The sequence below is a fragment of the Pithys albifrons genome, chromosome 16 (assembly GCF_047495875.1).
Source record: "Pithys albifrons albifrons isolate INPA30051 chromosome 16, PitAlb_v1, whole genome shotgun sequence".
Lineage (NCBI taxonomy): Eukaryota > Metazoa > Chordata > Aves > Passeriformes > Thamnophilidae > Pithys > Pithys albifrons.
Genome location: NC_092473.1, coordinates 14,084,925 through 14,357,089, shown reverse-complemented (window position 1 = coordinate 14,357,089; position 272,165 = coordinate 14,084,925). Strand labels below are relative to the sequence as shown.

The window sequence follows — 272,165 nt, the reverse complement described above, 5'->3', positions numbered from 1 at the left end:
ACAGACATTGGAACAGACATTGCCTGTTGGGAAGGTGACGGATTGGGACAGCATATATGTGTTCATGCCTGTGCACGTTCATCCCTGTGTCTGTGGGCATCCTTGTGTGAGTGTGCACCCCCCAGCTGCTCCCTGTGCATGTGCATCCCTGTGTGTTTGTGCATCCCTGGCTGCATCCCTGTGTGAGTGTGCATCCTTGTTTGTGTGTGCATCCCTGTGTGTTTGTGCATCCCTGGCTGCATCCCTGGCTGCATTCCTTGAGCTCATGCATCCCTGTGCTCGTGTATCCATGGATCCCAGGGCAGCACTGCCTCATACATGGACACAGTGTGGGTGTCCCAGAGGACAGACTTGTCAGGATAAATTTACCTGGATGCACATAGCAGACAGTCACTAATGGAGTTGCATTAAGGACATTAATGAAATCCCAGGCCCTTTCTTGGAGTCGTTCTTATTCTCCTAAAGTGGGTCAGCCTTTGTGTGTGTGTTTGTCAGAGTTTCTTCAAGTGTGGCAGGAAAAGGCATTACCTGGTGTTGGAGCACTTCAAAATGTGTCTCTTGAGTTACTTAACACAGGGGTAGAGGAAAAGAGCTTTGTTTGGACTTTGTTTTGGCACCACTAAAAAACATCAGATTAAGATTTTAGGCTGTCCTTCACTTGAATTGCAAACACCATTTCTCTATATTTGTCTAATTACTGAAAAGAGACAAATTTTACATGGGCTTTGCAAGATCAATCAGTTGTCCTTGAAGGATAGTTTTACATGCAGAGCAGTGGGTTTCTGGGGCAGCACTGGCAAGGTGGGAGACACATCTCTCTTGCAAATGTGGGAGATGGAGAAGTCTCCATCCAGCTCCAGTGAGAAGCCATTTAATCCTTCTCCTGACCTGGACATGGTGCATCTCTGCAATGCCATGGCAAGAGGAACATTTTGGTGAGCCTTCTTTCTCCTGACCTGGGGCTCCCTGGGCCCTGGGCATTCCCAGGATGCTGCCATCTCCCCACCTGGAGCAGTCACTCCCTCTCCTCAGCCACACCAGCAGCTTCCACCAGTTTCAGGACTGGCACCAATGGGTGGCTTGTTGTGGTCACGTGTCCCTGGCCCCAAGGATCCCTGTTTGCCAAGGGCTTAATGTTTAGCTTCTAATAAACAAAGCATATCAGAGACTATTTGACGACCAGGTAGCTAAACTTTCCTGGGAAGTCTGGTGGCTCTTGTGGCACAAACAAGGCCAGGATGTGGTGACATTCTTGCCTCATGTAAAGTTTTCATTGGAAAAATGTCTGAGGTTTCCCAGGTTTCCTATTGTTCCAGCTCCCACTCCCTCACTCCTGGGCACTCCTTGGGCTGGTGATCTGATGCTCAGCCATGCCCCTTCCTGCCTAAAAGCTTTCACCCCATCCTGGCTGCACACTGATTTATCCAAGGAGGAGTTGGTTTCTGGGATGGGATTGGTTTGGGGGTTTGGCTCTGAGCAGCTGCAGAGGAATCAAAATAAGGTTTTCAAAAAATGTCAGGAGGGAAAAGACAAACCCTCCTTGTTGTTCTGACTTGAGAAATGAGTGAACTTGTTCTTTCAGCTTTTACCCCATGGGCATTTCTAAACCAGAAGCCTGACTTTTTCCCCCAGAGGAATGTACCCTAAAGCCCAGCTCAGCAGCCAATGCCCACCTTGGTGCCCATGGCTTGGTCCAACCTGGAGCCAACTTTTCCCTCTTTCTACCTTGCCGAGAAGCTGAGTCTATCCTGGCTTCTCCCATGAGGGCATCTGGCAGAGAGGGAGGCCAGAGAATCACTCAAAACAATTCAGTTCCTAAGACCATCCTCTAATCCCAGTATGGCTCAGCCCTTCCACCACTGATCTGAATGCACACAAGTGTCATTAGAGAGGGGCATTTGACTTTCAGGTAAATACTCACCCATCCTTGCCCTCGATCCCATGGAAAACCAGCCCTCCTGGCACTGCAGGGGGATCTTGGGATGTTCCTACTGCCGTCCATGGCAATGGCAGCTCCTGGCAAGGCTGGGCACTGTGTCTCTCCCACTGAGGGATTACACTGGGATCTGGCTGCCGGCTGGCCTGTTCCGGCATCTCTCAGCAACTGCAGAGATAATTGCCATAAGTCTGATTGTTCCTGCTGGATAACGAGCATTTTGCATCATCATCCCCAGCTGCCAAGAGCATCATCTGAGTTGCTATTTCAGGGGCGGAAAGCGGCTCCTCCAAGCCAGGAAAGGCTGAATCAGGCTGGATCTGGACACCCAAAGCACTGAGCTCCCACTGACCACAGCACCACTTTGTGAGCATGGGACAGGAACAAGGCCTGGGACAGAGACTGTTCCCAAGAGGCAGCCTGGATATGAAGACTGAAAAACATGGGAATTTCAATGTGCTAATGAAACAGACAAATTCCCAGGGAGTGATGCTTCTTCCACCTGGACATGACATTATCCCTGTGGATGCAGAGGGCTAGAAAAATGTGCACACATGCATGGACATGGATGCACACAAGCATACACACATGCAGGTGTGCAGATCCATGTGAACACGTGGGTATGTACACACAGTTATTCCAACACTGGGAATCCATGGGCCTGTTTCCCTGTCAACATGGTGAGCTCCTGCTCCAGCATTCCCCTGCTAAGGAGGGTTTGGACTTCTCCTTTGCACAGGCACTACTGTCCCTGAGCTCCAGAAGATGAAGAAGGTCTCTGAGGTTCTTTTATTCCCTTTGCTAAGTTTTACAATGTTTAAAACTCACTAACAGGCCCATAAACCAGGCAGTCACATGGGGCAGAGGAGTGGACAGACATCTCCTCTTGGAACCCAAGGAATCACCATAACTGAGCAGCCGCTGCTTGGTGTGATGAGCTGTGTGTGTTCCTAAACACCCCATTGCTCTCAGTCCGGTAAATGCCCCTCATTTTGGGCAATGCCATTGCAGACAGCAGGGTTTGTCACAGCCTCTCCATGCTGTTCCACCAGGCAGACCTGCTCCATGCTGCCGAGACACATGGCTTGGCCAGGAGGGACCACAGCGAACGTCACCCTCTCCTGCCGCACAACGGGGCGGATGCAGCAGCCACGCGACAGGAACTCCTGACTGAGCATTGATTTCTTCTCCACCAACAAATGCTCTGCAAGACCTGGGGATCCACCACCTCTGGCTGAGGCTGCTCAGATGCACGAGGCTCACTTGGCAGCACGGACAGTGTTTGAGCCAGCCGGGAATGCAGTGCTTCGCTCCCTGCACTCCATCTGGAACCTGGAATAGCTGCTGGTAATTGCTTCATGCTGCAGGATGAATTGAGTAGCCAGCTGTGGCTTTATCACTCTGCTCATGCTCACAAAAATGTGGGTTTGGGGCATCATCAGCAGACACTGCGCACCCCAGCTGTCCCATCCCATCCCATCCCATCCCATCCCATCCCATCCCATCCCATCCCATCCCATCCCATTGCATCCCATCCCATCGCATCGCATCCCATCCCATCCCATCCCATCCCATCCCATCCCATCCCACAACTCTCAGTCCAGCCCTGGGCCCTGCACTTCACTTCCTTTTTCCTTATTCTTCACAAACCCACTGCATTTGGCTGCCAAGTGCAACCCCTGTTCTCATAGCAGCACCTCTGAAATTAATCATCCTGCCTTGGTGGCTGGAAGGGGTTTGAGGACATCTATGTGGCACAAAGATGTCAGGCAAAAGGGTTTGGCTGCCAGGTTGTTGCTTGTGCCCCTCCTGTTGTGCACAAGCACAGGACTGTGAAGGATGCTGCTGAGCTTGCCTTGGAAAGAGTGATTTGGGACTTGAGATAAGAGTCCCATGAGCTGGCTGGGAAAGGAGAGAGAGGAAGAAATGCGTCAGGGCAAGAGAGAGGGGAGAGATAAGTGTTGTATCTGGGCTCAGAGCACAAAGCCAACAGCCTTCCTGGCGCCATGGGACTACAGGGTGGCTGAACCCAGGCCATGACAGCCTTGGATGGAGCCAGCTCTGTGGCAAAGCTGCCTGCTGGCCAGGCTTGGGAGCCCTCTGCCAAAACTGCAGAAGGCAGTGAGGAGGCAGACCCAGCCAGGGACCTGCTCTGACTCCCAAGCGCTGTGCAGGGAAGGAGTGATGGGACATTCCTCCCAACCCTATGCACCTGCACCTCACTCTCTGCCCCACTCCCTGCCAGTGGTGCCATCCCAGGGCACAGGATTTGATATGTGCCAGGGTATGGGACACACTGGAGGGGGAGATGCCTATTTTTCACTTTTGAGAACACGCTGCCAGTTGTATCAGCTCAAGCTTTTGGGGCTGGGGTAGGTTTTGTGCTGAAACAGCCTCTGCTACTGCCCAGAAAGGGATTTGAGTGGCCATGACCATGAAAAGTACCATCTTCGGGAGCCAGCTGGGCCCTTGTGGCTGATTTTGCATGTTGTCTCCTAATTGCAGTTCTTCATGTTCTTTCAAAGCAAAAGGGATAATTATCTGGAGGACAGGAAACACGGGGATCCGGAAGCAGTCGGGAGCTTGTGGTGAGGGGGTGGCTCCTGCTTTTCCAGGACCCCTTTTCCTCCCCTCCAAACTACCTGCTGGCAATTCCCCTGCCACCATGACCATCCTCCTCCCTTGGTGCTACATCTGTTTGGGTATCCTGGGAGGAAAACCAGGCACTGGCAGCAACTCCTTGTCCTCATCCCAGCCCGCTGCACCCCTGTGAGAACACAAACACGCTTCTCTTCTTCCAGTTCCCTATTTACAGCCACTGTATATACAGTATAATCCACCCACGGGATATCCAGGCTGTACTTGGCCGGGAAGGACAGAACATCCTTGTGATTCAAAAGGTCAAAATGAATGTCAATATACTGTCAGCAAGAATGCCAAAGCTGCCCTGGGGACACAGAGTGCTCAGAGGGACCTGGCTGCTGGGTGTGCTGCTCCCTGAGCAACAGGTACAGGGTGCCTGAAAACCCTCTGCTTGCTGTAGGGTCAAGAAGGGCAACTACCCCCAAGAATAATTCCAGGGTGTGCAAACAGCTTTGCCTGCTCAGCCTGGAGGTCCCTGTACCCCCTCTCCACTCTTGGATAGGAAGGGGGTGAGCAGGTCGTGATGCCCCTCCACAACATTCTTCCATCCTCCTCTGGTTTCTGGCTCTGAAGCCCAGCTCTGCCTCCTCCCTGGTGCTCTGGTATAGAAATTTACTCCCAAGACTTGGCTATGGATGTTGGTTCAGGTCCCTGGGCAAAATGTTTGCTCTGCATTGTGGACTCAGAGAGTCCCATAGAGCCCCGCACCAGGAGCAACCACCCCTCCTCCCCTTCCCAGATGGAGAGAAACTGTTGTCATTTCAAGCTGGGCTGGAGGAAGCTCAGCTTGAATGGATGGCTGGGATTGATTTCCAAGTGACAGAGGCACTCGCGTGTCCCCTGAGCTGCCGGCCCTGTGCCTAATGATTTTCTCTGCTAATAATCTCCACTGAGCAGGCAGCAGCACATGCAGACACGGGGCACAGGAATGAGGGGAATTGTTCAGAGCCTGACGTGGCTGTGGCAGGTCCATGCTGCTGTTCCTGACATATGGACCTTTTCCATTCCTCCCCATGTCAGCAGGAGGGCTGCCCACAGAGCCCTCCTCCAGCAGCACCAGCCCCTCTAACCATGGCTCCCTATAACAAGAACAAAGCCTTCTTGAGGCCTGGGGGGATTTGCCATTTTAGGCACTGGAAGAGACTCTGAGGTCTCTCTGGAACCTTCTCCAGGCTGAGCAATGCCTGTCTCCAGAGCAGAGGTGCATCTTCATGGTGTCCTCTGAACCCTATTCCAACAGACCCACATCTTTCTTCCCTTCTCTTTCCCCATGCAGTGCAGGCAGCAGGAATGAAAACATGAACTTGGGTGCAAGATTCTCCAAACATGGGTTTTGGGGAGGCCCCCAGCTCTGCCCAGCCTGGTGCTGCTGACAAGGGGCCGTGTGTGCAGGAGGAGCTGTGGGATGTGTCCATTCCCGCATGAGCCGAGGTCAGAGCAGGCGGCTGGAGCTGGCAGTGCTGCCCAGCCTGGCAGGGCTCTCACAGCCCCGACCTTTCTGGCTTTGAAAACAGGATGAGAACAAGACGCACTTTTGTTTTCAGTTCGGGAGCTGGAATGGGACCTTCAGGCTGTTCCTGGGATGTTATGGCATCCTGGCTGCTGTGGGGGTGGGGACCAGGCTCTGACACCCCAGGCAGCCTTGCTGCACCCTGACACTCTTCCTATTTTGTCCTTCAGTGGCAGATCCCAAATTTCTCCCCAAAGTCCTCTCTCACAGCCAGGTTGGCTGGGGATGCTCCCCCAGGACCACCAGTGGGGACAAGTGGCTTTCACTGAGCCTTCAGTTGGAAACCCTGCTGGCTCTCACCACAAATTCATGTGCCAGGGAGCCCCAGGGAGGTCGAGGAGTTTGTGCTGCTGCTCCATGCAAAACGTGACTGTTGCCCTGGGTGGCACAGGGCACTGAGCTAGAAAACCAGCATAAAGGAATGAGGGGACCTGTACCTTGTCTCTCCACTAAAACCCAGCTCACGGCCACCAAGGAGCCACTGGCAGTGACTCTGGACTCTGCTGTAAGGATTCAGCTGTGTACAGGAGGGCAGGGAGCAGCTGGGGCTTGCAGCAAGGCCATGCTTATGCCCACAAAATGGGGAAAATGGGATTGAGCCCCACATCCAGCCATGAACAGGACTAGCTGGTCCTTACCCAGGGACCATGGGATGTTTGAGTCACCAGAATTAGGGACAATGTGGCCCTGCACCAAAATTAGGAAGATGCCTCTGGGCAGCCTCTCCCTGCACAGGGCTGGCAGCAGTCAGCTGCTCAGTACATCAACCACAAAGTGGGCAGACAGCAGGTGATTAAGGTGTTTTGTTCCTCCAGTCTGGAAAGGGATATTTCTGTGAGAAAAGGCAAATCACCACAAACCTGATGGCCAGCGGGGATCTGGCACCTCAGTGTCACCCACCACCCACGCTGGGGCAACCCCAAGGACAAAAAACTCAGCGTCTCTGCTTCCTGGCCCTGCTTGTTATCAACCTCCCACACCCACAAATGGAGAAATAATCTGCCTGGTTCCTGTAGAAGAGATTGTGGAGTGCCAATGATGAGAAATGACACGGGTCCTGCCACGTCGGTGCACGTGTCGGTGCTACCGGTACGGAGGCTCCTCCAGCACTTCCCGGCAAATCCCTGGGATGTGCCCAGTAACTCCTGTGAGCTGCTCATGCTCACCTTTGTGGTCTCCTGCCCCTTTTGTGTGCTGAGACCCCACCTAATCTCTTGGGTGGTGAATTCATACCACCCTTTGCAGGCTTGGGCAGCGATCACAGCAAAGAAATAAGGTTTTTTTGAAGAAAATCAAGATTGCCATGTAATCTCTGAAGTGGGGACTTGAGGAGTTCACCAGAAAAATTAAAGCCTGATCTCAACCACCTGTGCCATGGAAAGCCAGTGTGAGGCTGTTTGTATATCCTGTGTTGTTTGATCCAAAATCTCTTCGTATCTCCTCAAATCCTTCCCTGGCAGAGCTCAGCCAGAGCTGAGTGAATACAGGTCCCCCATGGGCCAGGAGCTGCTATGGGGCAGGGAACAGGGGGGTTTGGGAAGTGTGGGTCTGGGAAGGAGGCTAGGGAAGGAGCAAGGATACTGGGGGCAGCTCTGTCCCCATCCCCTTTGGCCCCCAGCATTTCCTTGAACCCCTCTAACACTATGTATTCCTGCCCTGTGCCCCCATGGCCCTGTTCAATCCGTTTTCCTTGTGCTGGCATGAGGATTCATGCAGGAGCCAGGTCAGGGATTGGATTCATCTGGGAGTATCTGCCCTGCCAAGGGTTTTTGCCCCGAGTTGTCCTTGCACGGGTCCGGCTGGATTGGTGCCACCCCGAGGTCCAGGGTGCCAACACCCCCTGCTCCAGGCTCTTGTTTGTGACTTTGGGTGATATTGTACCTCTGCAAAACATGATCCTTGTTTTTGCTGCCTCAGGGCTGAACCGTTGCCCTCCTCGGGGACGGGTCCCTGAGTGCTGACAGGGATTTATGGCCTGCTGTGATTTATGGTGGAGGTGGAGCGGGACAGAGGAGTCACAGCCAGCGCTGAAGGAATCCTGACCTCAGGATTGTCCCAGCATGACCTTATCTGGCCATTCAGGATGAAGCTCAGGGGTCAGAGAAGCGTCCACAGCACAGGTAACAGGGTGCATGTGTTCAGTCACCCATTCTCCTTGTGGAAAAAAACAGATGTGAGATTGTATAACATGGATTTTTGCCTCTAGTTGAGGAGTTTGCTCATCTGCCCCATCCAGGAGGGACATGGTGGGAGCTGGCACTGCCAGAAGTGACCCAAAGGCAACAGAAATTGGGGTGAGTGGCAGCAGATGTGGTGTTGGACTCAGGGAAATCACTGAGCAATAACACAAAGCAGAGGGGCTGTGGAAATACCGAGCTCCCAAGTAAATGGAGCCTGGGGACCCCCCTCCAGGCACATCTTCTTGCACTATCATCCTCCTCTGTGGGGAAGCAGAGAAGGGAGAGGACAAAGCCAGCCCCAAGCACTGACCCCAAATCCCAACCATTTCCCCTCATCCCATCACTGCTCCCTTCCCATGTGGCTCCTCCTTATCAGTGGGGGCTCTGTGGCCAGACCAAACAGCCGCCCCCACTGCACATGGGGCTGGGACCCAGACAACTAAATACATCCAGTACACGCATCTTGTCTTCTGCAGGGTGTTGAAATCCAACCCTGGGTGCTCCCTGCCCTCCTCCTCCTCTCCTGGGTGAGAGGTCTGTGGTTGCTCAGCTCTGTTTACTAACCAGGAATTTTTCCCCTCCAGCTGTTTCTTTATTTTCACTGCAAAGTGATGCAGAACCACCTTGACCGAGAGCAGGTGAATGCCCATTGCTGATGCCTGCACCAGTTCAGACCAGCAATGAACTGGGCATTCTCCTGGGGGATGGGATGGAACACAAGGAGACATGGAGAGGGTCCAACGGTGGGATGTGCTATGCAGATTTGGGACCTGCCATGAGCTGGGACACACTGGGAGTGCTGAGGCATGTGGGGTCACACCAAAACCAGCGCTGCCTGGGGGACTGCTGGGGATCACCATCCTCTGGGCACCTGAGGTGGGTTCTGAGATCATTGGGATGAAGCTGTACCTCTTCTGAACCTGGGGCTGAACTGTTTCCTACCTCCCACATCACCAGCATCCCTCCTGGGACAGTTGGGGACAGTGACTGGCCTTCCAGACAGAGAGCCTTTGGTGATGAAACACCTCTTGAGCAGCTCCATACCAGATACACAACCAGCCCATGCTGAGGTCATGCTCTTCCAGCTGAGTTTCTACTAGCCAGAGTGTTATTACAGGAGGAAAGAGATTTAGCCTTAACTTATCCTTGCTGCAGAAGCTGAGTGTCTCTCCTCTGCCCCCAAGCCTGCAGTGGGACCCTTATCCTGCTCCCTCCGTGCTCCCTGTGCATTCCTCCCTGCCCTGATCCTGCGGGGTCTCTGCTACCAACCCTGTGTGTGTGAGCCCATGGGGACCCTCTGCACAACACGAATTTGTTCCAACATACTTCCCACTCAATGGAGATTGGGCAGACCCTGGATCATCCCTGTTTTGGGTCCTCCACAGGTCCTCAGTCTGGCCCTGCTGCCCAACCTGCCCGGGCAGAGGGATGGCAAAGAGTTCCAGTCCTGTCCCGGTCAGCGGTGCTGGGAAATACCCTGCGACCCCACAGGATTGTGCTCATGGGAGTATTACCAGATCGCTGTGGCTGATAACAGCCCTTCTCGGCTCTCAGCCAGGCTCTCGGGGAGAGGTGAATCGGTTCAGCCTCTCACAGCCCTAAGGAGAGGGAAGGGAGGTGCAAACAGCTAAAAATTAGTTTGTGGAGAGCCAGGGCCATGCTGTGCCAAGCCTTGTTGCCTCCTCAGTGGGTATCAAAGCAGGCATCGCACCCCAGGAGGGCCCATTTTTCTGCCACGTACCCCCCACCAATACTTTCCAACTCCTGTGCTCATTTTCACCCAAATTGCACTGGAGGTAGAAGTCAAAATGCAATTTCTATGCACATCGGGAGAATTGTTGGTGGAGAGAAGAGAGACACCTCCTGCTGAGAAAAACTGTGAGCCCAGCCCTCTGCTAGACAGCAGGGCAGCCACCCAGAGGTAAAACTTTCTGGGAAATCTGGCTTCCTTGGGCTGACCACTCAAGGCGTTGCTGGGTTTGTTTTGTTCTGGGCTTGAGATACTGTGGGATGAAAAAAAAATGCTTTGTAAGTGTTGAATTAAAAGGATGATGCAAAAGCTGCAGGGTGCTGAGGCTGGAAAACGTGAGCGGCTCGCAGTCAGCCCTGGAGGGGTGCAGGCAGTTTGGAGAACATGGGGTTCCTGCGATTAGCCTGCTCATATGACTCAATATATAACCACCAGTTACACACTAGATTTAATCTTGGGTCAAAAGTCATGGATAATTCAAACCACGCAGAAAATGTTGATCGCCTGCTTGCTGGGGCTGTTTTCTCTGCTATTCTTTGTTTGGGCTAAACAACCTCTGTGAATGCAATGCAGCTTGGCCCAGGGCAAGAGTGGGGCTGTCCTGGCTAGAATGATCCCTCTTCCCACTCCAGGAGTTGCCTGCTCTGTTTGCATCCCACATCCAGCTTTTTGAGTCTCATCATTTGCTGTGTGGGGAAAATAAAGATGATTCACACCCTAAACTTCCCATTGGAAGCATGTCATCAGTCCTGGCCCAGTTATCTCACTGCTTGGGCAGGTGATTGCAGTGAGGGTGCCCTTCTTACCCTGAGAGAACAGGGATGGGGATGCTGCCTGCTGTGTCCCTGTGGCAGCTTGGGTACCTGGCTCAGCACATTCTGTATTTCAGTTGGTCCCTCTCAGATGCTGCTCCAGTTCTGTGTTTTGGGCAGTTTCTTTCACCACTGAGTTATGAAAGTCACTCTGGTGTCCAAAAGATGCCAGTGGGAATGTTCAGGAACATCCTACCTGGTCAGGTTAATTGAGCAAAGGATTTCAAACCAGCATCTTGGAAACACTGATTGGGATAAAGGTCTGTACCTGGGGTGGTAATATATTGAAATTGGAACTGCTCAGAGAAGCTGTGGCTGCCCCACTCCTGGAAGTGTTCAAGGCCAGGTTGGACAGGGCTTGGAGCAACCTGGAATAGTTGAAGGCCTCCCTGTCCATGGCAGGAGATGGAACAAGATGAGCTTTAAGGTCCCTTCCAACCCAAAACATTCCATGATTCCATGATCTTGTGCTCTGAGGTTTCGGTGTGGCTTTGGGGAGTGCTCTGTGCACCCATGGGCAGATCGTTGCCCTTTCACTGCTTTCCAGAGTCAGCATCCATGATTTCTTGTGAGTTAATCTCTGATAAAGGCTTCACTGAGAGGGGAAGGCAGGGGCCATACTGCAGCTTTGCAGAGCGCTGTCTTGCAGGATGGTTATTTGTAGGGAATGCATCGTGCCTTCTGCCGGTGGCAGCAGGCGGTGCTGCCAGGTTATTGCACAGGGACAGGGGCCTGTCACAGAGCATGGCTGAGCTCATCCATCACTGAGCTCCTCTGCGCCTCAGTCTCCTCTTAGGTCATTAGGAAGGATGAGTGATCCCTCCCTTCGCTTACAAAACCCTTCCCCTTGCTGTCACAGAGGGAAGGATGCAAATTGCCCCTACGAGCACAAAAAAGCTTTTCCCTGAGGGAACATGAAGGAGACAGGGAAGCAACAACCCATCCATTCTGCAGTCAGGAGCGGCACTGAGACAACCACCTCACTCAGGGCTGGACAGGATGATGCTAAACCCCATCTCTGGGCAGAAGCCCCTGGTCCTTGGCTGCTCCTGCCCTCACCATGGAGCCAGTGGTGCTGGCACAGCCAGAGGGGTTTGCCAGCAAAAAGGGGGTCTGAGCCTGGAATAGAGCCAGTCAGAGCCTGGGAGGGCTGATTCCTCTTTCCAGCCCAATACATCTGCACAGGAAAGAGGCAAAGCCCTTTGGGATGAGGAGAGAAAGCACTGGAACAGGCATAAACAGCTTAGTAATAATACTAATGACAGCAGTTAGCACGTCGGCAGCGGTTTGCAGCACAGAGCTCTGTACAAACATTAATTAGTGCGGGCAGACAATTCAGTGATATGGTTCCCATTTTGCAAACCACGAGCAGAGAACCGACCATCTGCTTAAATCCTCTTTAATTTAATCCTGGGGCGTTCGGAAAATCCTGAGTCCAGTTCACCATCAGATGAAACCACCCAAATGTGGATGGACCCTTCAGACTCTCTTGGATCACAGCAGATGCCCAGTATCTCAGGAGAGACATGTTTGAAGGGTGTGGGTGGCTGTGGATTGTGTCTGGAGCTACAAAGCACGAGGCAGCTGTTTTCTATGTCAATAAATACACGTGGTGTAGCCATAGGCAGAGCACTGGTGGTTTTGCTGAAGGCACGTGCTGCTGGAGGCTTTGGGGTTCTCCAGCTGGAGATGAAGTGTTGGCTTGGGCTCTTCTCACCATTTACTGGTCTATTTGTGGCAGTTTTTATGACTTCTTGGGACAGCTGGTTCATTAGCAAAAATTAAAGCAGATGTAAAGAATGATTGGGAAAAGTCAGGTGGGTTAAAGCTGCACCTGAGATTCAGCCCCTTGAGGTGAACTGGGGGACACGGTGGCTGACACAGCAGGCACTGGACACAGCAGCTTAGGATACGTGGTAACAGGAGAAGCTAAAAATGCTTAATTTAGGGTATCCAGAGCTTTTTTCCTTTAAGGATACCCATTTGAGTTGCACAGCTCTGGCTAAGGATGGGGATCAGCGCTGTGGCTCAAAACAAGTTGAACGCTGACACAAGCCAGACACAGGAGCAGCACCCCAACAGTTCCTGGGGGAAAGGCTGGCATTGCAGGAGGGTGACCCAGGAGGGCGAGCAGCTGCGGTGGCAGCCGGACGGTGCTGGCACGGCTTGGCTGGAGGCAGAGCTGCTATCGCACCCTGTGCTGGTGCAGCCATGCATGGGGCTTCCCTTTCTGCAGAGCTCCCTGGGGGACTCACAGGCAGCAAAAGAGGTGGATGAAACCACAGAAGGTGGGAAAGGCCAACGGTCCTGCGAGGAGATCCCGCTCTCCTTGAGCAACAGGAAAACATGTTTGCCTACTCTTGAGCTAATATTGAAACCACGGTCCTTTCCCAAACACTGTGCTTGGATTTCTCACTGCACTGCACGTGAACCTGTCAGCCCTACACATGGAACAGTGGGCACAGCCATGGCACAGGCTGGTTTTCCTGGACTTGTTTATTAGGATTAATGGCTTTTTTTGCTAGGTATAGATTTAAAAGTCTATAATGATTGGATTTTTCCTCCTCTCAGTGCAGATGGGTCCTAACACAGAGTCAAGAAGGGCTTACAATGAATGTTGTTTCTTTTGCAGACAAAAAAGCTCCTAAATTACTTTGTTTCTGAGCACACCACCTATCTCACCTGAATCCCATGCTGAGATGAGCTGGACCTGCAGCTCCATCACAATTATGCAGATGCTGAAGTGCTTGGCTAAATCTGGGCCTTCCACCTCTCACCTTCTCCAGGGCCCTTCCAATTATTCCCTCACCCAGACATGTTTTGAGTCCAGAGTGGTTCAAATGGTGCAGATAATGCTGATTTCAGCAAGAGCCTCTAAGCTGAGGCTCTTGCTCAGTTTCGTCTTGTGGATGGCATTCCCCAGGCAGCTCCCACATCCCATCACCACACCAGGTTGCCTTGTTAAGTGTCTGATTTTAATTTCTCTCAATCAGGAGCTGGGCCCGAGCAATTACATAGTAACGAGCTATTCATCCAGAGGGAGAGCACAGATCTAGGTTAATTGGTCTGACAACTGAACCCAATCCTTTCCGGTTTTGCCCAGTTTTCCTTATTTTTCTCTCCTTCTGCACAATATCTGCAAAGCTCTCAGCCTTGTTAATTAAGAAGGTAACTTCACCCCAAGGGCTGTTTTGTTCTCCCCTCCCTCCTTCAGAAGAATAAAAAAAGGAGCAAGAATTAGCTAGTTTGGGGTGAAACAACCACCTCAGGAGCAGGACAGAGCTGGTTGGGTCTGACAGGGGTCAGACTGTGTGGAGCTGCTGCTGTTTTCCTGGGCTTTGGGGAAACAATGCTACGTGGTGAAAGCAGGTGTTGGACCTGAAACACTCCTCTGGGCATGTTTGATGTGTTCCATTGACACAGGGCAAAGTGGGGTCTCTAGGGCTGGATGAGTGCTGGGTCAGGGCTGGAGTTTGTAGTGTTGTAAAACTAGGGGGAGAGATGCATGAGGGTTTATGGTTTCTTGGGAACACACAGCTCTAAAGGTCTGGGCATTTCTGAAACCCTTTTAGCCAACATGCACTGCTACAAAAGCCCCATGCACAGGGGTCTGATGAGAGGGGGATGCTGGAGTGTGGCATCATGCCCTGAGACAACATTGGGAGGAGCAGACATGAAGATTTGCCCCTTTTTGTAGATATTTATTGGTCTCTGTTTATGAACTCCCACCACAGGACTGGGCTCTTACCCATGCCAGTCGAGGTGGGACATTTACCTCCCTACTTTCCTGTTTCCCATAGGTGTGGGCAGTCACAAACCACCATATGGGAAGGAACTAGAAAATATTCTGTGCCTCCACCTTCCTAATCTGAAAAGTCACAGGTAACCCAGAGATCAATTCTGGACCAAGGAGATGTCAAACTGGTGACATTTATATAGTCTGACATGTTTCCTTGCAGGCTGGTATGTCCTGCAGAGAATAAACTGGCCCCAGTGCTGATATGAATGAGTCCCAACACACATCACCTGTATTCCAGTATGCAGCAAGGGGATGTGCCTGGGCAGCTGAGGCTGCCACTGGCACCAGTGCCTGCCCCCAGGAGCCAGCCCAGGAGCACTTTCCCTGGGATAAAAAAGGATGTCTACAAGATGCATGAGCAGAAAGCACAGTTGTGGGACTGCACTGCCAGACTGGAAAAGGAGAATCTGTTATAAAACAGGGATCCAAGGCATGAGGTTCCTTTTCTAGAGGCTGTGGGGAACCTGAGGGACCTCCCAGCCTTACTTTTACCAAACAGAAGGCAATTCCCAGCATCCATAGCTGCTCCTGCTACATCTCCCAGCACCTCTGGGACTTTCCCTGAGTCCTCTGGTGTTTTGAAGACATCCCCAGGAGTCGTTGGATGACTCACTGCAAGGATCTCTAAGCACTGAAAGCAGTGCAGGTGCTGCCTAGCTGGGACTCCCACTGGGATGGCATGATGGAAACTTGCCATGGGCACACAGCAGGTCACAGGGGACCTGTGGGGCTTGGGAGCAGCCTGTTATATCTCCACAGACCCTCAAGTGCTCTCACCTGGTATCTCACCCACAGCCCTTCAGTTGTTGCTGTTCATCTCCCTCCCCTGGATCTTGGGGATCCAGACCCAGCTCCAGCCCTGGCTACCTGGAGTGCTGAATGCAGACTCTGAGATATGGGGGATTGAACCCAGACACAGCCAAGGCAAGTTCCCTCCAAATCTGGCAAATTAGAGCTTAAAGCAGGAGCAGCACCATTTCTCCAGAGCACTTTCTCCATCCCAGGATCATTCCTGGCACCCACCAGAGGAGGAGAAGCAGGTGGGTGAGGGATGGGGACAAGCTCAGATCTGTCGAGGGTGTTCATGGAAAAGAGGGGTGTGAAAGCTCAGCTCCACTGGTCTCTGCCCATGGGGTGGCCTGACACCAATGCCCTCCCCTATGACGAGTGTTTACAGAGCTGGACAGGATCCCTGGAGCCCTTGTGTCCATGTGCCAGCAGCTGCAGGACACCAGCATTCTACGAGGTCGTGGTCAGACTCTTCCCCCAGCTGCATCCATGAGCTGGGAACCTCCAGGAAAAAGCCATGAGCTGGGAACCTCCAGGAAAAATGTGCCAGTGGGATGTTGCTGGCAGGTTTGATGGTTGGTGGGAGCAGGAGGCGAGGTGGCCTCGTGCTGGGGGTTGCCGGTCCCGGCGGTGCTCTGAGTGCAGCGTCAGCCAGTTTTTGGCAGCTGTGAGCCCTGGCCCTGCATTGCCCACGGTCCTGGCTCCAGGGAGGCAGGGAGAAGGTGGCATGCTCACGTCTAAATACAACATGTTCCCCAAGCATGTTTGTTAACATAGTCACAAATAAATATTTTGCAAGATTTTACCAGGAGGATGGGCTTAACGTGTGTGGAGCCTTGAAGGACAGGAGAAAGCCTATCACTGTGGGCTCTGCTCTGGCCTCCCTAGCACTGCTGGGGTGAGGGAAGTTGGTTCCTCTCTGGGGAGTGCATTACTTAACTCCGTGTGTACAAATGGAGAAGCAAATTCCATTGATCCAACCAGCAGGGAACAATATTGTGGTCCTGGAGTAGAAGAGAAGGGCAAGCAGAAACCACCAGGAACCACTCTGGTTCCTCCTGTCCTCCCCACCAGCAGTTCTGCCCTGACTCTTCTCCATTCAACAGGCTCTGGCTTCAGGGTGAGCAAGAGGAAAATGTAAACTAATGTCACAAGCCCTTGAGGAATTTAAGGCTTTTAGGGACAGGATAAACAGTCTCAGCACTGGGAGAGTTGTGGGATCCCAGGGGGAAGCAGGGGGAGGCTGAGCAGGGTGGCACAGAGAAGGAGGAGGAGGGATGCCCTGGACTGTTGGGTGCCTGCAGCCTGCGATTTTCTATATGGATCCTATAGACCCCTCGTTCATTTTCTGATCCCCAAGCTGTTCATACTTTTGCCCATCCCATTCTCTGCCCCATTGCATTTGGGAGGGAAGGAGTGGCCAGGAGGGGGCTCAGCACCTGGCAGGGGCTAGCCCAGCATATTTCCCAATTACCACATTTCCCAGTTCCCACATTTCACACTCTCTCATCCCTGGAAGTGCTCAGGGCCAGGCTGGATAGGGCTCTGAGCAACCTGGTCTAGTGGAAGGTGACTGTTGGAACTAGATGGTCTTTTAAGGTCCCTTCCAAGCCAAACCATTCCATGATTCTATGATTTCCCCAGGACCTGCAGCTGCAGCTGCCTCTTGGTACCCCAATGGTGCTCCAGCTGTGACCCCCGGGCTGCAGTGCCCAGCAGGAGGGATGCAGAGGGCATTGGAATAACCAGGAAGGCTGAGGGCTGGAAGGAGGCACTGGCCACATCCTGCTTTGCAAAGGCAGGCAGCAGCTCGCTTCCACATGCGATCACACAGTCCCCTCTAGTGGATATTCCTCTTCCATCGACATGGATGTCCTGCCCACACTGTGTGGGCACCACCAGGCTCCAAAACTTGGCCCTAGCAGTGGCCTTGGGGCACCATTCTGCTTCTCTCCCAAAATAGAGCATGGTGGCAGAAACAAAGTCCCGTCCAGCTGCCACCAGCTGAGCCATCGCTGCCTTCATTCCTTTCCCTCCTGCGTATTTGGGTGACTCATCCTCCCTCCATCCCCTGCCCTGGCTTTGTCCCACACCACCCGCTGCCCTTGCGTCAGGGCTGGCCCCAGCCGGCCCCTGCATTCCTCGCTCTCCCCCTCCACCAGGATTTCACACCGCTCAGAGTTATTTGGGCATCAGCCAACCTGAGGAAGAGTGAACACCCACGTAGCCTCCACTTCCAAGGGATCCAGGCGTGAGCATGCCTTGCTCCCACCCTGCTGGGTCCTGTAAACTTGGTCCAGCCTGGACCACGGTGAAATGGGGTGCTCTCAGGGTGAATCCTCTCAGGGAGGTGGGTGCTTACACCTTTGTCCAGCAGCTCCTGCCCACAGGAAGGATGTGAAGGTTCCCGCCAGCGCCAGCCTGAAGCAATGCCCTGTACTTGGGACCAAGTCCAGGTCAGCACCACCTTCCCCCTCCTCTCTGCCTCTGCCTGCCTTGGAGACTGTGCAAGGGAAGCCCAAAGACACCTCACAGTCTGTGTGTGTGCACGTGAAACAGCCAACAGTGGTCAACAAGGAACAAAACCCCAGGGAGAGCCAATCTGTGGCAGCCCCAACCCCCTTTACAGCCTCTGCTCTGTGGCTCAACAGGAGACACACTTCATGGCTTTATTTATTATAAAAGATCTTTAGGAAGATGATGTCTACTCAAAACCACCCCCCAACTTTATTTCTGCCCACAGGGACTGTATCTAAAGGGGTGCTGGCACTGCCAGGGCAGCAAGGCTGGTTCTGGGTTTTTTGGGCAAAGGGGACATTCCCAAACCTGGGGGTGACCTCCCCCTCCCCACACAGACCCACAGCAAACCCAAACTCCATTTCTAGGCAGCTGGATGACAATCAACCCCAGTGTTTATTGCAATACCCCTCATTTGCCTCAGTCTATAGATGTACATTCAAAAATAAAAGCTCTGTGTATCCAGCTGGACACAGATGGGCTTGAACGATGAACAGGCTGATCCATCAGTGATGGAAAGTCCCCTCCTGGTCCCAGGTGTGGTGGGAGCAAACAGGCCAGTTACCTGCTCAGGATCTCTGTGCATCGAGTCAGGGCCTCAAGCATGAAAAACTCCAGCTTTGCTTTCAAGTATATTTGGTGTGAACCCGCATGGTGTCTCTGGCATCATCTCCCACCACAGGGAAAAGACCCGCTGGCCCTACAGAGCCACGTCCCTTGGGTCTGCCCCAGTCTTGGGGGAAGATGGCAGATTTGGGCAGCTGCTGCAGTGCTGTGTCAGCTTATTTTGGCTCAAGGATGGGCAGTGAGAAGGCTCTGGAGAGCTTGGGCAGTTCATGTTTACATGGTACCATTGGGAGAAAACCAGCTTGGATGCCATGAAGCCACCCCAGCTGCAGAGAGGGGCCAAGAGCCAGTGGGGGGCTGGTGGAGCTGAGTTTGTGACATTTAGCAGCTGTAGCAGCTGCCCACGGTGCTCCCACGTTGACCCAGCTCCCAGTCTGCAAATCCTGCATCCAAGGCAGCTCTTGGCCAGGGGGCTGCAGCTCCGGTGGCTGCACATCCCAATTACACCTCTCCAAATAAACCCACCACCCAGAAAAGCACACAGTGGTTTAAACATGAAAAAAAATGGAAAGGAGAAAAAAAGAAAGAAAAGAAAGATGCTTGTGGTATGTAGCTTCCACGACCCTAGGCCAACATGTCAACTTTGTACACTCCCCTGACCCCAAGAAAGGGGGGCAGCTTTCACAAAGCCACAAGTCAATGCAGGCTCTGTCCCTGGCCCTGCAGAAGGTGGGGAAGGCATGGGTTCCAAAGCACCAACTCCAGAACCCCTCCAGGTCCCAGACAGAGGGGTCTGGCTGCCACTGCTGAATTAGGTCATTTGTTGGTTATGTAGCTTTAAGTTCACATCCTTTTGCTGATGGAGGCCCAAAGGAGAGGGGAGAGCCAAGCCAAAGGCGTGAGCAAGGACTGAAGGGTGGCTAATCCCAGTCCAGCCCTGGCTACCACCTCTGTCTGTGGGACTGTGTGTCCCAATGGGGAATTTTACTCCTGCAGCCAGCAAGTGCTTGGGCCAGGAGGGTGCAGTGGGATCCCAGACAGTGTGGGGACACACAGCACTGGGAGCAGATGGCAGCAGTGACACACCCAGTGCAGCCCTGGAGCTTTGCCTGGGGCAGTCCAGCACCAGTTCCCACTTGGGACAGCTGGGCCATAGACAGGGAGGGGATGTCAGACTCTCTGAGCAGCTGGGATGTCTCTTCTTTTCTGGCTGGGCAGAAGAGCAGCAGCAATGGCTGCTTTTTGGTGCCAGACAGGTCACTGCAGTTCAAGGCCAGACTGGTGGGGGCTCAGCGAGGCAGGAATGAGCTGGACAAGGGAGGAACAGGCTGTGGGCACAGCTATGCCAAAAGCATGCCTCTTGGAGCTGCCCCTTGGTCCAAACACTCCCTTTTTGGTGCCCAGCTGCAGCTTCCCAGCAGCACTGGCTGTTCCCAGAGCTCAGCAGCCCCAGCACAGTCACCCAGCAGTGGTGGCTGGTGCATTCTCCATCCCCAGAGAAGCAGAGCTAGGACAGTGGTGGAGCTGCAGAACAAACTGACGCTGTGACACAGCCCCATGGGCACCTCTGATGGGCTCCTGTGCTGGTTTCAGCTGGAGTAGAGTTAAATTTCTTTACAGTGGCTGGTATGGGCTGTTTTCTGTGAAGAAAATTAACTCTACCCCAGCTGAAACCAGAACAGCTTCCCAGCCTTCAACAGCAACATCTCTCCACTGTCTTCCCTTGTGAGAGCTGCAAACAGCATCCATGGATGTGGTTGTGACAGTCCTCCACCAACATAACCCCACACCTGCCCTCTGGACACCCATGGGGTCTCTGCTTCACCCACTCCTCAGCCACACTGTAGGTCCTCCACCAGCCCTGCTTCTTCCCCAGGGTGATCTTGTCCATCAGAAAAGGCTGGGTTGGCCTTGTGGGTGTGCAGATGCAGCACAGAGACCCCGGGAACCAGTGGGAAATGCCCCCCAGCTGGGCTGTCAGGTCCACAGGGACTGTGTCTCTTGTGGCACAGTTGGGCTGGGGTCTGCTTTGCAGGTCCAGGTGGCTGTGGCACTTCAGCTCACCCTCTTCCTCTCTGCAGCAGGGACAGTGTCTGTTTGTCTGTCCATCCATGGTTTTGGCCCTCAGCAGGACTTCACAGGGACAGGGAGGTGGCTGCAGCCCCGGGTGGCCATGGCAGGCTGGTGTTTAGGTGGCCTGGCCAGGTGGGAGGCGTTTGCTGTCCAGAATGGCCTTCCAGTCGTCAGACCAGGAGTGCAGCCGGCGGCTGGGGGGCTTCAGCTGAAGGTGCTTGTTGTGGCAGGCAGTGAAGAGCACGTGCTCCCAGGTGGGGTTCAGCTCGGCCCCTGCAAAGCAAGGAGAGGTCAGTGCTCTGGACAACTCCTCTGTGAGACAGAGGTTGACTTTATTCCAACGTGAAGAGCCTGAAGACACAAAACCCTAGAGAGAGCTTAATCAAGCATGGAAGGACCAACACCCATCACTGGCTGCATCCAGTCACTCCCTCACCCCTCACCTCTTACCTGTTATATCAGGTCTGTCATCTATAAGCAGGTCAGCAGAAACCACTGTCTTATCCCGTGTCAGAACGATCTGCTCAAGAAATTCAGGGCCAAAGTGCTTCTCCACCCAGGCATACTGGAAGGCAAGAGGCAGGTGGTGAGCTCAGGGAAGGCTGATGGATGGGGCAGGGGGTGCTTGGTGGAGTGGAAGCAGCCCTGGTTGCTACACAGGGATGGTATCTCAGTAAGTTCATTAGTGGGATGGATTAGGATACTGTTTGGAGCACAAGTTCTTTTAAAGCCAAACAGCTTTTGATGTCATTATGAAGTGCCAAGACCAAGAACCCCAGTGCATGCAAAAGGCAGAGCTCAGCTGATGCCAGAGCTGTCATTCTGCAAAGATGCTTAGGGACAAAACTGATGAAACAGGGAAATACTGCTGCCATTTCACAGCTGGAGGCATGCAGGGGTCAGCTGGCTTTGCTGGGCAGTGTGGGCAGCTGAGATCTGGACCAGCTCACCTTCTCATAAGGGCAGTAGCGATACTTCTTGATGGGGCTGGTGCAGATGAACACGTCGGTGCTGCCATGAGGAGAAAAACAGGGGCAGAGTGTCACTCTGTGCCAGAGCAGGCAGGAGCCCAAAGGTGACCCCTTCACTACACACAGATCAAACCAGGGTGATTTAATGCCCCATCTCACAGGATCCCACCCACACCCACAGCACAAAGATGTTCCACTTTTCACCACCCTCACTAGGAGCAGAGCTGAAGGGAAAGGGCTGCACAAAGCTGATGCTCTTGGTGACTGCTCCAGGAGTCACAGCTCTCTCCCTCCTCCCATGCCCAGTGGACAGGGAGTCATTCATTTTTAATGCTGATGTTGTGTTCAGCATCTTCTGCCCGGAGGAGAATGAGCCTACAAAGCCACAGCTGTTCCCCTGTCCATCCCCACACACCATGGGACATGTTCCTACTCACTCTGCCAAATTTGCCATTTGCTTCACAGCTTCCACAGCCCCAGGGAGAGGGTCCAGCTCGATGAAGAAGTTCTTGGATTCCCAGATGCTGATGGCTTTCTCCTGTGAGGTGAAAGAGAGCAGTTACTGCACAGGGCTTCTGGCTACTCTTTTTGCATGTGCATCTTCCTCACCTTTTGCTAAGACAGAGGTTGGTGACAGAGAGAACAGTGGAAGCACCAGCTCCAGTCCCCTCCTGCTAACCCCCCTTACCTCTGTGGGTGCTTCTGCTCCCCACCTGCCAATCTGCACCCTTCCCATACAATTTAGACTGGAAATGCTCTGGAACAGGCTTGGTTTTGCCTCTGCAGCTCCAGACACAGAGGGAGCAGCATGTTCCTTCAAGGCAAAACACAAGAGATTATCCAGATCTGACCCAAATCCTGGGTCTGGGTCCAGAGGGATGGGTCCACATGGAACCAGCTGACATGGCCTGGTAGTCCTGCTGTAATGTGATGCTGTTCAGGCACAGATGCTGTCTGGCCTATTTGCCTCCATGAGATCACTCAAAATAGCAGCCGGGCTGCTCTCTCAGGAGCAAGTATATTACAGGATGAACCACATGTCAGGATGAATGCAGATGCTCTTCCTCAGGGATGCCTAGGCAAGGTCTACCAGGCAAATAGAGCATCTCCAGGCAAGGATTTGAAACACTTAACATCCAGGTCAGCAGCCAGGATGCAATGGTATAGCACAGGGAGAACAGAAAGGAGACCACAGGGAGCAAAACCTTGGGATAAGGGCAGAGTCCAGGGGCTGCCTGCTATGGATCCAGCACAGCTCTAAAGAACAGCATCCACTGCACTGCCTCAAACAGGGAACAGCTTGTCAGGTGCCAAGGAAAGCAATTATTTTGCACAAACACCAGGTCCTTGGGGAGGAGAGCTGAAGCAGCCTTATCCCAGCATTGTGATATAGCTGAAGAGCTGCAGATGCAGCCAGGAGAACTCTTGAAGGGAGCTCTGTCCTGAAGGATTGATTTTAATTTTGAACACCTCTGTTTCTAAATTTGAGGTAGCAGAATAGGGACAAAAGGAAAAGACCAGACACCCAATTTAAAAGGAGAGACTGCTGCAAGCAGCAAAAAACATTCATGGTCCAGAGGAGGGAAGAAAAGACTTCTTTATACCTGTCCAAAATGAAACACTGATTTGTGCAGAGAACCAGCAGAAATGCCTCCTGGCTCCATGGCAAGAACAGCTGCCCTAAAAGTTTGCCATGGGGTCAGGCAAATATTCAAACTAGAGCTGCTCTGCTTCAGACTGGTGAGCAGTGATGTTGTAAGATACTGACTATAGTTGCACAAGAGACACCTGAAAAACACAGCCTGATGCAGCAGAGCACTTCAAACTGCTCTGAAGTGTTTTCCTTCAGCAAGGACTTCCGCAGCCATCCTGCTTCCAATTATGTCAAAAAGCATTTTGCAATCAAGCTTGAGGAGGGAAGGACTAAGCTCATCTTGAGGAAAAGACCCACTCAGCTCCCAGAGCCAGAATAACTCCCTGTCACACCACAACCATCATGCTGCCCTCCAGATGGAAAAAATCCCCCAGGATGGGAATCCCACCAGGTGCCAGGCAGGGCAGACCCTCAAATTCTTTCTTATGTCTGCTCATGAGGAATTCCCTGCCTGTCCAGGGCTCCCCATCCCTCCAGGTCTGTGTGCTCAGTGGATTGCTGAGCTGTTCTCCCTTTCAGAGCTGGGACCTGCAGCTTGTTGGACTCTGGCTTCTATTTTCTGGTCTCCTACAGCAGGTCGATGGTGTTCTGTGATGAGGGAGACTGGAATGGCCCCTGTGCCCACAGCCACAGGGCAGCTCCTACTCTTGTTATCCCTCCTCTGTAGCCACAGATGAAAACAGGACTGCTTTGTGGTCAGTCTGTGGAAATTTTGCTACTTGTTCAGCCCAAGGTTTCGGTGGTTTTACATGATCACAGCAGACACAAGATGAGTTCACTTCATTTAACACATCCAACGTAGTTAAGATCAAGAAAGAAAAATTCATTATCATGCATTACCCTTGCCAAACTTTTAACATCTGCTTTACTGCATGAACAATGTCCTGCATTTCCCTTTCATCAGTTCCAGCCAGAGAGGACACATTATTCCTTCAGCTTTGCCTGTGAGAAAGCCCCAGACCTTATCCCTGCTCCTTTCCTTGGAGCCATCATCCCACTAAACACAGGAGCACTTTTATTTGCTGTAACACCTTTCAACTACTGCAACTGCAATCCATGGATGAGATTACAGACATCCCATCGGGAAGGGAAACTTGTAGAGGCAGAAACCAACTCTCTGCAATGGCCAGCCTGTCATTAAATGATAAAGCACAACATAAAGAGAGCTTCTGCTTTTAGGCTTTAATTATTAAAATGAATACAGTAATTTTCAGGCATGGGAAGGCCTGGAGTTGTTTTAAGTAAGTCCTTGCATGAAGCATCAGTTGCATGGTTTGCTCTCAACTTTTGTGCTGCATCCCACTCCTCACATTCATGTCGAGGAGCTAAATAATCCATCTAGGAACACTATCAATCCATGTGGCCAAATCAGGGCTAGAAAAACCCAGCTGTGCAATTTGAGGTATTTTAAGACAGACGTTCTGAAACGTCTCCTTTCCTTGCATTTATCTCCATCCATGCATGTAGGGAAAAACACCACTGGACCAACTGAGCAACCTGGTCTAGTGGAATGTGCCTCTGCCCAGAGCAGGAGGTTGGAATGAGATGAGCTCCAACACAAACCACCCCATGACTCTGTGAAAGAGACAGCACAAACTCCACTGGATTTCTGGGAAAAAGGCACTGCTGGAAGCTCTCCTGAACCTGTACCTGTGTTTTGTGGGAGCTCTGGCCAGCACCCACAGCCCCAGTGCTGCACCCACAACCTGGGGCTCTGTAACAGGGTGGGTTCTACAGTTGCTGGAAAAGTGTGGCTGAGCACTGTAGAGAGTTCAGAAAACAGTATCTTTATTAACAGGAGTAACCAAATAGTGGGAATCCAGAGAGAAAGGCAGAGAGAAGGAGGGAGACTAAAGCACTAAGCCCAAATGCCTAAGCACCCACTGATCAAAGAGTTACTCAGTAAGGTTGTCTTACCAACTCAGAACACTCCCCTGAAGGCAGGGGCTACATCTTCTGGGCATTGGCAGACACCAGGTGTCCCTGCTGTCTTTTTGGAGAAAAAAACACCAACATCAAGAGCACAAGCCCTCTCCCTTTTTTCTGAGCCTGATGGAAACATCTGCCTGGGGAGGTGAGGCCAGCACCCCGCAGAAGAGGTTGCAGCCCCTACTGCTCTATCTCTTTCTCCTTGCTCTCCCCTCTCCAGCTCTCCTCTAAAAGCTGTCAACCAATAGCAGAGACTCAAGCAACTTTAGTTTATGCAAACTCTTGTCTTCAAGGACAAAGCCTTCACTCTATCAGTTTTTGTTCCCTAGAACTAGGCAGGAAAAGAGTAAATCTCTCACAGGTGGCATAAGCAAAAACACAGAGCAAAATGTGAACACTCAGTTCCTGATACAGGGTCTGAGGGTCCCGTGGGGCCACCCCGACCACGCGCAGAGCCGGGGGATGCACAACTCACACTCAGCTCGGGTCCCAGGCGCCCGTACTGCTCCGACACCCAGAAGCCCCTCCGGTCCTCCAGGGCAATGTAGGGCTTGTCGGGGTACCTGGCCCTGAACTTCTTGAGGAATCCTCCCTCGAAGTCAGCCAGCACCCCGTCCATGTCCACCAGCACCCGCAGCGCCCTGCGGGACCCACCCGGGGGGCTGAGCCCCCTGCCCAGCCCTGCCAAGGGGCTGCAGCGCCGAGCCCGCAGGTGCAAGAGGCAGCTCAGCAAAATCATGGTGGAGGGAGGGGGCTCGGGGAAAGGGCTGGGGGGCTTGGGGAAGGAGATGGGGGCTTGGGGGATTGGCGAAAGGGATGGGAGGCTTGAGGAAGGGGATGGGGGGCTTGAGGAAGGGGATGGGGGGCTTGAGGAAGGGGATGGGGGGCTTGAGGAAGGGGATGGGGAGCTTGGGGAAGGGGATGGGGAGCTTGGGGAAGGGGATGGGGAGCTTGGGGAAGGGGATGGGGAGCTTGGGGAAGGGGAGCTTGGGGAAGGAGATGGGAGGCTTGAGGAAGGGGGCCTTGAGAAAGGGGATGGGAGCTCGGGGAAGGGGTCTGGGGAAAGGGATGGGGGGGGCTTGGGGAAGGGGGCTTGGGGAAAGGGATGGGGGGGCTTGGGGAAGGGGGCTTGAAGAAAGGGATGGGGGCTCACGGAAGGGAACAGGGTGCTCGGGGAAGGGAATGGAGGACTCGGGACAGGGGACGGGGGACTCGAGGAAGGGAATGGGGGGCTTTGCAGGTGGAAGGAGGGCCCTTTATTTGGAGCAGGCCCCCGGCCGCAGCAGCGCGGCGGGCACAGCGCTCAGCAGCAGCAGCAGCAGCAGGAGGGCGCGGGGCGGGGGATGCGGCGGGTCAGGGCGGCAGCAGCGCCGGGCGGGGGGGATGCAAAGGCGCGGGGCGGCCCCCGGCGCGTCCTGCCCCTGCCCGCCCCATCCCTCCCTCCCTGCCGGGGCCGGGGCCGGTGTCGGTGCCCGGCGGTGCCGGCGCTGCCCTCGGCCCGACCCGGCAGTGCAAAGCCCAGTTCCTGTTCCCGCAGCGCCGGCACCGCCTTAAAGCGGCACAAGCGCCGCGACAGCGCGATCGCCCCGCGGCTGCCGCCCGCTTTAAGGCTGCCCGAGCCCTGCCCTCCCTTCCCTTCCTTTTCCTTCCCTTCCTTTTCCTTCCCTTTCCACCTTTTTCCCTTTCCCCCTTTTCCTTTTCTTTCCCCTTTCCCTTCTCCTTCCCCTTTCCCTTCTCCTTCCCCCTTCCCTTCTCCTTTCCCATTCCCTTCTCCTTTCCCCTTCCCATTCTCCTTCCCCTTCTTCGTCCCCTTTCCTTTTCCCGTCCCCTTTCCTCTTGTCCTTTCACCTTCTCCTTTCCCCTCCCCTTCTCCTTCTCTTTCTCTCCTTCTTCCCTTTCCCTCCTCCTTCTCTTTCCCCTTCCCCTTCCTCTTCCCCTTTTCCTTTCCTTTCCCTTCCCCTTCCTCTTCCCCTTTTCCTTTCCTTTCCCTTCACCCGTCCTCAGTTTCCCTCCCTTCAGCCTTGAGCATCCCTTATTTCCCCTCCTCCTGCAGACCCTCTCCCCGATCCCCCCGCCCTGGCTCCCCCCATGCCCGTCCCTGCCTGCAGAGGTGCTTTGGGGGCACACACGAGTGGTGTTGGGGCACAGTAAAATGGTGATTTCTGCATAAAACACACCAATTTCTGCGGGTCATGTGGAGGGGACGCGCTGTGACCACGGCCTTGCTCCGTGTGACACAACTCTGTCCCCACGGGTGACAAGGACCCTTAAAAGCCACTTCTAGGACCCCAAGCAGCACCCACAGCACCTCAAAGGGTTGGGGGTTCTACCACGGGATCAAAGGGCTGGTCAAAAAGTGCTGTGAGGGTTAAAACTGGTGAAGAAGGGGGAGTTCTCCCAAGTGGCACTGACAGCATTGGGCAACTGCTGAGCTGGGAAACAAAGGGTTTTGCTCAACAGCAAGTTCCAAAATACTCAATTTTTCAAGCCCAGAATGCCTTCCAGTGGAATATATTGTCCATGTATATTAGAAAGGACATGAAAATACACTGTAGGCACCAAGTGACCTGGGGAAGGTCACAGAGGGAAGGAAGAACTGGCTGGAAACGACTGAACCCAGCAGTGAGGCTGGGAGGGGAAACGGGTGAAGTTCAAGTCTGTGTTGTGCTTTCACTCACACTTGGAGGCATTTTGCTTCCTGCAAGGAATGAGATTTCAACACAGCTGGATGTTCCTGACTAAGCAGGGAGGGAATACATACAAGTTTATGGCTCCCCAGGGCAGTGGTCACAGCCCCGAGGCTGCCAAAGCCCAGGGAGAGTTTGGACAACACTCTGGGACAGGGTGGGATTGTTGTGGTGTCCTGAGCATGGACAGGAGCTGGACTGGATGATCCTTGTGGGTCCCTTCTGTTGCCAAATAGCTCAGGAATCACTGGGAATAACAGAAACCAATTCATCACTTTTTCACCTATTCATACATTTTTAGCAAGTAAAGAAAGTAATGTTTATTTGTTTTAAATTACATCATTTCCTTATATTAATTAGTATTCTATCCACTACAGGTTATTAATCTCTCATTGATTATGCTGATTCGTTCACGTTTTAATCTTTTCACTATCTTTTTCCTCCAGTGGGGATTTTCTGACACAAATACTGAGCCTTTGTTAGTTTTCTTCCTCTTCTGCTGGTTTGTGCCAAAAGTTCCTGTTTCCAGATGTCCAGTTTCAACATCAACATCTTTCTCTCATGGGCTTTGCTCCTTGAAGCACATCAAGGTTAACTTGAATAAAACCTACAGTTTTAGCACATTTCCCAAGCAATCTTATAACAAAAGTTGCTTATGACAACTTTTTTGCTATATGCTGGCTAGAAGTGATTTAGGGCCTATGATTAATTAAAACAACTAATTAAAAGGGTTTAATTAAATACCAGAAAGGGTATGCAACTTCCAGCCCTTCCAGCTCGGGATATTCCATGTGATCCCCACACAGGTTTCCGTCATCCTTATGGATGCTGAAGGCCTGACACGCTGACCGCGCTGCTCCCGAGGGGTGGGAAACACAATTCCACGGATACAAACCGAATTAACCCGCAGGATTCCAACCCGGTTCCCCGGTGCGCGGGCGAGCACTACACGGAATAAAGACCACAAACCACCACGTCCAGCGGGGACGAAAGGGATTGAATGAGCCTGCAGCAGGCGGGAGCGCGGCGCCATGTGGCGATGTCGCGACGTTCCTCAATGTCGCGACGGGGTGCCGGTGTCGCGCAGTGGTGACGCCGATGACGTCACCGCCTCCCCCCCCCCCCCCGCACCGCTGCTGAGTCACGGCCCCTCCCGCGCTCCTGACGCGGGCCCGGCGGTTGCCGTGGCGACCGCGCCTGTCGCGAGAGGCGGCGGCAGCGGCGCGCGGGGCCGGGCGGCGCGCGGCGCGCCCCCATTGGCCGGCGGCCCCCGGCGCGCGCCGCTCCCGCCCCGCCCCGCCCCGCGCGCCGGCCCCGCCCCCCTCCCCTCGGCGCGCGCGGCCGCGGCGCGAGCCGCCAAGATGGCGTCGGCCCTGGAGCAGTTCGTCAACAGCGTCCGGCAGCTCTCGGCGCAGGGTGAGGGCCGCGGGAATCGGCGGGGAGCACCGCGGGGACCCCGCGGCCCAGGGGGAGGGTGGCCGCGGCCGGCAGAGCCCGCCGGGATGCGCGCGGGGGGCGGAGAGGCGGGGGGGGGGGGGGCGGGCCGGGGCCTGCCCGCTCTCGCACGGCCCTCCCTCAGGCGCGGGGCCGGGGCGCTGCAACCCCGGGGCCCGGCATGGGTTAAACCGGGTCTGCACCGTCGGGGCTGCGGAAGCCGGTGTGGGTTAATCCGGGCTCTGCATCCCCGGGGCTGTGGGGCCCGGCATGGGTTAATCCAGGGTCTGCACCCTCGGGGCTGCGGGACCCGTGCCCAGGTTGATCCGGGGCTGTGCCACTCCAGGGAGGTCCCCGGGGGGCGACAGGCGCGGCCGTTCCCTCCCGGAGCTCCGCGGTTCTCCCAGCGGGCGGTTTTGGCGCCGGCGGTCGTGCCAAAATCTGAGCCTTTAAAGCAGGGGGAGGAGCGGGGCATCGCAGGGGCTTTAACTGGGATTTTGTAGCCCAGCCTGTCACCTCCCTGGTGCGCGGGCAGGTTGTGGTAAGTGTGGTTTAAAATACGGTTCTGAGGTGTCCAAGCGTCCCTGCTCTACATTTCCAAGCAGTGCGTGAACTGAGTCCCGCCCCACCATGGAACGGTATGACAGGTCTGAGACCATAACCACGTGTTCAGAAAGTGTTTTAATAACCAGTTAGAATTCCATCGTTTCACTGCCAAATTCCTAATTTTCCTATGTGTGGGCACAGCGTTTCCTGGTTCTTGAAGTTCTCCTCTGTGAAATGTGTCCTGATTGTTCCTCTGCCTGGGATGTTTGATCTCCAGAACTGATCAAAAATTGATGCTTTTCTCTGTGGCCCCAGGTTTTATCTCTGGCAGTTCTTGGATGGGGCTCCAGCATTTTCTTACTTCGGTGTAACTTATTAAATACATAGTATTTTTACTGAGGATATCATCTATAAGGGATAAATTAAACCTGCAAGGTGTGGGTGAACACCAGGTGGAAGATGGTTCTTTGTACAACTGTAGTTGGGCTGCAGAAGTTTCCATGATGAGGTTTTCAGGATGCAAAAGGCTCAAGAGGAGACTCATTGGCTTCGTGGAAGTTCTTTCATTAGGGATGAGCCAGGTGGGCATTCCCTGTGAGAAAGTCCTCAACACAAGGATATGAGGCTTTTGGAATGAGTCCAGAGGAACCCAGCAAGATGATCAGAGGGATGGAGCAGCTCTGAACTGAGGAAAGGCTGACAGAATTGGGATTGTTCAGCCTGGAGAAGAGAAGGCTCTGGAGTGACCTAATTGTGGCCTTCCAGTACCTGAAGGAGCCAACAAGAAACATTCAGGGAGACTATTTACAAGGGCTGGAGTGATAGGATAATGGGGAATGGTTTCACACTGACAGAGGGCAGGGTTAGATGGGATATTAGGAAGGAATCCTTCCCTGTGAGGGTGGGCAGGCCCTGGCACAGGTGCCCAGAGAAGCTGTGGCTGCCCCATCCCAGGGAGTGTCCAAGGCCAGGTTGGACAGGGCTTGGAGCAACCTGGGATAGTGGAAAAATGTCCCTGCCCATGGCAGGGTGGGTGGAACAGGATGAGCTTTAAGGTGGTTTCCAACTCAAACCATTCTGTGATTCTGTGAAAGTAAATCCAGACCCAGACAAGCAGCTGGAGGACACGAGAGCACCCAGAGCTGTGTGTGCTTGTGCTGGTTTGTGGCTGTCAGCATTTGGCTGCCTGAGGGGTGACATAAAGGGACATTTAGTTGGGCCTGTTGTGGGAATTTCTACTGAGACTGTAGGTTGTTCAGTGTGTGTGTGTGTGATGGATCACAGAATCCCAGGGTGGGTTTGGGTTGGAAGGGATGTTAAAGCTCATCTTGTTCTACCCCTTTCCATGGGCACCTTCCATTAGAACAGGTTGCTCAGAACCTCTTCTGAGGGGGTTTTAGAGGAATGGTAGATGATAGAACTGTAGGTTGGATGGATTGCTGTGCTAGGGAGGACACCATAACTAAGGTTTTGCAGTGCCTGAATACCATTATCAAACCACAGAGAGTTTTGCATCCCTGTTCCTTCCCATGCATATACCTGAATATTCAACTCTGTGTGGAGAGACCAGTTTTGGGGGTGGGTCTCTGGAATTCTTGGGCTTTGGTTCCCCATTGGGAACTTTTGATCCCTCTGTCATTTAATTGCTGGGGATTCCCTGGTTTTGATTTTGACCATAGAACTGAGGACAGTGTAAATCTTTCTGGATGTTTGCACTGCTCTTCATTTTATGAAGACTTTTGTAAGGGTGAGAAAACATTTGTTTTTTTTCTCTCTACTCTGTGAGGATTGATCATTGAAACAATACTCTGCTTCAGAAGGGCATAGTTTTAATTAATTCAATTGATTGGAAGGGAGGAAGAGTTTCAAAGCAGTTCATGAGGATGCATCTGCTTTCTTTGCAAGGATTTTTGGGCTCACCATACCTTCCTAATTCAAAAGTTGCCTTTCATGCTGTGTCCATAACTTAAAACAAATAGAAAACGTTGTGGTTTTAATTATACAAACTGAATTTCAGGACAGGTTTTTAAATCCTTTTGTTGTAGATACTTAGTTGTGACTTTAATGTCTACTTCAAAAACATGCTTATGAGCAGACCTGAATAGTGGGTAGGGCTTGAGGAGCAAGGAACAAGCTTGGGTATGTTTTATTAACATAAACATGTGGTGGGTTGAAAACTAATGCTTGTTATATTAAAGAAAATTAAATCTTGGGGTGATCCTGCCATTTCCTGAGGTTACAAAGGGAACAGGTTGCAGTGAGGTGGGGGAGTGTGTGAGTGTTCTCTAATCAGAGTTTGACAATGATGCTTTCTGTGTTTCAGGGCAAATGACCCAGCTTTGTGAACTGATCAATAAAAGTGGAGAGCTGCTGGCAAAAAATCTTTCCCATCTGGATACGGTGCTCGGTGCCCTGGATGTGCAGGAACACTCATTAGGTGTTCTTGCTGTCCTGTAAGTGTTGTTTGCTTTTAATTAAATACCTTAATATTAAAACTCCAGGCAGTCTGCTGAACTGTCAGCCAAAAATGTTTTTCTTTTGGACATGAATGTTTTCAATCTGCATTTCTTATGGTGGTTTAGTTTCCTTCAATGATGCACATTTTTTAAATAAAAATACCAAAGAAAATTTGTACTTTCAAAAGAAAAAGCCTTTGAAGCTTGTAAATGCCATTACTGTCAAATGGTGATATGGGGGGGTCACCTTTGTTCAGGCTGTGTGCCTCTCTCTTGTTTATGTTTTTATAAAACATAAATTTTAATAAAACATTTTTTTTTCTCTGCTGTGAAGACAAGCTGAGAGAATTGGGATTGTTCAGCCTGGAGAAGAGAAGGTTTCAGGGTGACCTAATTGTGACCTTTGAGTACCTGAAGAAAGATGGAGAGAGACTGTTTACAAGGGATGGAGTGACAGGACAAGTGGGGGTGGCTTTAAGCTGCCAGAGGGCAGGGTTAGATGAGATATTAGAAAGGAATTCCCCCCTGTGAGGGTGGGCAGGCCCTGGCACAGGTGCCCAGAGAAGCTGTGGCTGCCCCAGCCCTGGAAGTGTCCAAGGCCAGGCTGGACAGGGCTTGGAGCAACCTGGGATAGTGGGAGGTGTCCCTGCCCATGGCAGGGGGTGGAACGAGATGGTCTTTAAGGTCCCTTCCAACTCAAACCATTCCACGATGCTACAATAAGTATTTTTCTGTATGTGTTTGGCAAAAAATATAAAATTAGCTTTTAAAACTTGCTTTTCAGGGCATTAGTGTGCTGAGCTGTGAACATGGAGCAAGATGTTTTATTCCATGGGCTTTATCATAGTCTTGGGTGTTTCTCTCGACAGCACTGAGGCTCTTGCTGCTGTCTGTAGTTCAAGATAATATTTGAACTGCCTTGGGGGTGCTGAAATGAGGAAAGATACTTGGCCCTGAAGTTCAAACTGGCTGTACCTGATGGCAAGTGAAGTATCTGCAGGTTCCACTATTCTTTTAAACTTGTCTTTTAAAGGGAGAGATCAGAATTCTGGTCCTTGTTTCACTGCCCTTTTGAAACAATATTGTAATACATGGAGATGTTGTTACAATTCAGTATCACCTTGTAAAAATGCATTATGGAAAGCTACAGCCTACAGATGCTCAGAAACCACCAGAGATGGAGAGAAGCTGGAACAGAGGAGAAAGGGCTCCTAGTGAGGGAAACATCCAATAATTTAGTAGTTAAGAACTCTTGAGCACCTTCCAGCAGGAGGTTGCTGCAGGATAGGCAGAAGTGCCCAGAGAAGTTGCATGTCTGAGTATTAAAATCCATCAGTGTTTCTGTTACTATTCAACCATTTTACCAGATAAAATGATCTTTGTTTGCCGTGGTTTGTTCTGAATTGTGGTTTGCACTGAGATGTGCATGGAAAGTTGTTTTCAAATGTTGTGCAGCTCCTGGGGAAATCTTAAACACTTTGGATTTGTTTGCAAACACCTACATGGAGAGACTTAGCAATGAAGATGAAGCCTTTTTGTGAACCTCTAGACATGAGGTGCTAAACGTTTTGTTTGTTTCTTTCAGGTTTGTGAAGTTTTCTATGCCCAGCATCCCTGACTTCGAAACGTTATTCTCACAGGTGCAGCTTTTTATCAGCACTTGTAACGGAGAACACATTAGATATGCAACAGACACTTGTAAGTTAAACTTAATTTCAGACTTTATTTTTGGATAGTTTAGTGTTTCTGATTTTTCACTCAGGTGTTTTTTGTTTGTTTTTTTTACTGTATTTAGTTGCTGGCCTGTGCCACCAGTTAACAAATGCCCTTGTGGAGAGAAAACAGGTGAGAAAGTATCATCTACTACAAATAAGCTACTACACATCCAAGGCTTAAAGGGGATGTTCCCAGTCTCTTTCTCCTTACAGACTTGTCACTAACTTCACATTAAGTATTTCTCTGGAGCTCTTACTTGTTAAGTCTGAGGGGTAGTGAACCAAACCCAGAATTTTAAGATTTCTTTAAGGAAAATGTAATGAAGATGAAGTTTTTGGGAGGAGAGTCACTTAAAAATGTTCTCTGTCACACAAACTATGGAAACCCCATCACCAAGAATGTTCTTCAGACGATGTGTGTGTGAGTAGGAGAGAGTTGCAAACATTATTAGCACTGGTGAGTCAGTGGTATTAGTTTCAGTGTTATTCTCACTGTTGTTATATAATGGTCTTAATGAAATGCCTTAAAATGTGCAGAAAACTTGATTAAGAAATATTTGACCAGTGGTTTTGTTGCTAAGGTACTGACTTATTCAGAGCACTTAAGTGAAATCTGGCCAGAGACAGAAGTAGAGGTCAAGAACTTTATTTTCTGAGACTGCAGTATCCTACAAAAAGGGAACCTCAAATAAACTACCACTCAATGGAACCTGTCAATTAGTGTTATTTTTCATTTGTAAGTGTCAACATAAGATCCAATGTGCTGCCATCTATGAGAAATTATCTGAAAGAGATGTAATTTCTGACAGCCCCTGCGAGGAATTAGCATTCTCAGACAAGCCATAGACAAGATGCAGATGAACACAAACCAGCTGACCTCAATACACGCAGATCTCTGCCAGGTAAGGGGAGCCTCAGGGCTTTGTGTGTCAGTAAAACCTATAAAACACCTGTAACCTTTTGAGGAAATGCATGTTCACATATTGCAATGTCAGAATAGCTTTTGAACTGTTCTGGGTTTTTTTTCCAGTAGTAAATATATGATACACTGAAATAGAATCTGATATACAGATTAATTATTAATTTTAAATGGTCAGTGCATATCCCCAGATCTTTAGTTTTGCTGGTGACTTCTGAAAGTCCTTTGACATCCCTTCTTTGTGGGCTGAAAGTCACACAGAGCTTATCTTGGGCAGTATCAGTGTAATATCCAGCTACTCTGCTCAAGTCTGACAAAAGACATTTTTGTCTCGGTGTCTTTGGCCCAGAGTTGGCATTTCTGTCTCGTTTTTGGCTCCTGGGAGTTGGGGTTGGACAGGAATGTTCAGAGCAATATTTAGTGCTGCCAGCACAGTCATTTGGCAGGCCTGGAGTTTCAAGCAGCTTTGTCAGAGTTTAATTTCTTTAGGAGTCAGATAATTTATAACAGTTCATAATCTGTGTTAAGGGTTTTCAGCCATGATACAATGAATAAACTGTTACAGCACCACTGACACACTCTGTTTTTTCACTCATGGAGAAGTATTACTTACTAAATAAGACTAATTAATTTACTTTCAACTTCTTCCTCGTGGAAATTTGAATGGAAATGGCTAATTTATGAAAACTTGATTTATTTTCTTGTAGCTCTGTTTGTTAGCAAAATGCTTTAAACCTGCCCTCCCGTATCTAGATGTGGACATGATGGATATTTGTAAGGAGAATGGGGCATATGATGCAAAGCACTTTTTATGTTACTACTACTATGGTGGGATGATATACACTGGGCTAAAGAACTTTGAAAGAGCACTCTACTTTTATGAACAGGTAACTTGAAATGAAGTGGTAAGTCTGAAGTGTGATCAGTGGAAAGGCAAAAGTAAATGTGTAATAGTGCTGAGAGAACACAGCCCCTTTGAATTGGCACAACCAAACTGCCCTTAGAGGTGTTTTCCTTTAAGAAAGTCTCTTACAGCCTTATTTTATTGCCCCATAAATCTGTGCAGCTCAAAGGGTGATGTTAAATTTATCTCACTATAAATATTATTCAGCTGCGTGCTCAGAACTGCAGCACAGAAACAGGTCACAGCCTGACACATAATTGTGTGTCCTTAAAAAATAGACCAGGTTTTGCTAAGGGCCTTGCTGATTTTAGGAGAGGAGTGACACTTTGACACTTCTTCAAGGCTGTTACAATATTTTCTGGTTTTACTTTATCTGGGAAAGAAGAGAAAATAGCAAAACTGGGAAAACTTTGTGTAAGGGGAAAATGCTGTAAATGTGCAAAATAAACTGGTGCAGCATTTTTCTTTTCTGTAAAGAAGGGTCAGCTCTTGGGTAGTTTCAGTATCACAGCAAACTAAAATCCCTTTTCCCTATTCTGCAGACCTCTTTCATACTTAAATATGAGATCTGATGATGTAATAGCTTTATAAAACCTTTTCAGGGATTTGTGTGAATGCAGGTTCTGCAGGAACTGTATAATCATTCCTGATTAACAAGTAGCTACAGGTGATGTCTGGTACAACTTTAGATACATACCAAGGAAAGAAATTCTGATTCAGTCTGAGCAGGGTAATTTTAAGGTAGACATCACTGTAACATGAAATGTTTTGACTGGTTTGTACAAAATTCTCTTTTTTGGATATTTTGGGATAGTTAATTTTGACAGAAGTTAGTTAAGCTTCAATGCTCAAAGAAGAACTTTGTATGTCCTGGTATCCTTTCTGCATGCAGTTTCTTTTTATTAAAGCAGTAGCTGGCAGGATCTGCCAGTGAGTTTCCTAAATTTCTGTTCTGTTTCTTTCTCTCTTGCTTAGGCAATAACTACTCCAGCCATGGCAGTCAGTCATATTATGTTGGAATCATATAAGAAGTATATCCTAGTTTCTTTGATACTACTTGGTAAAGTTCAGCAGCTACCAAAATACACTTCCCAGATAGTTGGTAGATTCATTAAGGTAAGTCTTGCAAGTACAGATAAATAATAGAACATGAATCTGAATTTGTAACTGTTTTTTTTCCTGCCTTCAGTTGATGGTGCTGGTTAACACTGGAGATCATGGGAAATAATTAACAGTGTGCCACAGTACAACCCCACACTGCCTTTCCAGTGTGCAATAGATAAAGGTTGTTTGGCAATTTCTACATCTGCTGCAAGCAAACTGTAATGTTCTGGCACTGGCACAGGTTGCCCAGGGAATTTGTGGCTGCCCCATCCCTGGAAGTGTCCAAGGCCAGGTTGGACAGGGCTTGGAGCCACCTGGGATAGTGGAAGGAGTCCCTGTCCATGGCAGGGGGTGGCACTGGATGATCTTCAGTGTCCCCTTCCAACCCACACCATTCTAAGATATTGGTGACACAGGTTTTTAAATTTAATTTTTGAAAAACTTCAGGGTTGAATAGTACTTAGCAATATTCTCTTCACTGCTACTGCACATCCCTATAGAGCTTTTCATGTCAGAAGTTTAAAAATAATCAGATTTCACTTGGATATCAAGATTCAGAGTCCTTGGAAGAGATTCAACCCATAACTTCATCTGATTGAAGTACCAAATGCTAAACAGTTTATTCCCAAACTCCAGCTTTTTAAAGAATAAGAGCTTCTAAAAAAGCTGCAAGTTTGGAGTCTGTAGGCATTCAGAGAAGGAGGTGTAGGGTGGGAGACAAAACTGCCAGTGAGAGAGTTCTGATCCTAAGGAAACAGCACACTTGAAGTTAGTAAGTTCTTATTGAACACTGAGTTTGCTGATTTGTGACCAAAATTCTAGAGAGTTCCAAAAGTCTTCTAACTTCAGAGAGTAATAAACAAGCTCAACCTATTTTAAGGTGATAGAGGTGAAATTGTTTCACCCTGAGTATCTTTTCCATGCTGTGACACATCGTGGTCAAGGATGAGACACTCAGAGGGCAAAACAAATCTAATGGATGGGCAGTGACAAGGCAATATCCTACTTACCTTAAACTCAGCTTTCTTCTCATGTTGGTCACCTAAGGGAGTTTTTCTCATACTGCTATAAATAAAACTGTCACACACAGGTCCTTTAATTATGTTTATTAAATCTTACACTGCAGCACTACAGATTTAGTGCATGAGGATCTGTCATTGCCATAAAGTCATGTATTTTTTATGAGGAATGCTCAAGCTACTTAAATTTACTTTAATGCCTGCATGGCTTGTAATGTTGAGGCACTGGGTAGGTTTTGTGGTGCTGGTTGAACACTGTTCTCTGAGAAGGGTTCTCATTTTTCTCATGCAGCCTCTTAGCAATGCTTACCATGAATTAGCACAAGTTTATTCAACCAATAAACCCTCGGAGCTTCGAAACCTGGTGAACAAACACAGTGAAACATTCACAAGGGATAACAATATGGGGCTGGTTAAGCAATGCTTGTCATCTCTCTACAAAAAGAATATTCAGAGACTAACCAAGGTAAGAGAAACTGGGAGTGGGTTTCCTCTAAGAGTGTATCTCTGGAACGTGTTCCATTTAGAGCAATATGATGATGTAGTAAGGTGGTAGAGAATTGACTAAAACTGAGGTTTGTGTCTGAAACAAATGAGACTAAAATGCTCTATATAGAAAAGCAATTCAGTTGGCTACTTATTTTAGAAGTGATTCAGTCTGTCTGTCAGAGGGGTTTGCCCATGAGGTTTTCAGACATAAAAAAGTGAGCACTTACCCAGTGACCTTCATCTCTTCACAAAATAGGAAAGCTGAACTTTACAGGCTGCTTCATTAGAGTGAGTGAATAGGACAGATTTTAGAAATAAAAGATAAAACAGAAACAGTGGAGTGATGTGCTCCTTCACCCGAGAGATTGGATTAATCCTGAAAGATGATTGGGGAAAGATAGTTTTTGGTTTGGCAAGGTCAAATGATACTTGTTGCAGTAGGACAAAGCACAGAGGGAATGCAATATATGCATCTCTTGAAGGAAATTCAAAGGATGGACAGTTGTCGTTTTCATGTTTAGGAGAGGGAAGAGGTGGGATGTGGACAGGACTGGAGTAAAAAGGAATTGTAGAAATGTTAATGAATCCATATGTGCACAGAGTAACAAATTAATGTCTTTGGAGGGGGAACTGACTCACTCTTATGGTCCCTTTTTAAGTCATAACTATGAGTTCCACTTGTTTCTTCCCATCAGACTTCCAAAATAAGATTATTAGGCCATGAAGGATTGACAAGGAAAATTAACATCTTGTTTTAACAATTTGATACTTTCTAAATTTCAGACGTTTTTAACATTGTCACTACAAGACATGGCAAGTCGAGTGCAGCTGTCGGGGCCCCAAGAAGCAGAAAAATACGTCCTGCACATGGTAAGACCTGAGACTTGGCTAAACGATGCTAAAATTAGTGTTGGGGTTGGCAGTGCATGGGCTGAGTTGTTCTTTTTCAGGGTGGAGGAAATGCTGTCAGTCTGCTGTGGGGTTTAGACTGTTCTCAAAAAATCTAAAAATATGTTCTCCCCCCAAGATAAGGCATGAATTATGTGTCTTTGGGAAGCTGTTAAAAAATAAAAGCAGCCAAGTTAAAGATGATTCCACAAGGATTGTGTGTGTGTGTAGTGGTTACCTGAAATTCAGTTGTTGGTGATAATTTACATTAAACCCTCTCTGCTTTCAGATAGAAGATGGTGAAATCTTTGCAAGTATTAATCAGAAAGATGGTATGGTCTGTTTCCACGATAATCCTGAAAAATATAACAATCCAGCTATGCTTCATAACATTGATCAGGAGGTAAAGCTTTAACTGCTTTTGGAATTCTTACCAAAGAGCCTTGTCTGTAAAAAGAAAAGGTAACTGTGGATGTAGAGACTGAGGACTGTGAGTCATTATTTGACTATTTCACAGTACCAGTATTTAAATGTCTTACTTTGATAGTTACTGTCAATACATTCCCTGTTGTGTCCTGCACAGCTTGAGCTGCTTCAGGAGACTGACTGCTTGCTGCTGGTGATGGGAACATCCTTGAATTGAATGGGTTAGAAAGATTGGGTTTAGAGTTTTAGACTTGAAATATCTCTGCCACTGGCTGTCAATAACCTGCCTGTAGGTTAAGGTGGTTGACCCTCAAGGGACTGTCAATCAGTGGCCTTAAAAAGAATTGTTAGGAAGACCTGGATCAAATTAAGGGATTAAAGATGGTCTGACACTTGGGAGATGAGGGATGAGAATATTTTGATGTGGAACTTTAGCAATGGCAGAAGTTACTGATTCTACATGACACAGCCATGAAGTGTCTGTGAGGATTATGTACAAACTGGACAAAGTAATCAATATATATCTTATTTTTAAGATGCTGAAGTGTATAGAGCTTGATGAACGACTGAAAGCCATGGATCAAGAGATCACTGTGAACCCTCAGTTTGTGCAGAAGGTAATTGATTTTGGTGTCTTGTAAGAGTATGTAAATCATTCAGTGCAGTGAGTATTTTGTACTGAATGTCACTATTTACAGTGTTAATATTGCATATTTTTAATAATAATATGTGCATAAACATGAAACATCATAAAGATACTTGTGATTTTTGAAGGACGTTTGTCCTAATTAATCCTGCAATGATTTCAGTCAAAAAGGAAGTGCATCTTAATTTCATATGCACTTTATTTTCCTGCCTGTTAACTTCAAAGAACTGTCTTTCTCAAACCTTCAGGCCTGTTTCTGAACAGAACTAACTCTCTCCCTTTCAGAGTATGGGCTCTCAAGAAGATGACTCAGGGACCAAACCATCCAGTTATTCTTGAAATTAATGTTGCTCACCACTCCGCTTTCAAGTAAAAGCTTATGAAAGAATCACGCCTGGAATAGGGCATTGAGGAGTTCCACGACGAGAGCAGAGAGAACTGAGCTTTGCTTTTCACCTGGACATTAAGAAAATAAAAGAACACCCTCTCAGTACTGTATAATATCAGAAATATTCTCTGCAAAGAAAAGGAAATCTCAAAAAGAAACTTAAAAGTCTGTTGTGGATTTATTTATCTTCAGATTAACATCGTTAATGCATTAAATAATCTACCTTTTGTTTTAAAGGGTTTGAATGTTGCTGTGTTTCTGTAGCAGTCCTTCTCTTCTGCAAAAAAAAAAGTGTTATTCAGGGAAGAATACAAACTAGTGTTGGCTCACTTACAAGATAATTACTGGTTCATTATTCTGTATTTAAAGTTGGCTCAAAGTGCAGACTTACATGTGTGGGGGGGCAGAGGGGTGGAGTTTAAGCAAATCATAATATAGAGAATTTGCAAATGGCTGGTGTAGCTGGTGCTGTCTGTTAAATGAGGAAATAAGAACTGTTCTTCCCAAAAGGGTGAGGATATCAAGGAGTCCTTGTGAGGGAATTCACTGCAAAGCAGGAATTGCCATAGGGAAACCAGATGTGACAGCTGTTTATGATTTTAAGTTTCTGGTACAAAATATCTGCTAATATTATTTGCTTTTAGATGAAACTTATTAGACCTAAACAAAAGGATATTTGGAAGATGTTGGTGTTCTGGAGGATTCTAGATAGGAAGTTGTTTACACTGAAAGAAATCTAAATGTTTGTATACAACTGGCACGAAGGTACTCAACAGGCTTTTCTGTGGTGGAAACCAGTATTTCTACAAGGAACATAAATAGAATTCTAAACAGCTCTCAGAATGCAAGACTTTATTTGAGATAACATGCTGGAATGGTACCTGTTTTTTAATTCAGTATTTTAAACTTTAAAACTTTGTTGTTGGATTCTTTAAAGTGCTTCACCCCTTAAATCAATGGGCTGTTTAATTTTCTGTCGTTCTCGTGTATCTGAAGATTCTCACTGTTCAGACACCTTCCTGTCAGTGCAGTTTTGCTGTCAGGCAGAAATAAACCTGTCACCAAGTCAGAATACGAGAAGCTCAGCGGCCTCTGCTTCCTACTGAAACACCTGACTAGGAGCTGCTTGGCACTGCTAACCTGGCACTTGGTTTTCAGGAGCTCAGGTGGGAGCTGAGCATTTCTGGCTCTTGCTGGGTGAAGTTTGTGGCTGAAAATATTCCCTCCATTTGTGCTTCCAGTGCTGATGGAGAAATGTCAGGGTTTTCACCCCAGTGTCTCAATTCCAGCAGAGCCTCTGTGGCAGTGGGCTGGAGAGGAGAGAGGTGTCCCAGGTTGTTTGGCTGGTGGATGGTTTTTAAAAGTGCAAAACAGTTCAGTGTCAAACACAGTGGAGGCCTGTGCTGTGAGCAGCTCACTTGTGCTTCCTCCTGCAGAGGCTTCCATGGAGGCAACTTTTACACCTGATTTTAAAGCAAAACCTTGTGTTTATTCATAACTTGCCTTACTAGTCTTGTAACTAAAGAGATTTATGATTTTTAAGGTTTGGGTTTTTTTCCTAATTAATCCTGCAGTGATTTCAGTGCTGAACATACACCATTTTCTTCTCTGGTCCCGTGGAAGTGTTAAATGAGTGGATTAGTGATGCTGTGGGCTTGAGCACAGAGTGGGATTGTTGTTACAGCCACTGTGGCACTCACAGCACTGCAAACTGACCTCAAACCCCACTCATCCAGAAACGTGCCTGGCTCGCCTTTCCTTGCCAAGGGCTCACTTGCCTGGGGAGAATGTATGCAGGATGCTGTCATGGATTTGGAGAACAACCAGGAATGTCACCTTTCACACCACTAGTTCCTATTAGTGAGCGTGGATTTACCTGCAGGATGGCTTTCCACCTGTGGAATTGGAAGCAGACTAATATATGCAGCTGGCAAATAGCTGCTACATTTTTCTCTTCTTTTTTCTTGCCTACAGTAGATAAAATAAATCCATGCTCACATCAAAAGGCTGGCAAAAATAGCTGTGTAATATTTTCAAGTGATTCAAGTTATGTATCTGATTTTTAAGAGAGCAAATGCTTTTAAACTTAGAGAACTGCTGAGATTCCTTTTCTGACATGGATGGTTGTGCTGTTAATCTCTAATTTCTGTTAAAAAGTCCAAGTCTGGTCCCCCCTGTAGAATCAGTACATAAAAAATTCACCTAAAGTGCTTCAGGGAAGGCCTTTTAAGTCCTGGTTTGATAAACACACACGATCTGGCATCTGCTTGTCTTGAGATACTGCTGAAATGAAGTCAGATTTTTAATGAAGCAGCTCCTTCAAGTCTTGGAACTAATTGCATGGGCTGGTCAGCTGAGACGCTTCGAGAGCACTTGAGCTTTCTGGTTTTAATTTGTGTTTACTGCAGGGAAGGACTTTTGCTCCAATCTGAGAACAGTGTGTGCTGTGCTGCTCTGACCTTGGACTCTCAGAGGGCCCAGGGCTGGTTCTTCCCATCCTGCATGGCCACAACATGTGTCCACAGAACACTTGAGTGCACGCTTTGATATCTGACTCCAATTTTGATGCATCTCAATTAGCAAAGACACAAAATGTGGTTCTGAAGGCAGCGTTAGACGTGCAACTACCACTCGTAGCCACAGGAGGGGTCTCTAGGCCAGTTCCTGTTCGGGTTTTAAATGTTTTTATGAACAGTTCAAAGCTGTCTGTGTACAACCCCCCCTCCTGTTTCTGTGCCACCGAGGAGCCCCAGTTTGTGACCTCCACTGACACCCCCAGCGCTGCCATCGCGCCACTGTAGCTCCAGCTGCCCCTTTCCCAACTCCCCTCCTCTGTCCCGCAGCACAGCCGGTGTTTGTGTTGTCATAGGCGATCTGTATAACCTAGGAAATGTTCTCTGTGGCCACACTGGCCCGGGAGGTTAGTCCTGAGAAGTTGTTTAAATGTACTATTGGAAAATAAAGATAACAAACAAGTCGTTCTCAGTTTGTCTTAAATGAGATTGTAGGTCTTCTGTGTTTGGGTTTTCCTTAGATTTTGGGGGCTTCTTTTTCCTTTTGCATCTCAGGACGTGTTTCTGGCTGATGGGTGGGATGCTGCTGGTCAGTGTGTGTGGCTCAGGAGGTGTTCAGGCTCTGCTGGTGGCATCTCTGAGCTCTCCTGAGCAATCCTGAGTAGGAACAGTAATTCTTTTGTGTGTCTTCCTTAGGAAGTGCTGCTGCAGGTTGTCCGAGATGGGTACAGGATTTTGGATGAACATTTCTGTTCTCTCTGAGCAACCTGGGCTGGTGGAAGGTGTCCCTGCCCATGGCAGGGGGTTGGAACCAGATGGTCTTCAAGGCCCCCTTCCAACCCAAACCATTCTGGGGTTCATATCTGAGCTCTGTGTTTCCATAACAATCCATTTCACTGACTATCTCAGTATTTTTTTCATCAGAGACATAATTATTAGGCCATGTGTGGCTGTTTGGATCCAGAGGTCTGTATTGCAGTGGTGTCAGCAATAGCTGCTCATTCTTGGTATGTAAGTACAAAGTTTTACTCAGTTAAATGATCTCTCCTGTTATCTTGTTGAAAGCTACTTTTCTTCCAATTCAGGTATTTAAAACTCTGCAAGGAGCAACTCCAATGGGAAGAGGAGACTCTAGTACTTTAATTATTTTGAAGCCTGAAAGGAGTAATAGTTCACATGGAATTTTATCTTTCCATCACAGATTCCTAAGGCTAAATAATCCTGTAATGCTTAAACTTGATACCCTGAAGAGAAACTGGACTATAATGGCGTGAAGGGTCCGTAGTGAAGAACCTTAACAGGTTAACTTGGGTTCCCTGCCCTTCCTGGGCTGTACCTGTGTGAACACCTCGACAGAGCTGCTTTATAAGCTGGGAGAACACAAGGCTTTGAAGCCTTTACCTGCCCTAATCTTACATTTCAAGCAATTTAAAGAATTAGAACACAGGGTGGGTGCTGCCAGTGTGCCAAATCTGTGGCGATGAAGAGGCTGCGGAGAGCACGGCACCGCCCTGGGAGGCGGAGGGGACACAAAGGGGGAAAGAGGCTCTGTAGCGGCCGGGGGCGAGGCTCGGCAGTCCGGTAGCCAAAACCCCGTCCCCGCCGTGTCCCGGTTCTATTCCAGGTCCCGGTTCTATTCCCGGTTCCTGTCGGGGTCCCCTCAAGGGCTCCGCCCGGGTCCCCTCCGGTCGGTCACGTGACCCGCCGCGCGGCCCGCACCACCCCGCGGGGGGAGCACGGCCCGATCCCGGTGCGGCCCCCGCGGGTCGCAGCCGGAGGATCGTTCCCCCTGGGCTCCCCGGTGACCGGACAGCACTGTCCGCGTTCCACGCTGTGACAGCGGGGCAGGGGCGCAGCGCGGGAGGGAAGGAGGTGCCTCCGGACCTCCTCGTTCCTCCCCGCTCTTGAGGTAATGGCTCCGCCCGATCCCTGTGGACAGGGCGGCCCTGGGCCGTGCCACTGCTGCATCGGGGGTGTGTGAGGGACCCTCGTGAGGGCGACGGGAAGGCCCGGCTCGGTCCCGCGGTAAGAACGGGATCCTCATCCCTCTCTCCCGCTTTCTGCTATGTCTTCTCGGCGCTCCTTGGCGGCGGCCGGCGGGCGGGTGGGGAGCTGTCTTCCCTTGTCCCCCCCGGCTGGCGGTGGCGGTGGTACGGCCGGTGGGTCAGTCCGTGTCAGGCGCCCGCGGACACGGCGGGGCCGGGCCGGGGGGACCGCGGTGAGCGGGGACGGGGGACGAGGGGCGGGCACGGGAGCCGGCACGGGAACCTGCACGGGGAACCGGCAGCGGGCCCTGCATGCCAGGCCGGCCCCGGTCCGGGAGGGCCTGAGGCGTTCGGGTCCTCGGGCGCTCAGCAGGACCAGCCCGGCCTGGCCTGAGGTTCCGGGCAGGGGGACCTGGTCTGTGAGACCTCAGCCTTGAGCAGAGGAGGCACCAAGCTGATCAGAGCATGGAGCACTTCTCCTGGGAGGAAAAGCTGGGAGAATTGGGATTGTTCAGCCTGGAGAAGGGAAGGCTCGGCGTGACCTAATTGTGGCCTTCCAGAACCTGAAGGGAATTTATAGGAAAGAGGAGGCAAGACTATTTACAAGGGCCTGGAGTGACAAAACAAGGGGGAACGTGTTCAAATTGGAAAAAAGTAGGTTTAGATTAAATGTTTGGAGGAAATTCTCCCTTGTGAGGGTGGGGAGGCCCTGGCACAGGTTGCCCAGAGGAACTGTGGTTGCTCCACCACTGGAAGTATCCAAGTCCAGGTTGGACGGGGCTTGGAGTAACCTGGGATAGTGGGAGGTGTCCCTGCCCATGGCAGGGGGTGGAATGAGTTGATCTTTGAGGTCCCTTCCAACCCAAACCATTCTGGGATTCTGTGAACCTGCCCCTGTAAGGCCAAAGGTGTCTGGGCGTGAGGGGTCAGTCCAACTCCATCCCACCCCTATGGAGCATGAGGTGTCCTGGCTGAGCAACAGGGACCCACATATGGGGGGTCAGGCTGCTCAAATCCCATCCCACTGGGGCATGGAATGTTGGTCCTGGATCAGCAGAGACCCCATTCCTGGAAGGGTTCGAGGAATGATTGGACATGGCACTCAGTACCATGGTCTGTTTGGCAAGGTGGTGATTGGTCACAAGTTGGGCTTGGTGATCCTGGAGATCCAACCCAATCTATTCTATGATTCTGTGAGATTGGCCATGGCACTGAGTGCCATGATCTGGTAAAGGGACTGGAGTTGGATCAAGGGTTGGACTTGATGATCTCAGAGGTCTTTTCCAACCCAATCGATTCTATGATTCTGTGATCTTTTCCAACCTAAAAGACTATTCTGTGATCAGGCTGGTCCCTTAGGCTAAGCTTAAAGCCAGCTGCTCATGGAGAGATGCAGGGCAGGACTGGCACCGCTCAGACCTAGGAGGTGCTGTAATACCCCGTGTGCTGATGTTGTGTGTTCTCTCCCTCCCTGCAGGAGGCCTGGCAGGTGTGCTGAGCCCTCACTATGAATGCCATTGTTGCCCTCTGCCACTTCTGTGAGCTCCACGGCCCTCGCACCCTGTTCTGCACCGAGGTGCTGCACTCACCTCTGCCCCAGGGCACCGGCAGCGGGGACATCTCTGGGCAGAATGAGCAGGTGGAGGAGGAGGAGGGTGGGATCCAGATGAGCAGCCGGATCCGCTCGCACAGCCCGGCCGAAGGCGCCAGCGCCGACTCCAGCAGCCCAGGGCCGAAGAAGTCAGACATGTGTGAGGCAAGTGTGGAGACCTGCGTGTGGACATTGACTGAAGGGCTCAGGGATTCTCTAATTGAGTTATTTTGAGACAAAAATCCCTCTGAATTTCACTTTTTTGTGTGTGATTGTAGTGCCAGAAAATCCCCCAGTCCTTGTAAACTGTAATGATCCGTAACAAGAGAATGAAGGAGCTATTGTTGGGTACATAGACCTTTGTCTTGAGGTCTTTTTAAACCCTGTGATCTGTGATTCTGTTGTGTCTGAGAAATGCTTTTGTCATCCTTGAAGAGTGTTTACTTTGTTAGGTTAGGGCAGATAATTTATTAATAATAATTTTAAGAGCAGTATTGATTAGGAAACAGAAAATAATGCAAAACCAATTAAAACAATAGATGAAATATATATTCTCAGTCATTCAGGAATGTTCAGCCTGGAGAAGAGAGGCTGTGTGGAAGTCTCCCAGCAGCCTTCCAGGATCTGCAGGGGCCTAGAGGGAATTCAGAGAGGGACTGTAGTCATGGTTCAAACTGAAAGAGGGGGAATTCAGGGTAGATATAAGGAAGAAATTCTTCCCTATGAGGGTGGTGATGTTGCCCAGAGAAGCTGTGACTGCCCCATCCATGGAAGTGTTCAAGGCCAGGTTGGACAGGGCTTGGAGCATCCTGGGATAGTGGAAGGTGTCCCTGCCCGTAGTGGGAGGTTGGAATGAAGTGGTCTTTAAGGTCCCTTCCAACCTAAACCATTCCATGGTTCTGTGATGCTCATACTTGCCTTCTATTAATATTTGCTCTGAGGTATCTCACTTTTCCTTCAGTTATGGCCAGTTTTGTTTGGTCACTTGGTTTCACAGCTGCTGTAACTGAATTTTACCACTTGTAGAGTAAGCACCAACTTCACAATGAAATTAAATAGTGGAAAATGAGCATGAGAGCTGAGGAAGTATATCACAGAGTTCTGTGTGAGGAGGTGGACTCAGATCCTGACCCTGACCTTCATTTCTTGTCCTCTAAGTAGTTATGCTCCTATTTATATGTGTAAGTAACATTTCCCAGTGGTTTTAGGGGAATATTCAGGAGTCTTTGGAAGCCTGAAGAACTGCACTCTCATTTATGGCTGTATTTGCCTCTCTGCCTTCAGGGGTGCCGCTCTCTTGCAGGAGGACACCCCGGGTACGTCAGCCACGACAAAGAAACCTCCATCAAGTACGTCAGTCACCAGCACCCGAACCACCCGCAGCTGTTCAGCATCGTGCGCCAGGCCTGCGTGCGCAGCCTCAGCTGTGAGGTGAGCCCTGGGCAGCAGGGACAGACCTGTCTGTGGCCTTCTCTGTGCTTTCAAATCCAGGATACTGCTTTGCTGATCCTGGCTGCTCTGGACGGCCTGAAACAAGGAGGGAATGAGGTGGAAGGACAGGCAAAGAAGTCTGGATTCAGTCCAGAATTGGTGGTAATTTGTAAGGTTGATTTTTGATAACCTCGAGGGTTCCTTCCTCTTACCTCATGAGACTAAAAATATCCCTTTCTTGCTCTTGTTCCTTGTGTTTATTGTTTTTCTTTCTAAGATAAACTGTTTTTGTAAAAACATGTGGATCTGTTGTTGAGTGCCAAGAAATAATTGGTCTTCATAGACCATTAACGTTCATCATCTCATAGAATTGAAGGGTAAACCTTACAGATTAATGAGCATTACTGTGTCAGGATCAGCAAAATCCCTTTTGGACTCTCAGTGTTGTAGTCAAATGGATCTGAATTCATAAAATACAATTAAATTTAAGGTTTTGTACTGTTTGTAGGGTACCTCTGGAGGGCTGTTTAACCACTCTTTTGGATAGTAGCCTGAAAAGGGCTTCATTTATTCACCAGGTGTGTGTGAAAGTGCAGGAAGGTGTTCAGTTTTTTACTGTGTGATGTGTTGAACTACTTTAATGTGTCCCTTCCTTTCAGGTCTGCCCAGGGCGTGAGGGTCCCATTTTTTTTGGAGATGAACAGCATGGGTTTGTGTTCAGCCACACCTTCTTTATCAAAGACAGCCTGGCTCGAGGTTTCCAGCGCTGGTACAGCATCATCACTATCATGATGGACCGAATTTACCTCATCAACTCCTGGCCTTTCTTGTTGGGAAAAATTAGAGGCATCATTGATGAGCTTCAAGGCAAAGCACTGAAGGTGGGTTGGTGCAGAGAGTCCCTTTGACTCAGCAGCAGCGAAACATGATGGCTGACTGAGAGCTGAGTCAGAAAGCTGATCCAGCTCATGCCAGGGTAGTCATTAAGGCTCACACAAGGAACAAGAGGATGGTGCATATCCCCATCCCTGGAAGGGTTCAAGGCCAGGTTAGATGGGGCTTGAAGCAACCTAGTCTAGTGAAAGGTGTCCCTGCCCCTGGCAGTGGGATGGAACACGATGGTCTTTAAGGTCCTTTCCAACCTAAACAATTCCAGGATTCTGTATCTGGGGGTGTAGGAGGGAAGGAACAGGATGCATTTGTCATTTTAAACAGGCAGTGCTTTTCAGAGACCTAGTAGACAATAGCTGTGTTAGAAATTTAAGTAACAAGCTGTGAAGGACAGTGATTTTGGAGCACAAGTGTGACTTAATGATAATTTTAGTCAACCTAAGAATGAGATGTCCCTTCTCTGTTTTCCCATAACTGGATGAGTGTGTGTGACACACCCTTTTCAGCTGGTATTTTTGCTGTGTGTTTTTGGCTCTGTGTAAACATTTAATCTGTTCCAGTGTGACAGTGCCCTTCCTGTGTGTGCAGGTGTTTGAGGCAGAGCAGTATGGGTGCCCTCAGCGTGCCCAGCGCATGAACACGGCCTTCACTCCCTTCCTGCACCAGCGGAACGGGAACGCCGCCCGCTCCTTGACGTCCCTGACCAACGACGAGAACCTGTGGGCGTGTCTGCACACCTCCTTTGCTTGGTGAGGCCACTGGTGCTTCTGCAGCTCCTTCCTGAGGAGAATACTGCCACATTCTGAAAGGATGGAAGTGTGATTGAGTGTTTGTGTGCGTTTTCTTCTTCAGGTAATAAATTGAACTTGGCTACATAATGTCTGAATAGGAAGGAGCCAACAGTGATGCATTTAGGACAAAAGACTGTTTTTGCTGTGAAGTAAAACTAATGTGGCACCCAATTTCTCTGTAGATGGAAAGGTTTTGCAGTGTGAAAGTGTGGAAGAAAGGAGTAAAAGATGCTCCTGCTCCCAGTGTGTTGTACCTTGAATTGACTACCATGGTGGTTCCCCTGGAAGTGCCCGTGGTTTGTGATCAGCAGTGTGGGAGGTGCAGCCATTTGGCTCTATGGGAGTCCAGTTGCTCCAGTGCCTGACTGGCTCGTTAAACTTCCCTGGCAAGATGCCACAGAGAGGGTTGCAACACTGGCATGTGATTTGGATGAAGGATAAGCATGTTGCACAAAGAAGTTGCAAAGTGATGGGATCTGGGTGACTTTGCATGGCAGCAATTATAAGATGTGTTGATAGTTCCACACTGAGGAAAGCACAGGGATGTGCTGGAGGAAACACAGAGTGGTTAGTGGTTGGGTTTTTTGTTGAGCTCATGGCACCAGCTTGCTTAGTGGATTTTTGCACCTAACAAGCAGCCTGCATAAACACTGCTGCTCTTTCTTTCCCTGTCTCCAGGCTTCTGAAAGCTTGTGGTAGCCGACTTACAGAGAAGCTGCTGGAGGGAGCACCCACAGAGGACACCCTTGTTCAGATGGAAAAACTGGCAGGTGAGATAGAGGTTTCCAGAGCTGGAAAGACCCTCTGAGAATGGTTTGTGTTCTCTGATCAGCACTGCAAGCACAGCATCTCATCAGCTCTACCTTCGTGGTAGTCTCAGTGGCAGCTGATGCTCTGTCATCTGGAGATGACTCTGACAGGAATGTGAATCCAGGCGCCTCAAAGGCTCTCTGCAGGCAGCCTGTGGTGTTTGTCACTTGAGTAGGAGTGTTGCATCATCATGATTATTGTTCTCTCTGGCTGTGCTGGCCCTTCCAATGAACCTCTCCAGCCAGAGGAATTTGCAGTCACAGCATATAGACTTCTTCCTTCTTTTTCTGCAAACTCTTTGAAATTAAAGGATCTTTTACTTGCATTGAATTCTTTTATTAACCTATTTAGACTAAAGCTTTGGTCATAACCTTTAAAATTAAATAGAGACCACATAGCTGGTCAAAAGATGTGACTCTGTGTTCTGTAGAAGATGAAAATTCCTTCTTGACCCTTCAGTGGTTATCTTTTACCTGAATTAACATTAACCTTTAGGTGTGTCTGTGCTGCTGCCAGTGCTTTCAGTTATTTAATCTGGGCTGTGTCTTCCCACGTACAGCCAAAATCACATGGCTGCAGCATGTGGGCACTTTGGAGACTGTTTCCATTCCTAGAGAGCAGCAATTTATATGACCATTCTGCCTTTTTTTTTCCTAGATCTGAAAGAAGAGTCAGAGGGCTGGGACGGTTCTGAGGAAGAAGAGAAGCCTTCTTCCCAGCCAGATGTTGTGGAAGGGCAGGAACTGTCAAAATGCTCACCTGAAACATCTCTGATGCCAGACTGCAACAGCTGGAACGTAGCTCACAGAAGGTTGTCTGTCTTTCGCTCTCTCAGGCACATGAGACAGGTAAGAGAGGATGCTGAATTCACAAACTGTGCTCCTGATAATGTTTTTTGAAAAGATACATTTATTTCCTGCCATCTGCACTTCTTTCCTGGTTCTGTGCTCAGCACAGTGTCTGGCCAGCCAGTAACATGCTGTGAACTCTGGGGACACTCCCTTACTCAGGGATCACGTGGGCCTCTAGTGATCATCAGTCATGTGGGATGGGGTCATATGATTTCACTCAAGTTCTGCTCTTCTTCCCCAGAGCAGTGACAGTAATTTAATACAGAGGTTGTGCAGCATCTCCAAAGCTGTTGTCCTACTTGTCAGCCATGTTTTTGACAGGGCAGACTGGACATTTCACTCATTTTCATAACCAATGCAGAATGGTTTGGGGTTCTTTTTCAGGTTCTTGGGGCATCAGCATTCCGAATGCTGGCTTGGCATGTTCTGATGGGGAACCAGGTCATCTGGAAAGCTCGAGATAGGGATCTTGTCCAGTCTGCCTTTGACGTGCTACAGGTAGAAACTTTTTCCTTTGTTTCCTGGCTGCATATTTTTACATGTATTTCTTTACTAGTCCAGACTTCATAGTGACCTGTCTCTGACATGTAATCTTGTGAAGAATATATTCTAAACTAAGTGGCTTTGAAAAAAACAACCACCAAAAAAACCTTAAAACATGCACCAAATGAAAACTCATCAACCTTTGTCTTGCTTGTCCTCAGCAACTGCATGGTCTTTCAAACTGAGTAGGATAATTTGATCCCCCAAATCAGGAGCATCTCCCTGAGCAGTGCTCCAGCTCTTGGCTGGCCCTGGAAGTCAGGGAGAAAACTGTACTTTACTCATTTAGTTGCAGTGTTTCTCTGGACATGTTTGCTCCCTCTGCAGACGATGCTGCCCATCGGGTGTGTGCGGATCATCCCCTACAGTGACCAGTATGAAGAGGCCTATCGGTGTAACTTCCTGGGGCTGAGCCCACATGTCCAAATCCCACCCCACATCCTATCATCTGGTAAGAACCTGCTGCAAAACCCTCTCCTTTGCTTGCATCTTACATTAAAGGACACCAGATTAATATTTTTTTAATAACTATTGGTTGTGTGAACTAAAACTTGTGCCACTTCATTTTGTTGTTTCTGTGTCCTTGCCTGCTCAGTGGTTCACAGACACAACACCTTCTTTAAGCACTGATTATAGCAGGGTCTGTAGCTGTATTTTACAGTCTGGGCTAGCACAGTTCATGCTCTTTTGGGCTCCTGTTGCTCTAGAGTTTGCAGTCCTGGTGGAAGTCCGTGCTGCCACCCGCTCCAGTCTCTACCCAACTCTGTTTGAAGATGAGCAGTCCCTCAACAAGTACGAGTTTGTTGTCTCCAGTGGTAGCCCTGTTGCAGCAGATCGAGGTGGGTCATTTGAAAGTAGAAAAAACCTGTGTCACTGAGACTGAAAGAGCATCTTGATCTTTAACTGGTTTTTGTGCTGTTCATGTACTGACCCTTAAGGAAATCTAAGTAGAAAGCCAGGTCAGTTTACAACTGAGGTGTTGGTATTTGAGGTGAAGTTCACAACAGACTGTTTAATTATACAGAATTTGCTTTAGCAGATCAGCATTTTGCTTATTAATTTTCATAAATGAGAAATGGATTCTGTAACATGGGTACAGAAATAATTGTAGGGAAATTCTGTGACCCACAGTTAACACTTTCTGTTGTGGATTACTTGTGTGTTTATTTTGACAAAGTTTAACTTACAAGGTTGACCTTACTCATCCCCCATGTTCCACTTGATAGACAAGTGTGACTGATAAAGAAATACCCAGACTTTTTTACCTGCTTTGGCCAAGTACTTGGACACTTGCACCCAGATGTGTCCATCACTCTTGTGTTTTCTGGGAAGTCTTAATTTAGATGAATTGTCCTCACTGAGTGTCTCAAAAGACATGGCAGATTGTTCATCCTTCCTGCTCTGTCCCCTGAAGATACAGATGCAAAGCAGAGACTCTCTCCATGGTTTTCTTCCTGTTGTAGATCCCACGTGTATAATTACAGTATAATTCCATCCAATCAAAGGCATGTCCAGAAGCTTCTGGACAAAAATAGTCACTGAAATGTGTTTTTTCCACCACAGCATCAAACTTAGCAGGCCATGGACTGCTGGTAAAAAAAGCTTCCTAGGGAATTCCAAAACGTGGTCCAGGTCCTTGGGTTGGTTGTTGGTTTATTTTTGCACCAAGTATCCTGGACCTGCCCTTAACAAGAGGAACATTAAATCAAGAGTAAGTGGAGACTTCAGAATTGAGGGTTTATATTTTTAAATACACATTTGTATATTGTACAAAGCATGAAGATTTTTTATAGCCTTATGTTTATAATGAGCTTTTGATAAGGAAACAACAAAATTTAAGCAGCGTTTTAAAAGTGGGTCTGAAGAAAACAAGGGCCCTGGAACTGTTTGCACGTCCCAGGATCCTTCACTAAATTCCATTTTGCTTCTTGGGTCAGATGTTTTTCTAGTGGGATGACCTTTAGCTCCTCTTCATGGAAATGAAGTCCAGACAGGCCACTGGGGGTATATTTAACAGTCAGTAGTAAAGGTGTAAGCAGGTAATGTTTAGCTTGTGTGTCCTCCTGCTCACCCTTTCCCCCTCTTTCTGCTCCCATAGTTGGCCCAACAATCTTGAACAAGATCGAAGCTGCCCTGACCAACCAGAACCTCTCTGTAGATGTTGTGGATCAGTGCCTTGTTTGCCTGAAGGAGGAGTGGATGAAGTAAGTACAGCTGTGATGCTTTCAGAGAAGCAGCTCTGGCACCAATCCTGGACAGTTACAGCAGAGTGCAGGCCAGACTTGGGGTCAGGTACTTCTGCTGTAGTCAGGCAGTAGCTGGATTTACAGGAGTAAATGAAGTCAGGAGTTCAAAATATCAGAATTTTTCTGCTCTAGTCCTAACTCTCCTTTTTGCTTTCAGCAGTTCTTAACCTTTATGCCTCAGTTCACACATCTGTAGGTTACCTGCATGACAACACCTGTCTGCCTCACCTTCCTGAGGAGGATTAAGTATGCAAATCCCTCAGTGCCTGTCAGTGCAGCCGTGTCCCAGCACAGGTGACAGGCCAGACAGATGGCAGGGCTGTGCCTGCAGGCACTGCATTTCAAAGGTGAAGTAGCTGTAAAGGAAGACCAGTCAGTCATGTGAAATAATTCGTGGAACATCACGATTTTGTGAATTTACCTGAAGGTCAGGTGGACACTGGATGTGTCTCCCAGGGAGATTCCCAGTTGTCACAATTAATTGTACTTTCCACTGAATGAAAAAAACAAACTAGAAATATGCTTATTACCACTAAAAATGAGTCATCTCTCCAACTAATCCCCCTTCTTCATCAGAGCATGAGAACAGTTTTTATAAAACACTGGTTGAAGCTTTTATTAATATTTACTGGCAGTAGGTGCCAAGAGAAACTCCAGTTCCTGCTTGTTCCCTGTTTGAATCCATTGAATAGTGACAGCAGTCTCTTGTTTCTGCAGCAAAGTGAAAGTCCTCTTTAAATTCACCAAAGTGGACAGCAGACCCAAGGAGGATACCCAAAAACTGCTGAGCATTCTGGGAGCTGCAGAGGAGGACAATGTCAAGCTCCTCAAGTTCTGGATGACAGGCCTGAGCAAGACCTACAAGTCCCACCTGATGTCAACAGTTCGCAGCCCAACGTCCTCAGAGTCCCGAAATTAAACGGTGCCCAACCTGCCCTGCTGCCTTCAGAGAAGGGCAGGGAACCCTGAGTTACCTCTGCTGAGCCTGCAGCACGTGCTTTGGGTGGAAAGTGCAGCCCCAGCACTGTCCTCCTGATCCTCAAACCAACTTGAAGAGTGACTTGAGTCTTTTCTAATTGCTGTGAGACTGGACTAATAAGTGCTAACACACAGTGCTGCTCTCTGTCCTGACACTCAACTCTCAATCTAGGCCTGCACACTCAAGACTAAAACGCAGCAACGCTCCAAGAATCAGAGGGAATTAATTAAAATCCCATCCTGTCCTCGTTAAGCATTTTGGTGTGGCAGCAGACCTCAGTTTTAGATTCCTTGGCAAGACTTGGATACCTGTGACAACATCCAGAACACCTGGGAGTGGATATGGTTAATCTCACCAAATCCCACAAAAATCTCCTAAATGCCTGAGAGAACAAGAACCAAAAATAAGAGACACATCACAGGGTACGGATCACATGTAAATTATTTCAAACCACTTCTATGCTCAGATTTAAGAGACTGTTTTCTGCTGTAGCATAAGTCAGGATATCCCACTGGAGTCCTGTCACTCCTCTTTATTTATTTATATCTTAACTTGAGATGGTTTCAGCATTTGCTTTGGAAATCTTGTCTGGGAGGGTGAATTGTACAATAAGAAGTCTCAAAATGCAGCCTGCTTGCCTCTCAGAGGGTAAAATACTTGCCTTGTTTTGCCTGTGGTTGCTGAACTTCCATGAAGTCATGAAGATACCCTCACCAGGATAAGGTTCTGGAGTTCTTCTGTCTTCAGAAGTAGTTTTTTAGCTTCCTAATTAAGTTAAGCAGAAGAGATTCAACCTGTAGGTGCTCCCTTATATAACTCTATAGTAGCCATTTTTGCTTAATAGTTCATGGAAACATTGGTGCATTTTTTAATTACCTAAACAGATATTCCTTATCTGTACTGTAAGGAGTCACTGTTTCTGTTGTGAAGTCTGGGATTTATGTCTTTTTTTTTTTGTTTTTCTGGATCATTATTGGGAAAACTTGACATTACCATAGACATTTTGAACTAGCTAAAGGCAGGTTTTACCCAGGTGACCTTCTACCCTCATTCAAGCTCAGAGAGGATGTTCCAACTTCACGAATTCTGTTCTTATATATAAAATATGCAGGTTGATTTTTGTCTGGAACATCTGTAAAATGGAGACAGGCATTAAATCTCACAAGAGCTATTTTTGTAAAATGAACAAAGCCTGTTTTTGTGTTAATTTGCAGTGTGTGTGTGTGTGTGTGTGTGTGTGTGTGTTGTGGTGGGGGAAGCAGCAGTTGATCCACAGAATTCCTGCATCTTAACCTTGATCTAACCTACAGAATTTAATAGTCTTTTTCCTCTTAATGCTGTTTGCATTAGTTTCTTGTAGACTGACCTGGTCTTCTTTATTTTGTACTTGAAAACTATTCTGGTGCAATTCAGAGATCTGTCACCCAGCAGGTGAGACATTACTTGGCATTTAGACTTGCTCAATTGCTGAACTGGTTTTATCTTTTAAAAAAACAGCTCTCTGAAGCAATCCAACAGCAAAACCTTATGTGGGGAATTCTTCCAAAACAGCAAAAAGGTGGTCACAAGGTCAAGGCTGAGGCTGCTGTTTCTTCCTTGTGCTTGGTGAGTGATATGCAATGCCAATCCATCTCCATCCTGCTGTCATGGACACCCAGACTCTGGATAACATCATCACTGAGCCAGGGCAAGGAAACCACCAACTTAATGCTTACAGAATGTCCACAGGAAAGAAGGGGGAGAGCTGCTAAGTCAGTGAGCACATAACCCAGATGTTCCTGGCTGCCAGAACACATCTATGTGTGGGCTTACCAAAGAACTGTCTGGGCAAGTTCCCGCAGCTCGGTGAGGCCGCGGGTGCTCCCTTTGCCGTCAGCGATGGCTGGAATGTGCACAGCTTAATTAACAAGAAGTCATGTCTGCAGACATCTCTCACCACCCTCCTCCCCTCCAAACGATACGCCTTGGAGACAAACTGATTAAGGCAGGATAATTCTTTATTCCAGTGTGATTTCCCTTTCTGCCTGGCCGAGCAGAGTGTGCCTGGGAGCAACGTGGGAGCAGCGAGTGCCAGAGGGCCAGGCTGGGTCACTGCTGGGGGCAGTTACAGACAAAGCCTTTTTGCACCAGTGCTGTCACCCCTGGCCCCTCAGCTGGGCAGGATCCAGCAGGTTGAGGCAGGTGATTGTCCCCCTCTATCCTGCCCTTGTGAGACCCTACCTGGGGTACTGTGTCCAGCTCTGGTGCTCCCAACACCAGAAGGATGTGGAGCTGCTGGAGCAAGTCTAGAGGAGGCCACAGAGATGGTCCAAGGGCTGGACCCCTCTGCTCTGGAGGCAGGCTGGGAAAGATGGGGGGGTTCACCTGGAGAAGGATCCAGAGAGACCTGAGAGCCCCTTCCAGTGCCTAAAGGGGCTCCAGGAGAGCTGGAGAGGGACTTGGGACAAGGGATGGAGGGACAGGACAAGGGGTAATGGCTTCCCACTGCCAGAGTGCAGGGTTAGATGGGATATTGGGAAGAAATTTCTCCCTGTGAGGGTTGGGAGTGGCTGGCACGGCTTGTCCAGAGAAGCTGTGGCTGCCCCATCCCTGGAAATGTCCAAGACCAGGTTGGATGGGGCTTGGTCTATTGGAAGGTGTCCCTGGCCATGGCAGGGCAGTGGAACTGGATGATCCTTAAAGTCCCTTCTAACCCAAACCATTCTGTGATTAAAGGCTCTGTGGCACATCTGCAGCACATGGGGCCGTGTTTGGTTCGGTGTTACGGGAAGGGCCCGTTACTCAGGGAAGGGTTCGGGGTGTGAGGAAGGATCAGGTGTGCGGAGAGGGCTCGGTGTGCGAGGGTTCGCTGGATGGGGACGGCTCTGGCTCTGGCTCTGGCTCTGGCTCTGGCTCTGGCTCTGGCTCTGGCTCTGCCTCGGCCCAGGCGGCTACAGCTCCTCCATGGAGCTGCTCCCATCGGTCCCGCGATTGCGCACGGGGATACGGGGGGATGCGGGGGGCGGTCCCGGGGGTGGGGAGGCGGTCCCGGTGGATGCAGGAGGCGGTCCCAGGAATGCGTAGGGCGGTCTCAGTGGATAAGGGAGGCGGTCCGAGGAATGCGGGGGGCGGTCCCGAGGGATGCTGGGGCCGTTCCTGGGGACGTAGGAGGCGGTCCCAGGGATACGGGGCCCGTTCCCGGGGGATACCGGGGCGGTTCCCGGGCAAGCGGACGGTGGCCCTGGGGGATGTGGGCGGTCGGGTCGCCGCAGGGCGCGGCTCTCGCCGTGGCGGCGGCGGCTCTGGTGGTGGCGGTGGCGGCGTGGCGGCGGCCGCGGCCGGTCCGCGAGGTGCTGTTCTTCCCGTGCCAGCCCTGCTGCCTCGAGGCGCTGCTGGCCGAGGCCTCACCCGCCCGGCCCTGCCCGTGCCCCCTGCCAAGGGCCGACACCTCGCTGAGCCGCCTCGTGCGCCGCCTCCTCTCCGCCCGCCGCTCCCTTGACCTCTGCATCTTCTCCTTCTCCTGCCCGCTGCTCGCCCGCGCCGTCCACCTCCTGCACCGCCGCGGGGTTCGCGTCCGCCTCGTCACCGACGCGGAGTGCATGGGGCTGCAGGGCTCGCAGATCGGCCGCCTGCGCCAGGACGGTGAGCGGGGCGGCCCCGGGAGCGGGGGAAGGCTCGGCCGGCCCTCAACCCCTGCCGTGTCTTTGTAGGGATCCAGGTGCGCCATGACCAGCACACCGGGTACATGCACCACAAGTTCGCCATCGTGGACCGGAGGATACTCATCACGGGCTCTCTCAACTGGACCAGCCAGGCCATCCAGAGCAACAGGGAGAACGTGCTGGTCGTGGACGACGCCGAGTGTGTGAAGCCTTTTCTGGAGGAGTTTGAAAGGATGTGGGAAGAGTACAATCCCACCAATTACATTTTTCCCAAAGGCAGTAAGTGATTGAGCTGCTTTACAGGGCTGGTGGAGCACTTGGATAACACCCACGAATTTATTGTTATGTGTAGACATTGTTCTACTTATCTGTGTGCAGCTTGGGTAAACTCCAGAGAAGTGCTCACTGCCCTAAAATGCCACAGATCCCCTGCCATGGGTCATTCCCGTGCTAGAGGGAATGGCCCAGCTGTTTGGTGAGTTGTTTGGTGACAATGACAGTGATAGAGCTGCATTCATAGGCATTAAAACTTTGTGCAGACTCGTTGCTGTGCCCTGGTGCTGTCAGGGTATATTCATACAGTGCTGGGCAGGTGTTTTAGTGGTAAAAGGAACATTTTCCAACTTGGGATACTGCAAATGGAATTGTAGGCCAGTGGCTCCTCTGCACCAGCAACTAAAGGAGAGGTTAGAGACGTACAGCAGTCAGAGTCTGTATAGATTAAGCACCTAAGTTACATTTCTTGTTGGCATTAGTTGAAAGTTTGTACAAGGAAATTTGTGGGAAATGCACATAAATTTCTAAGTTTTATTGTGTATATGTTTCCTTTGGTTAAAGCTCAGCAGAGCTTAAAAGAATGAGCACAGATAGTCATGACAGCTCATCTTCCAGCAAGGAAGTGTAGGGAAGTCTGGAAGGAAATGAGAGAAAACTGTTCTCTGGGATCAGTCAGTCTGTCTGGAGAGCAGACATGGCTGGAGTTGGGTCACCCAGTTCAGGAGAGGTCTGGAGATCCTGGTTCACTGAGGTGTTGGGACACTGTCCTGGTCTGGGTCAGTGACCTCACCTGTGCTGGGACAGCAAGGGGAGGGAGGTGGAACAAAACTGGTGTAAAACCAATGATTTCAAACTCTACACAGAGACTGTGTAAGAATTGTTTCACACTGAATAGGAAGTGCCTTAACCTTTTTGAGACATTTTTTGATATTCTGTTGCGAGTTTTTTTGCCAGCAGTGCTGTGATTGGCACTGCTAAATAAACCATTTACACAGAAAACCTCAGCATCTTCCTCTGGTTTTTACACTGCAATTCCTGTAGATCCTCAGGTGTGTTACTTAGGATGCAGATTGTAGATCTGTTCTGTCTGAGAAAGTCTGTATGGAGGAAAGAACATGATGTTATCTGTGGGTGTAGCAACCACGTAAGCACCTGAGGAAGGTCATTGTCCAGGAAATCCCATTCAACAACACGAGATTTAAACTACTTTAAATATATTACTGCTTATTAAAATGCTGCCTGTTGTGTTTCCTTTGTGAAGTGTGACTATAAAAGCAAACAGCTGCTCCATTTTCAGGCTCTGGCCTCTGCCCTGTTCTTCCTTCTTTCTGAAAGAAACACCTCACACACGGCATGCAAAGGGTGGTGCAAAAATAGTTTATTACCATATAGTTAATGTAAAGTTAGGTAATTATATTTACAAAGTAAAAATGGTCAGCTACATCCAGGGGAGCCTACCATGCCACACAGGGTTTTGTAAGGAATAAATACTGTGAGAAAAAATGATGTGTCTATTACAGTGAGTGCTAACTGGGAATGGTGGCTCTTAAAAAAGCACTGAAATAAACTGGGAGTGGAATGGAGAAGGGAAGGAGAGAGGAACTCACACACACTAAGAAACAGGGGCCTCCCACAGCCTTCCCCTTTGCAGAGGGGAAATCCCCGTGTGGGAGGGCAGAGGATGCAGCCCCAGCACCCCCCGGGCACTGCTGCCCCTGGTGCCACTTTGCTGCTCGGCCGCCACAGGCTGGGGTGGGGGACTGGCTGCTGCATCACCTCATCACAGAAAGGACTCAGAAATTACCCTTGCACCCTCCTTGCTCACAATACCATTTCCAGGTACGGGTGGCAGAGCACAGTGTGCAGGTTTAACCCAGAGTGGGTCTCCCCTAGTTATGGCTCAGTCGTGGGGTAAAGCTGCACTCAGGAACAACCAAGGCAAAGGTGTTTTCCACAGGGTGGTGAGCACTGACCATTAGTACCTGAACAGCCTGGTCAGACACCACCCACAGCCTTGCAGAGCTTCCTTCTCTCCCCACAAACCTCTATCCTTTCAAATGGTTCTTTAAACTCTTAAGCCACACAGAACTCCAGGTCCCAGGAGGGTGGACATGGGCCAAAGCCAGAGCATCTGCTTTCTACTTACCATAGTCTCTAGTACTTTACATGCTTTACTGTCTAGAACAAACAGTGAGTGTTCCTGTCATCCTGCACACAGGGTGAAGAAAGCATGAAGAAAACAATGGTAACTGCACCCATTATTTACGAGTTCAGCTGGGTTAGTCCAGTTGGTCCCAACTTGTGTGGCTCATCAGGTTTCTCTGGTAAATCCCACACCCTCTCTGTCCTTTAGCAGCCTCACACAGAGGCCAGGCAGGCCCACGTTGTTCCCAGCCTGGTGCTCCCTGCTCTGCAGCAGCACATTGGATCCTCCAGTAAGAAGTGGTTTGTACCACAGGATCACGTTCATTGAACTCAGTGGTTGTAGTGACAGCTGTGTTTGAAGTTCCACTGCACTGCCACGCTGCTCTGGGGGGTCAGTCTGTGCACTGGGGGCTCTGGATCCCTTGGAAACTCCAAGAGCACCCCAAATGTGCTGCACAAGGAAGTGCCTCCCAAATCAGGGGCTGGCTGTGCTCACTGTGCCAGCCCCAGGTGACTGTGCAAGGACAGCTGTGTCTCACCAAGGAGCTGTTGCTGCCCTTCATAACCACAGGTAACACTCTGCACATGCACAGTGTCGATGGCACCATCAAACACAAGATTATTGAGTGCTCTGAGTGGAAAAAAATAACCCAAATTTATAGCAAAGTAGGTTACAGTGGTCAAATGGACTGTACACAATCTTTGGACAGGTACCTTAAAAACTAAAGGTGCAGATCAGCAGAAAAAGTTTGAAAAGATATTTATCACAGACCTAAAACCCCCCAAAGAAATGGTTTCCCAGGGAAGACAGGGTGGGTTGGACACATTTACACTCATTGCTCCTTTCCCAACCCTCATGTGGAACCTCTGCTGGGACAAGATTTAAAAATCAACCCCACAACTCAGTCACATGAGAATCCTCCCTTAATTGCTGAGGAATAAATATTTACACTGCGTGCTTGGAATGCTGTACAGATTTTAAATTACTTTTTTTTTTAAGATAACAAACCTTTTTTTCCTTAAAAAAGGGGAAAAAATTACAGAGCAAAGGCAAGCTACAGCGAGCATGTGTGTGCTTGAGTGTCCACAACAAACAGAGTATGTGAACCAGGAAAAAATGCAAAGGTCTTGTGGAAATGACATCCAGAGTCAGTACAAAAATGACATTATTTTCCAATGTGAGGGGGTAACACCAATACTGCAGCCCAGTTCTCTGGTACAGAAAAATAAAAGGAACTTTTCTGGTTTGCAAGTCAGCACCAATTCTAAACAATTCTGGTTTTGATGAACACAATTTGCTTCTTTTTTTTTAATATGTAGGCAAAGAAAGGCAACATTTAAAGAAGGATTCAGTCCAGGTCAGGGGAGATGGTGTCAGTGGGAGGAAAAGTTTACTCAGGAAAAATCAGATTACTTGGAGCTGATGAGCAGATGGCTGTGCCTTCATTGCACTTGACTTTTCCTAAGCCTCCCATGTCAGTGCTATCAATAGTGTGGAGTGATGCAAAAAGCAGCAGTTGCCCACACACTTTCCTATTTAAATAGCCACTGATTAATCCCAAAAGACGGATGAAGCCTGGAGCAGGAAGAAGGAAGAGGATAACTAAGGACCATTGCTATGACTAATAAGCTTTCCAGCTGGCTTTGTTGCTCACTTCTCCCCACCTTATTCTCAAGCACTGCTCTCTGCAGGAAAATTTCAGTTTTTGGCTGTTATTGGTGCTGCAGGTTCTGCCTTTTTTACTGACCACCACCACCATGTTCATTAAAGACCCCCTGGTTTAGTGAGAAGTATTTTAAACCCACAAATTCAGCAATAAGATTGATTAATTTGGCTTATTAAACATCACTGAAGCCCTGACAGTGGTGGCTGCTCCCTCCATCCCTGCACACCATGTTCCCTGTGGTTGTTCTCCCTGTTCCCTGGGGTTGTTCTCTTGCCAGCCAACACATTTTATTTCAGCTACACATGTAGTTAGTGCCAGGATGTTTTGAGGTTTTTTTTCCAGCAAACTTGTCTGTTTTGCTTTGCCAACAATTTGAAGGTCCAGGCCAATATGGATTAAATAAAATTTCCCCAATAGGGAACCTCTGAGCAGCTGATTTCTGGGAGCTGATTACACAGTCTGAGTAATCCTTAATTCAAACCCTTTTACAGATGTTTCAGGGAGCCCCTAGAAGAGGGAGGGGGATGATATGAGGACTGACATTTTCTATACAACAAAATAAAAAAATAGTGGAAAGAGAGAAGAAAATCCAACTTAATTCCTGATGCTGCTGGATCCCTGGCAGTGCCTCTCTGGAGAGGTTCAGTGCAGTGCCTTGGGTGAAGAACTTACAAAAGTGGCTCAGAAGTTTCCATAATCTCTTGCTTAGCCCAGGGACATGTCTATAGGAAAGGAGGAAAAGCTGTACAAGTGTTCCTGGGCTGCTTCTCCCCCCACTAACCAGCAGTAATATTTTTATATGTGTATAAATAAGAATATCCCCCACCAGCCTCTCTTCACAGGGTGATTAAGGGCTAGAGCACCACACGGAAAGGGCAGCTCTGGACCCTCCCTGTCTTCAGCAAAGCTTTGCCAACACATGCAGTGTCTTGCTGCCCAACCTCAACCCTTTTTTAAAAAAAGAAAATCATGTTAATGTATTTACAGATGCTGAGTCAAAAGCTGGGGATGATCCACTTCATGTGTGCCCTCCACTTGCCCAGCTGGTCTCTACATTAAGAAATAAGCCTGGAAGCAGGAGCTTCCTGGCAAGGAAATCCAGTGCTCTAACTAGGCTCAATACCTAGTCCCAAACAGGACACTAAGCTGCCACTAAGAGAGGATTTTTTGGTATGAGCAAGTGTACAGCAGAAAACTTCCCTCCATGGGGAGCCTCACAATCCTCATCAGAGGGTCCATCCTGTGCCCCCCACACCCCACCAAGCCAATGCAAACAGCAAGGTATGGAAGTGCCAGTCCTCACGCTTGGAATTAGGGCTCCTGAGCCAGTGAAGCATCCGAAGGAAAAGCAGGATTTGCTGGGGGATGTAAGAAGGGTCAAGGTCCACATGGCAAGAAGGAGACCAGCATGTTCTGCTCTGTTGGCTAAAGAGGGCAAAGTCCCACTACAAGTCTTAAGAGAAGAGGACAAAGAGAAGGTGTTCTCCCAGAGCCAGTGGCATCTTGTAAGGGAAGAGCAATGACAATGACAGGGCCTACATGCCACCCCACATCCATCCTGCACCCACAGCCTCTGCTGGAGAGCACAGCTCACCACGGACCCAGAGCAGCCAGGGATGAAGTGCAAGATGCTGTCAGGGAGAAAAAGAGAGAGAAACCTGCACACAGCCAGGGACAAAGGCCCCTCTTCCTCCAAAAGTGGATTTCTAAGCACAACACCTGTACTTGACTCAGAGAAGGCTGAACTTGGGAAGGCTAAGTCAGGGAGTGCATTTGGTTCTCCTCAGCTGGAAGGGAAGCAGGACCCCAAGCCATGGCTATAAAAAGCCCTTGCTAAGGCATGACCAACACACATGTGTTTACCATGTTGTCTATGCTTTAGATGGCCATTCCCAGCTCAGTGTGGTGGGAGCAGGTGTTTCCACAGCCCCAGGACAGCTCTAAGGTGACCATTTTCATATTGGGGGTCCCCAATTTGGACTCCCATCATGAAGACAAGCAGCTGGTAATAAGCAATCTTGGGCCCACAGCCCACATTCTTCCACAAAAGGATTGAATGACTAAGGCAGCCACTGACATGGGTGAAAGCAAACCCAGTACAGGGAGCAGCTCAGGGTCCTGCAGCAGCTGCTTGGAGAGGTGGTCCTGGTGGGTCATGGCTGGGAAGGCTCCTGGGTCCTCCAATGCTCACATTATGGATCAGAGTGAGCAGCTGCACATTGAAACATCTCAGAGGGCACGTGCCTGCTGACGAGGAAAAGGCTTTGTATCCGAGGGGCTGAGCATTATTTCCTACCCTGCTCCCATCTCCAGGACTTCCCGGCACAGCCAGGCACACAGAGCATCATAGCAGTGTCCCTGTACGTGCCCTGCCCACTGCAAGGTGGCCCAGGGGCAGGACCAGAGTGCTGCCAGGTGCTCCACGAGTGCTCTGGGAGGTTCCAAGACAAGCACTTGGCCATGCAAGGCCACACAAGCTGGACAAGAGCCTGATTCACACCATGTTTTGATGACACTGTCTCCTGCAGAATAGGGTCTGGTGGCTGGAACAGGGATGCTGCTCTGAGTGGGAGGATGAGGGCGACTCTGATGGTCCACCATGGCAGGACCACCAGCCCTGTGGTGCTCTGAGAGCTGTGCTGGTACTGCCTGACGGACCCAAAATCAGCAGGGAAGGAGCCAGAGCTGCCTCAACCAGTGATAAGTGCTCGAAGAACAAGAGGAATCTTTGCTCCAGGTGAAGGCCAAGGATGTGCCTTTAATATCCCAGCCTGATGTGGTGCAGGTTTCTTGGCATCTAAACAGGGCTGGGCAGCCAAAGTGCTGGAGTGCTCCTTCAGCCCTGGCGACGGGCGAGGCAGGACCTGAGGGCTTTCCAGGTGACATCTTGAAGTTTAGCCTGGGATGAAGCCCCCACACCTGGGCAGCTGCTGCAAAACAGCACAGGCTTCTTCTAGGAAGCCTCTGCTCAGCTGGTTGCGACCATCTAGTGCTACCAGCTCCTCAACTCACTTTCAGTTTGTTTCCATTAATTGGCCTCATTATGCTAAATCCTGTATTTTAAATACAAAAGCTATTAGGACTGAGAAGGTCTGAAGCATATACTGGTTTTGAGATTTTTATTTCAGGAAAAGATTAAAGAATTAAAATAGGAGCTGCCCTGCTGACAAGAAGAGTTGAATTCAAGAAGCTGATAAAAAAGGAGCATTATACGCATTGAGCACTGTGCATTTTCAGTCAATATTGGCTCTACTTTCTACTCTACTTTCCTTTGACTAGGAAAAGGGAGTTTCACATGCGCACAGACCCTGGGATACACGGGACTCAATGAGAGGAAGGGAGTAACAGCAAAAAAAGAGAGTGCTGGGCTTGATCTAACAGAGGCAAGAAAGTGATCTTACAGCTCAGCCCCTGGAACACCAACTCCGACCACCAGCGAGACGGGAGCGAGGACACGCCGACGGGGCAGACTTGGTGCACTTCAGTAGCTGCAGCTCCCTATCCAAAACCACCTGGGCAGCCACCAAAGCTTGCCAGGCTTCGGTGGCACCTACATTCAGGATACGGCACAGTCACGGGGCAGGAGAATCACTTCTTGTATCCTTCTCCAGCAAGATGTCAGTGTTGTACCTCCAGGCTGCGCGCGCCGGCACAGACTCGCGCTCCCCGACAGCTTCCCCCGGCTTTCCCCCCTTGTAGGTGCAAGTAATGCAGTCGAGATCAATGATTAGATCAGGCTCCTGGCGTGCTCTGAGCACTGGGTCTCTAGACAGCAGTAAGAGCTCGGTGTGGCCGGCACCACCCAGGCCCTGCTCGTGCACCAGAGCGGCCGGCACGACAGAGCTATAGCTTATTAACAGGCTACTGAGCCTTAATACTGACACTTAGTGTAATGGTTTACAGTAAAGAAAGGATTCTCCTACAAAGCGCCGAAGAGAGGGGGGAAAAACCCCATTCCAATCCCTTCCTCTCTCTTTCTCTCTCACTCAGGAGTCTCTGGAGCATCTCACAAGCAGGGAAAGGAGCCGGGGAGGCGAGGGGATGGCGGGGGCACCCCCGCGGCGCCGGGTCCCGTCGGGAGCCTCAAGACGAACGACAGCAAAAGGACAGTCGTAAGGAACGAGAGACAAACGGTGCTGGTGCTGTGCTGCCTCAAGCTGGGAGGTGCGCGTGGTCAAGCGGAGCGGGGAGAACTAGTCTTTCTTCAAGTCCCTGGATTCAAAAAGCTTCAGGCGTTCTTGCACAGTCAGGCCTTCCTTCAGACTCTGGGAGAAAGAAAAGACAGAGAGTGTGGGATGGGGTGGGCGCCGGGCACACAGAGAGGGAGCGGTGCTCGGGCAGAGGAGACTGGCAGCGCAGGGATGGGCTCCGTGGCTGAGAGATTAGTGGGACATGCTGAGAGAAAACACACGGTTATGGAGGGCGGTTACTGGCGGATGGTGCCTAGAGAGAGGGTGAGATTGCAATGACCCAGGCGACGGACCAGAAGCGAATGAGAGGCACACACCATGCTGCAAGCGGGATTAGCTGACTTGGAAATGACCCCTGGGGCCTGGGGGTCACAGCTGGGCCGAGCTGGATGGGGCAATGCCAGTGGGGCTCTGGCACCTCAGGAGCCTCAGGTGCAACTGGGGTTTGGCACAGTAAAGCCCCAGGATGCTGAGCAGGGCCCTCATTCATGCTGGTCCTTCCCAGCATGGCACTAATGGGTATGGTTCTGGCTCTGGTCAATGCAGGATTTGCTCAAGGAACCCTGAAAACTGCTGTGTGCTGCCAAAGGGCCATTCCAATCCCTCTCTAATCCCACCCTGGGATTATCCCAAGCCAAAACTGCCTCGACTGCCTAGGGTTAGACAGGGGACTCCTAAATGCTGTTCAGGTCTGGCAGGGTCTGATGGCTGATGGACTTCAGATGCACCACCCAGACTTCAAAGCACAGCACTCAGCCCTGCTAGGCCTGGGCATTTGGAACTCTGAAATCCCTCACCTACATGTGGGAGCCCATAAGAACAGCAATAAGACGGGCAGAAACCCAGAAACAAATTGCTTGACTCCTGAAACCAGCCCAAGGGGATGCACCAGCCTAAACTCAGCCTCCCTCCTTCCTGCAGCCCCAAACCTGTGGCATGAGAGAGTCAAGGGAGCAAAGCATTGGGAAGTGAGTCACCCCTGCTTGCTGGGGATGATGTGGAACAGCCACCCCTCCTAAAAACAGCCCACAGAGCCAGGGCTCTGCCCCTCTGTGCCCCACTGCTGGGACAGGCAGCTGCCTGCTCCCACCACACAGTGCTGCCTGCCAGCCTGTTCCCTGGAACTTGCAAGGAATTCACTCTGCAGCTGGAACATTATTGACTTTACAGATCAAGACTTGGCACCTTCAAAGGCACAGACTGGAGGGATGGAACTCAGCTCCTATGAGGAAAGGCTGAGGGAATTGGGATTGTTCAGCCTGGAAAAAAGAAGGATCCAGGGAGATCTTACAGCCCTTTCCAGTTCTTAAGAGGCTCCAAGAGAGCTGGCGAGGGGACATTAGACAAGGGCATGGAGTGACAGGACAAGGGCAAAAGGCTTCCCACTGAGAGAGGGCAGGGTTAGTTGGGATATTAAGAAGAATTTCTTCTCTGTCAGGGTGGAGAGGCTCTGGCACAGGTTGCCCAGAGAAGCCATGGCTGCACCATCCTTGGAAGTGTCCAAGGCCAGGTTGGATGGAGCTTGGAGCAATCTGGGCTGGTGGAAGGTGTCCCTGCCCATGGCAGGGGATTGTAACTAGATGATTTTTAAGATCCCTTCCAACCCAAACTAATCTGGGACTCTATGATCCTACTAGAAGACAGCCACCTCCTTTTCCTTTTCCTTTCCCTTCCCTGACTATAATACCACAGGACTGTTCAATCACAGCAGCAGGTTAGACTTTTGGACTGGGTTTTTTTGACCCATGTGTTTATCAAGGCAGGACTCCATGATAAACTTGCCCCAAGGCTGTGCACATTCCCATGGTTACTGTATTTCTGGAAATGTTTTTCCTCCCACAGACCCACAGAACTCAGAACGGCTTTGCCAGGCAGCACGGAAATGAAAGCACTGAGTTGGACTGAATTTCCAAATGCTCTGTGCTTTCTTTCCAGTGGGCAGCAGAGTCTCCTGGGATGTGAGTCTCTGAGCACACACTTCCTAAGGGAAGTTTACTTTGGGCCTCTTTAAATGGGAGCAACCCGTGCATTCCAGTTTGTGCATCTGATTTCTCATTAGATGGAAGGAGACACGAGGAATCTTTGGACTGTTCTGCCTGATGGTACAAATTCCAGCAAATTCAGCCCCCAGGCAGTCTCACAACCCATTTGAGTTGCTCATGAGGGGAGCCTGATGAAGTGAGACTAATGTGGGATGATATCTGTGATAAAGGGATCCTCCATCAGAATTCCTGGGGCTCTCCAGCCATCTCTCTGACACCATGCTGGGAGTTCCCCTCCCCTCTCCTCTAAACTGCCTCTGCAGGTGCTCCAACCTCAGTCTTTGCCACAGCCCAGTAAATGTAACTGTTTCTCCAGTTAATGGAGATATCTGGCTCATTAGGGGCAGCCTCATTTCTCATCAGCTCCCTCCTTTTGCTGGATGAGCTTGGAAGGCACTGTATGGGATACCTGTACAGAGCCAAGGGATGGAGAGCAGCTGGTTGAACACTGGGGGCTGGAAGAAGACTGGAGAGCAGGAAGAAGAGGCTACTGGACAAGGAAGACTCTTGCTCAGGCACAGATCAACCTGAAGATGCAGCAATTATAGGTAAAGGGAACTTAGGGCAGCCCAGGGTATCCCCTCTGCAGCTGAGGCAGGGGCCACCATTTTCCATGCTCTGGGCCATTGTGGAAATGCACTTAGAGGCATCCCTGACCATTCCTCCACCTGGCTGACAGCAAATTGGGTATTTTCCTGTGAGACCTGGACAGTGCTGGAGTTTAGTCTGAGGCATGCAGAGTCATTCAGGCATGCACACTCAGTGTCCCACACTCCCAACACAGCACACAGGAAAACCTGCCCCACCATGTCCAAATCCTCTCCACGTCAGTGAGCTGTGTTGGAGAGGGTGGGAGGAGCAGGAAGACAAGAAAGCCACACTCCCCAGGGAAAAGCCAGAGAGACTGTGTCACATGGATCTCGGGTGCACTGACTTCTCCCTTCCCTTCCCTTTCCTTCCCCCTCCCCCAGGAAAAGAATTAGCCATAAATAAACGGGTCAGTCATCAAAAGAAGGAGGGCTCTGGGTTGCCATGGAGGTGTGAGCAGGGCATGCAAGAGTGGGGCTGTTCCCGTGGGCAGCTGCGTCGCTGGGTGGGTGTCGCTTGTTTACCTACGTGGCAGGGAACCTGGACTCGGGTTCATTTCAGTTATCCCATGAGACCTGCTCAATAACGGACTGTTGAAGGAAAAAGCAAAATAAATAAAAAAAATAAAGAAAACAAGAAGCTCATGAATTCCAGCTGCACTGGCGCTGGTGCAGCCTCAGCCCCCGCCCCACAGCGACAGCGCCCAGCACAGCCCCTGACTGCTCTCCTCTCCTCCTGCCCCACCAAGCAACACACAGGGACCACACAAAAAGTGACTCCAGTTGAAGTGGTCAAAGGAAACTCAACATCAGACTGGCCCAGCAGGTCTGGCTGCCCCAACATGCACGCAGAGATCTCTCTGTGTTCACTGAGTGCAGTGCAGACACCCCGAGCTGAGGAGCTGCAGCTCACAGAGCTCTGGGAGTGACTGTTTCCCCACATGGGCTCTGAGCTTGAAGCCTTTTGCCTCTCCTGCAAGGGCCCAACCACTTCAAACATCAGCATGAGATACCAGATGAGAGGCAAAGCAGGTTTGCTCATGCTGATCTTTCTCCCAACAGACCTATGTTTAATGCTGACTCCTGATCAGCATTATTTGCCCTGTTTTATCCCTATGGTCCCACATGATGTAACTGGCTGCCAAGGACAGCTTGGCACAGCATCACTGGGCTTTGGGACCAACAGCAAGCACAGAAGGGCCACAGAAGCACAGGGCCATCTGCACCATGTTAACACACAAGCAAAGCGTGTGTTAAATATGCCCAGACCAAGGCATTGTTGTTACACAGAAAGACCAAAACTCTTGCAGCGATGAACACTAAAATCTAGAACGATGTGCACATTGCCACCTGAATTTCAACTGAAAACAGGGAGTGAATACTTGGATAGTCCTCCTGTGAAAGACCAAAGAACAGGGTGAAGTTCGTATTTTTTTCCAAGCAGGGAGCAGCTTCACGTCTCAATCTCAGCAGGGTCAGGAGAGGGGGATCAGGCCCTGCCTGGCTGCAGAGTCAGTGCTTTTGCAGTCAAAGACCATCCAGGCTAGCACTAGTGACTGAGAAAGCCTCTGTTTTCTTCCCCTATCAATTCTTCCCATTTGGGACCCCCACTGGAGAGTAATGTGGCCATTCCCCATTCCCACCCCACTGGGCAGGAGATCTGAGCTCACCTTTGACCTGATATTCCTTAGTTGCCGGCTAACACTGGATCTGTCTTTCTTCAAGAAATCAGGGTTGCTTTTAGATTTCATAATATCTGGGAAGAAGCAAAAGAAGTGGGGTTAGCCTGGTGCCCACTGCATTCCTGCAAGGACAGGGCTGGGGCTCGTCTGCCCTCCCAGCCCAGGCAAGTGTCCTGAAGAGCCCGGCTCAAGAGCACTGCCCTAAGGGCAGAGGGGCCTTCTGGGGGTCTCTGCCTCTGCTGCATCATGAGGTTTTCCTGATGCAAAATGCCAGAAGGCTTTCAAAGCCCATCAGCTTTCCCTCTTGGAAGGCCAAGTCCTACACTCACTCAGACCCATTACTGCAGGATGCACATGTTAGCTCGGGACACCCAGGACTATTAGAGCTGCTGGAGGAGGACTGACCATATCCCGATACAGTGGTGTTCACAGGGGATTTCTCTCCCTGAGCTTCTGTGGCTGCTTTCAGCTGCTCTTTCAACCTGCTGATATCACAGTCTGCCTTGGCCTTCACGATGCTCAGCTCCGTGTAGATGTCTTTGTACTTGTCGCTGGCGTATTTCTTATCCTGGCAAGGGAACAAGAACAACGCGCTGGAGCCAGACAGACAGCTGGAGCCGAGGGTTTGTGGATGCACTGAAGAGGAGCTTGGCAAATGCCAACGGAAGAAGAGCCGGCAGCAGGAGAAGTGCTTGGCTGGGGCAACACGCACCCTCGGAGCTGCTTCCAACAGCGACACGGGACTACGGGATTTCAGGAGGCGGAAAGCTGTGAGCCAACGGCGAGCACACAGTGCTGCCCGTGCACGCAGCCCCTCGGCTACAGGGGTTGTTTGTGGCTTTTGGTTTTAGCCAAGACACAGAATTCAAGCTGAATTCCCAGAAATGGCCTTGGCTTGTCCAGAACAAACCAGATCTGCTGCTGCGAGGCTGGGAAGATCTCTAGCAGTGATTATTTTTGCCATTTAAATCTGATTTGATGTGACAGAAAATGGGGAAAATCACACTAAAGGGGATGCTTTCCCACACTGTCTCCTTTGTGGGGTAAAGTCCTAAATTGATACAGACACAGTGGAGTGCTTTACTGATGACAGCAAAATGAGTATTGAATTCCATTCGGGGGAAAAATTAAATATTGTTTCAAATCTGGGTGTAAGTGGTCTGAAATCTAAGCACGCACACACACACACACAGAGGAGCAAAGCACAGTAAGAGGATTTGCAGAACCATTCCTGGCATTACCCTCAGTGCTGTCTGCAGCTCGTCTTTGAGGGAGCTGATCTCCTGCTTCAGGTACTGGATTTCAGATTCTTTGACCCGCAGCAGGACCTGTGGGAACAAAACCAGAGTGTTTTCCACCCAAGCAGATGCAGTTTGATCCCGAGATGCTCATCCCCCGTGGCTAATGACAACTGAACCAGGCTGGAGGCTCGGCCCCACAAAGCCTCTGGTTCACCCATCTTCTGATGCAAGAAAATTTCTCCTGAATCCCTTGGGAACTTGCCCAATCTTGCACCATTGCTCCCAGCACAGTCCTCAGCTGGTCCCCACTGCTCTGCATGGACTGGACCCTGGGCACAAGCAGGGGCCGGAGAAGGAAGAGCTCTGGCTCAACATGGTGAGAAGGGAATTTCAGGACCACAAAACCTCCTGTCCCCCTTGCAGCCCACGATGCAGAGTGCTGAGCAGCCACGAAGACCCAGTGCGGGAGGGACAGATGGCTATGACAGTGATACAGGATGGCTCCCGGGGCCACAGCACTTGTGCCCACCCATGTGCCCCTCAGCAGAGCTCACCTCCAGCTCGTAGGCGTCCTTGCCCTGCGTGAGAGGCGACCCAGCAGCCTCTCCCCCGCCCTCCCCCATCAGCAGGCTCCGCAGTTGTGTGATCTCTTCAGCCAGGCGGTTATTCAGCTCCTGGGAAGAGAAGAGCCGTTGTGGGAAGGGGGAGCACAGGCACTGTTCGGAGCAGAGCCCAACGTCACCCATGGAGGCTCCCCTGGGCATGGTGGGACCCTCACCTGGTTGTGGGCGTTGAGCTCCTGGTTCTCCCGCTGGCACTGGCGGAGGGCCTGCCTCTCAGCCTCCAGCGCCTGCGCCAGGTGGGCATTCTCCAAACACTTCTGTGAATACTGCTCTGAAAGCACCTCCAGCTCCCGCTGCACCGACTGCAGCTCCTCCCTGCAGAACACACATCGGGTAGTGCCCTCTCCAAACACACACACCCCCGTGCCCACTCCTCCTTCAGCAACCTGGACAACCCAACAGGGATCTAAGCATGGAGGATGAGGACTGTATACTCCTTTTGAGAAAAAACTCAAGCCCGGAGTGAGTCAACCCCTCCCTCTCCTGGCAGAGCAGTGCTGGGGACCAAAGGGGATGGGAGGTCATCCTCCCACAGGTTAAGTGTCAGAACTTCCTCAGGTTTCCACAAGCTGAGCTGAGTTGTATCAAAGTCTACCTATGAGAAAATCTTCCCTGTGAGGGTGGTGAGGCCCTGGCACAGCTTGGTTCTGGTGGGTTCAGCTAGGTTGGGAAGGAAGAGGTCCCTGCAATGGCTGGTCTGCCCCAACTCATTGCCAAAATCAAAGGGGAGAGAAAAGGGGATATGCCTGCAAGACAGTGACAGACTGAGGATGATGATGGTCTTACAGGTATTGCCTTTGGAGGGCCTCGATGTCGGCGTTGACGCTGCTGATCTGGGAGCGCTGGGACTTTTCCAGCTCTCGCTCCAGCTCCTCCCGGTGTGCGTTCTTCATGGCTTCGATGGCTGCGAGGGACAGCACAGCGTCAGCACCAGCACCCACACACAAGGGGAGTTTTTTGTTACTTGTTTTCTAAAGTAACAAAACCTGAATGATCCCAGTGAATCTCCTACTGCACCACAGCTCCTTCAGTCTGTGTTCAGGGTTCTGCAAATCCCACTGTTTCATACAGTCCAAATGATTGTCCAGTTTGCATGTTGCTTCCTGCACTGTGGGACTCCTAATCCAGAGCCCCTGAGCTCCAGTGTTTTTACATTCTCTGGGGCACCAAAGAATGAATTCAGTGTGGAATTGGCAATAAATTAACCACAGGAATGACTAGTGCCTTTCTGAGCTGGAATGGAAAACAGATCAGACTGTGCACCAGCCAAGGAGAGGGGCACCAAACCCGGATAAGGACCAGGAGATGGGCCTCCATCCAACACAACTCTCCCACCAGCCCTTTCCCATCTCCCTTTGCTCGCCAAGCAGCCCTCATCCCATCTCTTCTCTGCTCCGCTGTGGAGCAAACATCATCCCTGTGTGCCTGTCACCACAGAGCTGCTCTGCCATGGGGGACCCTCTGGCATGTCCCATACCTGAAATGGTGGCAGCTGTCTCCTCCGCCAGCAGGCGATCCTTCTCCTCCCGCAGCTTCTCCAGCTCCCGCTGGTGCTGCCGCTGCAGGTCCTCAATCTTCTTCTGGTGTGTCTCCTCCATGGCTGCAAAGCCCCTTTCACATGTTGCCTGCAAAGGGACGAGGGGAAGGGGTTTGCCCAGGAGTGCAGGGCTGGTGTCACAGGAGTGGTGAGCCCACGAGGAGCCACATGCCAGCAGGTAGGTCAGCTCCCAAGGCGCATCACGGGTCTTCTTCCCCAGCCACGGGAATGGACCTTGGGAGGATGGGAGGATGGACCTTGCAAGGTCAGGGCTTACTCCTGCACATGCTTGACCCCTGACAGCTCCAGTGAAAGGGAAGCACAGGGTAGGTCTGGGGACAGACCCAATTGGGGAATGCAAATGTATGTCAAAAAAAACCAACAACAAAAGGCTTCTGTGCCCCTTCTGCTCTTTTCAATGCGTGGTTTTAAGCAGCCACCTCTGGGTGGAAGCAGATGGCATGTGACAGCAACAGGACCTCAACTGCCAACCAAGTCTTGCTGCAAAGCATGCAGGGGCAATTACTTACTATTTGAATTCCTAGGAGTGACCTCAGGCCAGGGCATGGCCATGACCCCCAGCAGTCAGGGACGAGATCCTGAATTCCAGCCTGGCCCTTGTGCTCCCGGCACAGCCCCCACTCCTGCCTGTGCAGCAGACAAATGCCAAAGCCTGTTGCCAGCTCAGCTGTCAGCCCAAGCACACTGGGATCCCGGATGGACACACGGCCGCAGGACACAGGCAGGACCAGCAAAGCCATGGGCAGGCCCAAGCCACGAGCAGAGAAGGGGCACAGGCTGGGGACAAGGTGCTGAGCCCCATCAGACAGCTTGGGACAAACCTGATGCCAAGCACTGCACCAGGCTGGCTTTATTAACTAATTTCAATGGATTCCTTCTTGATTAACACTGGTGTTTTCCAGGGGAAGTGAGAACTGTCATCTGGGGACCTCTGGAACCCCATGGGAAATTTAGGGGGGACAAATTCACTCTGCCAGTAACAGAACTATTCAGGACAGTCCAACACCACTGACCCTCACTAACATACACCCTTAGCATCCCTTCATTGTCTAATGCTCTGTAACCTCTGCCATCCTCATTCCAAATTTTCAGCTCTGGTGGTTTTTTTCCTCCCCTTTAAGTTTTAATCCCAAGACATTCTTCAGTTTCTCAGCCTTGCATTTTTATTTTTTTTTCTCTAGACTCCTAACTCAGTGCCAGAACCTGCCTGGACTTGGCTGACTGGAACAGCATGGAGCAGCCCTGCAGGATTCTTCATTACACCCAGAATCAGAGAATATGCTGAGTTGGAAGGGATCTATAAGGATTAGAGTCCAACTTCTGAAACACCTCTAATATTGGAGGAAAAAGATGAACAGTCCTCCGTATGTCTGCCTGTAGATTCACTATTTGATGTATTGTAAATGCATTGCCATAAATCCAGGAGATTTGAACATGTACAAACCAGTATCTCATACAATCACAGTTGGGAATTGGATTGGAAGGGACCTTAAAGCTCATCTGGTTCCAACCCCCTGCCATGGGCAGGGACACCTTCCACCAGCCCAGGTTGCTCCAAGCCCCATCCATCCTGGTCTTGGACACTTCCAGGGATGGGGCAGCCACAGCTTCTCTGGGCACCTGTGCCAGGGCCTGCCCACCCTTACAGGGAAGAATTTCTTCTTAATATCCCATCTAACCCTGCCCTCTGGCAGTGGGAATCCTGAGCGGGGATTAAGAAGGGACTTTCCTTCGTAAGAGTTAAGATGGAGGAGAGAGCATTCAGTGACCACCACCCCTCACTCCCATGGGATGCAGCAGAACTACTGCTCTTCCCGGGCTAAAACCAGCTTTTGGCTGGACCTGAGCCATGTTTTACCACCAGCCCAAATGTGTGCTGGATCTCATGGCTGGAAGCAAGCTCTCCCACATTTTTCTGACTCTGAATGGTAACTGCCCTGTGAAAGCCTCACCAGCACAGCCTCTGCATTGCTGCCCTTCTAGTTTCCTGTTCAACCTGGCAGCCTCTCTTGGTGCTGCTGGAGTCCTCTACCACCCTTAACTCACTTCCTAACTGGGAATGCTCTCCTATGAGAAGCACAACACCAAACTCAGGAGGTTTTTTTCGATGCTGGACCATCTCAGGCCAGTTTTACAGCCAGTCTGACTGGTGGAGCAATCTGAATGGTGGCATTTCATTGCCAGTGGGTTTCTCTGCACCTCACCTGGGTGTCCTGTAACTGTGCACTGTTTGTTGTGTACACACTTGGCTGTGTCCAGCACCAGCAGGGTCCTCGCAGCCTCCTGCAGAGGAGCTTTGCTTTGCTACAGAATTTGGCATCTGTTTGCAGCTACTTTCCCCAGGAACATACATTTTAAAAGCATCAAGTTTCCATTTCATCCTGCAGTTTTGAAGGCAGTAGAGACAGACTGGAGATTTGATCAGATTGGGAAAGACAGAATTGAGGAATGCTTTTAAAGGGAAGTCACAAACAAAATGTATGCCTCAGGTATAAGGAGAAGCACTGTGGTCTTCGTGTTGAAGGAGAGCACGATGTTACTGAGCTGCTTTGAAATTCTCTCTCCCTCTCCACACAGAGACCACCTCCAAAAATCCACCCTCCCAAGCCCTCAGCAAGGCATTTAGAATACCCAGCATGGGGAAAAGGCAACACCATGCTTTACAGAGGCCTGTCTAACACCACGGGACTTGCTTTGGCACACTGGCTCTTTTGGGAGATGCCCCTTAGTTCAGCAAGCAAACCCCAGGACCACACGTGCCCTCCCACACACTCAGCAGCAGAAAGCATAAAGGGTTAAACATATCAAGACCTTTAAGTTTTCAAAGTCTTTCTGGTATTTTTCCCTCAAGGTGGAAGCGCTCCCTTCCAGATGTTTGTTCTCCAGCTCGTCCCTCATGACGTTCATTTGGGCCTCCAGCTCCTGGATTCGTTCCCTCAGGCCGTGCATGGAGTCCAGGTCACTGCTGGGGTCCTGCCCGGTGCCACCCGCCTTGGTGGCCGCCCAGGTGTCCCCACTGCCTGGGACTATCGCAGGGGACACCTCTGGGTGCTGCCTCTGGTACTCGTCGAGGGTGTCCTGCAGGTGCTGCAGGTTCTGGCTGTAGTGCTCCTGCAGTGCCTGCAGCTCCTCGCCGTGGATGACCTGCAGCTCCTTGATCTTGGCCTGGAACTTTTCCTCCAGCGTCTGCATCTGCTCCAGGTGATGCTGCTCCATGTTCTGCTTGTCACGGACAATGGCATCCAGCTGGCTGAGGCCCTCAGTCCTTTCAGCCTTCAGAGCATCCTCTGTCCTGTTGAGCTGCTCTATCACGTTCCGGATCTCCTCCTCGTAACGTCCCTGGAGCTCACTCAAGCTCTTGCTGTGCTTATGTTGTTCCTCCTCCAAGAGCCTCCGCTGGCTGTCCAGCTGAGACACCTTTGCTTTGAGATCAGCGTTCTCTCTTTCCAGCATGGTGATCACCTCGCTGTACTCACCCTGCTGCTTCCTGAGCAACTCCTCGTACTCGTCCCGCAGGAGAGAGACCGTCTTCACGCGGTCTTGACACAGCACATCCATGCTCTGCAAGGACTCCTTGTAGGACTTCATCTCCCTCTCGTGCTCCAGTCGGACTTTGCAAGCAGCATAACAAACCTGAGCCTGAACAATTGCATCGTGGACTAACAAAGAGGAATACCGTTCCAGGTCTCCCATGCACGAATGGTAGGAAAGACCCTGGGATATCTTCAGGAGCTTTTGACAGTCCCTCATTGCCTCCTCGGGAGGCAGAGAGAGTAAGGCAACAGATATCTCCTTCAGAACATTGGATTTGTCCTTTAGTTGTTGGGCAAGATCTTCCTGAATGGAAACAAGAGCTCCACTACTATGATCTGGCATGCTGCCAGCCTCCTCCACCTTGGCTAATTCCTGGCAAGGGACTATCCTGGGATGGCTCCCATCCCAGGAGATTTGGGTTCTTTCTGAAGCATCTTTCTGTATTTCAAGTGCTTCAGAAATCTGGTGCATAACTCTGTCAAACTCAGGAGTCCTGTAGGCTTTGATGATTTCCTCCAGCATGCACTTGTGCTGCTGGAGAGCTGTTTTGGTATTATGGAGGTCTTCTTCAATTGTTTTTAACCTCTGATGAAAAGATTCTCTCATTTTTTGTGCAACAAACCCAAGTTCTGCCTTGATCAACGTAGCATCTGCTACAGCACTGAGAAAACCCTGGGAAAACCCCAAACTTGTTTCTGTTTTGCCCTCAGCTTCTGCTTCTCTGCTGCTCAAGTGTGCTCTCAGCTCCTCCACCTGATTCCAGAACTCCCCTTCCAGCACCAGCTTCTTAGATAGGACGCCGACCAAATCGATGGCTGTATGAGAAACACTTGCTGGCTCCATGAGAACCAACTCAGCTGTTCCCTGGATCTCTCTCAGAAGCTGGCCTATCTCAGAGCTTGCATTTTTCAAAGACTCTGCTATTTGGTTGATGAGAGAGGCCTCAAATGCCACCCTCTCAGAAAGCCATCTCAGCTGGCTGGCGTCAAACACTTCCACTTGCTGCTCCTTGGAGACATGCTCCTCTTCTCCCAAACCCCCTCCTGGAGCAGGGCTTTCTGTGATAAGGCTTTCACTCTGCTGATACTCCAACGGGACTGGTGCCCCACTCAAGGCTTGGATTGCATTTGATAAGGTTGTTTCCATGTTGGAAAGAGTAACAAGGAACAAATCACCCTCTTTTTCCTTGTCTGATTTGGGCAAGGATCTGAGCTGCTCCCTGCACTTCTCTAAGCAAGTCAGTGCTTGATCATTTTTCATTTGGAAATCTCCCAGCTCACTGACATGACTTTCTATGAGCTTGAACTTCTCCTGCCTCTCACTCTCCAGCTGTGAGATCAAAGCATTGACTTGGGACAAGCTGGTCTGAAGCTGTTCCCGCAGCTGGGACTCTGTGCTGGCCCACTGGTGGTGGAGGGCGATGAGTGTCTCCTGGTTATGGCCGTGCTGGCTTTCCAGCTTCATTGTTACATCTTTGAGTTTTTCCTCTGTAATATACAGTTTGGTTTCCAGGGAATGGATGATGGAGAGATAAGTCTCAGAGTCACTTGTCCCCGAAGAGGGGTAACCCAGAGGTGGCTCTGAGGACATGCTTTCCTCAGACAGTGATCTGTCCTGGCTCGTGTCTGAAGAGGTACTGCTTGTCCAGTTTTTCTCCGTTCCATCTGGATGGATGTATTTTTGACACTGGATGCTCGAGAAACGGATCCTTTGCCTCTTGGCCCCCATGAGTCCCACATCAGGCTTTGCTAAGGCTTTCTGAATCAACTCTTGGTCCTGGAGCTCTACAGCTTTGGATGGGGAGCCAAATTCCTCCACTTGCCTCTGGCTGGTCTCAAGAGCCTCCTCCTCCTCCTCCTCCTTCAGTGCATAAGTCAGAGCTGGGAGGACATCCTGAGTTTGCAGAGCCTGTCCCGGTTGGGATGGATGACTTTCGTCAGCCTCGAGACTGGGGCCAAGGTCTTCTGCCTCCTCAGCACATGGACCTGTGCCCACAATAGCCAATTTCTTTATAGCCTCCTCCTTGGCCTTTAACTTTACTTTAGTCTCCTCTAAACTGCTATCTAAAGCAACCATTTTAACCAAAGCCTCACTGAGATCTTGATCTTTCTTCTCCACAATTCTCAAGTGCATTTCCTTAACGTGTCTCAGCTCTTCTTCTTTCTCTTTCAGCACCTCCTGCACACCCCGGAACTGATCTGACACCTCCTCGAACGATCGCTCCAGATTGTGGTAGTTGGTCTCTTCCATCTTCAACTTTGCTTGTAGCTTTGCAACTTCATTATCCGACTTGGCAACCTGATTCATGAGCTCGTGGAACCGACATTTGATCTCATCCCTCTCCCTTTCGAGCTCCTTGATGTGCTCAGCGAGTTTCTGGATGCTGGCCTCCTTCATCCCCAGCTGCTCCTCCAGCTGGTGGACCAGCTCGCTGCCCTCGAACTTGGCGCTCAGCTTCTCCTTCTGCAGAATCTCCATTTGCTGCTCGCTGTCTTGCAGCTGGTTCTCATACTCGTTGGCCTTGTCCTCCATCTCCTTCAGACTCCGTATCAAAACCTGCTTTTCCCTCTCGCAGCTCTCCAGCAGAGCCTCATAGTTCTTCTGCAGCTTCTCCTCCATGAGGACCCGCGCTTGCTCGCTGGCGTTCAGCTGCCCGCTGAGGTCTGCAATCCTGTCCTGGAGCCGCTGCACTTCCTTCTGGTGGTCCCTCTGCAGAGCCTGCTGCATCTCCAGGTTCCGCAGCTCCTGGGTCTTCTCCAGCAGCAGAGCCTCCGCACTCTTCAGCTTCTGCTCGCTGGCCTTCAGCTGGGAGCTGAGCGCGGCCTCGCCGTGCTGCCACTCCTCCAGCTGCTCTTTGGCTTTCTCCTTCTCGCTCCTCAGGTCACTCTTGAGCTTGGCCAGGGTCTGCTCCTTGATGGAGAGCTCGGCCGCTGCGTTACTGAGCCTCGCCTGCAGGCTCTGAATCTCGGCCTCGTGGTGCCGGATCACGTCCTTGGCCTCGGCGTAGCTGCGCTTCAGCGACTGAATCTGCTGATTGATCACCTCTTGACGCTGGCATTGGGCTTCCAGCTCGCTTTGGAGGTCTTGGTTGACTTTGTGGAGCCTCTGCCAGGCACCTGATGGTGAGGCGGCTACCTCGGTCTTAAAAAAATTGATTAAATACTAGATTAGTAACACTCTTGGCTCTCCCTTCTGAGTGTCACACCTCTGGCCAGGCAGGCCATGGAAAAGCTCCTCGCAGCGATTTGGCTGCTACCCACATGCTCCAATTGGGATGATTTGTTCTTGGCACAATTTGTTTTGTTTAACCAACTTTTTCCTTTTTTTTCTTTTTTTTTTTTTTTTTTAATGAGCAACAACTGCTTTCCAGTAACAGAAAACACTGACCATGACATCTAAACAGCTGTACAGTCACAGGCTAAAAGGAAAAAAAATAAACCCAAACTCAAACAGAACCAAACAACAATGAAACAGAAACACCAGCAGTAAAACAGAGACGCACAGACAAGAAAAAAATGGGAAGGATGAGGAGGAGTGGATGGAACAAGGTGGAGGAGAAAGGAACTGCTTCTTTTTCAGCAGGTTTATTTGTTCGGTTGTGAAACAAAAAGTGCACAGTTCAGGTAACACAATCCTACCAACCAAAAGCAACAACAGAAAGTGAGGTGACAGCAAATGACATCACATCCCACCCAAATGCAGGGACACAGGCCAGCTGCGGTGGCGATGCCATTTCTGTGCCTGCAGAACAGGACTGAGTGGCTGCTCAACGCATTACAGAGATGCTGTTACACTAAAGCTTAAGGCTAGGGAGGATCTAATTTCTCTACCTGCAAAATAAAATAAACCAACAAAGGACAAAATAAAAAGCCCGACAAGTGGAGGGAGGGAAAAGGTGTGATGAGAATGTAAAAATGAAAGAAACCAACCTTTGTGAGATTCAAACCAAAGCAATGGAGCATGCAAAAAGAAAACTCACAGAAAGCGTCATGCAAAAGGCGACAGAAATTATGTATCTTTAAAAAAAATACACAGACAGGAAGAGGCGAGAGAAGCACAGCGTTAAGCCTGGGAATTTGGCCTGCCTTGCTGTACTCTGGTTGCTGATAAGGAAAGCCCACAGATGTGACACTCAGTTATGTTAAGTTAAATTTCATGCTTTACACCAAAAACATGCAAGAACATCCGCCTGGGACAGGTTAGTACGTGCCCACTCCCACCCGCCGTGGCTGGAGACAGGGGATGTCTCTGCTCCATTTGTGAGGAGCAGGAGCCCCCAGGGCTTCTCCCAGTAGGGAGCTAAGTTGGGGTCCCAAGGAAGCTCAGAGCAAGAGAGGGGTTGCACGAGTCTGGAGAGGCTTCAGTGCATGGCACATGCATGGGGTGGTTGTCAGTGGCTGCCTCGTGAAATGGGCTTGGTGCCCCCCAGGGCAGCTCAGGAGGGATGGGCTGGCAGCAGTCAGGGTTCTCCATCATCCCTCCCCTTAGACAACGTAGGAACCACCCTGAAGTTAGGCATGATGGAGGTGGGGCACATGAAATTCTGAAGGTTTGTCAAATAAAATGCTGTGATGTTTGCCTGCAGTCTGGGGCTGCAGAATTTCCTCAGTGACTCCATTCCCTCCACCCCAGCAGGGTTTGGTGGGGTTACTCCCTTCTACAATAGGATTTTAATCCCTCTGGTTCCCAGCAAACACTAAGGAAATCCCTAGAAACAATTAGACTGGAGCAGGCAAAATCCTCCAACCTTTCCAAAAACCCACTCCAACTTCCCGGTCCAAGTTTGGGTCACTGCAGCAGTGATTTGCTCAGCCTGTCTGCAGACTTCCCCTCTTGCCACCCCTCCTCCTACTGAGGCACTACAGCCAACTTCAGCACAGCCAATCTGATGGTGGATTCAGGATCCAGCTTTTATCCCCATTCCTTGATTTTTTTCCATGCTTTGGGAGGTCAGTGCCTTTGCCCCAGGGAAGTGGGAGTTAGTTACTCTTCCAGCACTGCCAAGTTAAAATGGAACTCCTCCAAGCAGGCATTGTCAGCTCAGAGACTCCAGAAATAAATGAATTAATAACTCCTCCTGGGAGATCATGGGCAAGGAAGGCAAGATGTCCCCCACCTGGGGTAGCTCCACTGCCTGTGCATCTTCTTCAGGGGAAATTTTCCTGTGAGAAATAAGGACGCAAGGTTTGGCATCGACCTGCCATGGGAGCGCAGTGTTTGGCCATGTATGTGGCACTTTGATCCACAGCCAGATTGATCACGTAGATTTGAGCAGGGCAAAATGCTGCCCCTGCACAGAACAGGACTATGGACCCGTGACAGCAGGCAGAAGCTGCCCTGTGGGTGTCACAGCAACTCTGGGCATGGATGTTCCCAAAGGAAGGGCTGGGAAAGGTTCGCTTTGTTTGGAGGATGGGAGGGAAGGTTTCCCAAGAGACCATCCCATCTCTTCTGCCAGCTCCTCCAAACACATTTCTAGGCTTAGTTGAGGAAAGGCATCTTGTAAGAGAAGAAACCCCCAAAATGATCCAAGACACCAGGTTGTCCCAGCGCAAATCCCACCCTGGCTGTAGGGAACATGCCCAGGGGATACCCCTGCATGTGCTGTGTTTGCCCATGTAACTGTCACACAATTCCCAGTCAGGTGCAACTGCTGGACTACAGGATACTTGGAAGGCCTTTCTGTGCACCCCATTTCCTGAGGGGCTATGTGGGGTACAGAAAGGGAGTGACAGCTGTTGCAGAGGCAAACACAGTACAGGATAGATCAGAGGTGGACTTTGCTGAGGTCCCACCTCCCTACCATGGCTGTGTTTGTCTTCACTGGGGAATGCTAATAGGTAATGTTACCTCCTACCCCAGATCAGAAGTTTTGTTAAGCAGATGATTCTGGTAAAGCTACAGAATTAACAACATTGGCAAGAAGGTTGAATCTCTCGGAGCCCACTCAGTGGCCCAGGTCCCTGTGTCACCCAGGATATCCCCATGAACATCCCAGACTGAAGCCCAGCAGGGATCCCCTCGGGCACACAGGAAGGTGGATCTCTCTCCTCCCTGCCCTCCTACCTGCAACACGTATCCCTCCCGGGCGCTCTGCTCCCGGCCCAGCGCCACTTTCAGCTGGTCCTGCAGGTGCCGGTTCTGCTCCAGGAGCTCCAGAGCCTCCTTCTGCTTCTGCTCCAGCTGGAGGGACACGAACAGAGACAGCGTCCATGGAGTGGGCAGGGGGTCAGCCATAAGAACAGGCAGCTCAGAGGGGACACAGAGCAGAATGAATGGGGCTTTTGACGGCACTGCTGCTCTGCTCTGCTCTGGGATGTGGATTTCATTTTAACAGGAAAAATCCCTCTTCACTGAAAGACCTAAGTTATGCATTAGTGTAATTCCTAAAGCTCATGTGGCAAAGGGTGAATGGTATCACCTTGTGCCAGGCATGATCCCAGCAAATCCCTGCCTGGTTCAGCTCGGCAATATTCCTGGTTACTCCATGCCTGCACCCCTTTCATTCCTGCTAATACACCTTAATCCCAACGAACAACCACCTTTGTTATCCCAGGCATGGACCTCTTCCAAGTGAGCTGAGCCTCTTCCTTCCTTTTCCTAAAATCATAAGACTTTTTAATGTAGACTTCACAGAAAGAGAACCTTTGTGGTGTGTGCTACAACTCAAGGCAGTTTATAACTGCAGACACAAATCTTTACAGCTGCAGAGGCACACAGGATTAGGAGCCTGAATTTGGGGTCTGGTTGATACACCTCCATTTTACCCATCTCATCAGAGATAGGGTGTCTACAACCAACACAAATCAGGCTGCACTGGCTGGGAGAGAGTAAGAAAGTACCAGGCTGTAAGAACAACCCTTTTTGCAACTGTGGGAACATGAAAGCTGCCAGCAGGGCTGAACTGGAATGGACATGGATCTGTGCCCTGCCAGCTCCCAATGGACCTAAACCATCCCTACTTGCTGCTACGACAAGGCGGCAATAAATGCAGCTTTTCTTAGGCCTATCCCAGACTTCCTATTGTTACTGCTGCACCTGGAGGCCACCTTGGCAGGCAGCCTGGGCCCCACACACCCCTTTACCTCCTTCTCCAGCAGTGTGGTCAGGTGCTGCTTTGTCAGTCCCTCATCCCGGTCCTCGGCGTGGGCGAGGTGCAGGGGTGTGATGGGGATCTGCTTCTCTTCCCGCAGCGGAGTGGTCTCCACCTGGTGCCAGCGCTGCTCGATCTCCACGTGCACATTCTGTGGTTTGATGTCTGCCGGGATAGGCAGGATCCGATCCACCTCCATCCTCAGTGCCTCTTCCGACCCTGTCCCATCCACAGCATCGATCATCTCGAAGCGCTTGCGCCTCTCCTCGCGCCGCCGGGCCCGCTCCCGCTCCAGCTCTCCGGGGTCGGCGTCGGTGGCACCGGCGTCCCTGGGGAAGGTGACCGAGCTGCTGCCGGAGGAGTCTGCAGCGTTCGCACGCTCCTGCACCAGGGCCTGCTGGATGGGGCGAAATTCAGCCCAGTCAAAAGTCTTGGACCGTCCTTCTCGTCGGCGTTCCCGAGCACGGCTCCGCTTCTGCTCCGGGTCCAGCTCGGCTTGCTCCGTATCCGGCTTCTCACTCGGCTTTGGACCAGTCTCGAAGGAAGAGCTTGTTTTGCTTTTCTCTTCCGGCAGCGAGCTGTGAGGACAGAGAGAGGGTGAAGGAAGGTGTCAGTGGGTGCTGGAGACGTCCAGGCGCTGCCATGCATGCCTGAGAGCTGGGTGGAAAGGGGCTGCTGGAAGCCCAAGCCAATGCCATGTGGGTGCCCCTTTGCCCCTCCATCTCCCGCTGCCTCTCAGACACAGGAGCTTCTGCTGCCCTTCCCCAGGGTCGTGCTGGTGTGCAAAGCTTCGGTGCAAGCGGTCCCAGCTGCTCCTGAGTCACCCGAGCCCCCGGAGAGTGGCTGATCCCAACCTTGCTCCTGCTTGGCAGCTGCATCCAGGCCAATGACCAAGACCCAGCAGCAGCCCATGGCTGAGGCAGCAACCCCAAACTGTGCTGCCAGGGGGAAAGAGTCTCTGAAAGCTCCTCCAGTGCCCTGGCTGTGGGGCTCCATGCACACCCACTGCTCAGCAGGGCCATAGTCACGTGCTTGAGGGGAGGATGCCACCAATCCCACCAAAGTCAGGCTGGCTTTGGAGCTGTGGGGTGGAGAAGCACAGAGCAGCTGCAAGAGGTCTGGGGAAACAAAGGGAAGTTTCCCTCCATCTTGGCAAAGTATCAAAGGATCGAAAACTTCTCCATGCCACTATCTGCACTGAAGGCACAGACCTTCCCAGGGCACCCAGCCTCATGGGCAGCCCCCCAGCACCAGGATGCATCCTGTACACACAGGGATGAATGCAGCAAGGAGAGCAACTTATTCAACACACTGTGGAAATCACTAAAAATGTCAATTGCTCAAGCAAGGAATGATTTTTAGTGCCAAGGGTGGTGGGTTGAGGGGGAGACATACTTGTCAAGCAGGGAAAGTTAATATGGGAAGGTAATACTGTTTCCAACCTATAGATAATCCATAATGCAGTATTAGCTTAACACATGTGGACATGCCAGCCTTGTAACATGCACATCAAAATTAAAACAGAAAATAGCAGTATGCTAAGCCTGTGGAGGAAGCCTGTCCCAAAGGAGTGGGGTGCACACTTGCTCCCTCTTTGCTATCTGAAGCCCCCGAGATGTCTCCTATGGCACAGACCTGCTGCTCAGGCTGACTCCTGGTTCTCCCTGCTTCCTCCAGCATCCCCCCAGGGCTCCACCCTCCAGCACAGCCTTGAAAAGCTTACTGGAAAAGCTGGAAAGCAGCTCCCTGGGCTGAGACCACAAGCATTGAGACTGCTGTGACAGGGAGCAGCAGCAGCACCACGGCTTCTCCTGCCTTGGAAATGCATCCCAGCTCCCACAGCCAACAACCTCAGGGATGTGCACAGGCCCAAAACAAAGGATGGAGCAGAAGAGATGGCTCTGCGTGGGGCTGGGCTAGTATCTTCCGATGCACTGTCATCCACATCAAACCACAGGCTTAGCAGAGCTGGGTTTTGAGAAGCTCTGGCAGTTACAGGCTAAAACCAGCTCAGAGATAATTCTTTCTTCAGCGCTGTCACTTGCAGCTAATAAAATAAACCCAAAAGGCACCACAATGAAACATCGCTGCTCCTCAAGCACAACTCCAGAGCCAGGCTCTCAATCTGGACTCAGTTAGTGATTACAGCTGCATTTTGAAGAAGTGAAATGGGGATGAGATTGATCTTAATATGGAGAGGAGCATTAGAAAAAAATGGGGGTCCCGGGGCCCCTCAGATGGTGTTGGGACACAGAAATTATGCTGCTCTAAATCCCATGTAGAAGAATCTTGGCATTTCTAGAGGTGACATCTCTCCCAAGCTCATTTCTTCTCTGCTGCTTTCCAAAGGGCATGGGGATGTGTGTCAGGGAGTGGAGGGATGGCCACTGGGAACAGAGTGAAGAGACTCAGAAGACTGACCCAAAGTTACTCATTTCATCTCCTGCAAGTGCCCCATGGCTATAAATTCTACTCAAACACTTCCCATCTCCTCCATTCCAGACAAATTAATTCACATCACATGGAGGGGGGGGGGGATGTCTTTGCCTCCCAATGTTATTTATAGATCAAAATAAAAGAGCTTTTTTTAATAGGGGTGGGTGTGGGAGCAGTGCAAGCTGTGAGCTGAGCACGCTGTGGCAAGAAGTACACAAAGGCTACAGGGAACTGGGGGAGCACTGGGGAACTCAGCCTCACCAGGGCTGTGAGCTAAACATGGATCCAGTGCCTTCTTGGGGATATTTCCTATTTGCCCCATCGTCATTAGCAGGGTAATGAGTGTCTCTGCAGACTGCAGGGCACTGCTGAGGGCAGGCAGCAGAGCAGTATCTGCTCCCCATGCTGTGTGCTGACACACACGCAATATAAACAGTCATTAGGACTTGAGAAACCAAAAAAGGTGCATTTGGCTGGGTGGAGACATGGCAGCAGGTTAATGAGATACGACAAAGGGCTGCAGGAGTGTGCAGAGCGGGACCGGTCCGGGGATGGGGGTAACACTGTCAGTCACCCTCCCAGCACGCCAAGCACCCACACTAACACCCCCCCTGCACTCTGGCCACACTGTGCCAGTGTTTGCCACCCCTCCATTGTGAGCCTTGGGCAGTCTGTCCTTCGGCTTTCCAGCAGCCCCCTTCACAAGCCGCTTCCTGGATGTGGAATGTGGTGGCATCCCAAAGCCAGGCGGGATGCGCTGGGATAGCCCACACCCGGTGAAGGCAGCCCTGCTGCACACACAGCACGGGACCTCCCAGCAATGTGACTAACCCACGCCAGCCTCTCCCCCAACCGAAACCAGCTCAGTGGGGAACGACAGAAGCACACACACAATTCCCTTTTCCCAGCTCAGGATGGATTCATAGTCTGTTTGTGCAGTGTAACAAGTTACTGCCCAGCCAGGACCTGCGCTTGGACCCTCTCAGAGGGAAAGCCAAGTGAAACCACTTTGCGTGGGCTCAGAGCAGGTGCAGACAGTGAGCACAGGACTATCGTGCTGCAGTAACCTGTGAGCAACCATAAATACATGTGGCTCTTTAAAGGCAGAGAGGTCCCCTCAAATTTCCTTGGTCTTCATCTTCATATCTAGTCACATCGGAAGATACCAGTGTGGGGAAATCAAGTGTCAACACCAGGTTGCTTCTTCCCTTCTCTCTGGCTTTTATTTAAAGAAAAAAAAAAAGGAAGGGGGGAAGAAAAGAAAGAAAAATAAATGGAAACTGCAGGACTTCTCATCCGAGGTGCAGAAAAGGAGGAGCATGCAGTGAATCACGAGATATACAAACCACAGAACGTTAATACAGGAGAGAACACAGTTTTCCAACCTGGGCTTCAGCACGGATAGTTTCAAAGAGAAGTTTTTCCTGGGATTGCATGGAAATCAAACATACACAGGAGTGAGGAGAGAGGTGGCTTCCCCAAGACCCCCGTGAGATCCACCAGAGCTTGAGCAGGGCTGGGAAACAGCAGCTGAGTGCCAAATGGGATAGGGAAAGAGAGGCTGGAGCATGTCCAGGTCAACAGCACTGGGTGAGAAGAGCCATTCCGTGAACAAGGGGACAAACCTGGCAAAAACCTGCTCCCTGCAGCTACAGTAAGGACAGGAGACTGAGTCAGTGGTGTGGCCATGTCCACGGAGCCTGTAAGAGGTGGCCTATACAAGTGTGGCCAGCAGAGTCAGCTGTGAGAAGGTCAAACAGCCTGTACCCACAGCCACAAGCGCCCACAGAAGGTACTCTGTGACGCAGGGGGTCCCTTCCTCTGGCACTGGCACAGGAGGAGACGTCAGTGTTACTCATGTGTAAGGGGAACCAGCTGCTGCAGCTTCTGGAAGATCAGAAGAGGAGGGAAGACGATTTGCTGGCTGGAGTTTAAAACAGATCAGAGCCAAACAGCTTCTAAATTGAACCTTGGGCTCCTGCTGCTGTGACCCACAGAGGGGCTGGGCAGCTCGTGCTGAACAGTAGCCAGAGGAAAGGGAGAACCCAGCACAACTCAATCCAAGTGGTTTCACAATACCTGGTGGGAATCCAGAGGAGTCTTGATATAGGAACAGTATTTCATATTCCTATGCACAAATTAAAGCCACATTTTCAACCCTCTTTGAAATCTGCACATGTAAGAGTAACTCAGCATATCAGTGTCCCCACAAAGCGTATCCAAATTACGCCCAGAGAAAGGGACATGAGAAAGAGTCACAGCTTCCAGGAACAGACAGGCTCAGAAAGAGCAAAGACAAGGGATGAAGGAAGAGTTATTCCTGCACAGCAAACCACTCAACTGCAAGGGTTGCTACACTCCCCCCTTACCTTGTTACATCGGGAGCGGTGGTGGGGCGAACGTGCTTCATGATGGTCTGGATCCAGTTGCGGCGAATGCCCGATGTCATGGCAGAGAGGGTGAACTCCCCTTCCTTTGTCTGGGGAGAGAGAAGGAACAGCTCAGAGCAGCTCACTGCACCCACCAGCACTTTCCCACCCTCCCAAGACAACTCTGGACCCAGCCCCAAGTCCACAGTGCTGGGGCACTGCTTGCTGGCCAAAGAGAGTTCGCACCCAGCCCCTCCATCCCCCAGTATGCTCCTGGTGGGAATTAGCATGTCCCAGCAATCAGGCTAATTTTGTCATAGCTGAGACCCTAAGGCTGAGACAAAACTTTGCCTTTCCTTCTTCCCCAGCCAAAAAAATTGGCTCTCAGACCCAAAGCCACAGCTCTCTCGAGCATTGTGGAGGGTGATGGGTGGCCTTTCTTGGGTGTTTGGGGAGATGTTTCCCTTCTCACAGATGAACATCCCCACCAGCTGTCCTGCAGCCAGACTCTTCCTCTCTCCACATTTTCCTTACATGGATCTGGAAGCCGTAGTTCCGCTGAACTGGGTACTCAGTGACATCATAGCACGTGGATAAATCAATTTCTCCATCCAGGTCAGCTGCCTGCAGAGGGAAGAGGTAAAATCAGCTGCAAAGCTCTGCAGGCCCAAAGCACAGTGGGCTCACAGGGAGGCACAGCAGGTCCCTGAGAAGCACAAAGGCCTGAAGAGTGATGTTCCAGGACCTTGGCATCTGGGAAGGCAACCTGCCTGGGGCTAGTTTGGGAGCACTGGGAGCTCCCCTGGGTGCAGTGATGGGTTGAACACCAACAGGAAGACACTCACCTCCTCTGCCACTGAATCCCGATAGTATCTCAGGCTCTGGTCAGTCAGCACAAACCAGTGTTTCTTCCACTAGGAAACAACCAAGATGGGGCAGTTACAATCCTGCTCCTTCCCCACCAGTGCAAACACAGTGGCTCATCACAGCTCAGGTGGCAGAGACGCTCCACAGAAGGCAGCTCGACATCTCTCCCCTCCCAGCTCCACAGCCAGAGAGAAGGGGAGAACCAAACAGGCAGCAAGGCAACGGATGGTGGTGGTTTGCACGACCAAGACCTCAAATCCTCTGGTGCTGCCACACTGCAGAGCACTGGACCCTCAGTAGCACCAGCCCTGCATGTGATGCTGACACATGGTGAGAGCCATGGGGGAGCTGGAGCCTTCCCATCAAGATGATGCTTTTAGTGACTGCACTGAAAGCCTTTTAACAACAACAAAAAGCAGTAAAACATTCATGTTTTATCTGCAGTACCTAGAAACTGAGTTGGAGTCTATTCCTGGCCCTTGCTCTATACAAATCTGCCTCCTGCACACTCACAGCCAGGCACAGGCTCACCCAAGGCAGCTTTCAGCCAATAAAGCACAATCCAGTGGCTGATTCTCCCTCAGCTGGCTATGGATGTGCCCTCAGCTCCAGTACCCACAGCAGAGCCCAGGCCACAGCACTCACAGCCATAGGCAAATCACCCTCATTTTCCCTCAGCAGCTGAGCAGGAGGGAAGGAAATCCAGGGAAGGAAAACCAGGGAAGGGGCAGTTTGCAAACAGCCAGGACCATCCATGCTGTCTTGGCATCAGTGCCCACCACTCAGGCTCTGATGGAGCAGCACATCCCACATCCCTTCAGGAGCAGGCAGTGGGAAAGCAGCACCATCTGCTTCCCTCAGTGTCAACTTGGAGGCATTTATTTAATTTTTTATTGGTCTTGCCGTTTCCCTGGTGCTCAGGAGACATTACCTGAGCCTCATCACTGACACCAAAGAGGTCACTGCGTTGCAAGGGAGATGAGACTGACAAACAGAGAACAGGAACATGAAACCAGTGTTGCTATCCAAGCTGCCCTGGCTCCCTAGAAACCCACAATATGATATCCTCCTGTGGAGCTTCGAACCCCCACCAAGGACAGAGGACCAGCAGTTCTCACTTCAAGGCTGATCCACCCAGCAGGGACATCAGGGCTCTGCCAGAGCAGCTCCATGTGCAGCTGGCACAGCCACGATGTTGGGAGTGAGTGGGGATAAAGGGCAGAGCTTCACCCTGACTCACCTGCCCATCCTCATACTGCTTTGTCAACCAGCCCTTCTTGAAGTTCAGCAGGTCAGGCTGGAAGAAAGGAGAGAGGGATCAGAGAGAGGAGAGGGAAGAAGTGTCTGTGCCCAGAAGGCAACAGCAGCAACTTGATAAAACACAGTGCAGCAATAAAAGAGACCAGCCACAGTTAAATTCATAGAATCATAGATTAGTTTGGGTTGGAAGGGACATTTAAAGGTTATCTAGTCCAAACTGGATCATTACACTGTGTGGTGACTAATATTTGCACCCAGGAGGAGCAGAGATCTGATGCATGGTATATTCAGGCTGTTCCCTCCCTACCATCTTCTCTTGCAATTTCCTACTGCCCTTCCAGCATTACAAAGGAAGGAGAAACAGGAATTAGCAAGACTTCAGGCAGTTTTGTCCCTCTATTACATATTATGAAAGAAAAACTATGTGCTATTGATGCAAGGCTGCAGGGTTCAAAACAGGCTGAGTTCCCATGGCTGGAAATACAGGGAATCTGAGCCCTGCACCACCCAGATGACACCTGCTCTTTCCTCCAAAGTTGGTGCATGTGGATGTTGAATTCCTGAGAAAAGCATCAAGACAGTGTGGGATAACTGCTGCCAACCCCTCCTCCCAGGCCTGCCCGTGCACAGGGAAGGATGTGGTGGAAATGCTTTCACTCCCTTGAGGCTGAGCTCCTCCAGCTGCTCCATGTGCTGCAGAGTGGAGGAGGAGAAAGGACAGCAGTGTGTGAAATCCAGCTGCAGTATCTGGAACAGGCTACAGCAAGGCGAGCAATGGAAACTGGGGTCTGGAAGGCCATTCAATCAAACCTGCACTGTGGGGCAGCCCATCCCACATTTGAGTGATTCTATAGTGGTGGGAACCCAGTTCGGCTCCACAAAAACACAGGCAAAGTAAAAGACTGAATTACACAATCATGCAATGGTTTGGGTTGGAAGGGACCTTAAAGATCATCGTTCCAACCCCCTGCCATGGGCAGGGACACCTTCCATTAGACCAAGTTGCTCCAAGCTCTGTCCAACCTGGTCTTGGACACTTCCAGGGATGGGGCAGCCACAGCTTCTCTGCCCAACCTGTGCCAGGGCCTGCCCACCCTCACAGAGAAGAATTTCCTCCTAATACTGAACCTAAACCTGCATGATTTTCTTCCCTTCACTTGATCATGTGCACTGCCACTTCATATGCACTTCTTGCACTTTTTTATTCCCATCAAGAATTTAAAACTCACTCTTGTGGCTGTACAAGTCAACATATGAGAAGCTCCAGGAACACCGAGCTACTGCATTTTTCTGAGAAGTCCTTGAGTAGAAACTATCTATCCACAAAACTTGTATTTACAGTAGCTCTGTAATCTATCTGTGAGATTAGCAAGAGTATTTATTTTGTCCCTGCAGAAGGGTGGTGAGGGAGAGGAGAGCATTTTGTGTTTGTTCTGTACTGTTTGCCTCCAGGTCTGCTGAGCATTTGAAATATGCAAAGGGAGGAAAGCTCAGGAGGGAAGGTTCAACCCTTCCTTGCAGCCTTCATCCCACTCACACCCATAAACATCAAGGAAGTGGCATTAGAAAACTGGGACATGTGTTGGCTCTCTGGAAACTCTCTGGGGAGCCTGGCTGAGTGGAAGGTGTCTCTGCCCTGGTAGGGGAGTTGGAATGAGATGATCTTGAAGGTCCCTTCCATCCCAAAACATTCTAGGATTCTGTGACTGTACGAAAATGCATCAATCATGACCCAGTGGCTGGTCCAAGTCCAGAAGTTGGACTGACTCTCTGATGAGCTGGAAATATCCTACTGCAGCCTCTGCTGGGGGACAGCACAGGGCAAAGAGGGGCTCTGGCCCAGCAAGGTGATCCCAGGACCTCCAGGGTGACCTACAGCATCAGTGTCTAACACATCAAGGAAAGTATCAAGGAAACTGGGTATTCCAGGGGAAAATAACAAGCAAAACGGGGTCTGCTTCCCAAGCTGCTGCTGTACTTTAAGGAAAAAGGCTCTTTGCAAAACTCTGCTTTAAATTCTGCAACAGGCAAAAAGTGTGGCTTTTCTCCAGCTGAGCCTCTGTGACTCTCAGGATCAGTCAAGTCTGATTCAGGTCACTGAAACTTGCTCCAAATCTGAGCATATCCCACATCCCACATGCTGACCATGAGGAAAGCAGCAGACAGCCCAGTTTCCACTGGACCCACTGCCCCAAGGCAGAGAACACGGCCCCACTGGCTCACCGTCATAGAGGACTCCGTGGACCTCCTGTCCAGTGACTTTGCCCGGCGATGTGGGGACAGAGGAGATGCAGACACATCCAGGATGGAGCCCACGGCTGCTCCTTCACAGGTGAAGTCCTGGGTGAACAGGATTAGCCCAGATCAGTGCAGGAACTAGGACAGAGTCCTGCTCTCTTGGCTCATGGCATAAAAATCTGCTTTATTTAAGGGGCATCTCAGGCACAGAACAAGTGTGATTTCCTTGGCAATACATTTTTTTTGTCCTCTCAGACATTAATTTGTTCCCAATATAACCAAGCATATCTGGGACTCTCAAAACTGCCTGTTTCTTTCGTTACTTCACCCCATCCTGTGTCCTGCCATGCCAGATCTGAAGTGTGCCCTTGTACTTCAGAAAAAGGAGAAAAAACAGCCTGATTTTCCACTCTACACCTTGGCCAAAAGAGCAGAGCAGAGAGTGCCAAACCTGCAGAGACTGAGCACACACAGCATGAGGCTCCTGCAGCAGCTGCCTGTGAATCCAGATCCACACCCAGGGACAAACCCTAGGGATAAACCCACTATCCTGTGCTGCAGGATCTCAGGTGCCACCCTCCAAACCCCACCAGATCTCAGCTGGGCAGCTCACCCTTTTCCGTGGGAAAACCCTCTTCTCGCTCCTGCCCTGCCGCGTCTCACTGGAAAGGGCAGCACCTCCCGACACGTTTGTCTCCATGTGCTCCGCGTTCTCAATATCTAATGCCTCAAACTTTTCAATTACTTGGGATCGCCTGGAAAACAGAAAGAAAGGGAAACCAGAGAGGGTTTAAACACAAGAGCAGCAACTGCACAGAGCTGTACAACCCCACAAATATAAGGATGTAGAATTGCTAGACCCAGTGTTCATGCACACCTGGCTTTTGGTTTGTCTCTCTGTGAGCTTCAGCGTGATCAAATCCAGGGTGAAACCCCTGACACACATCCTTTTACCCAGGGTCAAAGTGGGAAAAAACCTCACACTATATTCAGCTCCACATGTAGCATCTTAAATAACTAGAAAACTCTTGTGAAACCAACAGTAACATTTTACTTGTGGATTTTACAGCCCTTTGGGAAGCAGGGACTATGGAGCAGCTTGGGCTTAAGCTTTGGCTCTATCCTCTACCACTGCAGCTACTGACAGCCCCTCAGGCCACACAGCACGGACACGTCAGACCAAGCTGGGGTGCAGAAGTAAAGGGGGGGCTCCAGGTTCCCCACTGTGTTCACTGCAATAGGTACCCTCTAAAAACTCAGCCCCACACAGGGAACAGCCACAGGATTGGACGGAACAAGGAGTGTCCATAGGTGCCTACAGACCATGGGTTTGGCTTGCACGGTGCACCAGCTGAAGGGGAATGAGATGATGAGCACCCTGTGCCATGGCAGGGCACTCCCTGAAAAACCTGGGGCCCTTTCCTCCTCTGAATGGGGCTGCAAATCCAATATGGACATCAGGGAGCACAACTTGGGCTCTCAGACACTGCCTTGGTGGCCCATCACACCACAGCACTTGTGTCTCTGAGGATGGAGAACTATGAAGAAATATGGAGGGAGCAGGAGCCAACCCTGGACCAAAACCAAATGGAAGACTCTCAAGGATGAGCAAACAGGCCTTTGCAGGTGGAATTAAAAGTGCTAGTTCAGCATTAAAAGGTGCTACCTGACCCATGGGAGAGAAAGCCTTGGGATTTTCAAAGGACCTGCTGGTGTCCAGGTTTGCATTCCCAGGGGTTTGGGCAAGAATCGACCTCAGGTCTTTAATCACATCCTGGGAACATGAAGCAATAACCCACCACCAGCACACACCAGCTGTGCTCCAAGATGTGAGGTTTAAAGCTCTGTTTCAAAACTCCCCAAAAAGCTCAGTTCAGGTGGTTTCCTGACACAAAATCTGGACCCACATGTGCCACATCTAAACTTGGAGCTGCTTGCTCTGTGTGAACCTCTAATGTGCATGAAAATCACAATGGCAACTGCATGAGAGGAAACAGGTTATAAAAAAAAACATTTTTAACACTTCCCACAAAAAAGAACAGCAAGTTAAGGGCTCAAAAACCATGAGTTGTTCAGTTTTCAACCAGAATTTGCACCAAATTTCATAAATGAGAGGAACAGACTGAGCATATCACATCCCCCAGGGGTTTGGGGGCCCCCACTGCTGCTCAGAGCCAGGCTGCCAGGACACAACCAAAGAGAAAGGGACAAAATTGGTGGGGAAGACTTTACTTTGTAAATTCAAAGATCTTTGATGGGACATCTGTTCAGCCCCTGCTGTCCCCCAGTTTGCAAACTGGGACTGGGCAGATCCTGGGCTTGTGTAGAGCTCCCAGTTTCCCTGGGATGTTCTGCTTATGAGATAGTCAATGTAAGTCAGGCTGTGGAACATAAATCCATGTTCTCTGTTCACTGACAGACAGGGAATTGTTTTGGAGCCCCAGTTTTTTAACCCTTTTTACACTGGCCCAGCCTTCTCTGAGTCTCAGTTTAGAAGGGAATAAGAGATCCACGAATTCACATTGTCTGTGCCCTACTGAGTGAAGGCCTGAAGAAAAACATCAGGAGAAAAAAAAAAGAACAAAAACCCAACCAAAAAAACATAAAATCGAAAGCAGGTTGATTTCTCATGAAAGGGGCTGCACCACCAGGTTGTTCTACGGCTTGAGATTGAGATGAGATGGTAGCGAAGCAGGCGAAGTAAAGGTGGACACGTCACACAGCAACACAGCAGGAGAAGGTGGAGAGCAACAAGACCTGGAAGAAAACAAGGCTGGAAAATGAATGAACAGAAGAGGAAATTATATCTTTGCATCTACATACAAAACAAAATCAAAATCATTCCAGTTCATTTGTCATTGAAAAGGGGAGGAGGAAAATAAATCACTGCAACCAAATCACAGCCCCAAGGGTTAATATCATCCGGATTACAGGAAAGAATCTTTTTTTTCCCATTAGATCAACATTTCAGAGATGTTATTGCCAGAGATCCTGGGGGAACAGGGAGGGAAGGGCTCTCCATCCCTCCAAAACGTGTCAGAGAGAGCTGCTCCCTCTGCACGAAGCTCCGTGTGGACAAAACAAGGCTGGGACAGGTAGGAAAAGAAGCATTTTAAAAGCTGCAGTGCCATTTAGTGCTGTTCCAAAAGCTCATCCCAAGGAATTCCTGGGCCATGCAGGCTGTTAATCTTTTCCAGGCCACTAAACCCAGGCTGCAGATCTCGCTATTAGTGTGGGGGGTGTGCAGTGGGAAGGAAAGCTCTAAAAACCAGCACGAGCCATCATTCAAGTGATTTTCTTTGATTGCAAAAAAGGGCTTGTTTTTATTGGATTCATTCATTATTTAGCAGCAAGAAAGATAGTGAGTGTCAGGGAAAGGAAGAATAATTTCCCCAAGAGGTCCACAAGTATGAAGAGGATAGTTTTACAAGGAGAAAAATCCTATATTTGGGAGAGCAGACACTCATCTGTATGGGGAGAGGCAGAATTCAGAGCTGAGCTTTGCATCTCAAGAAGCTCCAGAAAAGTAATTTGAGAAAGAAAAATCTTTTAAGTGAATTCAGGCAGTTCTGCTCTTTATTGAGGCTGGAAATACACCTCAGCCCCCGAGCACACTCCTACAGCAGGCCCAGCAGACGCCACAGTGGACTCCTGCCAGTGTGAGAAGAACATGGGGTCAATGGGAAAGCTGTGGATTTAGAGGCTGCACCTCTGGAACTGCAAAAAAAAGCCAAGCTTGCCAACCAGAAATCCTGGTGCTCCCCAGGGAGCTGCAGAAGGTGGGGGTGAGTCAGCAGCTGCACATCCAGAGGAAGGAGCTCCAGGTCTCTGCATCCCAAGGACTCCCCACTCTATGGTGGTCTCCTTCTCAAAACTGCTGGCACCCTGCTGAGATGTGCCAGGATTTATCCCTGCAGCTGCTGAGCTCCGCTGGGACATGGGGACCGATTCCTGCAGCTCCTTTCAGTTGTGATTCTGTGTGCAAAACTTCAAGATTCATCCATGGGGTTTCCCTGCCCTATGGATTGCTCTGAGATGGGAGAGAGGAGATGGCTCCACCTCTCTGGCCAAACCCCTCTCTCCCAGCCCAGCGGGACATCCCAGTGGGTGCCTCAGCCCCGTCCTGCCACGTGCCAGCAGAGGGAACTCGCACTCTGCCGCTCTGCCACAATCCTGGAGATTATCTCCTGTTTTGTGATTCCTGGCTCTGAGTGGCTGCGAGCCCAGACGTCTGCATGGGGCGTGGAGACAGTGTCAGGTATAAATGGTCAACAGGGAAAATTCCTGGACTTGAGTCACGTAAGATCTCTTACAATAAGGAAGCAGGAGGAGAAGCCGAGACAAACAGCTTTATCTGGAGCTAAGCCCAAGGTGTGTCACTCAGGATGCAGCGCTGGGTACCTAAAATAATTATTTTCCATCTATAGCTCTGACACTTGCACTGATTTACACAAAAAAATGCGAGGAAGAGCTGAAAATATCAACAGAATCAGAGGTAATTTGTTGGGCTGCACTGAAAGGCAGATCTGAACAATGCCTTTGGGGTTAGCATGGGGCAAGTGAATTTGAACAAGTGTTCCCTGACATGTTAGTGGGTTACTGAGAAGGATTATTAGAAATGGTGTTAAACCAAGGGGAAAAAGCCAAACCCACAGCATGGAAGTGAGTTACTGTATCTGTTCAACCCCAAACAGCACAGTCTGAGCTCAGAGGAGAAAAATGAGAGGGATATGGGGACTAAGTAAACTCAAGTTCAAAAAGCAGACAAGCCAAGCTGGGGAATGTTAATTGTCTGGTGCGATGCTGGACCGTGTCTCTGTGCTCTGTTGAGTCCACCTGAGAGCTCCAACATGGGTGTCCCAGCTCTGGGACGCAGGACCTCTCCACCCGCACCACCTGCACGGGCCAATTCCCAGGTTACCAGAGGACAAAACAAATGTGCCCATCCCTGAACCATCCCTGTTCAGAGCACACTCCTCCAGCACAGCAGGTGCCAATCTCTGGCCAAACTCTCTGGCAGGTGAGGACCCCTCACCTTACTCTGCCATCACCCCCCTCCCAAATGCTGGACTGGGCTCAGCCCCATGGGTAGCAAGTCCTCAGTGCCTGGTGCAGTGCCTGCCCTTCTCCCTACACCTGTCCTGCTCTGATAAAGGCCCTGGGCTGATACAGGGCAATTCCTGACAATACAGATAAAGCCCCAGTTGGGCTGGGGCTGACATTAAAGGACAGTCTCTGGCAGCAACGTCCTCTTCAAGGCACTGCTATCTGTTGTAAATCCGCTCCACAGCTCTGTGCAGGATGATCTCAGTGCTGCATGATATCCCAGGGCTGGAGGAAGGGACTGCTGGCACTGGAGGAATGCCCTGGCCTGCCACACTGGAGACAGGCACTGGCCAGGGCCTCCTGTGCAAGCAAACCCAGCAGGGACACAATGTCCCCCACAGGCAGCACCAGCTCAGCCTGCAAACCTGCAGCCACCAGACTTTTTTCAGCTCTGGCCCCAGGCAGGATGGCCAAGGGACCAGTGTGACATCCTCCTACTCCATCCTGGGGAAAAGCCAATTCCCATGGCAGAGAAAGCCAAACCTGAGCTCTCCTCATTTATTCCCAGTCCAGCACTCGCTGTGCATGCTGTGGGCCAGACTTGGGATCCTCCTACCGACTGGCAGCACCAGCACAAAGCTGTGCTGTACATCCCAAACCTGCTCCCAGCTCTCGGAAGCCAGGCTGGAAAACAGTCCTTTAGGGGCTGGGAAGAAACAGAGGAGAAGCTCCTGCTGAAACTGTGCGAGAGAGAACATGCCCGGAGGAAAACCAGGGCACGAAAATCAGACTGGCAGGCGGCCCTCTCGCCCGGGGCCTGTCTCCCAGTGTGCTCCACTGCCCTCACTGCACAAATGTGTCTCTCCCAGGGCAAGTGGAGCCCGTCCTTGGCGTCTCCCGGAGAGCACCCGGCACGCTGGCGCACGCGGATGCCCTTCCCACTCTCCTCCACACTGAGCTGTTCTGCAGCCCTGCCTTGGCGCTGCACCCGCCTCTCCCTCCTCTCCCAGATTAATGCCGTGACATTTTGAAACCTCTCTCAGCTCATTAAGCAGTTGCGTAACACACCTGGCACTAACACCATTTAGTGAACTCACCTAATTAATGGTGCCGGCTCCCAGCGTGTGCCACGCCTGGAGCGGACCAGGAGGGTGGGCTGCATGGCAAATATGGTCACCCAGCACCACTGAACACCAGAGTAGGCTGAGATTGGATATTTTAGGAAGAAATTCTTCCCTATGAGGGTGGGCAGGCCCTGGCACAGGTTGGCCAAAGTTGTGGCTGCCCCATCCCCGCAAGTGTCCAAGGCCAGGCTGGATGGAGCTTGAAGGAACCTGGGCTGGTGGAAGGGGGGGTGAAACCAGATCAGTTTTAAGGTCCCTTCCAACCCAAACCATTCCATAATTCCGTGACTTGGTGATCGCCCACTTCAGCCAGCTCTCCCCAGAGCAGCCAGGCAAGCTGGCACTACTAAAGACATCCCTCCACCTGGTTGGTTTGGATGGGCATCCTTAAACACAGGAGCACTGGAACACAAAGGGACTTCACCTGGAAAATTCCACCTGCTTTATCCAGGCTGTGGTGGGGACACAACCTTGGTGCTGCTATAAGCATGCAGGGAGATGAGCCACTCATCCCTTACCTTCTCTCATTCCCAAAGAGCCGGGCCACTTCTTCTCTCCCAGGGCTACGAGCCCGGGTTCTCCGCTCCAGCCGCTTCCTCTCCACCTGGAAGGCCTCACGATTACTGATCCTAATGGCCTTGGGAACGTCGGCCAGGGTGGTGTACTGCCGGCTGGCTTTAAAAGAAAGGGGACGCCCCGAGTTTTCAGCTCCCCTTCCTACATCTCTGTTGCTTGAGTCCTTGTGCATGGGGCAACTGCTCTTCGAGTCCAAGGAGTTCAGAGAGAAGCTGTGAATCATTCGGTCGCCTGATCGGGTACCTGGGGAAGGAAAGGGCTGGGCATGCTCCTGTGAGGGTGATTTGGGATAACTGTACCTGTTGTTCGGGGTGCTGGGGCTGGGCGGGCTCGGTGGGGGTGGCAGTTGCTGCTCTTCCAGCTTCGAGTCTTGTTTGGTCTTCTCCAAGGAGAAGTACCCGCTCTCAACACGCGTCTTCCGCCCGCAGTCTATCCGGTCTCCGTTCATGGAGCTCTCGTCTAAGGGACAGAGGAGTCATCGTGCTTGGTTTCAAGTCTGAGATCTGATTTTAACAAAAAACACCCCAGCTCTACCCAGGACAAGGGCAGGAAGCAAGAGCACAGACAGTCTTGGCCCCAGCCTCATACTGTGTCATCTCTTGCACCCTTGGCTTTTCTCCCTCATGCCCATGGAGACAGTGGAATGGTTGCAGGGAACTGGGGATGCTGGTCCAACTCTTGAGTTGGGCTTGCACAGGTGAAACACCTTCAAAGCAAGACATGTGTGGCTGCAGTCACTTCTCTGCACCCACTTCCATCTCTGCCCTTCCCAGCCCAGCATTAGCCACAGTTCTGTGGGTGCAAGGCGATGGACACCTCCCTTCTGGCAAGCAGGAGCCGCTGGAAAGCATTCCCCATTCGAGTGGGCAGGTAAAGGAAGAGGCCACAGCACCAGGACCTGTCCATGGTCCGGCAGGAAGAGTCCCCAGCCCCCACTGTTCCAGGGAGAACAATGCCATGAGCCAGCACCTTCCAGGGAATCATCATGGAGACCAAACATAAACAGGGCTGGAAGAGGAAGCAGAGCTCAGCACTTGGTAGCCTGGATGGTCAGGCTGAGTGTGACATGGCTCTGCACCCTCTGGGTACCTGAGTGGGGATGTGGATGGGCTAGAAAACGCATTTTCCCTCTCATTTTGCCCCAGTGTGAGGGCAGGCAGCCCCATCTCCCTGCCAGGGCAGGGCTGGGCCCCACACTGTGATTATCCAGCACATAATGCCAATTTTTTCCTTCCTGAACTCCAGCTTGCAATGCCTCACTGTGGTCCCCACACAGCAAGGAGCAGGTCTGCCTCCCTCTCCTTGCTGGGATGCTCCAGGAACCACACTCAGGGAAAACTTTGCCCTCTATGCTGGTTTTCTGCCAGCTCAGCTGCCTAAACAAGGTCTCCCTAGTGTCACACCAGTGCTGGCACTTTTGCCCCTCACCTTCCTTGCTGTCCAGCACAGGATCCTTCAGGGCACTGGCAGCCCCGGCCTGGCCTTGCACAGGGCTCTGTGCTGGGCTGATGCCACTGCCCCCATCCACTTGGTCTTTGCCTCTCATTTCTTCCTGCCAGAGTGTGGACTTGGTGGCAGGGACCTTCTCTGCGCTGGGGATGTTGCTGCTGGTCACAGCCATCTTAGCAGGACCGGGCTCCTGGAAAGAACACAGGACACAGCAAGGTTAGAGAGCTCACCCCAGCTCCACACTCAGGGTCCCCAAGGGCTTGGCCCTGAGGTCCCACACGGTTTGGGTGCTGCCCGTGGCATGTCACAGCACAACAGGGAGGGAACAGGACTGCTCAGCCACATGTCACTGCCTTATGCTATTTTAAAACGATCTCCATCATCTCAAATGCTTCTCTTGCTAACAAGGACCTCCCAAGTCCATCAGATGACGGATGATGCCACTTTGGTGGCCATGGCCAGGCCAGCTCAGGTTCAGAGTGTGACCCAAAAGAGTCAGCAGCTTTCCCAACTCCTTCCTTGGCTTTGTTTGTTAGCAGATGTTTTGCTGTTGTCATATTAAGCTTCTGCATTCGGAAATTATTTTTCTTAAAGCCACCAATAAATCAATGACAATTAACTCCCCTCCAAAGACTTGGGATTGTGGGAAGTTTTCCAGCTGCTTGTTGTTTTTCCATCGAGCAGGGAGAACTCAGGAGTGCATGATCCAGCAGCCACAGGCTGGGGACAGGAGCTGCATCCCTCCATCCCCTCCTCCAACTCCTGCACCTCCAAACTGGCACTCGCAGGGCTGTGCCAGTGCCATGGGAGATCTCCCAGGGAGTGGGTCCTGGCTCTGTGCTCAGCCATGACAAGCAACAAATGACCTCAAATTTTAAAAAAATCCCCTTGGAAATTTCACACCAAAGGAATGCAGTGTTGGAGGTGAACGATCCAGAGTTCACAGGCATCCTGCTCAAGGGGACTCTGCTTGAGCAGGGGGTTGGGCCAATCAACCAGGTCTCCTCCACCCTCAACCACTCATTCATTGATCCAAGCTCAAAGCTAATCACCAGCTCAGGATATGTATTTTTATATATCCCTTACACACACCCCCATGTAATTATTTGCAGATATGTATTTAATTAGGCAGAGATGTGGGCCAAAAAGAAGTCTGGAAGGGAGCAGAGACATTAACTCTTTGCTGCTCAGGGGTATGAACAGCTCCAAAAAGCAGCATGCACCAAAATTGGCAGAACCGGCCTCCAGTTACATGAAGTGTGTCTGGGCATGTTCTGCTTCCCTGAGCCTGCCACACCCCTGTGCAAACAGAGGGCAGAGCCTCAAATCCCACAGTTCAGCCCCAAACCTTGCCTCGAGTTCCCACAGGCAGCAGACAGGCACAGGCAGTCCAGTCTCTCCTGCTAACTGCACCACGGGAAAAGGTGCAAGAGAAACCTGTCATTTTACCCCTAACACTGCAACCTGCTTGCAAAGCAAAGTGAAAACACATAATTCTCCTTGTCCAAAAAATTATATTCCCTGCATTGCTCCCATCCTGGTGATTTTGCAGAGGGATGATGGAAAATGATGGGGGGAGCTGAAAAAGGCACTGATGCCCCAGGAGTGTGTGGCTGCAACCAAGCTCTGCCCAACCACAGACAAGGAAAAACTATGTGAGATTGAGACATAGCAGGAATATCCACTGTTTAAATTCTTTTAAAATCACTAAGGTGTCCATCCCTCCCTGAGCAGCTCTAAGACATGATCTGCTGCCAGATTAGTGTGTGGCTGTCTTTAGAAAGAGATCAGCCTTTCTCCAGCAGCACATGGAGAGTGACCCATACAGCAGCCAACTTCAGGAGAAGCCATTTCTCAGAGCAGGATTTGGTGCTGATTTTCCCCTCAGCATCCTCTCTCCTTCCCCAGACCAGCCACCTGCATCAGTGGGATTTGGGAGACAGAGGAAAGATGCTGCTTCTGCTTTTGCTGTGGCTTGAGTGACTGACACAGCACAGCTTCTGTTTGGGCAGCAGGTCCCACATGGAGGTTGGCTTTGCAAAGTAAATTTGGGCCTTTGTCCAGCACCACAGGACTGGGAGTGACAGGATGGTGAGGGTGGACGGAGAGCAGCAAGCAGAATGTGGCTGGCAGTGGCCTGCCCCAAGCCAAGGGGGGCAATGTGCCATGAGGGTCCATGCTTGCCCCATCCCCAAGCACCTGGGGGAGCCCGTTTGCCCATGGGGAGCCAGCATCGTTCTGCAGCCACTTTCCTTATTTGGTGCTCAGGAGCTCAGATCCTGTATGGTTTCCAAGAAGCTGCCATGGCAACGAAATATAACCCAGAATGATGTTTTTCTGGCTCTGCGCCCCTCCTCCTCTCCGCCCCGTCCCCCTCCTGAACCCAGTCTGGGTTTAGTGTTGTGCCAGGATGGGGTGAGCATCCCTGCCCTGCTGTATCCACTCACTGGGGTGCCCCAAATACACCACCCCTCTCCCTGGGGACTGAGGATGGACAACTCGTAACATATCAACCCTTGGTCATGGAGAGAGGAGGCATCTTCCTGAAGCATTACCAGACTCAGCTCTCAAGGGGCTGGAGGGGCTGTAAGGATCCCTCGTGTAAGGATCAGGAGGTGACTCAGCTTGGTGTGCAAGAAGGATCATATTCCCTGTAATTGTTTCTCCTATTGCCCAGAACACCTTGATCCAGTGGCGTGGTGGAAACTTACTCAGACAAATGCCACACCAAGACCCACCCATGGCCCAGTTTGCACCAGGACTATCCTGGGAACTTCCATCAAAGAGGACCTGAAAACCAGGGCTCAGGGGAGCCCCAGTGATGTTTCGGGTCCTGGTGCCGCAGCCCGGCTCGGCCGGAGGAGCCCTCCCAGCCGGTCCCCCATGGTGGTGGGACGCGCGCCCAGAGGTCAGGCGGCCTCAGGGACACGGCTGTTCTCAGCCCCGGCGAGGGACAAGGGTGGCCTTGGGGTCACGTTCCCCATCTGTGGGATTCTCCCCCACTCTGGCCACGTGGGAGCCCAGCAGGAACGAGTGAGTCACGGCCAGCCCCACTTTTTACCATTTATAGTCAAAGTGAGCACGAAGCCACTGCTGGGTCCCTGGAGAGCCCAGCTCCGGCCCCGGAGCTCCCAGCCTGGCCCTGGCCTTTAGTATTTTCCTTTCATTCCCATTATCTCTGGGGTCATCTCAAAGGGGGTAACTGGAGCCCAATGGAATTTCATCCTGTTTCTGCTGAAATGGCCCGTGAACAGCACCTCTCCCTGGTCCCCCACGGGGACCACATGGTTTTGTGGCCACTCTTGGGACAGTGTGTGCAGGGCCGGTGCCACAAAACACCACCCAGGGCTGAAATGTGGCCCCAGAGCACTCAGGAAAGCAGCAGTGTGTCACCCTGGAAGTGATGAGCAGGAATTCACATGGATCTGCTGTCCTGGCTCACCCCAGCTCTCACTCTCTGCACAGGCAGCATCAGAAGGCTGGCAGAACGTTCATCTGGAGGGTTTGAAGGGATCTCCCCAAGAAAAACAGCAAGGCTGTGGCCCTGAGAAGGAGGCAAGGGTCTGGGTGGCAGTGTGTGTGCCCCTCTGGGGTTACCTGAGGAGTTGGGGGCTCTACCTTCCTCTTCTTCTTCTGATTCTGCTTGTTTGTCCTGGGATAGACGATCAGCATCTCCAGCCACCTGCAAGCAGAGAAAGCAGAAGGTGAGGTCTGTGCTGTGGGGAAACACGTAGGGATGGGAGTGATGTTGACCTGGTCAGGGTCAGTGTGGTCAACAGTACCAGAAATCAACCGAAACAGCTCTTGGGGACAAAAAACAGGCAGGAGAGGAGGGGAGGAGGGATGACCTTCAGGGGGCTTTGGCTCAAACCCCACTCACTGCAAGAGCGAGGCCACAGCCAAGGCTGACATGGGGCAGCGATTCAAGATCCTGAAAGACAGTGGAGAGGGACGGCAGGACCTTCCCCCTTTGGTGGTGCAAACACCCGCACACTGCACACAAAGTGCTTTTGTCCAAGGAAGAACAGCATGAACTTGGCATTGTGAAGCCCATCCCCTGCACAAGTCGCCTGGGGGGACCCTCCTGTGCCCTGCCACTGCAGACTGATGACCTGCCCAGCATCTTTGGCAACTCCACAGGGGTCTGGGGACTGCTGGGAAATGCTCCTGCTTCAGATGTCCGTGTGCTTCCCTCTCCTGTTCCCCCTGCTTCGCACACTGCTGCTGTAAAGCTTTTGGAGATGACCACATCAAGTGGGGTTTGGTTAAGCAATAAATGCCAGAAGAACGAAATGAACGTGTAACAAATTCTCCCCCAGCCAGGGAAATCTTCATGTCGTGCTGCAACTGCAAACGAAACCCGCCTGGCTCAGCCCCAGAGTGGGACTGCTCTGGGATGATTAATGCCTGCAGTCAGGAGCAAATGTGCTGCTTCAAAACCCATCGCTGGGCCAATGAGCAATAAATCAGCCCCACCTCGCCTCGCAATGCCTCTCCCTCCCGCAGCAGGCAGGACCAGCAACAAAGGCTGAGCTGTGAACTGGAGCGTGGGGAGAGGGAGGAGAGAGCAGGGCATGGGGGCTGGCCGTGATTTGGGGTGTAGTGACTGCTCCTGCCTTGGCTGGAGGAGAGGAGCTGGCTCCCCTGTGCTGGGATTCCACTGTGCCTCTGCATCCCAGTTCCACAGCTGCTGCAACTCCATTGCTGTGAACAGGGTCAGGGAGGACAGGTCTGCCAGCCCAAAGTGGCTCACAGGGAGGGAACCACTCATGCTCATGTGTCTCAGAAGAGCAGGGAGGTTTCAACACAAGATAACATGTATCTAATCAAAATCTCAAGCTCTGGGTAGAAAAATGTCTATTTCAGCACATATTTGCCAGAACAGAAGGAGCTGCAACCAAAGAAAATGCCTGGAAATAGAAATCCCAATGGAAAATGCCGACTTTGCTGCTGCCAGGGCTGGGGGAGGCAGGAGATGCCAAGCCTCAGGAAGAGTAGGAAAGAGCAAGTGCTTCATCCCCTCAACTTCCTGCTCGAGTTTCAAATGTCAACAAAGTCTGTGAGGGAGGCACTGAGCTCCAGGAGCCCCATGTAGGAAAGGCTCACAGGTGAGCAGCAGCACCGCTGCAGTCCCTCACTCTGTGCCAGCAGCTCAGCTCTCCCACAGCTCTGCACCCTCACAGCTCCAGCTTCAACCCCAGACAGCATGTGAGTGATGGAAAATGATGTTTCTAGGTCGCCATCCAACACCTGGACTTGGGAAATCTACCCTGATTTGCTCATTTTAGTGGCCTAATCTTCAGTGTTTCTGAGCCACTTCAGCTCAGTAGTAGTGCCCTGTGAGCAATGATTCTTTAATCATCCTTGCAGGTCAGATGGGACTGGGGGGTGGGCTGCATCCAGCCCAGAATTCCATGTCTGCCCAGGGATGCACGAGGCTAAAAACACCATGAGGTCACTCCAGCACCCACCAGGACCAGCCTGGGTATGCACTGCCACCCAGGCACTCAACCCTGAGCAAGGTCCAACTCACCCTCCTCTTCCTCCCAGCAAATGGAAGAGCTCAGCAGTGACTCAGCTCTGGACCTGAACTCACCCACTGATGATCTCCTTGTTCTCTGCCCGGATGAAGTGTTCCTTCTCCGGCGTCAGGATGCACAGGGAGAACTTCTGCCCTGTCCGGCTCTCCCCATCCACCACATCTGTGCACTGGTTCATGTTGATGGTGCCCTGCGGGAGGGTTGTTGGCTGCAAAGAGAAAAGAAATATTGTTTAAGGAGAGAAGAGCAGAAAAGTGCAGAGTGGAGCCCTAAAACTTCTCCTGGTGGACACTAGGATCCTACACACCAAGATGCTTTGCCCACAAGTACCCAGACCCATCCATATGCTGTGCCAGCACACAGCAAAGCCCTGTGCCACACATTTGGGCAGGTATGAGTCCTGCCAGCCCAGTCTGGTCCACTGCTGCCAGCAAGACACTTCTACACCAAATATTCAGGAAGGGTGGCTGTCCCACTGTAGCATGGGGACCCCAAGGAAAGGCACCAACTGTCCAGCTTTGGGTCTGTAGCTGTGAACCATCTTGGGTGGTGGGGTGGCACCTGGGCTGGCAAAGTAACAAGGTCCCACAGGATGGCTCAGGGACAGACAGACACACATGCCAGGTTTTTTCCATTAAAACTAAAAAACACCCATGGGTTTTGCCAAGGAACAACCACAGCATGGACAGCATCATATTTGTCTGGTGGGTTCTGTGAACACAGTACCAGCTCTAGGCCCCCTTGCTCCAAGCAGACCCAGTAAAGTGGGACAGGCAGTGGCCCTTGTGGCCTGAGAGGATGTGGAGGGACACCCAGAGGGGTGTCAGCACTGACAAGAGCTGACAGGTCCATCTGGAGCAGCACTGGCTCATCCGATTACGATGTGGCCACCCACTTCTGGTGCGTGGCACCCGCACCCTCCCTCCCTCTCTGAGCACTGAAGCCATGGCTCCCCCACCATTCCCAGCCTGCCTGTCCCCACCAGGCTTGGACACTGGGGTCCTCCAGCATTCCAGAGCAAACCTGCACCTGAGGCATAAATGACTGAGGGAGGGTCCCCTCCAAGCCGCCAATGACACAGGAGGACCCGAAACAGCCCATGGCCACCTTCTCACCCTGCCAAAGCTTCCTTGTGCCCTCCAGATGGCCAGGCCAACAAGGAGACGGATTTTTGGCAGATGCTGTTAAGGTTTTTACCATGGAAACCAGCTCCCCTGCCAGCAAAACCCCTCCAAGAGCAGCCTGCACCATGCAAAGAAGGGGTGACTGGGAAGAGCTCAATGCCCCCAGCCTACAATCCCAGGAAATTCAGATCGTCCCCCCCTAAACCCCCAGTGTACCCATCTGTGGGCAGAGGGGGAAAAAAACCTTTTCCCCAGGAAAAGGACCCTTCTTCCTGCAGCTGCATTCCTGGGTGGGAGCATCCTTTGACAGCTCAGGGCTGGCACGGAGTCATCATGGGTGCTGCAGCAAATGTGTACACAAACAGGACCAGTTGTACACCAGGGACACCAAACTCTTCTCTTTCTCTCTGTGGAAATCAGCATCCACAGACCCCATGGATGGAGTCCAGACCCCTAGCCCAGAGCATGCACAGCCGCCCACCCTGCACCGCCGCGGGTACTCGGATCCTAAGAGGATTTTTTGTCTTAGAAAACAAAAATAAAACCCTGCTTTCCGGGAGCTATAAAAACCCAACGGAAAAACTTTCTCCTGTTCCAAGAGGAGGCTTAGAATCGTTTTTGTCTTGCTGGCCTTTGGCACAGCCAAGGCCTCCAGGACTGTGAAGTCTGGGTCCAACCTCCTTCCCCACCCACAGCAGCTTTGCACCAGGGAATGCAATCAGGACAGGATGCAAAGGGGATGAGGAGGAGGGAGGGAGTCCTAGTCCCTTAGGAATGCCCTGGACCACTTAGTGCCTCTTGCCACAGGCATCCCTTTGGCTCCCTGTAAGGCCCCGCAGGGATTTGACAGGGAGCTGGCATAGAAGGAGACGAAGAGACAAAACCTGCCTGCTCTCCTCCCTCTTTAACCCCATGGCAGCGTTCAGGGCGGCTTCCCTTGGAGCTCACACCCCGCCCTGACCGAAGCGTGCCAGGAGTGGAGGAGCCGGTTTGGGGCCGCCCCACAGCCAGGCTGGACCTGCAAAGTAGTTTTGTCATTCACCCCTCCTTGTGAGGATGAATGTTGGCATCTTGCACAGCCTGACACATGGGTTCTTGTCCACCCCTGCACCTCTGAGCCAGGATGTCAAGAAAGGGCTGGAAGCAAAACTAGGGCTGACCCTCTGGCACCTGTGGCACCAGGGACGAACCCACCATCCCACAGCAGCCCCTATGGCACCCCTGCACCTCCCAGCAGCAGATGAAACCTGATGGACCAGCAACCTTGCTTGCTCGGGATGTAAATTTCTTTACACCATTTATTTCCTTCCTTGGAGGCAGCACAGGCACTTTGAAGTGAAATGCAAACGGTGCTGTGTGTGTGCACACACACAAACCCCACTGAGGAAAAGGAGGGGGCTCAGATCCTTTCTCCACCTCTGAGCATCTGATTCTGGACTAGGGGTTTCTCAAGGCTGGGGATCTCTGGAGAAAGATGAGCAGAGCTGCTCCCTGAGCTAGTCCAAGGCCAGGGAAGAGCTTCATGGCTCCAGCACTTGTAAGGGAATAAATACATACAGAAGCAGGGAGGTGTTATATGGCAGAGACGCCAAAACAACAACCAAAACAACAACAACAAGGTTCAACCAGCCCTTTGAAGAGCAGATACTTTGATACAAGGCTGAATCAGCATCACCCCCCCGGGTGGCTTCATGTCTGGCTGAGCCAGGAGTGGACACTCAGGCTCAGCTCCTGCTCCAGCTGCTGCCAGTCCCCAGCTCAGGGACAGCCCCATCCCCAGTGCTGGCTCTGCCTTTGCCACTTCCCACTCTGCTGCCAGTGGGATGGAGCACACAGCTACTCCAGAACTGGAGCTAGTGCCTAGGTGTGTCATTTAACTGGGGATAGGAGTGGAAGCACAGCAGGGTGCACCTCTGGAACCACAGAGGACACCATTATGGGTGCCATCACCAGCTCTCCTTGGTGTCATCGACCACCTCTGGTCCAGTCCATGGAGCAGCCCCTGCCTGTCGCTGGCACGGGGAGGGGAGCACTTGCACCACATGAGCAGCTACAGCTCTCCATGCTGCCAGTACCAGCAGAGCAACTGGAGCCAAGAAACAATTGCGTTGCTGTTTTCCTCTGGAATGACAGATCCCTATTGACACACACACGTGCTTGCAGCGTCCCTCTCCACAACACACAAAGCCTATAGTACGCCCTCCTCCTCCTCCTCTCCCTCCCCGGGTGCCCAGGACATGAGTCACACCATGCTCTCCACATCAACAATCCCAGCAACCTCCAGATGAGATGCAGGGACCTTCGGATGGATGCTCGTAGGATGCAGAGCCCAGTAACTGCAGCAGCCCCCTCTTTGGGCTCTGGAACAGGGGGAAAGAAAGAGCAGGGAACTCGTAGAGGCCCAAAGATAAAAATCCCAAGCAGGGTATTACTGCATCCTCCTGCACAGTGCTGAATGCCCCATGCATGATGAACTCCCAGGTGCAACGGCTGCTGCTGAAAGTAAACAAGGTTTATCTGCAAGTCCCTAATTTCCATATGGTTTTGCAGGGTTGACGCAGAAAACCAGGATTATTTAGATTCAGAAATCTCAGAATTTTCTCCAAGTACCTTCCCTGTCATTTCTAACACATGTGGATCACAGAAGCTCGATACAAAAACAAGGGAGTTTTGCTCAGCAGCTGTACACAGGGTGTTTTGCAGCAGGTAACCCCACGGTCAAGCTCCCAAGGAGTGGGACACGGCCAATGCCCACACCATTCTCCGGGCTCATTACACAATGTGGGTTGACAAAATCTGGAACACAACCTTTAAAGAAAGGCAATGGGGCAGGGGGAGGAGGAAACCAAACAAAAGGGACATTTTACTTTCTGCCAAGAACCAGGAGGGGAAGAGAAAAGAAAAAAAAAAATCCACAACCATTTGTCTATGCTGCATGGCAGGGTGGTTGCCTTAGCACCGGGGCCTGGCTGTCCCAGGGGGAGATCACAGCTCTGCTGTCCCGCTCCACTGAGACGGGCTCAGGCTCTGGCTGGCTCTGCCCTGGCTCCCAGCACTGCCCTGGAGCAGCAGCGAGCCTGTGGCGCCTGGGGAAGAGACATCCACACATCCACGCTGCCTCCATAAATTCGTCTTGACAAATGTTAATTCTCTAAGCTAAAATATTCATGAGGGCGGCTGCCGAGTGCGCTGCTCACTCTGCTGCTCACTCGCAGCACTCGGCGTGCTCTGCACCAGCAGTCCTGTGCCTGCTGAAAGCTGCACCCCGCCCAGGGCCCAGGCTCAGCTGGGCACGGTGCTTGAGGCAGGATGCAAGCAGGATCTCAGCTGGGCTGTGGCGTGGGAGGGAGCAAGACTCTGCTGTCCCATGGCCACAGTAACATCTGGGCAACATGGAGACAACTCTGGCTTGGTCAAGAGCAGTGGGACAGGCAGCTCCTGGCACAGCACTGGGAACCCAAATCAGAGCTGCATCCACCATTCCTGCCCAGAGGCCATCAAAAAAACACCAACTCCTTGAAAACTCATAGAAACATTAAGCTTGGAAAAGACCTCTAAGACCATTGAGTCCAACCATTAATCCAGGGCACTACCAGTTCCACCACTAAACCATGTCCCTAAGCACCACATCTACATGTTTTTTGAACACTTCCAGGAATGGTGACTCCACTACTGCCCTAAACAGCCTGTTCCAACACCTGACTACACTTTCAGTGAATAAATTTTTCCTAATATCAAAGCTAAACCTCCTCCGGAGCAACTTGGGGCTGTTGCCTCTTTGTCCTATCTTGTTACCTGGAAGAAGAGACCAGCCCCTACCTGGCTACGACCTCCCTTCAGGTAGTTGTAGAAGACCCCTCTTCAGCCATGCCAGGCTATGCATGGCCTCTCGAATTGCAGCTGGGGATGCACCTCCCAGACCCCAGCAGGGGATGCACTGTGGAGGCACTGGGCTGGTTTTGGTGTGCCCTGAGCTGTCCAAGCGCCGGGCGAGCATGGCTGGCACAGCAGCAGGGCTCTAATGAGCCTTTTAGGCTTCCTGCCACCAGGCACAAGGCTATCGATACAGCCCCAGCGTGGCCAGAGCGCTGCAGCGGGAAGATTTTGTTACACTTATAGATCAGCTGGCAGGCTGAGCATCCTGGATTTATTAAATTAGACAAAGGCTCTTGAAAACGACCTCTGCAGGCTCTGCAAAAGGATGGACTGGAGCAGTAGGGCAGCAGAAGGATGTGCTCCTCCATTCCCATGGCAGCTCAGCTCTACCAGTGCCATCCAAGCAATCTTTTCCTGGCCACCTGTGCACACCTTTTCCATCTGCAACCTTCCTGTATCAGCATCTACTGCTCAGCAAAGCCACTGGGAAACCTCCAACTTGCTCAGGCCATGCACCAGGCAAAGGAAAAGATTTCTTCCTCTGGCAAGGGAATCATAGAATAATGGAATCACTAGAAAAGACCTTTTAAGATCATCAAGTGCAACTGTCAACCCATCACCCCACCATGCTCACTATTAAACCATGTCCTCAAGCAGATGGGATGGGTTAGCGAGTGCCACACACGCCTGTTTCTACATGCCAGGCCCTGAAGAGCCCTCCTGAGCCTCCACCAGGACATAAAACATCATCAGCTCCACTTCTGCCAGCAGGAAGGAATTTTCTTCCTGGGAGCAGTTTGAGAAGGGGGTGAAGTGCAGGGGCTGGGCAGGAGAGTTCAGCCAGGGGCCGCTTTTAAGCAGAGTCGGTGTTTATGTCCACAGACAGCGAGTCTAAACACTGTGCGAGGCCGAGAGCTGCCTGCGAACTGGCCGGGAGCACCCTCAGGCTCCTCTCCCACCTCAGCCAGGCATGGGCAGCTCCCATCCCAGGGGTGCCTGGACAGCAAGTTTGGGGCCACACATCCCATCTGTAGCTCCATCCCCACAGGCACCCATCCGGAAAGCGGGTGCTGGAGTGGAGCAAGCCTGGCCAGGGCTGTGTGGAGGCTGCAGTCGGCTTGTCTTGGCCTTATAAGGCTATTTTCGCACTACTCTTGCAGCTCCCAGCTGCTCCCCACTCCAAAGCAGGGTCGGAGCTGGCAGCCAGAGCCCAGCCTGCCTCCTTCCTGTTAACCTCTTTCCTGCTGAACGGCCTCCGAGGGGTCTGTGCATGATGGGAATGGCAGTATCCTGTCCTGGCACAGCTGCCCCAGACAGGCAGGGAGGGTCAGCAAACCCAGTGGTGGTCACCAAGTTGGTTCAACCTCCCTCAAAACTGGGGTCTGATCCTCAGGGAAGCTTGCACCCATAGACACACACACTCCACATCCAATGCTGCTGGAGGGGAAGAGGGATGGAGGTGCAGAGAACCCCAGCACCGTGATGGAAATGAGAGCAAGGCCCCACTAGGATGGGGGTTGAGAGACTGCTCTGAGCTGTCATCCCATCTGTTTGGGGTCCAAAGCAAAAGCCAAGCATCACACAAAGAGCTTGGAGCATCCACTCAACCCCTTTCCCAGCTCTTTGGGGAGCAAAGCAGAAGCCCAACATTGCAGAAACACCTGACAGCCTGCAATGCCAGACACCATCTCACAGCCCTGCAAAGCAAAGAGTTATTCTCTTCTCTTGCTCTCTGGGATTTAGATGCCATTTAAAATGCAAAATGTCCTCCTCCCCTCCTCAGAGGAGGGTGGGAGGAATACATGATAACAGATCCGACCCCATCTGCTCGCAGCTGCCAGCGTGGCATCCTCCCCGCTCCTCGACACACAGGCTCAACAGCCAAAGGGGAAGCAAATATCTGCAGCCTTCCAGGGAGTTGTCATGGTAATCAGCCCGATGGCAAAAACCTGGCGAGACCACGCGCCAGGACGGTAAACACGGGAGGGACCAGAGCAGGGATTATGGCGGGAGAGTTGCCTGGAGAGGGAAACGCAGTTGCTTCGGGGTGGGAATTAAAAACGGGCTTCATTTGCATCTTGATATTTGAATTCTAAATTGCACCGTTCCAAATTGGCCTTGTCAACTTTATCCTCCACCCCCTCAGTGTAGGAGACAAGTCCCAGGTGGTCGCTGCACTGCGCTGCCAGGCTCACATGTGCAGGAGATCACCACCACCTCCAGGAATGCCGGCTCGCATGTCCCTCCCCAGGAGCAAAGGGCTTCACCAAACACCCGAAACCACATCCCCAGAAGGTCACCCCCCCCCCAGAGAGATGGTTATACACACCACAGGGATGCCAGTTTGGAGACAGCTCAGGAGGTAGAAAGATGGGATTGAGGCAGGATGACTTCCACCTGTGTTGGCCAGCCCTGTCCCACCACAGCTGGATCTGGATTTCTGCTTCATGGGGGTGACGGAAACATGACCACAGTAAGGGTCATCCAAGGAAAGCAGCAAATTAAATCAATCAAATCCCTGTACTTCCCTAAGTGAATCCATCTTCCCTCCAGGCTAGAAGGGAAGGAGGGACAGGTCTCCCAGTCTCCAGCCATTCCACAACCTCTCCTGCAAATGCAACTGAGCAGAGGAATCAGAGCAAACACACAGCGACAGGCTGAGCCATCAGCACTGTCACAGCTGTGTGAAGCCACCTCCGACAGCTGTTGCCTGGAGCTCTGGATAATTTAAGGCCCTGCACTGCCCTGCTGCTGTGGTGGGGTTTTCCACCTTCCCCACAATACAGCATCTTGTACCAACCCTCAACAACTGCAGGGGAGGAGAGGACAACCCTGGAGATCAGAGCACCAGACCCACCAGAGGCTCGGGCAACTCCCACGGGCGCAGATGTTTCAGTGGAAGTTCTTGAATCCGGCCAAATTAGTCTGGAAATCTCATTATTCCCCAGTGCTGCTCTTATGAGCTTTGCAGAGCTTCCTGCTGGGCTGGGAATACCAGGCAGCTGAGCTCCCAGGGTGCTTGGGGGTCTGCAGCTGGAGGTGTGAGGGCCAACCCAAGCAGGAGAGGTGGGGTTGGGTTGGCCAAACAAGCAGCAGCCACATCCTGCACCCCACACCTCACACCTACAGAAAACCCCATACCTGCTCTGCGTTGCTTCCACACAAGCTCCGGAGACCTTTCCAGAAGTCCAGGTGACAGCTGGAGAGTTGTGTCCAAACTTTGACTGCTGGCCATCCAACTGATTGGCACAAAATAGGAGGCTTTTGGGCCAGTTCCAAGAAGAAAAGCTCCCAACAGGTGTGCACAGCTGTTGTATGGCAAGGAGACCACCCAGCAACAACTTGAGCTGGGCTTTGCTGCAATGGGCAAGGTGTGGTGGAGGTGCTGATGCAGATGGCAGAGAGCTGTTCTGGCCAGGCAAGGCACCACCAGGTTCAAAGGCAAGTGGCAGCTGGGGCAATATGTGCTTTAAACCCCCACAAAAAAATGTGGACACATCAGACTACTGGAGCTGTTGCCATGTCCCAGGGGAGCAGCGTTTTCTCCCTAAACTTGCTGCTCATACCTGGCTCCTGCACTTGCAGAGGAGTTGAGGGAGAGGAGGGAGTTCACAGCTGGGAGCTGCTCCCAGGAGCACTCTGCAACCTCTCCTTTGGGAGCAGCCATCAGACCCCAGCAGAGGAGCAATCTGGGGCTGATGCATGCAAGTGGGATGAGCCCAAGAGGGTTTCTCCAACCTCCATGCATGGGATGACAAGACTTTACCCCACCCAGCATTGGTCTGTACACAGCATTAACCACCCAGGCAAGCCAAGTGTCCCCTCCCTCCACACATCTGCTCCATCCATAATCCCCACTGTCCCTCCCCTAATGGGAAAGCAGCCAGGAAAGTGAACCAAAACCCTAATTATATCCCAGTAGCTCCCCAGCACCCTGGTGATCCCTGTGACTTTATCAATGCGATCACAACACGGCTGAAGAAATGAGGAGGAAAGGGCCAAGGCTGGGCGTGCTCCAAAACCACACCTCTTCTCCCCAGCCACAGCATCACAACAGGTGGAAATCCCATATAAGCTCAGGATGTTGCAGGGACACTTCTAAATTCATCCTGTGGGTCTGCCCCCTCTGCTCAGGGACCTCATCACCCACAGCAAAGGGAACTGGGAGGAGAGTGGTGACAGCCATGGGCCACAGTGGGAGAGAGCCACGGCCTTGCTGCAGGTTCCCAGGGCACTGTTTGGCCATAAAATCATGAAGATCCACAGCTATGGCACCTAAAGCCACAGCACCCAAGGCATGGGGCGTGCAAGAGCGAGGAACCCCAGGATCACATGAAAAATCACAGAATGGTTTGGGTTGGAAGGGACCTAAAGACTATCTCATTCCATCTCCTGCCATGGGCAGGGACACCTTCCATTATCCCAGGTTGCTCCAAGCCCTGTCCAACCTGGCCTTGAACAGATCCAGGGATGGGGCAGCCTCAGTTTCTCTGGGCAAACTGTGCCAGAGCCTCACAGAGAAGAATTTCTTGCCTGCAGCCCCATGGCAAGGAGTGATATGACAGCAGACACAAGGCATGACTGTGGGGTTCATGCCATAGGAAAACCCCTCCATGGTACATGGGATGTTCCCAGCTCTCTCCAGCCTCTTGAGCACCCCAAGCCCCACACACAGCACCTCTACCCAAGGGATCTGCTCTCCCATAAACAGGGAATAGTCTCGGAGGAGCTGAGCTGCCTGTGGCAGGTGGAAGGGTACAAGCCTGTTAACACACACTCCAACAAATCAGCTCCTGGATTGGGCTCTGTGGGAAGGAGGTGAAGGGTAAAAGCAAAGCTGCTGCACATGTGATTTACCTACGTTAATTTTAACTTCCAGCAAGGCTGTCTGGCTGTTTTATCTTGTTGCCTACTTGCAGTCAGACTGCAGTGACTGCAGGGAAGAGTCTCTTCCATAGCTTTGAAGGAACAGACCAAACTAAAAAGGTCTTACAAAACATGTATTACCACAAGCACATTCACATGCTGTTCCCTGGTCCAGCAGGAAGGAAAAACAGTATTTTGATGGCATTTTTTTCTACCTTTTCATCTTGTAGCCCATGATAACTCAATGCGCAAGACTCATGACCAAACCTGCCTGGAAATCCTCATTTTTCACCAAAAATGCCTCAAAACAGCACAGACAAAAGGGGTAAGACTCCAGCAAAAACCCTGAGAAAAGCCGTTTACAAAACCTCACTGAAGACCTCGGCTTGTCTCCACACAAGTTTTAACCTGACCACGTCCCTTTCACAGACTCCAAACCTGATGAATAATTCATGTCTGGGATAAAGCAGAAATATCATATTCACCAATGCTTACCTAACAGAGGAACAAGGACTGCAAATAAGTAATTTATTAACCCCAAACTGTGTTGCTGCTTGAACAGAGGGCACACCTTGGCTTTTGGCCCCAAAAACATCAGCAGAAAAAAATTGCTCTTGAGCTGTGGCAAGAGCCTGCCAGGGGCTGGCTGAGACCTCTCACTCTCATCACACCTTCAGCACAAACATGCTCAGGTGTCAGTGGGGGGAACCCTCCAGAGCAAGGCTGGGAGATGCCACCCTCCTTCCTCCTCCTCCTCCTCGGGGGTCACAGCCGCCCCTTCTCCAGCGGTGGGAAGCCCACAACCCCGACAGCTCCAGTCACTTTCTCAGGCATTCCAAAATTTGGCCAGAGTCCCTTTTTGCAGCACACCCCCCTCCACGGCTGGACTGCTGCCTAATTGCGTATTTATTTATTTCTGCATTTTCCCAGCTCCCCGCACAAACTGGCGCAGGGTGGGGGGAAGCCAAGGCCAGCTCCCAACATGGACCCAAAAAACAAAAAAAAACCCAGGGGAGTGCAGCTCCCCACATTCCCTGGAGGCTGGGAGGAAGCTGGGAAGCGCAGGGCTGGCTGGGAAAGGGTGGGAGCGGGGGGCAGGAAGGGGGGATGCCGGCGGCATCGCCCACCCCCTTTGCTTTGTGCGCGCTTGGGGAAATTAAAAATAGCTGCGTCCAAAGAGTGGCTGCAAAGCGCCACAAAGAGCATGTTGAGCAGAGGCAGCTGCAAGCTATTTGCTGCCCCTGGTAATCAGCATCTCGGCTTGCAGAGCCCCTCTGGCCCCCCCAGCCCCTTCCTCCCCTGCCAGAAGCTGCCGCTGCCTTTCTCCAACCCACATATGTCATGTCAACAATCAATGAATGCAGGATCTCTGCCGGGGAAGAAAGGGGCAACGCGCTTTGATTTTTGGAGCAGCTTTGTTGCCTTGTTCCATTCACATCCTCGTCCTCCTCTCTGAGCTGTCACCGAGCGTTTTGCGGCACTGAATCCCATCAGGCAATGCCAGGATATCCCTCCCATGCCACCCAGCAGGGATGGGATCCTCGGCAGGAACAGGGACTGGGATGCTGCTTTTTCCAGAGATTCCTTTAAGCAGAGGGAAAAGGGATGCAATTGCCCAGCATTACCTAATCCTGGTGATCCTTGCCAACCTCATCTAGTGGCCCATGACAGAGCTGGAAGAATTAAACCCAAGCTCATCCTGTCACCACAGGTGGCAGGTTCAAGGCCATGCCACAGGCACTTCGTTTCACACCCCCTTCCCAGCAGCATCAGGGCAAAAGAACTGTGGTTCTGTTGGTTCCTCAGGTGGTTTGGTCACTCCTGTCCCTGTGGATTGGCATGACCACACAGGGACTGGGGGATGCTTGGGAGCCCAGCACTGCTCTGGCTTGGAGAGAGCTGGGATCAGGCACCCACTTCCTCTGCTGCCTGGGGGCCCATGGGGCTCATGTGACAGTAACTGTGCCCAGCCTTAGCTGTGTCATTTCACTGCCAGCCCTGACACCTTTGCTGGTAAGTGCCATCAGAGTCTGATTCCCACGTTAACATTTTATAGTAAATTACCGTCTTTCCCTCACCAGAGCCCACAGCCAGGCTGAAGCCCACAGGTATGGAGCCCAGGTTTCCAGAAGTCATAAAAAAACTCCAGCTGCTGCAAGTGCTTGTTTCACTCTGCCTCCCATGAACAAGATAAATGCAATTTGAACTCCAGCTCACTTCCCTTGCTGCTCTGGCACACGTCTTCTACACAAATATCTTTGCTAGGTCTCAAGAGACAAGGAGCAGGGAAAAAGCAGAAGGATGGAGCCACTTAAACCTGTCCTTGCTGCTCAGCCTAAGAGCAATTCCAGCTTTGCAGCTCATCCTGCAGAAGACAATAGGGGCTGTGTTGTTTCCAGCAAGGAAGCACCTGGGCCAGGTCATCAAAGCGGCTTGTGTTAGGAGGTCACTGGCTGTATCAAGCTCTCCCAGCTCTGCTTTCATCCTCTCACTGCCTGTTAACTCCCAAACCTCCCACCATGGACTGCTCCTCTCCCAAGCAGATTCTGCTGGCACCAAACACCCTTCCTGGGGTGCTTAGATGTGGACACGTGTTTTCTTCACAGCTCACAGTAAACCCAGGGACTACTGGGGCCCCAGTGATGGTTCCTGGCCATCAGTGGTCACCAGGATTGGTGTTGGAGCCATCCCTAGACGAGGCCTTCCCTGTTCCCTCAGCCTCCCCAAACTGCCCTTCTCCAGCTCAGCAGTTTTACCTTCTCAAACACACTAAGCCAAACTAAAAGAGGTAAAAACAGAAGAGGGCACAGTAGGGTAGAAACGATTCATGGAGGAGCCCACAGGTTTTTGACAACAGGACACACCTTCAGCAGCACCAGGGGCCAGACACTTTGAGCAGAAAGAAATGGGAAGACATGAACCCCCAAGTCACCATTACAGGATCCCCACACCCAACCCCGGTAATGACACTTGGATCAGCTTCAAGCAAGACATTAATATAAAACCACAAATGAAGATCTGTGTATCCTCCTCCCACCCCCTTCAAGGCTGCTTGGTCTTGGCTTCTGCAGCGTCCTGGGGAATAGTTCCCAGGGCTCCCTGTAGATTCAGGGACTTTTTTTCCCCCAAAATTAGTATTGAAAATTAAACATAACAAATCCATCAAAGATTTCTGAATGCTGTTCAGAGTCACCAGCACTTGTGCTGTCTCTCTTTCAGAACAGTGACAAGGATGTGGTTTGTCCCTTCTCCCTTGCACCCTGACTTCCCTTTCCTGCCCAGCTCCCCAGGAGGAGAGATCACTGCTTCCCAATTATTCCAATCATTTCCTTATTGCTCCTGCATCATCTCTGAGATATGCACTAAACATCCCAGGTAAAACCTCCTTACAGATCATCATCCACCCTTCAGGATCCACCCTGACTTGATCAGATCAGTCTTGGAAAAAAATTGGGATGGGGTCCCTGCTGCTGTTCAAGCCTGGCACAGTCACTCCTCTCCAGCCTTTCTGCCTCAGCTTGCTTTAAATTTCAAACACGCCTCGATTCAAGCCAAAAGCTTTTTATGCTAAACAGAAACTGAAAGTCTTGATCTGGCAAACAGAGGCACTGGTAAAATTATGTCCATGGGGGGAAAACGCTGGAGACAAGGGGAATGGGGTTTGTAAAACCTGGTGTTCCCACAGAGGAGGGGGCAGGGAGAGCTTGGAAACACTTAAATGGCAAAACCTGTGGAAAAAGTAAGGACAGAGAGGCCAGGATGTTTAAGGTCCGTTTTTAATCCCTGCCAATGAATTTCCATTCTGTGCCAAAACTGAAATAAACTGCTTTGATCTGAAAAGGAGGAGAAAAACACACACACGGGTTCTTGGCTTCTTAAAACAATACAGATGACAAAGGAGGGAACTACGATAAAAATTAACGTGGCACAGCTCTGCTGACAGTGACGTTTTAAAATGCCCTTTTCCTCCAAATAAAGAAGACTTTGGAGGGGGTCAATTAGGAAACAATTACACAGGTCTGTGGATCACAGCATCACTGAGCACGCACCCCTCCCTCCCTCTGATCCCCCTCCAGCAGCCACCAATGCTTACATCTGCCTCCTTTTTGAACCATTTATCAATTCCTTGGTTTCCATGGCCAGGAGCAGGGCCTGGGGCCAAGCAGGGCTCCAGATGTGACCTGGCAGCCCCCTGCGTGATACCAGACCTCCCACCTCTGAGCTGGCCCCTCTTCTCCTATTTATACACCCATCCCAGGGGTCCCAGTGCTTCCCTAACCATTCCCAGATGCCAGACTGGCCTCACTCTTCATCCCACCCCACTCCCATCAGCTCCCAGCTCCCTCCTGACCTCCTTCCCTGCCATCACAGGCTGGACCAGGGATGTCCATTCCATTGCACTGAGGTTAATGATATTATGATCCTTCTGAATTCCTTATTTAGGAGCTGGACCACCATGCTGTGAGCCAGGGAAGGGTCTGCAATGCTGCCACAGAGGACACAAGCCCCAGGCCCAGCAAACTCTGGTACTGAGGTGGCTCACTACTGGTTAGAGCATCCTTATAGACCTCTCCCCAATTTCAGAAAGCAAGTTGACTCCAGCAAATAAGGAGCAGTGGCAGAATCAGGGCTCACAGCCCATCCTCATGCTTCACCACACTGGAAGGTGTCAGACATGGAGCAAGGCCAGTTTGCTGGGAGATGGATATGTCATGCCCATGGATGCTCCTTCTATGGGGAAACTAGAAAAGCCCATCCAGAAGATGTTCTCACCCTGGCATTAGTTATCCACAACATCTGCAAGATTGAGATGCTCTCAGGTGAGCCTGAATTTTGTCCTGCTTTCAAATCAGCATATGCACAAAGAAAAAAAAAATTAACAGTCTCAGGCAGACTGAAAGGAGGCCTGGAGTGACAGAATACCTCCAAGGAAGATGCAAAATGTCAGAATAGTATAAATCCCAGCTCAAGAGAAATGGCACAGGGGTAAACTGAGGCACAGAGACAAGGCCTGGCCGTGGACATGTAATGAGTAATTAAGAAGCTGGGCTGGAAACCCAAATCCTCTCCCCCACCTTGCTCTAGCCACAGGGCTGGAGCCATCCCCAGGCAGTGATGAGGCCAAGGGCCCACCTGCAGGTCCAGGGAGGGATTGGGCAGCGCTCTCCATCCCTACAAAACCCCTCCTGCCTCTCCACTACGTTCCCACGCAGCAGGGCTCTATTTATAGAGACCTCGACCGCTAATTATAGATCGCAGCAATCAAAACAAAAGAAGGCAAAAGCTCTGCACTTGCCACTCACTGGCTCTGTCCCCTTAGCCTGGCCCTGTTCTTGTGGCAGCTCCCACATCACAGCCAAACCCTCCAAACCACCCCAGCACGGCGGTGCCGGGCTGCTCTCCCATGGCAGCAGCCACAGTGGTTTTGCTGGGGACCACAGGGTGTTTTACCAGGAGAACTGAAACTTGTCCTTGGACACTCACAACACAGCAGCTCGATCCCAAGCCTCTCCCCAACTTCCTGTCACCCTCCTTACTGCCTTCTCTCAATGGAAGAGTGGCTTTGCCATCCTCCACTGCTGCACAGAAACATCAACCCCCAGCATGAAGGTTTATCAAACAGCAGGACAAGCCAGTGCTGAGGGGTAATTGCAGGGGTTCAGCATGGGAAGGCATCCCTGAGTGATCACACAACCTCTGCATCCACCCGGGGCTGGGAGGAAGGAATTTCTGCACGTCTGAGCAGGCTCGGCTTAGCCAGGGCTCGGCAGGGCTGGGAACGGCTGCTGGCACACACCCCGTGGAGGGGAAGGGGGTGGGATCTGCTTGGCATTCCCAGCGGGAGCAGAACACCTCAGGGGAATAATCAGTGTTACTCAGCAATGCCCAAGGTGCTGGGGCACAGGGCTGGCTCCTCACATCCCCCACAGCCTGACCTGAGTGCCACTAGACCCCCTCAGTGACCCCCAATACTCAGCCATCACAGACTGATGCTGTGGGGGGGTGACTGTGGGTCTCAAATAGCCAGGCAACACCTTCAGCAGAGCTGGTCCAGGCAGCAGTGCAGATCCCACACAAGGATGTGCTCCACAGAAAGGTCAGGAGAGTATTTTTACACCGTGAGGAGGAAGGATCCGTGACTGCCTCCTTCAGCTGTGATGACTCTCCTGCCCTCCTGATGACCTCCAATGGCAGCACAAAGGGCCACAGGGGCAGTGAGTCCAGGTGCCAGCACTGTGGTATGTCACCCTGTCCATGACACCGTCCCACACTGCACATATGCACATTCCCTTTCTGTTTGTATTTTTCCACTTTCTCCCTTCTCAAGGGGAAAAAGCCCAAGAGGTGCCTGGAGAACAGCAGGATGCTCCCAACTGTCCTCTGCATGATCTCTGGCAATATTCCCATATGGTGTATAAGGCTGGGGCACTGCCTGGGTGCTTCTGCCCAGAGGCAGGAGAACACGGGGTAGTCAATCTCCTCAGCATGCAAAGAGGCAAAACAATATTCCAGACTGTGTTTCCCAGCATCCTTTTACATCCACCTCACACTGGGGCATCTCCCTGCTCCAGGCAGACACAAACTACTCTCCTGTCACTGTTAGGACAGGAAACACCAGCCCAGTGCAGAGCCAGGTTGCTGACACTGAAAATGTATTAAAGCCTCCCCCGCTCCTACGGAAGACATTTAAATTATTTAGGGCACTTGGACCAACCCCAAGTGAAAATACAAACAAACACACAGGCATGAAATTTGAGCCACACTTGCCCTGCTTCCCCATCCCACGGTGCCCTCGCAGGAGGCACTGGAGGAGGACCAAGGCATGCCGACCTAGCAGGGAGCTTCCCCACCACAGACACATTCCTGTGTGTCCCTGTCCCACAGGTACACTGTGCTTCATGAGCCTCCTGCCCAGATGGATCCCAGCACAGGAGTGCCCACTGAGCCAGCACACTCAACCTTAGGCACCTTCCCACAGGATTGCTGTAGCCAGGAGGATAAATCAGCAGCCTGGGGTGGTCATGGCAGGACTGACATGCTGGGTTCTTCAGCCCCACTCTGCAGCTCCCTGTGGAGGGGTTTCCCCTCCTTTGATCCCCGCTCTGTGTTTTTCCAATGGGAGCAGTGCTGGTGGCACACCACAGCTCCAAGGCAGGCAAGCAGTGGGAAGGAATTCCAGCTGACCTACTTTCCATGGGCATCACTAAGCAGGGCCTCCTTCCTGGACACTGCCAAGGTGATTCACCACCACCAAAACCCAGCTGGCACCGAGGAACAGCGCAGGAAGGAGGGGGGGATGACCTTGGGGACCCCCCTCAGTGCTTCCTGCCAACAGCTGATCAATTCCACGCCAGGAGGGACCCACACGCCTCCAAAACCCCCACCACCCTCCACAGACCGTCCACCAAGCTCCCACGCAAACCCAGCCTGGCACTGAGTCAAACCCAGCGAGCACAACTCTCCTTCAGCTTGGCAGAGCACTCCAAGGGCAGAAGATAACCCTGGCTGATCCCCACATCCTGGGCACGGCTGCGTCTCTGCCTGGCAGCACTTACCATCTCGTCGAGGGCATAGCGCAGCAGCCCGTGCTCGTAGAGGATGAAGAACCGACGCTGCCATTTCTGCAAGAGAAGACAGCAAGGCAGGTCACAACAGTGCCCACCAGTCCCTCGGCCTTGCCAGGGGCACTGGGGTTGCACATCAGCGGGCAGGGCTCTGTCAGGGGTCTGCATGCCCACACTACCTACTGTTGATTTACTGCCTGACTTTGTTGGCACCCAGAGGAGGCTGTTTGGGGTTTCTTCCCCACTCTGCTCCTCTCTGCATTCAGACAGATCCCAAACTGGCCTGGTTTAACCACACAGAGGAGAAAAATAACAAGACAAAAGATTCTTCCACTCGCAACAGACACCCACAAGTCCTGTTGCTGCTCTCCAAGAGACCTCAAGGAAATATGGATATATTGAGTTGGGAGGGACCCACCATCAAGTCCAACTCCAGGCCCTGCACATGACACCCCAACAATCCCACCATGTGCCTGAAAGCATTGTCAAGACACTTCTTGGACTCAGGCAGGCTTGGGGCTGTGACCACTGCCCTGGGGAGCCTGTTCCAGTGCTCAAAAGGTGAAAACCCTTTTCCTGATACCTAACCTGAACCTCCCCTGACTCAGCTTCATGCTGAAAATACTGGAGACACCAGAAGAATCCCCAAACTAAGTGCTCCCAGCCCTCAGGTTCATCCTGTATCATCTATTCCAGCACCCAGTGCTGGAGGGTGACAGGATGTCATGTCAGATGTCCCCCAGCAGCACACAAGCTCAGTCTGGATGTTGACAGTACCTCCAGGGTGGCACTGCCCAGGCGGTCCTGGCACCGTGCTGGCACTGCTGCTTCTGCAGCTGCACAGCAAACTAGACTGGAGGACTGATCTGGCTGGAAAACTGCTTTTTTTGTGTGTGCCAGGTTGTTTTCAGCCAAGAGCAAAAACTGGTTGAGCAGGCTGAAATAAAAAAGGTCCTGGATTCATAGCCCCAGTGCAGCAATTCTTATCTTGCTTTTCTCAGCCCTTTGGGCAAAGTCCAGAGTGCTCTGGAACAAGTGAAACTACCAAGGACCTTGTGCATCTCCACAAGCGGCAGCTCAGGCTCTGAGGGGACCAGGATCCCATGTCCCCATGATGTTGGGCCAGCAAGCCTGGTACTAGCTGTGACTCCAAATAATGACCCATATACCCCAGGCTGAACTCAGAATCCAATTCTTGCTCACTTGGGAGCAATTTTTTTATTACCAACAGCTCTGAGAACATCTTGGCTGCATGACAGAGGGTTCACGGACTATTGCCATCCCTCCCACGCACAAGACAGCCCTATCCTGGCAGCCCCAGCAGCAAGTTCTGTGAAAGACAAGCTCAGGGACAGGCTGAAAGTCCTCGTTACAAGCCAGTGGTGAAAGGACACCAGGCTTGGCCAGGTCCTTCTGGACCTCACCCCCCGCCCAGGGCAGGAAAGTGGGTGATGCTTTGACCCCACACGATGCTGTTGTTTCAGCCAGCCATGAGCAAACCCCTTTGGGAAGAAGCTGAGTGTGTCCTGCTCTGTCTGCAGGTCCCTGCTGCCACCACTTGGCTTCAGAGTTCTGTAAGGTTATAGCAAATGGCACACACCTCTCAGCCCCTTCCTTGCTGCAGGACTTGCCTGCCACAAGAATGTTCACATTAGGGGATGGGATGCAGCCCCTCTCTAGAGCACTGGGCATGCCCATGATAAGCTGCAGAAAATAAAGCAGTTGTTTCCAAGCCCCAAAGGCAAACTGGGAGCTTTCTGATGGCCCCAGCACAGCTTAGAGCCACACAGCCCACACCCCACTGGCCTGAGAGCCTTCCCGACAGCTTGGCATGTGTCAGGCCAACCAGAGCAGCATCAGAACATCAAAAACAAACAGCAACAAGCAATAAAATTGCACAGACTGAGCCTGACCAGCACCTGCAGTGCCCCAGGCTGCTGCTCAGCACGGGAGACCTTGCAGCCCAGAGGAGGCATTCCAGCCTTGCTGCAGGAAACATCTTCCAGCTTCCTGGTTTGCACGAGGGGGTGGGTGCATGGAGGTGCCTGCAGCACTCCCGGGGTCACAGTCACCCCCATAGGCAGGGACAGGCCCTTGCTACTCCTGCCACTCCCACCCACGTCATGGGGAGAGGATGTCTCAGCTTCAACTCACCCGGGAACGATGGACAGGGTTGTCAAAGTCCGTTCCTTCCGGGGCCAGCAGCAGCCAGCCACCATAAATGGGTTTGGCCTGCAAAGAAACAGCAGAGAAACACTCAGGCACAGCAGAAACCGGCTCAACATGGATCAGCACTACGGGGAAACGATGGTCACGGACCGCGGGAAACCGCACCAGCCCTCAGCACGGAGGCAGCTGTGTGAGCTCAGCCTCCCACACACACACAGACTCAGCGTTCCCAGTGCAGGGAACACGGTGCGTGATGGCAACCCGTGATGTGACATCCAGTGTGCCAAGGGGAATGAGACGAGGACTCGGGAGGAAGCACAAACCCCAGCCACAAACTGCAAACACAGCTGCTCCTGCGTGGCATCGTGCCCAGAGTACCAAGCTCCTGGATACTGCAGAGCCCGTCCTTCCCCTCACTATCGGCAGCACGCCTCTACTCCAGAGCAAAAACACACTCCAAAGGAGAGCTCGGTGTTTTCCGTTTGTTAATTAAGAGAGGAAAAACTACCCAGTGCTGGCAGCTCTCCAGCTCCCAGCCGCTTCCCGTGCCGTGCACATCCAACTCCTGCTTCCCTGCACACGGGCAGCCCCTGCCAGCCCACTCCTCCCTGCCAGCCCAGTCCAGCAGCCCACTGCTGAGCACACAGGAAGGTCAGAGCCAGGAGCAGGGAAAACAGCGCTCGTTCAGCCGGCTGGGAAGAGAAAGGGGAAGAATACCCGGAAAGAAACTTGCAGCACTGCCGTTTATCAGTGGGAAAAAAATATCCAGGCTCTTTCCACTGGTGGTGTGGATGCAGCAGCGGCCAGGGCGAAGCAGGCCCAAGCCATGGCGAGCAGTGGGACGTGGATGGGCACTGGGAAGATCCTCCCACACAAAGTCCTACAGGCACCACTCCTGCTGCCTGTCAAGCTGCAAACTATGAGCCAACACCTGGCAAGGGCTGGGGCCAAATCCTGGTGCAAGAGTGGCAAGGCATTGCCACAGCAGCAAGGTGGATCCACAGAGATACCAGGACAGGCTGGGAGAGAGGAAGCCCAGGGCAGATCCAGCCCCAGGAGCCCCTGGGTCTGGGAATGCTGCTTTCCAGCATGAAACATCCATGCACGTCCAGCCCAGCTCAGCCAAACAGAGACAAGGACACATGTTTCCAGCTCCTCTCTGAATGATTCAGTTAATCTTGTTGCTTTCATTCTTTTTTTCCTGTTCCTTAAAGTTTAAAAGTGTTTCCAACTAAGTACCTCCCCTAGATTCCTCCTGCCAGTTTCTGTGGTTTTGTAATGTTAAAAAAAGTTTCCCCTCTGGAAAAATCCCTGCAAACAATAGAAGAAACTGCCTATGCACCAGAAACTGTCAAATGCATGAAGCACTGAGTAAGCAAACTGGAAACACGCTGGAGGAGCCCTTTTACTGTTTATAAAGTGAAAAAAAATAACAAAATCTCTTATCCCCCTCCACAATGTGACATACCAGCTCAAGGTGTTGCTCTCCCAGCAGCTGGGAAAACATGATTTGAGAAGACCTTCCTTCCTTCCTTCCCTCTTTAAATGGGATTATAACTGATGAAAACAGAGCACGGGGAGCAGGATTCAACTTTGGGGAGTTGCTTTCCTCCATCCCAGGGCACCCCGACCTCCAACTGTTCCCAACCAGCAGGAGCCTCACCCACACTGGGGGCACAGAAAGGCACCTGCAGGCACTGCAGCCCCCCCAAGTTTGGCAAGGAGCCCTGAGATCCCCAGGACCCTTACCCAACTCACCTGGATGCTGGTGCCCTGCTCGCCCATGGCCCCCATGGCACCTCCAGCCGCCCAGCACTGACTCTGCACCCGGCTCTGTGCCACCCACACTGCCAGCGCCCGGCAGGTGAGGGCAGGTGAGCCCAGCTCGTCACTCCCCCGATACACCCTGTCCCGACACACCCCGCCCCACCCAACGCCACCCATGACGTATCTGCACCCCCGCGGCCGCAGGGCTTTGAGGTGGGGGGCGTGGCCACAGCCAGATTGGAAGAGCCAAATTTCCCAAATTTCTGTTTTACAAGGGAAAAGCAAAATTGCAAATATGTAAAGGTGACCCACTGGAGACCCTTCAACTGTGATAGGAAATGGGGTTCCCAAATTCCCATGAGGAAACCTGGGCTAAGCCCTGAGCAACCAGCTCTGAGGCTTGAGAAGATCTTTCAAGTGGCCTCCACTACCCAGGAACAAGAGGACGGCAGCGATAGCAGGACACAGTGTCCCCAACACTTGGCACTTGGCAGTGATGGCAGGACACAGTGTCCCCAACACTTGGCACCACCATGCCAAGGTGGCACCCTGGTGATGCCACAGGCAGCCAAGCCGCTTGCAGGGCCCAGCCCTCCTCCACTCCCCAACACTTTCCTCTGTGCTCCAGCACTGCCCCTGGGCACAGACAAGTGCTCAACCCAGCCAAGCCCCACGAGAAAAACCTCTCCCTGACAAAAGCCACAGCACTGCAGCCCTCCCACAGGACTATCCTACACCACTCTGAGCACCCCACTGCACCCCACAGCATCCAGCCCCACACAGCCCCCCATGTGACAGGCAGCAGGCAGGTCCCAGTGCCACACCAGGGATGAAGTAACCATGAACCCAAAACAGAGAATGTCACCAGCACCAAGCAGACTCACAGGCATAAAGCCCTGCCCTACCTCAGCCCGGCTCACACCCCTCAGCAGACATCATTTTGCCCTCAACCACTCCCAATTTTGGCTCAGCTGCCTATATATAAAGCACTGAGCACCTGAAATACACACCCTTAACATAGAGCACTGTCATTTTTGTACCAATGTCATAAAAAACCACCAGTGGGCTACACTTACTTTGGCAGAAGAATCCAATTTCAGATATTGAAACTGAAATAGCTGAAACGTATGAACTAGAGCCAGGCAGCGTGGGCAGCCTGGATCCACCCATCAACAGATGAACACACAGCAGCGCTTTTTAAAGCCAAACCAAAACAAGCTCCTGCTAAAACCAAGCAAATGCCCAGAGAGGTATAAGCCTAAATAAAAGGGATATGAATTAGAACATGAAGTGTCTAAAATAAACTCATCACACCTGCGTTGGAATGGCTGTGCTGCAGTGAGGTTTAAAATAAACCCAGTGTGGGAGGGCAGGTCTGGGGGGGTGTTACAGCACCAGGATGGAGCTGGAGTCACACGATGCTTCACACCAGCTTGGCTTCCTCTGGAGAGCTCAGCAAGAGGAGGAAAATGCAACACCCAGCACTGAGCAAGAGCTCAGAGCAAAAAATTCCCTCTTTCAAGCAGGTATGTCCAACCTCACGTTAAGGGATGGTGTTAGAGTAAACCCCAGGGTTCCCAGGGGACCTTTGACCCTGCAAAGCCCCATCTGCCAAGCTGCAGGGATATCTGAAGGGCAGCTCCAGGTAGTTCCTTCACAAGGAGCAGCCACATGGGGTGTCTGAGCACTGGATGGGTGGCTTGGCTTTTATCCAGAAGGTACCTGGCCGAAGAGCGAGCCACAAAATGCCATGGAAAGCAGAGTGGAGGGTGGCAGCTGGCACTGTGATGGATCCACAGCTGGGGTGGGGTGGCGTGACACTCGCCCCACCACTGTGTGGGAGGCGCGGCCAGGTTGGAGCCCCACAGCGCCCAGTTCCATCCCACCCCTGACTCAGGCAGAAACACCTCCACGTCACTGCTCCGCTTCCTGTCACACCTCTAGGAGTGTCCAGGTAGCCTGTCCCACCTTTGATCCGTCACGGGAGCTGGGCTGTGGAGCACCCACAGCCTCTCACCTGCCTCTCAGGTCACCATCCCAGCCACTGCATCCATCCCCTTGGCCCACAGGTGTACCCAGGGGGAGGATGTGCCTCCAGCCCAGCGCCAGCAGCACGGCGGGTGGGAGGAAGCGGAGAAGGAAGCAGCCCCAGCTGGGTTTACACAAAGCTGTCAGGCTGCTGCGCTGAGGCTGCCCAGGCACGGACAAACCACCCCAACCAGCTCCACCAGCACTGGGAACACGATTGCCAGCAGCTGGAGAACTGAGCTTGAAGGACATGCAGAGCCATGCAGCACTTCCCAAAGCCCAGGGGGATACAGGAACCCCTGCACACCCCCAGGGCTGCAGGGCACCCACTTACAGAGGGCAGGACAGGTCACAGGAGTGTGGCAGCCCATGGAGTGCCAGGTCATGGGGCTGGAGGTGGGCTGTGACAGCAACGAGCTGTCTGCTGGACAAGCTTTCACACCTGCTGTTTTTGGTGGTACTTTCACCTATCCTTCCCTGTGCAGACCAGCCAGCCAAGCAGGATGCTCAGCAGCACCGAGCACAGCCACAGCATGTTGGGTGCCCACAGGAGCTCATTGCACAAGGTGGAACAGGAGAGCTGTACCAGCATCCACTTCCCCTCTCAGGTGCCTGATATAAACACTGAGCACCCACATAAATACTGGGGTACTGGACATGTGGGTGGGCTGGGATGCCCCCACAGCCAGTCCCCACCCACCCCAACCTGCTCCAAGGGAAGTCTGAATCCATTGCTGGGAGAGACTCCCGGCTCCAAGCGCGTGGCGGGAGGGATAATCTGTTTAGGCTGCCGGCAGACGTAATCAGCCTGTCTCGGGTGGAGGCAGGGCTTGTTTTGTTCAGGCTTGGCAACTGAGCGGGAAGGGGAAGAAAAATGGATTGTTGCAGCAGAGCTTTAGGCTCTGCCTGCAGCACTGAGAGCAGAGAGCCCTGCGCACCAGGGGAGCAGTGCCAGGGCTTCCAGCAGCCCCCAGAGAAAACAATGTCCCCAACCTAGACCAGGCTGTGGGTGAACCCACGGTGGAACATGGCCCACCACCTTTATGGGCTCAGCCCTGATATTCACCAAAGGAGCCTCTCTGACAGCAGTGCCTACTGCTCCCCACATCTAGGGCAGCGCAACAGAATCACAGCTCTCTGCCAGACCCACAGAGAGCACAGCCCCAGAGTGGTGACAGTGAGGTCACTGTCCCCTGTGCATTGACTCCTGATCCATTCACGGCTACCGAGAGCGAGGGACCCATTCCCGGCACAGCTCAAGGGGAAAGTCACTACAAACTTTGGTGTTGCAACCTCAGAATAGGAAATCTGGGCGTTTTCAGCTCTGCTCTGGGTTTTGTACACCTTGGAGCCAAGAGAACATCGCTGATGGGTGAGTCGGAGCAGCCATCACCCGGCAGGAATGGGGAAGGTGACATGGTGTTCAGGGAGGGAATGGGAAGCAATACCCAAGCAAGCTTTCCTGCCCACAGCACAGCTTCTAGGAACTGAGAGGCAGGCATTGCTTAACTTTCTGCATGCTCCCAGTGGGATGCCATATGGACCACTGGAGACCCGTGACCCCGGCTGGCAGGAGGCTCCACAAACACCGCTGTGCAGACCTGCGCTCCAGCTGCAATCCCAAGGGCCGGGATGTAGCCCAGCCTCGGTGGTTAAGCCACTTACATCCTCTTTCCCTGCCCCTACAGCCTTTCTCCTCTGCTATCTGTAACCTGGCGACATAGAGGAGCAGGGCCCAACCCCAGTGCACAGGCTGCGGTGCTGCCAGTGAGCGTCCACAACGACTCCCGGAGCAAAAGCCCTCTCAATCCCCAGCTCCACATGCAAGTGGTCACTTACTGCCCCTGGGTTCAGCCCAAACTGGTGCTTCATCCAGAACAAGATGTGGGCATCTCTGGGGGCCCACCCTGAATGCATGGGTACAGTCCCCTCTCCATCCACCTCCTGCTAAAACACGTGCACCAGCACAGGCATAAGCCAGTTGCTGCTGGAGCTGCAAATCCCAGGCCAGGCTTTTACCACCAACACAGCTCCACGTGCAGGGATGAGGCCAAACCAGACTGGACCTTGAGAATGAGGAACACCAGGTGGTGCTGCCATGGGGCAGCTGTTGGGCACTATGCACAGCACAGCCCTCCTGGCACATCAGGAGTGCCAACCCAGCCACTGGCAAACCCAAAGGGATGGAGCTGCCTGGGCAGTTTGTTGCATGGGCAGCAGGACTGACTGACCAACCGGAGGAACAGGAAGGGGAAAGGTTGAATTCACGCTCCATGCGAACAGCCAGCCTCCTTCTGCAAACACCTCAGCTCTGGGCCCAGGACTGTGCTCGGTCTGAGCACTGCCACCGGCTTGGGCAGTCAGAGGAGGAGCTGGATGAGCCCAACTGTGGCATGCACGAGCAATGTCAAGCAGCAGCAAAATGAAGTGGGACAGAACGGACTTTGCAATTTCAGCTCCTCCTGAAGCAGCCCTGAAGCCCGTGTGCCTGCCATATCTAACCACTTCCCAGCACTGGCCTTCCTCTCAGCGCCTGGGAGAAGCCGTAACATCTCTCCAGAGTGCTGGAGAGGGGATTTATCACTCTGCCGGGTGCCAGCGCAGATAAGGCGCGGCGCCGTGCAAAAACCCAACAGCACCTAAGTCTGCGAAGGGGATGGTTCTCCAGCACCCAAAGGCGCCACCACCTCCCTTCCCTTGGGCCACACACAGGGCCAAGTGCACCCCAAACTGACCCCAGCACCCCACATGACACCCATCCCGAGCTCCTGCTGCCCTCCTATCACTCTCCAGGGGTGGGATGCTCCACATGGGTAACAGCCATCATGATCCTGCCCACTCCAGTCCCCCAGCTGTGTCCCCCAAGTCCCTGCCCTCCGCAGCCACCAACAGAGGGGAGTTTGACATTTGCAGAGAATCTCCTCCTGTTTGATCCTAATAATTAGTCAAGCAGAGGCAAATTTTTGCAGCGTGATACAAGCAGCAGGGAGTAGGGAATGCAAGCATGGGGGCTGCTTTCCAGGAAAGTGAGGGCTTTTTCACCCCCAGGGAACAGGGGCGGAGGGAAAAGCGTGGCCGGGACATGATCCCTCACCCTGTCACCCTTTGGACAAAGCATGGAGCCAGGATAAGACCTCAGGCCCAGGGCATCCAAGCTCCATCAATGCAATGTCCCAGAGCAAAGCCAAGCCTGTGACCCATTGCTGACACACTCCAGCCTCAGGGCTCCTGGCCACCAGCTGCTCAGCATCCAAAACAGTAGGAAAGTGATAATGTCCAATGGAGAAGAGATGGAAATAACCACCCGCTGCTGCTGGGCAGGGGTGTCACGGGAGGAGGCAGTGGGAAAAGTCCGTGAGCTCCATTTTCTAACTGGGTGGTCCTCTGGGCATCCATGCCATGATCTCAAACAAAAAAGGAAAAAAAAGAAAACCCAAACAAAAAAAAAACATTGGTAGCTGGAAAAATGTCCTCGAATTCCTTTATCTGTGCCAGTCCCCATGCCCCGAGAGAGCACACGCATGGAGAAAATTAAAAGTAACTGCTTTACACTCTGCTCTTCTTCCAATTCAGGCCAGGCAGAATTTTGAGGTTAATTCCCAGCCTGTCCCATGTTGTGGGGGCTTCATCTTACAGACCAAAGGCATGTGTGTGCAGGCATGGATCAGCCTGTTGCAGCTGGTGTGGAGAGCAGGGATCTCACAGTGACACCCCCACAGCCCCTTAGAGCCCTGGATGGCTGTTTGGGAAGAGGGACAGGCTGGCTTTCTCCTGCAGATGGAAAGGGGTCCCTGGGAACCATTCATCTTCCCAGGGCAGGCTCTGGAAAGTTGATCTTCCACACGAGGTTCACAGGTGGTTACAGTGGACCGTGTGATACCAGCACAGGCACGTCTTGCCAGGAAAGAGGGAATTCCCACGGAAAGGGAATTTCTGCCTTGCTGGGAAAGGAACAGCATAAGATGATCTGGCAAAGGGTGGGTGGCACAGCCAGGACAGAGCAACCAACAGCACCATATCTGCCAGGGACCAGGGCTCAGATTCTGCCACTGCACAGGATCACAGGGCTCTGATCATCCACGACCCACAGCAACAGATTTTCCAGAGGGAGAACAGACGTGATAACTGACCCAGTTTTTCCTATGCACCCCAGAAGGTCAAACAGGGATTAAGGGGGGAGGGGGGGGTCAAGGCAACGTCATCTCCCACTTGCAGCCCTGGGGGGGACACAGTCACATCTCTAATGGGTGGTGGGACCACATGTAGCTGCCTCAAATCACAACGACCCCCGTTCGGCAGCGCAGCCACGCACAAAAACAACTCGTGAACGCAGCTCTCCCGGGATTAGGGACTTAGCGTCCGCACAGCCCTTTGAAGTTGGAAGCGCTAAGTCTGATTATTATTAGAGAGCTCCAGCTCATTAATCCTGATGTTTGGGGCTGGATTTCCCCCCTCCCAGCCCCATTCCTAAGCCGGTTCCCGAGTACGACGGAAATCCACTACTACCACTAAATATTTGTGACTCTTTGCAAACACACTCCAGGTCTCTGCCCCAGCGGCTCCAGCACCTCGGAGCACCCGGAAAGGAATGGGGGCAGCTCCAAACACCCACACAGGTATTTTTATCTAATAAAAATCCAAAAGAGACACGAGTGCGTAAGTGTGAAGTACCTTCACCTTTCCTGCAAGCCAAGTACAAAGGTCAGATGACTCTCAAAGACTTTTCTAGCCTGACTATATAGGTAATCACCAACACTGTCCCTGTCCGCGGGATGCACTCAGCATGGAGCCCCCACGCTGCGGTGTGGGACCCTCCCGACCCAAGCAAAGCTTAAAAGAATGAATTAAGAAGGAAGAAACATTCAGAGCTGTTAAATGAACCGTTATTCCTGGGTGTGCTTCGGAGTGAGCACACCCCCATATCCAGCCAGGCCCTCTGCTGCAGCACCTCAGATTCGGAGGGGAGGAGGACAGGGTGCTGGGGAGGAGCTGGGGGGCCACGGCGGGGGCTCCTCAGCACGGGGGGCTGCGCAGCAGGGCGGGAGGGTGAGGCGAGAGCATCACACGCCACCACAGCCACCATCTTCTCTGGGAAGCGGGATTACTCCAGCTCAGCTGCGAGAGAGAAGCCGAGCGGGATTGCGCCGTTTTCCCAACCAGAGCCCCCGTGCGGGGCCCGGATCCGGCCACGGCGCTGACCCCGACCCCACGAGAGCCGGACGTGGGCGCAGCCCCCCAGGGCCACCCACCATCCCCGGGGACAAAGCCAGCAAGGCGCTGCTCAAAACATGGCCCTGGGTCCCCAAGGAGGGGGGAGGCCCCCCATGGCAGGGCAAGCAGGCACACTGCGGGGGTGTGCAATGCTTTGCGCCCCCCAAGAAAAAAATTAACAACATTGCACCAGGAGGCAGCGCAGTCTCCAGCGGGGAAGCGGGAACGGCCGGCCGGGAGCAGGGGTCTCTTCCCGAGCCCCCTCCGGGACGGCTCCTTTGTCTGGGCACGGCCGCGACGCTCCCACCGCCCGCCCCTTCCCGCACACACCACGGCATTTTTTCCAGTTACATTTTTTCCATATTAGCCCTCAGATTTCACGATGCCCCCCCCCCTCCGCCGCCCCCCCAGCGAGCGCAGCAATATGTCTGATCTCATTGCCATAATAGGATCGGGAGCGGGGATGGCAGCCCTGGCCCAGAAAGGTGCGGGAGGAGGGAGGGCGGCCCTACTCCCCCTACCCCGACACCACCGATGGGCCCCCGTGCCCCAAAACACCCCCCGTGCCCCCTGCCATGGGCGCGGGAGTCTTGGGCCTGTGTCAGGCCTGGGAGGGAGAGGAGGGAGAGGAGAGGAGGGAGAGGAGGGAGAGGAGGGAGAGGAGGGAGAGGAGGGAGAGGAGGGAGAGGAGGGAGAGGAGGGAGAGGAGGGAGAGGAGGGAGAGGAGGGAGAGGAGGGAGAGGAGGGAGAGGAGGGAGAGGAGGGAGAGGAGGGAGAGGAGGGAGAGGAGGGAGAGGAGGGAGAGGAGGGAGAGGAGGGAGAGGAGGGAGAGGAGGGAGAGGAGGGAGAGGAAGGCCTCAGCCCCCCAGCGCTGGGCTCTCTCCGGGAAGGACTGGGGTCCCCTTTCCATGTCCCTGGGAAAGCAATGGGGGCTGTAGGGCAGGGTGTTCATATCCGGCACAGAGGGAATGTTTTGTTTGCAGCAGAGTTTTTCCCAGGACTTTGGGGGACTGTCTGATGGAGCCCACAGGACACTCCCCACCTGCTGCCGTGCACCCCAGGAGGGGAGGGGATCCCCCCAAGTGCTGCCGGTGATGGGCCCCAAATGGCCTCAGGGGGTGAGGCCCCAGGGGAGGTGGCACCGGGGTGTGCCATGGTCTGAGGGAACAGCGGGCACTGTGGGTGTCCCACTGGACACCTGGGAATCTGTGGGGTCAGCAGGCATCCCAGGGGATTGCTGGACACCCTATGGGACTGGACAGCATGCACAGGGGTCCTGGACATCCTATGGATTTCATAAATACCTGTGGGTCCCTGGGCTATCTGCGGGGTCAATGGGCACTCTCTGGGGTCAGTGGGCACCCTGTAGGACCCCACACCACCCACGGGGTCAGCAGGCACCCCATGGGGCTTCTTGACACTTTATGGGACCAGAGCACACCCATGGAGCTTCTGAACACCCCAGAGGTCCGTGGATACCTGTGGGTCCCTGTGCTATCCGTGGGGTCAGCAGGCACCCCATGGGGCTTCTCAACACTTTGTGGAACCAGAGTGCATCCATGGGTCTCCTGAACACTCCGTGGAATATCGAGCTACCTGTGGGTCCCTGTGCTATCCATAGGGTCAGCAGGCATCCCATGGGATCACTGGATACCCCATGGCACCAGAGAGCACTCATGGGGTTCCTGAACACCCCTTGGGATCCATGGATACCTGTGGGTCCCTGTGCTGTCCCCGGGGTCAGCAGGCATCCCATGGAGACCCTGCAGCAACTCCGACAGCCCACAGCACCCATGAGAGCAGCAGGCACCCACGGGACCCTATATATCTATGTGACCAGCAGGAATCCCATAGAACCCCCCGGGATCCTGCGCTAACCACGGGACCAGCAGGCACCCACGGGACCCTGTGCTATCCGTGGGATCCCAGAACATCCATGGGACCTTGTACTACCCACAGAATCCCGAGCTATCCATGGAGACACGCATGGGACCCGACCCCCCCCAAGCTACCAAGGGGACCCCAAGCCACCAAGGGGACACCAGGTTACCCATGGGGCGCGCTGGGGGCGCATTTCGGGGTGGGGTGGGGGGAAACAGAGGGAGTTGGGGGGGCGAGATCCCACCTGGTTGAGGTCCTCATCGTTTAGCAGGTGGGACTCTCGGGGCTTGAAGCAGTTCTGGCACTTGCTCTTGTTGAAGATGTTGGCCTGGAACTTCCTGCAGGGGTTGTCCTTGGCGGCCATGGCGCGGCCCGCGCCCGCTCAGCGCCCGCTCAGCGCCCCGCGGAGCGCGCGCCCATCGCCGCCCCGCGCCCGCGGGGGGCGTCACTGCACCGACCGGGCACCGACACGGGCACCGACCGGGCACCGGCACGGGCACACCCCGGCGAGCGCGGCACGGCGAGAAGAACCACCAAAGGCGGCCGCCTCCGCTGCGGCTCAGCGGGCGCGCATGGCCCGGGCGGCGCGGAGAGGCGCGGATGGGGCGGCGCGGTCTGTGGGGCCGGGAGGGACGCGGAGGGGCGGCGCGGGGGTCGCGGCGGGGCGGGCGGGGGTCCCTGCGGGGCTGTGCGGGCGCTGCGGGAGCCGCTCCCGACTGCGCCGCCCGCGAAGTTTGCAGCGCCGCCGAGCCGGGAGGGACAGGGGCGGGGCCCCGGGGTGACGGACAGGCCCACCCGCCAATGGGAGAGCGTGCCCGAGATAACAAAAGGCCGCTCTGGCCAATGGCGAACGAGGAGAGGGGTGGGCGGGGCGGTGAAACCGGGGGCGGGCTCGGCTGGGCCCGGCCTGGATCGGCTCGGCTTTGCTGGGCTCGGTTTGCCTCGGCTTAGCTGGGCCCGGCCTGAATGGTCTGGGCTTTGGTGGGCTCGGCTTGCCTCGGCTTTGCTCGGCCCGGCCTGGATCGGCTGGGCTTTGCTGGGCTCGGCTCGGCTCGGCTTGGCCGAGCTTGGCCTGGATCTGCTGGGCTCCACTTGGCTGGGCTAGGCCTAGCTACTTTAGGCTTAGCCAGGTGCAGATTGGCTCAGCATGGCCCAGCTCAGTCTGGCACAGACTGGCTGAGCTCACCCCACCAAAACTCAACTTGTCTTGGCTCAGCTTGGCTGTGCTTGGACCAGCTTGGCTACCTTCAGCCTAAGTCAGTTCAGGCAGACTTGGCTCAGCCTAACACAGATCATCTCAGCTCGGCTCAGCCTAGCACAGCTCGGCTTGGCTTGACTTGGCTGTACTCAGCCCAGCTCAGCTCCCTTCAGCATGGCTCAGCGTGGCTTGTTCAGCTCAGCTTAGCGTGACATGGCATGGCTTGGCACAACTCAGCATGGATTGGCCTAGTCTAGCTCAGCAGGGCTCAGCTCAGCTCAGCTCAGCCCAGCCAGGCTTTGTTCAACTTGGCTTAGCCAAGCTCAGCCCCTGTAGGAGGAGTTGCCTGTTGCCCCCCACTCTGTGCCCTGGTGTCCACAGCCCCCCATACAGTGCAGTGACCCCCCCATGCACAGCCCAGGCCCCCCCAGCAGTGGGACACCCTGAGGTGGCAAACCATTGACCATGATCCCAACCACGGGCACAGCCCAGCCCTGGCACAGGTGGGCACACGGGGGGTCATCACTCCTTGGACACACAGATTTGGTGGGGGCAATATGGCCTCGGGTTCCTTGAGCATCTCTGTGACCCGCAGCACTGGGGACAAAGCAGGGACAGGGTTGCGCGTCCCACCTCAGCCACGTCCCTGCTGTGCCACCACCCCGGGGCCAGTCGGGAGCTCCTGTTTGTCCAGTGAGTTTTATCCGGTGGAGACCGGCAGGTAAATACACCTGACCAGGTGATAAGGACCCGGTGTGAGGCCACAGGTTTGGCCTCCCAGCTGTGTCCTGGGGAGCCCCAGGTGTGCACAGGAGGGCCGGGGCAGGGATCTCAGCACCTGTGAAGCAACACTGGGGCAGGAGAGAGGTGACAATGCTGACCCTGGAGCAGGGGAACAAGGCAAAGGTGCCAAGTGGCACCTCAAAAATGCACCCGAGACTGGCACATCCTGCCACACCCCGATGCTGCTGTGGCACACAGTGTCTCCTGCTCACCCCAATATTCCCCTCTGGCATGGAACGGGGCCCTGCCATAAGGAACAGCCACATGGACCTTCCTGGATTTTTGGGACCAGGAAAAACCCGTTGGAGAAGAGGTGGTGGCGTGGTCCCCTCACACCCGGCACTGCCCCGCTGTTTGATGTGGGACTCGGCCTCGGCGCCTCGCCACGCCGGCTCCACACTGTCATCCCCAGTAAACAGAGCCCAGCTCAATTGCCTGCTTGTTTATTAATTTTTGCTCCATCAAAGGCAGCTTTAATCATCTCTCTCCCTCCTGCCACGGCCACTCGCGGCACTCACCATGTGCCGTGGATTGGGATGGGACAAGGGGACTGTGGGGCTGACCCGCTCCCACACCAGTGATCCCAGTGCATCCTCACCCAGCCCCAAGCCCACATGATGCTCCCAGGCTGAAGGTGGCCACCAGCCCCACACACATCACAAGTTTGGGTGGATATTCCCACCTTTTCCTTGATCCTAAGGTTATAAAAGCAGCACAACCCTTCCCCAGGGAGGGAGGATTTTCCCCTCTGGGATTTACAGACCCTCCTGCCCTTGCTGTGGGTCCAGGGTTCACCTGGCACATGACTGCAGAAATCCTGCTCTTTGGAGAAGGGTGGATGATTTTCCCAACCAGCTCTTGTCCTTCCTTGATCCCTCTTTCCTCCCTCCCTCCTTCCATCCCCAACGTTAGATTATTCCCTGCCACCTTCCTTGCTGAGGATGTGGCGTGTCCTGCATCCCACAGTTCCTACAGATGCCCAGCATTATTTTTCCATCAAAAAGCCCCTCTGCAGCTCCATGGACATGTCTATGTTCTGTCCTCATGGTGCCAACCTCCTTGGGGCATGGACCCCACAGACTAGAGGGTCCCTCCAGGAGTGAAGTGGCTGCTCTTTCCATAGTGCCATGGGGCACCATCCCCTCAAACAAGGGCACAGTGATGGCACAGGGCATGGAGCAGGGAACAGGGCTGGCATCTCCCCTCCTCAGGCCGTGCCTGCCCTGAGACGTGGCTGAGCTGCTCTATGGCTTGGGGCCACGACCAGGCGCCGCGCATGGCCCTGCCAGAGCCGGCAGCACCTCGCGGGAAGCGGCTGGTGCCGGGGCTGGCTCCAGCCTCTCCAAAAATCCAGCTGAACGGGACAGGCTTCTCCACAAACCTGTCGGGCTGCATTCAGCCACCGGCCGCCCGTGTGCCACGTTTGGTGGCTGCTGGAAGCTCACTGCTGGTGGGGACATTCCCTGCATGCCCCACATCCTGGCATGGCCATGGCACCAAGGAACACCATATGTGCCATGGAGGTGGGTGTCCCACCCCATTATCCCCCCACTGCTGCCACCACAGGTTGGGCCTGCCCTGTGTGACAGGTCTCTACAGCCCAGAGCCAGCGCAGTGCAGTTTGCTCAAATGAGGACAATTAAAATAATGGGAAAATGGAAAGTATTTGTCAGGGCTCTGCAGTGGCAGAGGAGGAAGGCGCCGTGGTGAGTCAGCCATCCAAACCAAAGCCCCAGCACCAGGTAAACAAGCTGAAAACCAGGAGGTGTTAGTCACCGGCTCCGGCTGTGCCGGCCCCAACCCGGGAAGGGCATCGGCAAAACCCTCCAGCGCCGGGAAAAGGTTTGGTGCCATCAAACCCCACCAGTGAGACGAGAGCAGCACCCACTCCCTGTCATGGTGTGGAGATCCCTCAAGAACCACCCATTGCCTCAGCTCACAGAGATGTCCCCGGGATGGGGCTGTGGTGCACGTGGCTGTGCCGTGTTTTGCCGGCAAAGCTGTGATGCAGCACATTTTTCCGCAGGGCCAGGCACTGCCACAGCAGGAGCAGGACAGCCAGGTGATCCTCCTGAGTGTCCATCGCTCCCCACAGGACCTTGGGCAAGTCATTTAATCCCTCTGTGCCGCCACCTCGCCGTCATTACAGTGGAGCCAGACAGATGGATGCCCAGGGGAGAGGGCAGGAGTCATGGTTTAAAGCTGGCAAGTCCTGGGATTCCCTCTGGAACCAGGCTGGGATCAAGTGGCACCTCTGAGGGCTTCCCTCCTCCTACCCTGCTCCAAGGTGTGGGATGCTGGATGCAGCCCCTGGTTGTGTGGGGGTTCAGATCCCCCAGCACAGCCTTGCCTGGAGAACATCTGTCAGAGGAACTACTGATCAAGGGAGGCTTGAATGGTGCTCAAGCCACACTGTCTTATAGGGGTGAGACCCACAGGATAGAAATCTGTAGGGGGTGAAAAACACCCTCATGGATGGAGGTGAAATCTCCTGGGAATTGCCCTGGGAACTGTCTTTGTGCCCTGCCCTACCTATGCCTAATTTTCCTAGAATCATACAGTGGTTTAAGTTGGAAAAGACCTTAAAGCTCATCTCATTTCAACCCCTCTGCCATCGGCAGGAACACCTTCCACTAGACCAGGTTGCTCAAAGTCCCATCCAGTCCCATTTCTCCTCAAATTATCCACTGGAGGAAATCCATAGCACTCAACTGCAGCTGATGCCTCTCACAGAGGAGGATGCAGCTTCCATGGAGCTGGAAAAGAGCACAAGGATGGTCCAGAGCAGGTTTCACACACACACAGAGACTTAAGCTTGGCCCAGAAGCCACAGCAAATCCTGTCCCACCAAGCAGAGCTTTCCTGTTCTCCAGAGATGCCAAATGTCTGTGAGTTCAAATCCTAAATTTGATTAATTACACTCCCAGTTGGGCTATCAGTGACTGAGTCCTGTGGCTGCTGCTGCCACCAGAACTCACTGTGCTTTAGCAGGGAAGATCCATATCTGTTGTTCCCACACGTGTCTCCCCAGCTTTTGGCTGAGCCCTGTCTGTCAGGCTGGGCAGAGGGGATCCCCCTGTGATCCCCTCTCACCTCAGCATCCCTGCTAAAAACATCACCCCATGCAAAATTGGGTCCTCTCAGCCTCCCTCATCACTCACCCCCTTGGCCACAGCCCCAGAGCTGCCAGCACAACCATGGGATGTCTGCTCTGCTGACTCCATATAATGCAAGTTTTACAAATGAAAATGTCACATGGCCCTAAATTAAATACTTTGGAGAAACCCATTATAATGCAGCAGCACAATTAGCTTTATCAGCCAGCCCAGAGTCATGCCAAAAACCAAAGCCGACTCACTTGACAGGAGCTGCCATCCATGAAACCAAGCTAACGACCTTAATTATATTTTTAGCTTCTAATTTTTGGCTGACAGTATCCCCAATTACCCAGCCCATAATTTGTGCAGGGACTGCGATCAGCCTTACCTGGTCTGTAATTCCCAGGGTCAGCCCTTTTATCCCTTTTAAATATTAGACTCCCACTGGCCGCCCTCCAGCCCTCTGGAATTTCCCCCGGGTTTTTAGTGTTAAAAATTAACAGCAGAGCTCCTGGGCAGGCTGCAACTCCCTTCCCATGAGGGTCCTGCCAGGAATGCCTCTCCTGAGAGAGCCCAGAGACGTCAGGGATGGGGACAGGGAGTTGTTCCCACCAGGTTAAAACTGCATGTAATCTGATCAGCTGCTCTGACCAAAGGCTGTTCTTTGACTCATCTTCCTTATCCTCCACCCACGCTTCACACCTCAGCACACAGCCCTGGCACTGAACCCTCCTTTCCCTGCCCCTTTCTTACGCATTTAGAGGGGTTTATCCTCGTTTCTGTGCCAGCCCTCAGCCAAGCCAGGTCTTTTCCTGTCCATCTGTCCTTGCTCTCCAGCTGGGCTTGGGGAGCAAGCCCTGGGCACAGCCTGGTTTTTGGTAACACTTCCCTTTCCTCACCTGTGCCAGTTTTTGCAAGGAGGCTCTCACAGCATCCCTGTGATGATGCACAGAGGCACCTCTGGAGCCTGAGCTCACCCTCTGACTCCAGCACAGTGGCTGTGAGGGGCAGACCCTCAGCACAGGGGCTGCCACAGTGTCCAGACACCTGTGGATGCTGAGCACCCTTGGAATGATGCCCCACTGCTGCCCTGTGGGGTGGTGGCAGGATGAGGTGTGAAGGGAGGAATAGAGCAGTGTGGGATGTTTGGGGGGACTTGAACCCCCCCAGGCACTGGGAGCGGTGCAGGTGGGGGTGCTGGGGATCAGGCAGGAGCCAGTTTGGGACTGTGGGGCAGCATTCCCACATGAAGCCACATGGAAGTGTCCAAGGCCAGGTTGGATGGAGCTTGGAGCAACCTGGGATAGTGTTGCCCCATGGCAAGGGGGTGGAACGAGATGAGATTTAAAGTCTCTTCCAATCCAAATCATTCCGTGGTGCTGTGATCCCCCTTGGCCCCTGGTCTGGCCGGTGAAGGCAGGGCTGGAGTGGCCAGCTGGAGGATTTTTGGGCTGCAAGGACAGCCAGAGCCTCAGCAGCAGTGGGAGCCAGGCTGGGCTGGCCAAGGGTGCCATCTCCTGGGGACAGACCCACACAGCCGGGCCCAGCATCGCGTCCCGGTGCAGGATGGACACCCCTGGGTGCAGAAGTGGGGAGCTGGAGCTGCATCCCAAGGCTCCCCATCCACCCAGGTGCTGCCATCCCTGCCGTCGGCTCCCGGCTGCGGCGTTGCAGGCAGGGCAGGCAGCTGGAAACGCGGCCACCAGCACCCTGTGGTGGTTCCTCACAGGTGGGATGGCCACAGCATGGCCATGGCTCTGAAACGAGGTGTGGGTGCTGATCCTGCACAGAACACCCTCCCGGATCCAGCGGTGCACAGGCAGTGCTTGTGGCTGTGGTGCACCAGCAGCTCCGTGGGTTTGGTCACACAGCAGCTCTGTGGCACCAGTAGCAGTGGCAGGACAGGGATGATGGCCAGGCAGTGCACAGGGGACAGGCACATCCTGACCTCAGCACATCCACAGGGAACTAGGGTGACAGAAATGAGTCCTCAGCAGCCATTCTCAGAGCCATCTGTGCCCAGCCCTGCAGTTGGCAGTTTAGACCCTAAAGGGCTCCTCTTCCCCTCCCTCCCACCATGGCCCCTTTTTTCAGGTCCCAAAGGGAGCTTGTGTGCCAGCAAATGCCTTGGACAAGGTGCAGGGACAGCAAAAGGCACATGGGCTGGAAGGAAAATATCCTGGCAAAGCTGCTCAAAAGGAAGGCAAAGCATCCCCCAAAATTTTCAGAGCCAAACAGTATCCACCCTGTCTGCCTGTTACCTGCAGCTCTCCTTGCAGCGCTGCCACTGGGGCAAGAGCCCAGAAGAAAAATACATTTTACTGTTGGGACAAACTGGGTTCTGTCATCCCAAGTGGACTATGGCACCTCTGGAGCCATGAGCAGATGGGTGCAGAAGGATGCAAAGCAATGTAGGGGTCTGCAGGGGGGATGCAAAGCCACGGAGATGCATGCATTGGGATGGGTTGCACTGGGAGGACACAGGGGGAGCTGCTGATGGATGGTGTGGGGAGCCAGTGAACACAGCAAAGAAAGGGTTTAACTCAGGGACCCAGAACAGGAGGCTGGTGGCTGCTGCCTGATGCCCTGATGTCCCAGAGCACAGGAAGAACCCCAGGCAGGGCAGGGCAGGGCAGGGCAGAGATGGCAGCTCACAGGGAGCTGGAGGTGTTTGAGAGCCACACAGGATCCCCAGGGGCTGTGGGAGGGCTGATGCTGCTTGGGGCACAGAGGGTCAGACCCTGGCACACGGCTGAGCAGGTGGGGCTCCAGCCCAGCACACACCAAGAATTTTACAGCTGAAACCACACTGCCTGATCCCTGCTTAGCGAGGGGGGACAAACCACCCCCAAGTGCTTCTCACTTCCCCTTTCAGGGCTCACCAGGGTGGAAACTGCAAGTCTCTGGCTGCTATTTACAGAGGTGAGTTTCTCCTGCAAAACCCCAAGAGCTGGAGAGCTGGGGCCACTGCTCCAGGGCCACTGCTCAGGGGCCTCACCCTGCCACACTCAGCCAGCTCAGGCAATGCCAAAATCACAGTTTGCTTCGCCATCAGCTTTAGCTCTGCATGGAAATGGGCCACAGGCTCTGCCTGGGCACAGCATGACTGGAACGACTGCACATGGATGGCCACCAGCTGCCTGCAAAAGTGCATTTTCCCCTCAAGCTTTTGCACCACAAAATCCCCCTCCCAGTGCCTCTGCCTTCCACTCCCTCCCAAGACACTCCAGACATCTTCCCAGTGGGAGACTCAAACCCAGGGCAATCCCATGGCTTTCACCAGAGGCACAGCCACACACGTGTCACAGTGTGGAGCCACAGAGTTCCTGTGGTCTTGGTGCCCCCTCTCCTGGTCCTCACTTCAAGCCCTGCAGTCCATGGGATGGTGCTGATGCCACTTCCCTCCCACAGGATCTGGGACATGATGGGCCACATCCAGCCATGAGCTGCTGGGCTCCTCTGCTTTGGGCTTTGCTCCCTGGGAACAAGTTCAGCCTCTGATGTTCCTGCAATGGACAGAGTGGCGAAACATCCTTTGGCCTCCCCATTGCAGCTCACCATGACAAACACAACGGGGGAGTTTTTGAACTGAACAGAAAAAACCTTGATGCTGCTCCACTGACATTTATAGTAACAGGTATTGCTGTTTCCTTCCTCCTTCAGCAGTTTCTGCAGAAAGGTCCCACTGGACTGAGCTGAGTCACGGTTCTGCTGTGTTCCCAGTGCCCTGTGTCCCCTCCCCACACCACAGCCATGGCACAGCCCTGCCCAGCACCTCTGCAGGGAAGAGGGACAAACCTCTGGAGGCTTCCAGCAGCAGAGAAGTAGCTCTTTTCCTCCGTGAAACCAAGCTGTGTTATTAATGCTTTGTGCCCTGAGCCCAGTCAGGACCTTGGCTGTTCATGCAAGACACAGCACAGCTCTCCTGCCTCCCAGACATGGATGCACCAGAGAAAATCAGTGTTTAAAGCAACTTATTGGGGCTCACAAGGTGCTTCATGAGTTGTGAGCAGGAACCAAACCAGTGGGGGGGGCTGACCACCCTGTGGACAGGGAAAGGATGGGTGGCCCAAGCAATCCTTGGTCCTGGCAGCTGCCTCCTCTACAGAGCAAAACATCCTTCTCTGTGGAAGAAAACATCCCATTGGCACAGGCTGCCCAGGGCAGTGATGGAATCACCTTCCCTGGAGGGATTTGAAAGATGTGTAGATGTGGCACTTGGGGACACGGTTCATGGTGAGCAGGGCAGTGCTGGGTCAGGGTTGGACTCGAGCTTAGAGGTCTTCTCCAAACTTAATAATTCTGGGATTCTACTGCAGCCAGATGATCCAAGGGCAGGTGCTGCAGAGCCCCCACCCCTCCAAACCCCTCTGAAATGTGGCCATCTGGCCCAGGACACCTCTCCCTGCTCCCAGTGACACATCACCCCGCGGTGTCCCTCCCACCCTGGCCCCACAGCCGCGGCAGCCCAGGGACCACAGAGCCAATGCAGTGCTGCATGTGCAGCCAATTTGCATGGAAGGGAAGAGGGGAAACCCCAGGAAATGCACAGCCCAGGCATTAATCAAATTGGTCTCTAATAATAAATCCCCTGAGCCAGGCAGGGGTTGGGTCTGAAGCTCGCGGTGCCATGGCAGGAGCCGAGGGGGATTAGACACAGCGTGAGAGTCAAACGTGAGTTACCCCATGGAGGGGCTGCATGGGGAGATGGGGGAGAGGGACCTGTCTGTGCCAGGGTGTGGGGCTTGGTCACGTTCCCAGAGTGCCAGCAGGGAGTGAAGGGTCTCCTCAGGCATTTGCTGGAAGAACAGAGTCACCACAAAGCGCTCCCACTCCGCTGGAAGTGGTCACTGCTGTGGGGCTGGAGACGGAATCACAGAATGGTTTGGGTTGGAATGGATGTTAAAGCAGATCTCGTTCCACTCCCTGCCATGGGCAGGGACACCTTCCACTGTCCCAGTTGCTCTAAGCCTCATCCAGCCTGGCCTTGGACACTTCCAGGGATGGGGCAGCCACAGCTTCTCTGGGCAACCTGTGCCAGGGCCTGCCCACCCTCACAGGGAAGAATTTCTTTCTAATAACTAATCTAAATCTACCCTCCTTCAGCCTAAAGCCATGCCCGCTTGTCCTGTGGTTGATTAATGCTCAGGATTGTGGGGTCCATGGGGGCATTCAGAGTGCTGGTCTCCAGTGGGTGGGAAGACAGAGGGGAGACACAACTGGCTCTGCTGGAAACCCCGTGGCTGCAGATCCTGGCTGCACCATGCCAGGAGCACCATGTGCATCTTGGGGTTCTCCAGCAAGGGGAGTTCAGCCACCAGGCAGGATTTGTCCTAGATGGGGCCAAACACCTCCTTGGACCTGCCCTTGCAGCAGTTGGGAAGGGGGTCCACAGTCTGTACCACCCCCCCCTCCACCTTCAACACAGCCCCAATTCTCTGTTTCCCATTCAATTACCCCTTGGGAAACCCCACAGTGGGTCAAGGATGGCTGAGCTCACTGCCATCCCCAAGGACTCCCGACATCCCCAGGGCTCACTGCCATCCCCAGGGGTCTTCTCATTTTCCTCTCTGGGTGCAAAGTACCTTCAGTGAGTATGGGAGGAAAGCACCGGCCGGAGCCTCGCTCTACCCTGGGGATGTCTCCAGTCAGCTTAGCTAAAAGTCATTATTTAATTTTATAGCAATGTTAATTGAACAGCTGGGAGGATAAGGCCAGCATCTCTGTGCAGAGAGGATTTATCCCTGGGAATGGCAGGGCTTTACATGTGCTGCTCCAGGCAGGAGCTGCCAGCAGTGGAACCCACCCATCCACAGCCCCTCTGCAGGACAGACACACAAAGTGCCCAACCTCTGCACGCTCCCAGGTGAGAGAGAGAGAGAGAGAGGAGAGATCCAGGCAGAGTGCAGGGGATTTTCTGGGTAAAAAAGACTCTGACTTTTCCAAGGCATTGGCACAGCCTTTGAGCACGTGGAGGCCAACGCTGTGCTGTGGCTTCAGGGAGTTTGAAACCTTCTGAACCCCGTCAGCAGCAGCGTCACCCACCCTGCAGGAAACAGCTGCAGCTCCCGGCATGGCCTGAGGAGGGGTGTGGAGTCCCACGAGCCCCCTCGGGCAGCAAACACCCCATTTCCACCAGGGCTGCCCCAGTGCTGGGGTAGAGATTCCTGCAGCTGCTCCGTGGCACCGGCCACAGACCTGCATGTGGCACAGCACAGCACAGAGTTAATCACCAGCCAGCTAATTCCTCAAAGGACAAGTTTTTGAGCAGAATTTTGGGCTGCTGTTGCTCCTGTGCCTGTGGCATCACACCCAGCACACGTGGGCACCGGGAGCGCCGCAGCAGGAGATGGTGATGGGACAAACAGCCCATCACAGGGACAAGAGCACATCCACCTCCAGACATCCCAGGTGGTTAAACTGGTGTCTAAAGCTACCCTGGGGAGATGTCCCTCCTTCTGATGCTTTGTGGAGTCTTACACATCAGATGGGGGTTTCACTCTGATGCCATAACACCCAAGAGAGACGTCAGAAATGACACATGAACCCCCTCAGAGCCACAGAGAAATTCAGAAATTTCCAAAACTAAAATGCTTTCAGAAGACATCACCAGTGGTCACTCAGGTCATGTTTCTGGTATTTTCAGAAAAGCCTGTGAAGACAGAGACAGCCCCCACTGCCCTTGCTCCCACATGCAGGTGCAGGGACTCCCAGACCCTCAGGGTGCAGTGCAGGGCCACCTCTAAGCCAGAGTGTCCCCTGGGACTGGCACAGGACACAGTCACACAGGGCTGTAGTTTGGAGAACAGATTTCACTGTGTGCTCTTGCCCAAATTTAGGACCAGAGAAGGCTTGGGCACAGCCAGGGTCTCCCTGAGAGGGGTCCCAGCCCTAGAAGGGGACGAGGTGGCTGCACAGCACCCAGTGCTGACCACCCCGTACCCACCTGTGCCTCTGGTTCCACAGCCATGGATGGGACCCACGTGGGGCAGGATGCCATGAACAACTGCACCGACCAGGAGTACTGGGACACGCTGGTTTCCCAGTGCATCCCCTGCAGCCTCGTGTGTGGCCGCCCCACGGCCAGGCGGTGCGATGCCGTGTGTGGTGAGTGCCGGGCGGGCACCGCGGGGCTGGGGCAGGGCTGGGGCAGAGCTGGGAGGGGGGATCAGACCCCAGGGTGAACCCCAGGGCAGGCTCTAAGCCAGCTTGGGTTAGCAGAGCTTTGAGCCAAAAATGTGTGGCTTTTTGGCTCAAAAAATGAGCCAAAATGTCACAAAAATGTGGCAGCTTCTCAGCAAGGGTCTGGGGCTGGCAATGGCTCAGGATGGAGTTGCTGCTTTCTGGGTCACATCAACACTCATAGAATCATAGAATCAGTTGGGTTGGAAGAGACCTCCAAGATCATCAAGTCCAACCCTTAATCCAACCCCACTTTGATTACCAGATCATGGCACTGAGTGCCATGTCCAGTCTCATGTCCCCCAGTGGTGTCACCTCACCCTCCACAGGCAGCGCCTGGAGGCCCATCAGGTTCAGTCCATGTGGATAATGATAAACCCAAGCTGTAGGTCTGCAAGGCTGAGTCGTGGGTCCTGAGCTGGGACAGGCACTGTCAGGGTAACAGGTGGGGAGGAGGAAAAGGGACGGATGCACTTTGCACTCACACCCTGTGCAGGGCCCCTTCCCACCCCAGTGAGCCAGACCACGCTCCACCCTGTCCTAGGGCTCAGGGGACACAGCCCTGCTCTCACAGCCCCAAGTCACGTCTCTGTGTTGAGGACAGGACCTGCCATCCCCGGCATTCCGAGCCAATGCTCAGGCAGGTTTTGGTGTATTCCAAAAAGCTGTGCCAGCCCCAGGGCAGCAGCAGCTCTGAGAGCAGCAGCAGGAGCTCCCAGCTGCAGGTGGGTACAGTTGGCAGCACCATCCCCTCCCTGGGCAGCTGCCAACAGATTCCTTTCCCCAGCATTCTCCATCCACCCAAACACCACCCAAACCCTGTGGATCTGCCCTCTGCTAGCCCTGGGGAGGTTGTCCATGCTTATGGCAGTGGGCAGGTCTCACCATGCCCCCATCAGAACTGTGAGCTTGGGCTTGTCCTCTCATGAATCCAGACACCCAGGGCGGGTGGGAGGGCGGTCTGGGAGCCTCGTGTGGGAGGATGTGCTGAGGGCACCATGTTCATCTCCTTCCCCTCCTGCAGCGTCCATGGACTGCAACAAGACCCCTGGATTCTACTACGACGAGCTGGTGAAAAGCTGCATCAAGTGCAGCACCGTCTGTGGGCAGCACCCAAAGGAATGTGCCCCGTCCTGCGACCGTGAGTAGGAGGGGGCAGGACCCGGGCTGGGCTGGAAGAGGGGCCAGTGATGGGACTGAAAGTGGGGAAGGGGCAGCAAACCCCACTCTGCTCTTCATCCTGGGAGGCTGCACTTTTGGGTGCTGCCATTTTACTGGGACTGGGGAGAAGCAGCCAGGGCATCTCCTGACTGTTTTCTCCTTCCTACAGTGCCTTTTCCCCGTTGTGTGCCGGTGTTTTACAGGCTCAGCAGCTCCACCAGCCAGGGCAGGATCAGCAGCTGCAGATCCCACCTGGCTGAGCTGCCCTCAGGGAGGGGCACAGAGAGGGGACTGGCAGATCCCCAAGATCTACAAGTCCCACACTAGGGTTGAGACAGTGAAATGATCCCTGGGGATGGGAGATGGGTGTGAATGGGATGTGGGGAGGGATCTCCTCTATCTCACCCTGGAAGAGAAGGGCCAGCAGACAGAGGGGAATACAGAGCTGCTCTCAGATTCATCCCCGGGGAGAACACAAGCGCTGTGGGCACTTTGCCAGTCAATAAGTCAGTGAGGGCAGCGTGTTCCGAGGGCTGTGTGAGCTCACCCGTCTCTGACCCCCCTCAGCCACCCCCCCGGCCGCGCTGGAGCACAAGGCGTGTGCGGAGCAGGAGCCGTGGCTCGTGGTGTACCTGCTGCTGGGGCTCTGCCTCTGTGCCCTCATCTGCTCCCTGCTGCTGGGCTGGACTCACCTGCGCAGGAAGGGAGAGGGGGGCTCCTGCCAGGCCAGCGCTGGGACCTGCCACTGCAGGGAGGATCCTGCCAAAGGTGGGTGCTGGCTGTACTGGGGACACTGGGAGCGGGTGGGCAGCCTATGGTGGGCAGGCTCAGGCTCCCAGGCACTGCTAGAGGGGCAGAAAACAAAGCCAGGTCCTGACAGGGAGTGGGAGATAAAGTGAAGTCAGCAATGGGCAGTGCAGGTCAGGCTGAGCCTGGAAGAGGAGCAGGACCTGCCCCCTGTGCCCCAATTCTCCTCTGTAACCTCCTTCTCCATCACTCCCTGCCAAGTCCCAGGCACAGCTTCCTGCTGCCACACCAGGGCTGGAGCTGCACCTCTCCAGTCTCCATCCAGGGTCAAGGGCCAAAAAGCCAACCCTCTTCCAAAATAAACCACCTATCCCAGGAAAACTCAGTTTTAGCTCTGGAGCCAAAGGGGCCTCACAAGTCCTTCCATTAAGGAGAAAAAATAGGGAAAGGGTGATGTGGAACAATCCAACATGGAAAACAGGTTTTTATTCTTCCTCCCCCTCTTCTCACCTGCCTTTCCAAAAAAATTGTCTATTTCCCTATTTCCATACACACACACATTTGTACACCTCAAAGCTATCATGTCAAAAATGACAGAGGAAGAGCCCAGAGCCAGTGTGTCACCGAGCCACTCCCAGAAGTGGCACTTGAGCCATTCCTGCCTGCTTTGCCAAAGGACACGGGGCATCAAACAGTCTCTTTTTAGGGAAGCTCCAGGTTTGGAGAGGTTTACTGGGTGTATTTTAATGCTCCAGCCCAACTGTGCTCATCAGGGCTCAGGTGGTGACTCAGACCCTTCAACAGGGAGTGTCCAGCCCTTGGAGCTCCGTGGGTGCCACAGGAGCCACCTGGAGCTCTGGCACTTCACACTGCACTGTGCCACTTGCTACAAAAGCAGTGTCTAATGAAAAGTCAATTTATATATAATGTTATAAATTTAGATAAGCCCCCATCCTTCCTGTTTCAGGTGCTTCCCTATTCCCTTTTCTCAGGTCTCACCCCTGTGGGCAGCAGGACCAGGTGGGAGCAGGACCAGGTGGGAGCAGGCAGGTGATGCAGGACAGCCAGCACACAGTGCTGGGAGCTGCATGTCCTCTCCAGTTCCAGGCCCAGCTCTTCACGGGTTTTAGTGCAGCACTTCAGAGCATTCCCTGGGTAAAAGCTGCTCCCAACCCCCCCCAGCTAACACGGTTTATTTGCAGACCGGCTGGTGGAAGCGGGAAGTGTCGGTGACGGATTCACGGGCAGCAGAGTCCCAGAGCCAGTGGAGACCTGTGGCTTCTGCTTCCCTGGACATGGCTCTGCTGTCCAAGAGACCAAATCATGCCACATCACCTTGTGCCACACTGGGGAAAGAGCTGCTCCCTCCTGCGCCGGGATCTGCAGCACGGGAAGTGCTGGGGCCACTCCCAGCCCTGACGACCGGCACTTCAAAATCATTTGTTCTCCTTCCCAAGAGAAGACACCGATGGTGTGACCACAGTGGATGTTCCTGCACAGGATCAGAATAGAGGGATGCTCCCTCTGCCCCCAAAACAAAGCTGCTTCACCCTCTCTTGCCAGTGAATGGGACAGCTTCTACCTGGACTGGCCGACCCAGCCCAGGCCAGCAGGATAAAGTCAGGGCTGGAGGTTGCACAGGGCTCTTGGCTCCCACTCAGGAAGTGGAATTCTCATTATTCTGGTGCAATCCCAGTGACAGAAGTCACTTCCCATTTAGCAGCATCCAACTTCATCCTCCAGCTTGCCCTCTGCAGACTCTTCCAAGCACCCCAGCCATCAGGAGTGACGTCTCATGGGGGTTTTCCATCCTGGTTCCACCAACAGCGACATCTCTGCAAAGGATCAGACTGTGGTGTCCTCCAGGCCCCATGGAGAGCTCACCCTTCCCTGCTTGGAATTTCCATTGTGTACCAGAACAACTTACAGCAGAGCTGCCAAAATTTCAAATGTGGACTTAGAGCCAAGGAGTTACTGGTTGAAGTTACAAGGATCCAACATGGGAAGCTCCACTGCCAGGTCACTGGTGATGGTGAGGCTTTGTCTCATGGCAGGACATGATGCTGCCCATGGGGAGCTGGGACAGGAACCAAAATCCTCTGTGCAATGGGGTTTAAATCTGAAAGCTCATCCGAGGCTGAGAACTTTCTAAAACACTGGACTTATGTACTTTGCTCTGGATTACTCCAAGTAGCTGGTAAAAGCAAGGAACCAGCTGGAGGTAGAGCTTCTTAAAGGGAATATTTTTATCTGACCTGGCTTTGAAAGCTACCATGGAATAATAGGGATTTCAACATGTAACTTGAAGTACCTCCACTAAAGGAGAGTGTAGGAATTCTTTGCTTGCTGAGGAACTGCTCCTGGTAGGAGCTCATCCCTTCCTCTTTCTCAAACTAGAACTTCAAGTTTGGAAAAAATTTTACCTGAGTCAATATATGCACAAATTGGTGCTGGGAAAGAAACAGCTGGAGAAACCATGAGCAGAGAGTTATTAAAAGACTCTATCCCTTACATATAATAAATTTCTTTAAATGTAGATACTTTTTTCTCATTAAAAAAGGCATCTCTTTGGAGGGTGAGCCTCACACTCTGGTCACTTCTACACTCTCTGAGCACCCACCCATTGCCCTTCCAAGCTCCAGACCTCCTCTATCTCCCACTCTCTCAATGTGAAGACCCTCTTGGCCTCCCCTCTGGCACTGCCACCTTCCCCTCCACCAGGGCCTCCAATTCCACAGCACCATCTTCCATAGCCTTGGCTCCCTCCTGTGGAATCTGCTTCAATGGCTCTGGTCTCGTGCCATCAGTTCCTGTGGTTTTCAACCCTCCAAAGCCTCTTGGCTTCTCCTCACACTCCACTCCTGCTGTGTCCTGTTCCCTCCCCACTCTCACTGGAAGGTCATTCAAGCCTGACCTTGGACACTTCCAGGGCTGGGGCAGCCACAGCTGCTCTGGGCAACCTGTGCCAGGGCCTGCCCACCCTCACAGGGAAGGATTCTATCCCAATATTCCATCTAACCATGTCCTCTGTCAGTGGGAAGCCATTCCCCCTTGTCCAGTCCCTCCATCCCTTGTCCAAACTCCCTTTCCAGCTCTCTTGGAGCACTGGAAGGGGCTCTAAGTCTCCCTGGAGCCTTCTCTTCTTCAGGCTGAACACTCCCAGCTTCCCAGCCTGGTTCCAGCCCTTAAAGAACCTCCACAGACTCCTCTGGACTCTCCCCACAGTTTCACATCCTTCTCCTGTCAGGGGCTCCAGACCTGGAATCCATGCTCAAGGTGAAGGGGTTTTGCACCTACCTTGGGCCAGCACCAGCACATCCTCCCCCTGATCAGGACTGGGAAAGCCCCCAGCTCTGTGCCCCCAAGTGCTTCCAGCGTGGATGGAGTTTCCAGGAGAAGGAAAAGTGGGATCTGATCACCTGCCCCTTCCCAGCAGGGAGCTCCTCTGGGCAGCACTGGGGACATGTGGCTTTAGCCCAGCTCTGGTGCCCTGTGGACCTTCATGTCACCCCCAGGAACCCCCAGCCATGGTTGTCGTGCAAGGAAATTCAGAACCTTATTTAACAACAGGATAGAAATAACTGAAACTGCACCATCAGTTCTGCATTCAGGGCATCCCTCGAGGATCAGAGGCATCAATTATTCACAGGAGAAAGCTTTTAGGGAAGTGTTTGTGCCAGTGAGTGGAGGAGCTCACCCTGTGTGGCAGCAGCAGCTCCTGCTCCAGCTGGCCCAGGAGGCCACTCACTTTCTCACACCCATGCTGGAACAGGGCTGTTCCTCCTGTCACCAGGTGGCCTCCCGTCCCAGAAACTGGGGAAAACACTCATCAGATGCCAAGTCCTTCCCTCCAGTCCTGGTACATGAGAGGGGAGCATCCCTCACCCTCCCCTCCTTGAGGGAATAGAACTACAGTTATCAGCATGGAAAAGATAACACAGAGACCTTGAACAAATCAGCAGTTACAGCAAAAGACATCCTGAGGTGCTGGAGCAGCCAAAGGAATCAATGGATTTGGTGTCACATTTGCAGCCATTGTCCAGCAGCGCTGCTGGGTCATACCTGGAGACAGCACTGCCAGTATTAGAAGGACTTTGTATGTACAAGTTCCAGCTGGATGAGTCACATTACATGGAATTACGGGCACTAATTCTGAGCAAGAGCACCCACCTGAGATTCAACCAATTCTCCCATTAGGCACCAGCATCAGGCAAAGCTTTGGCTACCATAGAGTGGCTGAGGGTCAAGAAAACACACCTAAAGGCACTTTCTGGGTATTTTTGTGCCCCATGTAGGGCTGTGTTCACTGCTGGCAGGTAACAAAACTCACCCCACTGTGAGCCTGAGTCACTGCACCAGCCTTTGTTTCCAGGCATTTCTGCAGATTCCTCCTCCCAACAGACCCAGCTGTGCTGATGTAAAACACACAAGTCACCCCCAAACTGCTCCCCGAGTGGAGGAGGGCAAGCAGCTGGAGCAGCAGAGCTGCCACTCATGGGGAAGGCAGCCTGTCCTGCTGTCTGTCTGTCTGTCTGTCTGCACATCGGGGAGGCTTCGCTTCGCTCCTGGTCCGCGTTTTCCTGCAGGCAACGTAGAGGGAGCTCCACAGAGAAACCTCCTGGCTCTCCAGGGAGTGACTCGGTGCAGGAGCTGCACGGCTGCTTCCCAAGGCATGGAGGGGAAGGGAAGGCTGTGCCTGACAGAAAGCAGCATGAGGGTAGTGCTGCTCCTACGGCAGCAGCTGCTCTTCCCTTTATCTCCCCTCCTCGCACCCTGCGCTGATTTCCTGCCCTTGGGAACAGAACCGCGCCTGGTACCCTCTGGGGAGGGACACGGAGGGTGAGATGGCAGGGGGGGAGGGAAGAAAAGAATAAGAGCTTTTACTGCATCAGGAATTCTGCTTTTGAAACCAGAAACAGAGCCCTGAAAGCTCCCTCTGCAAACCATCTGCGCCGGTGCAGTGGCAGAGCAGAGCCCCCTGCACCAGATGGGCGGGGAGGGAGAATCAGGGGTGATTTATAGATCTGGCCCGGTCCCTGCACAGTCTGTTTCCAAAGGCTTAACAAAGCAGCAGCTCCGGTGGCCGCGCGTGTGCCGTGGGGAACAGAATTCATTAAAAAGGCAGCCAAGGGCTCAGACCTCGGCGCCACAAAGCGAAGGCTCCGGAGTCATCCTCGCAACCCGCATGGTGGCACTGCCCCTCCTGAGGTGATAATGCCTCTCCTGTGGTGGCACTGCCCTTCCTGGGGTGACACTGCCCCTGCTGCGGTGGCACTGCCCCTGCTGCGGTGACAGGACCACGGGAACGCCACTGCCGCAGCCCTGGCAAGGCGGAGCGGCTGTTCGTGCCTCCCCTGCAGGTTTGCTGCATTATTTAAAGAGAGCAAAAAGCATCCGCGCGACGCCGTACCCGACTCCAGAGCGAAGGAGGGAGGGAAGGTCCCCCCGCCTCCTGCGGGCTCGCCAGGCACCCGCATTTCTCCAGCCATTTTCCATCGGCGACAGGAACGCTCCGGTTAAACTCTGCAGCCCCCAATTCCCACCGAGAACGAGCCGGGGCACGGCGGGTCACACGGGCAGGGCGCGATCCCGCGGCAACCCCCGCACCACGCCCGGTCTGATCTCCCATTCCAGGTGCTCCAATTCCTGCTTTCTTCCTCCTTCCCCCTTGCAAGCTGTGGCAGAAACCTCTTGCTGTACGAAACCTCCCCGTGCTCTTCCACTCCGTGTGCCAACCATGACCCCGCCCTGCTGTTCAGCTGCTCATTCAGAAAACAAACATGCTCAATCCTCTTATTTACTGTTTTTCTGTTTATCAGACTGTGTCTCAGGCAGGTTAGACACGTGTAAACCATTTCTAGTGCAGAGAACTTGAAGGATTGGACCCCTCTGTGGTTTTCCACACCCATAAAGCCAAGGAATGCCTGGCTGGATAATTATGCAGAGGTTAATGACCAGAGCAACTGTGGCTGCCCCATCCCTGCAAGTGTCCAAGGCCAGGCTGGACAGGGCTTGGAGCACCCTGGGCTGGTGGGAGGTGTCCCTGCCCATGGTGGGGGTGGGACTGGATGGGCTTTAAGGTCCAACCCAAACCATTCTGTGATTTGTGGTGTGACACACACACGAATTTACACAGCGCCCAACTCTGACTCCTCACCCCCTCCACAAGGAAGGGAGATCAAAGCTATTTCTGTTCTTTCAGCTTTGTTCTGAATGGTTTCTCTCACAGGCTGCGATTCTGCCCCAGCCCAACCTCCTGAGAGCAAGATCCAGCACCCAGGCAGTGAGTGCTGTACCTGGACACGGCGATGGAGGGAGCAAAGGCCCCAGAGCTCCCGCACACCGTCACACCATGGGCTGTGGCTCTGCAAGAGGAGAAGAGCATGCAAAGGGTTAATCCATGTGGGAGGATACAAGGAACCAATACCAGCCTAGCACATACCAGGAAAATGTGTTGTTTACTCAGAGCACTGCAGAAGGGCTCAATAGCAGCAGATCCATCGCTCAAAGCTGCCCCTGCACCGACCGTTCCCAACAGATGGTACATTTTTCAATACTGAGGTTCTCTCAAGTATCAGATATATATAAATCCACCTTTGGAAGGCAGCAAGGGAAGAAAACAAACCAAAACCAGCAACAACAAAACAAGCACTTTTGAGAAATTCAAACTTATTCACAAGATTTTTTTTTTTAAAAAAGGAACCAAGAAACCAAGACCACTCTTACAGTATAAACACGCCAATTCATTCATTTTTTACTGATGGTTGCATTTATGAGTTTCATTCTCGTGAAAAAAGGGAATAAAAGGAAAAAATTAAGAAAATAGCAATTTATAGAAAACAAAAAAAAAAAGGGCTCAAACAGAACAGAACCTGTGCTGATGCTTTTGATGAGCAGTCCGATGGCATTGAACATTACCTGTGCAAGCAGGCATGCTTGAAAACCTGTCTGAGTACTGCAGCTTCAGTTCCACAATCCAGGATTTCTTTTGTGGTTGTTGGAAAAAAAAGAGCCTAATAGTTTCATACTGTATTTATTTAATAACTAAAATTCACAAATAAAAAGATACTTGCAAAGTCCTTTAGTTGTCTCGTCCCCTCCTCCTCCACTCTACTGCTTTCAGACCCATATGCATAAAAAAATGGGTTTGGATTTTTAATTTTAACTGTTATATGATTGGTCGTTGGAGCTGAAGCACCAAATGGAGAAGATGCTTTATGGAGATGAGGGTAGAACCCTTTGCCTTCCCACACACATTTTGGAGGAACACAGGAGATGTACCAGTGCCCGGACTCCTCTGCTCCCATTTCCCCCACCCAGAGCATTCCTTTCATTTTATATTTCCTCTGTTAAGTGACTGACTGCAGCCTCTTTTCCCCCTTCCTGTCCTCGGGGGACCTCACACACGCCGGACATTGTTCATTTCTCACTCTCCAGGCTGTGAGTCAGTGTCAAGTAGGTCCTGTTACAGCTCAGTGCGAGTTGGTTTGTAATGGGTCTTTTCATTTCAGGTAGGTTTGTGTGTCGATTCAGAAGGCTTGAGTATTTTCTTCCTTGTTTATATCTGACAAGCTGCTGGATAAGGCTATTCATACTCCAGGAACTGTTTGTGATAGAACAGCAAATACCTGCAAGAGAGCAGAGGGACAGTGTCAGTTCTCTGCTCTGCATCAGAGCAAAGCAGTTTCCATCGATGGGACTGTAAAATACGAGGACTGTTCATTTTGGTTTTCTTTGCAATTTGAAGCAAGTCCAGGGACAGTAACCAGGGATGAGAAGGAGGGAAGTCAGAGGACATAATTTTACCAGGAACTCGTGAAACTGAACAGTTACACAGCAAACAGGAGCCCTAAGCCAGGCAGGATGGAGCTCTGAGCAGCCTGGCCTAGTGGAAGGTGTCCCTGCCCACAGCAGGGATTGGAACTGGGTAATTTGTAAGCAAATTTGTCTCCTCCTGCCCAGGCCATTCTATGAGTCTATGAAACAGTCAAATCTTGTTGTACAATCTACTCAAAACCTGCAAGCTCTGGAAGATTGGACCATGTTGGTGCCCAGACAGGCAGCAAACCATCTGACAATAACTTGACACAAAATAAAGATGCTTTAAGATGCAACTGTTGCTTTAAGTCACATTAGCAGAGCACCAGACACGAGGATTATTGCAAACTGCCTTCCACTTACTGGTACAGAAGCAAAAGGAAGCAGCACCATGTGGGTGAACACCCCCAATCAAATATCTGATGTCTCAATCTGTACTCAAATCTGGTGTTTTAAAGGAAGAAATTCTTCCTGTCCTTAATTACTGTGTGTGTACTGGTACAGAAGGAGCCCAGCCCCCAGCAGTGACACATCAGAAAGGGACTCATCTCTAAACCCTCTTCACACCCTGACACAGCCACTGATGAGCCTTTAAAATACTACAGGACATTTCTGAGACCTTCCCATTGTTATCCTTCCACCCACGCCCTGTGGAGCTTCCCACACACAGTGGGGGTCTGTCCAGTGTCAGAGTTTATCTGAACCAGGGAAATGGGCAGGGCTCAAACCAGCCTTTTGGGAGAGGGACAGGCAACAGTTGTGTGGCACATCCCCTCCTCTTACCTTTGGCAGGTCCTTCCACAGCCACACCTGAGCACCAGCCACTTGTTACTGATTTACAACAAACTCATTTCTCTGCTGACCTCAAAGTGTAAGTTCCTTGGCAAATCATTACACACTAAAATTCAGATATTATGGATTTTTTTTTAACTTCTTGGAGTTAAAAAAAATTGAAAAAGCAGGAAAATCTATTAAAAAAATTAATAACTACATGTTGTGCCTGCAGCAATCCTTGAAAATGTCAGGAATAATTAAAGTAAGAATGGTAAAAGCTTATCTTTCCAGTATCAAGTCCAGAGTTGAAAATGTAAAATGAAGACTTCAGATTTTATGTTGCTTTATTCTTGTACCACACATCAGACCTCAGTGCTTCCCTCAAACAAGGACCACCACGGTGATTCCCTTGCAAATCCCTGCTCTGCACTCCCAAAACTTGTCTAATGTAACCACATGAAACCATAAAGTCAATCTGAAATCAATCTCAAGCCATGAGCTAAGAAACAGCTCACGTTCTGCACCTGCCTCCCACAAGCCCTGTCACTCTGGGTCACACCATTTTCTTAATGGCTTTTCTTCACATCTTTTACACTCCTGGTAATCCAAAGGTTCTGCAGGCAAAGATTGGACTGTGTCATGGAGGGAAGTGCTGCTCCCACACTGGGTGAACACACCACTGGAGTTGGACCAAGGGTTGGCCTTGATGATCTCGGAGGTCTTTTCCAACCCAATCCATTTTATGATTCTATGACTCTGGTTTTCAGAATCCCTTCCACTACCAACAGTTTGGACAGGAGCACCAGGTGCAGACACTGCAGAGTCCCCTGCTGTTCCTCATCCTTCCCCTCTTCCTCCTTCAGCAAATCCAGGGGTTTAAAGCACTTGTGCATACACATAATTGTGTACAGATTGATGCTGCAGCACTGAGTGTTACACAGAGACAGCAGATATTCAAAGAGAGAAACTCTCCTTCTCTGTGATGAAAGGGTTTTTTAAAGTCACTGTTTCCCTTCCTTTCCCCTTCCCAGCTGACCACTTACCCTTCACTGTCTAGCACATCCTTAATGCTTGCCTTGGTGATTATGGCATCGTCACACTTGAACCACTGGTCCTTGTGCTGCCGGATGAAGCTGGTATAGTGCCCGCTCTCCAAGGTTCCCTGGTGATTAACTACTGCAAACAAGGAATACCTGCGGCAGGAAACACTTCATCAACACTTGGATCAACAGGGGAAAACCAGCAGACACTTCAGACAGGCAGGAGTTGTGCTCATAAACACACATGGCAATGGTAAGGGATGTGATCCATCAAAAAACACCAGAGTTAACATTAACTGGGGAGTCCTTGCCCAGGGGAAAAAACACATTTTTCTTTTCCTATTTTGCTATTTCTGCAACTCTCCAGTCTGGTGACAGCCATCAGCTTTACCAGTACTAGTTAACAAAGATTTTTCTTCTGAAACAGATAAATATTGGTGCATTCCTGAAGAGCACCACAGATTATCTAGTCTGACCTTCTACTTCCCTGAACTGCTCTAGTGAACCAGAAAAAATGCACTTGAGGTATGGGGGAAGGAAGTGATCTTAAGTATTTCTGGTGACAAACTGATTAACTGATTAATTGTCCTTAATCTGGAAAGTCTGTACCTATTTTGAAATACTGAATATATTCAGCCTCAGCTTCCAGCTCTCAGATGCTGCTGTGCATTTGCCTGAAAACCAGCAGACACATCTCTGTTCCAAAGACACTGATAATCAAGTTGCTCTCATTTTCCTTCCTTAAAAAGGAGAAGACTGAAGTTCTCAGCTCTTTTGTTCTAAGGTAAGATTTTGTTTCCAGTCTCAAATGCTCTCCACTCTCTTTAACTCTTTCATAAAATGCTGTCCTCAAACTGTGTGACACAAGCACAGCTGCACAGTGGTAAAATAATCTCTCTAATCTCACTTGATATTGTCCTACTCATGTTTAAAATTCACAGAGCTCTTTTGACACAGCAGTGCCACAACAAGGCACCTATTCACTGACTGCCTACAGAGCCACTGATTTATAGTCACCCTCTTCTAGAGGAGTCCTTTAACCCAGCTGGGATGGACACCACTTTCAGAGCCAGCTGGAGGATTCTAAGATTGCCCCAGCTGGTTACTGGGCAGCCCAGGTGCCTCTGCTCTCATCACCTCAACCCTCTTAATTTCTAACACCTTCTCCAATTTAAGGCACGTGCAAACCTCAACAGTAATCAGCTGTGTTTCTTTCAGACCTTTTCTAACACTACAAAACAGCACCTGCCTGGGCCCTCCTGAATGACACTGCTTAGGTAATTTTTAAATCTTTCTTATTGAAAATTCTGGTGGCAAATTAAGTGCCTTGAGTTTAAATACACAACAGCAGCACATAAAGATGGAACTTACAACCTTATTTAAATGTAGACACAAGGTTTGTGTGACCATTTCCATTCCCATAAAGCTATGGATGCTGGTTTCAATCACACCTCTGTACATTCTTGAGCAAGTCCCATGTCATTTATTCTGACTGCAATCAATACCTGACCAAGAGACCTCAGGATTATTGGGATCATCTATTTGGGCCTTTGACTGTCACTGTTCTGTAAACTCTCTCTGGTCTTCTGGAATACCCTTTGCTATTGGAATGGCATGAGGATTGTTTAAAGGAAGCCCCATCCCCTGTGAGGCTGCAAGCACAGCTTTTCCCTGTGCCCACACACCATTGCTGGGGGTCACTCCCAGCTCTGGGCTCAGCTGCTGCTCCGTGGGCAGGAACTGGAGTGAGCAAAGCTTCATTTTGCAACAGCTCAGACTTACTGTGCAGTCAAATATGGCAATATTAGCACTGGCACTGCAGGATACACAGCAGAGTCTCCTTCCAGGAGGCAACAACCTTTCACAACAGGAGTCATGGAATGTGCCACTTACTTATTATCGTTGTTTAGACTATCCGTCGGCTGCTGGTACTGCCCGTTCATTCTGCTCTCTTTACTGCAACACACACACAAAAATCCAGTCACTGAAAGCAAAGGCTCCCCAAGCCCAGGATCAGCTCTGACACGACACAGCCTGGCTGCTGAATCCACAACGCTGCTGAGCAGCAAAGGGCTGATTAGGATGCTAAAGATGCTTTATTTGCTCTCACAGCAGTGCCACATCACACACACCATCCCTGCTCCTGGTCAAGGCCTCAGTGCTGCAAATGCACATCTGTTTACGTCAAATGTTTTATCCAAAAAGCTTAAAAACAGGTTAAGATTAGATTTGTATTTGAAAGCCGGGAAAATATCTAATTACATCAATCCTTTATCTTGTGATGGGTCAATCATCCTGGCTCTGACTTGTAAATTCATTTTGTGCTTTGACAGCAGCAATAAGATCATGCTGTTGGTTTCACAGCCAGTAAAATTCAGAGTACTGAGTTATGCCTGCTGATTATCCCTTCTCTATTCCATTGTGCTGGATGGATACCTTTCATCAGCAGAGCCTGTTCTATCCAGGGAGAATTCATCACAGAGGAACAGGGAAGCCTCAAAATCTCCAGAATATATTGGAATAAACCACATATTCTTAATATAACATTATTTAACAGAGCTCCAGGGCTCTCCTTTCTCTCTTGGTAGAAGCATCTACTTTTTTCCAAGGAAAGGGGAGGACAGGCAAAGCTTGAAACCACCAGTAAATTTTAACACCAGAGCCTGATCTATGAAGAGATGCCACGTTTTGGGGCTTTCTGCATTGCTTCAGATAGAAATTAAATCTGCAAATCCACTTGTATATTTGCATAAAATATCTGACAAATATTCATTAACTGAGCTGATTAAATTCCTTTCATAAAGATACATTTCTATAAATGCCACGTCTTCCACAAACCTGGGAGGTGGGAAGTGTTGCTGCTTCTGTTTAAACACCAATTAGAAACATCTATTTTAATCTGGACTATGTTTTTGCTTCTTGCAACAGAAGTTGAAGGTACAAAACAAAACAACCTGGATTTACATACATGCAGGAATAAAGAGGAAGGATTTTTGTAACTTCAGGGATATAAAGTTAGGCATAAGGTTGGGTGTAGTCTGGGTAACTGCACAGGATGGTTGGTGGGTGGGACCCAACCAGAGATCTGAATTTAACTGGCAACAAGAAACATAACAAACAGTTATTAAAAAAGTAAGTAATGTTTAAATGTAAATTCCTCTTCTGGCACACGAACCTCAACAGTTTATCTAAACCTGAGTTTAGGAAAGCTGCATTTTCCAAGGAGAAGCAGCAGAAGTACCCCTGCAGATGCTGCTCTATCCCTCAGGGATGCTCCATGTGTCACATGTATGAACTGGAACCAGGTCTGTGCAGGTCTGGGGGGGATTTGGGGCTTGGTACACACCTGGAAGCCATGAAAGGTGTCATGTCCAGCTCCAGGGGAAACGAGACATACGTAGTGATCTTCCGCCTCAGTTTGGCTGAGTGTTCAAACCGCTGCAGGCAAAGGGGGACAGGGAGTTTCTTTAGAGAAACACTAAGTTTTATGTCTTTTATAAACTGTCCTAAAGCTTAAAAACAACATGGAGGCACATTAAGTATCAGTATTGCAGGGACGCCCTCAGATTTTTCCTACCAGCCCCATGTAAATTCTCACACATTTCTGCCATGAAAATAACCCCCCATTTGTGGGCTCAATATTGATACAATATTAATTAGACTGTTTACCTTAATATTTATGCATATAAAATTATTCCCAAATGACATCAAGAAAAATACACTAAGTATACTAAGCATACAGAGCCCTTACTCCAGCCAGTGTAGTCTGTGCCAGGACTGTTCACAGCCCACCCTGGCACACAGCACGGGGGGCAACTGGATCTTGCCTTCAGATTCACACACTCAACCCACCCATCCAATCACCTCCAGTGACAGGAGCCAAACCTACACAGGAATACCAACTCAAATTAAGGCAAAAATGGAATATGGTAACAAAAAAAGCCTTGTCTCTCAGCCAAAGGGGGCCTGCAATACCCACCATCCTCTCCTCATCTTCTTGATTGAACATTACATGGAAACAGGAAAAAACACCAGAAAGAGATGAATGAGTTTCTATTTAAAGGCAGCTTCTCTTTCCATTTCTCAGAAATTCTGCTCTATTTACACTTCAAGTTAATTATTTTCCAATTGTGATGCTGTTAAGAATTCCCTAGCAACAGATGCAGATGTGAAAAGCTGAGACTTCTGTAATTCTTATCTTTTGTGTTTCCTTCTTGCTTTAGCACAAGAAATGAAATTTGCCTTTTGCATAGACAGGACAATCCAGTAATTTATGAAGAATAATTTATTTTCAAAAAAATCTTCAGTCAAATACTGAACTGGGTGTGGGAAAGGGGTTGAGCACATTCACCTTGACTTGCCCACAGAGCAGAGTGACCTTCACTGCTGTGATTGCTGCCCACTTTGCACCACATTTCAGACAGAAATTGTACAGGACTGAACCATCTGAGGGCACCAACATTATCTGATGTAATTCCACGTGATATCATTTAGTTTGGAAATGTTTAAAATGGGATGATACAAAAATGTTTCTCCATTGCTATCAGAACTTTTCCAGGCTTTTCTTCCTACACAGAGGGATTCTGTCAGTGACAGGGTAAAAATATTGCCATGCAGGATGAGTAAGAGTTATTGGAGATTGGTGTCTGTGCTGGTTCAGGTATTAGACCAGCTTTCCATCCTGTTTCTGCATTCTGGTTGGATAAATTCCCACAGACACACTGCAAGGCTTCATTATAGATAATGTAACACTATCTTAATAGAAAATCTAGCTGGGCATTGCAAGCTGTTCTTTATATGAATTTATATCATAAAAGTTTAGTCAGTGAAAGCCATAAGATATGTCCAGGAATTCAGAGAGGAAATCACATTCTCTGCTCTCTCAGCCCCCTGTGAACTTACTTTGAGATGAAAACAGGCCACAATGGGTAACTTCTTCATAGTGAGTTGTTTGGTGGATTCCTGGTAGCTATGGCAACCACTACATTTGATTTTGGCACTGCTTCCTAGATGTTCTGGCCTTGTAAACCTAAAAAATATTTTAAAAAGCAAAGTAATGCACAAAACAATCAGATGATTTTTCACACATGCTGGAAACACTTTTAACCTGTGGGTCACTGGCACAACAAGAGACAGAGTCCATGGCTTGTCAGTGTGATTTGTCAAAAAACTGCAACAAAACCTGTAATAATGTAGAGATCCAAATCTGGTATTGATCACTGGTCTACTTGGGAACGTTGCACTGAAGTGCCTGAGAAAGCAGCTCAGTGTTAGTTCATCTCCCACAGCACAACACCTCATTTTCATACAGAAAGCAAAGATCTTTTGTTTTCAAACCCAAAAACATTGATATGGAAGACACTCCTCTGCAAGACACTCTTCTACCTTGTAGCCCTCCAGGGCTGGGATCAAAGCTCTGACATGCAGAGGGCTGTAAACACCAAGTTCTTTTCAAAATACAGACACCTTTCTGAAAAAGATGTTGACAACTAGAAAAATCTCTTTCAAACCTTTCAGACAGAACTGCTCAAGGGAGATGTGGGAAGAGACCATAACAGACCAAGCAACTGCTCAGAGAACACGTACTGCCTCAATGTTCTTGCTACAAACTAAAGCAAAATCCCCTTTTCCAGAAACTGTCAGCACAGAAAGGCCAGGACCAGGGACTGCCAAGTCCTTTCCAGCCAATGCAAGATTTCCTTTCCTTTTGCTTCGTGTGGCAGCTGGTTTTGAGTGCTTATTGCCAGCCCTACTGCTGCTCTGAGCCTCCTTTGCCTTCTCACTTTTTCATATGCAAACAACAGGTGTAACAACACAGTCAGGGGACAAACATCACTCAGTGTCCTTGTTCAGTGCCCCCTGGACACCAGGATGGACCAGGGCAGTGACCCTTCCCCTGTACTGTGCATTGGTGAGGCCACACCTTGAGTGTTGTGTTCAGTTCTGGGCCCCTCAGTTCAGGAAAGAGATTGAGGGGCTGGAGTAGGGCCAGAGAAGAGCAACGAGGCTGGAGAAGGGACTGGACGTGGCACTGAATCTCCTCTTAAACACCTCCAGGGACAGAGAATCCAACATGTCTTGATCCAACCCCACTGTGATCACTGCGGGCACTCCCTGGGCTGGTGATCACAGTGGGGTTGGATCTGATGATCTCTGAGGTCTCTTCCAACCCAACTGAGAAGAGCAACAAGGCTGGAGAAAGGACTGGAGCACAAGTGCTGTGGGGAGAGGCTGAGGGAGCTGGGGGTGTTTAGCCTGGAGAAGAGGAGGCTCAGAGGTGACCTCAGCACTGTCTAGAACTACCTGAAGGGAAGTTCTGGCCAAGTGGGGGTTGGTCTCTTCTCCCAGGCACTCAGCAATAGGACAAGGGGGCACGATGGGCTCAAGCTCTGCCAGGGGAAATTGAAGTTGGAGAGCAGAAAGAAATTCTTTGCAGAGAGAGTGCTCAGGCATTGGAATGGGCTGCCCAGAGAGGGGGTGGATTCCCCATCCCTGGAGGTTTTTCAGCTGAGCTTGGCCGTGGCACTGAGTGCCATGATCTGGTAAAGGGACTGGAGTTGGACCAGGGGTTGGACTTGATGATCTCGGGGGTCTTTTCCAACCCAATCCATTCTGTGATTCTGTGGATGTGGCACTGAGTGAGAATCCACCACATCTTGATCCAACCCCACTGTGATCACCAGCCCAGGGCACTCTGTGCCCTGGGCTGGTGATCACAGTGGGGTTGGATCAAGGGTTGGACTTGATGATCTGAGGTCTTTTCCAACCCCACTGATTCTATGAAAATCCCTCTGACCCCCCCAGGGTGCCTCCCTCATGCCATACCTTCGCAGGCAGTCTGTGAGCGTGGTGGTGCCCGACACGTGGCTCTCCCCGTTCACCACACTGCCATCGCTGCCCGGACTCAGCGGCCAGAACGGGGTGGACGAGCCTGGCAGATCCAAACTGATGTCCCAGAACGGGTCTATCGTTGTGGAAACGCCGCTGGGAAAGAGAGAGCGGTTTAAGGCACGTTTAAAGGAAGGAAAATGAACAGCCTCTCTCACTTCGGGGGTGGGGCACACCAGGTACTTAATTTTAAGGGCTTTGGGATCTCCATCACCCCTAGAGGGCACTCAGAGATGATAGAAAATAGAGCTGCTCCAGAGTGTTTTCCCACAGTGGATTGTTTTCCTGAATGTTTAAAAGCCAAATGTTTGGGGAAATGGGTGTGATGTACTAAATGCAAAAGACAAGCATTTCATACATTCTTCCACTCCCTGACTCAAAGCTGGGCTACTATGAGAGGTACCAGTCCTGGACCAGTGTAAACCAGTGAACATCTATGACAGCAGCACCCAACCAGTTTAGAAGCTGCTCTTCTCTGGTCAAGACATGGAAGGTGGTGCTCAAGGCTCCTTCAAAAAAGAGAGAGCCCTTAAATCCTTCTGTTGTCCAGCAGTGCACTGAATTCAGCTTTGCAGTTCCTATCAGCATCTCCTACAGCCTTTGGAATTTCAGAGGCCAAAAATAACTTCACCAAGCAGGAGTGTGTGTTCTCCACCAGATTTGTCTACAAGACAGCTGAAGACAAGCCAAGAGCCACACTATGAAAAAAGCCTCTCAAAATTTTAACTTTTACAGCATTTTTAAGACCAGAAGTTCAGGAGTCTAAGCTTCTAACTCTGGAAGCATTTTCTCTTTGTACTTGTGTTTATTTTTTAAGTTCTCCCTCCAGAACTAGTGGCTTTCACTCTGCAATCTCATTAAGCCTTCAATATTCTTTTTCCTGTGGTTCATTTGTGGAAAAGTTGTCAATTTTTGAAAGAAATTGTCTTTTGTTCCAGTTTCATCAACGTTAATATTGTGTCATAACACACCAAGCTTTGCATTATTAAGGATTCTGTGGCTCTACCAGGCAAAGAACAAAATTTCCTATGTTTTCCTTACAGTAAATCTTCTGTAAATCCCTCCAGGAAACTGAGAATAAAAGCAGATTCAAACAAGCCCAGCCCAGCAGCCCATCTGCAGGACAGCAAGAATGCAACGCAGAACAAAAAACAAGAACTCTGACTTTTGCTCTATGGCAACACCAAACATCTCCAAGAAGAAGTGAGTTTGCTCCAGCACAGAGCAGAACAATAAATACATTTTTCCTTAGTCTTGCAAAACCTTTTTTTCTGGTACCTGAGATTATATGAGGTATGAGCCTCTTTGAAGCCTCTCCTGAGGCTTCTGACTGAAGGAAAACGTGGTTCTGCATCAGAATTTTCTTCAAATGTAGTTGCAATTACGTACTTTGAAATCCAAAGAGATCTTGGAAGTCTCTCCCCCATGAACTTGGACAACAACCTTTTCCAGATTAGTAGAGTTTCTATGCATAAGCCCATGGTACTTTCTAGACACTTTTTTGATATGTCTTAATACGTGACAGTCAACTGGCAACTGATACAATCATAGAATCTCGGAATAATTGGTGTTGGAAGGGACATTCCAACCCCTGCCATGGGCAGTGACACCTCCCACCAGTCCAGGTTTGCTCCAAGCCCTGTCCAACCTGGCCTTGGACATTTCCAGGGATGGGGCAGCCACAGCTTCCCTGGGCAACCTGTGCCAGGGCCTCACGATGCTGCATTTACACAGTTCTTGCCTTTTTGCTGGTATTTATTGATGTTCAAGCAGGAAGGGTTCAGTGCCTGTGGCACTGGAGGGGGTACAGATTCAAATCAGAGCCCAGGAGCAGGAAAAATGACTTACTGGCAGACTTGACAGGTAACATCTGACTGCAGTCCACCTGTGAAGATTTGGTCTATGATGCAGTTACAGTGGTTGGGGTTGTTGGCCTTCTTCCCATTATCATCACCTGCAGGAATGCAAACACAGGCTCAGGAGTCAAAAACCCTCTGAGGGAACAGTGGCTTGTCCTGGACTGTGTTCCTTTAACTCTTTCTAACAAACTGACACTGCAAGTTCACATGGACAATACAGAACCCTGAAAACATTGCACATGGAAGAAAACAAGGAAACAAGATGAGAATTCCCAGAGAAGTATAAAAGATAATCAGAAGGTGACTAAATGCAGTTCACTCCTGCAGAGTTGATGCTTGAAGCCCAATCAGCTCTTGGCCAAACCCTTGTTCCAGGTATCTCCCAGGGGTTTGCTTTGTACTGGCTGGTACAGGATCAGCTCCTAAGACAAAAGAGTTGCCAAGGCATGAAAAATGAATATTGAACTTTTTTTCCTAATGAAAAGATGGGAGACATGTCAGCAAATGGTACTTTTTAATTCTATCCCACTGAACTCCTGGGAGCAGAGTGAGGGCAGAGGGTTTGGGAGGACCTGTGAGCCTCCTCTTGCTGCCTTCATCCCACCCTTTCAGCATTGTGCTCTTCCCATACGAGTTTCCACCAGTGGGAAAATGAGAGATGTCCTTATCAGAAGTGGGAGATGATGCTCTGTCCCCCTCCAGCCTCTCCAGAGACACAGCAATCCTGAGTTCCCAAGGGGCACAGTGAGTGCATTCCCATCTTTCAGGCATCACAAACTCACTGCAGGTCTCAGGAGCACAGTCACCATTTTTATCACCTGAGTGCTGAGATGAGGCCAATTCAGCTTTCTTAGACTAACCAGAGCATTAAATAACCAAAACCACCTTCATACAGTTCTCACATTCAAAGCCTTCTCTCTCCACTGCCCAGGGCTGATCCAGGAGTGATGGACTTTTCCTCTGATTTCCAAGACTCTGCACTCCTTATTTCCCTGGGGTAGGACAGACTCAGCTGGGTTTGCTCTGCACTCAGAGATTCACACACCAACTATTCCACAACAGCAGCTCATTATTTGGTAAAGAACATCTTTAAGATGTCTCCCCATCTCCTACAACACAAACTGCTGTGACAGAACTAAGTCTGGCCACGTTTCCCAGTGTCTTTAACTTACTTGGAAGTCTTTAATTATTAATATTTAATATCTGAAACACTGTGATGCTGACTCCTCAAACCACAGCTACTTCTCAAAAACAATTGGTTTCTAGTCAAGAATCTTAAAAAAAACACCTGAAAAAACTAAGAGGAGCATGGGGCAAAAGACCACTTTCCTTGTGTCTTGATGCTCCAGCTGGAGCCTTCCTGCAGCAGGAAGAAATAAGATTATTTTCCTTTTTTTTTCCCTAATGAAGCTTTATAAGTTTGTTGGGAAAATATTATATAATCTGACAAAGATTCTATCTAATGCTAAGTGTGGAAAAGCAGCCACAGGTGATACCTACTAAGCTGCAATGGGCCACTTGAGTTAATTGGATCTTAAATGCCTCAGGAAAGCTCTCCCTCAGCTGCTGGATTTAGGTTTTAAAACTTTTGTTTGAATTGCCAAGAAAAGCACATTGTTTCCTTAAAATGGCTCTTGAACAAAATGCTCCAAAATTAGATTTCAAGTGCAAGAGGTTCAAGCTGGGGGTTATCAGACCCTTCTCAGGCATTTCTTGCTGGAAATTTCAGCTAAATCTGACTGAACTTAAGAGCTTATAAAGCTCAGAAGGCATCCAGGACTCTACAAGGCATCTTTCACCTACAGAAAAAGCTTAGAAGCTTTAAAGAAAAAAAATGTTAAAAATGTGCTGGTTTTTATTCTTCTTTTTGCAACTCCACTTTTCCTTTGTAAAGAATCCACACTAAAAGCAACTACCACATCCCTGTAATGTCAGCATTTCAAACATTATCTCCCTCTGGTTTGTTTGGAGGGGGTAGAAGGAGAAAAACAAGCGTGGAGAGACTTTTCCCTGGGCCACAGGTCCCATCCCAGCTGGACACCTTTGACAGACAAACCATTTCCAGCTACAGAGGGAAGGAGCTGTCCCTTTCCAATGGCATAAGTCACTCAGGATCAGGGAGAAAGGTCCCTGCAGAATCCCCTGCAAACTTGTTCCCAGCAAAACAGAAGGGCATTACCCACTCAACATTATTTCCCATGACATTTGGTTGGAGAGGAGGGAAAAAAGAGTAAGATTACCACCTACTCACACTTGTCAATATGGAACAGATGCTGAGAGGAGGTAAATTATGCAGCTGAGATCTGGAAGGCACTAGATTGTTGTGCTCGAGTTAAGGTTCCCTTCAGCATTTCTGTCTCACAAAAGGGGGTTTAATTTCATCTATTTTTCTTTGTTTTTCAAACTGGTCATAATTCTTACCAGGAAAATCAGCAGCTTCTTCTAAAAGTGGTCAGCACAAGACTAAAATCAAACTTGAAAATACAACAGTGTACACACTAAAGTAATTATGAGAATGGCAGAAAAATTGAGTTCAGAAGTTGGAATTCCAAGTAAATGCAAACACCCCACCAAAGTTACTTCTGTGTCTGTGTAATAACTAAGCATTTAACTTGTGTTCAAATATATAGGCATTTATTATACTGCTGAAGGTAAATAATGTGTAGCAACTGTAAGAACAGCTACAGATGACTTTTTAACATTGCACTTGATATAAACAAGTTTTGCCTCCATTTTCCACTCTGTATTTTAAATGGGAAAAATTAAGTCAAGAACTACCATATTTTAAAAGGGGAATTTTATCAAAACAAGACATGAATGTGAGTATTTCTGCTTTACTTTGGCCCCCAGTGTTCTGAGCATGTGCTTGTTATTTATGACAAAGCAGTGAACACACAGATCTATGTGGATCACAGCAGATGACAGTTTCACCAGCATATGCTGCCTCAGTTCCCAAGAACACCAAGCAGAATTCAGAGTTTTCCTCTCTGGTCTCAGCACACCACTCCCTTTTCTGCCATGATTTCTGCACCTTCAGATTTGCTTCGTGGCACTCCTTGTTAAATGTGAATGCAAAATGCTTCAGGAAATCCAAATAAATGAGGAATAATCAGCTTTAAAGTACTCCTCTCTTTTTCTTAGACATCTGAATAGTTTGGGACAAAAATACAGAATTACTTCAATTTCTTTATCTTGTTTTTTGAACCTTTGTCTACCAATGTCCATCTCTGCCATTGATTGTTGTGCTCTTTTAATACAGACCCCCCCCCCTTCCCCAGCCAGGAATGTCTCTGGGCTGGGTGTCACCTTTGGAGCTGCAGTATTTGCTCCATGCAAGAAAATACCAATTCTGATCCAAGTTTCTCCAAGTCTGTCGGAGACAAAGCTGGGAAACTACAAATTGTCTGGATGATTTGGAGCTCAGTCGTGGGAGTTCACAGAATTTCTGAATTTCATCCAGAGCACTGATAATCAGGATGTATCTGTCATGTGAACTAAAAGCTGACCTAATGCTTTACAGACTGGGCAGAAATACACATTATTTACACTTTTTTTTCCTCCAAAGTGCTACTTCCCAGTTAGATCACCTTCCTCCAGCTGTTGGAATGATAAACAAGTGATGCACAGGCACCACAGACTCGATCCCTTTCATTCAGAAACAAAATAAAGATTCAACCAGCATTAAAAACACCAAACAGCCAAATCAAAACAAAACTACCCGGGCCAGCCAACCCACATAATCACCTCAGGGTAGTTAATTTTAAGCTTCATAGAATGCAGGATTACAAAACTTATCTTTAAAAAGACATTAAATCATGTATTTTTCCTAACTCAGGCAGTGACAGAGCAGTAACAACCATTCACAGCTTTCTCTGACCTGCACTGACACTTCCTAGAAAGGTGAATAAATGGAATGGAAAAGGGGTAAGTGTCCAATGGGTAGTTACATATAAAGAGCACTTTTATTTCCTTTGCTGCCTTAGTGATCAGGAATACTCTCCAAAAACCAGGGCAAATTTTTCCCCATTATTTTATTTTACTTTACTGTGTGTTAATTGTACAACTTGATTATTAGACTGGAAGCTTTAAAAGCTTTTATTCAGTAAAATAAATATTTAATATTGGCAGGGGAGGTATTATTTGCTTATTGTAGCTGTAGGACATATTCTCACTAATAGTAATAATATTTTTACATCTGTATCCTTCCCATGCCTGTGTCTGTCCCTGTGCACACACAAGTGGGAAAACTTTCTCATTACACTCAAAACTAGTTCATTCCAAATGTGGTTTTGCACGACTATACTTGAAATTCTGGTTTAGATCAACTTGTTTGGTTCCCACACAACTGCTCAGCCCCTTCTTTTAAATGACCTTGATGTGGTATAGATTGTTTACAACAACTAAACAAAAACCTCCCTGTTCCTTCAGAAACAGAAATTTAAAAACCTGGGTGCACAGATGTCAAGGAAGATATACCAGAGAGGTTTTTCATTTAAAGCCAAACCACACTTTGAAAAAAAAAGTCTTTTCAGATTCTTTATCACTTTGAGAAGAGCTCAGGGACCTTTCTTGTTGCAAGTTTGGGTTTGTTTTACAATTCTGAGCAGCAAACACTTCTTCATTAACAAATGAGGAAATATAGAAGAAATGTGAACATTATTTTATAGCAAAGGTGATGAAAAAAGCTTCAAGATTTGTCAGATCACTGGTTCAGAAACTTCACAGGAACCAAGAGGTATTTCTGTTTGCAGCTGAGTTTATTCAGTGTTGGAAAAGGAGAGGACAGTTCTTGGGCAGATTCTGTTCCTTACAGTATTCCACACCAGTTTAACTGGGATTATTGAAATTCTGCTGGTGATTGTCCAATAACAGATCTCAGTAACTACAAAAGAACTGCTCTGTGTACTCCTGTCCTTAGTTTTTTGGAGAAGATTCTTCTGGAGGCACCAACTATGGGTCTGAACCAGCCCATGTGCTGACTCAGAGAGAAAAGCAACACCTCACAAAGGTTCAGAGGGGCAGCAACAGCCTCTCCTTTGTCAGTCCTCTGATAAGCCAAAAAACCAACCTGGAAATGCATTTGAGGAAAGTTGAGTCCTTTACAGCTCTTTTTAGTAATTAAAGATTTTTTGTTGTTTTTGCTGGTATCAACCCTACCTCTGTTCCCTTAGAGGAACAGTAAAAATTTCTGTGCTTCATAAGTGAACCAGGCAAGAGCAAACATTGGCAGATTGGGAAAAAACTAACAGGAAACAGATAATTTCACAAAATCAAGACTTACATATTTCATGTCTAGAAGCATGTCACTGAATATTTTTATTGTACTCTACAGTTATGGATTGTTAATATACAGGCTAATAAAATGAGGTACCCAAACCTCTCATTTATCTTCTTACTCACATTTCTGCCAGCAATAAATACATGGGGAAAATACTTAAGCAGAATAATATTAAGAGTAATATTAAGCCATAGCCTCTCCTGTGTTATTTTCATCAGTCCCATGACACACTGAGTAAGAGTTCTAACTACCTCAAGTATAAATAGAATTAAAATGGCAATTTAAAAGAAAAGACAGTGACTCACAACCAATGAGAAGAACATGATGGGGATTCAAACCAATGCACAGGCTTGTCTGCTTCCAACTCTTGCTAATTTTCACCAGCGGGGTTGGTTTATTTATTTATAAACATTTTAAATCTACCTAAGGTTTTAAAAGGAATTTGCTAAGAGTGGTGTACTGGCACTGCTCTTGGGATAGCTCTGCCTCCTCCTGATCCAATCCTTACCTTTGCAGTGTCTGTGCAGCACATCTAATGCAGCAATGAGGAACTCGTGTGCATCCTGTTGCTCGTACCCTGCTAAATGCCGTGCGTGAGTCCATACCAGGTGCAATAACCTATATGGAATGTGAGGAGATCGGTGCCCAGAGTAAAACTGCTCAAAGCAAACAGAAGGACATCACTGTTAACAGGTTACACAGCCTCAGTGCAGTTCATTATTAAAATCTTAAATGAGAGCAATTAGTCAAATCAAATTAAACCGTTTCATTCCGATGGCCTTAATAGTCATAAAGTAGAGAGAGAGTTTTATGTCACAGACTGCTGGAGAAGTGAGCTCAGAACTCAGCACCTCAGTTTTTTCCCTCGAAATTCCATTCATTTTGTGATGGATTAGCCAGAAAAATGTGGGGGTGCAGGGAGTGGGGTAGACAGACAAAACATCACTCAAAAACTGCTTATTGACACCACTGGCTTTTATTAAAATAGCCTGGGGCGGGGAAAGAAATTAAAAAATCCTCCAGTTGCAAAGGAGCAGCAATTTAATTCACAAATTATGTGAATGAAATGCCTCCCACAAATCAGGACAAACACTGAGGATGAGAATACTCGATGCCAACTGCCAGCCAGCCCCTGACCCAGGGCCACTCTGCATCCAAGGCTCTGCACAGTCTGGGGTTTCATGCAAAAATTTCCAAGCAGAACAGCAGCCTCGTGCCAGCACTGGCCTTTCACCAGCACAAGGCTTTAGGAACAACCTCACTGAGGCAGCTGTTTGCAAGGCAGCCCTTCAGCCACCCATTCCCAGAGCCAGCTGCCATCACCGCCCCGGGTGACACTGTCAGGGTGTCACTGCCTGTGATCCGGCCCTGGACCAGCTCCTGCATCTGCTCCTTCATCTGCTCCACTCACAATCTGATGAGTTGGCTCCAGCAGGGACTGCAATTGCCCCAGGTGATTTTGCCAGGAGCACATCAGAGAATGCACAGAGGGATGATTCAGTCAGCAGAACCCGTGATGAACCCCCAGAGCTGAGCGGTGACACAGCTGGGGAGGGAAATCAGCACAGGGGAGGACAGAGAACTACCCACAGACAGTTCTCTTTCACTAAAGAACAGCCAGGTCCCACTTAAAAATACTCAACCAAAGGAAAACACCCCAACCAAACAACCCAGCCAGAAAAAACATGCTAAAAAACATCCATGCTAAGGGTCTGTGTTTCTCTGGGTTGAGGTTCAGCCCTTCCTTTAGTTCTGTACCAGGATACCAGTTCCAAAAGCAAAGCAGGGATGCTTGTGGTGTCACTGCAGGGAGTCAGAAAAGGCCCACAAGAGTTTATTCACTTGGCAGAGTAACATTCCTAAGTCATTTTGCCTTCCCTCACCTTTGGGAGAGGAACCTGCCAGTAAATGCTCCCTGCAACACCACAATTATGTGTTCCCAAGATCCTATCAAATCGATGGTGGTTTATTTTCAGTTACTCTGCCCAAACAGAGGACAGTAAGTGGCAAATACACAGAACAAACATAAGATTTAAAGCCCCAGCAGTACACAATTTCTCACCCTCACTGGAAAAGTGAGCTCCCTCCCAGCCCTGAGTTTCTCCCTACAGTCTCTGAGCATTCCATATCAGTGCAAACACAGGCACTGTGCTAAGGGAAAACAGACTGTGTGTAAAGGACAGGTTGGCAAAAGGCACCATGATCTTCCCATCCAGTCCTCATATTTGTATAATTTTCTACATATTTCCTCCCAAAGACATTTCTTCCTTGCAAGCAATGCTTTTTCCAAACAAGAGGCTACAGCTCTGCAGCCAAACCCCAGGAAATGCTTCTATAAATACAGGGATCAATAGTTAACTGTGATGCCAGCGAGGATGACACCGAGGGGCTGGAGCAGGAGGGTGGTAATTGAAATCTGCTGATGCAGCTGCTGCTCAACATAATTCAGGGAACTGCAGCAATAAAACTTCCCTGTTCTGTCACTCCTTACAATTAGTCCCAGAGCTCTCTGGTCATTGTAACCAGCAGCACTCTGTGTAATTACTCCACTGCAGACACGAGACCTGCCAGCAGATTTCACATTCTCTGGTGCTTCAGCAGGATGAGAGGAATCTAACAAGAAGCTTTATCAAATTATTAATTATTATCACACAGAAATTAGGAACCTGCCTGGGAAGAATGTGGGGAGGGGAAAAGCTTCACAGCTCTAACAGATATAAATTGAAACAGAAGAATCTGAGCACATTCAGGAGCTGGATTTTAACTGGAATGTATAAAAAAATCCAGCCCATCTCCGTCATTTCCTCGCTGCTGGGAAGAGCAGCCTATCAGAGCTGTTCCAATCCACAAAAAGGAAAAAAAAATTCCATGTAAAGTCTTATTCCAGCACTATTACACCAACTTTTTCAGTGAAGTGTGCAAATACAAACAATGATGTATTTGCCAGTCACATTTAAAGCACTTCAATGGTAAAACTGTACCAGACATAATTTAAACATATTTTTTTTGTTCAGGTTTGCTTTCAATTCTGCAGTATCAGTTGTTTACATTGGAGAGAACTAGTTTGAGCAATTTGCAGGTGCTGGGTAATACACTGTTTAATTGCTGTTCCAGGAAAAAAAAGGGGAGAAGGGAAGGCAAAACCAAACCTGGATCCAAAGCCTCCATTCTTACACACAGACCAAGCAATTTTGTTTTTCCACTTAAAACACTTGCTCTTGGGCTCTAAAAAGAAGAATCCACAGGGGATTTAGAAGATTTTAGGCTTTGTAATTTGCATTATTGTTACCAAAAATATACAGGCACCAGTAAGGTTTTACAACAAAACCAAACTCCATCATGCACATCTGTACTTCCTCCTTCTCCTGCCAAAAACGTGCACAGAAGTTTCCAAATTGTGTGAATAAACAGAGAAATTTGATTTATCCTGCAGATGTACCAACTAAACAGTCTCTATGAGATTTGTAATTAAGAATTTATAGGCAGGATTCCTGTACCAGGTTCCAGTCCCATTTGAGAAGTTAAATCCTCCTCTTGGAAATTGGTTCTCAATGGAGACTTTAAACATTCTGGCAATTTCCACTGGATGGAGGGAGTGGGTAACACATGAACCTTTCAGAATAAGGCAGCACCTTCTGGAGGTTTCCCAAAGAGGTTCAAGAAGTCGCAAAACTAATTTTGCTTGCATGAACTCTGTATGTTCTACACTTATTTCAGAGAAAAGGTTTTACTAAATCAGCACAAACTCTGCCAAAATGAAAGGCCTCTGACTATGTAAAGAGCATTAACTACATTTTTTCCCTCTTGTACCTTTGTTGTAACTTATTTTATACATAACCCACTTCAACAGTACCATCTTCAGATATCAAAGCCATAAATCATCTTATTCTTTTCCCTTTTTGCCCTCACTTCTCAGCTCTTCCTGTAGTTTTGCAGTGCCTGTGATGGGCTCAGGAGGACGAGTAATGATGGGAAAAAGAAGGGTTTGCTCCTTCCAGCTCTGAGTGGATGCACTGCCTTCTCTGTTCCAGGTGTTCCTGCTATTCCAGTCACAGAGCACAGGGAGACAGATCCACTAATCCCACCTTCCTGAGTGGTCATTCTGGGAAGGATTTAGACAAACTTCGTGGTGTGGACCATCCTGAAATTAATTTTCATTGTTGAAGCAAAACTAAAACACAAATAGCATCAGGTAAAAAGGAGTGCACAAACCCTTTCAGCCAAAAGGCTCAATGAACATATTCTGTCTGTTCTCTCTGCCCTCCATCCAGTTTCACCACTATCTGTTTTTCCCAAATCCTCTTCACTCCTTTTCCTATGCAGTGTAAGTCATGCCATGGTTCTATTGAGAAACAGGTTTTAAGTAGCACAAATGAGAATGTTAATTCATGGAGTCAGAAAATTTTAAAACAAACAGAGATCCATTTCTGGCATATTTGCAAGAAAAGCTACGAGGAAAAAAAGTCCTCAGTCCTGAGAACCATCTGATCCTCATTACTCACCACCAACCTACTTCAAGGTGGAAGAGGTTTGTAGTTTCCCATTTATCACAATCACTCAGCCTATATAATTACATGATCTTAAACACAAGAGGGACAAGCGTTTTCTGTTTAAGAAGCAACAGAGCAAAACTTGCATATTTCTGTGTAGTAAAAGTTTTATTTCATGTTCAAAACAGTCTCTCTCTCTCCTGGAGAGCTCCCACTCAGCACTCACCAGATCCCCTGGCATTCCATTTGCCTAAGATCACACCTTCAGAAAAGAAGGGTGGAGGGGAGATGAAGTTAACCCTTGCCCTGGTTGGTTGTCCCTGGGTGAGATGCCTTGGGATAACCACACAGTTAATCCGAGTGGGAAAGCTACGTAGGAACAAGACAGAACCTGAATGGAAGTTTGCCTGGTAATTCAATTACACAGGAATTCTCAACCAGAGCACTGAGATCTCCAATGGTTTGCTTTGCTTCACTCAGAGCTCAGCTCTGCAAAGGCAGCACAGGAACCTCCATCGTAACTGCTGCAGAGAGCTGGGACATGAAACATCACCAGTTTGCCCCAAAAATGCAAGATTTTAATTTTAATTCTGAATACAGAGAAATTAAAACTCACTGGGAACAGGATTTTACAAGGGGTGCTGACAGAGCCATAAACAGAACAAGGTATTTACTGCTGATGAGTTAAAAATACCAAGTTGGTCACAGACCCTAAAGCTTTGCTTATGAGGACTAAGCTCTGCTTTTACTTGCAGGAGGTTGAGTGGCTTTTTGTGTCCTCCCACAGCACAAGGCTGAAGCACTGAACATGGAATAAGGACAGTATTGCTGCTGCCTCCACAGCCTGATCTCACAGACATGGCTGTTCCCTCATCCATATCCCCCCACATGGCACAACATTCATTAATAGAATTAAGACAAGAATAGGCATGGATTTTGATTGGGAAAAACAAAGGCTGAGCTTCCCAAAGTTGTGTGTGAAATTAAACTCCATTACATCTGAAACTAAGCAAATGCTGAGTTTAAGCCTCATTTTGGTAACAGCCTGTCCTTTGTCCCATGCTCACAGTCCAACAAAAGCCATCCCAGGCCATCAACAGGGCTCCACACACAAAAATGGAAACAAAAATCATTACCTACAGAGTCTTGATCTTTCCTCCAGCCTCTCAATCTGTAATGTAACACTCATTTCCCTCTCCCAAGGGATTTTTTAAAAATGTGTGTGTGTAAGCAGAGTGTGGTGATATTCATCAGCATGAGATTTTGTATCACAATTTGATGAAAGGATATAAAGATTATAATAGTTCCTTTTTTAAAAAAATAAGCAAATAGGTTTCCCTATTAACAGTGTACAGAAACTGTTATTTCTATACCACAGCTGATTTTTTTATCTAGGCATTGTGGTATTTCCCCATTTAACTGCACATCTGTTTTCAATAATCCTGCAGCTGCTACCTATTGGTCTGCCTGCCTTTTGTTTTTACCTCCTTTCCTGACAGACTGGGGAACAATTGAAAAATAGAAAGAAAAGTAAGAAACATAATGTGCAACTAATGACTGATAAGCAGCATGAAATGTTGCAAATTCTCTGCAGTGCTGAGTATGAGCAGAAAAGAACTTCCAACTAGAATGGCTAAGGGGGGGGGCTTTACTTTCCATATGTGTTTAACTCACCTGCAGTGACCAAAAAGAATCATCTCTGGTGAAAAAAGGACAGGAGTAAAACCAAACTGAAAATCTCAAGGTAAAGGTAAAGCTATTTTAGGTTGGTTTAGGTTGTCAGAACAAACTTCCATACACAGAAAACCTGCTCTGGGTACCAACAGCTCCAGAATCTTAAATACTCCAGGACAGCACAGACCACAGTGGGGTTTTGTTTGGTTTTTTTTGGTTGCTTTTATTTTTACTTACCAAGAAAGCAGATCTTTCAGTGAGGGAAAGGTACAGAACTGAACCTGTTTGTTTTTAAAGACATCTTAAAACTAAAAGCCCAGGGGTAGCCACAGTCCTTACATTGCTCATGTGAAAATAAGAGTGTTAATAAAGCTCTTTGCCTATTTATTAAGCAAAAGCCTGTGCCTGTCTCATACAGACCTACAGAAACAGACACAGGACAAAGCCAATCACCTGAATGGGAAAGGAAAGAGCAGCAGCTTGTACAGGGAAGATACAAATTACAGCAACACGTTCCCTTTTCTACATCTCCTTCCTGCCCATCACTGGGTTTGCAAGGCAGAGGTGACAGCAAAGATGTTTCTGCCTGTGAGAAAGCATTGAATGGAGATCTTTAAAATATTCATACAGACCTACATAACCCAGTGCCTTAAACCACCAGGCTACACACTCCTGCTTTATTCTCACTCCCATTATCACCCAAAGAGCCCGTGACATATTTTCCAGTTACAACTTGCACCTTTAATTAAAGCACACACTCAGCTTTAAGAGCAAAGACTCGCAGATCAGTCTCAGAAGAGCAGGCAGCACTGTAATTATTTCCAAAACCACCTTTGCCTAAACAAGGGTGACTTCAGAATAGGCCATAAAAGGCCATTAGTTTCCTTCCCAGCAGCTGGGAGGTTTTGCCAGTAGGGTCTCACTGTGCTCTGCTCTGCTTTGCTACACCTTGAGGGGAAACACGACTTGCATTCCTTTTGTATTTGCAAAGAGAACACAATTCCTTTTGGGGTAAGAAACAGCACCTGTGGAAAGGTGAAGCTTTGTGGCAGACACCACTCACCTCCTGAAAGAGCGTAGACATTTCACAGACCAGACATGAGCTGGGGCTTTGCATTTCACATTTGTGCCTGTCGGAGAGGAAGAAATCTCGCAGCAGTGGAGTGTGGGTAAGTGCCTGGACAATACAGTTCATAAAACATGTGTTCCCAAGATTGATTAGCCCTCGTAGACCTATAAAGACAGAAAAGGGGGAGGGGATGCATCAGCATTATGGAGTTAACAAAATGGTGTATTTGCATTTTTATGTAGTTTTCACAATATTGCCACAGCTCCAAGGACAGTTTTATCGTGGTTTAGGAAGGCCATTAGTTTTGTTGTACTTGAGTCACAAGGAGCTGGAGAATCTCTCTGAACTACACTAGGATTTGTTTCTTGAATTCTCAGAAATAAGGAACCCCCAAAGTACAACACCACCATTATTTTGCCAGGGCAGTTTTGCCACGTCACCAAAACATGATCCTCCCCGAGCTGATGCCAAAGAGCAGTGACAACACCTGGGAAGTCACCAGAGTAAGAACCCAATGCATTTAAATAAATCAATAAGTAAGTTCTCATTTAAAAGGCTTTCCCTCATGCAGGTCATGAAACCAGAATAAAAGTTTTATTCTGTTATAATGCAATAATCATCTTTCTAGGACAGGCAGCAAAGGGAACAGCCCTGACAAACCAAGTCCAATGTAGACTTAGCAGATTTTTTTTTGGTCATATAAACCCCAAGATCTGAACAAAACACCTTAAAAGAGCAAGTGAACAACACTAATTCCACACACATTTTAGGTAAATTAAACATTAATCTACAGCATACATCAAAAATTCAAGTTGGCATAAGAGGATTCATCACACCTTAAGTCAATGTTCAGTAATGCCCAGAGACGATTTCTTGTGCTTGGAAACCAAGATGCTTAAAGGAAAGCTCTTTTGTTGCACAACAGAAGAGAGGTTAGGAGTGGGGAAAGCTTTTCAGTCATTTGCAAAGTCTAAGTGAGAAGAAAAACATGCTCAAATCCTTGAGTATTCTTCAAAAATGTTAACATAATACCACCATACAGGAGTGCTAAACGAGAAGAGCATCAGGTGGACAAGAATGCTTATTTTTAGTCAAAAACTTACTTTGAAATGAGATAAAATGCAGCAATAGATACAATTCTGGTATTGATATAAAATTAACAGAGTCCTCTCCTGCAATATAAATAGAAATACTACAGAAACATCGAAAGAAAAAACAATATTACTTGACAGATAACGAAGAATTTCCTTGTCATTCCATGGGGTGAAAAAAATACGGAATTATCAGCTGGCAGTGCTGTGGTAATGAGAAGTGGTGCAGTTCCCTTGCAGAACAGCAGATAGTGCTCAAAGGGCTCTTTAGCCTCCTGCAGCAGGAGGTGTGGTCCAGTTGCTACGATACCGAGGAGAATCAGCACTACACCAGCTGGAACTGCACACTGAGCTCAAGGCACGGACACAGAGCACTCCTAAATTTGTTTCTCCTGCTCTAACCCAACATGAACCTCCTTCCAACAGCTTCCTGTTCCTTCTGTTTACTCACAGGACAAAGTTTCTCATTATATTACAGTGACTTCTACTGGGCAGCAGCTTATTGCAATTATTTATTTTCATGCTGGGAGGCAATAAGTGTGTGCACAACATTAGCAGAGTGTTAAATAGTTAATTTGTTGGAGCAGCTTGAAATACAGAGTGAGGCTTTAGCTTGGAACACAATCCTATTTCAGTGCCCAGTCTGGTCTCTGCAAACAACGTCACAACAGGAGGGTGTTCGTGCTGTGCAAGTGGAGAAACGTTTGGTTGGTACCTCTTGCCCACCTCTCCCCTGGTTTTCTGCCATTTAAATTGGACTGGTTTTATTTAAATCACAGCCTGTGCACACAGGAGGCTGGAAGGCTCCCTCACATGCAGGGTATTTCGGGAAGCTGCAGAGTCTCTCCCTATTTCTCCCTCTGGTTAACGCCAGATTTCAAAGTCAGCCTGTTCAGCACAGAAAACTAGTGGAAAACCAGCAGTAAATCAAGAGGTTCACCTTAAAACTCTTCTTTTTGGTATCTAACAGGGCAGTCACAAAAGCAAACACGTAAAGGCAGCTTTTTGGAATCATTTATTAAGCATCATTTATTACATGCCTGTGGCTGGACTGTCTTTCCCTGTGAGCACAAGAATCAAATCTTCCTCAAAAGTTGCCACCAGAAGACAAGTTACAGGTGTCAAACTCAGAAGGCTCTTGGATGGCTCTGCTTGCTTGGTGTCAGTTTTTCATGGATCTAAATGGAGTGATTCATGTGCTGTGACTTCACTTGAGTGAACTGAGACAAAGCAACCTGCAAAACAGACAAGGCTGAAATGTGAATACTCCAAACCCCAATAAAAATCAGAAAAGTGGTGATTTGTGGCAAAACACGAGAACTTACTTGGAAGAAAAGGGAAAAAGTAAAGGAGCACACATCAATCTTATCCTTGTGGGAGCAATGACTGCAGCTGCTTTACTGTCTCAAACTGATGTTTGAAAGAAAACAGGTATTGATGCCTTAAAACAACAGTATAAGGCACTGAACTACAGCCCAGGTAACTAATTGCAGCACACTGGAAAACATCAGAATTTGATGTACTTAAACTAAAGAGCTGACAGAACTCAGCATAACACATCCTCTTGTGCTTAACTTTTATGGGAAAAAATGAGTTTTATTGGAAAGAAAAATAGCTAAACATTTAAGCCTATGCAGCATTCTGATCAAAAATATATTGAGAATGTAAAAGATCTGTGCCTGCCACACCTAATCCCTCCCCACTAATAAAGCCTGGCAATGTTTAGCTGGAAGAGTCAAGGATTGCAACATGTGGGTCATAAATTAACGGGGAAATAAGTGTGCCAAAACCTCACATGCAGCAGTTCAGTTCTGCCAGCACCACCAGTGGCCTCCACCAGCACCTGATGAGAGGACAGGATTGGTGGAGAGGAGTGACTGTCTAAGGACTGCCAACAGGATCCCAATAATAAAGCTCTGGTACTCTGCAAACATCTTAGTATTATCTTTATTTCTGTTTCTTATGAGCTGTTTCTGAAGTGAGCAAGAGCAACCAGTGAGGTCTTTAAGATGTTCTACAGACAGATGTGTGCTCTTGTGGTAAGTGCAGTGAACAGAAAAGCAGTTTTACTCTGACGCAGATGAATTAATGTTGCTGTCAAGACAAAACTGTCATATATGGTGTAACCATAAAAAAAGAAGTAAATACCCTTTAATCATCACACATGGAGTACAACAACCACTGCTCTTGCTCTGTCACAAGCTGGGCTGGCAGAGCATAAGCAAACAGCAAGAAATCTACTTCTGCAATGCCTTGAGCACAGGGAAACCCAGCTGGGAAATTCTTTGCACATTCACTCTCAAGTCTGGGCTCTAAACAGCTGGCTTACCTTGGTCAGCTTCAGTTCTTCCATCTTCTCTGTTTGTCCCAGAGCTCCAAGCACCATCTCTGCAGCACTGGGTGGTGACAAGGCTCGTTGGGCACAGGGAGATCCAGAACCTGGTCCTGCCAGTCCCCCCTCGCAGGACAGGTGGAAAATCCAAGACAAGATAAGGAGATACCACTTCTCTGTGAAATGCAACTGTACAGCTGTTAAAGGTGGGGAAGCAGGGAGATGAGAGGGCCACACAGAATACAAAACACAGAAGACTCAATCTTGCCCTCCTAAGAGAGGTTCTGTTTGTCTCCAAGCCCAGGATTCATGCTGGGATAGGAAAGACACCAAACAAATCAGTTTGAACAAATGATACCACACAGCAGCCTGTGATACATTTGGATGAAGGTTCTGGAAGCAAGAACATTGGTCACCATAAAATTCACCTTGGTGAGACAATCAGACCATTCAGAAGCTCTGAAGCACAGCCAGCTCAAGATCCTTTATACAACAAGGACAGGTTGGCAACACCTTAGAGCAGTTTTTGTCTCCTACCCCCAGCCCTCCCAGTCCCCCACCTGGTGTTGATGTTTCCCTGCAGCTCCATCAGACAGAATCACAGGTCAGTGCAAGCTGAGGAAGAGCTCACTGAAATATTTAGAGTTCAACATAACCCTTGGAAACAAACAGTGCAGTACAGCAGGGATGATTTCTAGAATAATTTTGGGTTTCCAACCTATGTTCATCCAACAGGAGTTGGCAACATCATCTAAGAGCAGCTCTCTGAAAATGTATTTCCAGAGAGAACTGCTCTAGTTCTCAGCACCCAAAACTAAACTCAAACTCTCAGCCCTCATGTTTTGGTGCAGAACACACAGAGCATTATGAGAATGGATGTGTTCCAAACACTGGCCCAGTCAGAACAACACAATTCTGTTCCACCTGCACACCAGGAGCAGCAGTTTTGCTAATGGGGTTACTGACAGCAATTATTGTGAAAAGATAATCCCTTCTGAACTGGTAACACAAAAATACTCATTTCAGAAAGCAGCAGTGTCCCGAGATGTGAAGGTACAAGTCTACACAGGAAAATGTGATGCCAGTTGAGATATCAAAAAAACCCCCAACAATGAATTTTGGGGAGTTTATTCCCCACCACTTCAGCTGAGCATCCTTTCTCAGTGGCCAGAATCACAATAACTGCAGAATTGGGAATACTCAGGTGAATGTATTAGAACAGTTTTTTTCAGAGGCTTTTACAGAACATTTTTTACAAACTTCCAGTAACATACTAAGGTATTAAATTATTTTGACAACAAAGCTACAGGAACTTTTGCCACAGCCAAATTAAATGAGAACATTTCAACCACATGATCTTAAAAACTTACTGAGCAATTCAATGGATCTACCTCCAGCACACACAGAACATGCAATCTATCAGAAAAATAAAAACTATCCAGGGTGGGGGGAGGAAAAACCCCTCACTGACCAAGAAAAGGGACTAGGAAGGGAATAGGTACGTGGCTTTGGAAGACTAGACTAAAGCAATTCAGTCAAATGGATGAAAAAGAAATGGTGAAATGCAGATACATAAAAATAATGGATGAACCACAAGTGTTCTTGGAGCTCTCACAAACCCAGTGCCACCAAAGAACAGCACAAGGTGACAAGAGCACTCCCTCTGAGCGATGCTGAGCCACAAGGTGAGGACACCAAGGGTGCAGCTCCAGCCCTCCTGCCATGGCATCTCCTCCTTGGCCTGACCCTCCCTCATCTCACAGCCCCATCACCTCCATTCCCAGTGGAAACACCTGCCCCAGTCCCCAGGGGTTATCCTGCTCTGCCCTGCAGGGATCAGCACAAGGAGTTACAACCATGCTGCTTATATCACCCTCTTCCTTGGGATTTAAGGATCCCCAGCAGGGAAGTTGAGGCAACTGCTTGAGTAAATGCTCTCCAGATTAATTCATGGATTCACATGAGTTAATCAGTAAATCTTTTTTCAACAGAGTAGTTTTGACAGCAACAGCAAGGAAGGGATTACACGACAGATCAAAGAAATGAACAGTTGGGGCAATGATCTTTCCTCTTGGAGTTACTGCTGAACCAGGTGAAAACGTGCTCAAGTTGCCCTGTGTTTGTTTATTCCTCTGCCCTGACTCCTCTTCTCCAGCCATTCAGGGCTGCCAGGTCAGTCACTGCTGTTGGAATCTCTGTCCATCCCTTCTGAAAAAAAGCACCGTCCTGAGCTGCAGCTCCCACCCCTCGAGCTGTTCCATCCCCAACAGTCACAACCTGCAGAGTGTCACTCACTCTTCTGCTCTCCCTGACTTTTAGGCAAAGCCTTATAAATCCCAAGGCAGAACAGAGTTCCAGAGCAGCATTTTTAACCTTATAAGATCTGTGATACATTTGCAATTTTTCCATGTATCTTATACTCTATACATAAATCTTTCACTGTATCACTCCATTAATACCTGTTAAATCTCATGTTTATGGGTGTGTGCATTGAGATTCACAGAACACTGAAGTTTAGGGAGGCTGGAAGGGTGACAGAGGACATTGTATTCAGGTAATATTGCCACACAAATCTGGATTTATTTTTCCTGTTTTCACAAATATTTTCTTCATTTGGCACTGACAGAAGTCAAATAAAAGCCAGCCCCTTCCTCTCAGAAGCCCTGATAATATGGAAGACACTGAGAACAGAACCAGCCAGCATAAGACTATGAGAAACAACTGTTAACAGAGAGAAAATAAATAACAGGACTATTTTAGACACACTGCATTATGCACTGCACCAGAAACTATGAGTTTAGCCAGTCCTACACAGCAGAAAGGCAGTGACACCAGAAAGGGCTTTCTGGAAGAAAAAAAGTATCACAGGAAAATAAATATTTGCATTCCAAATGAAAACCCATCTTTAACTTTCCAATTTCTAGCAGAAGGACTCTGGATCACTGTATTTTTTTTCCATTACTACTGAAGTAACTGATTGCTCAACAGCAAAAAATTTGCTTATGTGTACAAAAGGAAACTGTCCTCAAGTTTGTTCCAGCTGAAAATCCCAAGGTCCGGCTACAGAAGCTGTTACATGTAGAGCAAAATGATTAACTGTGGCAAGAAACAGAATATTGTCATTATTCCTCCCGTGAACCACCAGCACCAGAAGACAAGGACTAATTATATGGATGAACCACCAAACCCCGAAGTTCTCACTCCTGGTGTGTCACTGCAGAGTAAGTGGAATTCATCCTCATTACTGACCTGTTTAACTATCAACACAACTTCCCCCTGAGGCAAAACCGGGTTGGTGAGTCCATTTAGAGAAATGACCCAGACACAATTTGCTTTAGAGCTGGTAAGTGACAACTCAAAACAAACCAACCCAACCAAACAGGGAACCCCAAACAAACAACAAAAGGGAAATACAGCCCATGAACTGAATGCAGGTGGGACCTTAACTAGATGCTTTGCCATTTACTTGTTTTTCTTAAGGTACTCACTCCTGACCAACAGTGGGGTTTGCTTTCCTAAAGGAGAGAGTTAATCCCCCACCCTTCAGACTTTGAGTGGTTTGAAAAATTCCAAAACAACACGTCAGTTCATATTTCCAGTTTTGCTGTCTGTAAGAAAAATCTCACCTAAGTGTTTTGACTTAAATCCAACACTTAAAACCATGTTCAAGGACTTTATTCAGGTCCACATGGAAACTTGAAGTCCTTTTTATTTGTAGTTTCTGACATATTTGTGTGCAACTGGGCAGTTCTGGAGTGACCTCAGCATTCATAGGAGCCTTTCCAGATTTATCCTTTATGTTGTGTTAGGATTGCCATTAAAGCTCAATGTTTTTATCCTTTTTCTCTGTTAAAATATGCAAAAAAAACCCCCATGACAAGTTACCAATAAGCAACAATCCACCTCCATCAGGTTGTCAGATAAACGCACAGGGAGGTTTGTAGCAGCTCACCAGCAGAGATGAACATTTTTTCTAGCATGTCTGTGAGGAGCATCTTGTTCATCCACACCACAATGAAAACAACAGCACTTACTGAGACACCAATAATGTTTTTCCAGCGTTTAGTTTGTCCCCACCCCTCTCAGTTAACAGGGAATTGATTGCATCACTGTTTTTACACAAAAGCTCGGTGACATCACAACACACAATTAGAGAAGGGACAAACCACATCAAGGCAGTGCAGATGCAACTGGAAGACAAAGCAATAATTCAAGAGCAACTTGTTAAAGGGGAAAACTATCTGAAATCAATTAAATTCAATAAAAACAATTGGGAAGTAGGAAGCAAGAAATATTAAGTGGACAAAAAGAAAATAAGGAGCAATGGCTACAGCAACTCAGTATAAATGACTTAATCCTGAGCTTCAGTTCAGAGACAAAGAGCACTTTGACACTTAACAGGACTATGAGAAGGCCCAGAGATCATTCTGCTCTGGTGACAGGTAAACCTCAGCTGGACAATCTGGAACTGAGCACCCATTTTGTAAGGAAATCTGTGCAAACTGGGGATAAATCAAGAACATGAATGAAAACTTGCACAGAGTTAATATTCGAGACTGGAGAAACAACTGAAGAACCCACTGGTTGAGTCGATTAATTAAAACCAGATAATGCTGGTGGAGGAACAGCCAGGCTGACAAATTTCAAGTATGTTACAGGCCACAGCAAAGAGGACTGTAATTAACTCTTGTGACCTACCAAAGCTATAATAAAAAAAGACTGAGCTCACAAGAAGTAAAATTTAATTAGATATTAAATATAATTGTCTTACAGTTAGAAAACATTGCAACAAGGGAGTTTGGGACTGCCAGTTGCTGGAGTGGTTCCAAAGGCAGCTCTGTGACCCTGGCTCAGCAGAGGGGTCTCACACCCCTCCCACTTTCCCCCCTGTGACTGCTCACACATTCAGACCAACGTTACTGATCCAAACCACATGGACCAGCTCTGAGAAGAGCAACGAGGCTGGAGAAGGGACTGGAGCACAAGTGCTGTGGGGAGAGGCTGAGGGAGCTGGGGGTGTTGAGCCTGGAGAAGAGGAGGCTCAGAGGTGACCTCAGCACTGTCTGGAACTCCCTGAAGGGAAGTTCTGGCCAGGTGGAGGTTGGTCTCTTCTCCCAGGCACTCAGCAATAGGACAGGGGGGCTCAAGCTCTGCCAGGGGAAATTGAAGTTGGAAATCAGGAAAAAAATCTTCCCAGAGAGAGTGCTCAGGCATTGGAATGGGCTGCCCAGAGAGGGGGTGGATTCCTCATTTCTGGAGGTTTTTAACCTGAGCTTGGCCATGGCACTGAGTGCCATGATCTGGTAAAGGGACTGCAGCTGGACCAAGGGTTGGACTTGATGATCTCAGAGGGCTTTTCCAACCCAATCCATTCTATGATTCTATAACAGGAGCAGGAAGTTGAGGGAATTTTCACACAACAGCCAAGCCCATCTGATGCCAACTCCACAGTGAAATGGTTCACCTTGCCTGTCTGACAGAAGCCTCACCTTGAGATGAGCTCATTGCCTGCAGACAGTGATGAATCTTTGATCCCCTGAGCAGATTCACACCCTGGGTCAGACAGATGGGCAGTGCCAGAACTGCAGGAACTCTCAGCCTCCCTCAAAACCAGCCAGCCCTCATCCCCTGTGACCAACTCCCAGAGCAGGAAGGTGTCCAAGAGCACAGGCTGGGCAGTGAAACAGCCACAGCCCTCATGTCTGTAATCCCTGTTTCTACCACTCGGCTCTGGAAACCAAAATTACCTGCCCTGCTGCCACTCAGGAAGGGATGGAGAACAGGGAATAGCTGCTGCCACAAGGAGGGCTGTAACTCTTCTAAATGTCATTTTGAGGCTACACAGGGATTCTGTGCATGAGCTTTTGCATTTGTGGCTCAATGCACCACTCACTCCATTGAGTAATGCAAAAACCAGTCAGAGGACAGTGCAAAGAGATCACCCAGACCTGGTATGTCAGTTCATTTCCTTTGTGTCATTTCAGTTCATTTCCTTTGTGTCGTACCTGCTGGTGTGTGTCAAGAAAAATTTCAGTTTGCAGCTCCCCAGAGTGTTATAAATCAATTCTGGAGGAGCCCAGCAGGGTCTCTGTGTTGTGCTGCACCTCCATTTTAAACCAACTGTGTGACATGGACACAGCCCTGGACCAAGGATTCAGCACAGAAAATCCAGGTTTGTAGCTTATTTAAGCAAAGACCTTCTAGTAATGATAAAGAAATAACCAACAACAAATGGAAATGAGACTCAAGAAAGGCTACACTTAATTTTACCAGATTCTGGAGGAAAATGACATCTCTAAGCAATGGCTACCAAAGGTGGCTTCACTACAGAGCCCTCCACAGAGCAAGAGCTGAGCCTTTCCACACCTATTGTTGGAAGAACCCAAGAGAAAGTGACATCCTTGGAGCAAGGAGATCAAACAAGTTACCCAGAGGATGACCAAACAGAAGTGTATCATTTTATACTATTATTGCACAGATGAAACAACCCCCCAAGCCAGACAATGACTCCTGGGTGCACAGAGTGTGCCAGGCACACTAAGTACTCTCTATACTCTACTTACAACATGTACATCTTTGAGCCAATTCCCAAAGTAATGATGCCAAAACAGGAGCCATTCCAAGCCCAGAGGACTCTCCACACTCTGCCTTAGGGCACAGTCCTCATAATTTCCTTTACCTGTGGTTGCTGTGTGTGTTCACTGATGTGCAAGCACCGTGTGTCCCTGATCCTCTGGAGGAGCACTGATCACTTAGGCTCCTTTTAATTTCTTTTTCTCCATGCTCAGAGCACTTCAAGTAAGGCAAGTGATCTCCCTGAGCAGTGTGGGCACAGCCAAGCAGGCTGTGAGGTGACAGCCTGTCATTACCCTGCAGTGGCTTCGTGCTTGGGTTAAGACCAAGCACACAAACGAGGCAGGAGCACTTGATGTCCTTTGAGTTCTCCTCCTCCTGATTTGGTGGTAATTGGCTCCTGTGTGCACACCCTGGGCCTGGTAAAATGAGTCAGCATTCCTAAAATATCTGGCAATACAAACAAACAAACCTCTTAAGGTTAATTTTTCATATGGCCCATGTAAATGCAGGATCTGTTTCAAGCAAGAACTGCAAATACCTTTTTCCTCTAAATTGAATTAAAATACATGCTCCCAAAACATAACAAAGTGAGGGGGTTTGACCAAACCACTGAAAAGAGCACTGAATCTGCTACTAAAATCACACGAAAGAGCAGCAGAAGATCTTGAGAAGCCACCTGGTCTAACTCTGTGCCTCAAAGCAGAATTAACACTACCCATACTATTCCTGACAAACAGTTCCCTGAATTGGTCTTAAAACTCTTCAGTGATGAGACCCTGCAGTGCCCCCTGATGCTTCTGGTGTTCCAGAATCACCCATGCAAACACAGCAAAGCAGAGCTGGAGACCTGCAGCAATATTAAATGGAAGATACACAGACACAATAAAGTCTAAAGGGGAGTTACAGCCAAAGATCTCTGCATTGTGCAAGAACAGTTTTGAACCTTTTGGTAAGTCACGTCCCAGGAAAAGGACCCAGAAGGACTCTGAAAATAAAGGCCTTTTTTTTTTCCTCTAGGAGCATGGAAAATGTCAGGTTTTACATCTGTAATTTCACATTTCAGCATTTTTACTGACCACCTGCATCTCTGAATTGTTTTTCTCTCTCGAGGGTCTCAAGAAGAAACCAATGCAGCATGTTCCAAACCCAGAGCTACACAGCATGGAATCATCCACAGCAAGCACGTCCCTCAGCTGAAATCAGTCAGGCTGAAAAAGACATTCAGTTCTGCAGCAGAACTTGTACCCAACTTCTCTGAATTCCTGTCTTCGTGCATCAAGACCCAATGAACAAATTTTGCCTGTTGTGCTTCCACCTAATCCAGTCTCTGACAGGGTCTGTGAGCACTGAGTGAACTCTGGGGAAGGCACACACAATGTGGAGCTCGAGTTTTCAAACACACAGGAGAAGAAAACATCTTTTATATATGGCATTGGACATAATCACAGCTACTATTAAATATCAAAGCATTATCTGATCCCTGTAACATAAAAAGATCAATTGGTTGGAGGAGAAAGAATCACAGAATCTTGGAATGGCTTGGGTTGGAAAGGACCTTAAGGATCATCTCATTCCAACCTCTTGCCACGTCTCCCCTTCAACCAGAGATGTGGAAACAAGTCAGCCACATCAGGAGGCTGGGAAACAAAAAGGCACCTGTTTCTGCACAGCAGAAAACACAACTTGAAATGTCATATATAAGTGTATGCACTGCACAAAATGCCTTAATTACCAATGAAACCAGAGCCCTCACAACTGTGGTGCTCCTCAATCACTCAGATATACAGAGCTGAATGAATTCCAAGAATTTGCCTAAAGTTATAGAGAGGCTTCTAAAGCAACCAGGTAACCAAACCAGGAGCTGCCCTGTCTCATAGACCCTACAAAGCAATATTTGAGATATTAAAGTTCCAAAAGCCAGAGCACAAAAATAATGATTAATCTCCTAACTGCTGGGAGGTCAGGGAGAACAAACAGAAGACACACAACATGGAAAAAAATAACAGTAGCAGGCAAAGAACAGGAACTGTTTGTCCAAACACCTGAAGGATCCATACGGATCATGGAGACTCCAGCCTGGAAAAGCCAGTTAACCTGCAGAGCCTTCCAGGCGTTTGCAAATGGCAAAGAGGCGCCTTTATACGAAATAACATCCTTCAAAAGGTGGCACAGGATAAAATATTCCCTTTTCCCTCCCCCAGAGCAGCCCAAGTGAAAAGCTCAGCGAGCTCCAGCGTGCTCTGCACAGAAGCAGGAGCCTTGCAAAGAGTGCCCTGTGCAGATGGCACCCGTAAGGAACAAGAGGTACTCCCACCAAACTGACAACACAAAATTCACACCCTCTGCAGTCCTTTCCCCCCAATATCACACCATATGCTGCCTACAAGTTTTTCCCCTTCCTCAAAACAGATTTCTCAAATTAATAACTCAAGGAGCAGGCTAACTGCCAGTGAAATTAAATGCATCCAAATATATTAATATGCACAAATTATTGTTGATGAACTGGCACAGAGCTCTTCCAACAATCCACAACACACAAACCATGCCACATGCTGTTTATGCATATTCCTGCTTTCAGTATATACTGTATCTACCTTCTGTCCACACAAACCCAACTCTGGAAGCAGATACGAAAGAGCAGAATGGAAGGTCAGAGTAAATATAATCCAAAAGTGATCCACAAAAGAACAAAACTGAGATGGGGATGACTGGCCTTGTTGAAAATGTCACACTTGCTGTGGTGACACCGAGTTAATCAGGTTAAAATACAGCGGTTAATGAAAGTTTCTTTAGGATTGTTGCCCAGAGAAGCTGTGGCTGCTCCATCCCTGAAGTGTCCAAGGCCAGGTTGGACAGAGCTTGGAGCAATCTGGGCTGGTGGGAGGTGTGTCTGCCCATGGCAGGGGGTGGAATGAGATGATCTTTAAGGTCCCTTCCAACCCAAACTGTTCCATGATCTTTTATTATAAGAAAACAAACATTCTCATGGTAAGGATGAGTTTCTGTCCATGACAAGACAACACACACATGTTAAGACTATAATCAGTGCAGCTACAGAGGCTAATTCTGAACCTCCTCATCTGGCTCTTGACTTAGAGATTATGAAAGTAACTTTGCATTGGCTGCACCACTGCACAAAGAAAATATCACCTCCAATTCAAGCAAGGCTTTGGGTTTTGAAGAATCACTGCACGGCATGGACAGAGAGAGTTAACAATAGGAAAAGGGGGCACGATGGGCTCAAGCTCTGCCAGGAGAAATTGAAGTTGGAGAGCAGAAAAAAATTCTTTGCAGAGAGAGTGCTCAGGCATTGGAATGGGCTGCCCAGAGAGGGGTTGGATTCCCCATCCCTGGAAGTTTTTAACCTGAGCTTGGCCGTGGCACTGAGTGCCATGATCTGGTAAATGGACTGGAGTTGGACCAAGGGTTGATGATCTCAGAGGTCTTTTCCAACCCAATCGATTCTGTGATTCTATGGATGTGGCACTGAGTGAGAATCCACCACATCTTGATCCAACCCCACTGTGATCACCAGCCCTAGGCTGGTGATCACAGTGGGGTTGGATCAAGGGTTGGACTTTATGATCTCGGAGGTCTTTTCCAACCCAACCCATTCTATGATTCTGTGATTCTACAGCCTGGCATGGGTGTGGTCTGGAGAAGAGGGCACAGCCCTGGCAGGCTCAGGGTTTGCTGCTGAGGGAGGGCAAGGTCTGCATTTCATTCCAGCAGAGGCAGAAGACAAGCACTTGTGGCTCATCTGCTTTCCTGTGAGCACCCACTGCTGGCATTATTTTTTAAGCCATTTACACACCACTTTAAAGAAATGCCCTGATACATTTTCTTCACTTTGAAACAACTGAAAAAATACTTTATCTAAAGGTATCTTGCTCAGAGGGACAGAATCAAATTCTGGCTGCATGTTGCTGTTTTGTTTTCCTTGATAAGGAAACTCTTATTCCCTTAAAAACCTGTTCCAGCAGAAGTTGACAAAGTCACTGACACCAAGTGCATTTTCTATTAAAAGGCTGCTGTTGTGACTGCACACTGAAGTTACATAATGACTCAGTGAAGAAAGCACAGCACAGGAAAAGAATTACCATTAGAGAGAGAGGCAAGACAAATAATTGAGTCAGCACAAATATTTTACACGAGGAATCAGCACCTAAGAGGGGAAAAAGAGCCTTTTTTGGGTGCTTTTATCCAGCTGGATACAAGTGAAGAAGTTTCACCTGAAAATCAAATTGAAACACTGTCTGTAAACTAAAAAAGATGTGTCTTGTTCAGTAAGAACTATGGATCCACTTCTAAGAAGTCCAGAGGAAGAAAATCAGGTTTGAATTAGAAGTTTGGGATGTGATCCAAGCCTTGGATCAAGAACTCTGTCCTCAAAGGAATTTCATGTTGGGCAAACACTCACAGTGAATCCTCCTTTGCCTCCAATCCCCAAGAGCCACCTGGAGTTACAAAATTATTTTCTATGCAAGTAAGAGGAATGGCAAATTTCCAAGATAACAGAAAAATTCACTGCCAACTGCAATCTGCTTATTTCACATACAACCAGTTTCAACTTTGTGCAGTCTGCAGGGGTTTAGGTGATGTAAATACCCCTGGATATCAGAATTCCACCTTCACAGAGTTTGATGCTTATGTCAGTATTTCTTCATCTGCAATATTTCATTTTATTGCAGCTACACACAGGCCTATACATTGGTGTCTCTCTCTGCTCTTATTTCCCCACTAACAAAACATGCAAAACAAGCTTTACAGGGAAAGGAAAAAAGTCAAATCAGTAAAAAATTTTTATACTTTTTTTTTAAGAATTCTTAAACTATACAAATCCCCACTCCTATGACAGCAAACACACCCAAGCTGTTAATTGGTTTATACTTCAACTTGTTCAGGCATTTTAACTTGACAGCAGGACTAACCCTTGGGGGAAAAGTTCTTTGTCAAGGGAATCTGAATCCTCCTTTCACTAATCTTTACAAGCTGAAATACATGCCCTGCAAGTTTCAACTATCCTGCAATAATAAAAGCAAAAGACATGCAAACATTTTATATCAGCTTTTTACAAACATCCTTTTGTTTTCTCTCTTGGGGAGGGGACTGTGTGTAAAGGCTGTAAAAGGAAGAGCCATAAACTTTGAGCTTATCCACAGCAGGAACAGTAAATGGCACAAGCCAAACAGCTCATCCAGATTTCAGCCTTGCTACGGATTGATTTTAAGGAAGAAGTAAATTGAAAAATATAACTGATATATCTTAGAAGACAAGAAAGATTTCACATGATTATGTAATATTTATTTTAAAAATATTGAGCTAAATATGCAACAATATAGGTCACATTACCACCAGTCCCAGCTTCTGAAGGAATTGACCTTCTTCAGAAAGGATCCTGAAAGCCTGAGGAGCTTGATTTGAGTTTCAGCCTGACTTTGTGGCTCACTCCACTTCCAGGCCAGCTTTGTGCACGTGCCAGAGCCTTTGCTGAGTGCAGGACACAGGAACGTTCCTTGCAACACCACCACCAAAAAGCACAGTTTTCTGCCAAGTGGATGAGCTGAGCACACTCTGCAACCAGGCTGAGTGCCCAGGAGAACTGAGGGGCTGGAATTGCAGGGAAGCAAACACAAGGGGGAAGAGAAAACCTGTCAGGTTGTCCCCTGATGGAAGAGAGTCTGCCCCAGCTGCAGCAGGTATTGTAGTGACAGCTCCTTTGCTTGAGGAGCAGCACCAAGAGGGAAGGATGAGAGAGGAGAGATGACAAAGTCTTACTGCTCTCATCAGAAATGCTTTTTAGAGTTTGGTTGTCAATGAGCATTAAGAGCATCTCCCTGCAAAACCGGGACATGAAATGAGAACATCAACAGGACAACTCACACACTGAGTGACATCAGCTCATGATCTTCCTGAAAGGGGGTCTAAAATTCAAACAAATATTGAGATAATAAGAGCAGGACCCCCCTCAGTGAAGCTGCCCTGGGGTCAGGAATTCTGAGGAATGGCTGTTAATCAGTGAACTCCCCAGGTGGGAAGGCACTGACTGATTTTTCTCTAACAAAAGTTTCTACAGCAGAAGTTTCCTCACTTCAAGCAGGAAAACCCTGCAGGGACTTCACTGATAACCAGGTTGTCCCTAATCTTCCCCAGGAGCAATTACATCACAGATAACTCAATCAAGTGCTGTGATAAACCACACACAGGGACATTTCTGCAGAGATGCAAATTGCTTTCTGGCACCAGCTTTGGAAAACCAGGTGACAAACTCTCAGACAGTCAATACACAAAAAAGCATCTGGAATTTCTTCTTATACCACCTTTTGCAGAGGAAACTTTTATATTTTATACTGATAAAGAGCTAAGCTTAGAAGGGCCAACCAGACTTTCTGAAAGTAAATCTCTACAAACCTCAGTGAGTAAATCACTGCTCATGTTTTAGAATTCTTAAAATATTCAAACCTCTCTAATTTTTCTTAGATTCCCTGGAAGCTTTGAGGGGAAATGGGTTTTTAAAATTTATTTTTAGGATCAGGTTTATCCATTTTAGACCAAGGAAAAATATGTGACTCAGTCCAATGGTCAGAGCTCATGACAAGGTAGAACCAGAACAGAAGGATCTCCCTGACAGAAGGGTGTAATTTTTTGGTTTTACTAATTCAACCTTTCAGGAAACCCTTTTCCAACCAGACAACCATTCTAATTATGAAGTTAGGTAGAAAATAGCCACAGAAGAAACATTCACTTGAGCAGCCTTAATTCATCACACAGCAGTCTAAGAGAACTTCAAGAGTCAAAGAGATCTTTATTCAAGCTGCACTCCGTGCAGTCACGATTTCAAATACCAAAGTGTTACTGCTTACAAATCAATAATTTCAATTCAAAGCTACTGCTAAAACTGTGGTGCTGTACCAAGCCACATTTTTCACTCCACTTTTCCACTTGAGCTACCTCAGGTGCCATTCAAGTAGGGAAATTACACCCACAAGTTGGTACATTCACAAAACATCCCAGTACTAATGAAGCCTCCAACACCCCCAACTCAGACAAGCAAAAACACCCCTGGCAGCTTGGCTGGAGAACCTGAAGTAGTTTCCAGGCCACTGTTTCTCTTCCCTTGCCACCTTTCCAGTTGTGCTGCAATATTAGTTCCATCAGGCTGTCCCCCCTGCAGCTGCAGGACCCACCTGCCCCTGGCTGTGCCACCTCTGCCCACCCCACCCCTCCTCCCCAGCAGGATTTGCTGCTCAGGCTCCTGGAAAGGCTGTTCCCCCCCTCTGCCTTTTTGCAACACTGCAAATGGCAATCCCAGGTGGCTCCTGCTAATTGCCCACGTGCATTGGGAGTCTAATTCTTCCCATTGTTAATATCCCCATCTTTAGCCACAAAGGCACTTCACATGCTAATCAGGGCCCAGCTGATCCCAGGCTAATACTTGGTGTGCTCAGGGGGCCGGATCTGCTGGGGGTATTAATGACAGCAGAGCAAGATGAGCTTGGAAAATAGTTCCCAAAAGATATTGTATCACTTCTGGTTCAACCCTGTAACAAAGGATGTGCTTGTGAATTTGGAGCTTGGCCGCTTCTCTCTCTTGCTGAGAGGGCAACCACTTCACAGACAAGGGGAGACTGAAGGGATTATTCTTTTACACTGTTAGATTGTAATTTAACAATTGTTAATTTTTATCTATTTTTCCATATAAAAGTTTTGGTGTTTATGGGATGCTTGAAACACCAAATCAAAATTCAAGTGAGCATTTCTATGGATGGAAATCTTCTACGAATTGAATAGTCCAGGACAGGATTCAGTCCTGCAAATGCAAAACAGCTTCAGAAATTTCTGCTTTCCCCACAATTTGCCATCCCTTCAGCCTAATCTGGTGCACCTGAAAACACTTGAGGCAGCACAATAAAAAAAATCAGCATGGTAATGTCTGGGTGAGAATGTCTTGAGCTGACATTGATCCCACAGAGCAGATTTATGGTCAGAACAGACACCACACTCTTCTTGAATCTCCTGAAATACAGAAGCCTCATAAAACTTCCAGTCTGTTGGGACATCAGAACATGAAATGTCCCACATAAAACCCACACTGCAAGGATGTTTCGTTGTGGATTTTGCCTGTGAGACAGTTCCACATCTCCCCCTGGTTAACAGCATGTTCCAAGGCACTTCCAAGATGCTGAGAAGCAACAGTGGGAACAGCCCTTTCCATCCCAAAGGCAGGAATCAGCAGAGCTCCCACAGCCTGCAGCACTGCCTGGTGTGAGTTTTCATTTCAAGAGCAATTTTCTCAATGGTGAAATAGTAATTCAAGGGAAGTTACCTGTGCTATCTTCTTAGGAGCTGGAAAAGCATCTCTGAGATGGGAACACACAGCACTTTAGAAGAGAACCAAACAAAATATACAGGTTTCTGTTAAGTTTTTGGTTTGGGGTTACGTTTTATTTTTGTTTGTTTTTTGAGGATGTGAACAAGAAGTTCCTTCTTCAATGGGTTTCAAATTGTCACTCAAGTAGAAAAGTCAAGAGCTGTGAGTTTTCCACGTTTTTTTCTACTGAACTACCAGTTCAAGCCTCCATCATAAGATATTCATCTCATGTCTGAGTATTCTTCAGTTTTAATTCATGATGCTGATGAAAGACAAAGGATCCTGCAGCTGTATAAAGGTTTAAACAGCTCAGAAAGCAGCAGACACATCCAGCTGTTTAAGAAGCACTGGGAGATTGCTACAAATCTGGGATAAAAAAATTCCATTTGTGTACCCAGAATGTTCAGCCAGAGTAAAACATTGACCTAAATGAGAGTCATTCAAGTCATACAGATGTGAGGGGCAACCACAGCAAAAGTGAATTTTACCACCCAAACCTGTTCTAGATGTAATACCACAGAATGTATTTAATTATTAGGGCTCAAAATCACATGTAAGTCCTTCACATACAAGTTATGGGCATCATTTCAAGGCCATACCTGTGCAGGTTTCAGAGTATTGCCCTGCATATTTTTGCTGTAACACTGATACACTTTTCTTACACAAAGGTTGAAGCAGGTGTTGGCACAAAACCCATCCCAGGTGAAACATTCCACCTCCCCAGTGACATCCGTGGACCCCTGGAGGTAGGAGAGAAAGCCACAAACACCCCCAGCCTTCCTTTTAAAACAGCTTTGCAAAGAGCATTTTATACATAAAAGGCAGCTGGTTATGTTTTAACAGAGTTGTGTACACAGAAGTGCTCAACAGATGTGCAGAGATGGGTTATCAACATCGTCTTCATTTTCAGAACCAATAACACTGGACATGATGATTATTCTCTGAGCCATTTACCCACCTCTGAAGATAAACTGGATTCACTAATCCCTGCTGTGGGACTGAGAGAAACTTGATGTCAAAAGAATGGAGCATTAGAAAAAGAGAGAAATGGGCATGTCCAGCTAATTGCAGCATTTCAGTCTGCAAATGGGGCTCCTCACTGATCTGAAACTGCAAACAGACCAGTCAACGTGAGGGAAGGGAAGGCAGAAAGACTCTGAAGCAGATTTATATTTAGCAGCAGGTTAGACAGAGAGAAAAGGCTCAAGGACAATGGTAGGTCTTTTCTTCCTTCAGCTAAACCCTCAGTGCATTTTTGTGAAAGAAAGCAAGTTGTCTGCTTTTAACTGTAGCCCAAAACTGCATTATGTCTCCTGAGTGCTTTGATTTTTTTCCCCCTCTTTCTAAATCTCAGCACACAGGCAGCTCCAGGGCTCAGGAGGAGAAATTCTTAAAAGCAGGACTGCAGAAGTGAGGAGATCAGTCACTCCCTGTCCCCGTGCTCAGGGAGCTCCCCTGCCCAGGCAGCCTTGGATGAGATTTCATGCAACCAGAAATGTCCTTTTTAAACAGCCTGAAAAATTTAAAATCCTGTAAGAGCAGGCAGAGCTTTCCTTGAGACTGGAAACAGAGCAATGTGCTTCAATTCTTCACAAAGGTCACGTTAACCTTCAAAATTCTACCAAACTTCTTCACCCCCTACACAGTTCTATTATTTTCAGTAATTTGTAACATTTTTTATAAAACACAAAACAAAATCCCCAATGTGAACATGATGCAAAGAATCTTTGCCCAGTCACTTTTTCCTGGGCTGCTTGAAGTTTCCCAAGTCCACGTTTTTCCAGCTGCCTCCCCTGTCCCACTACTGCAAATTCAGAGGTCCCTCCTTCAGAATTACCATTTTAGACACATTTTCAGCTTACTCTGTGCCTCTCAGTCCAGCTGTTCCATATAAATATCCCCATACTTTGGATTTAATATGACTTACTGTATTAGAAACAGGACATCACCAAGTTTTAGCAGGAATTTCAGTGTATTTTGACAAATGCAAATGTGCTGAAAGTGTGATGTGTTTTCACAAAACAGTACTTGGGTTTAAAGTTGGGGAAAAGTTTTCCAACAGTTTCCTACTTCCAATGTCTACACAGGCACATCTCCAGCCCTGTACCATCAGCAACCTTGCACCATCATCCATTGTCTCCAACCTTCACCATTAAACTGTTACTGTGCATTCAACAGTATAGAAAATTGCCAGATAATCTTCATGAAGTTAATTTTAACTCTGTTTCCCCACCCAAAAAATTAGAAAAGTTGTTATTTTCCACCAGCTTCACCCAAATACTCCCCAGCCTAAGTAGATAGACCCACATTTCAGGGTTCTTTGCTGCAGAGTACTGAACTCTAAACATTAAACCTTTGAGATGCATTTCAAACCTGCTGTTTGACACACACTGGAGAACAAACCACTTTGCAGAGTCCATATGAAATTGAAGAAATCCTGTTTAGAGCAGGAAGACATCACTGAGCTGCTTCAGTTTGCCAAAACCAGATTTGCCAACAGAGTGCTGTGGTTAAGGATGCACCAGCTACAGGATTTCCCTTCAAAGCCCTGCACAGGATCCCTGGGGAAGGCTGAGTTGAGGTAACAGCAGTGAATTCTCTTGTCAAAAAAAAAAAGATTGTGTTTTGTAGCTGTTACACACTTGATCATCACCAGCGCCTGATGGTGACAGAGACGATCCTTCTACAGCAAGGAAAAGGTACTGCAAAACAAACTGATTCTGTTCTCCTTACAGAAACCCACTCAGGGTAAAAACATTTAGGGAAAACCATCACAGAATTTTGCACATCCAAGTGACTGAGAATGTGGCCTTGGAAAGGATTTCTGGCACTTACCTATGGTGCAGTTTGTGGTTATTTTTCTCCGCTTGGGGTTGTGTCGTAGCAACTCCAACTCTCGCTTGGTCGGTTCCCATGTTGAATATTTCTCTCCAATGCCTGAGCAGACGAAAAGAAAGTTTCAGGGAGCTGTTTAGTAAAAGGATTAAAAGCTCTGCTCAAGTCAAAAGTTTCAAAGTGCTGTCCATTAGGTCAGATTCAATCTATGTACAACTACAGGACACTCACTGCTTTTTTACTCCTCACCCAAAAAATATGGTTTGGAAAGGTATCACCCATTTTCCAACAAGTATGAACTAAAAGAAGAAAAAGCCCCACTTCTTTACTTATAAAGAAGAGTTAGGTCAATAAACTTCCCATTATTGGATTATAATCCTCCTTCCAGTTAAAAAGAAATTCCAGCACAAGAACAAACTTGCAATTACTCAAAACTACATTTTTCTTTGTGCTCAGAGGAGGTGAAATGACAGAATCACTGTATGATTTTAGAAGATAGAGGACAACCAAGAAATCTCATCACCAAACTTTGACAAGTTATTAAATAAATCAAACCTGACCCAACTTAATGGACAGATACAGGCTTTATCTTTATAGAATTTAGAAATTCAGTATACTGAACAATGTGTTAGGATACACCATTACAAAGTATGATCTCTCCTTACACCATGAATGAAGGATTGGCCATTTGCCACTTTTAATTCTTGAGATCCACTTTACTGACACATCTGACATTACCTAAAAATGCAATTAGTAGTAGGTTTAACCACCACCCTCCCTTCACCAACCAGCCCAAACTCTCCAAATATTAAACTCCCCTCTCATGAGCTGCAGCTAAAAATCTGTCATTATCCTCTTTAAACACCAACACTGTAATTGTGCAGAGGAAAGTGCAGGAGAAATGAGTCAGGTTAAGTAGCACAGAGAAGAGATTTGAAACAAGCACAGAGTTGTGTTCAGTGCAAACCTGAGACAAGCAAACCCAGCAGTGAAGACTCACGTGCTGCCCAGCCAAGTGTTGCCACAGCATTTTGTGTAGCACAGAAATCACTATGCAAGGTCAATTAGTGTGAGTCACAAAGGCATCTTGGCATTGAAAATAAAGAATAATAAGATGCCAAGCAATCCATTCTAAAAGTGAGGATTAAAGTCAATTAAGAGTTATTTTGCACAGACTGCACGGAGCAGCAGCAGTGCTGTGCTGCAGAAAATAAATTATAAATCATACATATGAAAAGAAGGAGAGTAGAAAAATATAGCTGGAGGCTTACACATTCTGCATAATATACATTAAATTTTAATAGCTCTTTGATCTTCATTTTCAGAAATTGTTATGCTTGTCAGAAGCTCCCCTCCCAAAAATGTTCAATTCATAGTTACTACTGACCCTGCAGGTTGTAGTAAGAGAAGGATTTGGATTCTCAAGGACTAGAGAATTGTTATTTACACAAACAGACCCATCTCTCACTTTATTTGATTCAACAATAGATTATTCAAGGAGCATAAGGGAGAACACCAGAACCACACAGTCCCTTTGCTTTATCCAAGCATCAGGGAAAAGAGAAAAGGCAGGGAATGACTGAGAGTGAAGAGGTAACAGAGCTGCAAATGCTCTGAACACACTGTGGGTTTGCAGAGGCAACACAGGGAGACCTTTGGAGAGGCACAAATGGACAGTCCACATAGGACAGAACATTCCAACAGGTCTGGGATCAGATTCCTTCAGCAACAGTATTTATAATGCTCCCTGAGGAATTCAGATGAATTGGTTTGACAAAACAAAAGCTCAGAGTAACTCCCAACACCTTGTTGGTCCCAGCAGTGGCACTGGGCAAACCCCTGGGCTTGGGCCCACTGGAGTTAAAGCACAGCCAAGCACAGTCAGGGTCAGCTGGGTGAACTCTCATCATAAAATTAAAGAATACCCCTTGGATACATTTAAATCCTGGTTTAAATCAGATATAACAAAATTCATACCTGGAAACACATGTGTGCTCAACTTCAGGCATGCAACGTGTCAATGAGACTATTTATATATATTTTTATATATGTATCTATAATTATATCACTTAAATGCTTATAGAGGATGGGACCAAAGCATTTCACAAGAGCAACTCTAAGTAAGGTTAAATATGACAGACTGGATTACTTGGAAAGATTTTGGGTGAATCAAATAATATTCAATTAAAAAGAAATGAAAACAAACAGAAAACCATGAACAGATAATGGCACAAACAGAGCAAACCAGAGAGAAATGTTCTTGCAGAAACCTTTCATTAGAAAAAGCACAAGTTAAGTCAGACATAGAAATTAAAAGTGTTTTCTTCCAGCTATACAACTGAACAGGAATATTGAGGTTTTATTGCTTTGAAAATTTGGGAAAAAGGCAGAACCATTTGTTAGGAATGGGTTTATGTTTAAAAATTAAAAGCAACCAAAACACAAAGAAGGGAAAAGGTTTAGTAGAAGGTTTAGTAACACTCACAAGCATGCCAAAAACTCCAATATAAACCACCTTAAACAAAGATTTGCAAACCATGCACAGGGCACCATTTACAAGTAAAGAAAAGCAGCGTTAGAGAAGTGAAAATTAGTAATTTTTAGAATGATGCCAGAGATTCAAGCCAGCATGTGAAATCTCCATCCAAGACATTACTTTATTAGGTGAAATATTCAAACTGGCATTTCTCAGAGACTTCATCAGGACACAGAGTTGAGGGAAGGAAAAGGCAATGAAGGCTCTGGTTTATGAGTCACAATTTTGCAAGTAATCATCGTTTACTTTGTTAAACTTCAGCAAATTCAGCTTTTCCCCTCCCAAAAATCCAAACAATAGTTAGAATGAAGGGCTCTGTGTGTTCTCACCTCCCTTGTTACTACAGAACGTTCAATACCAGAGGAAGAATTATGGTCCAGTTACAACTTGTTCAGAGTTACATCAAATAACCCTGAACTACAAGTGGACACAGGAGTGTGAAATGAATCTCACTGTTATTTGGGGGTTTCTTAAAGTTTTCTTTTCTCCAGGCATCGTGTTGCTATGTGAGCATCTGTTAAGTATAAACCAGCACCCTTCAAGCACTGGGCACAGAAATTTGAAAACGTAGTGCATTTACACTTCAGGTTTTAAGCCAATCTCAGTTTGTGCAGACTGAACTCACTTCTGAAGTTCTTTAAGTTGGCAACAAGTTCTGAGGTCAATTAACTCTGTGGTAGAAACATAAACCCAAGATCAGAGTCTGTACTAATCTTGACATTCAGTTGGGAGGAAGAGGAGTTTCCCTCTCTCTTTTATATCTTTCAGATAACATAGGGGAGGGAGGGGATGGATAGAAGCAACAGAGAAGGATGGAAACAAGACATAATTCTCCATTAGTTCTCCCATGTACCTCCCTTTCTCATTCCTTAGATAAATTTGTGAGGAAACACACATGGTTTCACAGTGAAAAGCCATAAAACAGAACTTATGCTATGACTTTAAAGAAAAAATGCCCTTACTGCATACTCTGGTAATTTAAAGTGGTTTTGTCTGTTCCTTCATTTTATACCTTCATTGGTCACCACAGTTTTGTTCTGCAGGGACAGAAGGTGTTTTGTGCATATTTTTATTTATTTATATATATAACATGCCATTCATTGGTCATTTAATCAGTATAGAGGTTTCCTGCCTGGCAGTTCCTCTTGGTGATTCTTTGACCTTCTCTGCAGTCCAAGATGACCAGATGAACAATCCTGTAGCTCTAATTACCCAGGAATTTAAGCCACTGCAGGACAAACTGGCTGCATCTCAGTCCAGAAGGCACAAACATATTAATTGCCAAAGACAACATAACTGAAAATCAAACTTTAAATTTGTATATTTAAAAGCAAGAACTAGGGGGGGTTTCATCTCCTACAGCAAGGTGAAGGTGGGTTATGTTGTTGCAGTTTTAATTTTCTGCCCCAAACGACAGATTGAAGGAGTTTCCAGAAGAGATGCTGGGCCTACATGAAAGGTTTAGAAACACATTTCCATTCTGTCTTGCTTAGAGAACTGTTGCCTTGTGCTGAAGCATTTTAAGGTGTATTTCCTTGGTGTTGGACTCAGTGACAATCTCCTCATTGTCCCTTCCTCTGGCTCAGCTCCCTCAGAACAGGGAATAAAGCAGGAAGCAGCCTGGGATGTGCAGCAGGAGCAGGTGAAGGCAGCTCCCTTTGGATCAGAAAAGCTCCTGTTAATACCATGTTAGCTGCTATTTTTAAATTGGAAACGAGGTTAAGAATGGTTTGAAGTCACCTCAGCCCAGACTAAGGCTGTCACATTGCAACAGGATGCCAGGGATTCCATAGGAGACATTCCTAGACAGAAGTCATCTGTCTTCAAAGACAGACTTTCCCACTTTAAGAAAACATCCCCCCAGAGGCCACTGGAAATGGAAGATGACAAGAACTGATGCTCACAAACTACTCGGTGTAGAATAAATGACACTCCCTTTCCAAACAAACAAACAAAACGAAAAAAAGGAGAAGAGGTTTGGTTTGCAGTAGTTCTAGCAAGGAAAGGGCATATGAAATCAACTCTGCTGCAATTATTCAATCACTGGAACATATCCAAACAAGAGGAAAACGATTTGCACGATAAAACTGGCATTTTTAACTGTGATTCATGTCTCAAATGGCAGGATAATCAGCAAAGGGACGCTTGTTAGTGAGAGCGTCGCCAGCCCACGCCTCTTACCTGTCATTGTACACTGGTAGTGAGAAACCACTGTTGGGGTGAAGGCTAAAAAAGAAAAAATTAGGGAAAGCAAACTGAATAAAACAAATGTGTGTACATATATTTGTGTGTAAATACTTCTACATAGACACTGTGTGTGTACCATGAAAGCACAGGGGTGTAAGGAAGCTGGCACGTTCTAGTGAAAAAAAATTTAAAAAAAAATCACACACAGGGGTGGCATTTCATGTGAGGGGAACAGATTTATTGCCTGTATCACACAAAGAAGGCTAAAGGAGCAGACTGTTAAATCTTCTACCTAATACAGATCTGACTCTTGATATTATGCAAGTTTTGCGGGATTAATTTTAGGGTTTTTTATTTTTTTTTTTTTCAATTAAAAATAAAACTATTTTTGCTACAATTAGGTGTGGTGCACATTTTAACCCACAGTCTGACTCTTGGAAAGCAAGATCTAACACCTCTCTCCCACAGCCTGCACTGCTATCTCTCTCTTTCTTCCCCTTACTGGTTTTTGCCACTGACAAATGGGAGGGACAGGTATGATTAAAAACAGAAACAAGAAAGTCAGGCAGGAAAACCAAACCTTGTAATTTCCAAGCTTTTCGTTGTTCTTCTTTGGCAATTTGTTCCATGTCTTTGTCGTATATGTAATCTTGACACATAAAGCAGTAAATACCCCCATACAAAAGGTCTATGGCTGCAAAAGAGAAGGGAGGGCGGGGAGGGGGAGAGAGAGGTGAGTTCACAAACCAGAAGGCATTTTAAAGCAGGTTTCCAAGTCAGGCACTTCTCCTTCTAAGCAGTCCACAAACAGAGACAAATCTGTACCTTAGAATCTCAAAGTGGGGAGGGAAAAAAAAAAGGAGGAAAAAAAGAAATTTTCCCAGTTTTCATATGAGTTATTCAAGTTGCTTCTGGCATAGCAAGAAAACTGTGCAGGACAACAAAGCATCAGCTGCCTCTGAGTTGTGTCTAATTCACAGTTTACCTTTCAAAGGGGTGAGTAACCAAGAGGCATCAGGACAGGGACTGACCACAACTGCTAATGGAAGATCTGATATGCAGGTCTGAACTGTCTTTCCCTAAAACTTCAGTAGTTTCTCTTCAAAGTGCATTAAAATTACCAGAAAGCACCTATTTAAAATGCAAATGAAGGCTCAAACACCAGACAGCACTGAAAACTCGAAGACATTGTCCAGGGGAATGGTTTTCCAGCAGTTCATTCCACAGGTTACTTTTGTCTCAGTTTCTTGTTTCACTCACCCTTCTCTCATGGAAAGTCACAAAAGCAGAATTTTCATTATTTTGTGTAAAGTCCCAACACCAGAATTTTCACCCAGATGCCCAGAGGAGTTGATGTCCTTTAGCAGAATATCCCAAAAGGAGACACCACTGAGCTGTGGTGGAGATTGGTAATAAAACACTGTGCAACTGGGGGGTGATTTATCACAACCTACACAGCATTAGAGTTCCACAACATTTACTCCTTTATCCATTGCATTACCAGTTTTGCAGTTTTCTACAAAAAATGGTCGAAATTCCAAAGTATTGGTCCTAAAGCACAAACTCAAATATTGTTCTCCCTATGTTTTTTATAAGCTGCTACAAACAGCTCCCTCCCATCCCAATAACAGAGCAGGGCTGGCAGAACGGGCAACAAATCCTCTGTGAGCACTGATGGTTTCAATCAAACACACAGGCACAGCTCTGTTCTGAGGATTCCTTCTATTTTCCTCCTGGATTTACAGCCATGAGCGATGATGTAGAGATGCCAAGATCAAAACCAACAATAAACCACCTTCCCCAAACCACTTGTTCAGAGCAGGAGGAATTTCTGGTGCAAAGAATCACCAAGTTTAACAGAAATGTGGTGGAGTAAAAGCCCTAATTTGCCAGTGCCTGATTAAGGGCTCTTGAGGAAATATCCTCTCTCCAGCACACTTATGGGAACAATACAGTTGTATTTATGCCAACACTTGGAATGTCTTTTTAATGACTGCAGAGGGGGTTGGACAAATTACCTCAAGCCACACAGGCCTGGCCACAGCACGAGGGAAGGGTGGGAGTTTCTCAGGAGAGCCAGAAAGTGGCTGCTCAGGAAAAGAGTCCACTAGGAAAGTTTGCAAGTTAATTGTTTCAGATCAGTATAACTTGAATTTTCCAATTCAAATACACTTTAATTTTTTTTATTCTGGTCATCTTGAGGTGAAGAATAGAAAAAACTATTGAAGGGACTGTCTTGCTGACAGAGATTCTTCCAAGGTGAGCAATTCCTTTGCACTAAATGAAGTTACACCACACCAAAAGGACAAAACCCACACAAAACTTTGTCCCTCAAAGGACAGGGGGATCTCATTGTTAGGTTAAAAATATTTGGGTTTTTTTTTTAATTAAATTGCCACAAAGCTCTACCCCAAACTGAAACACGTGGCCAGAAAATTCTGTCAAAACCACCACGACAGTAAAGTGTGAGAACACACAAGTAACAAATTTCACCACTGATGCTGGAATTTGGGATCACAAAACAAACAAAAAGGCCTCAAACTCATAAGAAGTTTGGGAACTACCAATCTAAAAACAATGCCCAGATGTTTGAGACTAATCCACTGCCAACTCCACCATGATGCCCCACATTCCTCACAATGGATGTCTCTTTTAGGAGGCTCCTCCAAAACAGCTGCTACTCCTGCTTTCCAGGACCTGCTTTTCCTACCTGGAACAACCACCCTTCTCTCAGGAAGATACAGGGGGGATGAAACCCATAACTTCAGTTTTAGCTTAATACAGAATCGATTACACTGGAAAAATAGAATACACATTCAGTGGGAATGACCTTTCTTCCTGCATAGGGAAGAACAAAAATAAATTTAAAAGAATCACGGTGTCATTTTATTAAATTTGATCAATCTAGACTCCTGTTTCAGGAATTCAAAATACCTGCCGGAGGATCACAGGCAACTGATTGAAGAATGGAAAGACCTCCTGGAATGTCACATTTTTCTGTGCTTTTATACCTTCTACAACAGGCTGCCCTTCCTTTAAACTCCATTCTCATCATACCCCTTAACATAAAAAATTCCAAGCAGCTGCAACACAAGGAGGAATGAAAATAGATTTTGTTTTTCATTGAAAAGTTGAGCTCTCAGCCTGGAGAAACAGGGAGGCATCACAGGAGATCATGAGGCAATGAGAGCAACTTCACCCAGTGGTGCAAGTGACAGTAAGTTTTGAAAGAAAACAGCTCAGGGGTGAAAATTTAAATCTGGCAGCAAAAGGTCTTTAAACTTTCCATCTGGGAGCCAAGTGTTTTATTTAAGCCCAACTGGTTTATTTTGCCAATTATATCCACTGATGTCCTTGTGAAAATGTTGAGAGACCAGAGATGATGGGAACATAACACATCCAGGTCAAAAACTTGCATGTTCAGGTGAACAGAACTGACTTTGATCAGTTGAAAATGGGATAATTCACCATAATGAATGACAGCATTCCATCAGAGAGGAGGTATTTGTGAATCATGGTTTGGTATCACCTCCCTGGGAACACTGGCTGCACTCACTCAGGTAGAACAAACATCCAGCAGCAGCTCAGAATTCAGGTCAGTTTTTACCTGTATCGGAATTAATTCCACCGTGAATTTCTGTGACAATCTTGGCATATCATCAACCTCAAATCAACACCCTCGTGTTCTATGCAAGTCACCCATATTTTGTACAACTTCTGGAACAAAGGAGCCTAATTTGGTAGTTCTTTTAGACTACTGTAAGCCAACATCCCAAGATAATTCCTGCTCCCTGATTTCTCACCTTGAGTGTTAATCATTAAACCCATTCCAGGTAATTGGCTCAAGTTCCCAAGAAGTGATTTGCTAAACCAGCCAACTCTCCACTGGTTCTTGTATCTGGTTCTTGTATCAGACCTATTAGCACAAAACAGGCATCCCACTGCCTTCCTCAGCCTTCCTGGCACCTGGAATCTGCACCACAGGTCAGGATTCCCTAACGGATAAGGAGGGAGGAAAAGGGGTGGGAGAGGGGCTAATCCTGCTAAATGGTGATCCAGGCACTGAGAATTGCAGGTATTTACTGTCAGGGAAAAAAGAACAAATAAAAATAAACCCCAATCTTCCTTCTGTTGCCAAAAAGGCAGCCTCACATATATTTTAATATACATTAAAATTGATAGCTATAACTAAACATTCTTCCCTCTCATGTTCAGTATTTAAGATAAAGGGTATTTTCTCCTAATACTCAAGATAAAACCATTCTATTCTGTAACTGCTTGACCAGAGTGTTTTCATGGGTTGTGCTATGGAGTCTCCAAGATGCCCATTGGTCCCATATGGATCCAGAATTTTAATATTTAAACTTGATTTGCCTGCAATCCCAACATGGCAAGCACCCAACACTGCCCTGCAAAGCACCAGGAGCCAAAGGGGCAGTCCCTGTGCTGGCACTTTCCTCTGAGGTGGTTCAGGGTATCACCTACAGCTCTGTGTGAATGTAAGCCAGGAAAGGTGGGATGAAGGGGAAACATCCAATATCCCTATGGAATCTGGATATAAAAGTGCTTCTAATTGTTAATTTAGGGGAAGCACAGCATGTCAAACCATTTCATGTTAATTTGTTATGTGCAGATCACTAACTCAGGCCCTTGAACCTCACTCAGACATACCTGTATCACACACACACACACCACCTACATATGTGTTCATGTATCCACAATGCTACAGAGAGGCTGCAGCATTCCCACACCTGAGCTGCTCCATTATAAAATGTATTTTACCTTCTGTCAATCTTCTCCCTGCCCTTCTCTGACCCTACAACCCTCCACAGTTCCCTGTTTGCAGCAAACCTTTGAGAACTGAAAGGAATGGGCTCTCCTTTCAAGCATCTCTTCTTGATCCTGCAAAATATAATTCAGGTTTAAAGGAGAGAAGTTGTTAAACTGGGGGGCAGAATCCCCAAACCACAACCACCAAGTTTTGAACTGCTCCACTTGACATGGTACAAACTGTTTATACTCATCTGGGCACAGAGTGGCTGGAGAGCAGCCAGGCAGAAAGGGACCTTGGAGTACTAATTGACAGGAAGCTCAACAGGAGCCAACAGTGTGCCCAGGTGGCCAAGAAGGCCAATGAGATCCTGTCCTGTATCAAAAATAGCGTGGCCAGCAGGCCCAGGGAAGTGACCCTTCCCCTGGACTCTGCCTTGGGGAGGCCACACCTCGAGTGTTGTGTTCAGTTCTGGGCCCCTCAGTTCAGAAAGGATATTGAGGGGCTGGAGCGAGTCCAGAGAAGAGCAACAAGGCTGGAGAAGGGTCTGGAGCACAAGTGCTGTGGGGAGAGGCTGAGGGAGCTGGGGGTGTTCAGCCTGGAGAAGAGGAGGCTCAGAGGTGACCTCAGCACTGTCTGGAACTGCCTGAAGGGAAGTTCTGGCCAGGTGGGGGTTGGTCTCTTCTCCAGGTACTCAGCAATAGGACAAGGGGGCACGATGGGCTCAAGCTCTGCCAGGGAAAATTGAAGTTGGAGAGCAGAAAAAAATTCTTTGCAGAGAGAGTGCTCAGGCATTGGAATGGGCTGCCCAGAGAGGGGGTGGATTCCCCATCCCTGGAGGTTTTTAACCTGAGCTTGGCTGTGGCACTGAGTGCCATGATCTGGTAAATGGACTGGAGTTGGACCAAGGGTTGGACTCGATCTTGGAGGTCTTTTCCAACCCAATCCATTCTATGATTCTATGATCTGCATATCCTGATTTGATTACCAGGAGAGATTTATCTCAGGAACACTCAGAACTGTCAATAAAAGCAGCAGCAAGACCCAGAACTGCACACAAACCTGCAGATGGTTCTGAGGGAAGTGGATACATCCAGAGCTGGCAATGCACAGATAAATATTCAGGTTGGCTTTCTGAGGGCTAAGAACATTCCAGGGGTACAAGAGAACCCTTCAGGAGTAACTTCTGATGGTAGAAGGAGGTTTTGAGGGAGGGCTGGCAGGAGTTCCTCACCAGAGCAGCTCCAGCAGAAGACAATTTCAGTGCTGCCTCCTTATGGCTTCATTCTGGCTCAAGGCTGGAGCCAAGGCATGGAATTCCACACTGGAATGTACCTCATGTATGCAAAGGAGAATTTCCCTAAAATACTCTGCACAACATCCCAGAACAGCAGGTATTGTTAATGGCCATAAGGAATACTGAGGGTCAAACAAGGACCTTGTGACTGACCTGCAGGTCCAAAATGCCTTCCTTCTTTTTCTCCTCTTCCCATCATAGTATCAGTTGGGTTGGAAGAGACCTCTGAGATCATCAAGTCCAACCCTTAATCATTGATCCTCAGCTGAAAAGGATATTGTCTTGTTGAAATACAACACCTGCTACCAAACTTCACTTCATTTTTGTTGCTGTTGTCGATGAGGTTACTCATTTCTCAGGACTACCCAGCCCTCCTCAGTGTAAGTGACACCTCTGAACTTTGTGACCATCAGGAAATTTCACACACAGACATAACTCCTTCTCCTCAATTACTGGAAAACAGCAGTAAACCAGGAGTGGTTCTGCTAGTAAAGTCAGTGTGTCCTACACATTCTGTTTTCAGTTAAATCATCATCAATCTCCCTTTATCCAGCCTCTTATGCACCACAATTCTTACACCAATCCCTGTCCTTCTTCCTTAAGTAATAATTTTCAAGGGGGCAAAATGTCAAATTTTTCACCAAATTCAGACAAATTAGTTCCAGTGTATTTCCTTTTATCTAAGAAAATCAGTTGTGTTATCAAAACCCACATTCACCAGACACAATCCACCTCTGACAGAACCACAGAACTCTGTTTGCTGTTTTCCAGCCACCTTCATCTTCTCAACACACTTTTCCTCACACCATCACCACCAAGCAAAGCATTAGACCAAAACAAGAGGCTGGTAAAATGCCCAGGTGACCTTTTTTACCCCTTTTCTGAGCCTGGATGTGAACAGCAAAAACAAACAATACACTGTGCTGGGAACAGCTTTAATTGCCCCTTCCACACAGAGTGCAATGAAAGTCTTTGCTGTTTACAAAAGAACTGGCAGAATCAACACTCCAGCCAACACCTTCCAACTCCAATGAAAATGAAACAACTTTTCCTGTCATTCCTTTACAGAGATGTTCTGTTCCTACATAGTACACCTCAGCAGACAGATATGCACTAACAGCAGTAACCAGCTTTTTTTTCCTTTGAAACCAACTCTTCTGTCACATTTCCTCTGAATCACATGAAAAAAATCAGTTATTTGTTTTCTAGAGGAAGCAGAAGCTTTTTGAATTGTACCAGAAAATCCTCAACCTAATCTGTGAGCATTATTATTGGGCTCACCCACCCAGTTCCTCTCACCACAAATGTATTTATTGGACTGAATTTTACATCAGAGCATCCACTTAGAGAAAACAGTTCCTCAACAGAAGATCTGTCATCTAATAAATAATGAATGTACTCCAACAGGACTAATCCTGAAATGGAATGGCACTTCAGATGTCTGTTTCTTGGTTAGTCTTTAAACCACTGAACCTCAGTCCTGCTGATTCACTTCCCTCTATCCCTTAACTCCAGAACGGGGCCTTGGAGCAGCCCAAGATCCAACAAAACCTGCACAGGGGCAGTTTCAGAGACACAATTCCTGTGTTTAAATTGTGTCTCTAACAGAGGGAAGCACAGCCTGGCCATGCACGAGCTGCCTCCTCACCATGGAGTTTAAATAGCTCCACACAGAGCTTTGATAACATAATTAACTAATCAACTCAGAATGGTTATCTGAACCAGACTTTCCTAAGCCTTATACCAGCCATTTTTTCTTGCAGCTGTGTGTATATATATATATATATATATTAAAAAAGGAGAGGAAAACTCCCCATTGAGGTACATAAATATTCCACTCTCAGAATCACCAGTTCTGTTTTTTCTTATGATTTTCTCCCCCCCATCCCCCAAAATTTTTAATCATTATTTAACATAAAATATTCCCTCAGAGAGAACACTAAAACATCATTTGGTGCCTGCCCAGGATTTTACAGTCCCAACCAGGAAATTGATAAATGAACCACTGCCATGGGTTTGAGATTAACTTTATAGCACCAACCTCTCTTCTCTTTTAGAGCTACTGTTCAGTCATCTTCCTGCTCCTGCTACTCTGGGACTAAGTTACTGTGTATTTTCCTTCATTGAGCAGCTGTAGAAGAGATAAGGAAGGAAGAAACCATCAATTTTTACAAGGACAGAAACCAGCAGCAGATTCCCCAGATGCTGAGCCTGATTTGGAAGGATTACAGAGGAAGGTGACAGAGTATGTGGATGGCACACACTCATTTGGAATAACCAAAAAAAGCTCCAGGAGGATTTCAGGTTACTCAGCAAACAGGCAGCACCACCAAGAGTGAGGCTCTAATCACCAAGGTAGGACACAAGTAGCAATGACCACCTGGGAAAGAAGTTTTGGAGTCACTGAGTTTAACTCCCAAGCAGTAACATCAGCTCAGTGTTGAAGAGCAAATTAACAAGCACAAAATAGAAGTATTAACTGAGGAGACAAGTCATTAGTACAGCAAACTGTCTAAATCCAGGGTTGTCACCACAGATGGACACATTAGAACTAAAATATGATGAGGATATTAAGAATCACAGAAGAGTTTCACTGGGAAAAGCTAAAAATAGTTCAGGATCCTACAGGTGGGGGAAAGGAAACATCTGACAGTATCAAAAAGATCAAGAATCCCAGGAATGCTCCATAAGGACTTTTTCCTCTCTATTTCACAATTCCTCAGGAAAGAAACAGAGCCCAGTGGGAATATCAGCCTATCCCAGGGACTGACTAACAGAGACTGTGCAATGCAGAGATTGTAAAAAGCAGCTCCCGTGGATGGATCCGAGTTCACCCCCCTGTCACCCACAGCCACAGCTCAAGGAATGCATTAAGCACAATATTATTAATATACACTGCCCAGGGAGGGAGATGCAGAGCACAGGTGGCACTGCAAGGTCAGAGTGTCTGATTTAGACTGCTCAGGGATGCAGAGATAACAAGGGATGTGATGCTGGAGCCTCCTGAACACCCAGCATGAGCTGCAAACACATCACTTCCACACCCAGACAGCTGTTACAGCTGAAATCCAAGATATTTCCTACAACTGTGCTCAAGTGTGCAGCCCCTGCTTGTCTCCATGGAGACTGATGTTGGCTCAGCAAAAAGTCACCAAGTGCTCCAAAATAATTCCTGTTCATTTTGAAATTTCCCAGCACTTAAACTTGTTTTTGCCCCTCAGATGTTATTTCCACAACTGAAACTGCAGCAAGAAAAGCAACCAAAAAGCACCACCAAAGCTACAGAAATATTTTTACAGCTCAGTTCACATGCAGCTGGAAATTAAACACCAAAACACACACTAAAAAAAAAAAAGATAAAAAGGAATCTCCAAAACTAGAAATTGAGAAGTCACTTGTACAACCTTCACATTATGTGTATTTGTGCACCAATAAGTTATATTTAGCTGCAAAAAAATCCTTTTGGGGATGGCACAGCATTGTAGTCTGCACTTTGGCTTGTATAATTAACTCTTGCCCTTTTATCTAAAGGCTATTTCTTTTGGGAACTACTTTATCTGACACAATCCTAATTGTTTAGTGCCATGGCAGTACCTACAACAGTCCTGAAGCAAAAGCATCTTCACAGAACCTCCCTCCTTCCTTCTGGTTTTCCTTTAAGGAAAGAGAAGATAATTCACAGCAGCAAATTGGGCCTTGCACAAAAATTAACCTGAATTTAAGCTCCCCAAATACATAAACAGCAGCTGACAACACGTGCAATTATGAAGCTTTTTTTAAAAAATTCTCCATAAATATGGTAAGTTTAGTGGTAAAAGTATTACAGTCAACAGTCTTAATTTAGCAGAGTATTTTTTTAAAACCTTAAATCTGGTCCTAAACTTACATTAGCACAAAAAGTTTTTATATATATATATATATGTGCCCCTTTACCAGAAATTCTGTATTGGCAAAGATTCCAAAATAATTTCATCGAATGAATTGACTTTTAAAGCTCTTTGAAGTTAAACTCTCAAACAAGCAATGAAAAGGTACCACAGGGTTGGTTGTTTTTTTCCAGTTTTCCAAGAACAGCTGAGGTTGGCAGGAACCTCTGGGGGCACCTTGTCCAGCCCCTCCATCACCTCTCAGGGCAACTTGCCCTGACCAGTCCCTGGTCATTCTTTGCAGTAAAAACCTGCTGTGTGACAATCAGAAAATCTGCAGTATTTCATTCTGTCCTCACTGCCTCCTGTACAGTCACCAGACACTGCTGAAGGGACCAACCTCACCTTTTCCAACCATTCTTTCAGGTATTTGCACATATTTGAGCTTCCCCTGAGCCACCTCTCCTGTGAGCTGAACATTCCCAGCCACACCAGGTTGGACATTCAGTGCTATTTTACAGTATTCTATTTTTTGAGACATTACAATCTTAAACTATATCACCACAGAGCCTATTTTTTTCTTTCTTGACACATATGGAGGAAGAAACTATAATGATCTGCTGGTTTAAATCATCTTTTCCATATATAGTGAACCTACACACCCATTTCTTAAGCACAGAATCCACAGACAGCACCCTTGGACCTCTGGAGCATCTCTGTCTTCATGGAAAATAAAGACAGTTTGTTCCATGAGCACTTAAGAGAAATTAAATTGAGAATGGTGGCCACACTGGTCAAAAGAAAATTCATGACATGAAATAATGCCCCTTTTTTCCTGTTTCTTATATCACTACAAGCACTAACATGTTTTAATTGGAAATAAAATTTAGTTGCACACCAAGTAAAATTGGGCACTTCCATATTGACACAACTGGAATTTTAAGGTAAAATGATCAGGATTTTGCATGATAAACTACAGGCAATAGATAATTTAAACCAAAACTGAATGCTTTTGGTTTTGAATGTTAAGTACCACCAAAGCTGACAGAAGAACTTGTTGGCATTTTACCCAAGTTTGAGATGGTTGGGGGAAACACACTCTGTATCAATTAAACTGCTTTCTTATTAATTAGGTTATTGACTCCACTGGAAACAAGAAGCCAACACAGGAAAATGAAGAAAAAAAAACCCCAACAAACCCCACAAACTTCAAAAGCTTAAATAATTCTGTTTGCCACTTGATTAGTTTAGTTTGTGATCAGAACGACAGATTTTGCCTCAGCAAAGAAAAAACTGAACATGACCTCTTGGAAAAAACAACTTACTGAAATAAATGTTCCAGTTCCAGGCATCAAACCCATCATTTTTAACACTTCAGGAGGAAAAAACCCAACCCTCTCCCTCCTCACATTTTTACTGATTTTCTCTATATATAACATTAATTCATAAATACTAAACAGCAAAAATTCAGACTTGAAGCTGTGAACAAAAACTTAACAGTGATGCAATGGAAGCTCAAGCACCAAGTTTAAAATAATGCCACTAAACTAAATCAAAACATAAGTAAAATTATTTCCCTGCCTTATGAGGAAGCTACAAGAAAGTATCACCTTATGGGCCTGGAAGTGACAGGGAGAACACGGGGAGTGGGTACAGCAGGATGAGAACTCACCTAAATTGTGTCGCTTTGTCTTCGCGTGCTCGTGAATGTGTTTCTTGGTGAAACAGCCAAAGAAGACACAGTAGAGGCAAGAGTGGAGTCTGTTCAGGTGGGCACCACACATGTGACAAATGCACGACTTTGCCTGAAACAGCAAAACACACACAATGTCAGGGACAGAAACACTTCCAAGTCCCACTATCTGGATGCAAATCTCGCTGCCACCTTCCCCTCTCACTCGGTGCCCCTGGAATCCTGCAGTGAAATGGTGATGTCCCCACATGACAAAACCACCAACTGGACAGACCAACAAAGGAAACACTTCCATTTGTCCAAAGCATTCCCAAATCTTAACACAGAGAGGATTTCTTTAGAAGCAGACCACAGTCAACCCATTTAGAGCTCTCAACCTGCAGGTACAGAACATGTCAAGCAGGGGTTGGCAGGCACTGCTGCTGAAATGCACCAGTAACTCTGCTGTGTCCTCACTCCACTGGGCACTCCTGCTCCACCAACCAGGCACCAGCAGAACCACCTGCACAGCCACGGACAAGCCAGAGAAAGGTGCGTGTGAAGTGAACCTGCTGCTCCCCCGATTATCCTGTTCCTGCTCCTCCATCCAGCTCCTCCTGTGCCACACAGACATTCCTGCTTTACAAATCCTCTGGGCATTAATGTAGCACAGGGTTAACACCCCAGCACTGTGGAGCTGATGGACATGGGAGCCAGGTCTGGATCCATCTGCTCTTGCTCAGGTGTTTGGAATTGCCCCCACCCACAGTGCCCACCCTGAGCTGGGTCAGTGCCAGCCTGGGGGTGAACACAGATCCAGACAGGTTAATAAGTCTGGGGAAACTGAGGAGATGGAGAAGATTTGGATGAAAACCAGAACCCAGGGAAAGCAGCCACCTGGCAGGGAGGGAAAAGTGGTGGAGAGGCAGGAGTTTGGGTAGTAGGACCTCAGCAAGAACTCTGTTTTCACAGCACCAACCTCCTCAATCCACTCAAAAGCCATAATATAACTTCAGTATTAAAATGCACATTGTGTGGAGCACAAGTGCTGTGGGGAGAGGCTGAGGGAGCTGGGGGTGTTCAGCCTGGAGAAGAGGAGGCTCAGAGGTGACCTCAGCACTGTCTGGAACTGCCTGAAGGGAAGTTCTGGCCAGCTGGGGGTTGGTCTCTTCTCCCAGGCACTCAGCAATAGGACAAGGGGGCATGATGGGCTCAAGCTCTGCCAGGGGAAATTGGAGAGCAGAAAAAAATTCTTTGCAGAGAGTGCGCTCAGGCATTGGAATGGGCTGCCCAGAGAGGGGGTGGATTCCCCATCCCTGGAGGTTTTTCAACTGAGCTTGGCTGTGGCACTGAGTGCCATGATCTGGTAAAGGGACTGGAGTTGGACCAAGGGTTGGACTTGATGATCTTGGAGGTCTTTTCCAACCCAATCCATTCTAGAATTCTAACTGACACTCCATTTCCCTGCTGAGAAATTCTCCCCAGGTTCAGTCACTGGGTTACTCTTTACTTGTCCACAAAACAGTGGCATAACATCAAATCCATCCCAGTCAGTTACAGAAGTTGCCTCTGCCACTCTCAGAGTGTCTCTGAACCAGGAGCAGAGCGGGACGTGCCGACTGTTCCCCAGACTGGGGAGGTGGGTGATGGAACCTGCCACGATTCACTGGGAATTAATAAGCACCCGTGTCTGACGTGACATCAGTGATAAGAATACATTTTAACAAGTAGGCCTTGAGAACAAAAAGTAATTAGAAGGTTAAACACACTTTCTGACTCTTAATCATATTTGAAGCATCCGAAGCCAACAACACCCAAACCCTTCTCTAGGCATTACACTCAGGTACTTCAACAAATTATTTTTAAAATTACTCTGGGAAAAGACTAGAGAGAGTTTGAGGAAAAGCCTTTTGCTCAGGCACACCAGTCACAATTCAGGTCCATTCCCATCTGACTGCAAGATACAGACAGGATAAAGTCCTCACAGTAAATTCACTTTCCAACTCAGACCAAATTAACTGCATTCAGACAGATGTTTAAGAGTAACTGAATTTCAGTAACAGCTCAGACATGACTGATTTTAGGGACTATTCTGAAAACACTATTTCTTTGCTTATCAATAGAGAAGCACCCTTTTCTCCTCATATTAAAGAAATAATAATTAAATTACTAAAATCCTAAGCTATCATCTAACCCAGTGCATTTCACCAGAAACAACCCACAAAGCTCTTCAGGAATATTTGCCCAGTCTGCCACGACTTAAAATTAGTGCAGAATAAACGATGCACAATCCTGTTCTCTAGTCTGGCATTTTTCTCTCAGAATACTTCTGGCTTTAAAAAAAAAATCATCAAAGCAGCTTGCAATATGTTGCACCATGTAATTTATTTTCAAGCTTCTACAAATTAAGACTTAAATCTTGAATCTCACATGTTGTGCATTCAAAGTTCTCCCGAGTTGTTAAGGGGGGAAAATGTTGAATCGAACTCCACACACCTACGGAAGGAAATATTTTAAAGCAGGGCCAAAAAAAATTCACCACCACCACAATTTCCATCTTTAGAAAAACGCTGCAGAACTGTCAAACTGTTGCCCAACGGCCGCTCTTTGGCTGCAAAAGCTAAATAGGACCAGCCTATCTGTTAAGATTGCTGCTATGACAACACCTCCAGCAACCAGCTATTTGACTGAGCCAGTTAAAAATAAATCTTTTAGCATTAAATGTATTGTAAACAGATGACATAACAAGCATGTAAAAGCTGAGCATTTTCAGCTAAAAGGCAGAAAATTCGTATTTTCAGAGTTTTTACTGCAAGGAAAAATTAAGATAAATTGAAGAACATAAAAAAATAAAATCTAGTGGTAAGTTAAAAGAGAAGTTCAATCACTTCTTTAAAGGAAGTTATTTTATCCATATCCTCTATTTGTTCTGTATAGCTCAAGAAGGTTCTTCTAAAATTGTAAGAAAATGAGGTTAAAAGACGACAGAGTGAGGAAAGAAATCAATATCAAAAGGCATAGTGGCTCTTCTTAACCAGATTAGCTCTCTCCTTTTCATCTGGCTGTGCTTTTAAACAATTTGCCAAGTTAAAACAAAGCTGCCACCCTTCCACCCCACCCCAAATAATCAAATTACTTTGTTTCATAACACTCCCACCCCTGCTCACATCTCTTGGGGCTGCAGCCTAAGATGAGACAGAATTCTGCCAGTGAGGAACCGGAATCAGTTGCATCCATAAAGTCACAAACTTGCTTTAAACAAGACAACTCTTTTAAAAGCAAGTTGGGTCTTTCTCATGGTCTGGGTGCTTTAGGGAGGTCAGTCAGAATTCAGCTACAGAACCAACCTGTCACTTCTCTAGGCTATGTCCTCCAAGGTACAAGGACATCCCTTCCTTATCCTACAACATCCTCTCCCCCATTATTTTCTGCTCCCTTCTCCCTTCTCACCCTCAAGTACCCACCCTCCATCTTTCACCCTGTTCTCTCTCCCCACACACTCAATCCCTCATTTAATGCCCCCAGCCAACCTTCCTTCAGTCCATACTAAACCTGTACCCTTTAATTTTGCTCTGATATTCCAACAAACCACACACAGGAACCAGAAGGGGGCCTGAGAGTTTTCGTTCTAGAAGATGATAATCGTTTTTTTAAATGATGTAAAAATGGAAAGAAAGGTCCTGCACAGCACAAACTCTCTGTATGCACATACACAGAGGAACTGACAGTTCACACCAAGCTGATGGAATGAGCAACATCACAGAATCACAGAATATGCTGAGCTGGAAGGGACCCAGCAAGGATCATCAAGTCCTGCTCTATCCCAGTTCCCTCTGCAGTGTTTTTGCCTCACTGATCTCCTCAGCTGCCACCAGGACAGTGGTGACTCACAGGCCTAGGGTGTCAGCAATGGTTCTGCACCCTCTACAAGGGAGGTTTACACAGGGTGTAAACACAAATGCACGACACACACAGGGAACTGGCTGTCACCACCTGTGAGACAAGTCAGGAGTTGCCCTATAAAACTGCTCCTAACAGTGTTAGTGTCAGGAAATGAGTTCAACAAAGCACAGGCACCAGGAGGTCAAAACTAGACTGCTGACACTCCATGACTTCCCAAGTTGTCAGAACAGTTTATTACCATCTCACCATCCTCCCATCCCAACAGCAGTGGAGAAAACAAACACATCTTGCTGCTGTTTTGCCCTCACACTGCTCTGCCCAGCAGCTCCTGCTCTCAGTCCTGGGCCAGCTCAGCTCCACCCAAAGCAAGAATCACAGAATCATAGAATGGATTGGGTTGGAAAAGCCCTCCAAAATCATCAAGTCCAACCCTTGGCCAACTCCAGTCCCTTTACCAGATCATGGCACTCAGTGCCATGGCCAAGCTCAGCTGAAAAACCTCCAGGGATGGGGAATCCACCACCTCTCTGGGCAGCCCATTCCAATCTCTGAGCACTCTCTCTGGAAAGGATTTTTTCCAGATCTCCAACTTCAGTTTCCCCTGGCAGAGCTTGAGCCCATCGTGCCCCCTTGTCCTATTGCTGAGTGCCTGGGAGAAGGTCACACTGGGCAGGAGCATCAGCTGCCCCCAAAACCTCCAAATCTGCTTCAACTTCATGTAATGTTGGCTCCTCAAATCAACGAAAGGCCATGGAAATAAATACCCTGCAAAGCAAACAGTGCAGGGAGAGGAAGTGGAATCCAGTGAGCTGAGCTGTAACAAACTGCCCTCCTGTATTTCCAACTATTTCAGAAGTAGCTTTAGAAGCTCAATTTTTAATTGTACATGAGAGGAAAACATCTTTTTAGAAGTTTTGCACTGTGGTACTTTGGAGTCCTGGCTCTTATACTCACACTAAATATATCAAAGCACTTTCAGAACAGAGCAGTTTTTAGCTACAAGTTTATAAGACCTCCTACCCCTCACAGTCTGGAAAACCAGATTCACCACAAAGGTTCAGGGGGAAAGATGCTCTAGGTAACATTAACAAGGCAGTGGGAGGCTTGGGAGGTTAAAAGATCATAAGGAAGGTGTTGTCACACTCCGTGTTCAGAAGGAACTCAAAGAAGCAGATTCTCAGAGCAGTCTTAAAACAAACACACTAGTTATGGATCCCTGCAAGTGTTTCATCAGGTACAAATTCACAGTATTAAAAACAAAAAGCTTCTCAATATAAAGCTGATTCTATTTCCACACCTTTTAAAGTAAGTTTTTCTGTAAAACACAGTTTAGACACATCAGAAACAAGGTGAGGAAGTATTTAATTTTTTAATATGCTATAATCATTCCCAGAAGTTTTTAGTGGGTACATTTCATTTTCCAGCCCAAACCCAAGTCTGATTCTTCAATAAGAACATTAATTTCAGTCTCCACAGGTTAAGGTGTTTGCTGGGCAGCTCTAAATATGCCCACCTGGAGCCCACAGCTGCATGTCTGTACCCAAACCAGAAGACTCAAAGACAAACTTTGCAGGTATGAAATGCAAATTTCCCTCACAGATCAAGATACTGAAGGAAAACTCTACCATTTCCTCACACATTGAGAGTTCCAGGTCTTACTATGCACATCTTAGGGACAGTCAATCCTCTCTGTCATTTCACTCTCCCACTTCCCTTGCTTTGTTCAGATCCCAGCCTGGGCACAGAGTTTCCAGTTCCCATCCACTCCTGTTGTAACCAATTCTTGTCCAGGTGTAAAGCAGCCACAGCAGCTCATGTGGAGTGATGAGCACTGAGCTTTTTTCCATTAGCCTATTTTTTGGACAAAAAAGGACAGAATGACAAAAGGTCATGTACCAACTACAGCTTCTTCCCCTGCTCAGTGTGGAGACCCCACAGATATTCCAACAGTGGAGTTTCTCCTGCCTCGGGGAGGACAGAGCTGGTACCAAAGCACAGCTGGGAGGATTCATCACTCCCAAGTGCTCTGCACCTCAAGAGTAACAAATTTAGGTCAAATCTGCCTTAATATCCTTTCTATCACTCCTTATTCAACACTGACTTCCTGAGGCTGGGCTGCCACAAATCCATCAGCCATCAGCACAGGGGTTGGGATATTCCAGCAATTTAAATAATTAAAACTTCAAAGCCATGTTCTTAGGTTTGAAGAAACAAAAAGAGGTAATTGATTCTCCCATTCTCCATGGTATGGAATATAAATCACTCCTCCACACGCTGATAGGATGATTCAGACTGACTCTGACTCAGTGTTCTGCTCTGATACATCAGCTTTAAATAATTAAAAAATCAACTTAGGTATTGTTCACTCCCTGCAACCAAGTCTTAATTATGATACTGTCTGATTAGAAATGTCAATTATGTTTTTAAAACAATATGCCATCAATACTGTATATTTTATTTTCAGACCCACTAAGGAGTTCTATCAGTACAGGCAAAACTCTGCATTAGTTACAGAATTTTGAAGTTAAGTGTTCAGGAAGTCACTTGAAAAAACAAAAAAGCAAAGCTGAGGTCAGGTAACTTCTTAAACTTCTTATTCTAAATGTTTGTTTGGACAGCAGCAGAACCACAACAACAACAACAACAAAACATGGCAGAGAAATTATGTCTGTCTACACTGCTCTCCAAGTCTGAACAGGACACTTGGCTCTGACCATCTGTTTGAAGTTTGAAGACAACAATATCCCAATTTATAATGAAAGATGAAATAGCTTAAGTTGTTAAATAACATCACAGTTCTCAGACAGAGTAAATAAAAATATACCACCCTGACCATGTGAGCAGCTTGCTGCTGATCCCAGTGAGTCCTCCTTCTGCCTCTAAGGGAAAAAACTGTGAAAGGGTAAAAAAATCAAAGTACTGAACAGGCCAGAAAGCACCTTGAGGAAACTTTTTTCCCTTTCAGACTGACAGGGATTGTACATATGGACAATTTTGAACACATTTTTCTGCATTCACTCTGAAATGAAGACAAGTTCTCAAATGAGAGTCATGTTGTAGCCAAAGCCTCTCCAAGCTCTGAACACTCAACTTTTCAAGTCTCAAAAGAGCACTGCAGTTCCATCCACAACTACAGCCCTTGGATTAAATTAACAATTATATCTGAGGATGAAACAGAAATCTGAGTAGTTATCACTAAACCTCTACATACAGATTTTTCTTCCTGCTCTTCTTACTCTGGATGATGAGTCATGCCAAGAGATGAACATAAATCGGATTTTTTGCTTTAATGCAATTTTTCAGATTGTTGTTTCACACAGAATTCCACAAGTACAAGGCTGAAATGAAACTTGGGAGGAAAAGCAGCACAATTTAAAAGACAGACAACATGAGCTAGAGGAGAAAAAAGGAGGATGCTCTAAAAATGTAATTTCACTTTTCTCACATACAGTCACGGTAGTAAAAAGTTGTATTTCAACAAGAACAAAGTGATTCTTCAGAATTCAAATGACTCTGCTGAAATTGCTTATTTGCTTCTCCTTTGGTAGGTGCTCATCCCCACCACCAGCATTTACAAACCCAAACGATTTCTCAAGTACTCTATAAAAGATGCATTTAAGAGCCTATTGTGTGTTTAAACCATTTAAATCATGGATCTTATTCAAACTAAGTCGCTTGTCCTTCTACAGTGAGATTCTCTGAACACTGGGAGGGCTTTTTGCCTTGTGAAAACACATAAGCTGCTTAAGGTTCAAACGCTTGGCTCTCTCCCTGGATATAAATATACATATATATATTGCATGGATCTGTTCTGTGTGTTGATTTTTATCTGTTTCCTGCAATGCAGCACTGCAGCAGGAATTTCACAGGAGAGCAGGCCCTGCCAGCACCACAGCAGTGCAGGCTCAGATCTGCTGCACAATCCATTCCTTCCCCTCAGCACATCGTGGAAATCACAGAATGGACTGGGTTGGAAAAGCCCTCAGAGATCATCAAGTCCAACCCTTGGTCCAACTCCAGTCCCTTTACCAGATCATGGCACTCAGTGCCACGGCCAAGCTCAGCTGAAAAACCTCCAGGGATGGGGAATCCACCCCCTCTCTGGGCAGCCCATTCCAATGCCTGAGCACTCTCTCTGCAAAGAATTTCTTTCTGCTCTCCAACTTCAATTTCCCCTGGCAGAGCTTGAGCCCATCGTGCCCCCTTGTCCTATTGCTGAGTGCCTGGGAGAAGAGACCAACCCCCACCTGGCCAGAACTTCCCTTCAGGCAGTTCCAGACAGTGCTGAGGTCACCTCTGAGCCTCCTCTTCTCCAGGCTGAACACCCCCAGCTCCCTCAGCCTCTCCCCACAGCACTTGTGCTCCAGTCCCTTCTCCAGCCTCGTTGCTCTTCTCTTCTCAGTCGGGTTGGAAGAGACCTCTGAGACTATGAAATCCAACCCTTGATCCCACCCCACTGTGATCACCAGCCCCGGGCACTCCGTGCCCTGGGCTGGTGATCACAGTGGGGTGGGATCAAGACATGGTGGATTCTCTGTCCCTGGAGGTGTTTAAGAGGAGATTCAGTGCCACGTCCAGTCCCTTCTCCAGCCTCGTTGCTCTTCTCTGGCCCCGCTCCAGCCCCTCAGTCTCTTTCCTGAACTGAGGGGCCCAGAACTGAACACAACACTCAAGGTGTTTCTAAACATCCCATTAGGGATCGGTCCCATCCGTGATGGGAAAGCAATTCAGGAACAACCAAACAGCCAAACCTGCCCGAAGCTGCAGAGTCCCATCAAACCCTGCCCTTGCTGCATTTTGCCCTGCATAAAACCAAGCAATGGGATTCTCCATATGAAGGCAGGGATGTTCTTGGGAAGTTTGCCACAGTACTCAGATGGAAATACTCCAGACAATTTCCTTACAGAAAGAAAAGAAAAATGAAACTTTAGGATACGTGGGATCAAAGCCCTAACAAATCCTACAGGCTTGTTTTAAAATGCACAGATAATCCAGCTATATTTTAACTACTCTAAGATGTCCATAGAAATAGGGGAATTTAATTAGTTCACATCAAAGTCAAAGCAATTCCTCCAGTAGGAAGGATGGATGGGATGATGCTACAGCACAGATTCTCCAGGACATGACTTATTTATGGACAAACACCCACAGCAAAAAGAACAACCAGTAGAACATGAGCACCAACAGTGCTGACCCTTCCCCAGGGAAGTGCAGGACCACAAACCTCCAAGGAGTTCTTGTTTCCATCCTCACTGGACTTTGCTGACTGCACCTGAAGAGACCTTCTCATCTTCTATTTTTTCACACCAGTATCCAAACACTCAACAACCCTTTGCTGTTTGTTCTTTTTAACATACCAATCATGAGCATTAAGTAAAAATCTATTTATTCCCTTCTCACAGCTGCCTTAGGCCATGAACAGATCCCAGTTCCTGATCAGTGCCACTGCTCAGCTCGGAAGACCCAACAAGGAAATTTCTGAATCGAGATCTTTGAACAGTGTACAGAAATTAAAGTTGGTATTTTTCGTATTTTATTCTGTATATTAACTAAAGGAGGACTAAAAATAAGTCGTGTTCGTTGTTGGATTTTTTATTTAGTCACATGCAAAAGTTGAACCTTTTATAACAGTGTAATTACAAATGCAATTATTTGTGTCTCTTTGAGGTGTCATCATCAGTAATTCTGACTCCAGAAAATTTACTGGGATTCTGATCAGACAGTTTAATAAACATGAGGCAAACCTGGAACAGAATGGACTTGACATCCAGGCCCTAAATCTGTCCACTGACATTTGTGCAAAGAAAAGAAAAGGGTCTAGAGAATCACTGCAATGCAACTCTTTGAGATGCAACAGAGAACCAGGAAAGGGATTTAAATCTTTCCCCTGACCCAGCCCAGGCTGCTGCTCACAATGAGGGGACAGGAGGGATTTATGTGGGGTCAGATGGGACTCACCCCCTTCTCAGAGCACCTCTGAACTTTGAGATTTCACTGGAAGAATAAAATCCATCCCTAGCACTGTGAGAATAAGTATCAAAACAGGGTTACAGAGATTTTTTTTTTGTGGTGGTGGTTTTATTATTGTTGTTATGGGTTTGAGGTGTTTTTTTAATTTAACTTCCAAGCAGCTGCTGCATCTTACTAAAAAAAAAAAACACTGCTGGAACCAAGAAGGAAGTGGCCAGAGTTTTGTATATTGTATAAAGAAGCACAAATGGATTATTCACCTGCAGGTTTAACTCCTGCCCTTACACAGGTATTCAAACCACAACCCTCTCACCTTCCAAGTGCTCTACAAGCCCTTCTGTCTGCGCCCTGTAAGCAAGAAAAAGAACATGCTACATAATACATAATGTTTTCCCTCTCATTTTTTGGTGAGGTCATTAAGATTTCTATTAAAGATATAATGAAAAAATGTTCACATTCAGCATAAAGTCAGAAGAAAAATGTTATTTTCCAGAAATACACAAAGAACAAACTTGCATAACAATTCCAGCATCACTGTTGTAGACTTGTAAACAGTGATTCATGACTGTTGTGGAACAGGATTTCTATTCCATGTTTCACCTTCTGACGTTGATCCTGTTCATTCATAATTTGGATTGAATTGGAAAGACAAATGGCTGAATTTCAGAGAATTGGAGTAATTGAAAATTTTGTCAATTTTGCACAACTGCAGCAACCCTGAAAATCGACCCATCAGGAGACTCCAGCAAAGTGCTACACTTTGATGAGATTCATCATCTCCCAAGATTTGACAAGAACATTCTGTGCTGCCCAGCCAGGCCCTGCTCTCCTCACTCCTCTGTGCTGAGGGAGGTGCTAAACCACTAACTCAACACAGACCTTCCCTCCAGCCAAGGCTGGTCCCTCCAGTTCAGCACCATCCACATCCTACCAGCATTATTTCCACACCTCCCTTTCAGCAGGCTGCCTGATTACACAATGTTGCACATTGGAAACAGAAATTAGTAGATTATAGTGCTCGGTTTCATTTATGGACATTGTGTTTGGTTTGTCATTTAATGCAAAAAGCATTAGTTTAATTTAAAGCATGGATATAAAAATTAGTTAGGCCAAAACAAATGCAGAGTGCAGCAGCCAGCTGGGCTCAATGGCCAGGAAAGTCTGTCAGGCAGAGCACAGGCTTTTAGCCAGAACACACCTCTGCATTCCAAAGAGAAATCCCAGCAGGACAGAGAGGCTTCCAACATAGGGGGAAGAAAAGCAAGCAGAGAAACTCCCAGGCTGTTAATTACAGTGAAGGTCTAGTTCATAATACCAACAACAGATCTTTCTTCCTATTTTCCTTTCTCTTTAGAGGATGGAATAAAACAAACCCAAGGCACCTCCATCTTTGCCCAGGTTTGAAGAGAAGCCTCTCACCCACCCTCTGCTGTTCCAAAGGAAGGTGTTGGAAGGGCTGCAGAGGAAAGGGTTAAAACACAATTAAGTGCAGATATTACCACCTCCAGGACCTAAACCAAGCCCTTCTTCCATAAAATAAAGCATGAAAGCACAGTGTAGGTATTATCCCATCTGTCTGTGTAAGCATCAGTTTATTTCTGAATTAGAATGATAGAACGGATCAGGTTGGAAAAGACCTCTGAGATCATCAAGTCCAACCCTTGATCCAACCCCACTGTGATCACCAGCCCAGGGCACTCTGTGCCCTGGGCTGGTGATCACAGTGGGGTTGGATCAAGATGTGGTGGATTCTTACTCAGTGCCACATCCACAGAATCACAGAAGGGATTGGGTTGGAAAAGACCTCCCAGATCATCAAGTTCAACCCTTGGTCCAACTCCAGTCCCTTTACCAGATCATGGCACTCAGTGCCACGGCCAAGCTCAGGTTAAAAACCTCCAGGGATGGGGAATTCACCCCCTCTCTGGGCAGCCCATTCCAATGCCTGAGCACTCTCTCTGCAAAGAATTTCTTTCTGATTTTTTATTATTAGGTTTCATAAAATTCTAAAGGCCTCTATTAAAATGTGAAAAAAGGAAAAAGTAGATGAGATTTCAGCAGAAGTGCTACCCAGTCCTGGGGAGATAAAAACTCATCTGCCTTCACCAAATGCAGCAAATCCTGAGTCTTCTTGTAAGTACCTTCAGAAGAGCGGGAGAAGTACAAAAAAAACCCCAAACCAACCAAACCAAAACCAGAACAATTCCTCAACTCTTTGCCCCACAAAAGACTCACCTCACAAAGCAATTGGACAGTTCCCAGAACCATTTCTGGTGGCCACCTCCAAGCAATTGTTTAGTGACCTCATGAAAGGAGAACAGCTTTTACTTAAGTAACTGAAAAGTTGAACTTAACTTTAAAAAATCCTCGAACTATTTCAACTTTTGAAACTACTCAGGAGTTCTGCAGAGCAGGAACCATTGAGACAGAACATTTGTGACACGAGGCCACTGTTTCATTCCATCTTTGTGACAGGACTTCAGAACTCACAAAATCCTTCACATTCTCACAAAATGCTTTTTAAACTAAAATATGACAAGTCAAGTCACAAGAACACAAAGAAAAATGTTTAAACGTGTTGAAGACCATCTTAGAACTTAATCTAAACTAAAAACTGCATATAAATCTTTGCAGCAAAGACCTGATTTTAAAAAGAAGCACGAATGGATTATTCACCTGCAGGTTTAACTCCTGCCCTTACACAGGTATTCAAACCACAACCCTCTCACCTTCCAGGTGCTCTACAAGCCCTTCTGTCTGTGCCCTGTAAGCAAGAAAAGGAACATGCTACATAATACATAACATTTTCCCTCTCGTTTCTTGTGAGGACATTAAGATTTCTATGAAAGATGTAATTTCATCCACTGACAGAGCTGGGACGGTACTTTGGTGTGGAAGACAATTTGTCTGTCAGAGTTAATAAATTGCTCCAGTTATTCTTTGATTAATCATACAGAAATTAAGAACACAGAGAAAAGATTCTCTAAGAGAGGGGACATTTTTCAGAAACTTTACAGGCAAGTTCAAGTGGCTTTCATCAGTCCTGTGAATCTGGGCCCAGGCACTTCGTCCTCAGCGATAATGGAAATTAACGTGCCAAAGAACTTAATCAGAGCAGATTTCCTGACATCCCATTTCTGATAATCAAATGATGGGAATGGCAACTAATGAGGGAAAGATGTTTTAACCCCAAATCTGTGTTAGGACTTCCCAGTTCACCATTCCCAGGTAAAACTCATGAAGAAAAGATTTATCAAACCTACTAAAACTCCACATGAGCCTGCAGGGAGGTGTTTTTGCATTGCAAATTCATCCACACAGTTCTGCTAGAGACAAGTCTTGTGATGACACTTAGAAGTGACTTGAGAAAAAATACACATAATGGTGGGTCAGGAATGCTACAAAGGAAGAGGGAAAACAGAACTTCAGTGAATGTGCAACTTCTGAGATCAAAACTGTTTCAGCCCATTGCATTCAGGTCTCCCTTTTCTTTCACTGACTTGTGAAACTTTGCATTTTGAGAAGAACTATCCTCTATATATGAATCCTCCTTTTCAAATGAAAACACAACTTATTTACATACATATAATCTGTTAAAAAGTGTAACCATTCTACTTAGAAAAAGGAAATTTTAATCTTAATTTCCTGCAAAGATGGTTTTAGAATATAATTTATATACTCTTGACATGACGTACATACTGAGGACCAGAAAGACACTGCAAACTTTCACTTAATCATAAGAGTAGTTTGTATAATGGGGAAATATTTATTTTTTTAGAGGCCCTAATCTATTTATATCTACTCATAGTAATCATAGAATGGATTGGGTTGGAAAAGACCTCCAAGATCATCAAGTCCAACCCTTGGGCCAACTCCAGTCCCTTTACCAGATCATGGCACTCAGTGCCATGGCCAAGCTCAGCTGAAAGACCTCCAGGGATGGGGAATCCACCCCCTCTCTGGGCAGCCCATTCCAATGCCTGAGCACTCTCTCTGCAAAGAATTTTTTCCTGATCTCCAACTTCAATTTCCCCTGGCAGAGCTTGAGCCCATCGTGCCCCCTTGTCCTATTGCTGAGTGCCTGGAGAAGAGACACTCAGTGTTTGGCATCACACACCTGGAGAGCAGCAGAATCTGTGACAGCAGAGAGACCTTTGAGAAGGGACAAGTGCACAGATAAAGCCCCAGCCACCCCTTGGTTCTGGACCACAAGTTCCTGACAAACTGGGAGCACGTGGAACTTCAGCAGTGAGGCTGGAGAAGGGACTGGAGCACAAGTGCTGTGGGGAGAGGCTGAGGGAGCTGGGGGTGTTCAGCCTGGAGAAGAGGAGGCTCAGAGGTGACCTCAGCACTGTCTGGAACTCCCTGAAGGGAAGTTGTGGCCAGGTGGGGGTTGGTCTCTTCTCCCAGGCACTCAGCAATAGGACAAGGGGGCACGATGGGCTCAAGCTCTGCCAGGGGAAATTGAAGTTGGAGAGCAGAAAACAATTCTTTGCAGAGAGAGTGCTCAGGGATTGGAATGGGCTGCCCAGAGAGGGGGTGGATTCCCCATCCCTGGAGGTTTTTCAGCTGAGCTTGGCCGTGGCACTGAGTGCCATGATCTGGTAAAGGGACTGGAGTTGGCCCAAGGGTTGGACTTGATGATCTCTGAGGTCTTTTCCAACCCAATCAGTTCTATGAATGGCAGAGCCTGCAGGAGATGCTTGAGAGAAGAGAAGCATCCAGTGGTTTGTGCATTCCAGGTGATGCCAAACTCCTCCTGCACCTTCCACTGATTCACCAGACACGACAGTCAGACCTGCAGCTCTGTCACATCTGTCAAGCAGAGAGAGACATAACTCAGATTGTACCTGACAAGAGCAAATCCTGGGCCCACAGCATGTCCATTAACACTGATAATTAAGATAAGTAGCGTTTCATTTAGCAAAAGGGCATCTGTACAGCAAAGCTGCAGACAGCTTTCACAGAAAGAATAACTCAGATATAATTTATCAGAGACTGTGAGAGCACACACATTTTTGTGCAAAACAGAACATAAAAACTTCAGCTGTATAAATATAATAATCCTGTGTTTTAAATCACCTATTTGGAAAGCACGAATCGTAGACCTGAGGATTTCCAGTTGGAAAAGAGACACTAATGAAAACTGGAACATGCATTGGTAGAACAAATTGCTTTTTAACTCCTATTGCAAACTAAATTCATCTTTTAATCAGAGAGTAAGTCAGGAACACCAACAGCCAAACACATCCAAAGAAAATACCAAAAAGGATAAACGGGGAAAAAAAACCAAGTATGTGGCCTGGCTGTGCTGCTCTGACAAAACACAGAGACCCTGAAGCCTCTTGAACTGACTGTTAAATTAGTGAACCCAAGCCTTAAAAAGGCAGAGAAAGAACAGATTCTGTACCACACACCTTGAAGAATCTCATATTACCATTCCCCACTTGTCCTGCCCAGGGTTAAGCAAATTACTAATGACTTTATGTGCACATTTTTTAACAGACATACACACAGACACAAAAAAACCCCCTTAATTATATTTGAACAAAAATCTACTACAATGATATTCTGTGCAATGAAACAAAGTCTTGAAATCTCCAAATTCAAACTGAGACTTTCAAAAGTTAACATCTGGAAATACATTTATATTGGTAAAAAAACACCAAACAAACCAACTAAACTCCAAGGTCTGCCCAACAGGAACAGCATAAAAAAGAAATAAGTAAATGTTCTTACAGGCTTTTTAAATACCAGAACTTATTTTCTCATCATACAGTTCTGGTCTCTCATGATATGAAATGAAATTCAATGAGAGTCTTCCATGAGAACCTGGGACTCAAAGAAATATGTTTTATAACCATTTACTGTAATTATTTGCATTTTTAATGGAACAATAGATGAAGTCACTGTCTGATTAACCCCAATACAACAGAGCAGTGACTGTTCAGTGGAGCAGAACTCAGGCACTGAACACAGACTGACTGCAACAACCCAAGGGCTTTTTCTTCTTCTGTGGTCAGGATAATTCTGTGGAGAAGGGGGGAACTTTACCACAAGCAACTACCAAACCAGCCTTCACCTACACCTTTGGACTGGTTTTAATCAATTACCTACACACACATCTACATATGACACCAAATCAGTGTGAGACACTGATAGATGAGACAGAACAAAAAGTTTAATGCAAAAAAAAGTTTAGTGCAAAAAGTTTAACGAAGCACAGGCCTAGAAAGAACCAACCACACACTTCAAACACACACACTGCTGGCAAAACTAATAAAATTAGTGCTTTGTTTGTTGATCATACATGAATTACAATTACAGTTTTATTGCTCTGTATTTTATTCAAATATACCCCAGTGTTTCTTGACACAAATCTATGCTTCAAAAAAATCAACAGAGTAATTAGAAAAGCTGTAGAAAATTAGTGCATTGAGTAGCAATTCCATAATTTCTCCTAAAAATGATTAACAGACATTAGATACCACGAGCAGGGCTTTTGAGGCACTTGAGGATTTACTCATTTGGTTTTCCATTGAAGAAAAAGTTCTGATTTACAATTGGCTTCCCATCAGCCAATATAATGTTACTTCAAGACTCTCTCCAAGAATAAGGAGTGTCATCAGTACAATCATGAAATCTTACATGCTACTACAGCACCAAAGTGAAAGGGTTTCTATTTTCAGGCTGACAGAAAAGGTTTCCTTTCTTAGGTAGTTTTAAATTTCAATTTCAACACAAGCATTCAAAAAAAAAAAAGGGCAAGAAGGTCCATCCATAGGAACAAGCAGCGTTTGTGCAAATGGGAAGCTGAGTCTACACAGCAATTTCTGCTGACTTTACAACATCCTTGAGGGAAATCAAACTCAGCCAGCAGTGGCTGTGCCAAGGCCTCATGTTAACAATGGAAAACACCCTGCTGGAGTGGGCAGGATCAGCTGCACCATCCAACATCACCCTGAAATCACATTTCCTCTCTGAGTTACACAAGGATACTTCTACCTGACCAGCACTCTGGCTCATCCTGTGCTGCTTGAGCAGCCTGTCACCAGTTAATTCCCTGGTTTATCCTCACTGCTCACACCAGGGTGCCCTGAACCACCAGCATACTGAAAACTACTCTTGCATCATCATTTCCCCACCCAAAACAAAGAGGCTTTGCCTCCAACTCCGCTGCATTCCCTCACTTTGTTTTAGATGTTGCACAGGCTTCCTTCCATCTCTGTCCAGAGAAGAGCAACGAGGCTGGAGAAGGGACTGGAGCACAAGTGCTGTGGGGAGAGGCTGAGGGAGCTGGGGGTGTTTAGCCTGGAGAAGAGGAGGCTCAGAGGTGATCTCCAATCTCAGCTGAAAAACCTCCAGGGATGGGGAATCCACCCCCTCTCTGGGCAGCCCATTCCAATGCCTGAGCACTCTCTCTGCAAAGAAGTTTTTTCTGCTCTCCAATTTCAATTTCCCCTGGCAGAGCTTGAGCCCATCATGCCCCCTTGTCCTATTGCTGAGTGCCTGGGAGAAGAGACCAACCCCCACCTGGCCAGAACTTCCCTTCAGGCAGTTCCAGACAGTGCTGAGGTCACCTCTGAGCCTCCTCTTCTCCAGGCTGAACACCCCCAGCTCCCTCAGCCTCTCCCCACAGCACTTGTGCTCCAGTCCCTTCACCAGCCTCGTTGCTCTTCTCTGAAGAAAGATCTGAAACTGCCGTCTCGCTGGGAAAGAGAGAAGTAAAGTCCTTGTTCTTCTCCATACTACACAAACATTAAAGTTTACAGAAACTTAATTATTTATTGCTCCCAACATGCTAACAAATATTCTTGAGCAGATGAGACACACTTTTTTCCATGCTCTTCCATTGATCTGGTTTGTCCTGGTTTCCAAAACTAAGACAGACTTACCAACACTTAGGTCAGGGAAAACATTAGCTGAGATACAGCAGCTCATTAAAGCTCCAGATCCCTCACCAAAGGTAAATAACAGCAGACATTTGTGTGTGCTTGGCATTGCTAAAAGGAAAAAATATAAAAAAGACATTGTGTTTGCTATTAAAAATAACCACAATGCAATCTGAGTGTTGGTAAGAACAGAATTCATCTGGCAATTTGTTCCAAACAAATCCCTGCCCCTGCACTCACAGAAATGATACCAGGAATAAATTCAATGTCTGTAATGTACAGATTGAGCTCAGACCATTCAGATGTGGCAGTGGGGACCAGAAACACGACAGAGAACTCAACCCTTCCCTGCTCAGCTGTGCAGGCTACCCCAGCAGCAGGACAAAATTGTTTGGGCTCTTAAAGCTCCTGTACATGAAAAATTATAAGGCTGAAAATACAAACCACAGCGTTGGGGGAACAGAAGGAAACATGGGAGTGAGGGAGAAAGTGAATTATTAAGTCTTATCTGAGCAAAAACCAGAACTGCCTTGGCATACTGCACTTGAAAAACCAGTTAAGAGCTCAAAGCAAAACCAGGGGATTCTTGAGCAAAGTATTACAATTGCAAATCACCAGTAATCTCACAGAGTGAAGAAAAAATATTCCATGAGATGCAACACAGACTTCTAGTCCTGATCCTCTTGCTTTGTCTCTATGGTTATAAACATGGACTGTGTTTGGGGGACAAATACATGGTCTTTGAGCTTTAACAGCAGGATTAAAAGCATTTGAGAGCATTGCCTCGGGCCTGCTTGAGAGTACCTGGAACTGCTGAAAGAAAAGCTCTTCCTGCCAAGCAAAGAGGTGGTTTGCTCAGGTCTAAAGAAGCCCTTCCTAGTCTGATTTTCACAGACTCACAGACTACTCTGAGCTAGGAGGGATCCACAAGGATCATCGAGTCCAACTCTTAAGTCAATGGCCCACACAGGGGATTGAACCCATGACCTTGGCATTAGTACAGCCAAGTTTTAACCAACTGAGCCAATCTCAGTGTTTCCTACAATCCAATAGTGCAAAGAATTGAGGCACAAGGAATGAAAAGCAGGGAAAGGTTGCATGACACACAAGGTTTGGGTGACATTACAAAAAACTTTCCAACACCCCGTTTTTTTGCCTGAATTTTGACTACAGAAACATGTTTGAAATAATGTCATTTCTACAGCAAATTCTCCTAAAATACAAGAGAGGATTAAAGTTATTGGTGACACAGTGCCCAGCCACTTCACATGATGAGATTTAAGTTGGAAATACACTGGGAAAAGCATGTTAGCAAGTTCACGTCTGACTAAACAGTCAGTCTCACTTCCCTGATAATCAGATACCACACACAAAATGTAAGGGATACCTTGTGAAAAAACCTTCATAACTTGCAATTTTCTACAGCTCATACAGGAGTGCAAAAGTTAAGCTGTGCTGGGGGACTCAGATCCTGGACCAAAAAGCCACTTTATTCTCCTCCTCAGGGCTCCAGGATGTCTCAGAGACAGAACAGTTGCTGATGTAAAGGACTTGTGGAAGCATCACAAGTGACCACACTGCAGTGGTGACTTGTAACCCGTGGCTGGGCTTACAAAAGCATCTTCCAGTGAGCCCAAATAACAAGGAGTTTGTAAGTTACTGCCATAAACTCCAGGCACAGGACAGGAATCCTTGGGCATTGAGAGGAGCATAAAATTAAAATTCCAAGTGAGACCTAAGCACCTAACCCAGCTCAAGTAGCTGTAACTAAACATCATCTCTAGGCCCTAGATAAGATAACCAGAGTTCAAGGTTTCTCCTGCTTTTGGCAGATCTGAAGGACACAGATGGCAGAAGCTCCAGTGCTTCAGAATCAAGCCAATCTAGTCACTACCTTATGCTCTTGAAGGAAACAAAACTTCCACAGCACCCAACTACAGCAGAGAACAGAACTGAAAACAGCCAGGGAGACATTGTTTAATTCCTTTTTTAAATTCCCCTCACCCTACCTTAAAAGCCTTCCTTCCTTTTTATCCTGAACGCAAACCAGAACTCACCTACAAGAAAAACCAGAAAAATTAGCCACGATCAGAAGTTCCCCCACCCCTTTACTCGTGTTACACAGGAATGTGTTTCACTTATAATAGTTTTTCCTCCCTAAATTCAGAACAGCCATAAAAAAGGGGGAGGGGAGGTCGATTGCACGAGTCCTGCAGCATCTGGCCATGCAATAAGACTCTTGAAATAATTTTCTCTAGTGTAGCATATAGCCAGCAAATCTGGCAAGAAGCAACTTCCAGCATGTGTTGCTGTGACAGCACTGAATTATCACCCCAGTCTGCAGCAAGATTAACACTTACAACCTTGGCAGCAGGAACAGGCAGCTCAGACTCCGTGTCAGGGGAGTGCTCCCTGCCCAGGCTCCAAAGGGTGGGCTCACAGCAAGGAATTAGGAGCACAGAAATGCAGACATTTGCCTAAACTGTAAACAAACAGATAATTTCTAGGGAAAATGCACTGTACAGTCAGGGAAGTAGGAACACCAAGGAAAACTCATGGTATGGCACTGAGTGCCATGATGTGGTAAAGGGACTGGAGTTGGACCAAGGGTTGGACTTGATGATCTCTGAGGTCTTTTCCAACCCAATCCATTCTGTGATTCTGTGAAGAAAAGAATAAGTAGCCATTGCAAATGAGGTACTGTCCATGATAGAAAATGTGCTGCAAAGAACAGATACAGAACAAGAACTAGGAAACAACACACCAGACTCCTCATGCTAATGTGAAATCCCTGAAGTTTCCAGTCAAACCAAACTGACATGGAAGAAGCTGCTCAGAAAGCCTCGTGCAAATGGCAGAAAAAAGCAACAGATTCCAACTTGGACATTACTTGTCATATTTTGTGTGTTCTGCAGCAGAACCTGCTGTGAGTTCAGGGCAGGTTCAAAACCAGCTCTGGCCTGACTGGAAGGTCAGAGGTGACACTACAGCAAAACCTTCTCCACTAGTAAGTAGATTCATGGTCACCCATTCCACTTTTCCAGCTTGCTAACCATTAAGAAACCTGAAAACAAATCTCCTTACCACAAGGTCTTAAACCAAAAACCTGCAGAGGGAAGTGAAGGAGGCCACAAAGCTGAAGAAAATCTGGTGGAATCTCCTTCCTGCTTTGAACACTCACCATGCTCAGACCTTCTTTTGCTCTGCAGAATTGACAGGACTATAAAGCATCTGCTCTTTGATCTGGTTTGCTACAGTTTTTATTCCTGAGAGTCCACCAATCATCAGCTTCAACTCTAATGCAACTTTACTTTGGTTCATGAACCAGAAGAAAAGTGTATGAATGCTGACAGAGTTGATTTCACATGTTATGTGCTCTACTTCAAGACCTTTCTTGAAGGAAATACTCTAAGAAGTTAAGCAATGTAAGATGAAACACATGAATAGGTGAGGTTAAAGGATTCAGCACTGAGGAACAGCAGCACAAAAGGATTTCATCTCTGGAAAGAAAAAAAAAAGATAATTTACTATTAGTAGTAGCTGGATATGAGTATTTAAAGTGACAGAATAGTCCAGCAGGCATCACACTCAGCAAGGGTTTATACAGAACAGAGATTTCTGCATGAGGAAAATTTTGCAATTTCCTTGAACAGCTTTATTTCAGATACCTGTAATTAATAACACACCTGCAAACTCTCACATACAACAGCACGAGAGAGAATTGAGAGAACAATGTGTGTTGAGAACTTTGTAGGGAAGCTGTTAAAAGTCATCTACTGTCTTGCTCCAATTCCAAGCTTCCCCAAAGAAAAAGGTTATCAAATTATTGTGTAGCAAAGAGGAGCACACACTGAGTAGAAATAGTTGCTGTAACTGAAGGTCAGTTTACTTTGTAAGGAAACCAGGGAAGGGCATCTAAAACTTTAAAATTATTTCTCACCACACTTTTCTTCCCAGTGCTTCATCACTTCAGGCTGGTGTATCCTTCATGACAGACACAGCCTCAAATCACTGCTCTTTGCTAAAACAAGACAAAATGATGATTCCCAAAGCCATGTGGTGTCCTAAGAGAACCCCAAAACACCTGCAATGTCTTCCAAAGCAGAGTGGGATATGATAACCACTGCTTTCTGTGGCCCATTCTCCTTCCAGTTCACTCTTCCAGCACAGACTAGGGCAAAGAAGCTACAGGGAATATCCATCCCTGTCTATTCAATATCAAGGCAGCTCTGGAGGCTGACAGGGGTTCTTTTTTGTCACACAGTAAACTGTTCTTCCAATGAAGCCTTTTTACATATTATCATGTTGATATTATTTAAATCAGACCCTGGAAATCTGTGCCTCAGTAACAAAGGTTCCTGTGCCTCAGCTGGGAGGGTTTTCCAGCTACAGTTGGGCATGTTGGGCTCCATCACCCACCTGTGCTGCAAAAGCCACCAGAGGAAAATCCAGGCTGGGCAGCTATTTTGGGCTGCTGGATTAGAAGTGTGAGCTGCATTAATGGGGCAGGGAGAACAAAGTCTTCTGGGTCAGCAGAGTGAGGGAACACTGAGTGAGCTCCTCTAGAGACAATGTCTGTCAGCAGCCACCAGGGAATCCAGTTCTTTGAGGAGTTTCACCCCTTTACTGTTCTCATCTCCACAAGGGGGAAATATTCCAACACCTGTTTTTGTAGGTTATTTCTTATGCAGATGAGGTTATTGTACTCTAAGGATGTTCTAAATACAAAACCAGCCAGAGATGGATATAAGGCAGTAATACCAACACCTGATTTCAGTGGTATTCTAAGAAATAGATTTCCTTCAGTAAAAACCATAAAGTCAGGTCCTCAAATGAAAGGATTAAAACTTCTGCTTTTACTTTTGAGTATATCTGAAGTTGTCATTTTGGGCAGTAAATTGAAGGGTTTACGGTTTTGCTTCATTCTAATAAAAGAAATAAAAAATATCAGCATTAACAAGCTTTTGCCTGTCTGGGTATCTTATGGATAACAGCATTTTTCAGTAGTCAGGAAAAACAAACAGCACAACATACCAGGAAACACCACACTTAAATTGAAAAAATCTGCCTTGATACTGAGCATCTGTACAAGCTTTGGAATTTAACATTTCACAGATACAGCACAGAAGCATAAAAGTAGAGAAGAGATGGTAACACCTTCAAAATGTTTAAAAGCTGAATACTGTATTATGAACCTACTCAAACCAAAAAAAAAAAAAAACAAACCAAAAACAAAACAACAACAAAACAAACAAACAAAAAAAAAAAAAAAAAAAAACAAAAAAAAAAAACCAGAGGCCCTACTCCAGCCTTTCCCACGGCTGCACCAGCACAGGAATAACTGCTTCCCAGGACAGCTGCTTGCCGGGGGATCCCTGATGGGGCTGCAGAGGCAGCACCTCTGCACCACTCCAGGAAGCCCGTTTGGCTCTCACTGCAGTGCTGTGTGTCCATCTGGCACGGCGGCCCCGCAGGGCTCCAGCCAGCTGGCACAGCCCTGGGGCTGCTCCACAGGCACAGGGGAGGAGGCCAGAGCGAAACCAGCACCACAGAGAGATAATTTACAGCCCCATTATCCCATCAGCCCCAACGACAGGCAGCGGGAGCAGCATCCAGGCACATGCCCCGGGGACGACATACTTTAAACCAACAAAAAAAAAGTTACATCATCTCACCAGAATTTGATTATAAAAGGTGGAAAACTTTAACTTGGAGATGGGCCTGTTTAAAGAGGGGCACAAGTGGCTCATAACTCGATTACTCAGAACACTATTCATTTCATTAAATTAAATGTAATATGAAAAGTGGATGTGCTGTAATAGCTGATCACAGATTACAGGCATTCCACACTCTCCAATTCATTTATTTTTCACAAGGAAACTGTGGTAGTAGAAAATCATTTGCATACACAGGAATAAGTTCCAACAATTGCAGACATCAGGCAGGTTTCACATTATCAGGCCCAGCACACACCAGAGCATTATCTGTGAGAACAGCAGGTACCAGCACACAACTGCAGCACCAGCAGAGGTTCCTTCAGAGAACCTTTGGGATGAGGTCAGGATGAGAAACACCTCAGAGGAAGCCCCTGCTCCAAGGAGGACACTCACAGTCCCTGGCACCTTCCAAAGGATGGAGTAGTTGTAACTCAACCTGCCTCAGGTCCTCTCCCATCACAGACACCCCTCTCACTGAGCTGTTTGATCAACCCTCCCGTGACAGCTTGATCAGTCCTGTGGGGAGAAGCTGAGGGAGCTGGGGGTGTTCAGCCTGGAGAAGAGGAGGCTCAGAGGTGACCTCAGCACTGTCTGGAACTCCCGAAGGGAAGTTCTGGCCAGGTGGGGGTTGGTCTCTTCTCCCAGGCACTCAGCAATAGGACAAGGGGGCACGATGGGCTCAAGCTCTGCCAGGGGAAATTGAAGTTGGAGAGCAGGAAAAAATTCTTTGCAGAGAGAGTGCTCAGGCATTGGAATGGGCTGCCCAGAGAGGGGGTGGATTCCCCATCCCTGGAGGTTTTTCAACTGAGCTTGGCCATGGCACTGAGCGCCATGATCTGGTAAAGGGACTGGAGTTGGACCAAGGGTTGAACTTGATGATCTGGGAGGTCTTTTCCAACCCAATCCATTCTGTGATTCTGTGACATGTAAAGCAGAGACACTTCAGGTGAAATAACAGTAACAGCAGAGGAAAAAAAAATCTTTTTCATCTTCATCTGTCCTTTCTGGTTCGTGGCACAATCACACTAACATGACACAGCAAATGGTTTGACAGCAACAATGTGCAGCCCAGAGCTGGTAATTCCTGAGACTGCTGAGGACAGACACACCAACACCCACACCTAAAGGGCTGGATTTCAGTTCCCCACTCATCAGTCTTTGGTGATAATGCACAGAAAGGTCCAAATTTCACATTTTTTGCCCTCCTCTGGTACATCAAATGTTGTCAGTCCTGTATCTCAGTGGCATTCCTCTCACCCAGACCATTTGCCAATTCCATCACATTCTGTCTCCCTAAGACACATCTCTAACTAGTTTTTATATTTCAAGTCAAGCTTTTAAATCTTGTCTGATTTGCTAACTCACCTTCTTCTCCTTAATGTCCTTTTCTTGTGTTCTTTCTACCACTGCACAAAACACCTTGGCTGTGACACAGTTTCAACCCACAGGTACAACGTGCTTACAGAGTTAAATTGCTTGCTTTATAAAGAATTGTTATTTTAAAGTAATTCGTCAGGTAACTGCTAAGCTGGAGTTGTATTTTTCTAGTCAGATCCCTTCAGTACATGGCCCAAGATGGACAAGAAAACCCCACCTCCTACTGCCCAAAATCCTTCATCAAGGGCCTGAAAACTTGCATTTCAATGGTGAGGTGTCTCTGGGACCTCAGACATACCAGGATCTCTGCCTTCCTCTCCTCTGCATGGGTGAATATTCTCACAAAGCCATTTCTCTAACGTTCTGTGTACACTTTTTCACACCTGACACTGTTTCACAGATTTACAGTGATCTATTCCATATAATTATGAACTTTGGTGCCACTCTGTGATTTAGGCCCCTTCATTTTGGGCCACTGACTTAAGGGTTGGACTCGCTGATCCTTGTGGGGCCCTTCCAACTCAGAATAGTCTGTGATCCCTCCAACAAGGGGTTCAGAGCAACTCGTGTATGTGCAAGTTTCAGTCAACTCCAGGACCTGAATCAATGCAGAAAAATTACAGACATACAGAAAGAAGTTGAATTTCTTGGGGCAACTCTGGAACTTCCACATCAAGGAAAGTTCTAAGATGCAGAATTACTGTGTGACAAAGAGACACATCAAGAACAGCAGAGAAACACTTTGTCCAGCATAATTGTAAGATCTATTTCCTTGGGGAACAGCCTCATCACGACACAAGAGTCTTGTTCCTCTTCATACACAGAAGTGCGGAACTCTTCAAGTTTTTCTCTGCTTCCCTCATTCTGTTCTCATCACTGCTAAAATCATCCCACAAACAAAACCACAAAATGTAACCACGAATGACCAAAGAATTGAGTGTTAATCACTCAGATAAACAAATCCAGCAATGAGCTTTTGGGAGGGGATGCTCGCTAAGAGAACAGGCAGAGGTGAGCAAGGCACAGGAGACAAGATGGAATGAGAATTTCACCCTGGTCACCTCCCCAGCTGCCACCGGGACAGAGACCCAGTGAGGCACCAAACCGGGCAGGAATTGAAGATAATGAAGCACAGCAAGGAAAAACACAAAACCTTAAGACGAATTTTGCATTTGTCACTGGAGGGCAGAGGGTCACAAAAGCTCACCTAACACAAACGAGGCAGTGAAATCAGTCAGTTGTCTCAGCTGCCTCCACTTCCCAAGCTGTCAAACATCTGCTGGGCAATAAATCTGACCTTTATTTACCAAGTCTATTCTAAAGAAAGTCCCTTAAAATCTGACTTGCAATGCAATAGCAAGTCTGATTGCACAGAACACAAATTATAATTAGACAAATTTTGTGAAATGCATCAGGTTGTACAAAGATACAAGGGGGGGAAGGTGGTTTTTTAAAGAGAAATTGGCAAAAATAAAGGTTATAAGCTGCTGTTTTCTCTCCTCATGCTAATAAACACTGAAGTAATTCAAGTCTGCACTTGATGCAAAAACAAAAGCCCTTTAAAAACAGAAGCAAAACATACTTTAAAAAGCCCTGGCAGTCAATTCAGTAAGATGAATTCAAAGCCAAATCCTGTTTAAAAGGGGCTACTTGGATGCCTGAACTTGTGAGTGACAGGCAAGGCAATCACCACAGATGTTGATACTCCATCACCCCATCACTTCACCACACTCAGGGTCCTTTATGTGTTTAGGAAAAATAAAAGTACCCATCACTTGGTGAATTCTGGTTTTTGGTTATACTACTTTTTAAACTATGGATTGAAATATGGATGAAAACCTGGTTTAATGTAGCAGGGAAGAGTTGCAACACAGGACTCCAGATAAAGACACAAATGGAAAAGAAGAGAGTCTAATAATCCCTTCAATGAAATGTAGGCTAATGATCTCTGCAGTTTAATTCTAACAAATACAACTCATTGCATTTATGGAGTTGTGTTGTTACATCTCACATGGATGTGCAGAAGAGCTTTGCTGTGGGTGCAACCCAACTGCCCCTGAGATTAGCTCAGTTGGTTAAAACTTGGTTGTAATAATGCCAAGGTCATGGGTTCAATCCCCCGTGTGGGCCATTGACTTAGGAGTTGGACTTGATGATCCTTGTGGGTCCCTTCCAACTCAGAATAGTCTGTGAGTCCCAGGGCAAAACCAGCACAGGCACAAAACCATTGAAGCTCAGCCAAACCTCGGTTCTCTCTTCAGCCTTACCAAGCAGTGTCACAGTTACTGAGCTGCTTCTCAATTCTACTTTGAGTATGAGGAGATCAAACATATTTGGCATGTTTAACATCAGAATTTGTCACAGGACAGAAAACTTGCACTAGTCCCAATATACATATTAAAAAGACACTACATTTTTAAGTGTTTTGAAAACAACTTTTGTTACCAAGTCCACTTTTTTCTTTTTTTTTTTTTTGAGTTTCACCTTGTCTAATACTCAGTTTTTTATTCAATGACAAACTTAGCACACTGTAGACCTTCAAAGAAATATTTCCCACCAGGGATATGCTGACATCACCAGTGATACTATGCAAAAGGTAGACAAGAAGAGTCACGTTAATTTCAAGCTCCATTAAACACAGGAAAGAAAGAATGAGAGGAGGGGGAAAAGTTCTCTGTACCAACTTGGAATTCTGCAGAGATAGGCAGAAAAAAATTTACGAATTTTAGATTAGTGTTACATATAACTGAGAAGTTTTAAAAAAATTATGCCAAAGCTTAAGTGACATTCTACTTAAGTGGAGAACTGAAAAAACAAAGTATTTGCTGTACTCCACACAGAAACGAATGTGACAGACAGACAGTTTGCTGCTAATCAGTTATCAACTGATAAAGTGAATCTCAGGTTACTTTGAGTCAACTGGTGTCTGGTAACAGTTCACTTTAGGGATCCTCAAATAGGTCTTCAAATAGATAAAGTGATTATTTCTTTTAAATGAGGGAGATCGGCTCGATGGCAGCTGCCCCAGCACTGCAGGAAACCAACCACCAACCACAGGTCGCTCTGGAGCTGCTGTGCCAGTTGCATTAATGTGGTCCCACTGCTTGGAAAAGAAGGTGTTTGAAGCAAACAGAATGCAGGTTAATTCTGCAAGGAGGAACTTTCCAACACTGATTGCATGACCAGCTAATGCAGCAAAGTTCTCAGCTTGAATTAAGTGCACCTCAAGGGCTGCCAAATCAATATGTGAGAGAACACAACTACCAAGATGAGCTTTCACCCAGTCAGAGCAGCTCCATCTGCCTCCAGAACTGCCTCTGCTGAGGAGAGGGGCCCAATTCAGGCCTCTCAGGTGACATCTGGCTCTGCCTGAGCTCCAGCACTGCCTGGTGATGGAGAGCCCAGGAGAACAGAATGGACTGTAATGTCATTACAGCATTTCACTCACTTTGCCCCACTGTCCACAGGTTAACAAGAAACAGAGAGAGCAGCTCCAGGCAGCTCTTGCTGTCCAAGTCCAGAAAGGCTCTAACAGTGTCTCTTAACATGGTTGTAAAAATCACAGGTACTCCTGCCCAGAGAGGGGGTGGATTCCCCATCCCTGGAGGGTTTTAAACTGAGCTTGGCCGTGGCACTGAGTGTCATGATCTGGTAAAGGGACTGGAGTTGGCCCAAGGGTTGGACTGGATGATCTTGGAGGGCTTTTCCAACCCAATCCATTCTAGGATTCTGTGATTCTATGGATATGGCACTGAGGGAGAATCCACCATGTCTTGATCCAACCCCACTGTGATCACCAGCCCAAGGCACTCCGTGCCCTGGGCTGGTGATCACAGTGGGGTTGGATCAAGGGTTGGACTTGATGGAGGGTTGATCATGGACTTGATGATCTCAGAGGTCTTTTCCAACCCAATCCATTCTATGATTCTTTTAAAATAAAGACTTAGTAAGGTCAGCAAAATACATCCAGGTCACCTTCAAACTGCCTTTCTCTTGATGCCACAATACCTGATGGATAAGCAAGAGGACAGATGTATCTCCTCACCTTAGAAGTTGCCACAGGCTACAGACACATCACAAACACTTGGGGAAACGTGGGGATTCAAGTATTGAAAAACCCAAACCTAATGTTTTTAAATAGCTACCACTGGAGTGAAATGAAAAGGTGTGCCTGAGAAAAAGCAGCACTACATCTATCAGGAAAAAGACAAGAAACTGTAGTTTCCTCATAGGAATTCACAGGTTCATAGGAATTCAGCACATGAACAGGATAAACTATGGGTGCTTGTTTTAATGTCAGAAACACGAACTTTCAAACCAAGTTAATCTTTCTCTTGTCTAAAACAAATCAGCCACCACTGGGAATCAAACTATCAGTTAACAGCATTTGTTACAAAGCAGGATCCCCAGAGTCCATCCCAAAGGAAAACACTTTCTTTTTGCTAAGACTCGAGGAGCAGTAAAGTGAGGAGAGATGGAGTCAGCAGCTTCCACTATCAATCAGTAACATTTACCCACAGATTTGTTACTCCAGTCACTAAAACAGAAAATCCTCAAATGCAAGAAGGAGAGTAGAAGGTTTGCAAGCAATTTGCAGCTCCAGTTTCACATTAACGCTCCAGATTAAGGCTTGAAACCAAAATGAGGCTATCAGCTAACCTTTGTTTGGGGTTTAAAGCTCTGATGGCTTAAAGTAAAGCTCAACAGACAGTCCAGCAAATCAAACAAAGCCATTCCACCCTGCTCACCTTCACACTGCTCCCTGTCATTTCAGTTGAAAAGCTTTCAGCATTAAGCAAATAAAATCGTTGATTGCAGACAAAATTAAAGAGATGCTCCAACTGCTCCTGACGAACAGCTTGGCTATGAGCAAACCTTGACTGCTGATAAGACTACAAAAGAAAAGAAGCCTTCTTGTCCAACAGATCCCTATTTTTATCCTTCATCAGCTTGTGCAGATCCTTCCTCTTGCTCTGCACGACAGGGAACAAACATAAATATGGCAAAAACTGCATCTCCTCTGTTCATTTCTCTCTCCAGCCACGTTAAAAACCAGAGAAGTCCTGATGGTTCAGATCCCACAGCTCAAGAATTGCTATTCACCACCTTCGAGCTCAGGGCACGAGACTGATTCCTGACCTTTGGCCCAGAAACCAAGCACTGCTTTAAAAAAACGTGGTACAGGATACAAAGCAGGGATTAGCACTGCTAGGAAGGCCTTGTGTTATATTCTTTGGCACCAGGGACATAAACTCAGTGGAGCATTCCCAATCTGGCTTGTCCCACATACACGAGGAGCTAAAACCTCATGTCTGGGTACCTTTCACACCAAAGATCGTGTCTTCACCCCAAGAGGAAAGAGAATGTTACCTTGAGCAGCTCTAAGGACCTTTCTAATCCTTACAGGTTAAGAACTAAGGAAGATTGTTCAGGTATGAAACTGGAGACTTCCTGAACAACGAAGCTCACAGTTGACTTTGACACTTCCCATGGGTTTCCAGGGAGCTCCCACAGCACACGGCAAAGAAGAACATCCTTCCTGAGTCAATCAAACAGTTCACACAGGCAGCCAAAGTGGAGCACACAGCTGGAAAAGAGACATGTTTCTTGAATCCTGGACTCCTCCCTCAAATCCTCCACAGCATTTGTAATCCAGAAGTTTGGTGCACACACTAAAAACGTTGAAGAAAAACAAGCCAAGATTTCCTTATTAAACGACCCAAACACAGCCTGGTAAAGACAGCACAGCCTGGTGAGTTCCTTGCCCATCTGTTATGGTGCAAAGCACATCACCTGGGCAACACTTCCCTGTTCCTGGACAGGTATACAGGGCAAGGCTCCTCGGGAGCAGTCGTGCCTCAACAGGCCTGAGATGAAAAGTTCCACCAGTAGCTTATCCTGAGACTGCAAGGTCATTTTAGCAGGAACGTGACATGCTGATTTAGGATGGGAACCACAATCCTTGCTACTGAAAACATGACACAGCGTTTCTTTGCTAAGTTATTATTAAGCTTTTTCTGCTTTGAAAGTTAGGAATGAACCAAAGTAATTTCGGGTTTAAGTATCTGCGAGGTAATTATGTGTCAAAATGTTACAAGGAATGAAGGGCTGAAGTCACAAGTTCATGGGGAGAAGGATAAGTGAAGGAAAGGTCATCACCTAAAAAAAGAAAATGTTTCTTTGTATCTGAAAGCATCAACTGGTCTGGAGGGTCCGTGTAAAGAGGGAATAATGGCAAAAAGAACAGAAGGTCTCAAAGAGGAAGAAATACGCCGGAACACACCCACTGTCAGTGAGAGTGCCCAGCCCTGACAGGCAATTATTCTTTGATCTATTGGCTGAGGCACTGAACAAACATTCTGAAATTCCAGATAGAGCCTTGTGCATGTCACAGCTGTGGTCACAATGACCAGGTTTTTATTATCAAAAACCTTCTCATGGCAGTGATAATCAGAACCATTCTGAATGAGACAGTTTTCCTTCAAGGTGTATAGTCCAGAATGACAAAATTTCATCCTAAATTCAGCTGCCCTTCAAGCACTGGCACCATCACTTACCAACCCCTGGACACAAAGATGCATTTACATGACTAATTGCTCACCAATGGGGATGAAAAGCAACATTCAGTGCTACAAAACATATTTTTCTCATCTGTAATTCTAAAGGAATAAGCAAAGTGTATTAAGTGTGACCCTACAGAAAAAAGCTGACATGAAGGGCTGGCAAAAGTCTTTTCAGCATACTCTGTAATTCCTGAATGGGGGGCAGTGGTGTCAAATTTAAGGACCTCTTACACAGTGTTACTTAATTAAGTGTGAGATAATTTCCACATCAAAATATTCAAGGTAAAGTCCACGACCCACAGAAACATGAGCTTTGCCATCAGCTTATTAAAGAGATTCTAACTATAGCAAATTAAAAATCAGGAGTTACAGGTCAGAATCCTAACACCAAGGCAGCCCACCCTAATTTTTGCTACTTTACACACAGCTTGAGCTCTGAAATCTCGTTCCAACTTTTAATCACAATAATTACAATTTCTAGAGTCAGCTTTACGATTTCTCCCCCTTTTCCTGTTCCACTCCCCAGTGTGACAGGCAGGGTCTGTCTGTCTTAGCAACACAGTTCCACCATGGCCAATGCCCACAACAGCTTGAGCAAGGGCTGCACTCAAGCTTGGCCAAGCTGCAGAGAGATGAGGCAAGTCACAGCCTCGCTCCTTCAGGGATGCAACAATGCCCTCCTCGATGGCAGCTCAAATCCCAGCACAGCCAATGCTTCAGGAGCAAACACACTCCTGGAATCTACACCGGAATTCCAGTGCCTACAAAGACACATCCATAATTACCTCTTGGTTGTGACTGAGGATTCAAACAGGCATTCAGGAGGCAGCTTTCCCACCATAAACCCTGCTGTAGAGCCATTCTGCTCCAACCACTGGCTGTAAAGCAAACTGAAGCATGAGCTGAAGCTCATAAAAGCTTATTCACAGCAAAGGTACGTATTAAAAAGGAATAGCACAGCATTAAAATGGGCTGCCAAGGCAGAAGGCAGAGCAGGTACAGCAGAACGGCCCCTTTCTGCCCCCTGCAGTTCCCTCTGCTCCCTGGATTTTTCAGACAGCCTTAGGAGGGATTCCAGTTACCATTCCAGAACCAGACCCATTTACATCTGGCTCTCACCAACAGCCAAGGCGTTTTCACAGCTCCATCAACGGTGACATTGCCCAATGCTCCCCACAATGATCAGCCACTTCTATGGAATGTTTCCTGTGACAAATGTATGATGGGATTGTCCTTCATCATGCAACAAAAAGAATACCACCTTCTAACAAACCTTTAATTTGGCACCATCATTTGGATTAAGAAGAATCTTCACCAATAAACAGGTAACCTTAAGCAGTCCCAGCTATGCTCCTATATACACATAATACATGTATACATAAAATACTGAAGGACAAAGGATTGTTTTCTACTTATTTATTTCTAGTTAATTTTCTTTTTTGTTATTAGACTATAAACTTGCCATTAAACAGAAAATACCATCTACCAAATTTTACATGTAAAACTGTAATTTCAGTAATGAAAAATTCCATGGAAGGAGATCTCACGTCCATATGCACCTTAACTGCCTTTATAGACTTTCTTCAACCCTCAAGAGCACAGACAGGGAATGAACCCCAAATGCAGCTCCCCTATATATGATCAGGTACTCCCACATATTCCAGGTGGGCCGAATTTGGGTGCCCAACTATTTTCACACTGATACCCTGCTTAAAAAAACAGGAGGGGAAAAAAAGGCATTTGTAGCACATATCAGGAAAACTGCTGCTCTCCATGAGCTGACAGACAATTTTGCAACAACCCTGTTCTGCTTTATGAGCCTGGCTATGCAAAGAGGAAGTGAGAACAGATTGATTACAATGGAATATTATGTATTTCCAGCTGTTTTCCCAAGCAATGATTAACACATCCCTACCAGTAGAAGAAAAAACTGTTGCAGCATACAACTGGTATGCAGGCTACAAAGGATGCTCCATATTTATAAAGAATAAAAAGGTAATTTTGCTAATAAAATTTTATTTTCCTTCTTCCACACAGCACTTGATTTATATTTGTCTGAGACACCTTCATACCTCACTTGTAATTTTTATCTTCCACAGCACATGTATATTTTTTCCTCCATTTAAGCTGTATTATATCCCAATTTGCATTTTGACATGCTAAAGGCTAAATAAACCCAGATTTTGACCAATATGCTTAATATTGACTTGTAGAGGATTGGAAGATATTGAAAACCAATCTGGCTACATTTTGTTGGGCTACCAAGTATCTAAATACATCTAAAACATATTTCTTTTCAGATTCCATTTTTTCCTCTTAGAGCAAAAAACTGGATTGCCCTGAGAACGTGAACTGAACACAGAAAAATGGTTTGGCACCTCACCCCTGAAGTCCATCCTTCACGCTCTACCTCTATTATGAATAATAAGCTGAGCAGCTTAATGCAAAGCACTGGGGTCAGAAAGTTTTCAGTGGGTTGCTCCAACACAAACACAATCCGTGCTGTCCCAAAAACCAAGTTCTGCTCCGTGTAGCTGTTGCCTTCCCCTCCTCAGCCACCAATGCGACGACTGACAGAAATCTGCCAAGTCACTTTGAAGCAAAAACTAGTTGATTCTAGGGAAAAACAGTCATTAGTTGCACAGCGAAGAGAGAAGCCCTCCAGAAACATGCATGTGGATGGGGATGTCAATTAGGAGATAGGCTGGGGGAAAGCGCTCCTCTTGCTTGTTTTTTTTCCTTGGTTTAACAGGGATTTTTCCCAGGCACCAACATCACCCGGAGCAAACCACCCCCTGCCCTTCCCTGTACTCCAGGCTGAGCCAGTTTCTTCCCCTCGCCCCACTAGGGCAGGAATCCCCTGTTCCAAGTGGATTATGAGCACGAGCAGCTTTTTTGTTTGTTTGTTTTTAAGGGGAAAAAAAACAAACCTAGAGACATAACCGAGCGATGGGCAGCGGCGGGACCCGCTCCCACCATTGTGCTCGGGCAGCCCCCGGGCCGGGCGCGGCCCCGCCGGGCTCCACAAAGCCCCACCGGAGGCCGGACGTGCCCGGTGCCCCGGGCCTCCCCTCCCCTCCCCCCGGGATTCCGGGAAACCTCCGGGAGCAGCAGCAGCAGCAGCAGGAGGAGGAGGAGCAGGAGGAAGCGGCGGCGCTGCGGAACAGCCCCGCTGCGGAAAAGCCGCCGGGGCAGGTGGCAGGGAGAGAGGCCCCGCTCTTCCCTCCTCCATCCCGGTGCTCCCTCCCTCGCCATCCCGGAGGCACCGAGCGCTTCCTCCTCTCTCCCTCCCTCCCCCCAGGACCGCGTGCGGGAGCCGAGGCCCCTTCCCTGGGCAGCCCGGGCCCACCTGCCCCGTGGGGAGGCAGCGAGGCGATGGAAGGAGCGAGACCCGACCCGTCCCCTCCCCGCGGCGGCGGCGGGTGGGCCGGGGAGGGAGGGAAGGAGGGGAAGGGAAGGGAAGGGAAAGGAAAGGGGGTGGATGTGAGCCGCCCCCGGGTACCTTGCGCTTCCTGGTCTCGGCCGAGCCGCTCCACACGAAGCACTGGTAAATCGCCCGCAGGTTCTGCTTCCAGTTCTCCACCTTGAAGCCGGTCACATGGCAGCACCCGGCCGCCGGCGGACTCATGTCAGACCCCCCCACATCAATCCGCCCGCACACGGGCCGGGCCGGCGGGCAGCGAGCCGGCCCCTTCGCCCGCCCCGCAGCACCGACACGGGCCGGGGCCCCCCCGCCCTCAGGGGCTCCGGCCCCTCTCGCCGCCGCCGCCGGGGAGCCGCTGGCACATAGAGCCGGGGCTCCGCCACGGCCCCCCGGCTCCGAACAAAGCGCGGCGGGCGGGCAGCGCGCTCTCCCTCCCGCCCTTCTCCCGCACACACAAAGATGGGGCGCTCCGAGGCGAGCAGGAGCAGCAGGAGGAGGCGGCGGCTGTAGCGGCCGCTGCCGCCCCCGGAGTGGCCGCCGCTCCCTTCTACCTCATAGAGGCCGCTGTGGAAGCGGCGGGCGGAGGGGAAGGGAGGGGAGGAGAGGGGGGCGCTGGCGGCGGAGGCGACCCCGGCCGCGGTGCCGAGCGGGCGTGTGTGTGGGGAAGGGGGCGAGTCCCCGCCCGCCGCCGCTCCGGCTCCCCCCGCCGGCGCCCGCACGGCTCTTGTCCCTTTAAACCGCCCCCCCGCCTCCTTCGCCGGCTCCTTCCTCCTCCGCCTCGCCCGCGCCCCCCCCGCCCGCCGCCAGCAATGGTCCGAGCCGCTCACTCAACCCAGCCCGCCCGGCCCGGAGTGGGACAGACCAACGGGGAAGGGGAGGGAGGGGCGCCCGCTCTGCCCCGCCGCCCGCGGGGGAGGGAGCGGTGGGGGGAAGAAGCGCGGCGATTGGTTAATCTGCCTGTCAGTCAGCCATTCTCCGGCGTCTCATTGGTTGGTTTCCCTTTCTTCTTCCCCCACCCTTCCTATCTACCATTTCCCCAAAGAAAGGGGCGGGGATATTATGATTGACAGGGCATCCTACCAATTGAGATAAAGGGTGGGGCCTGCGTGGCGAGATCTGCAGTGTGATTGGTTTACTCTTCCGTCAGTCACGTAGCTATCCGAGAGCGGATTGGTTGCGGCCGAGAGGGGGCGGTGCCTCCCGGCGCAGCCTGCGTTGCTGTCACATCCGCTGGTGCCGCTGTCGCTGCTCCCTCGGCGGCTCCGTGAGGGGACAGGGATCTCCTGACGGGAGAGGGATCTCCTGACGGGAGAGGGATCTTCTGAAGGGACAGGGATCTCCTGAGGGGAGAGGGATCTCCTGAGGGGACAGGGATCTCCTGAGGGGACAGGGATGTCCTGAGGGGAGAGGGACCTCCTGAGGAGAGAGGGATCTCCTAAGGCGACAGGGATGTCCTGAGGGGAGAGGGATCTCCTGAGGGGACAGGGATCTCCTGAGGGGAGAGGGATCTTCTCAAGGGACAGGAATCTCCTCAGGGCAGCGGGATCCCCACGCTCCGGGGACAGGCTCCTCTCCACGCTCCGAGGAGCTCCCACCACCATGGATGGGTCCCTCCATACGCTCCTTTGGCCTGGCGTTTCCACAGGGGAGAAAAGTGTAAAACCAGAACTGGTGTTATTTCAGCTTTTTCTTATACAAGGAAATGGGGAGAAATGGGGTGAAAAACGTTGGGATCTGTGCACAGTTTTCAGCCTGTGTGCCACACACACTACGGGGTTATATAATGGAGTGAGGCAAGAGGGAAGGGATGGGAATTTTGATGTGGTTTCTGGAGAGAGAGACAGGAGGCTTTGCAGAGGATTTTTAATGACTGCAACAGGAAATTTAGGTGAAGTCCCACCACATTATTTTACCAATCTATTTCTCAGTGAGTGCTAATTGCATTCTTTCTCAGGAGCTGTCCCCTTGAAATCTTCACCTGGCAGATTTTTATGTGGTGTCCCATTCCCTGACCTGCTGCTGCAGCTTCCAGGAATCCAAGACATCTGTGACAACGACCTGAGAACAGACTCACTTTCCGTTTCCTTTAGAGGTGCTGTCATTAAAAAAAAAAAAGGGCAGGTACTATTGAAAGACTTTTAAAAGCTTTGTGTGAACCACAATGTGTGGTGGCAAAGCAGGGAGGGAGTCTGGGCTAACCCAAGCCCTGGGTTGGCACCCCCAGGGTGTGGGGCAGGAACGGGCCATGCTGTGCTGCCACCACACCTGTGCCATGTGGGACACCTGGAATAACACGGAATGTTCAGTCTCCTGGCTCGCCCTGCTTGTCAGCCTCTCCCTGAAATCCCTCCTCCATGCACTCTGGGGATTACACTCCAGCAATAAACCTGGAATTACCCCACAGGTGGGAAAAAAGGTGCCAAGAGCCAGGAAAGGGCCTGATTATCCCTGTGTGTACATGAGTTACACTGAATGTGCCAGAAGATTATGAGGGAAATCAGGAGTGAGGTTATACCCTCCCTTTGATCCTGTGTAATCACCAGACCTATTAAGCCATCCCAGTGCAGCCCAGAGCTCTTGGGAAGGTCCCAGGAACTGGTGCTGCACTTCCTTCCCACGGGATGTGTTTGCCCACACCACTTCCAGCCCCAGGCACCTGAGGGTGGCAGCTCAGCACCACCCACCCCAGTGAACTGGGCTTTCCTGTGGTGCTTAGGGCATCTCAGCTTCAGGATGTGGCCCATTCCATTCATTGGTAGCCAAAATAAGTTCCCCAAGGGTTCAGGTGCCCTGATATCTGTAGGAGGGCAAGAGTATAAACACATTGACCTCCAGAACTAACCAGTTTTCAAAACCAGTCACAGAGATCCAGCCCCTTCCTTGGGAAAGCCACCTAAACACCCTCAGAGGAGTTGGAAGTTAAGGATTACCAGCCCAAGGTGGATGGAAGGGAATGGGATGGGTGGTTAATGTCCCAAGAGCATCTAATATTTATTCTCTGCCATCTGAGTATTTGCAGTTAAATAAACCCCCCAATATTGCTACAGTCTAAATCCAGGCAGAAAGTTATTCTTATTCTGCACCAACCTACTCTTACTAATCTGGGGCTTTTCTCCATGGCTACCACATCAAAACAGGAGATAAAGATAAAAGAGAATTTTTGCCAGTGAAATTTAAGTCCATCTCCCTGAAAAAATAGGATACAAAGAAAACAATACATATGTTCAATGTCCTGCAGACTGAAATTTTCATGGAGGTTTCTGTGTCTTGCAGATTCTCCATGTTTATACCAGTGGGGTTGGTGTCTTATGCAGAAAAAAACCCAAGAATTGTGAGTTTAAACACAATTGTTTTAAGAAACACCTACATTTTTTTAGTGTTTCCCTCTCAAAGAAATATTTTCTTTGGAAAAATACTAATTTTTCTCTCTGGTCATTTTCAGAACAACTCCCACAGTTAACTACTGCTGCTCCCTGAGGTTCCTGCTCACCACCTGAAGACCTGCTGAGGAGGTGAGGAACATCCTCTGAGCCACAATGAACCCACACTGGACCATCCTGGACCATTCCTGCTGTCAGTGGGAGCTCAGGCCCACTCTCACCTCCAAAGGCAGCAATGTGGAAATTTAAACATCAATTCTTAGGGAGCATTTCCACGGTATGGAGGTTCCCTTTCAAACCTAAAGTTCCCCCAAGCTGTTCTTTGCACTTTATTCTCCATAAAGAGGCATCTCTTTAAGCCAGAAATCAAACCTGAAGTTCTTGCTGTAAATCTTTTTGGAACCAAAGTAAAATCCTCTCTAAAATAATGAGGAAAATTTTGACTCCTGAGATTTTTTGAGGTCAGTTCCTGACTGGGGGAGTTTGGGGCAAACTCTACCTGTGTCATTAAACCCTTTGCTTTCTGTTGTATCAAGACACCAGAATCTTTCTGTGAAATATAAAAACTTCCAACTCTGCAACTTCTTGATTGTTGCACCCACACAACAGAAGTGACACAACAGCACAGAGCAGCAGCCAAAACAAAAGAGGAGTGGAAAATAATGGCAACACTTTCTCAGGTAGTGATTGTCAAATCAGGGCCTGCTACACACACACAGAGGTTTACAAGTTTGCTGTAGTTTAATTTACTCTTAGGCACAGCTTGGGAGTGTTTCTAGAATAAAACCTTTTGGTGCAGCAGATAGCTTGGGAAAGGATTTGCCTCTGGGGGAAGGAAACACTTTCAATCCCTCCTGTGTCTCTTGCAGGAATTTTTAATTTTAAAGCATTGATGATTATGCTAATTAGTGCTTACCCTCAAATGCCAGTGGAATATAAATGTTGATAGTAGCTAAAACATACTGCAAATGTGCAGCAAAGTTTTCCTCCAGAGAGTCATCTGCATTCCATGATGGCTCAGCTGGGAAGAAGCAGCATCTTCTCATGGAAAAGCAGAGGAGCTGCCTCAATCCATGGCATCCCAAGGTGGCACTTCCAGACTTCAGTGGATAGGCATGAATCAACTGTTACTGTATCACCTGGGCATGCTTGTCCATGACATGTGTTTAAATGGCCTGTTTAGCTCTCAGGTAAAGAGGAACCTTTCCCTTTGATCAGGTGTGTGAGCAACAGCAAGAGTTTAGGGGGGATTCCTCACTTAACCCTGGATTGCAAGTGAGGCTGTCCCAGGTTTGGACCTGCTGAAGGAGGCTCCAGAGGAGGATTTGAAGGGGGCTGGCCAGGAGCTCACATGGCTCACTGGTGTGAAACCTTGCAAAGTTCTTAACCCTGCAAATGCCTGGTAGAACTTAGAAAGGAACATGTTTCCATGAAATAGTGTTCCTTCAGCATCATCCTGCTTCTGGTAGAGTAGTCAAACACTCCCAGGTGGGCACTGCTCCATAGGAGGAGGGTGTTCTGTGGTAGACACTGGATTTCAGCATCCATTCCATTTTTCCTTGAATCTCTGAGATTCCCCTGTTTTATTTTCTACTACAAAACCCAGAGAAGTCACCTTGTGTGCACATGGGTAAAATGCCAGAGCCAGTTCTGGTGTCTTGCTGTGGTCACAAAGAGCCTGTTTGCTCCCACAAGCACAAGGACTCTCCATGCTAACAACCAATACACCACAAATGACACTTCCTCAGTTCCTGCCCAGAGAGGGGGTGGGTTCCCCATCCCTGGAGGTTTTTCAGCTGAGCTTGGCCGTGGCACTGAGTGCCATGATCTGGTAAAGGGACTGGAGTTGGACCAAGGGTTGGACTTGATGATCTTGGAGGGCTTTTCCAAACCAATCCATTCTATGATTCTGTGATTCCTCTCCTGCACTTTTCAGGCACTCTAAAAAAGACAAATTCTCTTATTCTAACAAGAACAATTGACCTTATCAAAACCCACATGTTAAAAAACACCCTGAAACCCTAATCAGAACTCTTTTAACCATTTAAAATTACTCTTATTTTTAAATCTTCAGTGACTTTTCTTTCTAGCTCAAGCCTTCTTCCATCTAAGCATTATGAACTTCCACCCAAGTAGTGCTGCCACTTCTTAATCCAAAGTTTTAAAGCACATCAGGTCATAAGTCTGACTGCAGGGCTTAAACCTCTGGAGATACCACAGGTAGAATCTGTTGAGTGATTCTGCCTGAAGCTGATGGCTTTTAATTCCCAATGAAGTCCACCTGAGTTACTTCAGACTCCTCCTGGTCTGTAGGGAGAGCAATGGGTACCTGTCATTTATCTCAGGGACAAACTACTGACCTTGCTACAAAACTGGATGGGTTGTGTAGTCCCAACTTCCACAGCATCTTTAAAAGTTCTTGTTTTCGTCCCAATCCATTGGTAACAGCACCTGGTAAGTGCCAGATCAGAGGTTTCCATCTGGCTCAGTCCTAGTAAAGGAGAGAGCAGCTTTTTGACATCCACAGCATTCCATGACAAAGGATCAGTTCAGCTGTGCAGATCCTGCCAGAAGGATTCTTGTTGGTCCAAGGACTACACAGACAGGTGGATTTCAATGGATCAGGCTGACTTACAACTTGGTAATCAACCCAGCTGACATTTTCCCTTGGAATCATGGCCCCCTGTGGAGCTAATTTAAATGTACTGACAATAAAATGCCTTGTCTTTGGGATCTTTTGCAGATCTCCTCAGAACTCCGAGGATTCACAGCCCACAGACTGAAAAGAGTCCTACAAAAACACAAAGCCTGTGCTTATTTTTCTGGAGATCACTCATCAGATTTCCCGTCAGCGCCGTCATGGGATGAAATCTTGGCCCCAGCTGAACCCAACAGGAATTTTGCCACTGACTTGAATGGAGCTAAAATGTCACTCCTGCTATTTGTCAAATCAATTACACCCAGACAATAGTTGAACATCTGGCTTCAAGTGAACACACAGAACAGTTCACTCAGTCTCTGAAGACAACACAGGGCATTGGCCATCCCCATGAAAATGAAACATTTGTTCTTGGCAAGCTGCTGTAATAAAGAGGGGATCCCTCCAGTGGCACTCAGAACCCAATCCCTGCTCCTGAGCCTATAGTTATTGGCAATAACACCAATAGATTCTCTGTCACTTTCTGGGAAGAATTTCAAAAGCACCCATCTACTGTTGCAAGTCATTCTCTTGTAAAAACTTTGTTTAGAACAGCAGATCTGGCCTCATCTGTGGTTTCCAACAGACAAGGGGGGTTTTCACCCAATTCATCTTCTCTTTCCAAAGCACTGGAAGGTCCCTTGTTGGATCAGGGAGCAGCATTTCTATCTAAACCCTTCTGTAAGTATGGTGGTCAAAGGATGGAAGGCTGAAGGATGACTGAATATAGAACAACTGGTGTGAGCTCTTTTCCCTCTCTAAAAACCCACCTGAACAAAGCAATATTGATTTATTGCAAAATACCCAGATTAGGTGAACAACAAGTGGGACACAACTTTCCTGGCAGAAAAAAATAAAGCTGTGGAGGTATTTGATCAGTGGTGACTTAAAAAAATCTGTTTGAATGGGAAGAATCACAGAATTGTTTGGGTTGGAAGAGACATTAAAGATCATCCAGTTCCACCCCTGCCATGGACAGGGACACCTTCCACCATCCCAGGTTGCTCCAAGCCCTGTCCAACCTGGCCTTGGGGATGGGGCAGCCACAGCTTCCCTGAGCATCTCTGGGAATCCACAACTTCTCTCAATCACTGGATGGTGTCTGGAAGAACAGGGATGTACACAGAGAGGGGCTTTATGCATCAGGTAGACAAGGATCTCCACACTGCTGTTCCCACTCCCAGTGCTGGGGAGTTGCTGCACTGCTCACCTGTGCAAACCCAGCTCCCCTCGGTCTCATTCCATCCCCCGGGAAGCAAAACCAAACTCAGTCCCCAGTATCTGATGAGCCTTAATTCCCAGCACTTAAATAATTAGCTTCTCAAATGTACGAAAACAACTCTCATTTGGTGGATTAATGAAGGGAGCTGTTCCACTGAGCACGGCTATTATGGAGCTGCTAATGCAGCATTTGATTTCATCGCCTGCCACTGAGCACAGAGCGATCCGGGCTCCTGGGAGAGCAGGAACAGGGAGAGCAGCGCTGGGGGGTCACAGGGGAAGGCAGAGGGGAAACCCTGGCAGTGCTTTGTGGGTTTATGCAGAGGGAAGGCTGAGTTTCTTTCCAGGTCTGCTGAGCTTCGTCTGGGTTTGTGAAGATGCCACATAACCCAAAGAATGGCTGAAGCTCAAGGAGATCCTAAGGGTGGGTAGTTTGCTTTAATCACAGGCCAGGCAAAGGCAGTTTCTGAAGGAGACTAACAGAAATTTAACACACAGAAGCCTAAAGCTGAAGTAGCCACACAGCCCAGATGCTGCAGCCAGAGCAAATGGCAAAGGGCTGGAAAGCTACAGAGTCATCAGAGTGTTCTTGTCCTCCCCGTCCATTTGGCTTAGGAGCTGGTAGGAAACTGGTTGCAAAACGTAAGTCTTGCCTCATCCTGGCAGGTACAGGTGTATAAACCCATCAAAACAAACTTCTGTTCTTTCTTTTGTATCTCAGCACAGAAGTGGCAATTTCATTCTTCCCAACTGGATGGCAAAAGGACCGAGGAAATGGCAGAAGAGGCTGCAAAGGCTGCTTTGCTCTGCCCTAGGAGGTTAAACTGAGGCCACGGTATAAGAAAAACTCACTGCTATTAGGACTGTTCCCATCACTGCTTTGCTGCCTTTCCCCAGACTGTTTCACCCAGGCAGAACCAAAAGGCCACACTGAACCTTTCTGTTCCACACTGAATGAGGGACAGAGAATAATTGGGAGATCAGGGATTTTGAGGTGTAACTACAGCCATTCAACAAAGTCCTGCAGCTTCTCAGACAACTGGAGATGCAAAGGCCTGGATGTTGATTCCCTCAGATTCTTCAATGCTCAAAAAGTCCTTCAGTATGTGCCATTCTCCCCCACCATTAGTACACCCAAATTAGTGGTCCTGCAGTTCTGGGTATGGATCTAAACACCTTCTGACACTGAAGTTCTTCAGCAATGTGCCCCTGAGTACCCAACATCTGTCACATCTGCAAACCAAACCAAGAATTTGGAGCTCTCTAAGAAAAGCCTGGAGTTGTAATGGAAGCCTTGGGTTAATCAAGAACCTTTGGTGCAGACATGCAGCAGGAATGGTGAGATTAACAAGGAAATCCATGGAATTCTTATGGCTTCTGCAGCAAAGTTTGTGCTTCAAAGCCCGACTCACAGAGCCAGGGCCGGGGGCAAAGGGATGTGCAGGTGCTGGAGAATCTCATCACCTTCCCAAATTGGACAGTTTCTAGAGGTGGCCATTCAAAATTCAGCATCTTTGAAAACACAGGGATGCTGTTTCTTATGTCAGGGCCTTATTGGGCTACAGACCAGAGGAGTTCCACCCTGTGTAATTTAGCTGAAGCAATCAGGAAATAATTATTACAGTGGAGAGTTTAAAGACAGTAATTAAACTGTATAAATAAATAACCAAAGTGACTAAAAAAGTCCACCCAAAACCTACTTTTGGAGCATTATTTAATGTAAATGAAGCACTTAGTGGACAATGCAACAATCATCTGTTCAGCTTCTATTAATTATCAAAAACAATACAGAAGGACTGGCAGGGAATAGCCGTGTGCCAGAGGGAGCCCTTTAGGAAATACCACAGAATCTGGACTGGCTTTTGTCTGTTCTTCTATTGTGTTCTGACAATGCTTTGCTAATGAATGTCCAACGTCATTTCAGTTGTCTTTTTCTTTTTTTTTCCCCAAAACCCAAATTAGTGGTAATCTTGGCAGTCCAGGCTTGCTTGTTCCTGTTGGGAAGAACTCCACACATTATGGATCAGGTTTGCCAAAGTCCAAGAGGCTGAGGATGTGTTTTCTCAAGTCCCCTGGGAAATCCCACTGCAGGTGATGAGACAAAATCCTTTGATTTGGGCAAAAATCCGTGAAGTTTTAAAGAAATCATCACCTATCTTTGAAACACGCAGTACTTCAGTGAGTTGTACACTCAGTAAATTCATCTTTTGTTACTCAATTTGCAAGGACAATAACCTCATTCTGAGAAATAAGCGACTTTTCCATTGGGAGTGTTTACACTGATCATTCCCAGCGTTATCATGGGAATTATCTGCAGGAACTGCAGGCGAGGGGGAATGCTCAGCAGGGATCTGGGGAACTAAACCTGCCAGGCACACACCTACAAACACAGAACAGACACAGGTACGATGTACCAAGCACTGAAATACTCTCATTCTGCCTCAGAACTGGTGATCCACTGACATTCACATCTCCTTAACAGTTATTGGTTTGGAGTATCTCAAAGTTCAAACCTGAAGGTGCATCAGGTACTCCGAGGAGTTCCCTTTTCCTACCTGGTTCCCCAGCTCAGTCCTACGTTGCTGCTGCAACTTTCAGCTCTGCAGCATTGCTGGTTCAACTCTGTGCAGCCCTGCAGTGTAAAAGCACTGAAAACAGTCTGAGGTAAATAAAAAAGGCAACAATGATACACATAACAGAATAAACAGGCTTTGCTGCCGAGATAATGCCTGTGGAATGGCACACAGACTTGGCTTCTCAAGGTTGTCTCTGAGGTTATTTTATTTTGTATTAAAGAAAACCTTGGGCTCTGCAGCAAATCTCTGCAGCCAGGGATGATTTCTGTCAAATCCAGAGCATGTGGGTTCCTAGTTAATGCTATCTAAAACTTGAGAGAGAAATGCACACTTCATAAAATCTTGCTCTGAGCTCAGTCCTCCAAATAAGACAGGCAGAGATGGCATCAAACCCCTCAGGGCTCGCGCTTGCAAAACCCCCACCAGGTTCACTGCAAGCTTGGTGAGAACTTTGGGAGTTTTACTCAGAGCATGAACTCAGGATGCCACTGGAGGTGGGACTTGAAGGCTGACAGCCCCTCCGGGGACTATTTCTGATATTACTATTTCCAGCTTCTTCCTGTCCTTCAGCTGGAGATGGTTCCTGCTGGAACAGGGGCTGCAGAATTGGTGGCACATCTTCCCTCTGTGTCACCACAGCGCTCAGAACAGCAAAGCAACCTGAAATAGTTGCTGGTTTAGATTAATACCCTGGGCTGTGAGTGGTGATGCCCAGTCCAGCTGCCACCTCGGGTACAGGAGTGAGACCTCTGACAGCGAGCTGGGGCAGCAACACCCGAAATCAGCCCGTCTGGAGTTGCTGCAGCTCTTTGGGAGACACCATGAGTATCACAACTCCATCAGAACACCATTCTTGGTTCCTACAAACCAGCTCAAGCTGCCATGTGGAGTGGTGAAAACGGTTATAACACCCCAAAACTGCAATTCTGAATGTTGCCTTTCCCCTAAAAAAAAAGTTTATCAATGGCCAAGAGTTGGGCAGGGAAGGGAAACTACTGAGCTTTTGATAAACAGTTGCAAGATCATTGCCACGATTTGTACTGATTGACACCCTTTTTATAGCGACCTCTGTTAAAAGAAAACAGATCTCCGGTATCCTTTTGTAAGCAAAAAACCCCCCTGATTATATTAACACCCAGTATATTAAAGGCATCATTCTAATATTGGGATACATTGGGAAGAAACAGGAATAATTACCTCCTTTTGTTTAATAAACTTCTCCTAAAATATAATAAAAAATGTACTCAGTAAAATTCTGTTCCTCCCTGCTCTGATAGAGCATTTTTTTGTTAGTCCCTCGAGTAGTTGCTTAAGTCAGGTCTCGCTGTAATTACACACCTCGCAGCAGTGCGGGAGACTTAATTACGAGTCACTGTAGGTGTGTTGTCAGCCAGATCGAACCCAGCGCTGCTGGAGGAGGCGCCGGGCTCCAGCTGCAGTGGGCAGGTTTGGGAAGAAAATTCAAGTTTGCAGAGGATTTTGAGATCCTCCCGCAAAAAGCAGCGTGGACACACCCAGCAGCCTCTACTCAAAGCCCCTCAACTCCATCCTCAGGGAGTCTGTGGTTTTAAAAATCTCTCTGTACTCACCAGGAGACGCTCTGCCACACGGCAAGGTTTGAGATTCTCTCCTCCCCTCCTCCCCAAAGTGTGACTCACCAGTTTCAAACGGTGACATTTCATTCCCAAACTATTCCGGGAGCAGCTGGCTCCGCAACACATGGGGATGTGGGGAGAAGGGAGGAGGGAAGGGAGAGCCAGCCCGCTCATTGAAACCCGCTCGTTCTCTCCCCCACACAGGTATGTGCTTTGAAAACTCAGAACCACAAAATTTGGGACACGCTGGCGAATTCCACCGGAGGAAAATAAAACAAGCACATTTCAGGGGAAAAAATTATAAAAAAAAATCTGCGTGAGTCAGTGATGCAATTCCCGGTCAGCCAGGAGGGACTGGGAGAAGGGTTTGCTGTCCAGATGGAGTGGATGTGAGGACATGCCCTGTTCCAGCTCCTCACTCTCCATCCCGCAGTTCTGGGCGAATTCCTGTGGGATGCACAGCCGGGTTTAGTCACCAGCAGTATCTTAGTAATGACGAGCAAATGCCTGTGCAGCGGGACGGCGACAACAAGGGGGTGACAAACCCCTGTGAGCTCCCGGCCCCGAGGGGAGGTTTGTGCCACACCGTGTCCTGCTCCGGGGGCGTCACTTCCATGGGCACCACATTCCACCCGTGAGGATCGGGATGCTGCGGGCGCTGGAATCGCTGCCACGGAGGCAGCGCCAGGGGCGGGAGCGAAGCCTTTCCTGACCTCAGACTATAAATCTGCGCTTGCCGGAGCAGCAATTCAGCCCCATTCGGGAGTGTTTGTAAAATCCCACGGGGAGGGAGCAGGACGGGGCGGGAAGTGTGGGGGTACCAAGGCACTGGGAACACCAGCCTGGCACGGAGGAACTGGGACCACCAGGCTGAGGGACAACCCTGGGCACTGCAGGCGAGGACTGAGAGCTCGGGGAGCCGAGGAAGGGGCCCAGCAGCTGCTTATCCCGTGCGTGTGCCGGGTTGGGATGCTGGGAATGGGCTGGGATGTGGGAATGGACTGGGATGTGGGAACGGACTGGGATGTGGGAACAACCTGGGATGCTGGGAATTGGCTGGGATGCTGGGAATGGGTTGGGATCAGTCTGGGATACTGGGGGCGGGCTGGGATACTGGGAATGGGTTGGGATCAGACTGGGATGCTGGAACGGGCTGGCATGCTGGGAACGGGTTGGGATCAGTCTGAGATGCTGGGAACGGGGCTGGGATGCTGGGAGCAGGTTGGGATGCTGGAACGGGCTGGAATGCTGGGAACGGACTGGGATGCTGGGAACGGACTGGAATGCTGGGATCGGGCTGGGATGCTGGGAACGGGCTGGATACTGGGAGCAGGCTGGGATACTGGGAACGGACTGGGATGCTGGGAACGGACTGGGATACTGGGATCAGGCTGGGATGCTGGGAACGGGGTGGGATGCTGGGATCGGACTCGGATGCTGGGAACGGACTGGGATGCTGTGAACGGACTGGGATACTGGGAGCAGGCTGGGATGCTGGGATCGGGCTGTCACTGGCGATGGCAGCGCAGCCCATGCCGTGCATGTCTGCACAGGAAATGTTTGATTACACTTTCATTCATCTCCTCCGCTGCCGTTACACCAGAGGAGGCTGCTCCGTGGCGTTCTCTGCCGGGATCCGGCAGATCCAATCCCATTCCCATTCTTTCCTTGCGGGAGCCCCGCTGGAATCAGCGCTCATTCAGGGCAGAGCAGGCTGGCTCCCTGCTCCATCCTGGCATGCAGCAGCAATGACCTTGGCTAGGTAACCATCCCCTGAATACAAAGATGGATATAAAAGCAGCAATTCCCTTTTTAAAAACCAGCCAGCCTTCTGCTAAGGTAGGGAAAAGCAGCGGTTTGTTAAATAAATGCGTCTGTCAGAGCTGGATTTTTTTTCCCAGCTTCCCTAAATGCCCTTCACCAGCAGAGAGGGGGAGGGGACCTGCTCTTTGAAGCCTTTTCCTTATGGGAATAGAAAACACGGAAAGAATTCAATTCTCTGCCACAGCCCGGCTCGGAGCCCGGTGGGTCTCTGGAGCTGCAGATCAGCCTGGCTGCATATGCAGCATCCCTGAGTGTCCCCCGTGGGGTTAAAGCACAGAAAGGAGAGGGGAAGGAATGGAGACCGGGGAAGAAAAATTAGGAAATTCTGTGCAGAAAGAACTGCGGTTACCAAATCTTTGATCAAAGCACCATCTAGTGAAGAACGGGCTCGTTGCAGCTGGCAGCGCTCGGGGCAGCTGCACCAACACTCGCCTCTCACCACAGGGTTTGCCTCTAAAAACCCCAAATATCGCCCAAATATGCACAGCCCGTGCTGGATCTGAGCGAACAAGAACATGTCCCCAAATTCCTGCCCTCTGAGTAAATGTTTCTCCAGTGGAAATGTGTCCTCTCCTCCCGTGATCTCCCACCGGGGAATCTCAGCCCCCCGAAACCCGCAGGGAACGAGGCACCACAGGAAGGGGATGATTTCCATGGGGTGGTTTGGGAGCTGAGGAAAAGAAAAGGTAAGTGAGCAGTCCAAGGTCGTGCAGGAAGCCAGAGGCAGATCCGGGAATAGAGATCAGCCCCCTGGACCCAGGGATGCCTGAACAATAGCACAGCCTCTCCCTCTGTTGTCATTTAACTCCTTCCTGACCCACCAAAACCCAGGAGAGAGGTGGGCTCTGAACACAGGGGCAGCTCTTGGGGGCCCAGCCCACAACACTTCCCTGCTGTTCCCACTCCAAGCCAAGCAGGGAAAGCAGCAGGAAAGGACAGGGTTGGATATCCTGAAAGGAGCACGTAGAGATATTCGTATACAGTGGGCCTGTGCTGTCCCTTCAGCAATTAAAACAGCCTCAATTAGCACCTTTTCATGGAAATGGCACCTCAGCTTTGCCATTTCTCTGTGTGACAGAACAGTGTTCTCTCCCCTGGAGGGATTCAGCTGCACTAAAATGGTTGTGGGGTGTGTTTGGGGGTGTTTTGCTACAGGAGGAGAGGACATGGAGGATGTTGCTCCCTCTCCCTCTCCCCCAGCCTCGGAGTTCTCCGCAAGGATTGGGATTTGCAGCACGATCACACAGCAGAGAGGCAGTTCCACCAAGCCTGCACTGTTCTCCTCCTGAGCCTGGAAATGCTGCAGTGCAGGGGCTGGAGAAGGCAGCAATTACAAACAACTGGAGCCAAACCTTACAGAAAACAACTGGGAAAGAAAAATAATACTCAGGTGGTGGAAAAAAACCAGCGAGTGGAACTGCAACGAACTGAACCTACTGCAAAATTCTCCCAGAGACAAGAGCTGAGAGAGGAGTGACCAAGTGTCCAGCAAGAGTTCTCTGAAAGGAGTTTGGTATCCTGGAGTCAGAGCCCAGTTCCAAACCAGAACTGGAACAGGGGCAAAAATCAACCCCATCTTCTTGGCCCCACTGTGTGGAGGGGACACAGAAACTGTCTGCAAAGAGCTGCAGGGGCAGTGAGTGAGGAAAGACCCAACAAGCTCTTAACTCTCTGTTTTCCATCAGAGTTCTCTGGTTTTTCCCCCTGCCATCCTGGTGTGTTTCCACTCACTCCTATGGACCCATCTATGGGAGCAGAGAGGGGAGGAGGAGAACCTGCACCCTCCTCACATCACAGCCTGAGGCAAGAAAATCTTTAATCACTCCCCAGCCCTTGGAATATTTATATTTTCCAGCCAAAGACACTGTGAAATTGGGAGCTTTCAGTTCAAACTACTTCAAGGATGTTTTCCCCAGGGAAGGGGTTTGTTACCCTGTGGGGATTCCTGCCCAGATCTTTGCTCTTTGGGGAAGAAACCAGAGATTTTTCTCACAGAAAGAAGTTCCATCTTGTACTCCTTGGAAAAAAAATAAAAAAAGGCGACAAATAAGAGCCCAGAAGAATTAGGGCACAAAATTGCTGCCCTAGAGACTGGGGTTAAAAAGCTGCAGATCTGCACTCAGTGATGCCTGCAGGAAAACAGATGTCACCAAACACAAATAGTTCCCTGAGTTTGGGGACTTTTTCCTCCTTAAAAAAGAGCTCCTGCACTTCAAGAGGGCAGCAACAGAACAGCAGGATGTTTGTCAAGGAAGTGTTAACATCAGAAAGGATTCCAGCCCTTTGCAGTTGTGGCCTGACACAGAGAGAAAGAAAAGAGGAGAGATTTGAGTGCTAATGAAAACAACAGGGGTAGATTCAGATTATACCAACATTTAC

General features: G+C 48.8%; 7 protein-coding genes and 1 long non-coding RNA gene across 19 annotated transcripts; 5 read left to right on the top strand and 3 right to left on the bottom strand.

Annotated features, from left to right (window-relative positions):
• Positions 1–18,313: 18,313 nt before the first annotated feature.
• NT5M (5',3'-nucleotidase, mitochondrial) lies at positions 18,314–26,655 on the bottom strand. The gene is made up of 5 exons (XM_071571369.1): positions 25,606–26,655; positions 21,985–22,085; positions 21,527–21,587; positions 21,027–21,141; positions 18,314–20,849 (listed from the first exon to the last, which is right to left on the bottom strand). The coding sequence occupies exons 1-5, from the start codon at positions 25,867–25,869 to the stop codon at positions 20,692–20,694; spliced, it is 699 nt and encodes a 232-aa protein (XP_071427470.1). The 5' UTR covers positions 25,870–26,655; the 3' UTR covers positions 18,314–20,691.
• Positions 26,656–29,125: 2,470 nt separating this feature from the next.
• COPS3 (COP9 signalosome subunit 3) lies at positions 29,126–40,996 on the top strand. Its single transcript, XM_071571223.1, has 12 exons — positions 29,126–29,233; positions 32,121–32,250; positions 33,839–33,951; positions 34,049–34,098; positions 34,778–34,870; positions 35,595–35,774; positions 36,767–36,907; positions 38,207–38,380; positions 39,187–39,273; positions 39,581–39,694; positions 40,254–40,334; positions 40,649–40,996. Exons 1-12 carry the CDS (start codon positions 29,179–29,181, stop codon positions 40,700–40,702), a joined length of 1,272 nt encoding a protein of 423 aa, XP_071427324.1. The 5' UTR covers positions 29,126–29,178; the 3' UTR covers positions 40,703–40,996.
• Positions 40,997–45,202: 4,206 nt separating this feature from the next.
• FLCN (folliculin) lies at positions 45,203–56,640 on the top strand. Of its 2 annotated transcripts, none has more exons than XM_071571357.1 (12): positions 45,203–45,289; positions 46,727–47,005; positions 48,125–48,271; positions 48,931–49,152; positions 49,751–49,911; positions 50,632–50,723; positions 51,421–51,611; positions 51,999–52,112; positions 52,485–52,608; positions 52,865–52,996; positions 54,256–54,361; positions 55,121–56,640. In XM_071571357.1, exons 2-12 carry the CDS (start codon positions 46,757–46,759, stop codon positions 55,320–55,322), a joined length of 1,740 nt encoding a protein of 579 aa, XP_071427458.1. In that variant the 5' UTR covers positions 45,203–45,289; positions 46,727–46,756; the 3' UTR covers positions 55,323–56,640. The 2 variants fall into 2 exon arrangements, with proteins under 2 accessions (XP_071427458.1, XP_071427457.1); XM_071571356.1 differs by lacking the exon at positions 45,203–45,289 and adding an exon at positions 45,410–45,482.
• Positions 56,641–58,427: 1,787 nt separating this feature from the next.
• On the top strand, positions 58,428–60,526 carry PLD6 (phospholipase D family member 6). The gene is made up of 2 exons (XM_071571106.1): positions 58,428–59,003; positions 59,072–60,526. The coding sequence occupies exons 1-2, from the start codon at positions 58,481–58,483 to the stop codon at positions 59,308–59,310; spliced, it is 762 nt and encodes a 253-aa protein (XP_071427207.1). The 5' UTR covers positions 58,428–58,480; the 3' UTR covers positions 59,311–60,526.
• Positions 60,527–62,409: 1,883 nt separating this feature from the next.
• MPRIP (myosin phosphatase Rho interacting protein) lies at positions 62,410–139,802 on the bottom strand. 9 transcript variants are annotated; one of them, XM_071570806.1, is made up of 26 exons: positions 139,298–139,802; positions 128,152–128,229; positions 125,989–126,054; positions 108,623–108,774; positions 106,624–106,708; positions 103,006–103,216; positions 101,877–102,036; positions 101,520–101,756; positions 95,445–95,586; positions 94,817–94,933; positions 92,574–92,630; positions 91,312–91,380; positions 91,001–91,090; positions 90,467–90,576; positions 85,654–86,239; positions 84,635–84,751; positions 77,846–81,709; positions 74,954–75,101; positions 74,263–74,380; positions 73,632–73,791; positions 73,408–73,527; positions 72,854–72,940; positions 72,018–72,180; positions 71,601–71,686; positions 70,456–70,521; positions 67,288–67,376 (listed from the first exon to the last, which is right to left on the bottom strand). In XM_071570806.1, the coding sequence occupies exons 1-25, from the start codon at positions 139,415–139,417 to the stop codon at positions 70,489–70,491; spliced, it is 7,176 nt and encodes a 2,391-aa protein (XP_071426907.1). In that variant the 5' UTR covers positions 139,418–139,802; the 3' UTR covers positions 67,288–67,376; positions 70,456–70,488. The 9 variants fall into 9 exon arrangements, with proteins under 9 accessions (XP_071426906.1, XP_071426905.1, XP_071426909.1 ...); XM_071570807.1 differs by having other exon boundaries at positions 70,460–70,521; XM_071570805.1 differs by lacking the exon at positions 70,456–70,521 and having other exon boundaries at positions 62,410–67,376.
• Positions 139,803–148,715: 8,913 nt separating this feature from the next.
• On the top strand, positions 148,716–155,807 carry TNFRSF13B (TNF receptor superfamily member 13B). Its single transcript, XM_071571148.1, has 5 exons — positions 148,716–148,806; positions 151,099–151,239; positions 152,339–152,455; positions 153,043–153,243; positions 154,425–155,807. The coding sequence occupies exons 2-5, from the start codon at positions 151,101–151,103 to the stop codon at positions 154,697–154,699; spliced, it is 732 nt and encodes a 243-aa protein (XP_071427249.1). The 5' UTR covers positions 148,716–148,806; positions 151,099–151,100; the 3' UTR covers positions 154,700–155,807.
• Positions 155,808–159,661: 3,854 nt separating this feature from the next.
• On the bottom strand, positions 159,662–257,025 carry USP22 (ubiquitin specific peptidase 22). 2 transcript variants are annotated; one of them, XM_071571646.1, is made up of 14 exons: positions 256,571–257,025; positions 221,647–221,779; positions 210,621–210,734; positions 210,035–210,079; positions 205,318–205,419; positions 184,107–184,276; positions 177,388–177,535; positions 171,591–171,696; positions 169,680–169,838; positions 167,757–167,883; positions 166,201–166,292; positions 164,748–164,810; positions 162,858–163,007; positions 159,662–160,850 (listed from the first exon to the last, which is right to left on the bottom strand). In XM_071571646.1, the coding sequence occupies exons 1-14, from the start codon at positions 256,694–256,696 to the stop codon at positions 160,808–160,810; spliced, it is 1,578 nt and encodes a 525-aa protein (XP_071427747.1). In that variant the 5' UTR covers positions 256,697–257,025; the 3' UTR covers positions 159,662–160,807. The 2 variants fall into 2 exon arrangements, with proteins under 2 accessions (XP_071427747.1, XP_071427748.1); XM_071571647.1 differs by lacking the exon at positions 210,035–210,079.
• Positions 257,026–257,700: 675 nt separating this feature from the next.
• On the top strand, positions 257,701–260,285 carry LOC139679681 (uncharacterized). Of its 2 annotated transcripts, XR_011699222.1 has the most exons (4): positions 257,701–257,756; positions 258,447–258,584; positions 259,766–259,823; positions 259,935–260,285. It is a non-coding gene; the product is annotated as an uncharacterized lncRNA (long non-coding RNA). The 2 variants fall into 2 exon arrangements; XR_011699221.1 differs by having other exon boundaries at positions 257,719–258,584.
• The last annotated feature ends 11,880 nt before the right edge of the window (positions 260,286–272,165 follow it).

What these genes read in the sequence shown, in the direction of transcription:
- MPRIP (XM_071570804.1), bottom strand. Translation starts at nt 139,417, where the DNA reads ATGGCCGCCAAGGACAACCCCTGCAGGAAGTTCCAGGCCAACATCTTC. An exon ending in GCTATGCCCTCGACGAGATG is followed by an intron (nt 108,775 to 125,988) that starts GTAAGTGCTGCC and finishes TTCTCTTTGCAG; the next exon opens with CCAACAACCCTCCCGCAGGG. An exon ending in AGCAGTATGAGGATGGGCAG is followed by an intron (nt 91,381 to 92,573) that starts GTGAGTCAGGGT and finishes GTTGTTTCCTAG; the next exon opens with TGGAAGAAACACTGGTTTGT.
- USP22 (XM_071571646.1), bottom strand. Translation starts at nt 256,696, where the DNA reads ATGAGTCCGCCGGCGGCCGGGTGCTGCCATGTGACCGGCTTCAAGGTG. An exon ending in ACACCTTTCATGGCTTCCAG is followed by an intron (nt 164,811 to 166,200) that starts GTGTGTACCAAG and finishes TGTGTGTTGCAG; the next exon opens with TAAAGAGAGCAGAATGAACG. An exon ending in GATGTGCTAGACAGTGAAGG is followed by an intron (nt 160,851 to 162,857) that starts GTAAGTGGTCAG and finishes GCTCTCTTGCAG; the next exon opens with GTATTTGCTGTTCTATCACA.
- NT5M (XM_071571369.1), bottom strand. Translation starts at nt 25,869, where the DNA reads ATGATTTTGCTGAGCTGCCTCTTGCACCTGCGGGCTCGGCGCTGCAGC. An exon ending in GCTACTGCCCTTATGAGAAG is followed by an intron (nt 21,142 to 21,526) that starts GTGAGCTGGTCC and finishes CTTGCCTTCCAG; the next exon opens with TATGCCTGGGTGGAGAAGCA. An exon ending in TGACAGACCTGATATAACAG is followed by an intron (nt 20,850 to 21,026) that starts GTAAGAGGTGAG and finishes CTTGCTTTGCAG; the next exon opens with GGGCCGAGCTGAACCCCACC.
- FLCN (XM_071571357.1), top strand. Translation starts at nt 46,757, where the DNA reads ATGAATGCCATTGTTGCCCTCTGCCACTTCTGTGAGCTCCACGGCCCT. An exon ending in AGAAGTCAGACATGTGTGAG is followed by an intron (nt 47,006 to 48,124) that starts GCAAGTGTGGAG and finishes CTCTGCCTTCAG; the next exon opens with GGGTGCCGCTCTCTTGCAGG. An exon ending in TGCGCAGCCTCAGCTGTGAG is followed by an intron (nt 48,272 to 48,930) that starts GTGAGCCCTGGG and finishes CCTTCCTTTCAG; the next exon opens with GTCTGCCCAGGGCGTGAGGG.
- TNFRSF13B (XM_071571148.1), top strand. Translation starts at nt 151,101, where the DNA reads ATGGATGGGACCCACGTGGGGCAGGATGCCATGAACAACTGCACCGAC. An exon ending in ATGTGCCCCGTCCTGCGACC is followed by an intron (nt 152,456 to 153,042) that starts GTGAGTAGGAGG and finishes GACCCCCCTCAG; the next exon opens with CCACCCCCCCGGCCGCGCTG. An exon ending in CAGGGAGGATCCTGCCAAAG is followed by an intron (nt 153,244 to 154,424) that starts GTGGGTGCTGGC and finishes GTTTATTTGCAG; the next exon opens with ACCGGCTGGTGGAAGCGGGA.
- COPS3 (XM_071571223.1), top strand. Translation starts at nt 29,179, where the DNA reads ATGGCGTCGGCCCTGGAGCAGTTCGTCAACAGCGTCCGGCAGCTCTCG. An exon ending in CCCTTGTGGAGAGAAAACAG is followed by an intron (nt 34,099 to 34,777) that starts GTGAGAAAGTAT and finishes AATTTCTGACAG; the next exon opens with CCCCTGCGAGGAATTAGCAT. An exon ending in ATATTCAGAGACTAACCAAG is followed by an intron (nt 38,381 to 39,186) that starts GTAAGAGAAACT and finishes TCTAAATTTCAG; the next exon opens with ACGTTTTTAACATTGTCACT.
- PLD6 (XM_071571106.1), top strand. Translation starts at nt 58,481, where the DNA reads ATGCGGGGGGCGGTCCCGAGGGATGCTGGGGCCGTTCCTGGGGACGTA. An exon ending in CGGCCGCCTGCGCCAGGACG is followed by an intron (nt 59,004 to 59,071) that starts GTGAGCGGGGCG and finishes GTGTCTTTGTAG; the next exon opens with GGATCCAGGTGCGCCATGAC.